The sequence below is a fragment of the Larimichthys crocea genome, chromosome XXII (assembly GCF_000972845.2).
Source record: "Larimichthys crocea isolate SSNF chromosome XXII, L_crocea_2.0, whole genome shotgun sequence".
NCBI classification, from domain to species: Eukaryota; Metazoa; Chordata; class Actinopteri; family Sciaenidae; genus Larimichthys; species Larimichthys crocea.
In genome coordinates, this window is record NC_040032.1 from 6,803,958 (window position 1) to 7,092,315 (window position 288,358).

General features: G+C 41.1%; 10 protein-coding genes across 20 annotated transcripts in view; 3 read left to right on the forward strand and 7 right to left on the reverse strand.

Moving 5' to 3' along the window:
- Positions 1 to 32,770: 32,770 nt before the first annotated feature.
- mtnr1bb (melatonin receptor 1Bb) lies at positions 32,771 to 63,033 on the reverse strand. Its single transcript, XM_027273274.1, has 4 exons — positions 62,264 to 63,033; positions 34,251 to 34,369; positions 33,811 to 34,155; positions 32,771 to 33,193 (listed from the first exon to the last, which is right to left on the reverse strand). Exons 1-4 carry the CDS (start codon positions 62,469 to 62,471, stop codon positions 32,771 to 32,773), a joined length of 1,095 nt encoding a protein of 364 aa, XP_027129075.1. The 5' UTR covers positions 62,472 to 63,033.
- Positions 63,034 to 70,954: 7,921 nt separating this feature from the next.
- On the reverse strand, positions 70,955 to 137,888 carry fat3b (FAT atypical cadherin 3b). Its single transcript, XM_027273246.1, has 52 exons — positions 137,770 to 137,888; positions 133,840 to 136,823; positions 133,615 to 133,749; positions 132,757 to 132,958; positions 125,978 to 126,096; positions 123,993 to 124,191; positions 117,248 to 117,309; positions 115,917 to 116,231; positions 113,594 to 113,804; positions 110,642 to 110,778; positions 109,843 to 110,118; positions 109,416 to 109,626; positions 109,041 to 109,255; positions 108,721 to 108,879; positions 108,442 to 108,563; positions 108,138 to 108,320; positions 107,908 to 108,022; positions 106,212 to 106,493; positions 105,447 to 105,797; positions 105,161 to 105,334; positions 104,525 to 105,055; positions 102,197 to 102,561; positions 101,705 to 101,858; positions 100,961 to 101,068; positions 100,673 to 100,856; positions 100,143 to 100,363; positions 99,096 to 99,548; positions 98,784 to 98,918; positions 98,310 to 98,703; positions 97,252 to 97,448; positions 94,407 to 94,560; positions 94,086 to 94,319; positions 93,748 to 93,926; positions 92,141 to 92,354; positions 91,590 to 91,804; positions 91,369 to 91,506; positions 91,011 to 91,154; positions 90,727 to 90,924; positions 89,904 to 90,181; positions 89,259 to 89,821; positions 88,785 to 88,916; positions 88,455 to 88,612; positions 88,116 to 88,371; positions 87,849 to 88,079; positions 87,488 to 87,641; positions 85,989 to 86,145; positions 84,588 to 85,004; positions 83,634 to 83,889; positions 79,511 to 79,609; positions 78,594 to 78,653; positions 78,328 to 78,366; positions 70,955 to 73,480 (listed from the first exon to the last, which is right to left on the reverse strand). Exons 2-52 carry the CDS (start codon positions 136,798 to 136,800, stop codon positions 72,723 to 72,725), a joined length of 14,205 nt encoding a protein of 4,734 aa, XP_027129047.1. The 5' UTR covers positions 136,801 to 136,823; positions 137,770 to 137,888; the 3' UTR covers positions 70,955 to 72,722.
- A 254-nt stretch (positions 137,889 to 138,142) lies between these two features.
- chordc1b (cysteine and histidine-rich domain (CHORD) containing 1b) lies at positions 138,143 to 145,441 on the forward strand. Its single transcript, XM_027273243.1, has 11 exons — positions 138,143 to 138,431; positions 141,118 to 141,167; positions 141,248 to 141,304; positions 141,448 to 141,608; positions 142,068 to 142,168; positions 142,446 to 142,504; positions 143,357 to 143,427; positions 143,676 to 143,781; positions 143,901 to 144,020; positions 144,119 to 144,181; positions 144,591 to 145,441. The coding sequence occupies exons 1-11, from the start codon at positions 138,368 to 138,370 to the stop codon at positions 144,762 to 144,764; spliced, it is 1,026 nt and encodes a 341-aa protein (XP_027129044.1). The 5' UTR covers positions 138,143 to 138,367; the 3' UTR covers positions 144,765 to 145,441.
- LOC113744367 (tyrosinase-like) lies at positions 145,266 to 150,196 on the reverse strand. Its single transcript, XM_027273734.1, has 5 exons — positions 149,246 to 150,196; positions 148,370 to 148,586; positions 147,298 to 147,445; positions 147,017 to 147,198; positions 145,266 to 146,872 (listed from the first exon to the last, which is right to left on the reverse strand). Exons 1-5 carry the CDS (start codon positions 150,194 to 150,196, stop codon positions 146,607 to 146,609), a joined length of 1,764 nt encoding a protein of 587 aa, XP_027129535.1. The 3' UTR covers positions 145,266 to 146,606.
- Positions 150,197 to 153,627: 3,431 nt separating this feature from the next.
- grm5a (glutamate receptor, metabotropic 5a) lies at positions 153,628 to 175,181 on the forward strand. The gene is made up of 18 exons (XM_027273240.1): positions 153,628 to 153,870; positions 154,756 to 155,067; positions 155,160 to 155,293; positions 156,573 to 156,834; positions 157,206 to 157,320; positions 160,381 to 160,630; positions 165,581 to 165,816; positions 165,924 to 166,045; positions 166,714 to 166,838; positions 166,910 to 167,078; positions 168,048 to 168,174; positions 168,754 to 168,871; positions 169,952 to 170,138; positions 170,616 to 170,774; positions 170,876 to 171,001; positions 171,132 to 171,314; positions 171,438 to 171,607; positions 172,592 to 175,181. Exons 2-18 carry the CDS (start codon positions 154,840 to 154,842, stop codon positions 173,505 to 173,507), a joined length of 3,627 nt encoding a protein of 1,208 aa, XP_027129041.1. The 5' UTR covers positions 153,628 to 153,870; positions 154,756 to 154,839; the 3' UTR covers positions 173,508 to 175,181.
- A 1,814-nt stretch (positions 175,182 to 176,995) lies between these two features.
- On the forward strand, positions 176,996 to 183,764 carry rab38b (RAB38b, member of RAS oncogene family). Its single transcript, XM_027273244.1, has 3 exons — positions 176,996 to 177,365; positions 178,818 to 179,095; positions 180,479 to 183,764. The coding sequence occupies exons 1-3, from the start codon at positions 177,137 to 177,139 to the stop codon at positions 180,626 to 180,628; spliced, it is 657 nt and encodes a 218-aa protein (XP_027129045.1). The 5' UTR covers positions 176,996 to 177,136; the 3' UTR covers positions 180,629 to 183,764.
- Positions 183,765 to 185,786: 2,022 nt separating this feature from the next.
- bach1b (BTB and CNC homology 1, basic leucine zipper transcription factor 1 b) lies at positions 185,787 to 192,011 on the reverse strand. Of its 2 annotated transcripts, none has more exons than XM_027273242.1 (5): positions 191,799 to 192,011; positions 191,433 to 191,681; positions 189,176 to 190,636; positions 188,100 to 188,306; positions 185,787 to 187,991 (listed from the first exon to the last, which is right to left on the reverse strand). In XM_027273242.1, the coding sequence occupies exons 2-5, from the start codon at positions 191,670 to 191,672 to the stop codon at positions 187,656 to 187,658; spliced, it is 2,244 nt and encodes a 747-aa protein (XP_027129043.1). In that variant the 5' UTR covers positions 191,673 to 191,681; positions 191,799 to 192,011; the 3' UTR covers positions 185,787 to 187,655. The 2 variants fall into 2 exon arrangements, with proteins under 2 accessions (XP_027129043.1, XP_027129042.1); XM_027273241.1 differs by having other exon boundaries at positions 191,790 to 192,010.
- A 538-nt stretch (positions 192,012 to 192,549) lies between these two features.
- Positions 192,550 to 203,125, reverse strand: map3k7cl (map3k7 C-terminal like). Its single transcript, XM_027273245.1, has 5 exons — positions 202,759 to 203,125; positions 201,783 to 201,864; positions 199,244 to 199,302; positions 197,831 to 197,946; positions 192,550 to 193,899 (listed from the first exon to the last, which is right to left on the reverse strand). The coding sequence occupies exons 2-5, from the start codon at positions 201,856 to 201,858 to the stop codon at positions 193,719 to 193,721; spliced, it is 432 nt and encodes a 143-aa protein (XP_027129046.1). The 5' UTR covers positions 201,859 to 201,864; positions 202,759 to 203,125; the 3' UTR covers positions 192,550 to 193,718.
- Positions 203,126 to 207,519: 4,394 nt separating this feature from the next.
- On the reverse strand, positions 207,520 to 242,316 carry grik1a (glutamate receptor, ionotropic, kainate 1a). Of its 2 annotated transcripts, XM_027273234.1 has the most exons (17): positions 241,913 to 242,316; positions 232,650 to 232,817; positions 231,549 to 231,806; positions 230,370 to 230,551; positions 228,570 to 228,623; positions 228,151 to 228,321; positions 227,711 to 227,854; positions 224,637 to 224,744; positions 220,744 to 220,857; positions 220,121 to 220,324; positions 219,738 to 219,961; positions 218,974 to 219,092; positions 216,809 to 217,026; positions 214,934 to 215,159; positions 211,967 to 212,217; positions 211,027 to 211,195; positions 207,624 to 207,712 (listed from the first exon to the last, which is right to left on the reverse strand). In XM_027273234.1, the coding sequence occupies exons 1-16, from the start codon at positions 241,992 to 241,994 to the stop codon at positions 211,070 to 211,072; spliced, it is 2,649 nt and encodes an 882-aa protein (XP_027129035.1). In that variant the 5' UTR covers positions 241,995 to 242,316; the 3' UTR covers positions 207,624 to 207,712; positions 211,027 to 211,069. The 2 variants fall into 2 exon arrangements, with proteins under 2 accessions (XP_010735321.1, XP_027129035.1); XM_010737019.3 differs by lacking the exon at positions 211,027 to 211,195 and having other exon boundaries at positions 207,520 to 207,712.
- A 2,311-nt stretch (positions 242,317 to 244,627) lies between these two features.
- tiam1a (TIAM Rac1 associated GEF 1a) overlaps positions 244,628 to 288,358 on the reverse strand; it is a 69,592-nt gene continuing 25,861 nt past the window's right edge. For 2 of the 9 annotated variants that reach the window (XM_027273471.1, XM_027273470.1), the window contains exons 2-29: positions 280,204 to 280,310; positions 277,432 to 278,090; positions 276,482 to 276,762; positions 275,255 to 275,527; positions 274,883 to 275,114; positions 274,169 to 274,341; positions 273,416 to 273,640; positions 271,892 to 272,077; positions 268,971 to 269,117; positions 268,771 to 268,845; positions 265,811 to 265,981; positions 264,223 to 264,327; positions 263,241 to 263,322; positions 263,055 to 263,141; positions 260,575 to 260,787; positions 259,507 to 259,640; positions 251,230 to 251,454; positions 250,862 to 250,930; positions 250,644 to 250,769; positions 250,157 to 250,265; positions 249,751 to 249,930; positions 249,507 to 249,625; positions 249,314 to 249,422; positions 248,175 to 248,233; positions 247,765 to 247,861; positions 246,892 to 246,979; positions 246,624 to 246,796; positions 244,628 to 246,471 (exon numbers count right to left, since the gene is read on the reverse strand). In XM_027273471.1, the coding sequence (XP_027129272.1) occupies positions 245,822 to 246,471; positions 246,624 to 246,796; positions 246,892 to 246,979; positions 247,765 to 247,861; positions 248,175 to 248,233; positions 249,314 to 249,422; positions 249,507 to 249,625; positions 249,751 to 249,930; positions 250,157 to 250,265; positions 250,644 to 250,769; positions 250,862 to 250,930; positions 251,230 to 251,454; positions 259,507 to 259,640; positions 260,575 to 260,787; positions 263,055 to 263,141; positions 263,241 to 263,322; positions 264,223 to 264,327; positions 265,811 to 265,981; positions 268,771 to 268,845; positions 268,971 to 269,117; positions 271,892 to 272,077; positions 273,416 to 273,640; positions 274,169 to 274,341; positions 274,883 to 275,114; positions 275,255 to 275,527; positions 276,482 to 276,762; positions 277,432 to 278,083 (5,040 nt within the window). In that variant the 5' untranslated portion in view covers positions 278,084 to 278,090; positions 280,204 to 280,310 and the 3' untranslated portion in view covers positions 244,628 to 245,821. Of the gene's footprint in view, positions 246,472 to 246,623; positions 246,797 to 246,891; positions 246,980 to 247,764; positions 247,862 to 248,174; positions 248,234 to 249,313; positions 249,423 to 249,506; positions 249,626 to 249,750; positions 249,931 to 250,156; positions 250,266 to 250,643; positions 250,770 to 250,861; positions 250,931 to 251,229; positions 251,455 to 253,535; positions 254,081 to 254,818; positions 254,914 to 259,506; positions 259,641 to 260,574; positions 260,788 to 261,028; positions 261,154 to 261,175; positions 261,339 to 263,054; positions 263,142 to 263,240; positions 263,323 to 264,222; positions 264,328 to 265,810; positions 265,982 to 268,770; positions 268,846 to 268,970; positions 269,118 to 271,891; positions 272,078 to 273,415; positions 273,641 to 274,168; positions 274,342 to 274,882; positions 275,115 to 275,254; positions 275,528 to 276,481; positions 276,763 to 277,431; positions 278,091 to 280,203; positions 280,311 to 288,358 lie in introns of those variants that run through there. The other 7 variants (XM_027273475.1, XM_027273474.1, XM_027273472.1 and 4 more) reach the window with 7 other exon arrangements.

Genomic DNA, 288,358 nt, shown 5'->3' on the forward strand with positions numbered 1-288,358 from the left:
AGCCAGACAGACACATAAATAAAGAGCTTTGGTCCAACACACACATCTTGTTCAAAGGCCTTCCTCTCTCCCATTTCACTTGAGCCATCCTCTGTTTCTGTTATTGTGAATGCAGCATGGCAGACTCAGTTGGACTTGATCCACAAGTCATTCATTCTAATTAGACCCCACAGTTAAATTGGCAAATGTTTAAATGCAATGTGTGGTCTTCGAGAGATGGACAGAATTTAATCATGGTTCTTAATTACAGACTTTTCTCTTTTAAACCAGAGACACAGAATCAATTTTTCAAGACTTTTTCATTACATGTTCTCCCTCACTCATGTATGTGCATTTCTGTACCCCCTCTATCTATTACACATCATACAAACACACCATAATCAGGTCAGTCAGAACTTCCCACTGTTGATTCATCCTTAATGTCCAGATGATAATCCATGTGTGCACATGTCTGTATTGATTTCTAATTTGTTAATCATTTTAAATTTTTCTATTCTATTCATATTCTCCATTTCATGGAGTGAAGCTCGCTGAGACAGCCGGTGCTGGAGGAATAATAAGCAGCTTTTGCTCCACCTAATTATAGTTTTAAACACCCATCACTTCAGGGAATACAGTAATATTTTAGAAAGGAAAAATGTGGTTGATATCTGACTATATCTGTAGCGACAGAGGAAAGGAATGCATTAGGATTCATTGCCTGAACTCACTGTGTGACAGTAAATCTACTGAAAATCTGGGGGATTTGTTTTTTAATATCATGGGAACAAAATGATTACTGTGTTTTCAAAACCCAATCATTCAAATTTGATGGCCATTATATTTTGATATTTTGTCGCAATGTGATGAAAATTTGTCAAGATTCTGTCGCATGAGAGTGGGACGCATCAGAATTCATCCCCTGAAGACCCGTTTGGCAATGTGGCCACACATGAATGAGCTTGGATGAATAAATGGATGTGTTTGTGAATTTAATTAATTTGATAATTTAGGTAAGGAAGTAAATGACTACTTTTAAATTGGTGTTAATGTATCTTACACAGAAGAGAATCAGCGCTGAAGTATATGTAATTCATTTTTCGTTTTTATGAAAACTGTGTTCCAAGAGAATGTTTTTTAGTTAACTGAACAGAAGGGAAACGTATCATCTGTTTGAAGATTATAGTCAGACTGAATTTGAACTAGGCCATAATGACACCATTACAAGACGTGTATGTGCCAGTTTTGTCTCTATATTGTTTATATAAGTACGATTATGTCATGCATTCATACGTGTATGAATTTCCCCCATGGCTATTATGTGTTGAGACAGCTACAGAGCTAATTCTGATTCGTGCTATTAGAGGCGTTCTTCATATTTACACTTTATATGTAGGACACAGTACATTGCATAAGGACCTGAAGTGGTAATTGTGAGTTGTAAACATACATCTGTACACAGGCAGCATGAGCAAAGGTCTCATGATGAGCGTGAACTCCTATCCATCAGTGTTGCTAGAAGAACAAGTTTCAAAAGACATAAGTAATATAAAAAGAATTATAAGGTAAAGTGACCATGGTATGAAAATATTGCAATGTAAGTGACCATGATATGAATAATATTGCAAAAGTAGTAACCATGATATAAATGATATTGAAAAAGTAAGTGACCCTGGTATAATACAATATAATGTAATATTGCATGGTAAAGTGAACATAATATAAATAATATTGCAAAGGTAAAGTGACCATTGATATAAATAATATTGTACATTGTAAGTAATCGGAATGGAAATATAAGTAGAGATAATAAAAATAAAGATAAACATAAACATAGAGCCACAGGTGGATAATTGAGAAACAGGAACAGAAAGTACAACAAGATCAGGTGGTGCAGGTGCTGTCCAGTCTGACAGCGGCAGGGAACCTCTCCTTCTTACACTGTGGGTGTAATTACACAGTTTACCGTCTCAGAAATTATATGTAGGCTGTTAGCAGTGAACAGGGTTACAGTTCTCATGAATCCCTGATTTTTTATTTGTCGATATGCTTACCATCTTTGATCTATATTCTCTGAACTAATAGACAGATTCTGTTGGTCCCAAGCTAATGTATTCTCACATTTACACAACCTACAAACACGTGTTTCACTTATACGCAATAAAATAGACTAACTGCAGTGTTATATCTCAGTATTTTATGAGAAGTAATGCATTTTGCATTTCACGTTCAAATAAACAAGAAACTGGTTATTTAGTCAGAAATTGCATCATCATAAACAGAAACACCATTGATATATTGATAGTTTGTCAAACTATCAATATATCAATGGTGTTTCTGTCACAGCCATTGTGAATGAACACTTTATATCTTTTTTTATCTTTTGAGCAGTTTAAATACGGATGACAATTTGGTAGAACAGTTTTTCCAAGTGTTTTATAAGAAAATATATTTATGTCTTCCAGTGTTAGAAGGGTAAAAAAAAAGTATTTGTTGTGGTGATTGTTTCCAAAAAAGAAAGCTGTCACTGGAGCAGATGTGTATTGATGTATCATAAATGAGTCTGATTTTTGTCCATCCTTTCATTTCATAGGACACATTGTGCTGCTGGGAAACTGAAAGTCACAGTTAAATGCTGATGGATACATACCAAATGATATACAGCTTCTAAGATTAATCACAGAGTAACCTTGCTTCAAAGCTTAATCTGGGATTAAGGTATGATGCCTCCTGCCAGTACGTGACAGCTGTGCATGAGTTTCTGAGGCAATTTAAGGGTTCTAAGCCATTCTCTAACCAGTGCAAGGAGAAATATTACCCTTCATAAGCTTGTATTTGAGAATTTATGGACCTAATAAACAAATAAATACATTCCTGCATTCTATGTAAAATACTTTGAATTACTCTGTGACTGAAAGTTGCTGCCTTGTCTCAGTGAGTTCACGGAGTGGACCCAAATGCAGACAAGGAGGTATGTGAACAAAAAGTCACTTTAATAACTTACTAGGCAGGGATGAAAACAAACAAAAGGTCCTGGCAAAAATACAAACAGTTCAGAGATCAAAAGATGAACCAGGGATTCAATGAAAGTCCAAGAAACAAAATCTGGAACTGAGAAAGAAAAAACAGGAACAGTAGCAGAAAGATGGGTAAGTGCAAGATGGGACGAAGGACAGTAAGGAAGGAAGGAAGGAAGGAAGGAAGGAAGGAAGGAAGGAAGGAAGGAAGGAAGTAAAACAGGACTAGTTACCAGAATGCAGTAAACAGACACAGTACAAACAGAGCAAGACACAAAGGAACACAGTAACTAATTAACCCATGGCAGGACAACTAGACACAGTTTAAACTAACAAGGGATCAGAGGAACAGAATCAAAGAGTCCAGTCGAATAGTCTATTTTGTTTAGGAAGGTTCCTAACGGAGTTAAATGACCCGGATATGCTATTTACGTATAGCTGCCATGATAAAAGCTGTTTGACTTCTCTAGATGTTAAGGAAAGGAGCCTCACTGCTTCCTTTCTTACCTCCTTTAGAATAGGATACACTGGACCATCCTTTACGAAGGGAAAGGAGATAATGCCGTCCAACAAATCATGTGGCAGTTACAAAAAAATCAATGCATCGTTCAGTCATATAAAAAAAAAACATGAATTCATTTAAAATGTGTGATGCAGACTGTAGCATGGAGAGAAAGTGTGAATATGAACAGATGTGTCGACGTGATCTAAAAACTTTGATCATGAAAGCTCTTCTGTGTTGTTGACTGTGGAGCTGCTTTGACATGCAGAGGTGTTTAAGTAGCGAAAGACTTTCTCCGAATGTTGTTAATATTAGAAAAGCTTTTCTGAAAAGTCATCTCGATTATTCAAATTAAAATAGAAAAACATGAATATCACATTTAGTGTGGCAGTCAAACCTTCTGTGATGGACGTTCAGCATCCCTGCAGATCATCATGTCAGTGACTCAGCCATCCATCTTCTTAAAATGTGTATATCACATCAAACACACACAAAAAATAACACTAAAGTAACTTTAACTTGTTTCAGGTTTCTAAAAAAAAACCTGAAAGTCTGAGAACTTAAAAGTACATTCAGTATTCTTCAGTTAAACTCACCAACATGTATTTGTACGTTTATTTGGGCTCTTCTAGGGTTGAAGGTGTGTGCAGACAACACTTGATTGACGACTCCCTGACACTTGCGTTTGCTTTGTTGTACCTGTCAGACAACTTGCACCTTTATTTATTGTTCATACAATATACAGTTTGGTGACTGCCCAGTGTCAACCTGAGAAGAGGTCTAATCAGCCAGAATGATTGAAAAAAAAAAGAAAAAAGAAAAACCAACCAAGACAACACCAGAGTGGGTGCCTTTTAAATTTACATTCAGTACCTGCATATAGTGTTCTTAATGCTCTCAGTGTTGTACTTTATATTCTCAGTTTCAAGACCTGAAGTGCTATAAAGAATTCTCTGCATATAGAGCAGCATTTTTTTTAGACCTACCTTTAGACATTTTTTTTAAGACCTACCTGCATATTGGTGTATTATTACAGGATAAAATCATAAAGGGAGGACATTTTCACAGATTTTTACAGAGAGCTATTTGCTGAATGAAATCAATTTACAAACATAAAATGGTTGCCGTGCTGAAAGCACCTAAAAAACTGCTGTTTGTCCCTCAGGGCAAGAAATGAAGCTTCTGTGATTTAAAAAGCAAAAACATAAGTCTCCACAGGGGATATTAGAAGACACTTAGAACTCATATTAATCTTTTGTTTATGTATTTCCACTCGGGCACAGGAATGAATTTTGCAATGTAAAGCAGCCAGACAGTCATCGATAGATAAATTAAAAACACTGTCCCATATGCTTATCCTTCACCTCTGATTTCTGAGTGGAATAAATCTCCATAAACAACCTGCTAATGTTTTTACCTTTGGTTGAATAATGATAGAAAACTTTTTCCAAAATCAACATGCTAAATTATGTATATAAAAATGTAATGCCAAAAAATAAATAAAAATAAATAGATAACCAAACAAATACAAAAGAAACTAGAAAAGATAAAAATTAAACAGCATGTGCTCTGAATATGTGGCATGTGGGACAAAGGGTTGTTCTCTAAAATATGTTTTATTAGCATAAAAATGGTCCTTGCAACTGTAAATTCTATCTCATATTTGATGGTACAGGAAATAATATAGCTACTGTTCTATGTTGTAATGTATTCAGAAAAAAATACATACAAAATACATACAACTTTTTTTTTAGGGGACGGGTTGCAGTTGCACAAGCCTCTTCCTGCATGCATTTGATTAGCTACATTTGTTAAGGTTGTTATTTGTGATGATACTACTACTGTATTACACTGTATTACTGTATTATACTACTGTATTACAGTTACCACACACAAATTATAATGTTAAATAATCTGTTATTGTCGATGGTTTTGGTATGAATCACTCAAGACAAGCTTTTTATTCTAATCCACACCAAATAACTCACTGAAGAAGCAAACAATAATGTTTTAGACAACATGACAACATTGGTGTAAGAGCCACTTAAGTCATGTATCTCTATTTGGTGAAAAAAATGACCTGTTATATTTTGCTAGTATTTATGTGTAAAGACAATGCATATGTGGAATAGTGGATGGCATTGTAATTCAGTTTATGGGTTGGTGATGCTGTAAGGCAATTCTCAGTGCACAGAAAAATGTGTAAGTAAATTGAGGCTACTCGGATCGGCACAAGTGTTTGACCGAAAATGTAATTAACAAGAGGACCCTGATGGCATATTTGCCAGGTAAATAAAATCAGACATGATAAATGAATGAGTAAAGTATTACCAGTCAAAACAGCCCAATAACCTAGATGGACAGGGGAGATATTGGATTATACTAGCAGGTAAATGGGTTGTGATTTTTCTCTTTTTACATAGTAATTGTGTTATTGTTTTACTGTAGTTACCTTCATAATGCCGGTAGTAATTACCCATTAATGCAGAGTTGTTTTTTAATCATAGTTGAGATATTTCAAGGTGGTTAGTTACCATCATTTTACAAGTGTTAGTTACCTTGTAATTTCTTTCTTTTTACCTTGTAATTACACAGTAAATAGGGGACTGTAAAAGAAAGGGTTACTCAAATCTTGAAGAGCATTTAAATGCCACTGCAGACCAAGATTTCATTCAGGTCTTTCTGCATTACATAAGAAAGGATTTGTAAATAGCTCCATAGAAAATTGTATGATGTGTGTATGTGTGTGTGTGTGTGTGTTTGAGAGAGAGCGAGAGCTTCTATGAGGACTGAACTTAGCTGGCCTGAAGGAAATCTGACTTTGTCAAATCTCACATGGGCTACATGTTATAGCAGCCAGAGGTGGTGGAGCTGTCGATAAAGTATGACCTGGGGAAGGGCTGGTGTGCTTATAGGATTTGAATGTCTTTAAAAAATAAATAAATAAATAATGTAGAAATGGGCCCCAGGAGGATATCCTTCTATGCCCACACACACTTCATAGCTGTCTTCACTGACACAATCAATATACACATGAACATTTTATGGGCCCTTTAAAAAAAAGAGCAAAATAAGGTCTTAAGGGCACTTTGTAAGATATGAGAGCATAATAATGATTTGTACCTATAAGCTGACAATGAGAAGAAGATAATGGTACAGCCCTGCACTTGTGCTAACAATGAACTGTAATTGCTACATATTCTGGGTGTGACTATGTGTCATTTTAATCCCCCAATTGAGCTGAATATAATCTCTAAGATAATAGTATAATATAATAATAATATAAGATTAAAATTACTTTCCATTGCAGATAAGTAATTCCCTTACCTGAGGTGCATTTTTCTAATTGGTCCTTTACACAGCAGACATTTTGACTGGTCATGGCAGGAAAAGTGCAGAGACAACGTTAATGACAGCTCTTAAGGCGTCAGTCAGCCATGTCGTGAGTCAGTGAACACCAGACCCTGCAATGCAATCACTGTGTCTTCTCTGCACCACATACGGTAAATGGTAAACTTCTATCTATAGAGCTCTTTTCTGGTCTACCTTCACATTTCAACACTTGTCACAGTCACCAGATGGCAGAGGCTGCCAACTGCTCATCAGGAGCGATACAGCACTTCTAATCCAAAGTGCTCAGGATGATACTGAGCTTAGCCATCGGGAACAATTTGGGGTTCAGTATCTTGCCCAAGAGCACTTCAACTGGACTGGAGAAGCCAGGAATTAAACCAGTGACCATCTGATACTAGATGACCAACTTGCCCTGAGCCACAGTCAACATGCAAATCATCACACTATTCTATATATATTGACTAATGTATAAGTAAAAAGGTATGTGAGTGCATTTTTTATTATAGCAATGATTTAACAGACTTGTTGATCTGCTTAAATGATAGAGACACCAATATAAGTCACCTATTTTTGTACTTTAGGTCAATTACGTGAGCATGAAGATGATTTATGGACTACGTGTGCCAATTAAATTGACAGACTGCACCGAAAAAACAGTTGTCCTCTGTGCCAGAGAGGCAGGTGGCAGCAGGATCCCTTCACCACGGAAAGCAAAAAACACATTGCAATGCCCAGCTGTGCCTCAATTCAACACAGTGTTTAAAGAGACTGCTGACAAAATGGATAGATGTACAAACTAATCTGCAGCAGTTGCACGGAAGCTGATTAAAACACAAGACTACCAGAGATATACTAAACCAACTGAAATGTTGTACCACTGCACCCCCACAAATGCACACGCAAATGTTTTTAAAAGGACGTATCACACATCATATTTTACAGTATTTAGTGTTTCAAATAATGAGTGGACTGAAAAATAAAGACCACAAGCTCCACTGTTAACTGTATAACTTCTCTTGTAGCATTTATAGTGTTATGCCCAGCTCGTTCAAGAGCACAACCAAGAAGGGAGGACCACAGCGACCAGTTAAATTAACCATGAATTTAAATGTAATCATGAGGAAACAAAAGAGATAACAGAACACAACCAGACCAAGCAAAACAAAACTACGCAGGTGTGCCTGGAGGCACCAGCCATTCAGGAGGGAGAGAGAGCAAGAGAGAGAGTGCAATCTTAGAAAGGCTATGCCTTTATAGATGAGGCGACAGGTGAGGTGGATCTCCCCGACGAGGTCATCACAATTGTGATTACAAAGTTAGGTGTGTGGTCTTATCAGCTAGGTTCCAGCTGATGAGACATGGCCACCTTCGTCATCCCTTCCTAAAAAACTGGAGGATCCCAAATGGAGTGGCATCCAGTCTAGCCATTAACTCTGAATGGGAGCAATTTGGGGTAGCATTTTATTTGAGTATGAGCCAAGCGGCAGCCGAACCCATTTCTGTGAAATGAACCCAATGCAGAAAGTGCCAAAACTGCAGTTCCTCAAACAGCCACTTGAGGCTGGTTACAGAATGAATTGATCTCCATAAGTCCCCATGTCAAAATGTCCAACTTCACAGCAGAAATAAACATGTTTACAGCCTGGTACAGAAACAGTTTTGGTCTCTATAGCTAATTTCCCCGTTCATGACAACTGTACTGAGGGTGAATTTTTATACAACTCACCCATTCAAATTATATTAAGGGTGTCTATTTATGCTGTCTTTGGTTTGAACAGCCTGACAGTTGTAGCGATAGGGTCTTTACAAGCTTGCCCATGTCTCTCAGTACGATATCATGTGCATTACTGTATTAACTTGTTTACACTGAGGTACTTTCTTCACTGGGCCAAGTAAAGTTAATTTGCTGATCTCCTGACAATAAATAACTTTGTTATACCAACATGGTACTTTCTTTTCCGTATACGAGCTGGGAAACATAACTCCATCACTGTTCTCCTACAGTAGCACTGTACTGACTTCTCCACCAGCGGCATCAACTTCCTGTTTATGTTTATATTTTGTCTGGAGACGTCATGATCGGCGAGCACAGGAGCACAGCTTAGGAGAGATTTCACACTTTTGAGGACATGCTGGCACTCAGGAGTCCACATATAATCCACATTTGGACTGAGCAGATTGGTCAAGGGTTGGAAAAGCTTCAACAAAAAGTCCTGTAGCAACCTGCCATGCCAAGAATCTGTGACCATGCACACATGCATAATGTTTTAAAAGGGGTGTATCGCATATCATACCATAGTCAGTGATTGAAATAATTAGTTTCAAATTAATTTAATCAATTAATTCCACAGAGGTGTATTTGTGCATAATCTTATGCCCCAACCCCTGTTTCTATTTTAAGGGTTTTAGGTCATGCCATCAGAACCTGCTGGGTTCAATCCAAACAATACAATCTGAACCACTAACATCTCTTCACAGTGTGGCCTGAAATAATACTGAACCCAAAGCACTCTGTGTGAGACAAGAAAAGTTTTCCATAACAGCACTGTTCATAATAATTGTTCACATGTGACTGACCCACTGTACCAACTAATGGTGGTAGTGTCTTCATCTTTCAACTATTTTCTGTTCAGTCTAGTTATGCAACAGCTGTTTTGTCCAAACTGTGCCAATTAGTTTTTTGAAAGTATTGCGCAATTAGGTTCAATACTGACCTAGTTCAGGAGTGCTAGAAAACTAGGAGAAAATAATAAATAATCTAAGGATGTAATGAAACCATTTATTTTTGTGCTCTGCCCGCTTTAGGGCTGGTAGTAGTCTCCAGTGTGACATGCAGAGCTCAGCTGGGTATGTGCTGTGGGGGCTCATCATCTTGTAACATCCTGCCTTGACACCTAAAATGTAAAGGGTGCAATGCCTCCTGGGCAAAAAGCAGGTCTAAAGGTCTCAGAACATAAAACACAGCCGCGGGTTATGATCCCCATGGGCCCTGCTGAGAATCTAGTTAGCTGGAATGGCTGGAAGAAGCTGTAAACGCTGTGAAAGCTGGTTCGGAAAGCTGGTGTGAAAGCTGGCATACTAAAGAAATATTGCAGCTGTGTGTGTTTGACATGATCAAATCCGGACTTAGCAGAGTGTTACAGCTTAGTTTGGACCAAAATATTAAAGCAGTCTCTAAAGCAATCTTTACTTGCTCAAATGGGTAGCAGATGATCAACAACAGATCAGCTAGTCTCGAACTCTGGGGACTAATATCAACTCAAGTCAAATTTGATTTAGATAACCCAAAATCTCAATTTCCCTCAGGGTGCTTCAATTTGTACAACACGCCCTTAGTTTAGGTAAGGTAAAATTACACCCTAATATATTCAGTATACTTGCAAAACACAGAAAAAAGTTGTCAAATAAACTCGAACTTTGAAAATGTGGCGACTGTGGTGGATGTTCTACTTTGCTTTGTAAACCAGCCAGTCACACCCAAATCTACAATGAATCATGATGAAGATGTGCCAACAGGTTTGATTGTGTTTCCTGTATTTGAAAGTTGTGCATCCACACTTTTGCTTTGTTTCACCGTATCTGGACACACAGGATGGAGGCATATGGGGTGGGACAGCAGCAGTTATGACAGAGCAGCCCAGTATCCGTTGAACATGTTGGATGATTCTGCACCACACAGAGGTGCGAAACAGAAAGCAGCAGCTAGGAAGTCATGGTGGTGGATGAAATATGGAGAAGCTGTGAAAGGGGACTTTAGGATAGCCGCAAATTGCTTCTGAACAGCTATTCACATGAAAAAGGAAAGCATCAATCTTTTTCTAAGTTGGACTGGGGAAGCAGACTATTGTTAGATGATAAGCAAAACAAATAGCAAAATTCCAAAAGAACCCTGGGCAAGTTGTTTTTCAATTTGACTGTATCATAAGCACCATAAATTACAAACTGTATTAGGTATTATATCACTGTCAAGACCACCATTAAGTCTGTCCACTGTCTTAGTCAGTCCAGTGCACACAAAACAAGAAATAATACAGACACTACAAAGTAAAATGGTAAATGGACTGTACTTATATAGTTTTCTCTAGTCTTCTGACCTCTCAAGTTCACCTTCACGCGCACATCCATCCATGTATTCAGCAAGGTGCCAACTGCTCATCAGAAGGGAGCTAACCATTCATACACATTTACACACAGATGAGGCAGCCTTCGGGAGCAATTTCCTGTTCTGCCTGCCCAAGGACACTTCAACATTCAGGCTGGAGGAGAAGGGAATGGAACCACAGATCTTCTGATCTCCTGAACCTCAGTTGCCTTTACTGTAGCAGTGTGAAGTAATACCCCAAAGAGTGTTTTTAAGATTTAATTGATCTACATGCTGATTTTACAAGTAGGCCTTTATTTTGGAAAAGGGGACAACTGCAGAGTGTTGACAGTGTGGAAGCACAGAAGTAATCAGAGCTATGACTATTTCCCATCTTCTGCCTTTTGTGCAACTGGAGAATGATCACACTGTTCACGTTTTCATTCACTGATGATGAGTAGTTGAAATGAAACTTGTTTGAACATGAGGGCACCATTTTTTCAGATGCAAACAGAAAATAAGTTACTTTTTCTAACCTTAAAAAGCGAGTCTATTGAAAGGGTCCAGGCAGCTGAAATGATCTTTTTTTGTTACTGTAACAAACCTTTTTGTAAGCACAAGAACTGATAAGTGGGTGCCATACTTCACTCCTGGGCCTGCTGTTATCTATCCACTAAATTGAAAATTAAGTTGTGTTTTTGTTAGAACACATATAAAAAAAAAAGGCTCCACTGCTAGATGAGATGGAAGACCAGTCTGTGTTGCGGGTTACCTTCGCCTATACACACTGCTATGGAGAAGCATGCTGAAATGTGCTGCCATTATCATCATTTAAGATATAATAATAACTTTAATGTTATATTCCAAGTAAAACATTCAGTGCATAGTAAGATATTACTACTTTACATGAAGATATATATTTAAATCAAATCCTATTTTCTATGTTCTTTAGTTCTTTCTATATGTCCCATAGCAACAGCAGAAGTACCTGTGGAGTACAATTAAATACCCCTGGCTGAGACTGTAATGAGATAATATTATTGTGCTATTAAAGCACTGCATTCTTTTTTTTTCTACCACTCACAGCCTTGAGAACATCTAGTTCTTATTTTTACTATAGGTTGAGTTGACTTGGAAAATTATTGCATTTAGCAAATGAATGTAAGTGTGTGTGTGCGGCCCGACTCAGCCATAACCATTAAATGAATCCACATGTGTGTCAAATGTAAGAGTATAAGAGTATAAGAGCTTATGACGTCTGGCAGATGTCTCCTGAATGCATTATCATGGCATGAGTACAAAGCACAGCATATGATCTCTCCCCAGTGACTAAGAGGATACAATACATTAAAGAAGTGGTAATCCCAGTAAGACGAATTGAAACTTAGGATGTAAGAGGATGAGTCTATCCAGGACAATACACCAGACTGTTTGCGGGGTAAACAATATAAGAAAAAGCCAACTGAGGACACAATGCTGACAGTGCTCCCAGACATGTACAAGTTATGAGTGCAGATCTATTGCACACCAATTAAGAGACAACATCAGTGTATCTATGGAACATGTGCACAGCTTTGTAAAGACCTTCAGGAGGAAACACTGAGGGAAGTAAATCAGGATTTTCTGCATTTTGTTCCATTTGGTCATTGGACTGCAGAGTGTGTTATCATCATATTGATTGCCCACTCTTATGTGGCTATCTGTTTTGGTAATTGGCTGGTGTTCACTCGTGATTTAGTGCAGCCGGGCATAGACTCTGCCCAGGCAGTACATTAGCACCAGTGGAAGCATGCATCTAATCAGTTAGCTGGCCTGACCTGCTTTCTGAATCGGTTAACCAGTCAGATGGCTTTCTTCTCTAGCTAACCAGTTAAGCAGCTTTTCCCTCCTCTTTGATCCAGTAAACCAAACTTGAAGCCCTTGAAGTCATTTAGAATAGGATAGCTAATTAGGCAATAGGAGAATTTTTTTAACTGCTTATAGCTGAAACCACCTCTTTTCTGCCACAGCAAACCAGTGAGTCAATGTGATTACTGAGCTGGAACATCATCATATGGCCACCAGCTCCTCTGTGAAATTACATATCTCATCTTCCATATGGCAATCAGAAAGCATGGCTCAGATTATTCAGGAACCAATCAACAAATAGTATTAATACATGCCCAAAAACTATTACAGATCAGTACTTTGCAATCAATCCTCCATCAGGAAAATGCATTTTCTACTAACAAGAAACAATGTTCACCATTGTCCAACAAACCCATTCACTGTGGACCTGTTTGGCTATTAGGCCTCCACAAACATGCTCAATCAAACCTTTTCTTGGCTGTTCTTCTCACTTTTCAGCTTCATGCAAATATGGTGAAAATGACTCTGGACCAGTGGAAGACTAAACAAAGGTCAACCATTAAACAGTGTCTGAAGACATGAGTACAATAATGGATGCCTGAGATCTCGTGGAAATTCAGACATGCACAGATTCATTCAGTGGATTTGTGCTGAATGGAATAACTGAATCCCGTCTGTCGTCAATTTTAATAATTATTTATTTATTTTTGATTGTTTTTTTTTTTTTTGGCCTTTATGCCTTTTTATCGATAGGATAGCCGAAGATAGACAGGAAAGGGGCAGAGAGGGGAGTGACACGCAGTAAAGGCCGTCCGATGCGGGACTCGAACCGGGGCCGGCTGCAGCGAGAACTATAGCCTCTTGTATACAGGGTGGCCGCGTTAACCACTACGCTACCAACCACCCCAATTTTAATAATTATTAATAATTTTACAGTATTATCACATAAGGTACATGTTGTACTGCATTGTAGTTAGGGATGGGAATTGAGAACGAGTTCTCAACAAGAACCGGTTCCGTGTGTTTCAATTCCATGGAATCGTTTGGCAGTTTATCTTACGATTCTCTTATCAATTCTAGAAAGCACGAATTATGTCACGTAACTTCCGCAAGAAGTTACGCACGCTGGATTCCAGCAAACACGACTAATTACGCCATGTAACTTACGCAAGTTTCGCACGTGCAGTGCAATCAGTAGTAAACAATGGCACCCACTCAGTTCAAACGCTCCAAAGTTTGGCTGCATTTTACCAAAAAAGATGGCAACAGGGCGACTTGCAATCATTGCAAAGTGGAGATAACAGCGTCAGGAGGGAACACGGCAAACATGCAGAAACATTTGCACACACAACATGCAATATTTTTAAATGAATGTCATGTTTTTGACACGCTTCGGACTGGAGATGAATCTCAACCTAGCAGCAGCGGCAGCAGCCAGGCTTTGACCACCTCTGCGGTTACTACAGAAGGTGACCACGACGAGAGAGAGAGTCTGGCTGGCTCAGAGGCTGGCGGCTGTACTAGTACTCGCTCCAGTTCACTACCTCCTCTAGCTTCTCCTTTCGTCAAGGCAGGCAAAAGTAAAATGCCCCAGGCCAGGGTAGACGCTGATCAAACAGTTTGTTCTCCTTTTTTTCCCAAATGAGAATCGATAAGAGAATCAATAAAGAATCGAATCATTAAGCAGAATTGATAATGGAATTGTAATCGTAAAAATCTCAACAATTCCCATCCCTCATTGTAGTTGGCATTTTATGTTAACATATGTTAAATAAAATGGTAAAAAGAAAAAGAAAACATTGAATGTTCTTGGATAGTTAACCAATCTAAATCCTTGTCTGTCTGTCATTTCTGGTTTCATTCAGGAAACATACTCATGTGTTCATGTCATTTGCATCACTCTGTCAATGACTGTTGGTATAAAACCCTGGACCAACTTGGATCAAATGCAAATAGAGGTGAAGAGGCTGAAGACTGAGGTTGAGCAAGAACAAAAGGACAAAGTGAGAAATGTAATTTTGTGTCACTGCTGTTAAAATTCCCCCATTAACTCACATGTAACACATTGTAGCGCTGCTATCTGAATAAATCAGTGTCCTTTAGCTGCAGTGTATAATGCTTTAATTGACATCTATATTTACAATATACACGGAGCTAATAACAATATTTACTATCATACATGCACTAGACCCATGCAATTATTTGAAGACATCCATTATTAATTAAGGTAATGTGTTATGTGAAGACAGGTGTCAGAACTTTTGATTAAGTACTATGACGTGGTGAGGTATTTAGTCTGTATTTACCGAGAGGATAATGAAGCTAATGATTTGTGGAAAGTATTTTTGAAAGTACAGCGAGCAGTGAGTAACTGACAGCTGAGACAACATCAAGACTACACTGTTTATGGAAAAATGTGTGTTTGCTCAAATAATTAATTTCCTTGATGATTCAAACTGTTTTTAGATTCATATGGTGTAATGCAACTCAACTATTCTCATTGTGTCTGCACATCGATCATTTTCAGATGCTCTCTCTCTCCCTTCAATCTGTTTAACTTGCATAACTCACATCCATATTTCCATTTTATCAGAGGAGCTTTAATGAACAGATCTCAGATTACCATTTGATGTCGTCTTTAATCCTTCCAGTCAGGCAACTGAGATACCTTTTGGACTGCCTCTGCTGAGCAGATTTGGATCAGGAGAGCTGGGACTGCCTGCCAATCAGCACTGTGACTGTTCAGCATGTGAACACCGACTCATACATTCACTGTTAACCAAACTACATTTATCTGTAAAGCGCCATGACATGTAGTTTGGTTAATCTGAGACTGTATGCTATTGGCACAGAATGAGAACAATGGGGACCTTCAGTCATGTTTGAAATTGCATCAGGAGTCTCACAGTTCTTCTGCGAAAAACACAGAATAAAGAGAAATCTGTTTCCCAAATATTTTCACATGTAGACATCAAGATTGTCTCATAGTTCTACATACTGTAAATCCCACTGCCACTCAGCATGCCTGCATAGTGAAAAGCATAATGACAGCATAATTGCTTTTCACTTCGTTCATACTTGTGGATAATTGGGATGAATAGTAAGAAGCAGCAGCAATCACTTAGAGAGCGTAATCATTAACTTAGTACAAAATATGAACCAAGTGTTATAGATAGATAGATATCCCAGATATAAAATGAATGGCAGCCACACACACACACACACACACACACACACACAGCCACCCAAATACATGCATGATGCAACAGTTACATTAACTATAATTAACTAAATATATGATCTACTGTATGAATCAGTACCTAACAATCATGCGCAAAGCCTGCCTTTATGTGCTTACCAAAAAAAAAGATCAACATTAAATAACCAGTAAAGTAAGTGAAATACAATCAAATACATCATAATACATATTAATATGTATACAATCAGAAAAGTGCAGACAAAACACTATAAACTACAATACATGTTTGCATATTATTAATGTTTCTCTTTTACTGTCTACAGATTTTTTACATTTGACTACTGCCACTGTGTCAGCACTAATGTTATCAGCCTGACTGCTGGGGCAGATCTGACACATCAATTCTTCTGTTCTTTGTGAGAATATACAGTATTGGGGGAAAGATGGAGAGAAAGTGATTTTTTGATCATGTCCGGTACAAAATCAAAGTTTTATGAGTGTTTATTGACATTTATTTGACATAATGATGAATTAAAAGAAATCCTCAGACAAAATTCTGCACGTAAGCTGCTGGATAGAGCTAAGTCATGTGCGTCGGATTGCCCTTCAGACTTCAAAACTTTATCTTGGTGTTCAATCTGAAAAGGGCACAGTGGACAAAAGGCCACGGTCTAAATTAAAGTCTGCTCAACCAATTACGTGCTCGCTGCCTATTTCTATTTGAGACAAAGTTAATCATCTGGGCTTAAAACACAGGAACTCCTTATTAGGGTCACTGCCGTGCATAACACATCTATGCATTTAACACAATGGTCGGAACATTATCATTTACTTATAATGACACACTGTAACTTGGTAATAGAAATGAGTACAGAAACATAGGGAGTGCAGGTGTTTCCATGCAGGCGCACCGCATGCTGAGATTTACCAATTAACATCCAATCATGAAAATTCTGAGCATGCCCAGTTGGTTCTGATTTTGTATCAAGATGACAAAAAGGAAAAGATAAAGTGACTTTAAAAAAGGTTTTCTTTCATGGGGCATGGATGGCAGAAGCTTCAATCACAAAGGCAGATCTAATGGCTCATGCTTTCAATAGGAACAGTGACTAAAGTGACATCTGTAGTTAGATCTGTGGGAGAGACAGTTGGGTTGGGAATTGGGATCGGCAGCCCAAATTTGATGAGTGTGGCACCCGCACATTAGTGAGATATGTACGCAAAAACAGGAAAGCAACTCTTCCTCGGGTGACTGAGAACGTCAGGAGGTGCAGGAGGTGATCAGACTGTCAGCAACAATTGCCTCTCCACAATTAGGTAAAGTGGATGATAGTTGGGCTGCTCATTACAAAGATGAATAGGTTTCAAAAACGGGTTTGTTTCAGCACTGTGGTCTACAGCGATGTGGAAAGAATTGATCTGGTCATTAAAACCATCCTTCACCATATTCACAACAAATGGGTGAGCGCATTTGTAGGAAACACCAAGACAACGGCACAGGCCTAAATACTTGACCTTCACAGTGAGGGCATGGTGGCTCTCTGATGCTGGCTGGTGGAGTCCACTTGACCCCTTGAAGGGAAGGGTCACTGCGAATCAATACAGAAATGTTCTGAGTGATCATCTTCTAGGGAAAGCACACTGAAGCAGTTCTGGTGGCAGGTAGTGGTGCAACACATTACTAAGACATTTCATGTTGGTTTTTCATTTAATTAGTGACAATTATGTAGTCTTTATTAGCAAGCTGTTAAGCATTTAATATTTAGTTGATGAATTCAGCCTATGCAACAATGAATAACTGAGCAAGAGCATCCAATCCAAATGGAAAGTAAGCCACAGTTACTACTGTATAGATGCTACCCCCCATTAGATCAGTATTTACAGCTTCACAATCACTACTTTCACCCAGACATCAAGTCAATATTGGCTTTTTAGCTCTTGAATTAATTCACATCCAAATACATCATAAAATGGTCCTGCAAAAGAGCTGGTGCTAAATGTTGATCGATGTAACAAATCATGCGCAGTACAGAAATGGGAAAATCAAAAATCTTTACTTTACTTTCAGGGAAATGCACATAAGAAGTAGAAGAGGTGGAGAGGAGGTGATTGAAAGGAATGTGAAGCGCAGATGCTGGAAATCCTAGAAACAAAGGTGTATGTGGGCACAGAGGAAATTACTTTGAGGAACAAATTTTGGTGGAGTGAGTCATAGTTGTTTTAAGTAGGCACTGAAGTGCATAGTGAAAATTAAACGAATGGTTTTACTGTTCACGTATTGTTAGAGGCTACAGAAGCATATTTATGACTGGCATCTGGGCAATCATTTTTATCTTGATATTAAATGTGGACACAGTGTTTTGTTTTCATACCCATCCATTCACTTGTCCTTTCCATGTTCAGGGCCACACAAGGCTGAAGCCTGTCACGATTGGACAAGAGCGCATGTGACCTCTCAGACAAACGCTTTCATAATCACACCTACAATTTAGAGCACCCATTACACCTGACCCGCTTGTCAGTGGACTGTGAGAGGGAAATGACGCACCTGCTGGAAACAAACAACAGTAATAACCACTTTGTCATGATACATACCATAACATGTGAGTGTGTCTTAATAGCAAAACACTTCCTTCCCTGTAAAACGATCCTCTCATTTTAAGTCATTACTTTACCACTGAGATAGTAAATTAACTCTGGAGGAAGCCGTTTCAGGATGTTTGATCAACCTAGATTTCAGCTCATTCACAGACACAGCAGTTTCAAGGATGGCACTGGACGGCAGCTGAGACCACTGACTTTCGCTGCAATGAAAGAAAATTAAATTGTAATACCCATCACAGAACACTCAGACAGGTGCCAGGAAAATAACAGGCTGCCTGCTTTACGGTTTCGATTTGTTTAGGATTGTTGATTGCGTTACAGAGAAGGGCTGTTGTCTGCAATGTCTGTTGTCATGACAACCACAGGGCAACACCGGAGGTCTCAGCTGCTATCGACAGTCTTCACGCTGCTTTGGACCTCTGAGAAGATTAGAAAGCTGACTGCTAGACAGCATGCTTCTACCAGCTGCAAAGTACAGTAATTGCGAGTGTTTAAAGTGGAGAAGTGATGTGACCATGATTGTTGTTCTTGAACTACAGAAGAAGAGGTTATTGGCAGTGGGACAAAAGCTGTAATATGAATAGGGCCGTTCAGAGTAATTTTGAACAAGTCGTTCTGTTTCTGTTTCTTCAGAAAAAAATATTTTCCAAGAGCCAGACCTCTTGGAAAATATTTTACCACTAGCAGACAAGGATTGTCTGAAAGGCCACTGGGGCAGACATTCTTCAGTCCTTGGATTTGAATATTCACCTGTCATCTTTTTGTTATCTAGAATGAATCTTTTCAGATTCTATACTATTTCTTCCGGAGACTCCTCCATGGGGAAAGGACAAACAAAACACTGGCTCAGTACTGAACTTTCTTTTTCTAGCATTTGGCAGCCATTGTTTCTCCTTCACGCTAGGAAGGAGAAACTGATGCGAGGCTGTTGCAATAAGAAACTACACTACTGCCACAACATCCTACCAAAGGACCAGAGATGATTAGATGATTGATTAAGTTACAACCGTGGTAAACATAAGTGTAAGCTGTATATAGAGAACCCCAGCATCAAACATTGAAACATTGGAAGGAAGACTGGATGGAAGAACTGTTTCTGAAAACAACCCAGAAGTTTATATTCATTCATCTGTGGGGACTTCAACATAGATCTGTTAAATCCCAAAAAGCATAACATGACAGAAGAGTTTTTTAGTACAATGTATAGATAAGATAGATAAGATAATAATATTGACACATTAAAAGTATATAGAGTGTGCTAAACAGGATCAGCAGGAATCAAACTAGAGATTCAAGTTACCCTCAGTATTTCATTGAGAACAGTAAGACCATAAATAACATGGATGCTGTAGATGGTGATTTTAACAAGCATTTTGCAAGTGTGGGACCAAATTTGGCAGAAAAAATCATTGACCCAGAGACCCCCAAAGAGGGGACAGATGATGATGATATATAACATAATCAAAGCTCCTTTTTTTCTTGGAGCAGTAGAAGAACAGCACATATACGATGTTGTAAACAAATGTAAAAACAAAACTTATACTGATTGGAATGACATTGATATGACAATAGTGAAGAAAGCAATTCATGGTATTGTAAAACCACTAACACACATAATTTATCATTTCTAACTGGTACATTTTCTAGCAAAATGAAAATTGCAAAAGCAATACCTCTGTATAAAAATAGGGATAGACACCACTTCACAAACTACAGGCCTTACATTCCTTCCTAATTTTCTAAAATACTGTAAAAAACTTTACACTGTGAGACTAAACAAATTTATTGAGATGCACACATTGCTGAGTGATAGTCAATATGGTTTTAGATTGAACAGATCAACATGCATGGTGCTAATAGATGTAATACACAGAATTACGAATTGTATTGATAAAAAAAAAAGGTATAGCAGTGGGAGTATTTTTAGGTAAAAAAAAAAAACAATCACTACAAAATATTTGGTTTTCAAATTTCAAAAGTAGTTGATGAATTGGAAAGGTATGGTATCAGTGGGGTTGTGCTAAATTGGCTAAAATCTTACAAAACGGGCAACAGTTAGAAGAAGATAATTGAGCATAATTCAACATGCCTGGATATCACTGGAATACATCAGGCGTCAGTATTAGGACCAAAATTGTTGAGTCTCAAAATTTGTTTGATTTGTGAATGATACTAATATATTTTGTTCTGGGGAGGATTTGGAAGAGATCACAACAGAAATGAGAAAAATAGAAAAGTGGTTTGATACAAATTATTAAGTTATCATTAAATGTAGACAAAACAAATATTATTGTCGTTTGTTAATTAAACACTCAAGGGCAAGGGATGATACATGACGTTCAGAAAAAGGTTTCTGAAGAAAAGTTTTAAGTGTGATTTTAAACCATACAATCTGCTGGAAACCTCATCTAAAATATGTACAAGCAAAGATGTCAAGGAGCATTGCAATCCTGGGGAAAACAAGATACATTTTGAATCTTTTTTATAGCTCACTTGTGCTGTTATTGTTATTTTGTGGAGGTATGGAGTAATATGTATAAAGCAACCTACATTCTCTATGTGTATTGCAAAAAAGAGCCATAAGGATAGTAAATAATGTAGGTTTTTGCAAACACACCAACACTTTCTAAGTCAATCATCTTGAAGTTGGTGGAGTAGAGTATAACACAGCACAAATAATGTATTGTAAATATTATTCAGTTTGAGAAGAAATACAAAAACAATGTTTTCCTGAGGTATATGAATGAGGAAGAACAGTGATGTTTAGTTTTGGTTTACAGAGACAATGGAATATACTTGTTGAACTCAGAAATTATTTAGAAATATGTATAGTGTATTTGGGTACATACATACATGCATATGGGCATATAATATATAGGTACAGTATGTAGATGTATGGTTCTATGAATATGTGAAATTGTATTTATGCAAATAGAAATGTATGTACAGGAGACAACCTTTTAAGTTTAATTTGTACTTGTTAAGAGAACTTAATAATTATGTTTGTATGTGTGTAGGTTTGACCTGTTTCCTTTTTTGTATTTTTCTTCTTTTTTTTAAATTTAATTTTACATGTTGGAAATAAAATTGGATTAATCAAGTCTTACTTAACATCATGTCATTTTGATCATTTTGTTTTTATTTAGAAAATACAAAATTATGTCAGTACTGTTTTTAGACAAGAAGTTTACATCAGTTTACACAAAAAATTATAAAAAAATAATAATAACTAGAATATTTCGAAAGAAATTTTGAGTGTGCCTGACTCTGGTCCCGACCCATACATTAAATAGCTGTCAGTGTGTGCATTCATGCATGTGTCTGTTAAGGACAGAGTTTTCCTAAGTATTTTATTTTGAAGGGACTCTTATTTTGAATATTTTGAAAGTCTCTCTCTCTGTGTGTGTGTGTGTGTGTGTGTGTGTGTGTGTGTGTTTGTGTGTCAGGCCCAGGTGGAGCCCACCAATCAGAGCAGAGCAGTCAACCACAGCTGCCCCTGTGACATTTGACACTGCTGAGAGAGGGAGAAAAACGTCTGAAAGTACCCCTTGAATAAAAGCATTTTTGGCTAAACTGTAGTTCCTATCATTGAACTGGCTTCACTGTGAGAATCCTAAGCTCTTCCTGAATGTCTACATATATATTTTATGTGGCTGAAGTTAGGAAATTGCAGTTTTAGAGCAATTCAAAGAAATGTTACCTCCGCTTTCTTCCAGAAATTTTCCCGCCTTTTTAACATGCCGGTCTATGAGGCTGTAGGTGTGTGTTACTGGTGCACCTGTGCCTCCTACGACCAAACTACAAGTCTGACAGCTTCAGCAGATAAATATGAGTGAGACAACACATTTTCCTACCTTTCTATGTATAAATTATTTCTGTAGAGTGAAATTTGTGGCCTCGCAGCAGTTTTCAAATATATTTTTCGACAGTTTTGTCTTTCCCTCTTCACTCTAGCTATGATGTCATGCACTCTAGCCTCTCCATAAGATAACATTGGGGGACATTTTTGGCGTGTTTTCATCGAATAATTTGAAAAAGTCATAGCACACTTGCCATGGTCGAGTCGATCGATTTGATGATACCTTTTTTGTGCATGTGCTGTGGAAGGAGTAGAGTGCCAGAAAATGTATGGAAGATGAGTAATAAGAAGAAGCCAGAGGAAAAGTAGTGTGCTCCTTCAGGCACACTCAATAAATAAATAAAATGGGATGAGTCATTTGATCTCTAAAAGGCTGCTGAGCTCTGCAGGGAAGTATCTGTGTTTTAAATGTGAAGGGGTCCATGTGTCAAAGGGCACAGAGTTTAGAGCATGTGTCTTCTGAGTTTTAGAACTGGGTCATTTCCTCTCCATCTTTGAGGAAAGTAACTGTGTGTTTTATTTAATAAAGCTTTATTATTTATTGCACTGTACTTATAACTATTATTTCTGATGCAAGTGAATTCCTTAAACCTCCAATTAAAAGTAATTTAAACTTTCTAAATAATGCATTTGCCTCCTAATATCTATGACTATGATACATTAAATAATTAATGCCATTTCATAAAAGAGTGCCCTCCAATATCATAGAAATGAATATGTATAATCCTATATAATATATGACATAGTTTCTATCTGAAATGAATACATGCATTAACACAGCTAATCTAATGTATGTATGTATTATCTTGGTTAATCCATGCATTCGGTGCAATTAAATCCATTTTACATAATAAACGTCAATCAGAGTTATTAAAGGCATACACAAATGCTCAGTTATCCTTAGGACACATAGACGTCATCTACAGTGTTAACTGTTTGCTGATCTTCTGAACTTGTAACATTCACTTCCATGTCAAGGTGGCTTGCTAACAGATATTACAGCTGGAGATGCAGCTTTTTTTTAGTTGGGGTGTAATTAGAGTTTGATATTTAAATGAAAAATGGAGTATGGCCATAATGAATAGTGGAGCAAAATAATTATACTTTGAAGCCCTATTAATCACTTTCACATCAGCTGCCCTCCTCAACTGTGGCAGCATGTTGTATCGTGCCTGTCTTTTAATGAAAGGGACACATTCACATTCTACTCCAACCACAAAGGTTAGAGTAGATGTTGGATTTTTAAAATTCGTTATCATGCAGATAGAAAGTCTTACATGAGCAAATATTATATGCCACGTTTACTATTTTATTCTCTTGAAATAACCGATTGTCCTTGTTCTTTAACATCTCATTACAGTGGTGATGTGTGCTTTGGGTTTGATTGTGGGGATGAGTCAAGACTACCATCTACTGTAGATGTTACCCCATGCAATTATTATTTGATAAGTAAGCAGTAACTTCTCTGAACCACATCCTCCTTTCTTAATTCCTGCTTCTGGTGCTGGATCACCTCCAGCCACTTCATTCCTGCTGTCTGCTAAAATCTAATCTGTATTTACTTCTCTGAATGCCCTATTTCTGCTTCACACACTCTGTGGAGTGATGGGAGGACATGCTAAGATGTTTATTGTATAGCTATAAATGAATTTAAAGCAACATTGAAACCATCATGGGCCGGTAATTATCTTTTAACAAATTACAGTGCATGGACCTCAATTAAAAAGCACATGTAAATTTAGGTTTTATGGATAAACAAGAAATAATTAAAGCTGTACCTGCCTAGCATGCCTAATATAACCCAGCTTTACCGCTTTAACTCCACAGGCTGCTTTATTCAGAAAATTCATGTTCCCCCCCTAGATAAGGGCAGCAATATGGATTCCCAAATTATCCCTTCTATATCACCTACAGTATCTGTCTTAACCACGAAAAAAGAGAGAAGAGTTGGAAACAGCCCTGCGTGTTCAAGGAAGCACGGCCACATGACATAAGGGAGTTCAGAGTATGTACCACTAGCTAGCAAAAGCTCCCAGGTCCAATTTAATCTAATTCTGACCCTTAAGAGAGTTTCTCTACAGGACACTTTTAGTCCAAATACTTAAAAAGTGTTGCATTCTGGTTTACAATGCCTTTTTTTTTTCAGAAACCATTCAGCCACTTACCAAAGTATTAAATGTGGAGAGAGCAACAAAGGTTCATCTTTTTCACAAATGCATTAATGAGCAAATATGACAATGTATGATATATATCAATTTTATTTTCCATCACATCATGTTTCAGTAGAACTGTACACATAATGCATTTTTATTTTACACAGTTAATTTTGTTAGGACTTAGTGTGTCACAACCAAGCCTTTTGAGTGTTAAAATATCATGTTCCATTACATTCCACAGATTTCCCTTTGGTTCATGTTACTCAGATCGTCCTGCGGCCTGTACCTGACTGAACGGCCTTGAGTGAATTCTTGTCAGTGACGATCAGTCAGAAATAACAACAGACAGGCATGCACATTCACGCAGCCTCCGGGAACAGAACACAGTTATGAAGATGAATGAAGTAGACTGGCTAAATGTCTGAAAATGAGCATTCAATTGTCAATTTTCGACCTCGCTCATGTTTCGAAAAGGACATTTTTAATTTTCTTGTTTACACAGAAAAAGTAGCAAAACATTACAGTGTTAACAGGAATTCTTGTGTAACATGAATTCTTGTCTCAGACTCAGGCTGTGGGCAAACAGACATCTGACTTACGTCTAATGAACTGCAGCCAATTAAGTGGCCAGAGTGTAAATATTTATTAGGTGAAAAGAATTTGTGCTCTGCAAATTTAATAGCTGTTTCATAAATGTTTTTGCAGTGACAGTTTTGAACACTGTAGAAGATGCATACACAATTACATTACACATACACTGTGGTTTGTCATTGCATTTCCTATGACAGTACACGGTAAGTGCATTCAATTATGTTCCAGAGGCTTATCATTTTAATTTTCATCTTAGTGCATGTACTGCTCGCATAATTTGATCAGTGTTGCTGCCTCCTTTCGTGTCTTTAGCTGTGAGCTGATGCTGTCATGCTGTTATATAACCCATTAATGCCACACAAAAAAACTAGGCTCTGTATAGTGAGTATGTCCAGATGAACACAAAGGAAGGGAACATTGAGGCCTCTGTCTTGTCACATGTAAATCATGCTTCATCAGCCTTCAGCCTGTAAAAAAAACTATATGAGGAAAAAAAGACCTGTAGTCTGAGCTGTGCCATGGAGGGATGTAGCTCAGGGCTGGCAGATGTACAGGGGAGAATATTTAAATGATCCCTTATACCTGCTTACAGGCTTGCCAGATTTCTACACTGATCAAAAACCAAGGTTGTATTTCAAATCATGATGAGCAACAGTCTTGATTAGCATATCACCTGTCTTAATGCCACCCTAATTCACTCTGACTTTATCAGATTGCTATGATTTTTGAATATCTTGTGATCTATGGCCTGTAATTACAAACTGCATCTGCTCAAGTAAGTCAAATGAAGCAACTGTGTTCATAAAAGCTTTCTCAAATGCTGTTCAAGTAGCTGTTGACTCATGCTGCTTTCTCTCCAAAAACACAGATCACGTAGAAAAAACATTAAAAAAAAAATAAAAATAATCGGAAGCTGAGAAATAAGAGGGGATGCCTCATTTAAGAAAATGTCAACCCTGCATGAACATTGTGCACTGACATTGCAGAGAGTGCAAGAGGGACCAAATAGCATAATGCACAAATTTGAGAGTGTGACGCCCCATCTTCCGAAGAAAAATACATTGTGACAACCCAACTGCTTCCTCCCTGTGTGTTTATTTTGTAGAAAGAATTGTATTTACACCCTTTTTGCTTATTCAGTTCACACTTAATGATACAAAATAAACACACAGTACATAAAATGGTGTTTCTCCTCAGTTATAATCACACATAGCACAAGCACACCTGTAGCTTCTGTTGTGAGAAACCAACTTGACACTCTGCTGCATCATCTCATCTGGTGTAAACACACTCTGGCATTGCAAATTAGACACCAGAGTTATGATGAGGCGTCTGCCCCTTTCCTTCTAGTGTTTTATGCCATTTTTCCCTCCTCATGTGTGTGTATGTTTGGTCTGTTTCTGTTTGTGTGTACTGCTGAGCGTGGTCGCTGGTTTTCCCTCTCATCTGCCTAATCACTACCACACCTACATTCCATCATCCAATCAAACCACTGGCACAACGTTCCAGACACCACCAGATCATTCAGTCTCCATAGCTGGAACTACACTATATTTTTGCAAAACATGTTCTGTGATTCTAACCTTGATCTCCTTGTGGTGCTGGTGAGCCTTTAAGCCCGATGCCTGAACTTCCAGATTAGTCTGCTATACCTGCTGAGTATCATGACCTGACGATCAACCTCTGTCTCTGCCTCCTCACGGACCATACGACTGAACCTTAGACCTTCTTCCTGGTTCTCCCCTTTCTTCCAAATTGGTTGTAAAACCTTTCTCAGCCTGAGAGAATCCATGAAAAGTGTACCAGAGTCGCTGGCTGGAGTCATCATTCGGTCCGTTATCCTCGCTGCTTTAGGGAATGATTTTTCTTCATAGCCCAGAAGGATAATACCTTACAATCCTGCACTGACCTCCAGGAACCGAACAACATCATAAAAAACAAATCCACTCTGCCATTGATCTGAACTTTACCTTTTGAACACCTACAACATAACATATCTTCGGAATGAATATTACCTGGTGTGAATCCATGAAGCAAACAAATGGAAGATTTCAATGGAAGTTTTCTGACAGCAGATACCCGACTAACTAACCTTTGCTGATCACATTGTCTTCATTGCCCGGTCATGCCACTTCACACTTCCACAATATAAGAAAAATCAGGCCTAACCTAACATGCTACCCAACTCCTGATACAGGCTGTGGTCATCTTGTGACTAGCCTAGCCTACATCAAATTCAAATCACTAATTCTTGCCTACGAAGTGGTCTCCAGTCAGTTTCCCTCTGCACCCACCTGAATGCTCTTATACAGGCATATGCTACTTCCTGACCGTTGCACTCCAGCAATGAACACCTGGCTCTGCCACCCATACACTCAGAGCAATCCAAACCTTACTCAACTGTTCTTCCCTGTTGGTAGAATGTCCTACCAGTTCCTACAAGATCAGGGGCGTCCCTCTTTACCTTTAAAACCTCCTGAAGACCCAGCTCTTCAGAGAGCACCTCCTCTCCAACACTACCAACAAGTGGACATGCTGAATCTTATCCCTCTCTAGAACTGTACTTATCGCTGCATGTCTTCTGGCACTGTACCTTGATTGTTTCCCTTTTTGAACAGTTAAACTACTGGCAAGCACAGTGGGCTTGCTCTTTTGTCGGTTCAACTTCACTCTCCCCTGTCGCCCTGGCTCTAGAAATGTGAAGCCTGATGCCAATACACCACTGAGGAACGAGACTCCAGCTGAAGGACTATTCTTCACTCACTGTGAACACGTCAAAGAGGCAGAGAAAGACTACGCTGATCCTTAACCAGTTGTTGCAGATCCAGTCCATTCCCAGGTGCCCTCAGTTCATTTTCCAAGTGTGGAGAGTTTTTTCTTCCAGGTGCTGGGTGCCATTGGCAGCCTCTCTTTCTGGATTCCATCCACAAACCAATGGCCAAACTGAAAACGAACCAGGATTTGGAGATTATGGTGTGTTGGAGCATCTTACCCAGCACACTGAATCTCCTCTGCACTGAACCTTCCAGATTACACCAGATAAAATGAACAAAACCTGTTTTGGTTCTTGCCTAACCTTGATCTCCTTTTGTTTCTGAGTTTCGTGCTGAACATGAATACCAGTTTTCCATACTGATTCTGGTCTCTTGTTTGTGTTTGCACTTTAGGTCCACTACTGTTTGTTATATCCAGGTAAATTTCCTTTTTAAAAATCGGAATCTAGGTGTAGAAAATGAATAAACGTCAGAATCTCTGCTTTCTACCAGGTTTATATTAATTATTGACTTAAATCAAAATAATAATAATAATAATAATAATAATAATAATAATAATACAAAATGAGATTAGCCTATTGGACTGTGTTATGCCCAGGAAAAAGTTGCAGCAGGATGATAAGTTTTAAAAGCTAAACATGAGTAGATGTGCTGCATGTGACAGCAAACAGCATTTTAATTACCAACTCCTGATACAGGCTGTGTAGGTTAAAAAACAGTGAAACGACCCTTTAATCTGGCAAACACAATGTCATATTTGTTTGCATGTAAAGGCCCAAATTAAGGGAGCAGACAGTAAGCATTTATAAATGAACATAGTTACATCAGTTTGCTGTTGGGTATAGAAAACAACAACAACAAAGAATTAAAAGATAATATTTGTTCTTCTGTTTCAGCCGTTGAGTCTCCTGCCTGAGGCCTGCTTGTGAACTTTTATGTGATACAGCAGCAAAAACCTTCTATAGATGTCCTGAATACACAAAAAGAAGCAGCATGGAGGCAAACTGAATGGGTTCAAATATATGCCACTTGCCATATATTTCAAATTTGACACGATCATATTAACTGTAAGGCAGTACTTCTGAATGAAAAACAGACCCCAGTGTGGTTTAAAAATTTCCTCCAGCAATAATTTCTATGTGCACCTAACCACCTTCAGCTACGTCCATTTCTTTGGTTTAAATTAAAGTCTTTGCCTCCCTCCAAGTGCATCTAAAACACCACTCCAGCTGTCTAAACATAATTTTCTCCATACCATAACTACATCACCTTTTGTCGCTGCTCACAGCTCTCCCTTCTGTGCAGTGAACTGAACAGCACAGTCTTGTCCAACACACCTGAAAATACCTATCTGAATCCAATCTCTTTAACAAAATCTACCTGTTTCCTACCCTTCTCTGGAGCACAAATGTCACTGTTCACTTCTTCCTCTGCTTGCAGTGCTCTCACATCTGTCTTGTCTTATGAATATTTATAATACAAGCTTTGCATCTGTTACCATTCTTGATTCATGGCTTTGCACACCTTTACCCCTTTTGACAAAAGTGCCACAAAAAGAATTCAAATGTGAAAAGAAAAAAAAACATTAAAGTATGTATTTGAGAAACTTATTTTTCCATCCATGGATATTAGATTTGTGCATTTAGAAGTTGATTTCATTACTCCACAGTGAAAAACAAATATGTTTATCGTGATGCAATGTACAAGCCAATTAAGTGAGAGGTTGTTTTAGATGCACTTTGCAACTGTCAGAGAGTTAATAGTAAGACAGTTTAAGCATTATCCAGTGTGAAACTGTTAACTGTGTGAGATTGTTGAGCTTCACACATAAATATATATATAGATATATAGATATATAAATAAATGAATAGAAAAACATTTTAAATACATCTCCAATAACAATATACCACAGTTAAAAACCACACTGACACTAATTTACAAAATATCCCTTTGAAATGTCTTCAGACTCCCTTATGTGGCAGCAAACAAACTGCACGTTTCAGGCGACAGCAAAATGTTCAGGAAGGCACCCTGAGATGGGAATACAGATATGAGCTGTACCTTCTCAACAATCTACATCTTTTAAAACATAACTCGACTGAGAGACAATAAATATCACTCTGTTAAAATTACAACTCCTAATGCTCCCCCGAATGTGCTCTTTTTGTTCTGTTTGTTTTTTCCACAGTGAAAGCATCAAAATATGTCCCTGGTGATTCTTTTTTTTTTAATTAGAAAATAAATGAACTACAATAATTAACAAAGATAAATTACCTATGAAATGAAAAGCAAAACATTTGCATAAGTATTTTTGAATGAAAAATATGAGTTATCACAGCATAAAACTACTACATTGTGCATATGATGTAGGAGGCAGAGGAACCTTTGATCATAGCTCTCTGCACAGTCAGTAAATGTATTCATCAACTTCTTGTACCTAGGGGCTGAAGGTTTTCTGATGTACGCAGCAAGAAAACATTCTCAACATGTTGTGTATCTGAGTCCTTTTGTTATTTTGAGGCCTGGACAGAAAACATCTACACACAGTAAATGGACTGTACTTATATAGCACCTTTCTAGTCTTCTGACCACTCAAAGCGCTTTTACACTACATATCTCATTCACCCATTCACACACATTCATACACTGATGGCATTAGCTCCCATGCAAGGTGCCAACTGCTCATAAGTTTTAGGAGCTAAAAGCCTTCAGGAGCAATTTGGGGTTCAGTATCTTGCCCAAGGACACTTCAAAAAGCAGACTGGAGGGGATCAAACCGCCGATCATCTGATTAGTGGACGACCCGCTCTCCGAGCCACAACTGCCCCTTTGTTTAAATATGGATGTTCTAAGGTGAGGGACTATCTCAGTTTTAACTGGAGATGATTTTTAGATGGAAATAATGTTGGCTCATGACAGCTCTTCGATCATGACAACCACTGGGCCCAGAATTTTTTCACAGGCATGGCCACTGAAAATCAGACATGGGGCGGGCAGGTCAAATGGACGGAGTGTTCCGGATTGTTCCTTTGGTAACAGCAAAGGTGTATAGATTTGCATAGCAAGGTGTTAGTGTGCATAAAGAATCATCCATGCTGTTGCACTTGGCTATAACTTACTGCACTGTGATTTTGTGAACAAGTTGACATCAGTGTATAGAGCTCTCTCTAAATGTCACACCGTCCTGCATTGTGGTACAAAAACTAAAGGTAGGCTACTTATTATGCAGAAAGGATGTAATTGTATTGTAATTATTAATGCACTAATGTGTACTTGACTTGATTGCTGCAGCTGGTAAATGGGGAGACACTGTCATACTGCTGAGTAGCTCATGGATTAGTAAATGGTAAATGGACTCTGCTTATATGATTGCACTTTTACACTGCTTATCTCATTCACCCAATCACACACACACACACACACACACACACACACACACACACACACACACACACACACACACACACACACACACACACACACACTCATACACTGGTGGCATTGTGCCAACTGCCCATCAGTTTTTGGGAGCCCAAGGACACCTGGAGGATCGAACCACTGATCTTGTGATTAGTGGACGACCCGCTCTACTGTACCTCCCAAACCCAGCCGCCCCTTGTAAAATGGAATTACACAAGTACCTCAAAATTACATTTTACTACACTACAATTACACACTACAATACTTGAGTAAATGTACTAAGTTACTTTCCAAATCAAATCAAATGTTTGGATATAAATTACATTCCTTTTATGTTATATTTTATATATTGTAACCCTAAAAGGTATATGCTATATTTACACTCATGATTTATGATTTGACTGATGCAATCTAAAATGAATGTTAAGCCTTGTTGCAAATAGTATATAATAATTGTTATTTACCAAGGGTGGTTGTACAGCACCATATACTAGAAATTTGTATTACAATAAAGTTACATATTGGTCAAGCTGCAACAGCTGAGAAAGATCGGTGACACGTAGAATGATGAATACAGCAGTTGTAGGTGCCCTCCACCTGCTACATCATATGCACAATTGTCTTTTTTTGGGGGGCGGGGGGGGCTTTCAAAAACTAAAACAGTCATCTTAATTGACACATATCACAGGATTTGGTGTCCATGACTTGTGTCCATTGTGACTTAATTTCCTGAATGAAAGTTATTACTAAGTTGTCTTTTCTTGTTGTTTGCAGTGCAAGCGGGTCAGACCAGGCAGCGTGAAGTGTAATGCTGCTGCCTGGTGTAGGTAAAGTGTGCGATAGACACGCTGACATTATCTCCTCTTGTACTAATCTAGCATTCAGTTGAGGCGAGTTGAACTATTTGAGGCTTTCGAAGTTACTAAAGAGAGGTGTATGTTTACCCAGTTTTGTGAAATATGTCTAGGAGTCTACAGCAGCAGACATTTAAGGATATTACATTTTTTATTAAATATTTATGTACCATTCAGATTATTCATAGAGTAAGAGCAAAATGAAAATGCAGTGCATGGCTCAGTTCTCCCAACAGCTCTATAAATATTTGTTGATTCTTAGTCGTTGAGAATCACAGAGGAAACTCTGTTTAGCACTTTAGCAAAGTTAATGGGGAGTTAATCCTCCAAATGATGAACTCATGATATTAATTACATAATTAACACAACTTCACCATTAATAATACTACAGAAAAAACATATCCACATGTTCATCTGGGCCCCGAGCCATGTATTTCAGTTTCACTTGTGAATTGATACTCTTTAGCTGCACTAGCGTCTGAATGTCACATAAAAACAGGAATTACCATTTACCAGGCTCAAAGATCCAGGTTCATTCTTTGTTTGTGCGTGCTGCTCCTGACTCGTTGTTATTGAGCGGTGGAGGTGGTGACTGCTTGCTCCTCATGCTCCGGCCGTCCGTTGCAGCCCGCGAAGTCTCTGTCACAAAAAGTCGCGTCACCCATACGGAGGTGACAATGCGTTTGTACTCATTCCTGAAATTCCTGTTGAGTAAGCCATATATAATGGCATTCAGACAGCTATTAAAGTAGGCCATGAAGTAGCTGACCACAAAAAGCCACTCAGGGATATGGGGTGCCACATGGGATGGATCTATGGCCACCGCCAAGCCGATCAGGTTAAGTGGAGCCCAGCAGATGGCAAACAGCACAAAGACCACGAACATGGTGATGAAATTCCGCAAGTCACTTGGCCTGAGGCGAGGGCTCTCCTCTGTCTTCACTTTGCGTCGCACCTGGATGATGTAAACACATAAAATAGAAATCAGACTGTCAATGATCCCAGAAGACTGCTGCCTCTATCTTACACACACGCAGGCCCATGCATACAGTAACATCCATGCATGCTCGCTTGCAGATATCCACACAGAAACTCTCCAGGGATCCCATCCATCTTCCTGTCTGTGATATCTCAGTTTATTTCACAGGACTGAGTTTTAATATCTACACTTTACTCTAGCTTACTGGTAATTAAAGATCAAATTAAAGATTAAAATGCTCAACTCCAGTTATATGGCAAAAAAGATTTCAGTGGTGGGATGATGTACTGTATTTTGTGAGTGTATTCTGGCATTTAAAAATCACACTGATTCATCCAGTAGGATCAACAATTAAGGATCAACATTCTTAAACTTGGAATAACCATTTTCTACATACTAGGTCCAATTTAGATTAACCCTAGAAGGCTGATGGATCTTCTTATTGTTTGACCCAAGGGATGTTCTTTACTGCTAATGATATGCAGGTTTATTTGGCTGGTTGTTACTGTATCATGCTATTCAAGTCCCCCTATTAACCCCATGTGTGTGCCTGTAAAGACATAAATAACCATGTAGAGCTGCAGAAGACTGACCTGAATCACAAGCACCCAGATGCGTAGATAACAGAAGGTAACCACTGCAATGGGAACCAAGAAGTGAACCACTACTACTGCCACTGTGTAGGAACTGCTGACATTCTGGGCAAAGGTGCAAGAGTATACCCGCGGGTCGTAGCGCAAGGAGCCAACAAAGAAATTGGGGATAATGGCCACAATTGTAAGCACCCAAATTAAGGCAACAAACAGCAGAGTGTTGCGATAGCTGTACAGCCGACTGTAAGAGAATGAGTGACAGATGTAGCAGTATCTGTTCACTGCAATTCCAGTGATGTTGAAAATGGAGCCGATGACACTCAGCCCCATCAGGAAACCACTGACCTGAACAGAAAGAAAGGAGTTTTTGTGTTAGACTTGGGAGGTTTACTCTTTTATTGGAAGTAAAGTGAAACATACAGTGACTGATGTGGTCTTACCATGCATTGTGTGTTTCCCAGTGCCCATCCATCGTGGAAGAGAGCATAGAGAACCAAGGGGTAGGGGTAGAAGGCTACCACAAGGTCAGCAAATGCCAAACTGACCACAAACACATTACCTGCAGAGGAAGACACAAAGAGACAGCGCTTAAGTAACCTCTTTTAAATATAATTGCAGCAACTTGATCTCTAATTATGAGTCGCATGTATTATTAATGCTGACACACCATAATTATACTGTTCCGTTAACACTGCATTCACCCTCTAATGTGGCTTTGATGCTTTGGCCTTCTCATCTCAGCACAATGAATTTGCCTGCATGTGCTCAGCCAAGATAAGTGCATTCAACCCTGGTGGCACATTCCAGGCAGAAGTAGCATTTATCCACTTTTCGAGATTGTTGGTTGAGAGGGCCGAGATCGCATACCAAAGGTTTGTAGCGTCTGGACCACAGCCGACTGCCTCAACCTGGACAAAGTTTTATCAGGGATGGCAGAGTCGCTGTGTTTTGACAGAGTGGAGGGACAAGCTTGTGGACACAGCTCTTGAGCTCCTGCGACACTGGACCATGCAGGTCTTTTTTTTCATCTAGCTGATCCACAGCCTAATCCAAAATGCGGCCTCTGGTTCACACAATCCAGTGGGCATCAGCTGCTCCATTCTTGCTTCAGTGCTTGTGGCTCATTCGTCGGCTACCTGGGCTAGGGGTTGACTCATAACATCCAATTATACTGGTTGGAGTACAAAACAGCAATTACAACTTCTCATTTCTCACTCTCCCAACATGCTCACGCCAATGCTCACGCCAGCGCCAATGCCACAGCTCCTTATAATTTTGAGCTTTAGTGAGATCTAATGTTCATGTGTTCTTGTTGAGGTGGCTCTATAACAACAACAAAGTAGGAGCAGCTGGAGCCATATTTCAGGTTTATTTGTTAGAAACAACATAGATGCCCTTACAGAGTTCAAGATATATTAGAGCAGAGCATTGATCAGTCGTACTGTGTTGCATCTTGTCTATCTTATATATGTGACTCACTTAATGTTTCATGTACAGATGCCTGTAGAGGTTATTTGCACAATGCACAAACAACAATTACAGATCATTTGCATATTCGTCAGGAGGGACCAGAAGTACTGGAGGGACCCACGATTATGGTTTAGGGCGTGGCAGAGGAGGAAGGCATCTCTCTCTCAGTGTGATTGTGGATACTCACAGTGTTTTGTATAATCCATCTGTTCAAAGCATGTGTGTGCATGATACATAGGGCACTGGAGCTTTATTTATAGGTATACCAAGCAGGTTGTACACATCTGTTTTTGTACCAACAGTATGTGCACATGTAGCTTTGGTGTGTGGATGTCAACCTAGAACTGTCACTATGCACCATGATGCATAAAGTGGAGACAGAAATTCAGCACCTCTGGTACAAGGGCATCAGTTCTCTCCTTCTGTGAAGAAATTACTATGGACTCCTTTCCTTTCCATTAAAATATCAGAGTGCACAGAACACTCCACTCCTGATAGAAAGCAATGGATGGGATTTTATTGGTCATTGGAGTCCAGATCTACTTCAACAACACTAATCAGATCTAATATATTGTATAATATAAAAACAGCACCTTGTACAGTTGTACTTCATTTCCACATGTAATATTAAAACTCTTTGAGGGTTTAACACCCTGAACTGTGAATAAATGCAAAAAGACATGAAGAGTGCATACGCCTTAACGCCTTAAAATGTGCATTTCCAAATCAACACAGTATTGATGTTTCGGCACAGTTTAAACAGTCTTTCAGAAGAAGCAGAAATACGCGTCCTCTCTTGTGATTTGGAATAATTAGGATCCATGTCCCATGTGGGACAAACCAACCAAACTAAGCACATGAGGCTTGTGCATTGATTTCAGCTGACACAACATGCATCTTCATACCCATCAACTTGCTCATATTCGGTCATTTTTGGTTATGTCTGTTTTTCCTACATATAATGATATCACACCCATGAATGTGGCCAGAACCATTTGCTTCTGAAGAACGCTTTTTGAAGGGTTGCATTAAACAGATTATGTGAATTGGCTAGTCTCTTAAAAGTGAGATACATTATGTGTATGTGTTTCTAAGAGTAACATTTAGGTCACCAAATCCTCCTCTCCAAGCTATGTAGATGTGATGTATAAATAGTGATTAATTAAGCATCTCTACCTAGCTTTAATTAGGAGTTTAGTACGGAGTGTTCACAGCCCTCCACACCTGTCTGGACGTGTGATTATATGTCTATTTGTGTATACATTGATACCAGAGGCTGGTCTGAAGTTACAGAAAGTAAGACACTTCAGAAAATCAACTTATGCTAAGTCTAATATCTTGAGTATATCTCAGGACTTTTATGGTGGAAGTTGGGCTGTAAAGTTAAAGTAAGCAACATTTTTGTACCTGTTACAAAACAGAAATTTATTTTCAACATTTATATAAATGTGAAAACCTGTCCAGGCTTTTTCAATTTCATCAAAATGGTAAATGGACTGTACTTATAGCATCTTTCTTGACCACTCAAGGCACTTTTACACTACACATCACATACTCTGATGGCATTGGCTGTCATGCAAGATGCCAACTGCATCAGCAGTTTGGGTTTCAGTATTTTGCCAAGGACACTTCAAAAAGCAGACTACTTTCACTATTATTATATACTAATAGTTCTACTGCTCTCATTGGACTTTGCATTACTTTGTTGTGTATAGCTGACCTATGATTCATCTGGTATAAGTGGACCTTGGCATGAAGATACAGACTGTCCTTTTTCTCCCCCCCTCCCTGCTACCTGTCACCATTACCGGAGATTACATGAATTCACCTGCTGGGGAGAGCCTGATGTGTCTGGCTTGTATCCTGTCTACCATGTTGCGAACTCCACAGCTCACTTTTGACCTGACCTCCTATGGACAGCCTATCCTGTCATTGTTCCAAGATTTTTTTAAATACATCTTTTTCTCATTAAAAATGTTTGAATGTTTTCTCAGTGGCAGGTTCTAAGGTTAGAACCCTCAGAGAAAAAGAGGGTTAAAGGTGAAACTCTTATAGAGAAGCTGTTTTTAGAACCCCTATGTTGTTTCTACAGTATGGGGGTTCTCACTAAAAGGGTTCTCAGTCTACAACGCCAATCTACAAGGGTTCTTTGTAGAACCTCTCAAAGATGGTTCTTGGTGGAGGTTCCAGGCTTTAACCAATTATGTTGGGTTTGAGGAAGAACCCTTTTCTCCTGTAGAGATGTGGCAAAGAACCTTACATGGTTCTAGTTGGCACCTTTATTTGTAAGAGTGTAGCAAATGTACTTGCACCCATCTGTGTGCCCATGGGCATGCTTGTCTTAAATGAGGTGTGGTCAGACTTATTGTTGGCATCTTACTATCTTAAAGCACTAGAGAGCGAATGCGTCATTGACCAACAAAAACCTGATCAGCGGTGCAGTATTTTTCTGCTATTTAAAGGGTGCATTATTCAGATAGTTCACAATGTTGTCTTTTTACACAAACAGGGACACACAGCAGTGCTCCTCAGCTACAGTTCAATGTTAAAGCCATTTTTTGGTTTATGGAAATGTAATAATGTGACCTAATAATTAGTGAATGTCCATCCGTCCAGCCAATATCTGTAGGCACTTATCCTCACCAGGGTCATGGGGGCTGGAGCCTATCCTAGCTGATTTTGGCCAAGAGAGTACAGAGACAAACACACTATGGGCAATTTTTTTTTTTGAAATTCATTTTTTCAAAGTTGTTCTGAAAAACACAGCAGATTTCTACCCATTCAAAGCATCACCTCTGAATGCTCTGACAGTTAAATATCAGTGCATTTGCTCATATGCGTTCAGACAGACAGTGTGGATGGAAGAGGCATCTATGTGTGAATTGGTATTTCTGTGATTTGGGGTCATATGTTTTATTTTTTTGAGCACTTTTTACATGTGGCACTGCAGCTCTACCTTCTTTTGCAAGATGAAAAGTAAGGGGTCTGCAAAGTTCTTTTGAAATATTCCTGCGTGTACAAAGTTTATAGCAATCCATCCAATAGTACAGAGTACGAATTATCCCTTTGGACTAAATTGCATGACAATACATTGAATCCTGTTAACACACAAACACTGAGTAATATACGTTGTAAATACAGCTAGGAAATGGTCTAACCACACTTTGTCCTTAAAATGTAGAATTAAGAGTAAATTTATATGGAATATGTGATATGTGATATGTGATATAAATTGATATTCACCAGGGAATTCTAATATCACTCTAATGATCATTTGATATTCACCAGGGAATTCTAATATCACTCTAATGATCATTTAATGCAATTACCATTTATAGATAGCTCAGCCTGTGTGTGTGTGTGTGTGTGTGTGTGTGTGTGTGTGTGTGTGTGTGTGTGTGTGTGTGTGTGTGTGTGTGTGTCTGTGTGTGTGTAATGTAATGATGACAAATGCACCATAGCATCTCCAATCAGTCTGTCAAGTCTTCATAATCCAATACTGTTCATTCTTTCCACACGAAACAGGGAGAAAGAATACAGAATGGTGAAAAGGTGGATGACGTGTATCTTTTATGAAAACCTAAATACGAATCTTTTCATTGCAGGACTCTTCAGACATGATGTTCTTTTTAATGTCTCTGTGTGTGTGTGCTTGTATGTGTGTGGGCATGCTTGTCCTATTTCAATAAATGAATATAGACAATGAAGAAAGACAGATATAAAGGGTAGAGGTAGAGGTGGAGGTGGAGGTGGAGCTTTTGCACACATACACACAAAGTGCAGACAGCAGAAAAGATTAGACTTCCTGTGCCATAATGTCACCTTGAGGCTTCAGCAGTCCTTACAGAGTTTTGAGTCTTCATTCAAACTTTACGTCTTCTTTCAGAACGCCTGCTACTAGTACCATGCAGAAGAAACACTACTGCATGTACTGTTCTTCATCTTCATTTTCATTTCATGGTGATGGGATAATCAAAATATAGTGATGTTAGCTATAGTAGTGGGAGAATCGCAGTCTGGCTCTCACTATTGTTATTATTTATTATTAATTATTATTATTATTCTTATTATTATTATTATCCTCATATATTCTCCCTCTTTAAATTGTACTAGTTGTGGCAGTTGGATGTCCATTTCTGTGTCTCAGAGGACGTTTTTGCTCATTGTGGGAATTGTTGCATCTCTGTAAATAATATAGAGTACGGTGTAGACTTGGTCTGTATGGAAAGCTGAGATAACCTGTTAGGATTTGGCATTCTGTAAATAAATAAAATAAGTTTTGTGCTGACAGCCGTCTGCTATAGATAACACACTGACTATGGATACATCCTTCATACAACCGCACTACAAAGTACACAAACTATCCCTTTAATAACAATATAACATATATAACATATTATTGGTCTTAGTTATCCAAACTATCATCTTGCTTTCGCAGCATCATTTTTGGTTAGGCTTTTTTTGTTAGGCTGATAATACATCTCGTTAATCACTGCTCAAGTTTTGGATCAGTAGCTAATAAAATTTTTATGGGCTTTGTAAAAATGTATCCTCCAACAACTGCACTCAGCAATTAAAGCCCATTTTGAGTGATGCACTGATCGGCCTGCCAGGAGAATGATATCATTTTAATGTTGGTTGTTGTGCCATTAAGTTGTTAATTAGACAGTGAAACTTTTCAAATGATTTGAAGGATCATCCGTTGTGCAATCAAAGTTAATGTGCAAAGGCAGCCAGGCACAGAAAAGAAAATCTTTTAGTTTTCAAGAAATGAGACACTTTCTTTTGAATTGTCTTCTGACTGATTCAGAAGTTATTCTCCAAACATCATAACTCAAACCTTGGAAAAGTTTTGCTTCCAAAAAGTTTGCAAATCAGAAATAATAATGACGCATCTGTTTCAGCTGCACGCACTTATGTTTTAAAGCATTTGGACAATTTTCACGCAGCTGTCAGAGACACAGTCACTACATCTAAAGTGGTAAATATCTCAGATGTATTGCCATGTCATCACACTACACATGTGTACAGCCCAGATGATGCTCTTCTTCTGTAATCATTGTGCCCTAAATCAGGTTTCAGGTAGTTCTGCCAAAATTCTAGCAGCATTGTTTAACAGAGAAGTGCAGTTATGTTTATTCATGAATGTTAGAGGGGTTTATTTGAGAGGTAATTCAAAGGAAAGCAGACAACATGGTGTTAAATGTGATGAGTGAATATTATCAGGTGCGATGGTGTCATAAAGAAGAGATAAAGGAGATTTGTTTACTCAAACACGCCACTAATGGCCACGTATCGGGACTGTTATAAAGCTGTAAAAGACAGATGGTAATAAGTATAAAATGAAATTTAAAAAATAATAAATCTCTGTGATAGAGGCTGCAGCTGTTTGTGACTTCTATGACCACGCAATGCTGCTAATGCACATGGGTTAAATAAGATGCCATTCCCACATGTGCATTGGCTCTGGCATGGTCCCAGGAAATCTGTGTGTGTGTGTGTGTGTGTGTGTGTGTGTGCGCGCAGTAGCTAGTTTGCTTAATTTGATCTGCTATCAGACTGACAGAGAGCAGCTCAGCAAACAAGTGTTTCACATGTGGAAAGCACACACAAGGTTAGGACTGCATGATAACACACCTATGAGAATTTCTGAACCATCTGTTCCCTAAAGCTGTGGATTATGATGATGACCACATTTCATAATTATTCACACTGTAGATGAGAATGGAAGCTTAAATTGTTTTCAGGCTTTAGAGCAATGTAAACTATAGTTAGATTACACTACAGCTTCATTTACCCGGAAGCCTCTGGGAATAGAGTGTAATTTGGACAACCGACTGTTCAGACACCTTGATTTTTTATTTATTTCTTATTTCCAGATGAAAGCATACACACAGTCTGAGGTGTTGAGTTTAATTTGCAGTAGCGACCTTTTCTGTTGCACCAATCAAAGAGGCAATGAACAAACATGCATAGTAAATAGCCTTCTTTGCACCGCTGTATTTTTTTTTCTTTTTCATGCCTAATGGGGGGATTGGATGTTAAAAAAGAAGAACAGCTCTTCACAGGGTTATTCACGTGTACATAATTGTATATGGAAATGTTAACTGAAGTGTAGTCTTCTTTTTCAAAGGAATTTGTGAATGATTATTGTAATAAAAAACACATTCTATTTCCCTTACATTTCTGTTTGCAGTTTGCAGAGATTGCAATGATTTTCCTCTTATTTGCTTTTTTTAATGTCTTCACCGTGGGAGGACCTGCAAGGCAGATTTGCCTTGTCTGCATTTAAATTTGTTTTCAGCGGAGGGACGGAGGCAAAAAATAAATAAATAAATAAATAAATAGATGGTAAAGGAATGATGACAGGAAATGGGGAGTGAATCCAGAAAGGAGCCATTTGGAGGGAAAAGTGGTCAGGCATGATAAAAGCTGCCCTTTCATGTGGAAAAGTCTTAAAAGTGGAGAGCCTTTCTCATTTAAGGAGGGTAAATGATACAATTCCCACAAGATGTGATCTGAGCAATTAACAGCCCTGTTATTTTGTAACAAAGCTGTCACCTCTGTTCATTTCTTCAATCGGTTAAATGGAAGAACACGACACAAAGGAAGAAAAAAGGCGACGTCTGACTCAGTCCACGGAGATAAATGAACAAAGCCGCCAACAGGAAATCGAAAATTAGGAAGATGGTGAAAATAAAAGGAGGTTAAAGGTCAGCAGGGGATGGGAGTGTTATCAGCGAACAAAGGGAAAGAGAATAAGATAATGACAGAACAAGATAGATAAAAGAGTAAAACATTATCTCATGGTTTTGTAGGCAAAGCAGTGAAAGAGCTTGTCATCACCGTTATACATCAGAGTGCTTTTTCTCAGCGTGCCGGCAGTTTCCTCACTCCACTGCCCTGCCAACTGCCTGGTCATACATGTCAGCCTCAGTTTGGCCCAGCTGACTCCACCAGGGAAATAAAGGCAAGCCTTCTGCTTCCAACACTGTCTCTTCTTTATTTGATCTATCCACTTAGCTGCTCTTCAAATTTCTCGTCTACCAAGTGACCCAATAACCTGTCTTCCTCGCCACGGTTGAATGCATCTCTCAAAGGCAGATGATCAAGCTTTGTTGCCAGTCTAAAATGGACTGGACGCATGTTTGCCTACTACTGTGTGAAGAAAACGACCCCAAAGGCTCCACATTTCAAAGGAGTTTACAGAAGAAGAGGAACACCAGCAAACTTTGAGCCTATTTGCTTGAAATTGATAGCAGCTTCAATCTATACAGTGAGTTAAACTTTACACTCTGGTAGCTTACAGCAAGGACACATATAGCCTGCAGTACAAAATATCCAAATCTTGGAAGTTGTCAGCCTTATATGACAAACATGCAAACATGTAAACACTAGCATGGCTAACCAACTTTGCTTTTCCAACACATTTTGCTTGGCATGACGTTTGACATGTCTGACACAGCAGTATTCTGTCTGAAGTGCGGAGGGGAAAAGTCATTCTGGAAGAGTTAATTTGTATAAACATCCCCGGGGTAACAATTTAATTAGAAATGTGCAGCAATTTATCCAATAAGAGATGTAACGAGTCTTTTCAATTTGACCGTCTTAATTTACCTGGAGGTTAGTGCTGGACTCTAGCTAGCTGAATATGTCATTGCACATTTGGATTGGCAGCAGATTGATTAAAAAAAGTCAGTGAGTTTCTCTCTGAGTCGGTAAATTGTAATTACAATGTGCACTGTGTTTTACGTTCTTTAAACAGGATTGGAAATTAGTGTTGGCCACCGACCAAATGTGTAAAAGTGAGTATTTCACTCTGAGATTTTAAGCAGAAGAGACAGAAAAACAATGTGACATTACATCACAGGGGTTAAAAAAAATCTGTAGAGAAACCTTCTAGAACGAGACACAGACCAAAGAAAGTCATTGAGAAGAAAAACCTGTTTTTGAGGCGACTTGACAGATGTGTTCAGTATGTTGTCAGCATGCCAAGAGAACTAATGGTTTCATTAGTGGGACTAAAAAAACAAAAAAATACAAAACCATAAAATACCACAATTGTCCAAGTCCACATCCAGATAAGAAAGATCGTACGGGGAAAGTCAGCCCCGGAGGATACAGCTGCCATGAAGGCACTAACCTGCAAGAAAACAGCTGAGGTGGAGAAGATAAGCATGCTGTTAAACAATGCTCACACAATCACGAAAAAAAGGAAGGCCATTTCGTTTAATTAAGTTCTTTTTTTTTTCTACTTAATTGTTGAATCAAATTAAAGAGGGACGCTCAGGAAAGCACCACGAAAATTTGAGAACATTAAACTGGGACTGTCGACGGGGATGCTCAATTCATCAAATGTGACTAAAGTCTAATATTCAGTGTAATCAGTTTCTAATTCGATGTTTGATTGAATAAATGAGTTGCTGGCTGTCGCCACAACTACGAGATGAAGTTGGTGGAACCTCTGCTGCTAACTGCTTTCCTGCATACAACTTTTGAATTCCTGCATGCAGACAGATCGGTCCATTCTCTCCATGGCTTCACACCCCAGACCATATCATACTGCACAGACTGGCTCATGATGTCACCAACGCAAGATGGCAGTGCCTATATATATTTTTTAACATAAAAGCAAGCTTATTCTAGTCATCACCCAAAATGAAATAATGAAAATGAGGAAAGTGTGTAGGAAGTAGCTGCTGAATATTTTAGTCAATATAATTCAGCCGTTGGTCGGCCTCTGCTTTGAAGACAATTTTTGCAATGAAGCTCTTCCTTTAGCTGCCTCCCTCAGGTCTCTTTCTCCTCCTCCGTCTCCTCCCTTTGGGTGGAACTGTCACAGGTTGTTTACTGTGTAAACAATGTGGAACTATAATTCCACATTATATTCATTATATACATAGATCATAAGTAAGCACAGCCGATGATTACCATGCCGCAGCGTTGGGCAACTAGCTCCGAGTTATCCGAGTTTGCAATATGATGAAACTAGTAATAAACGTTTCCACAGTAGGAGCATAAAAGGAATCTATGTAACTTATATAAACAGCAAATAAACCCTCAAAACACACATCGCAGGTATCATAAAAGTATTGTTTTTATTGTTGCAGTTACTTTTCTTACTTCTTTTCCCTTTATTGAATGTTTTATATATTTATATGCACGTTTCATTCCCTGAAAAAAATAACTATTTGATATACTGTCACATCACTTTCCTAATATACTTGGAGAGATTTTAAGGCACAACACAACACACTGACTGCAAAAAACAAACACAACCCTCCCTTACTCCAAAAAACTGAGAACCAATTAAGGAACTGCCGTGCAGAATAAACGTAGTTTCTGTGCAGAGTGAATCAACTCCATAACGGTAAAAAACAACTTAAATCATGTCCAGTCAGGCACAAAGAAAGTAAGAAGACGTAGAGGTAAATAGTGCAGAGTTCGTCCTAAACTGAAGCACTGCATGAAAAGAATGGCGGCAATAAAAATAGATGCATTATTGTTTGCACAGTTATAAGAATGAATAATAAATATTCAAATCTAATAATACTCGTTTTTGTTTTCATTTAGTCCTAGTGAGTCCCATGTGTGTATTTTCATTATGCCTATCTTAATATGCAAATAAAGGATCTGTTTGGCCCCTGCACTCGGACTATGCATATTCAACTACAATCAATAGCTGTACTCAGTAGATGGGACAAAGGGTCACATTTCTGCCCTTTCTGCTGTCATACTTGGAAAGAATGACCCTGCTGGAACTAACTTATCAAAGTCACTTGTGGTTGTGGTTTGTGTGAGCGTCAGGGTGGGCTGCTTGTGTATGATATAAGATGAATGTTGATCTTACTGATGGCACATTAATCCGAATACCAGTTTATGGTAAACATGCTGCTGCTCCAGTTTATGCAGAAGTGTGTGTGTGTGTGCAGTTTTGTGCAGCTGGGCTGAATTGCTCGTACATGTGCAAATGATGCCTCAAATAATACGGCCATGCATACATTAAATTATTTCTAATGTTATCTGTTATGTGTGGGATGGTAAAAGAAGACATGCACCACAATCATCTGGGATATTTCTTCAAATATGTCTGCAGAAAATTGATTCATACCATGCAGGGACTCCATGACAAATGGGAATGGCGAGTGACCAAAGAACTTATTTTTAAAATGACAGATCTTGAGTTCAATTATTATGCCACATTAAAAAAAATCATGGTACAATGCACATGATACGCAACCAAGTGTTATTAATGTCACAGACAGAATTATATATTGCCCTGGGTGTGGGCTATGCTATTAAAGTTATAGAAGCAAAATTATACATTTAGATTGTAGTGCAGCAATAGTGAGGATATTAAATTGACATAAATTGGACTACATGACAAATTTGTTTCCAATGGAACACATTTACCCTGTGAGTGACATAACATTGTCCCTGGAAATTATCGGTAGAACAGGACGATTTGCGAGCAGACTGAATAGAATATAACTAAAGAACAACACAGACAAGATCAGGAAATTAAAAACACACAGGTAGCACATGGTGTGAACATTACACAAGGTGATGCACTGAGCAGACAGATGGTTCTGTATCATATGATAACATGACCCTATTACCACATGAGGGCTTGCAGAGTTGGAGTTACATCAGAGAAAAGGTCTGAAAGAAGAATCTTCCAGTTTCGAGGTCTTCACTGTATTACAAATCAAAATATCTCTTTTTGTTTCTGTACTGAGGATACGTCACTCCTCGGCCTGAAAGCTGTGCTTAGTTTTAAAGCACAATGAGAGGAGAGTGTGTGTTTGCAGTTGGATAATTAGTCCTTCCAGTACATATGGCTGTATTGTGTCCGGGTACGTGCTCGGGGGCTTGTTTTGGCCTCATGCTGTAGGAGAAAGTCAGCATATGGGCAGCATTGGTGGAATTACAATACAGTGTTGTGATGTGCTAAAGAGCTTGTCAGGTGAAAGGATGACTGAAGGATTTACAGCTGATGGTTTTATTTCACGGACAGAAAGCCCAGACACTCAGGAAATGTCTTGTAAAAATGTTTTTCTGTGTCACGGCCACGCACCGTGATGCTGAATGGGTTTTGAGCACACAAACCGTTTAACTTGGCTTTGTGTTTATCCTGTTTTGCTGCTGTAATATTTGAAGTAATGCAACATAATTTCACAAATGTATGAAGAGTCAGCGCTCACATTGCATTCAGAACGATGTGTGTAACACCAAAGAAATGAGGCAGGGTGGACAGATGAGCAAACTCATACATAAAACTTCCTAAAAAGCAAAGAAAATCAGGCTGCAACCAGTATATTACACAGTGTGATTAAAGGCATCATCATTTTTGCAATTTGTGGTATTAATGTGAGAACTGTTGCACAAATTTTCAAACTAAAACAAGCATTAGTATACAATCTTACGGTATACGGTATAAGCAGTAGAATAATCGACTGCTGTGTCATGGAAATATGAAATGAACTGTGCAGTGAAAATGGAATAATAACTCTTCAGTGTCCTGGATGTGTTACACAGTAACACTATGTGATGTCTTTTGCCAGGCATTGTGAATATGGTATGAGTCAGAGCCCATGTGAAAATCTCTGACAAAACGGGTACTGCCAAGCGATTTCTCGTGATTTGTCATAGACAGCACAAACTGGGAGGAATTGGCTTGATAAGAGAGCGTCAGCATCAGACATGACAGCACTGGAGACAAACCAGTGACAGTAAAAGACAGAATATGCCAGAACTTAAAGCCAAAGAATTTCAGAATTTCAGAATCAACACTGAACAGACGTTTTTTAGGTGGGGTTACTAGAGAAGGTTGCATGCATTGAAGGCAGTCAGTCTGTGTAATGGAAATGATAATAATAATAGATTTAACTAAAGAAGTAGCCTCCAAGAATACTGTGGATAGTGTGCTTTGCGGGTTATCCAGAGTAACCACGACATTGTTTGTGGAAAGAAATTTTTCGAAATTGTAACAACCAAAAAAAATCTTTTCACTCTGTGGGGTTATGGCAGAAGCTGTGGAGGCAGATATCTCATAGCCTTGACAAATAAAACAGATCTGAGTGGTGATCAGGCCATGGAAGGTAATCAAGACTTTTTGTAAGTAGTCTGAACCGAACCTCTAAGATTAATATTGACACGTTGACATCCAGCAATGGTGTCAGATGCTGACCTGTAAAGCAGGTTCGTAAGTGTATACTGTTGAACTGAATGTGGTGAAAAAGAGAGAGTTCTCAGAACGAACAGAAAACATCTGTGGAATCCAGAAGTTAAGAGGTTGCAGTGAAATGAAAGTTTGGTATTGATCAGAGAGATCACTAAAAAAACATTAGAAGTTTCAAGGACTTGGCGCTGGAAAGTTGAAGTTCATCCAACACGTGTCGTGTATGCTGACACACTCAGGTCAGACAGGAAGCTTAAATTTATCTCTATCTCTCTAAGATCTCTCCAATCTGCTTGTACCTCAGTGATGGAAGACTGCGCTGAGATAATATCAAAGAGCCAGAGATTAAAGCAGGTCTTTGGGGCTCAACAGTTGAAAAGAGCAACTGGTGACACAGTGACCGCACCATGCGTTAATTAGGAGTGAAAAACTTCCCGACTTGCAAAAGGCCTACAAACTAATATACACTCCTCATAACTAAACAACAAAATATAACACTTGCCAGTGTCTTCTGAAATGACAAATATGATCTTTCTAAATGTGAGTGTTTTCTGACCTGCCACAAAGATCTGCTCATGGGTAAGGTCAGGAAGATACTACCAAATTGAATTCAACTGTAATTACTCTCATACAAAACTACAAGAGGTTGCTTGTCAAGCAAATGTTATCATAAGTCAAGTGTTTGAACAAACAGAAAATAAAAGAAGATGAATGGCCAATGAATTTTGTTGTAATAACATCTGGCCCAGATACTGGATTCATGCTTTATCAAAAGAACTGCACATCTTTTGGAACTTTTTGCAAACTCAAACCGGACTAAGGCCACCAGAGCGGTTTCATCCTCACAGGACTTTGCGTATCTGTTCAAACCTTCCTGACAATCTATCTAGTACTTGCAGAGATATTTGAACCTCACACTTTGCAAGGATAAAGTTGGTAAATGGTAAATGGACTTCCTAGTCTTCTCACCACTCGAGGGGCTTTATATCACATTCACCCATTCACATTCATACACTGATGGCACCGGCTGCCATGCAAGGTGCCAACTGCTCATCAGACACTAACCATTCATACACCTTCACACACCGATGGCGCAGCCTTCGGGAACAATTTAGGGTTCAGTATCTTGCCCAAGGACACTTCAACATGCCGACTGTGAATGATATATACTTTCTATTGGTTGTTTGTTCAAACACTTCACGGAGGTCCTTGATTGAACCACTGATCTTCTGATTAGTGGACAACACGCTCTACCTCCTGAGCCACAGCTGACTGCAGTTGTTCCCTGGGTCCTGTTTCCCTAGCTCCACAATATCCACATTAAGGAGACCTTTCAAATGTTTTTATGTTCGCAGAAATGTTTTCCCTATGTCGAATATTCCACAGTGGCTGAACAGTCAAACGACATGCAATGTGCTGACAGCCAGCACACTCTTTTACAAAGTTTCTATCAAGAGACACACATGGCTGGGTAACAGGATGATGAGCCCCATTGGGATGGATCCCCATGCTAACACTGTAACTAAAAACATGAACTACTTTAGGCTCCGCTCATAATTGGAAATGATTGCTGTGCTTCTGTTAAGGGGGTAGTGCATGTACCATTGAATGATGAATTTTCGTGGATGTTCTGCAAACCCAGAAAAGGGAGCATGTTTTCATTAACAGTTATGGCCACGCTCTCTGTCGTGTCTACTGAACGTGAAGGTTTATGCTTGCCTCTTTTTTTCTCTCTCTTTTAGTTCATCTTTGAGGAAAGTTTCAAACCCGTTGACATGTATGTCTGCACTTTCCTCTCTGTGCTGCTGTCAGCAACACCAGCGAAAAATGAGAGACTGTGGTGAAACTCACAGCAGCATAGTGATTTACTGTAGCTTTAGTTGGCAAAGGTGGGAAAATGCAACGCAAATGCTGCCCGTGAGCTCTGTCTGTAGGTTCCCAGCAGTTCAGTCCTCATCATTTGGCTTAAGGTGATGATGTTACTGCTTGCCCGACAGGCCAATCACCAGCTACACTAGCTGCTATCCAACCGAGGGCTGCAGCACCGTCAGCTGCATCCTTTTTTCCTCTGCTTCTCTGTGTTGCATTTCTTTAGTGGAGGACAACATAAAATTTGAACTGCTCTCCAATAAGAAGGGAACATTTACTGATGTCGAAATACTGTTCTGTCACTGGATAATTAAAGTATAGAATCAAACAGCTGGTTGGATAGCAAAGTATATTAAGTTTTATAGATGGGACCTGCCCAGATTTCTCAAGAGTTTGAGTTGACCTGCACACCACTGCACACTTGAACATTGCTTAATAATTCGGACTTGTAAAACTGTTATTACTTATTTAACAATAAGTAATGCAGAATACGCAGAGCAACAATCCCTGGAACGAAAGAAAATGATTCATTAATTCTATAATGTTATCTCCTAATGGGTAAATGCTAAATATGAATACATGCTTTAAATGAAATATTGCACAGAAACAAGCTGTAAACATCATTTAGCACATTATCTCCTCTTAACATTTCCACATGTTGCACAGGAGCACCATTAGCATTCATGTGGAGCTGTGTTTTTGTCACCTGGCAAATGTAAATCCAATATTGTCCTTTCAGCTGTTTTAACCTCCACAAACTGTGGGAACTCCAGGGAGAAATATGTGACTCTTTAGCTGATAAATGCTCCGCTGTGTTCACCGGCTTGTCTCTAACTCTGTCTCTCCGCTGTCTGATGAAGGTATATTTGTGGACGACTGTATGGTGAGTTGTAAAGGTTAACTAAAACAGTAGCACAAAGTAAAAAAAATGAGCTGAAAGACTATATAAAGCTCAGAGGAGCAATCAGGAGTCACATGATAATTCTCTGTGGGTGTCAAGACCAGCAACCAATTTCACATACAGGTAGTTAAGTGATCTATTTTATTTATTCATTTTTATTATCATTGCAAATATATATATTTAAAATGTCATATTAAAAAGTTAATTGTAGCTGCTTTGGACAGCAAAAAGGGTCTTTATAAAACATGTCACCAGTTTCCTTTCCACTGAGTCACAACGTTAATATAACAGCTCTGATGAATGCTTTATTCTCATGGGGCTGAAAGGTGTAATGATTTCCACCAAGTGTAATTGAAAGTGTAATCACTGCTGGATTAATCTGCTGATCATGTCCACAATTATATTCTTGCTTCTTCAAGCAAATACATTTTGTTCAGTTTGCTTCTTTAATGGAAGCCGCATTAGTGATGCCTCTCTGGCACTAGTTTCATTCATCACCTGATCTCAGGTCTGTCGATAAGTTCCCGTGCCAGACGTCTTGTTTTTGTTGATTTGTTTTTTTGAGCAGGTGTGATTACACTTCCTGTCCTCTCATCATGCACAGGTGCCGTATATAGAACACATGTGCCCTGCAGCACATGCCTTCTCATTGTCACCATTAAAGTGTGTTATTAAAGTGACGTGTTGCGTGAATGGAGTGGTAGGAGGTGAATGTATGTTGGAAAAGTCGCCACACTTTCTCAGCCGAGGAAGGAGGAGTGAAATGCTCGACAGCAAGTGCTTTAGTGTACAAATAATTACATTTTAAATGGGCCGACATGTACTTTCCTTTGCACTGATGAGAGAAGTTAGTACAAACACTGGCAAACAGATTTTAATGGTGTTTGTATGCTTGTACAGAAAGAGAGAGAAAGACTTTGACTGTAAAATCTTTTATTTGGACTCCAAGTGTTCTCATCAACAAGGCGATTAACTGGGTGTATAAGGGGTTTTTATGTAGTCATAGTGATCTCCTTTCTTGCAGCATAACTTCATAAACAGGCCTTGTGGGCAGAGCTGTTTGAAAGCATGTTTAATATGGGAAAGTAATGTTGACATTATTTTAGAGATAATAAAATGATCCTCTAGTGAGCATTATGAGAATATCGTGAGGCTACTCTTATTTATTCACAGACGTGTGACTGGAGGGAGTTTAAGTTAGCCGGCTCTTGAGAATTGTGCAGGACTAGAAAGCTCCTGTCTGTTTGTTCATTCAGTGAAGTTATTGGTCAGATTTCCAGAGGCTACAAAGGAAATAGATATTGCAGCCAACTGCAATTATGTCATGCACGGTTGTTAATCTAGTTGTTAAAACAGATCAAATCTTACTGAATATCTTTTGAATAACATACAAGAAACTGTTTGCCACAAACGATGCGTGCATTCGATGAACTTGCTTTTGTTTTAGAGTAGAGAGATGAACTGGGGTCAGGACAATTCACATTCAAAATGCACTTGCCTCAGGCAAGCCAAGCCAACTCTTCCACGTTCACCACCCCAACCCTCCACACATTTTGGATGCACGGCACCAGTGCTCGCCCGTTTCCCCTCTTTATTCTTTCGCATTAAAAATGCCGTTCTGCTCAGTCCCAGTCTACCGACACATGCTGCTGAGCCTACCAGGCTGTGAAATTTACCGGCAGATACACCTCGGAGTGTCTCAGAGGGTGTTTGCAATAGTTCAGCACCTAGTTAGGAAATCTAAGACAGAAGCTGATGCAAAGTACAAATTCTTGAAACTTGAGGCACTGTCATATATTACCTGTAATAGAAACTCTCAAACTTATGCTGCGGGAAAGAGTAACCTCTCTCACTATCTGGTTTATTTCCAAACAGCACAAATTATGTACAAAGCAGTAAACAAGTTTTTTTTTTTTACAGAGTTGGGGGTTATTATCTGTGGGGTGAGTTCAACTTAAAAAATCAGCGGGCAACATTAAAAAGTTTTTGTCTGTCAGTTTGTGGAGTGAGGCTGTGGAACAGACTGGGTGAGGGGCTCAAGCAATGTCCAAGCATGATCCAATTTAAAAAGCAGTACAAACACATGAAGTACAGGGAGGAAGAAGGGCTTTAACAATCGGGTGTTTTCATAAATGATAAATGATTTATGTATTGTTTATTTAATCTATTTATTTTCTATTTTTTAATGTAAATTATTAATTTAATTTTGACTATTGTAATTGGATTTGTTCATTTTTCAGTTTACTTTGTTCTGTTACTTGCACATGTTCGAAATAACCTGAAACTAACTAACTAACTAACTATCTGTGACTGAGTACATGATGGATCCACATGATCCTGTGGTGCTGTGGCTTACTGGCTTTTCTACTGAGTACAGCAGGCAGACATTAAGTCTTGTTAGTCCTGGGAGATTGACCTTTGAAGTGCACACTGAACTGTAAAGCGAAGGAGATGATTGAATCAGAAAGCTGTCTAAGCTCATCATTATAACAGTGAACATCAGGTAAAAACTAGATTAAAGCTGCACTGCACAAAGGGAGAAATAACTATCGACATTATTGATTATGAAGAAAGACAAAAAAAAAACTGCCTTTCAGGCAGAATCTCTTTCATTATGTAAAATGTTTGTCTTTTCATGGAATAACTCGCAGTGTTCCATCCAGCTGACTGACTGCAGCCTTTGAAGGGCATTCTGTGTTTGATCAGGAAACCTGGCATTTTGAGTACACAGCGTTTGAGTACGCAAACTGTCCGTCCACCGCCAAACGCAAACATGCTTAGATCAGGAGTTGTGAAACAGATGAGCACAAAACCAAAGAACGTGTAGCCCCCCAGGAGAGAAAAGTGACTTTGATTGACTGTTTTTTTGCATGTGTGGACTCGCAAATACCTCCTCATTGTTTTTTCACTTCTGAACCCATTCTCCTGCAAAAATATCATCCATCCATTATCTGTAACCGATGGGGCTGGAGCCTATCCCAGCTGACTAAGGGTGAGAGGCGGGGTACACCGTGGACACCCAGTCGAAGTTTAAACCTTGTCGCTGTGAGGGGACAGTGCTAACCACTGCTCCACCGCGCCACTCTGCGAAAAACATCAGTTTAACGAAAAAGTTTAAAAATAGCTGAAAGAGGAATACTTACTACTTTTGATTACAAAAAATGGTCATTTCCATTTCGACTCTGCAGCCTTGAGCATCTTTAACGAAAAAGACTCAACTATGCATGAATCAAAATCAGTGAGATTTGATTAAGCATTCATTTCAGATTCATTTCAAATCAATCAGAGACAGATGTTCCCTTTACACAGATCTCTTTAAACTGATGCCGTCTCTTTGGAGACGGATTATATACCCATCTCTGATGAGATGTATCTAAAGTGCTGTATTGTATTTAACACGACTTTAGGGTTTACCAAATAGAAAAGTAGTTGAATAAAAAAAAAAACAACTCTTTTCATCTTTTAATTTTCTTTGAAGCAAAGCGCTCACTGTCACAAATACCACGACACAACACAACATTTGAATGATTTAGGCGGCACCAGAGTGTAACACATCAAAGTGTAGCTCTCAGTTTTGTGCTGACATAGTTGGCTGGAAAGTAAAAATAAAGTTTGTTCTGATGTCTTTGGCTTTATGATTTCGATATCAGTGTCGCGTGGGCTTTCAGTTAAAACATCAAAACGACAGACGAAACCCATCGCAATTAAACAGCCAAGTATAAAATAACTTCCCAGATGTACGTTAAATCAATATAATGCACATTTGGCCTCTAAGCCTTTCTGTACATTTACAGTCTTCATTTACGTACATCTCAGGAGAGGCATTCATACCGCTTCACAGTCTCACACTCTCTGCGTGTGCCTGAAACAAACATTCTGTTTATCCGTCTTGTTTATCCTATTCTGATTCTCCCATGCCAGATTGCCTTTAATTTCTCACATCTCTCCGTGTCACCTCCTTCCATTTCTTCTCTCTCTCTTGCAGAAAATCCCTTTATTCTTCCACCTCTGCACCCACGGCTGCCTGGGGGATTTTGAGGAGCTGTTACGTAATGCACTTCAAATTATCACAATGCATGTATTATGGATATGGGGAGACACAGCAGGCATTACGGGATTCGATAAGGAAGAGAGGAAATTACTGATCACTCGCGCTGCAGATTAAATGGGTCAATCTATCATGTTCATGGTTATTGAGATTAAAGAAGACTGTTCTGTCAGTTCCTGTGTGTGTGTGTGTGTGTGTGTGTGTGTGTGCGTGCGTGCGTGCGTGCGTGTGCAAACTTGTGCTATTGAGTCATCCCCCATCTCAGCACTAAAGTACTGATAACAACTGGGTGATTGTGATGACACATGACAGTGGTTCTTACATTGTCTTGGCTGTGCCTCTCCCCTTTGGAAAACAGCATCACTCTCTTACTGTTCACAGTGATGGATTCAGTCCGTTTCCCTCTCTTATCTAAATGTTGAGCTGTCATCCTTTATTTTATAGCCTGTGTCCTTGTCATTTCTGAGCAGCATCCAAACTGTAGCCTTGCTCCTGTCTTCCGCCTGGCTGGTCTTACTGTAGCACCTCCTGTTTCCTTTATCCAGCTGTCTGTGTTCAAGGGAATTACAGAAGTCATGCTGCACCCAAAAGACACAGGACAGTGTTTGGGCACAGCTCAAGCAGAAGTAGACTCCCAGAGCACTTAAAACTGCTGAAAACATCCCCAGCAGTCATGTCCAACCTTCACCCCTGCCTAAATACTCACTGACTTAGACAAAAAAAAACAGTAAAACCAGATGATGAAAGAATTATATGGCCAAGCCTCAACACATACAGAAAATCCCCCAGAGCCTCTCAGACACTCCCCTCCCATACATTATGAATCAGTGGCAACTCAGCTCTTCTATGGATTCTACATGAGTTTGAGGAAACTAGACTGGGTGGCTTATATTTGTCACAATGCCATGTATAATGGGATACATAATGGGATGCCTCCTTTTCTCCATCTCCCCTGTTAGGCACATAAAAAAATCCCAATAGGGTCGTTGGGCGACGTTTAAAGTCTGATTTGGAGAACATTTTTTTTCATCAGAAAGCTAGAAAAGCTCCTCAGGATGAAAGAAAATCTGATCAATCTGACAACCTGTTCAGCTGGCTGATCTCCTGTTTTGATTGTAATGAATTTAAATCAAATATCCAAGTGCCCACACTGTAAAAGAAAAAAAAAAATCTTGGTTGAGAGCATAAATTATAGTAGAAAACCAGAAAGAGCCGAATCTAAGGATACCTACCAGGTCATAATGAAGGACAAAACTGTTAAAGAAGTGATGGGGAGAATATTAAAATCTGTTCTGAACCTGAGAGATGTGGAGAGGTGCTAGATCGGGGTTAGAGGATCTTTACCTTGATAAAATCTGAAGTCTAGGCGAGCATGCTTGAGATATAAGTGATGTGGGAAGTGTTACATACTGGGGCGAACAAGTGAGTAAATCAGCACCCTTTCAAACACTGAAACACTGCTGCGTCACATCAAAAACTCTACTGTACACTGAGTCTCACCTTGTTCTAGCCGTGGTGATTTTTTCCGACAGCGTATTTTCTGTGATTTTTTAACGGCTTCTTTTATCATCCATGTACGTAGCATTCCAAGACAACGTGAAGCTGGTCTCGCAAACAGCACATGAATTATTTCTGGGAGGAGGATGAAAGCAAGAACAACAAGCTCGAGGAGAAATCACTTTTATCAATGGCATTACCCGCTGTAGAAAACTTATGATTCTCAATTCTGCATTGTCAGCTCATCAAGTTGTTTCTCAATTTATTTTGGAGGAATAAATGTCAACAGGATGCAGTTGAAAATTCAGTGAAAATGTGTGTGAATATGTCTGTTCCGTGATTTGTTATTTCTGCACCATTAACCAAATCAAGATGAAACAATTACCACAGGACTGTAATTTATGTTGCATGTCAGATTAATTGGAACACAGATCTTCGGTAAATCTTTTTTAAGTACAACATTTCCTGATATATTGGGTTACGAGAGCTTGATTTACCTGAGCCAGGCTCAGTTCACGCTGATATTTAACAAGCAAATCGTTTGTGAATGTAAAACAAAAATCCTTCTTCTCTCCTTGTGCACAGAGGAGCGCTGTCTGTCTTCATTCTGTTAAAATCACTGGATGTCATGGCCGTTGAAAGCCCATTGCTTAAATCTGCAGTTAATGTACATCTCCTAACAATTGTTGTCAGTACAGACAGGGCAGCGGGATGGTGTTAGTGGAGAGTAGAGAGTTTTCACTGCCAACAGCAGTCTATCCTGTCAAAATGTCCCAGAGCAAGATACAGAAATCCTCTGTACTTATTTAATGTGAGACACTCTGGATTAATGTGTCACCGGAATGCTTCAAATGTAAAGATGTGAAATATAGACTTGGTAACTGTCCAATTAACTAAAAAGCTGAAGTTAACTGTGGGTAACTCAAATGGATCTCTCTGTGTCTCACTTCTCTAACATTTGCAAACTTTTGAGGATGATTTATCCACTGGGGGCGAACACTTAACACAACCGCTACACACACCTCCAGTTAACTTATACCCATTTATAACCAAGTCCCTAATCTTGACAAAGAAATATCTGTCTTTTCAGCTGTCAGGACCAGCTCTCACAAACCAATTAGGAATGCATGGGCTTAGAAGCGTTGCCCCCCACAAGTATAATTACACAACATAGTAGACAGAGATGTATAGTAACGAAGTGGAACTACTTAAGTACTGTACTTAAGTACTAAAATGCAGTATCTGTACTTCTACTTTTACTGCACTACATATTTTTGATGAATTTAATACTTTTACTCCGATACATTTTTCATGTGCTGAATCGTTACTCGTTACTACTGTAGCGTCCAGCCGGACACGTGATGAATGACAAGGCGATATTGAACAAACCTGCATTTATTGCTAAATGGTTTGGTGACAGGACTCAGTGACTGTCGGCCGTAACCACGCCAAAAAACCAACACAACAGTCCCGGTCTCACACATCAAACTCGCTCGTGCGCCGTACGTCATACACCTGACGCACCCAGGCGCGCCCTCTCACCTGCTCCCCCGCCCCCTCGCTCTCGCAGTCATTCAGACGCATTCACAGACCATGGGAAATCAGAGAACTCTACCATGAACATTGTAACACTGTAACATTAGAAGTTGTGCCTTAATAAATATTTGAAATAATATAAACAACAGTACTTGTACTTGTACTTTTACTTGTACTTTTACTTTCAGTACTTGAGTAGCAATTTTTTACATACTTCTACTTGCAATACTTAAGTACAAAACATTTTGAATACTTTAGTACTTTTACTTAAGTATGGTGTTTAAAGAACACTTCAACTTCTACTCAAGTCAGTTTTTTGATATAGCACTTCTACTCCACTCCTTTACCCCAGTACTTTATACATCTCTGATAGTAGAACAGACATGCACATGTGCATGCTCGCTCTCGCCTTGCTGTATGAATATTTAAATCACTTTTTCATTTATTATCAATGTGGAAACAGTTAATTAAACTGCATCTGGGACAGAGCGGTGGTAATATTAGTAGTAGCAGTGGATGTCACAGAGGAGCACTGGGAAAAACAAATGGTCCGGTGAGAGACCGGATTAGAATGTTTCAGCAGGATGGAGAGAGCCACACAGAGAGTCCTACAGCAGGTTCAGATGCACATCCTGATGTTTAGCTCCAACAATTATATTGATTCTAATGCATATCTATTTATTTGTATTCATTTACAGTGAATTGTGGTGATATTTCTACATGTAAAGACCCCTAAGTAAACTCTTGTACTACATTACTGCACCACAAACTAATTTAGAATCAACAATGTTTATCCTCTAAAAGGAAAATCAGAGGAATTACAGAAGTCATATGAAAAATCATATGTTCCAAACACTACAGAAAAATCAATCTGTACATTACCAAGCTCAAAATAACACTGCCCTCACCTCAGATGACGGCTGCGGATCATTATGACTGTAGAAAAAATGAACAGCATATGCGTGACATCACCCACTGGTTTCTGAAGCACAATTCTGAAGCTCAAACTATGCAACGCTGACCGCTGTCATGTTGGATGTTCTGCCTCTGATCTAAATATTGGCAAAGACATGGATCATCGGCAGACCTAAGGTGGGCGGAATGATGCCTGGGAGCTCAAATAAGCCATCTGTGACAGCACATACCTGTCAATCAAAGTTATGCTGTTGATTATGCATAAGTTTAAGCCTTAATATAATCTGAACAGGTGAGTTCCATAAAAATTCACCCTCAGTACAGTTGCCATGAACAGGGAAATTAGCTATAGAGACCAAAACTGTTTTTTGTACCAGGCTGTAAACATGTTTATTTCTGCTGTGAAGTTGGACATTTGAACATGGGGACTTGGAGGTTGAAATGTTCTGCAGCCAGCCTCATGTGGACGCTCGAGGAATTACAGTTTTTGGCACTTCTACAATGGCTTAATTTCCCAGACACGGAGGTTGGCACTTGGTTGTGACTAACGGCATCACATGTCCAGAGAAAATTGAAAGAGGCTTTTGGTTGGAGTGTTTCAGCACCATGGACAGAGGCCGTCTGAGCTCACTGGTTTTTTTGTGTGTTTTTTTTCAAGCTTCGGTCTTAACTAGGGAATATTTTGAGCTTTATTTTTATAGAGGCAGAGAGCTGGAGAGAGGAAAGTAGCTGGAGAGGGAATGAGAGGGAGGGGAAGAGATATGATGTAAATAAAGTCTGTGAAGAGACTCTCTGTAATGTGCGATCCTGTATAACTCTCTTTGAAGGTTTGCACCACCTAAGCTCCTTCAAAGACAAATCTCAGGGGGGACAAAAACCTCTGCCCCTCACAAGTGTATAAAGCATTTTTCACACATTCACTATCTCGCACATATTCATACAGGACTATAACAATACAATGCATAGACCTACTGTACTGCATTCTCTTGAAAGATTGCTCCATGTGTGTTTTTCATGCTGGCACACATCTGTTTTTACTTACATGAGCCAAGGGACAGGGGACAAGTGGCTTGAATGGCTCATGAATGCATGCATATGTGTGATTGTGTGTCTGTGGCACAAACTGGCCAGTGTACAATAGCACATGATGAAAGAGAAAGCACTTTCAGTGACACACAAGACAAAACATTCAAACAATCTGCAATCCTAACGCAGCTTGGCATGACATGATCGACTTGCATCAGATATTTGATTAGTGTGATTCACAGATAGCTCCATGCCAGTTCAGTGTCAAAATAATAATAAGCCCGTACTATAATATTTACCACACTATGAGTGTGCATATGCAGTTAGTCATCACTCACCAGATATCCAAAGATGCTCAGCAGCCTGTTTATATTGCACAGCACATCACAGCAGGAGCTTATACATAGCTACGATGACTGTAGTGGCTATGCTCAGCCTCAGCTCCTGCTGTGACTGTATAAAAATCTAAACTAAAGCGCGAGTTGTTTCTGTCTACACTAGTCAATTCATTCCGCAGGGTTCGGTGTAGATTCTGCTGAGTGGGCTGTTTGAGTTGAAAGAGATCAGCTTTAATGCATCATGTGAGTGGCAACCCAAGGTAGGCTATAGGAAACAATTTAAATAGATAAATAAAGGATTATCCATCAACATCTAACAATACCTTGAATAGAAGGCAAGCAGGCAATGTTTAATTAAGCTGTGAAATGAAATGTTTCATTATATCTGGGTTATTAGTTGGTCTAGACAGATGATTAAACCCAAGATCTGTTGGATGTCCCCGTGCAGGCAATTATTCTTCAGATGGTGGATAAGACTGACAGGTGAACTGTGTGGCCTGAAATTCAAAATGTAGTGCTCAGAGCATTGGTGGTGTTGTGGTCCCAATTCAGCAAATGATCAACGTGATCACCCTTTCCTCTGGCATCCAATGCACGAGCGCTTGAAGGGATACTTGAGTCAGTCTCTGCGGACAGATAAGTGTGCGCTGTTAAATGGTAAATGTGATCTTATCTATCTATTATGTAAATTTTTATATAATAGCAGCGTGTCACTCTGGTTACAAATAGCTATATACACTCACTACATCATGTTTTTAACTCTTATATTTAATGCAGGCATCAAAATTAAAAGCTGCAGAGATCAATGTGTTTACAACAACTAACTCTCTCACTGTAATAAGACATAATCTCTGTCTTATTCACTCAACTACTGAAAGGACTTCTGTTTGATTACATTAAATCCTCTTTATGCATGGTGTGCCACCGTGCATAAAGTCTAATAAAACAATCAGTACAAGGATTCTTGTGGGTTACACACAGAATGAAATCACTCTTGACATATTGCTCCTGATTTACAAATGTGACTTATTCCTAATGGCTTCAATAAATACATAACCTTCAAGACTAGAAGGCTTTGAATAAGCTCAACCTTACCGAAACCTTAGCTGCTGTTTTTTTTGTTTTTTTTTTAAGTCATGCTAGAGTGCACAATGTGGGAGTCTTTCCGTGAAGACGGGCTTACATTCAAACGTTCCAGTAGTGATTGTGTCCATCTAACTGAAAAAGAAAAGCTCAAACAAAAGAAAATAAATATTTTCCACGGTGAACAAATACAAGGAGGGGTTCATAATGGCTTTAAATGTAAGGAAAGTAGTGGTTTTGGTTAATCTTGGGGGTATTTTGCTCATCGGCTAATGAGGACGAAATGGTTGCATCCTACTGGCTGCTGAATATGCAAATAAATGCATGTTTCCTGCCCTAATTGTTGCACGATAAAGCACAAACTAGCCGGTCAGCACAGTGTGGCAGACTTCCCTGCATAAGATATCAATTTGGATATCAAGTAGTGTCAGTAGAAGAGGGGTGAGTCAAGCGGTAAACTAATAGCCGGGTATGATTCAGGTAGGTTCCTGAAAAAGGTTGATTTTCATCAGAGAACAGTTACAACCCTCTGCAGAGAACATTTTTTACTTCCATGCTTTATGATTTGTCATTATGCTTCGCTGTAGCTGCGTGAGGCCTGCTGGGTAATTTAGACATTCGCTTCAGAATAGGTTCATCAACATCAGCACAGTCAGTTTTTCAGAAGGATTCACCTGTGCTTGTTAACCAGCTCTCACATGGCAGGTGAGTCAGACTACCTTCGAACTTCACGGCTAAAGAGCCCAAGAGACAAGCACCAAACTGCACCAAGTAGCTCCAATAATGCAAGGTATCAGTCAAGCCAGAGTCATAATTGGCCAGCTGAGTTTTCAACTAGGAAATGTTAAATCAGTGAAGCACCCATCTCTCTGTCCACCAGCAGCTATCCATCCTGTGCACATCAGCCAGATGTTGTCACCTAGAAACCACAGAGCCTTTTAGGTTTACAGAAAAAGATTGGCGTCTTAATGTGAAAGGAGGTTTGGTTGAAAGTACAGCTGTGGTGTGAGTTTAGTTAAATGTGATTTTTATGTTAAAGTGATATGAAATGCATTAAATAGTTCAGATTCAGGTTTGTTGCCAAGAAGGCTTTCACACAGGAAACTTCCTTTGGTGTTCTGGTGCTTAACAAACACAGCAAGTAAAAAAAGATTTTAAAAAAAAGTACTAACAATTCAAGAAGCATGAATAGAAAATGTAGGATATGATATAAAATAAAAGTATAAAATATGTACAATGTGTGAAAAGAGTAGGAGCTGTACAGTTTTGTGAATGGGTGTGGAGAGCATTGCTGTGCAGCATGTGCTGCATTCAATTATTCGGGTTCAGTGGTGGGATTTGGGGGCAAAGTGCGCTCAGAGGTCTATGGGTCAAAACATGTAATGTGCACAAGCAGCTGAGAGAAAGAAGTGTCAAAGAAAACAAAGTCGATTTACACAGAATCTGTTTCACACACAGCCCACATCCACACTGCCATCATTAAAGTTGTAAGTACACAGCAGGAGTGAGTGCGTAACGACCTTTCCCTCAAAATATGAGTTATGATCAACGCTGGTTGTTCTCACTCTCGTTGCAACTAAAGATCTTACCCGAGTTCCTCAGCTTACGGTTCCGGAACACCGAGATGATGACCAGCAGATTCCCCAACACGTCCACCACCGTGGTGAAGATCAACACGCTGGCCAGGATTCCTATGACCCAGGCGGGGCGGGCGCTTCCCTCTGTGTCCAGTGTGCGCTCTAGCTGCCCCAGCCGTGGCTCTGTCCGGTTCTTTATGAGTGTGAATGTGTCCGGCATCACTGGCCCACAGCCCAACGCTGCTCTCGCGTTCCAACTGTGCGTTTATGTCCCGCAGGTACCGCCGGTACCGGTGCGTCCTGAATGAAACATGGAGCGCACCTGGGTGCCTCCCCGAGTTCTACTTAAAGACGATATGAGTTAGGTGATATTATGTGGCGTGGGTGTGACCTATATAAAGTTACGTAGACTCTTCTTGTCTTTTCTTTGTCTTCGCACAAAAGTCATAAATCCATGCGCCACTGGAAGCTGGTCGGACACGCTGTGGTGCCACACCTCCTCCCTGAAAAAGAAAATGTAATTTAATAGTCCTTTAGAAATTATGTCATTAAAAAATCCCCAGAGCACTCAGATTTCACGTCTCCATCCTCGTCAGGTGTCTCTGGCTTGCTGGTTGGCATCTCGAACTCCCAGTCGTCTGCATGCGCCCACATTGAGGGAAAAAAACATTCCTCTCTAAAATATCAAACCACTGAACCGCCCGGAGTCCTTCCGATGTAATTTGCTATTCTCTGTGCAAACGGGGGAACAAATCGTCTTCCCTAACCATCTGTGATGCCCTTGCCATGCGCTGAACTACGACGCAACCGGCGCTGCGCATTGAGAGACGGCACTGTGTTAAATATCTCCGAGAAGCCATCAGTCAGGCGCACAGCAGGATGTGGAGAAATCCACAGAGTGTGGACGAAGACACCACGCTTTTACCTCTCACTTGTTTTTTACGAGTCTCTCCCTGTCTTTCTCCTCTGATTGTCTTTTGAGTTTCACGCACCATCTCCTGCTACCATGCCGAGGTCTGCGTGCAAACAAAGATTTCCCTCATTTTCCCCTGGACATTCCCAGCGTGACTTCCCAGAATCTGTCTTTGATCTGAGCACAATGCTCAGAGTTGCTGTAAGTGTACACACACACAGCGGTGGGTCGGCAGGGGAAGTCCAATCAGCAGCCAGTGTTATGTGGAGCATTTGTCACAGATAAGCCAGAGAACATTTTGTCTGAAATTATAAATGTATAAATTCATTTTCTGATTTATTAAATTCGTAAAAAAAAGTTTAAAATAATCATAAAAGCAGCTGGAGTTGTGTCATAGGAGTCTTTCAATTACAAACACAATCCACTGCTGATTGAACCAATATCCTTTAGCAGTGTGTGCATTCCTCCATCAGGGGTTTTTTGGAATGCTTGACAATGATTCACTTTATTGCACAGAGCAGCAAGTGGAGGTGGCAGTCTAATCCCATTCATCCCTTAACGTTAGTAACTGCTGGCAACAATGCAGTCGGACTCTCCCATCAGATCCAGTGGATTTATATGTCATCGATATTAACGGCGCCAGTGGTGACACATTGAGGCCAGCACCATTCACTTGTTTAACACTTCTCTGCTGGGCGTATGGCTGCAGCGGATGCCCTCGAGCACAAAGCAGCAGGAACAGATTAGAGCAGCAGTGTCAGCCTCAAAGCAGGGTGATGTGTACCACGGGCATGATGTGATGACCAGGAGACAGACAGCTCTGGCTTTGAGGTCAGCCAGATTGACACACAAACTTTGAATATGGGAACATGAGCAGGGTTAGGCACAATATCACACATTTAGAAAACCAATGGCATTGGCAGTTCAACTACTTGAAAACTGTGAAGCTTTATCAGGGAAAGCTGGGCTGACTATGTTGGATGTGCTTTATGATTACTGTTTGCCCGTAAGAACCTTCAGTAATAATTTTAAGCACTGCCGTGTGGCAGTGAAGCATGTTGTTTTGTGGGAGGAAGAGCAGGAATGGGGAATTGGTTGGATGGTGCACTGAGAAACTGGCTACAACAACTGAGTATCAACACCGTCCTCTACAAATCCAATATAGTATAGCCGCTCCATATGGCCGTGTTGTGCCTGCTGTGCTCTATATGACAACAAGTTTTTATTAATATTGATGAATCTTTGTTGGCTCCCTCGGAGTCATTGTTCCGCAGGAGAGTTTTGTGGAAATCACCAGATGGTGCCACCAAAACAAATATCTGGAAGTAGCATGTAAACAAGGGAAATCAAGCCTGGCAATATTATACTAATGTTTTAGGTATATATTTCCCTGTTGTGTGTGTCTTTAATAATGTAACAAGTGTATCCATATTTATATTGCAGTCATGGATGCAAACAAAGGCATGTAATCTTTTTGCAACAGCATTTACCCAGAAGACAAACAGGTTTGGAGAGAAGAATGCTGCAGTGTTGAGTGGAATTTAGTGCAGATGCAGCACATAGTAATACTTCATTCATTCATTCATTCTAATAAAAAACATTATTTAAATACATTTATTAAAGCGATGTGGGTGTGTGAGGAAAGTCTGATTACCACTGTGGGTGAGTCTTTGTTCTGAATAATTGATTGCATGTTATGAGATGAAAAGCAGAATATTGTGCTATTGTACTCATGCTGTACAGGCTGCTAATGACATGACTGTACGGGTTGCAGTGTCAGTTCATCTGACTCTTTGGTCAGACTAAAATATCTCAAAAACTGAATTGAATTTAACAATGCGGAAAAATGAATGTTAGTGCCACCTTCTGATTATCTTTATAAACATTTATCACCTGTAAATAACACTTTAAATTTATTTTTAATAAAACACTTAGTTATAGGCCACTAATAGGAACAACTTTCAGGTTGGCCTGTGTTTCTCTTCCTTCATTGTGGCACTTGCTTCATAATTTTAGTCCTTTACACCAAGGCTAATGGATCGCTTTAAAAAAACCCAAAAAAACACTGCAAATATGAAAACCACAATTGGTTTATGAGAACCTGTTAATATTTCTAACTGCAGATGGATTGTTGTAATCTTCCTATTTGGTAACATTTATAGTTGCAGATGATTGAGCCTATTTGTCAAAATGTGTGTCTGTCGGAATGTTAGAAGTGTATAAAACCTTGTGTAAGAGCATGTGTAAGAAAGTGCTATCATAATACGGGACATAGTTAGTTTCACAACGCAGGTTTGATTCTTGGCTTCCCCCAAATCCAGTTGAAGTTGAAGCAAAATATTTAACCTCAAATTGCTCCTGATGATGGCCGTGTGTGAACATGTGTGTGTGGGTGAGGTTAGTATCACTGTGAGAGGTTTGGATAGGAAGCGCTGTACCACTCCAGTATCAACCTTGCATTGCAGCCTCTGCCACCAGTTTGCGAACGTGTGTGAACAGAGAAGTGTGGTAAAAGAGCTTCAAGCGGGCGGTAGATCAGAAAGATTCTATAAACACAAATCCAGATTTTGTAAAAAGCACAAAATATTACTGGCAATACAGTATTTGAAGATGTAAAAAAGACATTTTGTTGTGGTGAACGTTTGTGCTCTCCTGTTGGCTTTCAGGTGTTTTATGACTGCTCTTACATTCCACTTCTCAGATGGACTATAAAGGTTAGCACCACAGGCATTTCACACTTGCACAGTTCAACAAGGACCTTATAAAAAATCTTACAGTTGTAGCAGCTTCAGCAAATCTACAGGCTCATTCTGCTGGCGAGCATAACCCCCCCCCCCCTGATGATCAAAGCACAATATAGAGCAGACCTCCTTTTAACCAGAATCAGATCTCAGCAATCTCAAGGGTGACAGCGTACCATTTCCTCAGAGCTAAAGCAGATAACAAGCTGAGCTCCGAGGCCCATGATGCAGCCAAATTTCTTAACAGCATTTGGATCCATCATTCTGTCTCACCTTTGTTTAAGGCAGCATTTTTTTACAAGATCAGAACAAACAGGGGAGCATCGTAATAAAAACCCGGTAACACTGGAGCTCACTGTTAAATCAGCACATCCGAGCTCAAGCAGAGACTTAAGGAGGGGAAAATTAAACATATCCAGAATAATGGGATTCAGCTTTTTTCTGTGCTCTTTGTGTCGTTTGCACAAAGTGATCATTTTATATTTAAAAAAATGTCCCAAAGTTTGAGACGACTGCTTTTTAACGTCATGCGATAATGTAATACCAGTTGAGTTATGGCACAATCCAATGACATTTAGGCATGTTCATCACATAACACTATCCAATAAAGAACATTGAGTATGCAGCAGAGCAGTAAAACCTCCCTGTCAGGCACATAGCAGTTTTGCAGGCATATGCCAGAAGATTGCCATAGTAATAATCTATTGAAACGGGAGGGAGGGAGCTGATGGGACACAGCTTTTTTACTCAGTCACACACGGCTGAGGGCAGATTTCTGATGTGAATTCATAATGTCACACATGAATGTGACCCCTAACCATTGAGTGTTCCCATCCTCCCTGTTGTGTAGCAGTGCAGGCATGTTGTGTCTGATTGGACTTGTAAGATTAAAGCATTCGTGAATAATACATGCAATGAAATTGCTTGAGACACCGACTGCATTTGTAACCATTATGGCCGCGCGGAGCGTTGAACGTACACGTATGACCGCGTTTGCCTGCGCGTTTGTGTGCGTGCGTGTGTTTGTGTCATCAGAGGCAGATGTTAGGCACATAGATTAGGTCTGGCTGGGTGTGTAATCCTGGTGTTACTGAGAACAGTGTGGATTTATAATCACCCACACAGCTACCCCTCAATAAGCAGAAACTGGGGAATGGTAATCTCTCCGACTTTTCCCACTTCTCTACTCATCTCTCGCCTTCCTTACACGATCCGTCCTTCATTCCCCTCCTCGTTTATGTAACATCCTGTCATCCCTCTGTCCATCCTTCTCCTGCTCTGTCCAGCTCGATCTAGAGGAACGTCATTGTAAAAAAAAAAAAAAAACAGAGAAGGAGAAGGGGAGAAAAACTAAGGGGTTGTTGGGGTAGAAAGAGGTTTTAAGTGGCTTAGCTGACTCTGTGGTGTAAATGCCAGATGGTCCAATGAAAAGCCAGCACAGCTAAAGGGACTGGCAGGTCCTCATCGGTTTCCTCTGATGCATGATGAATAAACACAACTCTCACTTTGTTTATTGCTCTCCCTCTCTCACTCTCTCTCTCTCTCTCTCTCTGTATTCCCTCATGCCCTTGCATTTGCCTTTGCTTTGACCCTGTGCCTGTCAGTAGCCCTGCCAGCCATGTTACGAATACGTTAAACAAGCAGGACGGTCATCAAAAGAGTGTGCCAGAGGGAGTATGTAAGTTATTGGGACATATTGCATAATGCCTGTCAGAGTAATATAATAAACTGTGAATCTGGGCGAGTAAATCTGTCCTAGTCCCCACCCTTCCCTCTGAGCAGACAGCAGGACTATTACCTGTGGTGTTGTTTACGTTTTTGTTCGGGGTGTAACTCTTTTTTTTTTTCACCCTCTAAAGACCCAAAGTGAAGGCAGGATCACCAGAAAAAAAAAAAAAAACATTACTGCCTTTTAGAACCCTCTCGCTTCAGACATCTTTAGCATATTATGCTAATTGATGTAAATCTAATTTTCTGTGTTGTGACAGGCAGGGGTAATAGAGGAAACACAAATTCAGGTGTTGTGATCACACCGCAGAGCAAAACAAACTGATTACTTTTTTGGGCTGTAAAGTCGGTAATAGTAGTTTTAGAATATCTCCCGCTGTGACAGTTTCATCAGGTTTTTATATGCATTTTAGCCAGTAATGCATGAATTTTTCCTGGGTTGAGGGGAATAGAAATTCATCTCCCTCGAGTTCTGCCTCGTACCTGTTTGTGTCTTCCGTGGTTCGCGGTTCCTGCAGGGAGAGAGAGAATAGAACTGGAACAAGCCAGCCAACATTTGACTATGAGCTATTTCCATCTATTGCACTGACACAAACTGACATGCACTAAAAGATATATGAAGTGTTTCCCTCAAAACTGATATCCACTGTTCAAAAATGTAACACTTACTCTGACAAAATGATTGCTGTCATGAAAATCCAGCAGCTGTTGGCTATCTTTAAACACACACTTTGCAAATAGTGGTTTTAAAGGGCGTAATGACAAAATGTTTTGAAGTCATTTAATGGTTGCTTTTTTAATCCCAAACCTCAGATACTCAAGCATGCATGCCACCACTGAATCCTGACTTATCTCAGTGCATGCATACCTACATATTATATGTTTAGGAGTGGGCGAGAGTTTCTTCTTGTGTGAAATAACTCTGCTCTCTGTAGCACTACATCAGAGAAACAAACAGTATTTTTGGTAGCAGGCATGCGGGGCAAATACCAAGCATCTGTACAACAGCGAACACGAGAACACACATACATGTTCAGTACACACAAACACATATGTATACACTTCCTCAGCCACAAATTGGCCAAAATGTTGTATGTGACGGGGAACAATGAAACACAAACATGATCAGGGGAATGTCAGGTTGCCATAGGAATGGATGCTGGCAGACATTCAGCCTGGCGGTGTTTATCTGAGGAGGGTTGGATGATAACAAGAGCAAAGTTTGTGTGTCAGCTCCACAGGGGGGTGGGGAAGAGGAAATAATCAAACCACAAAGGATCCTGAATGCGTCTCCTTGTTAGTTACAGATAGAGCGAGCACGGAGGAGCGCAGACGGAGAGCACACTGACCATCACCTGCCTTCAGCCTTCCGGCACCAGCTAAGAATTAATGACCGGTCACCTTTGGAGGATGTAGATACAGCGATTAAAGAAATGTCACTTTGCAGCATTCCGTAATTAAAGCTGCTTTCATTTGGATTACGCACAGAGGAGCATGTTATGTTAATCAAATGCACACTGTGGTTCTGGATTGTGGGTTTTAATTGTCATGCGTGGTTGATGGCTGGTGTACAAGACTCATTTGCTTTTGGAGATGCACGGTCTGCATAATTCCATCATAGCACTGGGTTGAAATAAAGTCACAGGAACAAAGAGTAATACGCTGAATGCATCTGTGAAAAAAATCTGATATAAAAATCTGATATAAACCTGAAGTAAAAAAGTGTATAAAGAGTAGATTATTTATTATTTAATCTCCAATGATTTCAAAATAAAATGTAGCTTTTGAAAGATCATACACTTTATTACAGAAGACATTCTCTCACCTCCAGGACATCGATGTCTTTAAGCTCTGCTAAACGAATCTGCCAGATTCCCTTTGTGGTGGTGTTAGTGGGATTGGGACACACACACACATAGGAGGCGTGATAAGGCTGATGTGATAAGATTAAATATTTTATGGGTGTTATTTATGTCATGTAGCCTGCATTGAAACATAACTCACCTGCTACGCACAGCAGGTACATATTCAGCCTCAAGATGAAAGCCGTTTCATGAATCTGCTTGAACAGAGCGTACTTCAAGTCTTTTCAATGTGCAAGCACTCAAAAGTCGGCACTTGCACATAAGTACTGCGCTCCAGCACGTCAGCGACCTCACATTACTCAAAATCCGGTTGACTTTAAAGATGATTCAGCTGCAATGAATGATGATGGAAGTAGTGAAACAAAGCACCAGAGGTGTTTGACGTGTTAGCAGTGTTAGGTCATAGCACTTTAAATTTCAGCCTTTGTGAGCTGCTATTCTGTTTGCATGTTCTCACTGTATTCCCTGGGGGCTTCCCTCCACAGTCAGCCAGATGAGGTGAACTGGAAACTGTAAAGTGCCCACAGGTGTGGATGTTTTTTTTTCTTCTTCTATGTGTTAGTCTGACCTGTCCGGGATGTTTTTCTGCCTGTTGCTCAACGCAAAAATGGCAACCGACAGCAACCCACTCACAGAGTAGACCTGAACAGGAGTAGGTAATGAGGACACACTGAAACACTAAGCCTCATCATGACTGTGTTAAGGTCTGTCAGCTGGTGTGTGGCTATTAGAGTTATAAATTGATATTGTTGTGCACAAAACATTTTATATACTGTATTAAATATCTGTTAATGATAATCAAATGATTTATACACACATTATACAGACAGACGTACCAGACATTGTTAATAGTTATAGATTTTTTGGATAGCTTTTGTAAAGTTGCATCTGATAATTATAATATCTTTATGAATAGTTATTAAATACTGTGTAGCACATCTATAAACATTAACTTGAAGGTTATTATAAAGTTGTAACTGATGTTCATAATACCTTGTAAAAGGTATACTGTATAGTGCATTTACAAACAGAGCCTATTTCATATTTGTGTAATGTACATACATACATACATACATACATACATAATTATTACACTTCTGGAGCCAGCCTCAAGTGGTCATTTGAGGAACTGCAGTTTTTGACACTTCCCTGCTCTTCACAGCCGTGGAGGTTCGTGATCATGGTCATCGTGGTCATTATGAGACATAGAGGAGTGTGACAAAGCATGCTGGTATTGATAATAATGATAGTCATTATTTGGATGACCATTTTAAAGTTGTAACATTGATGTTTTTGAACTTTGGAATGGCCTTATAAATGACTTATAAATTATATATAAACATCCCTAACATAGCTATTATAAAGCTGCAACTGATGCAATGCATGCATAAATATTATTTGAGTGACTGTTATGAAGTTGCACCTGATGTGTACAATAGTTAGGGTAACACTTTATTTGAAGGGGTGTGCATAAGATGGACATAGCTGACATCAGATTTATGTGTTAACATTAAAATATGTGGCTGGTTTTGACATCGTCATTTCACTGTCGTCTTTCAGTAAAATAACTAACTTTGACTTTAATTAACTATTAATTTATCACTTATTAATGATTGTTATACATACACACAAATCAATCCATTTCATTTCACTGCAGCAAGAAGATTTTTCACTTCACAACAAAGGCTAACAAAACATAAAATAGCTTTTAATGCCATTTGTTTGTTTGAATTCTTTGGAATCCATTTGAATCTTTTTTAACAGCGTGACCTTAAATTCTAAGAAAGTTTTAGGTGCTGTCTTTCTTAAAAAGCCACATTGTTTCACCTTCATTGAGACCGTGCAGTACATACTGTCTGATGTGGACAGTAACATCTCCTCTGTCCTTGGATCCAAAATGGTTTTGCTATGTAGATTGTTTGTTGTTCTTTACATCCTTGAGGAACACATGCATGTCTTCCTCTGCACCACAGGGCATTTATTTCCATTTCACATTTAACAGAAGGAGTCATGTTTACTAGAGGATAAACTGTAAATGTGAGATGAAGGCCAGTTAGTGGATTTGTTTCCATTTGTACGTAGATTCTTGTGTTCTGTATTCTACAGCAGACCTGTAGTGTGGCTTGTTCACATTCCATAATCCTTAAATACTCTCAGTTACCTACTGTACCACCTGTGTTTCATTTAACATTTGAGTTTAATGCCATTCCCTTTGTGTGTGTGTGAAGTGGTGACACGGCAGCATCTACATTGTGTTATCAATGAGGTAATCATGTGTACATGTCCTTGGTGAGTGGTTCCGTACTTCACGGCTGTGTTTGCACATTATTCTCGGTGTGTTTCAGCAGATAAAGCCTCAAAATTCATTCATCACATGTTGCTGGGTGTAAAGTGAGTTCAAGTCCATCTGAAGCACTGCTTTGGTAATATATACAAAGTACACAATGTACACTGAGAGGACAAAACTATTGTTGAACTGCAACGCAGTAGAATAAAGACATATGTAGTGTAATCTGCAGTGCAGTTCCTCATAGTTGTATGAGTCAGATACGAATGAATGAATTGTGTAATGATTAATAAATAAATAAATAAATACTCCTAGAAAAATGTAGAATTTTGATTAAATAAAGATCTGGTATAAACTAATGGTTATCTTAATAGCATCTCTGAGGCAATGTCTGGGACGTGTGTTCTCTCCAAAACAACCCCCGAGCGTGTGTCGATAAACAAAAGAAATGCATTACATGGTTGAGCTAACAGAATTATGGTGTGTGCGTGTCTGTATGTGTGTGATTCAACACAACATTGTATGAAACACGTCATAACATATGTTTATACATTGGTCGAAAACAGAGACAGCCTGGCTCCTTTTATATTTCCATGTTAATAAATGCTGTGCTCCAGTGGCTCTATTCATAATAAATGTAGTAGCATTGATTCACAGCCAATCTCAGTTCACGCTCATGCAGCACAGGTGAAGGCGTCCACAGAGAACACATATATTCTCCAGCTTATCAATGAGCCAGGGGATTGGCGGTGGATTAGTGTTCGCTTACAGCAGGATAATAATTCAAATATATATATGGTAATATTCTCCTTTAATTATTTTTAGATGGTGGACCAACGGCGTGGTATTATAAATGTCAAGTTTAATCAAAGAGGGTCACTGCCTCTCTTGAATTTATAAAGGAATATTAAATCTGTTGGTTAACAGTCTTGTGTGCTCATTTAAATTCATCCCAGTCTGTTGTGGGTTCAGATCTGGTGGAGGCTCTGTTTATTCGTGTGGCTCTCCTGGCTCTGAGAGACACCAGGTTCAGTAGTCTCTCTAACTCGTCCCCAGAACCTGCCAGACCGCTGGATCCAACCCCCCCGCGACCCTCCTGCGATTCCCTCCACTCCCCTGTCTGTAAGTCCCACGCCCTGAGGGGGGGCAGGAGTTGAGCCGGGTGCAGGTTAACGCCTGGGGGGCTTGACGGGTACCCTTCATAGGCTGATCGGGTTGGTGGCAGAGTGTCATAAATGCTCTCTGTGTCTTCATTTTGCTCTGTGTCGTGGCCGGACTCTCGGTATTCCTCGTAAACAGGCGAGGAGGTGTCTTCACAACTGTCATGGCCGTGCAACTGCTGACGCTCTCTGTGGTCCTGGCGCACACCCATGTCCCTGCTCCTGCTGCCTGTGTTCTTCCCTTCCCCGTCGCACCGTCTCTTCTCTTCTCTGTCCAGGATGGGTTTCCTCTCCCACTCGCCCGACTGATTCCTCTCCCATTGGAAGGTCCTCTTCTCGGTCTCCTGTCCTCGTTCTTGGCCCCTGTCACCGTAACCCATCACTTTGTAGTCCAGCTGGAGAGACCGCGTGCTGCCTCCTCGTCTGATGTTCTGCTGGGTGTCGGTGAGGTCATAATGGGATCCCACGTCTGGAAGACGCAGACGCGACGGTGACAACCAGCTGGTAGTCTGACTGGAAGGCTCCCAGCGGTATGCTGAAAAGACAAGGACAGAAAGAATGAATGATTTCAGTTTGGAGTAGTTTTAGTACATTTTAATAAAAGAGAGAGATGACCTACTTAAGAGAGTTAAGAAACAGATTTGAGTTAACATACTGTGTTTGGAGCCTGAGGCTTTATTCCCTGGACAAACTAACGCTGCCAAATCACTGGAAGTATGTACTCCTCACTTGATTTTGTGTATGTTACATCACAAACAGGCATTCTGCATTGCACGGGGTGAGTGAGGAATGAGATTATCTATCTAATAGGATCAGCCTGCAAAAAAAGGTGCCACATCAATAAATCACCTCGCTTCTGAAAGAGTATCATCGCAATCTTATCGGCAGGAGGCAAGTGAGGTGACAGCGGCGAATATGTTTTTGTGACTCCGTTACTGGAGGGGCTGATCTGAAGATATTTAGAATTACTCAGATCACTGCAGATTCCATCTCTGCCCTCCTGAAGTCACAGAAACTACTCTAGGTGTAAAATCACTTAAACGAGGAGCCAGAATCTGAGATTTACTGCCTCGTAATACACAAACCTAAGAGAAACAAAAATGTGAGCCAGTATTCGTTACATTAATGAATAGCCTGTGTAGATACTCTGGCTCGTTTGCATCTATTTTTTCTCCTCTTTAGTTTTTCTGCTTGTTATCTTCTCCCTTGATGTCTTTGTTTTCATAGAAATGTGTTGCTTGAAAGTGAGAAGATTCTGGGTTCCGGCTGGGGTCTCTCTGTGTGGTGTTTGCATAATCTCCCTCTGTCTGCAGGGGTTTCCTCCGGGTCCACCCACCGTCCACAGACATGCATTTTAATTGCTAACTTGAAATTGCTGTAGGTGTGAATGTGAATGGCTGTTCGTCTCTGTGTGTTAGCCCTGCGATGAACCTGTGAAGAAACTTTCCTACCATAAAATAACTGTCTGCTACACTGTCTTGTAATCAGGCGAACGGTGTCTCCGTCATTGTCACTCTGTAACTTTGTGCTCTAGGTATCATCACCTGTGAGAAGTATGTAAAGCTTTACATTATGTCACACACACCACCAACTGTTTGACTGATTTTGGTGAAACTGGATCATATTTTATGGAGAAATGTTTTCTGATGTCCCCTGGCTGCTCTGCATCAACTCTCTGTGATTTGCAGAGTTTCCTGATGGGCAGTGAAGTAAACTGCTTCCACCTGCAGCTGCTGTCAGCTAATGTTAGCTCAGTTTGTTAGCAGGGCTGCACAGACTGTGAGCTCAGAGCACCAGGGGAGTGTTAGTGTTTGTACCACAGGTGTTTTGGACCACAGGAAAGAAGAAGAGGAGGTTTTCAGGCCGATATAATGCTGATGGGGAGCAGAGCCAGTGTTGTACCAGAACCAGAACAGAAGAGCTCAGCAGCCTCTATGGACTTAATGACAGTGGTAAGTATACTGAATGGATGTTCACAGAGGAAGCTAAGAAGAGAAAATAAGAGAGTCATCAAGCCGCCGGACAAGAGTTTATCTCGGACTGACTTAGTCTTTGGTGAAATAAATAATAATAACAACAGCTGTCCATATTTACCACAGTGGGATTACACTCTGAAACTGTGGGCGTTAAAACACAAAAATACGGATTTCTATGAAAATGTTTCTTTGAATTGAATTCAAAACGGATTTGCAAATCATTGCATTCTGTTTTCATGTATGTTTTACACGCCGTCCTGACTCTTTTGGAATCGAGGTTGTAGATGATGGATGGATGTTCTGATGTCTGTCTGTGATGCAGCGGGAGGCTCGTGAACGACTGCCACTTACTATGCGTTCTCCAGGGCTGCATGGTTAAGTTATATCATTGCTCTGATTCTCATTTAGAATTTATTAATGTGCAAATAAAATTGCAGTTGAGAAAATTCACATTTCCCACCTCTGAGTTCACGTTAAATAGACTGTTGCAGAAATCCAAGCTGATCCACTACTTCCTACAAACTACAGCACGCAGGTTGCATTATTCATGATTGGGTTAATGAGCTGTGAGTGAAAAAAATATCATATTGATGAAGTGAGGGAACCCAGAGGGGTCATTCTCTGTGCAGGATGGAGAGTCCCATTCATTAGCAATGCATACTCCTGGTGTTTAATGCATGACACGTGGACAGAGATATCTCATGGACTGCCGTGCTAACAAACCACAGAAATGTGGGAGTTCCTGCTGCATGCCATGCTGCTGAAATATCTCTCCTGTTGGTTGGAACATTTTCAAATGAAAGGTTTAAGGGCTAAGAAAAATAAATTAATGTTCTTACGATCCACAATGTACTCTTTGATGAACTCTACACAAATCTCATCTTTGCACTGCAGGTGCTGACTCCCTGTCAGTGAAGTGGAAAACAAAGCAAATATCTCATGGGACGGGAAGCCTTTGATGATGAAATATTCTAGTCATAGAAACAACTGAATGCAGAGAGACAGGGTGAATTATGACATGGAGGAAAACACTCGATAACGGAGGGAGAGGGAGGCTGGCATGGAGCCATTTAGCACCAATACATGCAAAGAGACAAATTCACACGCACACAACAGGAAATGCATACACTGTGCCGCACACACAAACGCGTTACCTCATGCAAGCGACAACAGTAATGATGTGAAATAAAGATGGATCAGATTACATTCCTAGAATAACAGACATGAATACGGTACACCTCGTTAGGAATCTGTTTTCTCTCTCACTATACAAGTATTATTTTATGCAGTTGCTTCTGTAATGTTAAATACAAAATCAAAAATATAGTATGTTTATTGTTACATTAACACAATCCTATCTATTGGACAACAATTTTTATTCATCACTTTATTCTGTCTGTCTGAAATAAAGCTCCTTATGCTTCAGCAGGCTGGCAGAGGCAGACGCGTGAACACAGGCTCGCTGTGGGTAAGTAATGAAATGCTTTGTGGACCCAGAAAATGACACGCGACTGAGAACAAACAGACTTGGTAACTATGAACCAATTAATAGAACTGTAGCGCAAGTAAGTGACAAGAACATAGGGACCGTATAGGATAGGTGCGACTGGATCATGACTGCACTGATCTTTGTGTAAGCAAAGCCATGCATTGGGTGAGAGTGGATAGTCAGTGTTCAGCCTGTGGACGATGCCCCATTTAGAGAGAAAAAGAAAGTGTTTGAAGCTGCCTTCTCCTCTGCCATTCTATGCGGATGTGAGGCTTGGCTCAAAGTGCCCCTAAAATCCACTGAGACCCTCTGCAAGGCCGGGGTGAAAGCTTTGCTTTGCTTGGAGGAGGAGCGCTACTCCCCACTTGACCGAGGTATTAAATGTCAGCATAATTCAGCTATTATATATACAGCGGCCACTTGTGTATGCTGCATACTTGCCTGAAATAATAAGGTGGTGAGAGAGTTGTTTCATACATATTTCAAGGACCTAAAGTGTTTATTTGATAGCATTTTATACAATCTGAATATAATATCAAATCAAATCAAAATCCTTTCAAACCTCTTCAGTTTCCGACAGTTGGAAATAATCAAATACATAAATAATTAAAACTTAAGACTTTTGTTGGTCAAGACTGCAGGAACACATTTTTGAGTGGGGACCTAATTAGTGATTAACAGTACTGACAATCAGTCACAACCAATTACAATCTGGAGCTGAAATGAGCAGCATGAAATAAAATGACAATTAGCACAATGTTTTTCACGACCTGCTTAAATCAAATACTGGGGGTCCTGATTTGGATGTCCCAATATTGGTAGGGGTATTTCTAAATCTTAGACAGGAAAAGTTTTTGCTCTGTTGGTCTTGTTAAAACAGCCAGCACGCCTGTGATCAGAGAGCTTTGTTTGAAAGTAAGATGTCTTTGTACAACAAAGCTGAGTGCAGACAGAAAACTTACAGCACACATTAACTAGACATCAGCTAACAGTTTGGTTTGGTTTGGTTGTGGCGTTCCATCAGATTATCTACTCAAGAGCCTTTCTGAGACTGTAACCAGTATATGTACAGAGCGGTACATTTTCTAGAGCTACAAGGATTAGTCAACTTATTGATTAGCTGATTGAGAAAAATAATTTATAATTTGCAACTATTTCAATGATTGCACAAATAGCAGAACGTGCTGCTTTTCTCTATAATGTTTTACTTTTTGTGATATTTTATTAAACATTTAATGTTTGAAATAATCTACAGAATAATCAGTAATAAAAAATAGTTACAACCCTGATATTTACCAATTAAAAAAAAAAAAACTCTCTATTATTCATCTATATATATTAGAGGACGGCTGTGGCTCAGGAGGTAGAGCAGGTCATCCACTAATCAGCGGTTCGGTTGGCCCAAATTGTCAAAATAAAAAAGCGACAGTTCGGTGCATGAATGATTGGCCCCCAAAAACTGATGATCAGTTGGCACCTTGCATGGTAGCCATCAGTGCCATCAGTGTATGAACGTGTTTGTGAATGGGTGAATGAGATATGAAGTGAAAAAGTACTGTTCAGAAGACTAGAAAGGTGCTATATAAGTAGAGTTAACCTGTCCAATTTACTGGTCATGATAATTATCTACAGGGCAAATAATCTGTTATTTTTAAGAGACAACAACAAGGGGCCTGTCGACTAAATGTTGTGTTCGTTGCTTTTTGCTAGTGTCAAAAAAGAAACACTAATCAGAAACCAAAGAAGCATAACGAGAGGCTGGCATTCAGCATTTATATTCAAAGCCTGTGTAGTAAATTATATAAAAGTGAGAAAGTGGAAGTGAAAGTAATGTTAAGGGGGTCACAGTTTGAGATATGAAGCCAAGGGTATGGCAAGTTAATAAGATGTTTTTCAGTTGCTTTGCACTTCACTCACCAGGGCTGTTCCGCCGCTGTTCTTTGTCCATGTTCGACACTACAAAGGGAGAGAGAAAGCAGGAGTCAGAGAAAGACAGACAACACAGAAACCAAAGGGGAACATTTGAAATACAGAGAAATACAACAAATATTGGAAATCAAAGCCGGCTGTTTTATTCTGAATGGAAAGGCATTGAACAAGCGGCGGCTTGGCTGCATTCAGAACATTATATCTTGTTACATCACCAGACACAAAAGAGATAAATGAGAACGTTTCTTTCATACCTTCACTTTCAATATTATCAACGGCATCATTGACGAGACGTATGACCGTCACTATGGAGGCTGGGCACAATGCAGGAAGAGAACAACAACAACAACAACAACAGTAACAATGTCAGTGCATTTGTGAGTAGGGTAAGGTTTCATGTGCTGGGTGTGACTGAAATGGAGAAAGTGTGTGAGCACGTGTTGGGAACAGAGGAGACACGTTAGCCAACACGTTTTTGTGCTTGTGGCATATGTGTGTGTGTATATGTGTGTGTGTGTATGTGTGTGTGTGTGTGTGTGTCTTATAAGGGAGTGGGAGAGACTTTTTTTTAGCCACAGTCAGTAATTAGACAGGAAAGCATCTGCACGGGTTCCTTATCTGAAAAAACACACACCCACACGTATGATCATTAACGTGTTTGGCTTCCAACCTCTTATACTGTGCTGACAAAAGATCAATGGTATTGAGTTATCTGGGAAAAAGACATACTGAACAATTCAAGGAACTGATTAAAGGTATTGAGTTATCTGGGAAAAGACAATATAGAATTTCAAGAAAAGGCCTGAACAAGATTTTTTTTTTTTACAGGCCAGTCTATAAATCTTATAAAGCATTTTTATGTATGAACTTTAAGAAACATTTCCGCTGCTCTTTTGTCTGCTTGCTTTTCAGTATGTTAATACAGTTAATGCACTGTTGTAAAAGTGCAAAGTGGACTGTTCCCACTTTCAGGGAAATCTATCTACAGAGGTGGCTCTCAGCCTTTGTCACTTCCAAATACAAAACACAGTCCACAGACTATTTTTACCTTCTTTTGAATAACTTTTAGAGGCCTTATGTAATAAACTAGTACAAAGTATATAGTGCATGAGGAATATTCAGAGATTAAGCACGCGAGGTGTGCCGAGTTGTTTGAGCATTGGAGTCTTACCGTTGTCATCGAAGGACTCAGAAGTGTAGGAACTGAGGGAGCGTTCCTCAGAGGTGGAGTCTGAGAGACGTGCCATCTCGTCCACCAACACTGACACACCTAACGTACAAACACACACACACACACACAGGTATATATTCAGTTCCAAACAATGAGCCATACCAACATGTTCCACTCAGAAGTTTAAAATCTGAAGGTCCACTGTTGTAGCATCTAGCAAATTAGTTGGTGATTGCAACCACCTCGCCTCTTGCGGAGGCCGTGAATCAGGTACAACACGTGGAACCCCCTCTCCTGAGCCAATGTTTAGTTTGTCCATTCTGGGCTACTGTAGAAACAGGGCGCTTCAGCATGACCAGTGATGTTTGTAGATAGAAAAAGCTCATTTTAGGTAACAAAAACATAATGAATCTTATTTTCAGGTGATGAAATATAGCACTGTTGCAATACATATTAGATACATACAGTATAGATACATATTTTCTGTAAATTGAGCCACTAAAACTCACACAGGGGACCTTTAATACAATACAGGACTACTTGAACATTTAAATATTTGATGTATTCATTCCTTTTGTACATCCCGGCTGTGAAGTGATCCCTTCCTGGCACGACTCCAAGGTAATATGAGGTTTTTGCTGTCTGAGTGTGTAGGCACTGGATTTGGCACATGGATGCATTTTTTTATGAAACAAAGACTGTGGATTTCAACTGGAGAAATGCTTACAGTGACTAAAACTGGTACTCTAGAAGAGTAATATTTTAATATAGATGTGGGAAACCAATCCTTTAATATTGATCTATCCATACTTCTCTATCTATTTCCATTCTGGCAGGCTGGTAGGTAAAGAGAGACTCACACACATAACAAATTATTCACATGTACACTCTTTAAGTTTCAGTATACTCAAAATAAATTTTGGTCTGTTCCCAAAGGCTGACTAACTATTTTAGAGTACAGCATTTTCAACAAATCCCAGAACACCCACTGTGAGTCCAGGTCTGCTCATTTAATACTGTCTGCACCAGCTGGAGGAGTCACTGAGGGTAATGGGGACCACAGAGTTGGTTGTTCTAGTTAAGTGGAGTGTAGCAGATGTGAAACACAAACCCCTAAAAACAGCAGGTTAGTTGGTAAGTTACACCCCAGTAATCAAAGCTCATATTTCCAGTCACAAACTTGAATTTTGGTCCGTACAAACAAACCAGATGAAATTTCTTCTGGATAAATCTGCCAGCCAAAAGGTCTTTAGTTAGCTTTAACCTGCAACATTTCAAATAAATAGTTGTTTACAAGTCAGTGGGATTCCTTTGCTGATTATGTATTTGTGAGTTAGAATTGCCTCCTAAGTGTTTCTCAGCACTGGTACTTGTGTGCCCCAATGACTTTAAATAAAGACGCTATGAGGACCGTCTATAAGACAGTCTCAGACAAGTTCTAATCTTGCAGCAATAAAACGCCTGGTTTCACATTCATGTTCAAATTGGGAACGAGATACAGAAAACCAACAGAGTGGAGATCATCTGCATGGGCTATAGCAACAATTCTATTTCTATAAAGCTGCTCAGAAATACGAGCTGGCAGCTCCGCTGAGGTGATTAAAAGTAAGTTCTAGCAAAAGTTAAGAGGCTTTATGTTGGTACGTGGAACAAATAGGAGAGAACAGAAGGAGAAAACTGTTTACATTTCACTGCCTCTTCTGATGAATCTCAATAAAGCTGAAGTGCCAACCTTAATGTGTGAGATTGAGTATTCTTGATACCTTTGGCATTGACGCTCGGGATTCTTAGTCTTGATCGATTTTCTTTATTGAACTCATAACTTTGGCAATTAAGTTCTTGGACGGCTGCTTATATTAAAACACAGTGATGCTGATGCACTGAAACATTTGGCGTATTTAGTTTTAGTAGAACAAAAAGGGAAAAAACATGTTTCTGTTTTTTAAACTAAGGTACTGCATAAACATTATATTATTGCATTAGCACAACATCTGAAACTTTAAAACCACATCCTGCTGTCCCTTTAATCCTGTGCAGAAATGTAACAGGTGAAAATCCATGATGTTAAACTGCTGCAGATTTCAGCTCTTTCAGCTGTTGCTTTATAATACAGTACCACCGGTAAACAGCATTTCCTGTCTGACAAAGCATGGCACAGATTGTTTCAGGAGGTATTATGATTGGTATCACTGGGCGCAGCAGGTACAAATATAATATATAGCTGAGCTCCTACAAACGTCAGTGCAACTCTAGATCCTGTAAGCAGGCTATATTAGATGTGCATATTCTAACAAGCAGTTAGGGCTTGTCCCATCTTGTAACAAAAACCACACTCTGTCCACGAGGGAGGACCAACACGTCTTGACATCAACTTTAGCTTTCTGAGTCTGAGCTAGGTGGTCGTGGTCCAACGCGTACAGAACAAGTGAAGCGCTCCTGTGGGAATGTGAGCAGTAAGGCAGTACCATCAATCAAACTAAATAACAAAAGGCAGCGCGGCAGCGTCTAATTCAGCATGCAGGTGAGGGGACCCTTTTCTATACACTAGAGTCTTTTCAACTCTTTCTTTCTATCTTTTTTCATGTCCTCACAAACACACATGTTTTTGTGCTGGTGACTGCCCTGCCATGTGTCATGTTGACAGCCATACCTGAGGTCACAGACCAACCACTTACCCTCAACATACTGGACTCAAAACAGATTTCCATCCTGGCCCAAACTTTTGAAATCTGTAGAATTCATTTTTTGGCATTTGTTTTCTGATAAGAAACTGACTTTCTTAAAAAAATAATAACTCTTCTTTTTAACAACAGTTTGCAACAGTTTCACACTGTAATTTGTAATATAGTTCTAGCATTTGAACTGCACTAAGAGGGTCTAGACCAGGAACTGGCAGCTTCCATGATGCCTGATTTGTCTGCTAAACTAAATTTCTTTCCATATCATGAAGATAAATATCCTTACTGTAGGATTTGAGAGCATAATAAACTGAGCAGTGGTTTGTTCACTGTTTCATTATTCATGACAGTTTATTTACTGATGAACAGCATGTAGTGGCAGAAAAACAACCAATATATTCTCTCACATATTGACGCACAGCATCTATTGCAGTGTTCATTACTGTGCTTGTTTCTGGTTGCTGTGTAATAACTAAACTGTTTCCAATTGACTAATTAAACGGGCAGTTAATGCTGGAATCATTAAAACAATAATCATAATATTTGTTCATTATAAGCTTAATCACATATTAATGAATGGACTGTGATTTAATTGAGACCTGTGGGAAGGCAAGCTTTTCTTTTTTTTCCATGCATCCTCTCAACAGGGGAGCAAAAAAATATATGAAATGACCGACTTCACATTCCCAAAGGAAGAAATCAATAATTAAGAGGCAGGAAGTTTCTGCTGCAGGGTGTATTATTCAACAGGTTGGACAGAGAATCGAAATATGTGACGTCTACCTTAGCACTGAATTGTGAACTGCGCTGACAGCGTCGGCAGATAAATATCGGACTGAAGCTGAATTATCTGATTTCTCACCGCGTTCAGTGTGTTGTCCTCTCAGCTGACAAAGGCACACGTGAGGCAAACTTGGATGAAATAAAAATAAATAAATAAAATAAAAATGGGAGAAAACTTTGCAGAAAAGTGGACTTTTCTTTGTGTTCCAGCTACTTTGATTTGGGCTTTTTCTTTTGTTGGGCAAAAGTAGGACAAGAACACAGGACATCAGTTCTTGGCTGATTACCCTGACCATTCAAACAGAAGTGCACAGGAGATGCAAGAGTTCTCCTGACCTGAAAGGACATAAATGCCAATTTTAAAAGTTACACTACAATTTGTTGCTCACAGGAAGTTGTAAATAATAAAACTAACATAAAATGATAGGCAAAATAAAAAAATATGACTTCTTAACCACTCTTGCTTACTCTAGGCCATTTTCTTTGATGTGTGCGATCAAAAGGCATAGATCACTGTGAAATAAGCTCGCATAGTGGAGATGATGGTATGGGTGTAACAATGAGTTCATGGCCTGTGTTCTCTGTGCCTTTTTGATCAGAGGTTAGAAACCACATGCAGCCTGTGAGTGTGTTTATGTGCGCGCACATGCTTGCAGTCTTACCCTGTGGACTGTTATCTCTCTGTGTTCTCTCCAGTTCAAAAGCTCTCTGGCCCCATTCCTCCTCTCTCTCATCTCTCATCCTCTCCAGCCCTTCCTCTCTCGTTTCCTCACCCTCCCAGGACACTTTGTGGGCCGGACTGTGCTCGGAGAGGCAGGCAGATGCCGAAGGGAGATTGGGTGCCACGCTGCACACTGCGATCCCCCTCCTATTGGCCACAGCTCGGACATTGGACATGTCTGAGAGGAAGCTGCTGAACTGTACAGATGGAAGCAAAATTAAAACACATTAATTAGCAACACAATTTCACTTGGTATCCTCTTTCATTATCACGAACACAGGCATTTTGAGTCAATCCAACATACATCTTTATGCTCCCATAAATGATGACTACAGAGTCCATCTGTTAATAATTCAGCCAAGTGTTTCTCCAACTTTTTACATCCCATCAGAACTGCCATTATGACAGCGGTGTAGGCCAACCCTATTCCTACAAACAGGTCATGCAAGAAGATTATTCATCGTTGTCTGTCATTGAATCATGAACAGAACCGGTTCAAGAACCAAAGGGGCACTCCTGATCTGCAAAATCCAATAGCTACTGTTCGGAGCGACGATTACAGTGTTTTTGATTCATTTTACATCTGCTCGTAGCAGGGTCGAAATACAGGAAATACAAAACTTTGAAATTACATCCCAGAAATCTTACAATTTATTATTATTTGACAAAGTCAGAGAATACTGAGAAAAAGACTAATGTGTGTTGTATTGTAAAATTTGTAGCATAAAAATATGAACATAATTTTAGTTTTTTCAATACTGCTCTGCTTTATTCAGTTATTTTCTTGTGATTATGAATACATTTGCCATCAGAAAGTCACCAAATCCTATGAGGTGATGGTCACATTATGGTACAAGAGACACAGATATAAATACCAATGCACACTTTGACATACCTGACTGCCCTCGCTGGATGTCGTCTTGTCACCATCCCCGTTCCTCATGCCCTGGTTGCTGAGTCCTCCTGGTAGAGGGGAGTGGGCAGTTGGACGTACCATGACCTGGGGAGGACCCCCGGTGCACCCTCCCACCTCACCGTAGGTGCTCGTCGTCCCCGGCGACCCTGTCACGCGAACCGCTTTGAACTCAATCCCCTCTGCCCCCATGCCAGTTCTGTGCAACATGTAGCTGGTTTCTGTGGAAATAGCTGACACACCCATCACAGCCTGAGTCCCCGGGCCCGGGTCTGAGTCTTTCCTAAATTTGATTTTCTTTCTAAAGGCGATGAAGAGTATGAGGAGGAAGATGATGACAAAAGCAAGGACTCCGATGCCAATTATCTCTCCTGGTCCAACGTAAGACAGGGGCTCCGCCTGGGCAACATGAAGAGAAAGATCATAAAAAACATGCATGGTAGTGCATCTTGTAATGTATCACTGTCTGCTGGAATCATAGCAACTCTAATTTGGACGAGAAATGATAATATATTTCCAACTTAATGAGAAAACATGTTGGCTTTTTCCCTTCAGTCTGTGGCATATGTACAGATTCCTTTGAAATTACTTATGCAACCGTATGACAACTGTAGTTAATATGCATGTTTGATGATGGAGTGCACAGATACAGTGGACCGTCCACCCACATAAACACTTGAGGGAGAAAAACAACACATTAAAAACATTAAAAAGACCCCCAGTGTTACATGATGAATGAACTCACTGACATTTTGTTTCATGTGATGTTTGATCTTTATTTTAAAGGACTACAACACTCACATCTGTCTGATCTTGCAGTAGGAAGTCATTTTATTTCTACAAATTCTTGATTTATTAGAAAACATGGCTCCTGTAAAAAAGGGGCCAGTTTTATTCAGCTTTATTTCCAGAAGCAGACACCCTCAAACGTCCTTAGAACAAACAAACAAAGACAACGTATCTATTGGTTGTGAAAGCAGCCTAATAGGTTTTGTCGACTATGCTTACTTTTCTAATTACAGTCTTCTAGCGAATAATGGAAGCACCTTCCTTCTCACAATGTGCCACATTAATTGGGCTTGCAGTCTCAATATAAGGTATATAGTGCACGACAAAAGTCAAGAGTGTGGCAACTTCAAATGGAAGCTGTGATTTACCCATTACCACACTTTCATTCATCTACTGCAGAGACAAACACTCCGAGCTGGGTAAACCTTCCCGGGAGGCCACTGCACACTCAAAATTCTCAACAGCTTCGCTGAGTACGCCGATGTCAAATTGGGAGCAAGCTGAATGTGCAAAACGCAAAAAACTAAAGAGCTCGTACATTTTGGATTATGCTTGAGTGTACACTGTAATATTTAAGTACTGTTCACAGTGTACCTGCGTGTCGTCCCCCACATCACCAGGCGGCTGATCGTCGCAGAACTGACCCTCGTATCCCTCGGAGCAGTTACAGTAGAACGACCCGAATGTGTTGACACACTCTCCTCCGTTTCCGCACTCGTCCTGGTCGCACTCATTCACATCCTCATCACATCTGCAGAGGCATGGACAGATAGATTGCTATGCATGGGAGTAGTGAATTTGATTTGTATGGAATACAAAGAGAATAAAAGCATTGAGAAAGAGTCAAAGAATATTATTCAGGTGGCCCTCAATGAATTATCTTCATGGATTCACTCTTATTCTCATTTACATGGTTCTGATTCAACTGCAGTTCCAACAGAACATTACAAACGTAATTTCAGTTCACAAGTCTTGTCAGCTTGTCATTTCAAACATGGTGTCCTGCTGTGAACCAGACAGAAAATACTTGCATTTACCTTTTATCATCGATCATTTTCAAAACATTGTACAACAGTTTGATGTGAGATAAAAACACTTCCGAGCACCGCAGGATACTGTACACGTCTGCCCATGTTTTTCTTTTAATGATAAAAGCAGAGCGAGTCATTAAGCATATGCAGTTTACGAGGCCTGGATATATAATTAACAGTGATATCACTCATGAATATTTTAGAAAATGAATCATGTATATTTCTTATTAACAAACCTCATGAATCCAGCAAGCTCATCCACATTTATATTTTAAAGTCTATGGTTCAGCTTGTAATTGTTCATTTTTAGGGAATTCTCCAATGGAACATACTTTATTGTATAACTATGCAAACATTTCAGTGGGACATTCTCACTTTAACGGACAAACAATTCCATATCTAATTATACTCGACAGCTGATTGCTTGAGGCACAATATGGAATTGGTATGTATATATATAATAGTCTGAACAATCTGCTGCCTGAAAAAGAAACAATAAATTATTCAGCTACATTTGATTTCATTCAACTCCATCGAAGGTATTTTTACATCTCTATCAAAATCATAAAAAAAGCAGAAGCATTTTCTCCTTTGAGGGACAACTGCTCTCTAGTGGTGGCTCCATTAAACAACCACATGAGCAGAGAGGTTATTTCAAAGGCAATTACTGAGCTGTAATCAAGAAGGAAGCAAGAGAATGATTATAGGCTTTTCAACAGGAATTATACTGAATTAAATTAGAAACACTAATTTATTTCACACAAAAACAACACAGTGGGAGCTGTGATACTAATGTGGGCTAATGAGTGTAAGTGTGTGTGTGTGTGTGTGGGTGTGTGTGTGGGTGTCCTACACATGTTCCTTCATGTTTGAATGTGTATGAGAAGGGAGATGCAGATGTTAATGTGTAGAAATCATCACTAACCCCGACCTGTCATTGTGTGCATACAGGTCACACCATTCCAATCACTGTTTTTACAGTCAGTAATTAAATCAAAAGAAAGAGAGTGTGTGTGTGTGTGTGTGTGTGTGTGTGTGTGTGTGTTTGCAGGATATTCTTACATAAGTCCCTCGAGTCCTGTAGGACAGCCACAGACGAATGCAGTGCCTACAGGCTCGCAGTCTCCACCGTTCTGGCATGGGTTTGGCATGCAGGATGTCAATTCAATTTCACAGCGCCCCCCACTGAAGCCAGCGCTGCAACTGCACATGAAGCCTGTTGGAGTGACATTCAAAATGTTTAATATAAAATTCTGTAATTCACTGACTTAATATTTAATGAACATACAGACTTATATATACAAGTGGAAAATTAAAATTCTGAAATTTACACTGTGAGTTTGTGCCATATGAGAACATGTATTTGCATATGCACAGCAGTGTAATTTAACACCCACACATCCACACTGTCATCTAAACAGACCTCCAGAGGGCAGGCTGCTGCAGATGGCTCCGTTGAGGCAGGGCTGACTGACGCATGGATCTGGATAAAGCACACAGCCCAACTTGACCTCACTCAGCCCGGCTATCTCAGCGTAACGGCTCCTCTTATTCTGGAGTGGCAGCTCGTTACCGTTCAGCATCAGTGAGCCCAGGCAGCCCTGGAAGCCATCCTGAGCTCTCGGGGGGGCCCTCACGCTACGGTCCCCTAGTCCTGGCCCTCTCCCTGGCCCTGGGCTTGGCCTCTCACCTTGCCCGTTCGGTGGCCTGACTTGGGCCCCGAAGAAGAAGGATGAATCTGGGGCCAGAGGCCAAAGTCGAACAGGGGCACGGGCTGCTCGGCGACGCTCCACATAGCTGTCATCTAATGACAGTAGGGTATAGTTCTTAGTCAGCTCCAAGGCAACAGCATGCCAGAGGCCGTCATTTATTGGTCTGCCAGAGATACCCATAATGCCGAGGGTGTTGTCACAGTCCAACTGGAACCAGAGTCGACCTCCTTCAATCTGTGGGAGGAAAGGAAAGACTTCTGATACTTAGCAACCACTAAATTACAGACAGATGCCACTGGGAAAAACACTTTGTTTACCTTGAGCATGGTACAGGGATTAACACGTGTGAACATAATGACCCCTCTTCTCTGAAGTGTTCTGATTCTCAAGCCAAGCCTCATCTCTCCACTCTGACCACTCTCTGTCACTCTGTACTTGATGTAACTGTTTCCAGAGAAGCTCAGAGAGGTTTGTCCTTCACATTCACACAAAAAAGACAGACACAGAATTACATTTAGAGAAGAAAATGTTCAAATTAAGGAAAAAATACATATAATGCATAATCAAGTCCTCACACCATAGTGATCTACCCGTCTACCTCAAACATACACTCTGAACTTCAGGCATAAGGAAGGGTCGCATTATACCTGCACACTCGTCTAGTTGCTCAGGCTGACACTGGCAGACAGATGGCGCTGTAGGACCAGAACGGACACACTGCATGTCTGCTGGACAGGACTGACCTTCACACAGTTCCACAGGAGTGGGACATGTCCCTCCTGATTGTAAACAGAAGATACAGAAATGGTCAGAATATCATCATCTTTCTGTTATCTGTTTCACTTTTCAGACAATATTACTCTACTTCTATGATTAGAGATTCATTTGAATATGAAAATACAACATAAAAATCAGGAAAAAAATGAAAAAAATCTATGTACATGTCGCAAAAATACTCACAAATTAATTATGACTTCAGTTTGAAGGTTTTTATATCAAACCTAATGACCAGCACTGGTGTAAAATGTACTATGACATGTAGCTGTAAGAGATATCGAGGATACTAACAATGTGAGCCGGGCTTAGTTGTACGTAAGTGCAAGCATGCGTGCAGGGCTCACCAGGGCAAGTGCAGATCTCTGTAGGCCTGAACCTTGGTGACACCAGGCTGACCCTCTCTGTGCTGTAGGTGACAGATGAGCCACCTTCCATTACTAATATCTGTTCACACACCCTGTCGCCGCACTCGAGATCCCCAGAACAAGCGCTGCTCACCACCACAGCCCCAGCTAGGACACCGCGAATCTGGCCTCGCTCTGTTGCTTCCTCCAGCTTTGCAGACAACTCTTCCCCGGAGTAGAACCCAGCCATCCGTCCATTGCCCGATGTCTCTGGCCTCTCCATGGCCAAAAGCAAGTCCACGTCAGATGACCCCATGACCGGCTGTACACTCAGCACATGGAGAGGATCCTGTTGTCCTGGCGACCATTTCCAGCCGGCTAGTCCCCGTAACGTTAGTTTGATTTGGCTTAGGTAACGACCAAGCAGGTCTTCTGGAGACAGGGAACTGAAACGTAAGGTGATGGCACTCCGCAGCAGCACATCTGTCACCTGTTCGACCTGGACCGACACATCAGCTATCACAGCGAAACGTCCGTCGCTCACTGTGGCATTCATCTGGTATCTGAGAGAGGACAAGGAGATGTGGTGTGTTTACACACATATAAACAATATGGGGGAGTGTGTTTGTGTGGTGTAGCGTTTACCTGCCAGGTTCCAGGCCTGACAGAGCCACAATGCTGCCGTCCTGTCTGTTTATCCTAAACATGGTCTTGGGCTGAAGCTTCTGGGTAAACGACAGCACATCGTTGGCGTCCCGGTCGGTTGCATAGATCTGACCTATCGGGCCGCCCTGGAAGGTATCTGTTACCATGACGATGAAGATTTCCAGGGGGGAGACGGAGGGTTTGTACTGACTGTTCCCAATGACCCTTAGAAATATCCAGGTGGAAGAGGTAAGACTTGGCTTACCGGAGTCACGTGCCTGAGAGACAGAATGAAAGTTAAATAAAAAAAACAGGCACACTTCTGCTGGAATACTGGATCTAAAGTAAAAATGAATTTCTTACTATGTAAAAATGGTTATATTTACATTCAGACACCCATGTGACAAAGAAAGAATATGGATAACAATGTAGCTGGAACTGAAATAAAATGTATTATCTTGAAGCTCTAGGGTGCCAAAAAAAAACATAATGTCCATGCAGCTGGCGGCCTCTTCATCTTTTTCGCCCCTGACCCTCAGACAGCCGGAGTCCGCCACTGTGCGGCAGTTACGGAAGCACAGACCGTCTTCCTAGGCCATCAAATTAATGGCGGTAATAGCTTCTCCATTACAGAAATGTGTTTGTATAAGGCTACTTTTTTAAAAGCCACGACTCTAATAGCCTGACTTAGCAGCTAACAGTGAGAGACTGTGTGAGTAATAGGGAGCTCTTAATGCTGACTGTGTGTAACCGTGCAAGCAAAGCGTAATTGTCAGTCAACTTTTAGTGAATAAATGGTGGTTAGAAAACATACATCACTAACCTGGATTTCAAGGGTGAATTCTCTGGGGGCTTCAGGGCCGAACACACGGTTGGACCTCAGAGTTCCACTCTGGTCCAGGGAGAAAAAATTTCCCTCATTTCCTGACACAATGCGAAACTCAAAGGGAGGGCCATTTCTAGAGGTGTCTTTATCGCTGACTGACAGCTTCAGCAGTGTGACACCAGCAGCTTGGTTTAGCTGGAAGTATGAAGAGAGAGAGAGGAGTTGGTGCGCAGTGGAGCACAAAGACACACAAACACAAGCAAACATGTCCAGACTGTTACCTGTATGATGGCTGTGGAGTTGGGAGGGGTGAAGACGGGAGGGTTGTCGTTAACGTCGGAGATGTCGATGTTAAGGGTGACGGTGGAGGACATGGCAGGAGAGCCACTGTCGAACGCCTGCACTGACAAAGAGTACCTGGACACCTAGGTGGAGCAGAAGGGATTAGACTGAGATAAGAGTGCCACAGCATCTGTATGTATATGGTGAGACAGCAAGCCCCGTTATGTTTGCATAATATGAGACCTCATTGTGTGCTCACCTTGAGTGAACTTGGTATTTTCTATCTTAGCTGTGCTCTGAACCAGAAAATCACTATTGATTGTTTATGAGATATTGCGCTTGAAGATGCATCCTTACTAGTTCTCTGTCAAGCCGCTTATTGACCTTGAGCAGTCCTGTTACAGGGTCAATCCAGAAGTGGTTGCTCCGATCACCTCTGAGGATCGAGTAGGTAATTCGTCCGTTCACCTGGCTGTCCGAATCTTCTGCCAGTACCTAGAGAACACACAAAACAGAGTAAAACAGAAGTTAATGAATAGGACAGAAAAGTATAGGTAGACTCATATAATAAGACTTACCCTTGTTATTGTCTGCCCAACAGACGCATCCTCGCTGACCAGAACATTGTAGATGTCCTGACTGAAGGCTGGAGCATTGTCATTGACGTCCATGAGTTCAATGATTACCATAGTAGCAGTGCTGAGAGGAGGGTTCCCACTGTCCCAGGCCTCAATGGTGAGATAGTAGTCCTTACACACCTCAAAGTCCAAATCATCAGCCACAGAAATAGAGCCTAAAACACACACAAGTAACTGTATATGTAGGAATCAGTTTAATACAGTATAATAAATCAAAACTTAAGACACACTTTTTCAGATTAGCGTTTTATTCTGACTAGGTACACATGTTTTTTTTTAACACTACAGCACTTTTATTTTTTAATTGTATTTTAATTTGACTGTATTTATCTATCTATGTACCTGTTATGTTTAGTTTCTACGGCTTTGTTGTAAAGCACTTTGGGTACCATCTGGCTATTGTAAAGGGCTATACAAATACTTTTTTGAAAACTTGATTTGATTTGATTTGATTTGATTTGATTCCTGAAAATGAAAGAACCTCTGCTCACCCAGGTTTCTGTCTATGATGAACTTTCCTAACTCATTGCCTGACCGGATGTGATAGGTGATCTCAGCATTAGGTCCGATGTCAGCACTCGTCGCCAACACGCGCAGCACCTCAGTTCCCACGGCTACATCCTCGGGGACTGTGACAGCATAATCCCTCCTCTGGAAGACTGGAGCGTTGTCATTCACATCCAGCACCAAAATGGTCAAATCAACCTGGGAGGAGACACAAAAAAACAGAACAGAACAGAACTCGCTAGCAGTTCATTTGTCTGCGCTGTTCCAGGCCCTGAAGGTTCAGTTTTAGCACCACAGACAGTGGGCTCACATACGTTAATGGGAACATAATATACAAAAGATTTTACTAACAAGATAATGGACTGAGGCTAAAATCATTTATATGGCTACTTTTTAAAACCCAAGTCTCTAATAGACTGACTTAGCAGCTAACAGTGAGAAAAAAAACATTTGGAGACAGTAACCCCCAAAGCCTGAGATGGAATTTCTTGACTGCTTGTTTGGAGTTTGGAGACAGTCAAGATCATTATTTAATCTGTTTGTTTCATATTAACTCTCAGATCACGTCACCATAAAATGCATGCAGAGATAGCTATGATTATGTGTAAGGTTAATAATGGTTCCATGTTGTTATTAGTAACTCAGGGTTAGAGATCTATACTGCGGCTGCTATAAAGAATGGTAGAGAGAGGATTCAGTTTGAGTTTCTTGTAGGTTTGCTCCCACTTTTCTTTTCCCTGACACACACAAGCGTTAAAGAGCAGGCACACAGGCCCACTTAATCCCAGTTCCAATTAATTCAAGTGGGTGCCACAAGGGCTATTAGTATTTCTACCTGCACTTCCGTAATAATACTGTGCCTGCCACTGCTACAACTTCTACTGTTATTGCTGCTACAGCTACTGCTACTTGCATTAGCAGTACTAATGATACCTAAAATTTAATTTGAGCATCATGGACAGTTGACCTCTAAACACAGATGAAAATCACATGACCTCACATGTGCCTGGAGTTTATTATGTATTAATGTCTCGTCCTGGCAGCCACAAAATGAGCAGAGAAAGAGAAACCTGGAGGGTGTGAGGGAGCAAACACTGCTTCAGCTTGTTTGTTAAATTATGATTTATCTTGATTAAATCTACCAGGGTCCTTATCTGATCTCTTCAATAAACATGTTTTTATTCATTGGCTTTTTCTCCTCAATGCGTGTGGACAGACATACAGATTGCACATTGCCAGCTGAATGAAAAGACGGACGGCTAATTTAATACGTAGCTGATTAATCCTAATCACATTATTGTGGTTAAAATGGTTTAATTACATATTCATATCTATTTGTGTTTTTAGAAATAACTGAAGTCAGTTACTCAGTACTGCATTAATTAGCCTGTATCTGATTTAATTACTCGGAAAAGCATGGTTCTATCACCTAAAATATAAATGTGAGGACTGAATTTCAATAATATTTCATTATTACACGTTTTCCAGTGCCAGGTTTTTTCTGGGATCATGAACAACACAGTTAGGTTTAGTGGTTATACTAATGGAAAAACACAACTAAGATTGAATGTGTGTCACTGTGAACACCGACCTGAGTTGACAGTGCCCCCTGTTGCCCTGCCTGGTCAGCGGCCTGGACACGAACGTTATAGGAATCTCGACTCTCTCTGTCCAGAGATTTTTCCAGAATTACCATCCCGGATACCGGGTCAATGGAGAAGAACCCGCTGACTTCATCCACCAGAGAATACACCACGGTACGGTTAAGACCTGCAGAAAACAGAAGAGAAGTTCATGCACACCTACAGGTTTAGATGCATGTTTTATCTGCGATAAAGTAGTGACAAGGTGCCTTAAACCTGCATTCAGTGGAGTCTGTTTCAGCGCTCATTGTCCAACATATAACACCAGAACATCAAAGCAGCTTACCTTCATCAGGGTCACTGGCTTGCAGTCGGGTAAGCAATGCCTTGGGGGCGGCGTTCTCATACACACTAGCCAGGTAATGATTAGAGGAGAAAGAGGGTGGATTATCATTCACATCCAACACTTTGAGAGAAATTTCAGAGCGGCAGAACAGTCCTCCTCCATCAGTCGCCTGGGTGATGAGTTTGTAGCTGGATGTCATTTCTCGGTCGATCACAGTGGCCGTACGGAGCTCACCTTAGGAAACAAACGCAGAGGTGAAAGAAGCTGTAGAGAAGACATTTCATCTCTGGTGGATGTACAGAAAATAATAGTTGAACGTACCGGTGTTTGCATCCATGTAGAAATCTTCCACCCCGATGCCAAACAATGAATACTGGATCTCAGCACTGGAGCCAGAATCAGCATCTGTTGCGCCCACTGTCAGGATGCCCTTGTTAGTGGGAATGTCCTCAGGAAAAGAGGCACTATAGACCGCCTGGCACAACACACACACACAAATACAGCAGAACAAAGTCAGACCACAATCTGAAAAAGGGAAACATCTGTCTGACACATTAAAAAAAAATGTTGGGAGCTGCGTGCATTATCCATGCTGATAGAATGAGCACAACCTAGTTAAGTGCCCTTGTTTGACCCTACCTCCACTCACAGTGAGTGTTCCTAGAAATGAACTTCATGACCTCACTATTTCATCGAATACAGACCAGCATGCCTGGCTCTGCCACCCCTACACTCTGCTCTGTTGTTGGTGTAACGCGCTACCAGTTCCTACCAAAGCAGCGGTGTCCCTCTCTACCTTTAAAAAGCACTACCAACAACAACTGGACATGCAAAATCTATCCCCCTCTAGAACTGTCACAGTACTTATTGCTGCAGTAACATGTCCTTGTCACACTGTACCCTGATGCATTCCCTTTTTGGTAAGTCGCCTTTGATAAAAGCATCAGCTAAATGACTACAGTAAATGTAATGTAAAGCAAAATAGGAAGCATACAGTACCAAGTCCCAGCTGCTGTTTTTGCTCTGTACTTTAGTCAGTAAACTGAAAATGATGGTAATTGATATTATGAGTAATTTTTAAAAAGTCAAAATGCCAGATGTGTTCTGGTTCCAACTTCTCAATTTATGGTTCATATCATTGAAAACTCAATATCTTAACATTTTACACATCATCCTAAAGTATTTTCTCACCAGCAGATTAAGTGACTACTCTTGTCATCACTACAATAATCACTGATATCTCCTGTACTTCTTCTAACATGACAGCATAGAACTATAGTACATGTACTTCATTATTGCTACTACCTATTCTACAACTCACCGCTACAGCTACCACTACTTCCAACAGAAATGCTATTGCTTCTCTTGATATTATTAATTGTAATTGTTACAACGGATATTGCAACTAATACTATGTGTAGCTGTAGAGCGGGTGGTCTAGTAATTGGAGGACCACTGAGGTCCCGGATTCCTAGCTCCCCCAGTCAAGTCGAAGTGTCTTTCAGTGTGATACTTAGCCCCAAATCACTGACTGTGCCATCAGTGTGTGCTATATTGCTGCTGATGAATTTACCATGCATACCTTAACATAATGTGCTAATAGGTTACTCCTGCTACCGTGTAAAGCAAGGTCAGACTTGTCAGAGAACAGAAAGAATATAAGAAGAGAACAAGTAGACATGGAGGATTGATTTCAAAGAGAATTAGTGAGTGTTTAGAGAATAAAAGTTTCTCAACCAATTATGTGGAATTATGTGAAGACTTGCAGAATACTACTAAATAAAAAGGGGTATCCCCAGAAGAGTGCACAGTTCAATTATCCTGTCTTTTCACATTAATTTTCCTCTCATAGATCAGCTTGTGCCACAGTATTGACTCCGGTTTTAGGTGCGAGGAGAAGTGAGCACAAAAGCTAGAGTTGATCGGATTTATCACTGACTCATATCATTTGTTTGTGCGAGCTCTGTCATTTGTGTAATTTGAAGATCACAGTTCATCAGCTTCCCACTGTGGACTTATTCTACACTATATAAACTTTACTTTACTATTTCACTTGCAAAAAAACTCAAATCAAAAAACAAAGGGCCGGTCGTGGCTCAGTGCTAGAGTATTATTAGAGTGGGTCGTCCAATAACGACGGCTCCGCTTGATCCCCGCTCTCGCTGCTCGAAGATTGGAAAGTGAACTGACAGCTGGTGGGGTGGCAGACCACCTCCTTGCCATGGCCGAGGTGCCCTTGAGCAAGGCAAAGTACCCCCCCACTGCAAATCGCTGCCCACCGCTCCAGTTTGTATATATGGCATCTGTCACTATGTGTGTGATCCTGTGCATGTGGCAGGTGCCAGCTGCATGGGTTAAATGTGGAAGAATAGTTTCATGTGTGTATGTAACAAGTTAATTAATTCAACTTAACTTCAACTTAACTTAAAGGCATTATGTAAAACCCCATTTACACACAAGTTATGGTACATTCCCTGAAATATAGTTACTAATAATTCACATTGAGTTTGTACTTTGGTGTACTGTAGAAGAGAGAATCAATATTTGAACTGAACAAATCCTATTCTACAGATTTGTTTTGTTTACAGCCATACATACAGCATGCAAATATTATTAATATTATTCAACAAAACAATTTTCAAGTTCATCAGTGTGGGTGTTCACTAGCTAATCAACACTGTATGATACTTTATATCGCCTCCAGGTGCTGGTATAATACTAAATGATTAAATAATTCATCATCAGTTAATAATTCATGCATTCATTTATACAGTTCTGTGTTTAGTATTTTAAAATAGTGCAGTTACTGTATGCTGTGCAAGCCTTTACGTGAAGTTTAATTTACTTTAAATATATTCAGACAGCTTAGCCAAATTATTTATTTAAGAACTATGTTTAACAAAGAAGCAGTGACGATAACTTGTTTTTTTTTTAATTCACTGTACAATGAGTTCTTGTTATACTTCTTATTCTATTTTCTAGACAAAACTAGACTGACTGGTTATTATATACACCATGGTTAGCCTGGTGACAAACACAGTTACTCTCCCATGAATACAAAAAAAGCTAAATGACATGCTAGTCCATCTTCCTACATTCCACAATCTGATCCGTGTTTGTTTGTTTGCATGATTTGCATCTGTTTCCATTTGTCTGTCTCCCTGACCTGGTTGCAGACGGGACTGTTGTCATTGGCATCCATGACGGTGACTTCCACCGCGGTACGAGCCACATACAATCCATCACTGGCTGTGATGTTGAGCAGATACCAGTCCTGCTGCTCACGATCCAGCAGACCGCTCACATAAACCTTCCACTCTCCCTGCACGAGGGCTAAGCCAAACACTCCCCGTGGGTTTCCCCCTGGAGATGGGGGATGGAGATCATAGGTGGAGATTAAAATCCTGACAGTACCCAGCAAAGAAAGAGGGTAGGATACATTGTAACTGAACTCAAAGTCTAAACATCAGCTCTACACCTATGTACACCTGAACACACACACACACACACACACACACACACACACACACACAAATAATGCAGGTACCCTTTGGTGCAATCAATAAACATCTATCATCATAATAAACCAGGCTGGTCTTTGCAGCAGCCTTGCCTTTCAAAGTTTAAAATTTGACCTTTCATTACAACGCTTCCATTAGGCCAATCAGTATTTTTAAATGCCAGAACGCGAGGCCAAAATATATCATCCTCAGTGATGATCAGACAGTGTTATGTAAGTGGAAAACATCAGGCTCAGTGTCAAGGTGAGAGTTTTGTTGGAGAGGCCTCACATAGCTTTTTATGACTCCCATAAATAAGGAGTGACCACAAAGTCATGTGCGAGCGAGTCTGTGAAAGACTTCTTCATTTGGAATTCCGAGCATTAAACTATTTTCATGTTTTTATAAGAATCATTTCAAGCAGCAGGTGAGCTGGTTACAGTATGTGTGAGAAATCAAAGAGTTTCTGTGCCTCGCTTGAAATGCTTTGTATAATTCACAGCTTGTAACATCAAAACGAAAAGGAAACGTAAAAAATAAAGGTTAGCCGTGTGTATCATCTGAGTTCAAATTAAATTAAAACTTGACCTTTAATAATAGCAGCCCCATTAGAGCAATGAATATTTTTTATGCAACACAAGCTCCTCTTACTGCATGAGGGACAATCACTGCAGCACAGAATGTGTTGAACTACATTATGTGAGTGTTCTCTTCATTTCCTCACCAGTGATGTAGAAGCTGACGAGGCGGTTTTGATCCGTGCCGTCTCGATCTTTGGTCTTTAGAACAGCTACCACTTCGCCGAGGGGATCGCTCTCCTTTACTGCACCCCGGTACAGCTCCCTCTCAAACTGAGGCGGGTTGTCGTTAACGTCTGACACAGTGATGGTCACCGCCGTGGTGGAGGAGAGAGACTGCACCTCACCCAGATCGGAGGCCACCACTTCAAAACTGTAGCTGGAGCAGGCCTCGTGGTCCATTTGACTCACTGTGGTGATCCAGCCTGTTTTACTGTCGATAGCAAAGACGGAACTCGTGGTGATGAGGTCACCAAAGGAACCGGCATCTTTTGTCAAGTCCAGGTTGTAGGTGAGCAGAGATCCGAGCCTGTAGGTTACCTGTGATTCAAAAAGGACACATGAAGTAATTATTTAGAATCATCCCCAACACAAAAAAAATACTTTGAGCTGTCACAGACCTGTCCATTAGCGCCCCAGTCTGGATCGAGTGCCCGCACTTGGATAACTCTTGTCCCTACTGGCATCCCCTCCATCACCGTGGCTACGTAGGTGTTAGTCTCAAACACTGGTTTGTTGTCGTTCACATCTAGGATCTGCAAAATAAGAAATCTTCACTGCATCCACAACAAAGTCCAAATAATACTGAAAAGAAAATGCAACAGAGATTTGGTTTGTGCTTGGACTTGTACTTATTTTGTGTTGTGAGATTGAAATCAGACAGACTTATTATTTTCTGGCTGTATGGTTCTATGTTTAACTGTGTTACTGACCTTAACCTCCAGGTCCACAGTGGAGACGGACTCGATCAGGTCTCTTCTCGTTGTTGCTGCAACCTTGAAGCGGTAGATGCTGACCTCTTCATAGTCTAGCGGCTTAATGAGACGGATCAGACCTGTTTCCCTCTCCACCAGGAAGCTCCCTCCCATGTTGCTGTCAAATGTCTCTCCCCCGACTACAGTGAAGAATCCAGTCTGCCCGGGGCCCATGTACACAGACCCCAGGGCTGTTCCCACTGCTGTGTCCTCAGGGATGGTGAAGGAGTACTGAGGCTGAGTGAAGGAGGGAACGAATGCATCTGGCGGGACGACATGGATGAAGGCTGACACCAGCGAGTGTTTGGCCGGAGAGCCGCAGTCTGTGGCTTTGACAAAGAAGGACAGCACAGTCCCCTGGAGGTGGTCCACAGCGCTTTTAGTCATCATCCAACCACTGTCTGGCTCCACCTGGGCAACAGAAAAATCACATTGCCATTTAAATCAACTTTAGAGACAATCATCCCAGTTTAGAGCTCACATCTTTGCCTCTCAGCCTGAATTTGACTGGTTTAGGGTTCTTTCTGTTTTTCCAATATTATCTCCATCAAGGAGGCATGTGTTTGTTTCGTCTGTCAGCTGGACTACAGAAAAACTACTGGCCTGAATTTCATGAAACTTGGTGGAAGGAAACAGAACAGAATAAAGCAGAACAGCCAGTGGGCTAGGCTCTCTGCATGCCCTTCCACTTTCATTTTGTTTTCCAGTGAAGCATGAATCTTACTGTGACATCACTTTGATTTGAGTTTAAATGTATAATTACACTTAACGGGGCTGTTAATCTCCCTGAAATGGGGTGAGAGTATCAGCTGAAGACAGGTCTTAACTCAAAATCAGGGCTATAGCTTAAATACATTTTAATATGGTTCACTTTTATTAAAGATATTTATGAATGTTTGGATCTGGTTCCATTTTTGCTTCTTTTTCTTGAGGTAACAGAGAAGGAGCTCTATTATCCCAGCACATTGTTATTATTCTTCAAATTAAAGATCAGAACATACTGACCTCCAGCACATCAACCAGTGACAGACGAGCCTCGCTGTAAAGGGAGTAGGTGATCCTCCCATTAGACCCGGCGTCTGGGTCAGTGGCTTGGATCTGCGTGACCAGAGAACCTTTGGCAACATTTGCTTTAATGCTCATGCGATACTCCACAGCTCTGAAACGAGGGGCGTTGTCATTCTCATCAGCAAGAACCACTCGCACTGTGCAAAAAGATGCACGGCCTGGAAAAATAACAGAGCATAGAATAAATATGCAATATATGTAGAGGTTTATCAAATATATTGAACTGAATTTGCTTTGTTGCAGTCACTGTAAGGCCTTTGCATGATAAAATATGATGCATCTGTGTGAATATGTTTAGTTTCTTCATTCATCTTCAGGAGTGTGGGATCTTATCATACAAAAGCTATTATCTGAAATCTGCAGTGTGTATCTACCAAAAACAGAGGCAACTCATGCATTAATGTTAGCTTAATGTTTGGCCTGCCAGGTTTAGACATAAGAGCTGAAGATGATGTCAGAAATAATACCTCCACCATCCAGGGCCATAACGGTCAGCACCATGTCCTTGTTAACAGGATTTTCTCTGTCTAATTTCTCAATAGTGGATATGACTCCATTTGCATCAATGGAAAACTGAGTTTTGCCCAGGTCGTTGACGAAGGAGTAGGTGATCTGACCAAACAGCCCAGAGTCTTCATCTGTTGCATGAACCTGGAGATCAATTTAGAACATAAAGTCATGATGGTCATCACAGCATCATTCATGTAAGGGTGTTTTCTTACATTGCTGAGTGAGCAGTGAGAAGGCAAACTTACTTGAATGACCTTTGACCCAGAAGGGGCGTTTTCTTGGACTTCAGCCAGGTAGAACCGCTGGCTGAACACTGGGCTGTACAGGTTAGCTCCCAGCACACGTACAATCACCTGTGAATTACCGTCATCGTCATAAATGTCACATGACTATCATCATCTTCACGTCTGCTGACGTTTTATCGATGCCATCACAATAATTATCGCTGGCAGATATCTGTCAAACACAATCACATCAACATGGCTTGCGGCCCAGCAGTGAGAGCATCAGGCTTGTGACCAAATGGTGATTGATGCAGCTGCAAACGGTCATTACGGTCTCTGACAAACTGCTGTGGACATACGCTGTGTTCAAATCCTGTCAGAAGAAGCAGAAGAAGCAGAAGAATTGGCTGACGTGTTATCGCTAAAACATATAATGTGGACTATCAGAGATGTGGGATATCAGAGTCCCACTTGTAATTTCCTCTAAGAGACAGATGTGATCATTTCTTTCCAGCTGGCAGCTCATCCTTGTAGTAAATCGGATATGACATGGGCACACATTAACCTCCAACTGCAGAGCTGCTCGGCAGCCAGTGGTGGAAAAGAGCAGTCAAACTAGACAGCTGCAAATGTGTGGAACAAATCTGAAGCGAGAGGGTTGCTAAAGAAGGTCACCCAGCCTGCTGTTTATAAACACTGCAAAAGGTTAAAATAGAGCAAATCCGTTGACGGAACTAAATCGTAAGCGCCGAGAAGTTGTCTCACCTGAGCAGTGTTGGTGAAGACTCCATCTGACACGGACACATTGAGATGATACGAGAGTTTCATGCCTTGTCGCCTCTTGTTAGACAGACTGAGGACCCCTGTATCTGGCTCCATCATAAAAGTCATTCTCTCATTTCCAGAGAGGATGCTATACCTGAAGGCAATTATTAAAAAAAAAAAAAAGAAAGTGCAGTGTTGATTAAGTTGTACAATGTTATTCTGCTAAGAAACTGCTGGAAACATTAGTATCTACTTGAAGAAGTGCTGAGCCAAAACTGCTAGAGAGAAACATAAATAAAAGATGGAGGGAAAATTACTTCGATTTTTACAACCGAAACACAAAAACAAGATTGCCTGGTAAGCAATGTGCTTTTCTAAACATAATGAATAAAAACTTTGGACAAACATTCAATGGAGGAACCGTGTACCAACAAATCATCTCTGATCCAACCGATTACAAAGAAAACACCAAACCCACAACCTTCTTCTCACCTCAGCCTTTGAGCATCACAGATGTCAGCATCTGACGCCTGAACGCAAGTCACAAAGTGTCCTCGCGGAGCCAGCTCGCTGACAAAGGCCTCGTAAAGCGCTTGGCTGAAATTAGGTGGATTGTCGTTTGTGTCAGTAACAGTCGCCGTGACGCTAACGTCACTGTTGAGGGCAGGGTCTCCGCTGTCTGTCGCTCTGACAATGAAGTTGTAGCGTTGGATGAGCTCATAGTCAAGCAGGCGTGCCAGGAATACCACTCCACTGTTACTGTCAATGTGGAAATAGTCTGTGCTGTTGTAGATGTCAGATACGATCTGGTAACGCACAACAGCATTCTTCTCTGAGTCTTGGTCCTGAGCAAACACCTACAAGGAGAGTAACATTAAACTTTGTACTTCATGCATTATTCAAGATAAGCTCTGATTTATTTACCCTGGCATTCTCTATAACTACAGGAGCCACAATAAGCCTAAATGAAAAAAGGAAATAAAGTTCTGGCTTCCAATGAAATACTGTGAGGCCAGTCACTACAAAACATTGTCCAACATCTCACATGATCATTATACTATACATGCAACAATTGACCAGTCATCAGTTATAAATTAATGAATTAAGACTTTTATTAATCTGATATATATTGTGGAAGTAGAGTAATCTCTTTAATGTTGGTTTGATTGACTGCTTTGAACTGCACTGCGTGTCTTATGTAGGTGACAAAGAACTTATTCATATTCTTAGTATTTACAATGGATCAGTGTTTCAAGGGCATGAACATACTTAGTGTTACTGTATTATGATAAGCCTGAAGGCAACTGAGCGAGCCTACGGGTATTTTAAGGCAGGATAAACATTCATGTAATCCAATATTAAATATTCCTCCTGATTTTTGTTGGATTCAATAATATATATATACATCATATAGTATCATATTGTATCGTAGATCCTTTATTATTTGTACTTATTAATAGTTAACTATGCTTTTGAGGGGTACTGGATTTATTCAGAACAATGGTTATCAAGGTTAATAATGAATGTTTTTTTATGTATTCATTAACAGTTAACTATGCAGCTACCAATTCTACAGTGAGAACAATGCCTAATTAAATCAACCATATTTACCTTTCTGTGCATTGTTCCTCCATGTTGGAATAGTTAGTTTGCTAATTATTGTTTTATCAGTGTGTCTTCTGAACACTTTACCTGATGCACCACTGCACATAAATAAGACAATTTCTTTCTAAAGTCAATACCAGTGGAATGTGTTTAACTAAGACCTACCAATCTATGAATTATTTTTGATATTTGTTAGTTATATCAGTATATGTTTTACAATGTATAACCTCAGTGTTGAAACATACTGTGATTGAACTAACAATTGTACTATTTTTTCTCAAAAGCCTGTTGGAGGTTTTGCTTAATAGAACGTTCTCTTTGAGGCCTCATGTGCCATGAAGCATGGCAGCCCGCCTGGTAGAGTACATATGCCATAGGATAGGATAGACTTTATTGATCCCACACGGGGGATATTCACTAGTTGCAGCAGTTTACAATATACAAGGTGGATATGGTATGTAAGGTATGTACTTTGAATCCCTTTCTACATGCCATGCTCTCTTGTTTGAAAGTCCACAATTATGGATTTATTAACCTTAATAAGCATCATTCCTGCTTTAGATCTGATACCCCCAAAGAGCATAGTTAACTCTGAAAAGATGCACTGTAAAATGTTAGTAAATGCCTAACAAAGTATGTAGAAAACTTTAGAAAGCAACAACAGCAGCAAAAGTTTAAAGCTAAAGGTTTAACAGTGAAAAGTTAGTTAAACTCCATAAATGTGTTATAAATGTAATAATATGAACATTTATAAAAACTCACTCATTGTATCAATGTTTATAAGAAATCTGTAAACTGGTTCTTAAAGGTGCTTTTAAATGTTTTATACTCTAACAATACATGTATCTACAATGATATTATTGACATTATTAACATATACTGTATTCATGTTAATAAGCATCCTATAAGGCACTTATTACCTTTTAATGGTCAAAACTCAAAGTCAAAACTTTGGTGTCTTTGTGAACTGTCTTTGTGCAAACACGTTCCTTAGTGCAACAGCAGCACTGGTCTATTATCTGCTAAAGGTCAAGAATTTCCACTGGGAAATTTCGACAGAAATATCAGACTATCTTCTCATAAATAAATTATTTGGCATCTAATATTCACCCACAATACGGCTGAAGTAAGTCTTAAGTGCAAACAATCATTCAGTAAGAGTACACACTGGATTGACTAAATAAACAAACAAGACACACACACACACACACACACCTGTAACACAGTGGTTCCAATCATGGAGTTCTCAGCGAGCACAGACGAGTATGACGTGTTCTGGAAGAGTGGCGAGTTATCATTCACATCCAGCACAACGATGTCTACATCAACCTCAGACTTTGCCCCCGTCAGTGTATCTGTAGCCTTCACCGTCAACCGGTAGTACTGCATGGTCTCGTAGTCTAACGGGTAAATCACGCTGATGATTCCGGTGTCAAAGCCAATGTCAAACTGGAAGGAAGGGTCTCCGTCCGTTATGGTGAAAATTATGTTCTGTCCTTCGGGACTGGTGGCATTGATGCACAGGACAGAAGTGGAAACAGCTACATCCTCTCTGACAGTGACGCCGTAGAAGGGTTTGTCAAACACCGGCATGGCTTTATTTACTACAGTAACAGGCAGCTCCACCTCACTGGACAGAGGGGGGAAGCCGCTGTCTGTGGCCACAAGGACCAGCTTGTACTCTGCATTAGATAAGTCGGCCTCAAAGGCCCTCTTTAATGTCAGCTCTCCAGTCACAGAGTTCAGCTGCAAGGAATACATAAACACAAACAATGTGTCAATCTATGAACTCATATAAAATAAAGAAAATATTTAAGAGCAGGAAATCAGGAAATTGTAGATTTCTCTCACTTGAAAGTTCCTGTGCTGCTGCTTGAGGCTGTAAGTCACTTCTCCATTCAGTTTGCTGTCTTGGTCTATGGCCGAGACCCTGAAAATAGCTGATCCTGGCTCTGCTTCCACCTGTACTGCAGCGTAGTAGGGAAGGTTGACAAACTCTGGGGCATTGTCATTCACATCCTCCACCTAGAGAATGAGAAGAAAATCATATCCCCAAATTGGTGGGACCTAAGGGCTTGAAGGATGAACACAGAAGCACAAACAGTAAGTAACAAAAAAGCACAATTTCCACACCCACCTGAACTTGAACAGTCACTCTGGCCACCCTCAGGATCTCATCTTCTCTGCTCACCTCCACCACCAGCTCGTAACTGTTTCTCTCTTCTCGGTCAAAAGGCACACCGGTGGTGAGCACCACTCCGCAGGTGGGCCGGATCGTGAAGCGTCCACTGGGGTTCAGCAGAGTGTACTTCAGCGGCTCATTGAGGCGGTGGCCCACAGTGTTGACAACAGTCACTAACGTAACATTGGGTATGTTTTCTGGGATGGAAGCGGAGTAGACGGGGAAGGTGAACTGAAGGCCGTTGTCCATAGCTTCACGGACGACTACGGTGACTGATGCCATGCTGGAAAAACGTCCATCCCATACCTTAAAACAAACAAAATCGAAAGCTTTGTTGGACTCTCAGATAATTCATTGCATTTATTTGACAGCTGATTCACAATAGGCTAATGCAGATGATGTAATGCTGTGGGTATAATGGATAACTTCTCACGCACTGCCCTTTTTTGTCTTAACAAAGTAACAAAACAAACCTAAGGGCAGAGAAACCTGGAGACCACCTTTCTACCTGGGCAGAGAGCCCTGTATCAATTAGTCCTGGTGTTCTTCTGAATAACTGGGCTCTGTGTGCACAATGCAGCTGACCAAGCATCTGACCCTATGCCCTCATCTCCCTGTGGTGATCATTATTACAGGAGCAAGTCTAAGCCAGCTGCATGCTGTTTATCTAAGCCACTGATGCATAGAAATTGAATGTGTCTTGTTTGTCCAGTCTCTTACCTTCACATTAAAGCGGTAACGGTCTTTATTGAGGCTCTGATTGACGACAGTCACAACTCCGGTGTAACGCTCCACAGAGAAGTACTCCACATTTTTGTCCACCAGAGAGTAAACCAGCTGGCGGGTGTTGGACTTGTCGGGGTTCAGAATGCGGTCAGTGGTCATATCAGGGTCAAAAGCCTCAATGCGGAGGACCTCGACTCCCGCGTACGTTGGCAGGAGGAGCACTGTCTCGTAAGTGTCCTGCGATAACTTTGGAGGTGAGTCATTGATGTTGATCACCTAAAACAGGGTATATACAGAATGAAAATAATGTCAAATCAAATCAAATCCAATTTTATTTGTATACAGTGGTCCCTCGTTTATCGCAGGGGATAAGTTCTAAAAATAACCCACAATAAACGAAATCCGCGAAGTAAGTTTTACAATTATTCTACATGTTTTAAGGCTGTATAACCCCTAACCACACACTTTCATACACCTTTTTACACGCATTTTGTACAGTACTCCCTTAGTTGTAAAAAAAGCATGCAAAATTACACTGAAAAAAATCCGCGAAACAGCGAGTCCACGAAAAGTGAACCGCGATATAGCGAGGGACGACTGTAGCCCAAAGTCAAGTACATTTGCCTCAGAGGGCTTTACAATCTGTACAGGGAGTGACACCCTCTGTCCTTAGACCCTCGGTTCGAGTGAGGAAAAACTTGCCCACAAAAAACCTTTAACAGGGAAAAAATGTGGAAGAAACCTCGGAAAGAGCCACAGAGGAGGGATCCCTCTCCCAGGACGGACAGACGTGCAATGGATGTCACGTGTACAGGACAAATCAACACAAACATATTGTACAATTACGATAAAATGACAATGAATTACAAAGAATAATAAAATGACAATGAATTACAAAGAATGATAAAATGACAATGAATTACAATGAATGATAAAATGACAATGAATTACAATGAATAATAAAATGATTATAGTAGCAGTGGAACCTGTGATAGAGATAGAGAGACACAGATGCACAGCATCAGCAAGTCATTAACTAACTATAAACTGTAATGGAGATATGGTAGCAATTATGACAGTAGTAATATATGTAGTGGACGTTATGCAGGACCACAGCAGCAGCCACGATCCATGAGAGCACAGAAACTTTACAGATGGTGGTGGTAATGGTGGCAATCTACTTTTGGAAACTATAGGAACCACAAGGAACCCAGCGTCCTGAGAGCGCAGTGTTCTAGAGGGGTAGTAAGGTATTATGAGCTCTTTTAGATAGCCTGACCATGAAGAGCTTTGTAAGTAAGGAGAATAATTTTAAATTCTATTCTAGATTTAACAGGTAGCCAATGCAAGGAAGCCAAAATGGGAGAGATGTGATCTCTGATCTTGGTTCCTGTCAGAACACGTGCAGCAGCATTCTGAATTAACTGTAAAGTCCTAAGAGATAGTCCAGCCTAGAAGTAACAAATGCGTGTACTACTTTTTCTGCACCCGCTTGAGACACGATGAGTCTGATTTTGGCGATGTTATGTAAGTGGAAGAATGCAGTCCTTGGTTTATGTGGACGTTAAAGGACAAATCCTGGTCAAAAACAACTCCAGGATTCTCTACAAATGTAACATAAGAATAGAAATGAGTTAAGAATGATTTATTAGGCAGCGGAAGATGATTCGTGTGCTTTATATTTACTTACCTTTATAACAACCTCAGCGGGCCTGTCAGCACTCCTAGGAGGCTGACCACTGTCTCTAACGTGCACGCGGAAGTTGAATTCAGAGAAGGTCTCATAGTCCAGACTCGCAATCGTTCTAAAATTTAAGAACCATTCAAGTAAGAAGAAACCCAGAAATGACCAAATATATCAGTTTATAAGCAGATGAATCAGTTGTGATGCAGTTGGTCTGGTTTCTAGATTTCACCCACCGAATTGATCCAGTCCCGGAGTCCACGCTGAAAAACATACGAGCAGTCTCATCTAGGATCTGGAACACTAACAGGGCATTGTGATTGCGGTCCTTATCGGTCGCCTGGATGACTAGAGGGTTACCGTCCTCTCCCAGGACCACGCTGTTAACGGGAGCAGCCTCGCTGATTGCGCCCACATACCTGTTATGGTAAAAGAGGACACTGCTATGAAAGAGAAGAGCTATACTTAATTACAGCTCTGCAAACAGGCGTAGGAGAACTTCGGTGCCAAAGCTCTCCTCTTTCAACCTCCGCTGATTACCTGATTTGTTGGAAGACAGGTGGGTTATCATTGACATCCCCCACCTGGACGATGACAGTGGTGCTGGCCTCCACTCCGGCCATGCTCAGGGCATGCACCACCAGAAAGTAAGACGTTGTTTGCTGCCAGAACAAAGAAAAGCAATGAAGAGTGCAATAAAAAAAATGCCATCTTAAAATTCTATGTGGATAATATATGAGAGAAAACAATCAGGGTCAACACTGAGCGTTGGCAGATGGTATAAATTTGCACGCCTACTACTCTGGAGCGCTGACAAACCTCAAAGTCAAGTAGTCTGCGTGTGCTTATCACACCAGTGTGATGGTTGATGAAGAAGCAGTGGTCCTCGTTGCCCTGGGTGATGTCATAAGTGAGTGCTGAACGGCTGAGGGCGCTAACAGTGGTGACATGTGTTCCAATAGTGCTGTTCTCCATGATCTGTACATGCAAAGACATAAGTGAAAAAGATTTTAGTCACTTCAATGATAGAGTTTCATTTACGATATTTACCAATTGCATATCTTCCAGCCTTTCTTTATTTCATCTATCTCTCCCTCCCATTCACCCATCCTTTCACTCAGCCGTCTCTCTCTCTTTACCTCAGCCTGATACTCCTTCTGAGAGAATTTGGGGTTGGATAAGTCAGAGAGTATCAAGGAGATGTGAACTGAAGCTGTGGCCATTAATGGAGGAAAGCCACTGTCTGTGACACGCACAGTGAGGGTGTAAAAGCCCACAGAGGTGAGGTCCAGGTCCCGGGCAATGAAGATAAGGCCTGTGGCATTATCAACGCCAAACACACTGCCCGTGTTACCTGAAAGCAGCAGAAGGGTTACAGACATCATTACTGGTAAATAAGGATCCCAATTTGTTCTCCTCTGACAAAGCATTAAAAAGCCAGTCACAGTTCAAACCAGTGGTTAAAGCCAGAAAAGAGAAACATGAAACTAATTTACTTCCAGATAACATCACACCTGCTTCTAGTGTATAGGTGAGTTGCCCGTTAATCCCGTTGTCTTTGTCTAAGGCTGTCACTTGTATTACAGAAGTGCCTATGGGAGAAGATTCGTAGGCTACAGCATCATATACGGTGCTGGTAAAGTAGGGGATGTTATCATTGGAGTCCTCCACTGCCACCAGGATACGAGCCAGGTCACGGTTAAACGGAAACTCCTGATCCTTGACCTGAGGTGAAATTAGACAAGAATAGGAATAGCAGTGTAAGGCTTTGATAAATGAAAGAAATCAGCTAGAATTAAGTGAGGCAAAGACAGCAGCCTTGGAAGTGAGCACAGGTACACAAACACAGGCACAGATTCATTGTAACCAACCAAGCACACACACACACACACACACACACACACACACACAAATATAAATCTTCCATGTCTCCCTTCTCACCATGATAGTGAGGATATGCTGCGTTCTGGCCTCGTAGTCCAATCTGTCCGCAGTGTAGACAACGCCCGTCCCAGGACTGACCCGGAACAGTCTCATACTGGCGGGGTCTACGCTGCCATAGATGGAGTAGCTCAAACGGGCACGCTCGTCCATGTCTGACGCCCTAACCCGCAGGAGCTCCATGTCAACGGGCACGTCCTCTGAGATGCTGACATCATAGGCTGGCTGTGAGAAGACTGGAGGGTTGTCATTGCTGTCTTGTATTCGGATAAACACCTGAGTGACAGAGAGACACGAGTGCTTAAAGATAAGCGCTCTGCTGTCGATTTAGCTTTGGAGACTGATTCAGTTAACGGGAAGTGTTGCCTCTTGAATTTCTCACTTGCAAGATGGAGATAGCAAGAGTATTTACACTAAATCTCTGTAGAATGGTTTGTGGTATGTTTTCTAAAAGGGATATTCAAATGTGTTGTTATTTATACAAACACTTAACCTTTATTTGCCCAAGTTAATCCCATTAATCCACTGTTAACAAGAATTTCCCATATAAGGCAAAACCTCGAAGGCCAGCCAAGACAGCAGGAGCACAGGCAATGTCAAAGACAGAGCAACAAAAAGCACATTTCATAGTCAGCAAAGAGATACTGTAATTTCAGAAAAAGGGAGAGCAAGCGTGAAAGGAGGAGTGCTGTGAGTAAACAGCTCCCCAAGGAAGAGCTAACAATAATTTCATTTGACGTGGGTATGGAGTGTGTAAGATGCTGTGCCAGTGCATTGCAAATCAAAAGTATGTGTGTACCTGTGCTGTGGCAAAGTTGGTCCCATCTGTCACCTGTATAGTCATGTTGTACACAGACTGCAGCTCTGCATCCAGAGGCTTGGCCACAACCAGAGTCCCCACACCCACTTGAAGGTCAAACTGCATGTCAAAGCTCCCTGGAATCACACACACACACATAGTTCACACAGTCCCAGTCATTTAGTATTCACTTTGCGTGCTAAACTCAGGTGCTCTAAGTTATTACTGTGTAATTGTTTTGGCCAGGTGCCTGCGTCTGGAGCTACAGGGTCTGTGAAATAAAATGAACTGAAATGCAACGCAATGTAGCATCGAACTCACTTGGCAGCTGGAGAGCTGTTAACAGCCACACAAACATCTGTCTTATCACTCCAAAACACAACCCATCTCGGAGATCAAAAACCTGCAGTCGGGTCTTTTCCAGGGGCAGTGAGTGTACAGTTTAGAGGCTTAATGTTTGATTAGAGTGAGAGGGGAGGATTGATACGTGTTAGGTATGCAGTACCATCCTTCGTCTCATTCCAGCTTCTCTCTCTCTCGAGATATCTGGGAGCTTGAGCTCCCCTCAGCATATGAATACTGATTGGGCATTTTTCACAGGACCACTGATGCGTGTTGAGTTGGAGCAAACCACGGGGATTCGCAATTCTTTTTTTCACGTTGTTGTTGTTGTTTTTTCTACAGGAGAGCTTGGTCAATATTACACTACAATCTCACACCATGAAGAAAAACAGAAATCACAGTCTGTAGCCTCTAAGTAAAAAAGAAAAACAGAAGTACCTCTTCTTTCCTGTCTGTTTGATGCTCCCCCCAGGCGGGTCTGATCATGCTTCAAAGTTAGTTTTTAGCATTTTTCTTGGTGTCTGTATTTTGCAAGCATACAGCAAAACAAGATCCAAACAGGTGAGTTATATATGCAGTATGTGCCTGCAGCCGAAAACTCTAGAAGTCAATGAACTAGTTTAAGTTTGGAAAAAATGAATCGGCAAAAAATATTTAATTAGTGTTCTGTTAAATAGCCAATAATTTATGTTCAATTTTAATTACTCTCCAAGTGTTCAAGACAACACCTTTAATTGCTGTCAGCAGATAAGTGACAGGCACGATGATTAATAGCTCAAAGTTGCCCCGTGGAGTTTATGATCAATAGTGGGTGCAGTTCTTTTGAGTGGCAATCTGTTGGTTCATACGGTTTGTTCACAAGTCACACATGGACATACAAGAAACACAGACATATTGAATCTGCAAACATCAGAACATCGCAGACGGAATACAATTTTCTTTCCCCCCGGTGCAACAAAAATAAGTTGTCCGTAAATGCGCTGGCATCACGGCCTCGACATCAAAACATGTTCAGCTGTTTGAATTTGCTTTGCAAAGTAGCAGCACAGTGGCTGAACTAAAGATATGGACATGTGTTCCACCTGGGCTAACTATCTAGTGCTGTTTGTGCGGAGTTGTCGGGAAAATCCTTTTCCAAGCTCAATCATCAATCAACGCCGCCTCGGGCTAAACAAGGCATTTGCTAGGTTTCTCCAGGCTTTGACCATTTGAAGAAGAGCTGTAGGTTTGACCAGACCTGTGTCAAGGGAGCAATTCCTTCCACATGCATTCTGCGGAATGTAGAACATTTCTTTGGCGAGCCGTCCACCTTAACAGTAAGAGATAAAGAAAGAGAAAGAGATTATTAATATTTAAGGAAGGAAGAATTTTCTTTTGATCAAAGCTCTGAACTATCTGCAGAATGTACCCTGTTCTGCAAAGTTGACCTCTTGACATTTTTTTGCTGTTCTGTGCATTATTAAGTAATACGAGTGGACTTTGATCAGAATACTTCAGCACAGTAAGCGAAATGTGTTTCATTCATGGATGACATTCAAGTCCAGTTCTTGGAGTTTGAGAGAAAAGATAATCACCTCGCTTTTTGCGGGGAAAAAAGTGAAATATTAATGAGCTTTTCCTGCACAATTACTCCTCTGATATCAACAGTAAGAGTGGAACTGGAAAAACTGTCCACATTTGCATTTTCTGTATCTCTGATGTGTGTGACAAAGAAAGAATAATTAACTAATAATCAGCTGCTTTTCATTATTAATATTTGAGTAAGGGAGGTGTAATCAGAATTGTTGGATAGCAATCAAGGCTTTAATCGAGGGACATGACAGAGCTCCCCAGTTTGGAACAGGCAGACAGGTACAGAAACGATTTATTGATATAGATTTATTGTGTCTACCAGAGCCTGAGCAGGAGCCATTTGTTCATTTGCATTTGTTTGCCAGAATGCTTTTGGCAAAGTAAATGATACAGATGAGAAATGCTTTATAGAGACAATGCACTTTTGCCTGTGTACAATAAATCAGCTATAAACGGTGTCAGTGTTCCTTTGATTTAAAAAAACTCATTTTGAATATGAGAAATGTCCACAATAGTTAACCTTCAAAAAGCTGTCAGCAGTGACAGAAAGTCATAGAAACTGAAAACTGTCCAAGAATGTGGAGATCCGTGAGGAAGCCGACAGTTTGAATGGAAAAATACAAACTGATTGATGACTCCAGTGTGTTGGTTCTGGATCAGACAGGTCTGACCAAAAAAACCAAACATCTCTCGAAAAATATTTATGATATTCTCCATACAGATAGATATATTGACTTCATTAAATTCAAACTACTTTATGCATCCTTCAAGGGCAACTCAATGTCCTGTATTCACAAATCTTTGGAATAAAACCAAATTTCCTTTTTTATTATATAAATTAAAACATTTGGATGCCAGCTTAAAGTATTTTTTTGAAATATGACAAATGACAAGAATTATTTAGAAAACTTCTGCTAGTGCCCTGGATTATTTTTCTATATAAAAAGTCTAAATACATGCACCTGAAATAACCTGACAGCACAGCAAAGAAGAAACTCTGAATTTGTTTAGTCTAGTAACGTATGTAAATGTTCTTACCGATGATATTAAACCAGACAGGTGTGCTTGACTGGCTGACAGCGACTACTCCCACCGGCTGAGCTACTGCAGCTGTCTCCGAAATAGAGAAATTGTAGTACCTCTGGGTGAATAGTAGGGGCAGAGGCGAGGGAACGGGTTTGCGAATCCACTCCACATGAAGCTTGACAGTCGCCCATAATGGGGTATCACCGCCGTCTTCCGCTTTTATCTGAGAGGAAGGAACAATACAGAGAAACGGCATTCAGCCGACACATCCAGGAGCAACTGAATCAAACATTTGGGAGTTTATGCAAAATGTTGAAACGATGATAAACCACAATGGAAAACTGAAAAGACTGAAAGGACGAGATTTAGTGTAAATTGGATTTTTCACTACAATGGATCTGTTGTTAGTATGTATGTATTCAGCAAACACTGAGAACGTATTAGAATTCTGGCCTTTCTGCTTTACACAGATCAAAACTATACAGATGAGAGCTATATTCATCTTCTCTATACTTACACCTCGGCGGTGTCTCATCCATACATAGTATTTTTGCTAACCTCAAAATTGATCTCAGAAATTACAGTTTAATGAGATGGCTGTCCCTGACTGACTTCAAATAACTTATTTTCACACAACAAATAGGAAAAGGCATTAACCAAAACAAATCAACTAAATCTCATGAACCCATATGAACCTGTAATTGTATAATACGGTGTTACTCACTCGAGACCAGAACCTGTGAGCTGAATCCATTATTTGAACCATTATTTGCTTAGAGAAAAGCAATACCCCCAAAATAAAGAAACATGACTTAAGGGGAGAAGACTGGTGTGTTTGTTATCTGTGTCACCGGAGGAGGATGCTTCCACAATTCAACTAGGAGCTATTTTCCACTGAAACTGAGCAAAGGCACAAGAAAGAGCAAAGGGTTCCGAGGGCACATGAGCATGACCATCTAATCAGTGAGTCCGTCACGTAAGAAAAATCAGGGGTCTAAGTGAAAACGGGGCTGGGGCAGGTGTGAAGAATTTGTGCTGGTGTTTGGGATAAGTCAGCGGGGTAAACACAAGTGCTATTTCATGCCAGAGTACCAAAAATGCACAGGTGTGCTTATGCACCCGCTGTGCATAAACACAACCCCAGCTGTGCTTTTCCACCCACCTTCAGATAAATAACACAAACATAAATGCTCAAATAAATAAATGTTTGCTCCCGTCAAACCCCGTGTGAAGACAGAGTCGTATAAACATAAACATCAAGAGCTATAAATTTAGTTAAAGCAAGAAACATGAAGTGGAAAAAGCAGCAAAGAGACCATCTCTAATCTGTGATTGTCATGTTTTCCATGTTGCTAATGATTCAGCTAAAGTTTGGACCAAACAGCACTTAAAGCTCCAGTGTGTAAGATTTAGGAGTATCTATAGGCAGGATTGGAATATAATATTCATTAGAATGTTTTCATTTGTGCATAATCACCGAAAAAAATAGAATTGTTGTGTTTTCATCATCTCAAAATGAGGTGAGAGCGGGTCCTCTTCTATGGAGTCCACCATGTTGAACCGCCATTTTTCTACAGTAGCCCAGAATAGACAAACCAAACACTGATCCAGATACGACCTTTGGCTTTTTATATGAATTTAGCAACCAGAGTTTTTCCTACATGTTTGGAAAAAGAGGGGGAGCTGTGGAAGAGTATTCATGTTGTTGCAATTTGCAACTTCACTGCTAGGTGGCACTAAATCCTACACACCTTTAAATGTACTTTACTGGTTATGAATTTAAATTTGATAGTTAGCTAATATACAGCAGTTATTAGCAACATTGCAAATCATAATAATGATTCTATAGCTTAAATTACACAGTCTGACTGGTCTCTTTCAGGTGCAGTGCTTCTCTCTTTAAATTCATAGCTCTTGACATTAGTTTATAGGACTTTGCTTTTATACAGGTGCAAAGTTGACAGGAGCAAACATGTTCATTTTTTATTGGACACAAGCCTGTGTGTTTGGGCTTATATAATTTTGTTACTTATGTTAAGGTGGGTGGAGTAGCACAGCTGAAGTTTTGTACATCAGGTGCATAAACACACCTGTGCATTTCTGGTGCTATGTGACCTACATAAACAAACAAGACTATCAGCAAAAAGATTGACTATTTCTATATGATTATTCTCAGTGCTGCAGTGCCTGACACCAGGTCAGATTCAGTCTGATTCCAGTCACACAACAAGATGAACAACCACTGATTCTGTCCACAGGGGACAAAATCAACACAAAGGTTTTCTGATTTAAATAAATAAAATAAATACATAAAAATGAAGTATTTGAAACTCACAGTGAGAACATCATAGCTTCCCGCTGTAACCATCTTCTTTGAGGACACCATAGCAGTCCTGGGGTCAATGCTGAACTTTTCATCCTCATTACCGTCGACAATGCTGTAGGTGATGTTGCCATTGGCTCCGAGGTCCCGGTCATAAGCAAAGACGCGGTAGACCGGTTCCCCACGTTTGTTGCGGTCTCGTTCAGTCAAGCTGATGCGGTAGGTGACCTCGGGGAAAGTGGGCGGGTTGTCGTTCTCGTCATCGATGTGAACTATGACCCACACGGTTGACTGGCGGGTCGTCACAGGGCCATCTATAACTGTTACCTGAGGAGAACATGCAGGTGTACAAGCACATATGCAATGTGTATTGACATCTTTAATGTTAGCTGACATGTGAAGTGTAGGACCATGTGGGGCTGCTCACGGGAAATCTCTTTGTATTATTGATCCCCCGGAGGCAGAGGCAGAGGTCTGATCATTGATCAATTGGATCAGATCAGGGTGAAAACCACTGCTGCCACCCTGTCTGCCTCACTAGACTATTAATTACAAACAGGCAACATAGACTGACAGACAGAGCAGCGGGTGGCACAAATGGACTGGCATTCCTATTGCTATCTAAGAAAGGGCAGGATGATGAGCAACAAAACTTGTCTGACCCCAATTTTAAACTCCTTTTAGTTGTAACTGTTTAAATGTATGATGCTGTTTGATGCATCTTCTTTCAACGGCATTTGCCGATCTCATTTTGTAGTGTGTTGTCATACGCCGCGTTCTTATTAAGCACTGGAGCTCAGCAAAGCAAAGACTTATTGAGTCTAGACAAGTCAATTGGCAATCGAGAAACAAAACAACGAGCAACAATGCTGTGGGTCAACTGTGGGTTACTTCATTCCATTTTGTAGAAGGGCAAAAGTGTTTGTAGATTCAGCAGCATTTAATAAGTTGCAAGAAAAGTCTGGGGAAGTAGGAGTTTGCTCGTGCCTCTGAAGTTGAGAATCTCTGATTATCAGCTTCATCTGCATGCAGAGGAGCATGAAGCAACAGAAATGGTAATCACAGAGCTATCTGTATGCCCAGTGTCTGCGCTTATCAAATGCTGGGCAGACCAACTCCTCTCCTCCCTGCTCCCATCCTGAGTAGAGAAGATAACCAGTGATGAATGATTACATTTAGAAAATCCTAAACCTGGGGCCCAAAACTACAGTCATTCATCACAGTTTATGGATCCTTGAGGGCCTGCCAGGGTTGTCCTCCAGCCTGTCTTTGTTAATAGTGGGCTATGGCAGGTGCCATGGCCAGATAAATAATAATCTGAACAATACTCAAGTTTTGGGTACCTCCAGTAGATGCTCAGCCTGTTGTTCTCTGTCCAGTTTCCTCGCAGTTGTTGTGATTAGCCCTAAGAATCATAAAAGAGCAACTTTAGATTGCACATAAAAACAGATTTACAGATAGCGAATAGAGATCCAAGGTTACAGTTGGTGTCTCTTCATCATTAGTGTGAACACTGCATACATCCTAAAATCATCGCTCCTCTCCACAAGGTTACAAACATTAGAACACTTTAAAGCCGAAATGACTGAGAGAGGTTGAGTGCATGTGAACGCTTGCACACACTCATATCGCAGAAAAAATATAGCCTGAAGCCTTGGCAGAGACAGCATTTGGCACATGGTCATATGGCACATTATAGCTCAGGGTCATTCAGTTGGCCAGCATGCCACCAGAACAGAGGGAAAGGAGCGAGGCTATTGATAATAGCTTTGATTGAACCAGATTATTCAGATGATGCTTCGACAGTTTGACAAACTCTCGCAGGCTGCAGAGATCACAGACAGTGACAGCTCCATTTTCCCCTGGCATTTGTTGCCATCTCTCTCACACCTTTTATTTCAGTGTTGTCTTATTTTCTCAGTTGCTTGTTCGCTCGCTTGTCATTGTAGAAAACTACAAAGATGGCCCAAATACACAAACACAGACAATCAATCAATAATTGCTGGGTTTAAACTTCGTGAGCTAAACAAATCAAAAGCTCCCCAGACATTATCCTCGCTGGAAGGGAAACAATGGGAAGGATGCTAGCATTAATCCATAAAACACATTCAACCCATTATATGACAGTTTTACAATATTGTAAGCTGACTTTTATTTTCCTGGAGAAATGAATGTTGTTGATCGCATCCCTTGTATACTATTAAACATCTCATGGGAGCTTGCAAACACAGTCAAATTGGGGCATTTTTCACAGTCTGGATCTATTTTGCACACAAATACAAATGTAAGTACTGAAATATGATTTTGTTATACATCTGCCTGTTGCAGCTTTCATATTTTCATTCACAGGGTGTGCAGGGCGTGAGCATGTGAATATCTACTGGTATGTGCAAATAAAGACATCTGCATTAAATGACAAAATACATACACAGATCCTCAAATCATTTCTGTGTGGACTGTCATGTGGAATGATGACACTGTATGTGCTTGAGTGGCGATAACGCGTTTGTTGTCAGCGTAATGAAGCGTTGCAGTGAAATGGGATTATTTTTGGATGTTTAAAATATATATGCAGAGCAGTCAACACTCAATGGATAGACTAATGGAGCACATGCATGCACACTCACACACTCTCACACAGTGTCACCTTGAGCTTGCTACGCAGGCTAACTTCAATTAAGCAAATTAGGAGTAAATCTAGAGCAGCGGTCACAAGCTGTAGGAGAGAGACTGTGGAGGGGGGAGGTGGAGGAGGTGGGGCTTGTTCAGCAGAACACAGCGTGAGTAACAACTCTGATAAAAATCAATGATCTACAGCTCACAGCACATCTGATTCTCTGTTTTAATTGGACAGGGGGACGAATAAATTAAAAATCCCCACCCACACCTTCACACAAAATGTATGTGACGGTCCAGTGGCCTGTTTCAAATCTTTAAACTTCTGTTCTTCCCTGTAAAATTTTGTCAATTTATGGCCTTCTTCTTCATCTCGGGGGAACTGACTGAGGAAACAATAAAAAAACTTCTAGAAAAATCCTACTTTTGGTAATAGATGATGCTATGGAGACGGACATATAGGAGCATGCTAACAACATATCCATATGTAATAGAGCAAAGGAATCACAATTGAAATTACTGCATCGCCTTCAAATATCACCTGAACTCAGACATAAGATGGACTCAAAGAAATCAGCCTTGTTCATCAAGAGTAATAAGGAAGTTGGTAGCTTTATACATAGCTGTATAAAGTGGCTTTGAAATTAGATTTGGTTTTTAATAAGGAGTTGGACCTGGACCCAGTGTGTCTGTTAAAAGGATCTCATTGTCAAAAACTGTAAAATGTTTAAACATATGCTGCATGTAAAACTATATTGCTAAAATGCATTTTAAATAAGCCACTATCAGTCAGAATTGCCATAAGGTAATATTTGACCTTTTACCCATGGAATATTTGACATACTGGTCCAGAGGGAAATTTGGTTTATTTGATCATATATGGACCCCATTTCTGGATTATGTAGGACCTAGAATATCTAATGTATTTTGGAAGGTGCTTCCCAGACTAAGGAATAACAGTTAAATGTCAAAGGAGGTTTTACTGTATGTAACTATTTTTATTTTTTTATTTTATTTCTTTATTATTTGAATGTACACTTATTTCCCCATTTATATTACTATTATATGTGAATAAGATGTGACACATAATTAATAATAAAGATATACCTAACAAAAATCATACTTTTGTTCATTGCTAATCATAAAGTCACATCACTATAGGACTGACTTTGTAATAATGTGGTACGACAAAGCCAATACAATCCAACAGTGAATTCTAAAAAAAAAAAATAGAAAGGTCACACAGCCACCGTGACACTCTGACAGCACTCAGCAAACATGCATGCTTTTTTTTCATGAAGCACTCCATCTAACACCCTGTGTCAACACTTCGCTCTGTTTTCACCCCCCAAAAGGAGGTACGCTTCACTCACACCCAGAGACAAACAGACGGCACTGTAAGCTGTGACAGCACATTTAGGCTACACGTTTTGCGCTCATTCAAAGTTTTTTTTTGCTCCGATACATTTTGGGAATTGTCGCGGTCCCTCAAACCCATCAAACTGACACTTTGAGAGTGAAGTCGCAAATGTATTACTTTGAACCACCCCCCCAAAACCTAGTTTTGAAAAACTATTTGAAATTTGAAGCTCAGGTCATAGTGTGTCTGACAGCAGCTTCATGAAAGCAAATCAATCAGCTGGGGTTTTGTTTATTCATCTGTCCAATGAAATCACTGCACTACAAGGAAAGGCGTTTGATTGGGTAAACAGTGAGGAGTGATTCATATTTCTCAATCATGCATTTCTTATTCCCAAACTAATAGACTGGAAATGTCGCCAACATTATTGATGATGTATTCAAATTCACATTGTGTGGTTGTGTCTTTCAGAAACAGCAGAACAAAAGTAAATAAAAATCACAGTTTTCACATTCGACCTGACGTGTGACCTCGGAGACAAAAGACTTCTTAAAACATTAAAAACCAATCACTCAGTGCTGCAGTGAAAATTCATTTTTCACCGTACGAACAAGATAGTCATCAATACGAGTTCCCTTGTATAGAATTAATTATAATTAATGAGAAACAGATAATAAAATAATGTGTGTCTTTGGCAGAGAAAGACAGCGGGGCTCAGATGGCTAGAACTTGTCCCCTGTGACTTACACACACACACACACACACACACACACACACACACACACACAGCTGTTAGGTGTGCTTTGCGGCTCACTCAGAGACAGGAACACATGTGGATGCACACTCCGCAGAGCAGCAGCATCTTCATCGACTCCCTGCAACAGAGCTGCCCTCTCTAACACACTGTTGTAACCAATTAATCAATTGATTAAATTGCCCCACAAATTCTCTCACTCTCACACACACACAAACAGACATACACACATTCAGCCGGATGTAGTGTGAACACTACTTGTAATTGACTGTGATGCATCAACACAGGCGCAGAAACAGATTATTAAAGCTCGAAGATAGATGACCTGAATCATATTTTACTCTCAAGGATTCTAAAAGGGTCAAGACTGTGATAGTGTGCATGGTAATGAGCGTGAGGACGGGTACGCCTCTAATGGGATCAATAATGTGCCTTTTCACCCTGGTTCAGTCCAGCCTGCTTTCATATATACTGTCAATATTCTATATTCAGAATGCTGTAATACAGAAACATGCATATTCATGAGGATGAGGATGAGAGGAGGAGAAAGAGAAATTGAGAGATATCCACTAAAACAGTGAACATGCTACAGCATACCATTCGGGAATTCCCTCCACCATCATCCTGATAACTGACGTGCTGCATGCACAATATAGGCCATCAGTTTTTGATCATTACATTGACATTTCCTTGAATCAGAATTCGGGTCCCCTGGAACAGCAGAAATCTCCCTTTTGGTGTTTATTGAAAGACTCATAACTTAATCTAGGCCAGAGACAGAGGAGACTTTACTTATTTTTCCTCGAGATTTGAATAAAACATATCACATCCACGATAATTCTTTAATGTAAGCTTCAAGCTACGTTTGTTCTGAGAATGCAGGGGACCCTCACTAGAATACAAACTTGGCAGCAGGAAGTGAAACACATCTGAATGTATTTGTTTTGATGATATTTGTATTCTGTAGAGACACAATGGGGATTATTCAAATTTTCAAATATGGAGGTTTTGTCAATAAGTAATAATACTTGACTTTTTAAATTGTACAACAAGGCTGAAAAGTATGAATCAAGACAGCTCTGACAGGGCTCGTGTCTTTAACACAGGGTCTGAAAGATTGCGGGTTTGGAAATGATGTTCGGGCTTAATGTTGTGAGATAATATTCAGTTCACAAGCTACAGCTGTAAATCGTCTTTTGTGAGCCTGTTAAAAAAAATGCATGAGGAATTCGAGTGTGTGTATGTCCAAAAAAAGATTTTACAGCCGCATAAAATTCACAGATGTGTAGAAAAGATTTGCAGCGCTCGAAACATTCTGAGAATCTATAAATACATTATGCACGAAAATGATCTCAGCAGTGAGGTTAAACAAAAAGTGAATATGTGAGCGTGGATTAAGAGACGAAAACGGTGTTACAACTTAAAGCCTGTTCACAGGTCATGGGGAGTATCAGTGCATGTGGGGTTGAAGTCGAATCTCTCAAACCAAACCGTCTGTAGCTGCGTTGCATTGCGGGTCAGGAACATGCTCAAGACTAGACTAAAGTTGCCCATTGCCCTCTTTGTCTGAGCTGCCACTTTGCAGGAAAAATAATAATATTAGTTTTATTTTTGCCATTTTGCTGAATACATATGGTGTAAATATAGTATAACCAATGACAGTATAAAGAACGGACAGCATATTAGTGACATCACCCATAGGTTTCCGAAGTGTGTTCTGAAGCCCAAAATATGCGGCTGGCTGCCACCATGTTGGTAAATGGTAAATGGACAGTACTTATATAACACCTTTCTAGTCTTCTGACCACTCAAAACACTACAGTACATACAGTACGTATCTCATTCACCCAACCATACACATTCATACACTGATGGCACAGCCTTCAGGAGCAATTTGGGGTTCAGTATCTTGCCCAAGGACATTTCGACATGCATACTGATCTTCTGATTAGTGGACGACCCGCTCTACCTCCAAGCCCCAGCCTCCCCCACTGTTGGCAGTCCTACTTCTTCCTCCTCTCGGTTAATTTAAAAATCGGCCACACTGTTAATTATGCATGACTTGAAGCCGTTATATAATTTGAACAGGTGAGTTTTGCACCAGGCTGTAAACTTGTTTATCTCTGCTGTGAAGTTGGACATTTTAATGCAGGCGCCTATGGAGGTCGAAACATTCTGCAGCCAGCCTCAAGTGGCCGCTCGAGGAATTACAGTTTTTAACAACTCTCAAATTAGCTTCTATGGTGTTCATGGTGTTCTACGACACATAATATAACATTATTCTATTACGTGAACCAATCTTGGCTAGTTAGCTGGCTAACATATAGGCAGGTGGGTTAACAGTAATGTTTTTTGGTTTTGTTTTTCTCAGGTTGAGCAACAGCCCCTCAAAATGTCTGTACATGTCCCTGTTGGGTGTTTATAGTTTTTGACAAGGAAGAGGAACACGGTGAATAAAAATATCTCTGCTTCTGCTGCATCAGTTTTGACTTTTTTGTGTCCATTGAGTCCAATGTTATGATGTAGGAGCGCAATGTTGCATCTTTACACCAAATTAGGCTACATTCACAGAAGCAGACGGTGTTTTGCATGTACACATTAAAGTAAAATTGGTTGAGACAGAGACGACGTGAAAATCTTATACATTTCCACAGGCTCTCCACGCAGTACTTTCCCACAGGCTCAAAAGAGGTGATGTACAACCTCAGGCTGTCTGAACATCAATTCAGAATTCACATTAAGACCCTGTCTTGATCCCATAGTGGCTCCAAATCCAAGCAAATACTCCAGAAAATTCAGCTTTCGTTTTCCCCTTCAGATTAACCACATGAAAAAAAACATGTTTTTATTCATGTCGCCATATATCACAGAATCCATAGAAAATAACTATTTCGGCCATCCTTCAGGGAACAAAAGTAATTGGAAAGAAAATTGCTTTGTCTATGAATTCCTTCATGATTAGAAGATATTCACCCACACACTGGCCTAATAAAATACTAACTACACTAATTTCCTCAAGTACACTGCAAAGAGCTTTCGCCCCGACAGAAGACTGGAAGCAATATTCAGCTAAGAGCGCGGAGAAGATTGTCTGGGCGGCTCATCAGTGTCCTAGATGTTTGACTGTGTGGGCACAAAAGTCTTTTTAATTTGTTGTGTGGGAACCAAAGCCTTTTATTGAATTAACGTGGAGTAGGAGGTGCATGATGAAAGAACATTTCAGAGGCACGTAAACATATAAACACAATAGATTGCTGTAATTATTTGTTGTTTATAAGGATATATTACTAATGAGTCCGTCTACAATATTATATTGCCAGTTATGTTGCCAGACAGTGTGTCTGTGTGTGAGTCTCACCTGTTTTGGGGTTGATAGTGAAGAAATTCTGCGGGTTGCCTGCAGTGATGCGATAACTCAGACGACTGGGTGTGGCAGTGAGGTCAGGGTCCTGCGCCTGGATACGGATGACTGACACATCCTTCGGAGAGTTCTCCATGACGACTGGGTGGTAGATAGGATCTGATGTGAGGGGGGCATTATCATTGACATCTTCTACCTGAGAGAGAAAGAGGGGCAAAGTAAAAAGAGAGGGAGGGAGAGAGAGAGAGAGAAAGATGGAAGGGGGAGAGTAGGCAGGGATTGGGCAAAGGACAGAAAGTCATCTTTATCTGAAGTGGATTTTAATTGGCAATAGACAAACCCTTGAAATCAGCATGTATGACACTTTTGTTTTGTTATGGGGAAAATCAATCTGCAGATTTTAGTATCTTTGTTAATCAGCAACTCATGAAGTGCAGCATGGACTGGCTCTGGGTTGATCTGGTATCAATCACAAAATGGAAATTTATTCACCAGAAAATGTCATAGATGTCACACTTTAAATGCACTGCAAATTAATATCCCTTCTTGCAGCATAGATCTAGAATATTTATGGCAAACAGAGGCTTGATTGAGTGTTTGCTGGGAGGGACGGAGAGCCGAGATGGTTCTGCCGCTGAATGAGGAGCACCTGCGTCTGATTAATCTCCCTATTTTTGTCTGTGATGAAGAGGTCGGGAATAAAGCACCCAATAACAACGCCACACCTGGATATCCTGAAGCCAGAAAAGGCTGTTTGTTTTTTTACACACTGCTGAACTCTTCCCCAAAGGGCGAGCAGTGGTGATGTTTGTATTTGAGTGTTTAGACAGTGGATTATTTAGTGCCAAATAAAACAGAAGCTAAAGCAGAGAATTCCCTCCGGTCTCTATCTCTTGCTTACAGACTGAGCTTTGCTATAGTTATCCACAGCACAAAGCACTGTCAGCATTTCAGAAAGTAACTCACTGATTGTTTGTACTCGTACTTTTACGAGCCTATTAGCCTATTACATGCCACTTGAAGCTGGCTTCAGAACATTTAAACGTTCATAAGTCCCCATGTTCAAATAAACATGTTTACAGCCTAGTACAAAAAACAGTTTTGGTCTCTGTAGCTAATTTCCCCGTTCATGACAACTGTACTGAGGGTGAATTTATATACAACTCCCCTATTCAAATTATATTAAGGCTTAAAGTTATGCATAATCAACCTCTTTGAATGACAGATGGGTGCTGTTACAGATGGCTTGTTTGAGCACCCACGCGTCATTTGGCCCACCTTAGGTCTTTGCCAATTTTTTGATTAGCAAGAATTTATCAATGACTGAAACCAGAGTGTGTTATATGCCATCAATCAGTCGTGGCAAATGACTGCCTACCATGATCTGGGTTCTGATGAAGGTTTTGCCTCTTTAAAGGAAGTTTTTCCTCGCCACTGTCACCAACGTGCTCTTGGTGGGGATTGTATTATTATAAAATAGGTCTAGACATGCTCGGTATGGAAATGTGATAACTTCTCATGATTTGGCACTCTATAAACAAAACTGAATCAAGATCAATTGTTTGTGTTGAAAACGTGGTTGGACGTGGTTGACATGAATGTGACATTAAGCAAAGAAATACTCTTGAAAAAAGTCTTTCTTCTCCTTTGCTGATCGTGACGGCAGAGAGGCTGCTGCACAAATCTTTTTGTGCAAAGGTATGTGCACAATGTGTTAGCTGTTTTCTGTCTAGCTCTGCTTGTACATTTTAAGCTGAATGCCAATAATCCTCTGTCTGAAATTTTGAGAGAAAGAATGCATTATATTAAATATATATTAAATGTATTGATCATGGTGTTCTTGTATTTGTGTGGCTTTGTTTCACTGTTAGAATAAAAAAAACAAAGTGAAGTACTAGATTGGGTACTCTATGTTAATTTCCTCCGTAGAAGGCCTCTTAAACATGCGTAGCATAATGTGAGTATTGGCAGAATGTGGGTACCTGAATGAAGACATCAATAGAGGCTGACAGAGGTGTAACCCCTTTGTCTGTGGCATAGACTGTAAGCCAATAGGAGTCTTTGGTCTCACAATCCAGGATACCAGCAGTGTAAATCACCCCTGTTAAAGCAAAGAGAACGATTAATGTGGTTGTTACTTCGTCTTGAGAATACATATCTATCAGGTGTGTGTGTTTGTGTGTGTACGTGTAGGTGTGTTTGTGTGCATGTATGTGTAGGAGCAGTGTGGATGTCATCAGCAGAATACATCCATAAAAGATCTCATGGGGGAAAGACTTTGAATACTAAGTTTCCAGAGGCAAAGACACAGATTTAAAGAAAACTTTGTGTCCTGCTTTCAGTGACATTCACAGGCATTAGCGGTGCTGCTGTAGTCACCTCCAATGTTTCAGCTTCTCTCCAGCTAATCACAGCTGACCAAACTGCGCCCGCTGCAATTCGCTTAGTGCTAAACGTACCCTGAACTGCCCTGCACCAATAAAGCACACACAGACATACAGACACTCACACACACTGACTGGCGTGGGCTTAGTGGCCTTAAGGAAGATGAGTAGCTGACAGCTTTGGTGACCTCTTGAGGTACAAAGAGAACACTCACAACGGATGACACGTGGGTGACTCTATTTTTTGTTTGTTTTTTAAGTCAGTCATGCAGGATTGTCCATAAGCACTTGGAAAAACAACAGACATCACACTTTAGGGTTTAGGGTTCATTCATGTCTTTTCTGAAGCAGTGAAGCACAATGGTGGAAGGTCATGAATGTCACACAGTTTATTTAAACGAGAACAACATTGTTTCTATGAGCAGAAAACAACACATCATCTACGAATACTTTGACTGAAACCATACCCTGTTTCCAAAAAAAACTGGCAGGCTGTGTAAAATGTAAAACAGAAACAAAATGTGATATTCCAAAGACAACTTATCAAATGCTGAACTCATAAATTTGATTTTTTTTTTGTAAAATGATATGCCCATTTTGAATTTGACGTCAGCAACAAATCTGAAAAAGTTGGATAGGGTCATGTTTACCACTCTGTTCATCAGTTCTTATTTTAAAAAGGTGTGTAACATTTAAGGAAATGTACAGGCAGAAATGGAATATAGTAAAGCATAACTACGTTTTCATGTGTGTATATTAACCTTAAAATAAGAACCATTATGTTTTTTTATATCTACAGAGGGAGCAGGTCCTCTTTCATGGAACCTGCCATGTTGAACCGTCATGTTTCTACAAACCCAGAGCGGACAAACCAAAAACTGGCTCTAGATGGCCAATGTAGTTTACCCTTCATGCTTTGAACAAGAGGGTTAGGTGAGCGGTATTGCACCTAAATCCAACACACTGCACCTTTAACATCTTTGCTGTAATCTTCAAAGTTGAATGTTCTCACATTCTTACTTGATGTAGGATTTCAGCTGCTCAACACTTCAATATCTCCTTTGTTGTATTTTATGCTTCATAGCACGGCAAACATGTTAAGTCTGGACAAGCCAGTGTAGCACCTGGACTCTTTGACTACAGAGCCATGCTGTTTGAATATGCCATGGTTTCACACTGTCTTGCTGAAATAAGCAAGGCAGACGTCATCTACTTGGCAGCATTACTCCACAACCTGTTTGTATCTATGATTCAGCATTAATGGCGTCTTTACAAATGCACCAATGCAGCCCCATGCCATCATGGACAGCTTTTGAACTGTGCGCTGATCAACGAGTCCGATGGTTCCTCTCCACTTCAGCCCCAAGCATTGGGCAACCTTTCCAGTCATTTATCAACCCTGATCTAACTTTTTTGAAACATCTTGCTGACATCAAATTCAAAAAAGGAATATCATTTTCCAAAAACTATAACAGGTTTTAATAATTGATACCTTGTCTTTGTCTCAACATTTTAAATTAAATAATGTTTTTGCACATCATCACATTTTGTTTCTGCAGCTGCCACAAAGCAGACAAACTTTGATCAAACCCTGGTTAAACTGTGACACTTTAAAAAACAAAGCAATGAGTGTGATTTAATAATTAACTTACAGAAAGTCAGTAAGAGCTAAAGACATACAGTATGTGTCAACCAGCGCTTGTAGAGTTTGTGTGCATCCGTGCAGAAGCAATTAACCCCAAGAATATGTTAGACACTGATACTTTGGCTCTTTTATGTTTATTTATACCCGAGCTCTGCTGTTACACTTTTAGAATTAAAGAAGTTGATGGGGTAAGTGAGTTCACGCTCTTCTTTGCAAAGACTTACAGTTTTTTGTTTGGCCTTATCGTTGCAGACATTATTACTGCTGTTGTAAACCCAAATTTATATTCTCTGGCCATGCAGTGCAGAGAAAAGACTAAATCGGGGATTCCTTTAATTTGACCAAAATAAATGGAGGCCTATATTCATGACTCCAGGGAGTGAAAGAAAGAGCCAAGACAGTTCAGTCTAGACTCCACAGCTCTGGGGTAAACATGCTGAGTGTCACTCTTGCTTTTTATAAATTTGTGCAGGATATTATCATAGAAAATATGTTGTTGTGGTCCGATGAAGTGCCATGTCAGTCATCCATTCTGAATGGATTATTAAAATATTACATTATTATTCATTACATTACAGCAGAACAGGCATATAAATCAGTGACAAGGGGTGTGACTGTGTGGCTTTTTTTTGTGTGCCTGCCTCAGTCTTTTTCCTCAGCTGCATGATGAACCTTATCACTAGAAAGTGCGTGTGTGTCTATATGTCAGATTATGAATAAGCAGCTACCCAGGCCATGCACAATGCATAATAAAAGTGTTTGCTGAAACACATCCTTGCTCTGTTGTCCTTGACCATGTCCTTTTCAAACCACATCTCATCTCTGTCAGATAGCTCTACAGAGAGAGACAAGGAAAACAGAGCCGGCTGTTTGAAAAGCTCTTTGAACTTTAAGACCGACAGGCACTATTCAGTGAATTCAATCTAAACCTGGCTTGACAGCATCCATTCTCGCCATAAATAACACACTTCAAAGAGTGAACAAAAAACTGAAGGGTCAGAGCATATTTTCTAATCTAGAAGTTCACAGTGCGCTTATGTTTACATCCATCTGTCATGTCTAGTCAATTTCTCCATTCTTGACAAACTTTAGGCTCCCGCTATCTAATTAATGCAAACATATCCAATAATCGATCCCAAGATTGATGGGAAAATACTGTGTGTATTTCTCTACATCTTCACACACAGTGAATACCATTGAGGCCTGTGTGTGTCACAAAAGAAGATCTAAAAAAAAAAACACACAACCTGTTAAGTTTTTCAAATGGAGAATAGATTACATTTTAAACGTGTGTTTGCCTGTTACTTAAAGAGTGCTTCATCCTGACTGTGATAAATCCTGGAGCTTGCAAACCCACTAATAGAGGAGCAGAGGCTTCTGACAGCTGCCCAATGAGAGATTGCAGGGCTTGCTTTCCCCCCTAACCAATGACAAGAATACCAATGTTTGTTCAAAGTATAGCAGCACTAAGATTTTAAGCCAGAGAGGATCCTGGTTCTTTCATGATAGATAGTCCTTGTGCTTTCTCCCTATAGTATATAGGAGTGAGTCATTTTCAACATGTAAATATCAAACGTGGAGAAGAGTGAGGATCTGTAAACACGACGGAAAAAAAAGAGTGAGTTTCTTCATCCTCTGTCCCTTTTACTTTCTCCCGCTGTCTGTCACACTCTCTCATCACACACTCAGTTTTGTCACTCAGAGGCACAGATAGCCAAACACTCAGAGCAAAGCCACTCAACATGGCAGCTAAATGCATGGTGGGGGGATAACGCGGTGCTACTCTGCATGTGCATACTGTGTCTCTGACACCAAAAAGGCACTGATCTTTTCACATGCTCGTGATATTAGGGGGAAAAAAATAAGAAAATCCACAGCTTAAAAACAAACTTCCCCAAAGAAAAAAAATAAATATATAAAAAAGGTCTGGGAGGAAGATAGCAGTATTTTCGTCTGACACTTTTTATGTACTCCAGACTCCCCTGCATCCTCTTCCTTCCTCTCCTCGCTTCACTTACACTCCCCTCTCCTTTCGCTTTCTGCTCTAACAAGCACTCTGATTTTTCTGGGAAAATCTGCACTCAATAAACTTCTTTCTTGCTGCCTATGTTGCTCCTTACTGAGGATTCAGTCCAGAAGACTGTAGGGATCAGTTCATGTACTGCAACACTGGTTTGTGTATGAGCACAGGATACATGATGCATACGGAATTGTGTGTCCATAATTTTATATATGAAGAGAGAGAGAGAGAGAGAGAGAGAGAGAGAGAGACAGGGCAAGAGTCATACTCTTCATTTGTCCGTCTGTTTCTCTTTCTCTCTCAACTACTGTCAATACTAATTAGCCTAGTTAAAGGTCAATACAGGCCTCCAGTGTCAGTCATGTACAGTAGGGAAAAGCATGACAAGAGGTGAAGGGGAGTCCAGAGGAGGAACACTGTCACTGTACCACTGCTCCAAAAATGTTATGCGTTAAAAGAATATTGCCTTAAATTAACTACCACTGTGTATAGAGATTATTATTCTAATTCTATAACTTCCAATGAGAAATTTGGATTTAAATATTGAATATTATATATTACATCTGCACTTCATTCCTCATTCATGTAAGTGATTGTAAGTTTCTTTTTATACATATTGTATGAGCATTGAACATCATTGATTTCATGGACTGCTTGTGTGTAACTGTTGTGCACATGACAAATCTAAAACTTGAACTTTGGATAAGAAATAATAATTTTAAAAAATGCATGCAAAAAAATGACTAGCAATGTTGACTGAAACTTACTAAATTAAACTGTGGATTAAATGTATTACATAGTACATACTAGTGGCAATATACGTTCATAGAGTCAAGATGTAAGCAAATATATCAAGCAATTAATTAATAAAAAAAATAGTGAAACTGGATTAGATGAGTGTAATCAAATTAGTGAGTAAAATAGAAATAAAATACTTACAGATACAGTACCAGTCAAAAGTTTGAATATTATCACTACTTTAAGAAGTGAAGGTCAGTTCATCCAGAACTCTGCAAAATGTGCTATGATAAAACTGGCTCTCATGAGGACCACCCAATGAAAGGAAGACCAAGAGTTACCTCTGCTGCAGAGGAATAGTTCCTTACAGTTACAAGCCTCTGAAATCACCAATTAATGGGACCTCAGATTAGAGCCCACATGAATGCTTCACAGAGTTCGAATTGAGAGAGTATGAGAGTGTGTGAATCAGGCATTCATGGTCGAATTGTCGCCAAGAAACCACTACTGAGGGAGACCAACAAGAAACAGAGAACTACGTGGACCAAAAACAAAAGGAGTAAAAGTGTGACGGTGTGGGGGTGCTTAAGACACACTTAACTAACATGCCTACCTAGCATTCTGCAGAGACATGCCATCTCATCTGGTCTGAGCTTAGCGAGACAATCATTTGATTTTCAATATGACAATGACCCAAAACACACCTCCAGGCTATGTAAAGGATATTTGACTCTACACTCACCCGACCTTAACCCAACAGAGATGTTTGTGATAAGTTGGACTGTAGGGTGAAGAAAAAACAAAGTGCTCAGAATATATGGGAACTCCTTAAAGACTGTTGGAAAATCATTCTAGGTGACAACCCCATGAAGCTGATTGAGACATCAGTCCATATGATAACAAAAGAAAACATTGAATGAGACAGGCTTGACTTGTGCTGTAGTGATGAACTGAATTTAGAATTTAATTGTTTCTGCACCATTGAGAGAGACACGGGCAGAGATTTGATTTAAAAGCTTCAGCACCGCAGATAGAGACTGACTGCAACAAGCCTTGATGGGAATGCCAGAGTTCTCACTCACACCTACTTTCATTCCCATCAAAATTTCAAATATGCAGACTTGGTATTTGCAGGATTGTCAATGGACTCAAGATAATATCTTTGTATCAACAGAAATCCTATTTCTCTGAAGGAAAAGCAGCAAATGCCAAGATCACACATGGTACATATACATATGTCCTTTCATTGTGTGCATGAGCCAATATGAACTAATATCAACTGTCCTATTTTCATACTAGGTATTTGATTCATTTTATCCCTGGGTGAGTGAGTCACGGCTTGTTTGGATCAACATGTTTTCGAGCTGCGTGTTGACACTGCAGGACAGTTGGAGACGACACGCTTTTTTTTTTTTTTGGGTCAGTCCTTCTTAAATAAGTCACAGTGATTTCAGTACTCTTGGAAAGGATGGTAGTGCTGTGCAGGAAAGCCTTGATCAATGTTATCCACACAGCACTGGATCAGTTGTACTGAGCGGCCTGAGGCCCAGCCAGTGTAGCTGCCATGTTGCCCTCATTACAATAATGATCTCTCAGTACACAGCTTCCACGTGAGGCTCCATCAACATGCCGACTCTGACTGTACCTCGTACTCTCTCTTCACCTCATTCCCTCTGATGCACACACACATACACACATTCACTCAAATCATGATATCCAGCGGTGATGCTTTCTGTGTATCACTTGCAACAATGCAGAAGCCCAATGTGATAGACACACAAATAAAACAAAACTGAGAGCTAAGTAACAACTGTACACACGTCAAAGTCATCAACAATGGCACAGTAATAGTAAGATTTCCTATAATGTGCAACGATTAGAAACAGTTGGGTGTTGATATTCCAGGCATGGCACTGTAAGTTATTGGATTTTCACTTTACATAAATAGGTTTCAAAATTGATCTTATGTCACACCTGTGTCTTCGTCAATGGTGAAAGTGCCCAGTCCGCTGCCTCCTCTGACAGAGTACTTCAACGCGCCATCTCGTCCCTTGTCGTCGTCCTTAGCGCTGACTGTCAGGACACTTGTGCCTGAACGAGAGTTCTCCTTCACTGAGCCTCTCACAGCAAAGTCAGGGAAGTAGGGTGCATACAAATTCTCATTGACGTCCACCACCTGAAGAAATATAATGGTCCACATTAATTTTGATATATGTATGTATATGTTTAGATATCTTTAGTAATATAAACTATAAATGTAATCAGAATCAGAATTACTTTTATTGGCCAGGTATGTGTACACATACAAGGAGTTTGACTCCTGTTTCACTTTGCATACACATATGCATGTACATACACAGATATAGACATAAACATAAATACAGCTAAAAGAACAGAAAGGCATTTGGACCAATTACCAATATAGCCATTAATTATATTATCGCTAGCAGATACTCATGTTCACTGACAATATGATTTCCTGACAATAAATAATTTTGGTGAATAAATGATTTAATTCTCTAAATGGTTCCCTCAGCAGAGCTGAACTGAAGTGAATTGTGGGACATCTTGCAACTTGTTTTTAAACATTACATACATTATGTCATTATATTTCATTTTTGTGTATTATGCTCTAAAAGCTGTTACAGGTATGTTACAGGTATTTCTGTGCTGAGAATACAAATGGGGGAAGAATTTAAGCAAACATGTCAAATGTGAATATTAACACATTGCAAATACAATTTGAAACTTGAAATGAACAAACAAAAAACAGCAATTATTAGATGATTATTAGAATTTGGGGACTATAGTATGAGTGTGTGTATTACGCACCTCTACCTCGACAAACGTCTGGCTGATAAGGCTTGGTACTCCTCTGTCCTCAGCAAGTAATGTCAGGTTATAAAACTGTTGTTTCTCAAAGTCGAGCTCCTTCCTAATCCTCAACACTCCACTCACTGCATTGACCTGTACAAAGCATTTGCAGTCCCATACATCGTAAACTGTCAATAAAAAGAGTGCAACAGTATAGACAACACAAATAGTGACATGACCTACCTCAAAAGTGCCATTGAAGTCATTAATCAAGGAGTATCGGATCTGTCCACCAGGACCAATGTCTGGGTCCTGAGCTTGCACCCAGGTAATCACAGCCCCCGGAGGGAGGTCCTCAAGTACTTGAGCACTATAGCTGCTAGGAATGAAAGCCGGGGCGCAATCATTGACATCATCCACGATTACACTTAGAGTAGTAACCGATGACCTTCGAGTGCCTCTTTCAGCCTTGTCTCTCACTTCAATCTTCAATGTGAACATTGGGATGGTTTCTCTGTCCAGGTGGCTAGCAATAAATACACTTCCTGTTTCACTGTCTATACCAAACTGAGGGACACTGGTAAGCATTATGTAGGAGAGCTGTCCATTTTGACCTATGTCTCTGTCAAATGCAGTGATGGTAATAACTTCCATACCAATGACAGAGTTCTCTGAAACAAGAGCAGAGAAGCTGTCCTGATAAAACTTGGGGTCATTGTCATTTGCATCCTCAATGATCACAGTCAGTAGTCTCCAATTGGACATCTGAGGAACGCCCTGATCGTAGATGGTGACATTAAGGAAGTAACGATCCAATCTCTCACGGTCCAGCGGCTGCAATACTGTTATCAACCCAGTCTCCATGTTGATATTGAAGCAATTTTCTTTGTTCCCATCAGATATGGAAAAGAGAATATAGCCATTGAAACCTGTGTCACCATCCCGTGCACGCACCTGAAATACACTTGCACCAGGAACGAGGTCTTCTCTCACTAGAATACTGGTGGGCAAGGCTTCAAATTGTGGAGCCTGTTTATTCATAGAGAAAAGGTCAGTAAAGCTCTCATCTGGTCTTGGTCTGGCCATAGAGGATGCTTTTGAAAGCATTTTTTCTGCCAACAGCTGGGCCACCCTGGTCTCCTTGCAGTTGAAACCCCTGGGTGGCATCCTACCCCTCACTACAGAGACATTCACAAATGTAGGATCAGAGAACAGCTCTCCATCTGTAGCAACTATTTTCAGGTTGAACACCCCACTTTTTAAATTAGCCACTGCTAACGATCTTTTTAATGACAAAGCACCAGAGTCTGGATTTAGGTTAAAATAGTCTAACTCATTGCCAGACAGTATCTTGTACCTCACCATTCCTAATTCATCTATGTCCACAGCTGACAAAGTCACAATAGTCTGGCTGACAGGGAAATCACGGCTTATCATCCCCCTGCAAGAAACCATTTCAAAAAGAGGCTGGTTGTCATTGACATTTATCAAACGAATGGTGACATTAACTTCAGTCTCTCTTCTGTAGGGTGAGCCCCAGTCAGAGGCCCTCACTGCAAAAGTATAGGTATCATCGGATGACTCAAAGTCCAGGTCTCTTGTGATCCTTATCTCCCCTGTGTCTTGTTCTATGGTAAAGGGAAGAGACTCTTCACCACTTATAGTGTGGGTGATAAATCCATTCTCTCCTTTATCATCATCCACAGCAGACACTACAAGAACAACAGTGTCTACAGGTAAGCTCTCGTTGATTGCAATATCATATAATGGCCTGTTGAACACTGGAGAGTTGTCATTAGCATCCTCTATAGTGATTTGGATCCTTGCCCGCTGCTGACTAATAATATCAACCACTTCCATCTCCATGAAATCCTGTGATATCCCTGTCAGCTGCCTTGTGGTCATAATAACTCCAGTCAAAGGGTTTATATCAAAGTACATTGGATCTGAGAGGCTGCTGAAGCTGTAATTGACACTCAGAGGAGCTGGGGAGATTTTCACCACCTCTACAATAGTGCCTGGGGGAGCTATTTCACTCAGCTTAAATACATAAATATCTTTCTCGAAATTCGCCAGCACTGGGTCTGGCTTTGCAACCAACAACTGAACAACTTGGGTATTTGAAAACTTAGGCGGTGCCCCCCTGTCTTTAGCCTGAAAGGTTAAGTTGCAGCTATAAGGAAATACATCCCAGTCGACCAATTCTGATGTTTTAACTCTATACTCATTCCCAACAGGCGATCGATCAATCACAAACTGTTCATAGGGGTCACCCTCAATGATGGACACCCACTCTATATCTCCAGATACCCCCTCATCTTTGTCCTCCACAGTCACTATGGCATAGACTGAGTCCTTGTCCACCCACGATGGAACGACAGCAACTGCACTGAGAACAGGAGCAAAATGATTGACCCGTTTCACAGTTAGGAGCAGCCTGGCAGTGCTGCTGATACCAGTGTTCCCATAGAGTTTCATCCCTCTGTCGACCACCTGAACCTCCAGCTCAAACCTGTCTTGTTTGTCCATCCTGGGCCGGCCCGTCAGGGTGATGACCCCGCTGGTCGGATGAACAGCGAAGAGTTCAACTCTGTTGTTGAAGAAGTAGTAGAACTCCCCATTGGAGCCCATGTCTGCATCTGTGGCTGTCACGCGTCCTATGCTGGCACCCAGAGGGGCACTCTCAGAAACAATGAATGAATAGGAGGTTGGTGAGAAGAGAGGTCGGAGATCATTGGTGTCTAAGACCTTGATATATACAGTGGCTAAGGCTTCTAGGCCTCCTTGGGCAGATGCCTTAACTGTTAGTGTGTAATTATCCTGTACTTCCCGATTCAATGTAGCACCACTGCCTCCATTAGTGCGTATACGAAGGAAACAAAAATCTCCCATTACAAACTCTTCAGCCTGGAAGAGTCCCTCACTGTCTCCAGACTCAATGGAATATTTTATGTCTAAAGATCGTGGTGGCCCAAGAATGATGCCCATTTTGACCTCATTTGTGGTGTAGGTTCTTGCAGCAGAGTTCTCAAAGATGGAGGCATTATAGGCAGGCTGGGTGAAGAGCAGCAGGCCTTGTCCTGGTCTGAGTTCTGGCAGGAATTGGGCATGAATTGAAGGGAAACAGAGGAGGAAAAAGCAAATAAAATAAAAAAGAAGAGGGAGGCTGAGTAGAGGAACCATATTTCCCCACCGATTAGGCATCACTATTCCATCACTCAGTCAGCCTATATTTGGAAAGAATAACAAAGAAAAACAGATCTGGATTCAGTTGGTGAATTGTTCAAGACATGCTCTCTGCATGCTAAAATTTTGATAGAGAACTGTGAGACCAAAGTTACAAAGACATTTCAGGGGTACTGCTTATCACTACAGGGATATGATAGCATATTCAATGTTGCGCTCAAACATTTTGTATTCAAACACCCAAAAGGCTCAGAAGCAAAGACAAAGCTTAAGAAAAAAACGTCAAAGCACAGCACACTTACAGACTCAGTGAAACATATGTCACCAAATAAAATATCAGGGATCAGAAACAATCACTGTTACAAGACTGACTAAAAGATTCAACAAGGACTTTTTAGTCTTTATCCAGTGATGATTGGGGTGGTGCTATTTCCCAAAGAGGAAATGTAAACTGAGATACATCATTGTGAACTCAGAAATTGGTTGCACAGAGACCTTTTTTAATTAACTAAAACACAGAGCTAAAGTTCCAGCCCACTAAACATCAGCCAGTAACTAAAAGTAAAGAGAAAATGAGGCAGCCTAATTCAAAACATTGTGTCTTTTTTCTTACAGATGCTTTTAAATATTGTGTAGGCTGCTGTATAGTGAATATATAGCATTTTCTTGAACATTACAAAACTTCAACAGAAAGTCAAATAATAGAAATAAATAAATTAAAAATTAAAAAATACATTTGAGCCCACTAATGGAGGTCCTAGAGCACCAAATAGGCTGTCAAAATATGACCACAGAAATCAACATTCCCTAGAGGGAGACTGTCCTGGGAGACATTTGGTGAGCATTTCTGCCGTCACGTTGGTGAAGATCCAACAGAGCTCGCCTCCGTGCAAAATTCACGAGTTTCTGAAGCTTCTGTCTGTAGCTACAGTCTGCAGCTTAATTAACTTGACAGAGACATTACTCACACATTGCAGCTTGCCCTACCTTCAGACGAAACAGCTGTTATCAGTGAATGGAAATTCTTCCCCATCCTCTCCCCGACAGTGATTCAAAAAAGAGGAAACAATGCGCAAAACAAGTCGACGCTCGATGCGCGAAATGGAAAAAAAATCATGTGCACATATCCCGACAGTCTACTACGCTGCAGCCATCCTCGTAAAACTAAATAGCTATTGCCCCAGTTTCATGCACCTGCCTACTGTAACCCTGAGTGCAGTTGACTATTTTTTTTTAATCTGCAACAGAAAACTGACGTTGAACACTTCGGTGTTCGTTGGCTGAAAGGTTATGGTCCGATAAATGTGTGGTGTGAAGAACGTGTCGCTTAACGCAAGTTTGGAAGCAGTCAGCATCAGTTGTCGCTCGTGTGGGACCACGGTGCGCTCACAGGATGGAGGGGGCGGGGCTTGGGCGCGCTCCGAGTGTAGCCGAGTGTAGCCGACAATCTCCGGAAGTGAGACCAGTGTAATGTACAGCAGTGACGATTGCGGCGGCTCCTTAACGTTATCTCACACACAAGCTTTTTTTTTTTAGTGCTTGGTTACACATCTTCCCATCAGTTCAACTCGTTTCCTCCCACACCATGTCTGTTTTGTGTTATAATAAGGGATGTGGACAGCGGTTTGATCCAGAAAACAACCCAGACGGTGAGTAGTACCTCAGTTAACTATCGCTGTGCCCGGTGTGTTAGCAAGCTAACGTTAACCTCTGAGCATCTGGAAATTTCTACAGCGCTCAGGCCTGGTGGGCCCACGTAGCTATACGCTATATTAGTTAGCTGAATGGACCCGGTACCGTAGCAGCTTCATTCATTAACGCTGCGGCCGGTTAGAAGTCAGGGAGCTAAATAGCACGAGCGACTTAGCACGATGTTGTAGGCACGCGAAGCTCTCGAGGGAGACTTTTCCAGAAGCATTGTCCCGGACAGGACGCACGGTTAGCGGGTTAAAGAAACCTAAACACGCTGTGTTTATTACATATGTAGTCTGTCAGAACATTTCCCAGTGTTGAATGATAAATATAACTGTTAGCACGAGTGTTGCTTAAAAAAAACAACAACAACAACCAACAACTCGAAAGACAAAGAGGAGAAGGACAGGAAACACATTACTGTCCATCATTACTAATGTTAGTCCACTGGACTGCGTGTTAAGTGGGTTAAATGGCCATAAAATGGCTGTTTGGCGCCCTTTCAGAAGAGTAGGTAAGAAGTTAACTGGATGTAGATGCTGTTTCACTCACACAACAGCCCCTGCATACAGAAATAAGTTCAAACCTCCTCATGTCGTGCTAGTTTTCTCATTAGAAACATTATATTATCAAGTCTGATGCCAAACTAGCAACAACAAAGTTTGGGAAAACTTCTAAGAAATGGAAATATGGAATATCTATTTATGAGCTTATCCTCCTCCTCACTACCAGAAAGGGCTCGTGGCGGTGGAAAGCCGAGACATATTTTGAACCCACACCGTCTCCCTGCCAGCAGCTTGGATATCAGTCTGTGAAAAGCGGGAGCAGCCTCCCCAATAACCAGGGGCCTCATAAAAACCAGGACATTTGACAGATGCAGTCATTACATGTTTACAGCGCGTGCTCCTCACCCAACACCAGCCAGCCAAAGCCCTGGATTTAATGTAACACAAGACGCCTCGGGAGAGATGCAGACATTTGAAGCAGCACTCATCATCATGAGGGAGGAAAATCTTCTCCACCATGTCTTGGTGTTTGAGGCCATGCTTGAGTGTTTACAAGTTTGGCACACAGTTTATAGTGTTTGTCATCCTGGTTTATGTGTTAATAACTCCTCACACGTTTAGCTGGTGCTATATACAAATTCAAATCTTCACATGTCGTTACGGTGCGACCTGTGTGTACTTCTGGAAGTGCAGCACACCCACAACACCACAAGGACACGTTGTCACAATGATTCACTTCTCGATCTCGAGATGAAGTTTACCCCCGAAATCACTGTTGATATGAAGCTGCTGATATAAATCTGATTGGACGTTCACGGTGGGATTGTTGCCTTCAGCTGCCACGACAAAACCTCGACGAGTGGCTTATTTCTTTTGGTTAGAAACATCTGCCTCTGTCTTCAGGTAATATGACATTGTGTATTACCAGATGCACAATGCACGAGTCATTTCCATTTTAATCGTGTTCTTCTTTTCATAACACTGGAGTATATCATCATTACCTTTCAGAAGTACCTAAGAGGTGTATCTAAAGCATTAGCGTGGCACTGGCACAGCTCAGACTGTACTGTGAGCTAAATGTCTAATTTATGGAGTCATCCAGCCAATTTTCTTTTTTCTTCACTTCAGTGATTTGTCTTTGAAAGACGTTCCAGAAAGAGGACATAAAAAAAAAAATAACTTAAGGCAAATCTGAAATATGTTATGAATCCATTAGTATTATTCTAAAGTCTTCATGCGTAGTGATCCTGTGTTCAGGTTTGATCGTGCTTGTTGTTTCTGTTCGAAAAGCTTTTTTTCTCCACAGAAAACGTTTAATGAATCTTTTCGGTGCGTCTCCTCAATGAATAATTCATTTCGTGTACCGCGCTTCATAAAGAAAAATGCAGATCGTTTAAGTTTTTTATCTAAAACTGCAGTCTGTTCTTATCAAACTGAAGTTTAATACTGAGCATCAAAAAGTCATGATCTACTGAAGCTTAAATTCTCTTTATCCGTCTGTGTTTGTCAGTTCAATGAGTCTGTTTGTTTAATCCATGAATTATTCTGTATCACTGTCACTTTTGGATTTAGGATCACTTCTTCTTCTCCAGACATAATCTTGTTTTTTTAAATACCCAACTACAGAAGTACTGTACCATGAAAGAAGGGTATTTTTGCAGTATTATGTCCTACAATATACACACAATTTACTTTACATTCATCTCAACATATTAGGTTTTTTTTTTTTTTTTAAACACCAGAGAGAGAGACACACTGTTTTCTGTACAGGCTTGACCCCCGTACAGCCTTCAGACGCTGCTGGAAACATTCCAGCCAAGTTTAACATTTTGCCGCTCAGTTTTTCAGACTGCACTGTGAGGGCAGCATCCGACACCGCCAGGACCAAGTCCTGTGAGACGTATAGCACACATGAAAGGGTGGAGACATTAAAGCTGTGGTGCCCATCAAACAAAAAAAGGGGCTATAGATTATTCAGTTTTTTCATTTTCAAATTAAAAACAAATGAGGTTTTGGTTTTTTTGCCACAGTGTATTTTAAGAGCTGGATGTTTTGCTTCTTTTCTTTCACCTCAACAGTCAAGTTTGAATGTATTTGCATGAGATATTTGTAGCACATGTGTGTTTTCTTTTCACAGATGTCTGCACGTATCATCCAGGAGTCCCGGTGTTCCACGACGCACTGAAGGTAAAATGCCTGAAAATTCACCATTAGCGTGTGTCTCGTTATCTGGTCAAACGTTATCTGGTGTTTCTGACTTCCTCCAGGGATGGTCCTGCTGCAAGAGAAGAACTACTGATTTCTCAGACTTCCTCAGCATTGTTGTAAGTTTCTGCTTCTGTTTTGATCCATACCTCCAATCCTCCGTGGTCATGTTTTCATTGTCTATTGTCTTCATAGGCATTGACTACCTCCTTTTGCTGTGAACACGTTGGCCTGATATCTCATTGTGTCTCTCTCTACACAGGGCTGCACAAAAGGTCCCCACAACAAAGAGAAGCCCCCTGAGCCGGTGAAACCAGATGTGACATCATCGGGAGAAAAGAAAGAAGGAGACGACCAAAAACCAAAGTTTAACGAGTACATTATCTCAGCACCAAAGCCTCAGGAGGCGATAAGCAGACCAAGGTTAGGAACAGCAAAGTTTCAGCCAATAGTGAAGTCATATTTTACAATTTTTCTCCATTCAGTAGATCCACAGTGCTTCTAGTTTAAAACTGTATATCCTAATGAAGTCCATGGGCTACACTCTTTATTATTCTGGTCTAATATCACATGCATGAAAGGATAGGTACAGTATCTGAGTTATTGAATCAGCCTGAAATCATCAGTCGTACCCTAGCACAGGATCTTTTACCCCAGATACTTCCGAGTTCAAAAGAAAGTGGACCAGCAACTAATGAGGAGATTAATGGTGAATAGTGAAACTCTGTTTGAGTAGTGTGTTGGTCTTGGGTTGATTTTCTATCAGAGTGTTGTTGTCAATGATGTATGCCTTGGTAGTAAAAGTAAAAACAGTTTTGAAATTGACAAACAGATCCTGTCTGTGTTATTGGTATGTTATATGTTCTTGTGTTTCCGTTACAGCGCTGATGAGCCGATGGTGAGAATGCAGCATAAAGTCTCTGGTTCTCTGAAGCAGGCTCTGGAGAAACTGAAACTTTCTGAAAATGCAGCAGACAAGAAAGGTGAGAACACGACTCTATATTTTTTTTCTGTCCTCTTTATTATAGACTACCTCCATCCACGTCTTGTTCCAGTAGACAGGAAGGTCACGTTGACAGTGGAAGTTAATGGATGGCCGCTGGGACTTTGCTGTCACCTGCGTCATTCACATCATAGCATTTGAGTAAAACGCTCACAGGGACAGGGCAACTCATCATGACTCTGGATGCATTTTTTAAGGTGCTCTTCAAAGTGTGGGTGTCAATCCTTACGTGTCTCTCTCTCTCTCTCTCTCTCTAGAGGAAGATGGTGACGAGATCAAGATCGGAACGTCCTGTAAAAATGGAGGATGTACTACAGTAGGTGAATTTTCTTCTGGGCTAACTTCTCGTGCTGTTGAAATAGGTCAAAAACAAACTAATTTATGCTTGTGGAATCTCCCAAACACGTTTCCACTTCTTCTCCATTTCTACCCCAAATTCAGTTAACATATTTGAATAAATCTATGAACAGCTGTCATTAAATTAAAAACAAAAACAAATCACGATCCAAGCTGATCCTTACAAAGAAATTATGATGCCCCAAAAGAGCTCAGAGCTCCGGGTAAGGGGGGAGTAGATACAGCTCATTTTCTTCCTCCTCCACATTTGCTCTGAGACAAATGCAAAGTCGTTTTTTTTTCTCTCAAGCTAATCAAGCCTGTCAGAGCAGAACCCCCCAAGATTAGAAAATAAATTGTAAGGAACATTTGCATTGACTTGGGCTTTGTTGAAGCTTGGAGTGGGACTTTAATGATTTACATAATTGTACTTTAACTGATTTGATTGAAAGCCATGAGATACTCTCTACCTGCTTTTTACGTGATTAATCAGTTAGGGTCTTGGTAGAGTCTGAATTGGTACATTTAAAAACATTTTTTGTAGTTATTACTCATTCCCAGAAAATTATACGTTCACCTCTATCATTACAGCATTTGAAAATATCTTTTAATAAGAAATAGATTTTCTGCATGGCTCCATTCATCTTCGCAGAGATGACATTACTGGAGAAATCATTTTAGACTTGTCAGTTCAATAACCTCTGACTATTAACTGCGGAGATGGAGGAGAGGAAGTACCATAAATGTACGGTTTACCCCTATTTCTATTTTTTTATGACAAAAACCATCTGCCTCAGTGATTCTAAACACACTTCTGTTGTTCTCTCCTTAGAGTTTTGATGGACCTGCGAGCGATTCGGATGTGTGCTCGTACCACTCTGGATTTCCTATCTTCCATGAGGGGTTAGTATCAGTGCTCATATTTTCTGATTATAAGGAAATGTTTGAATTCACACTTAAAAACCTTTGACTTTCCATTTCTGTGCTTTGCTGCATTGACATGAAAGAGTAGAGACTCTGGAAACTGTAAAAGTAGTGTGAAGAGCGGTGCCAGTATCTTCCTGTTAGTCTTGTTTTTTGGTTCTCCTGAGTGACACAGTATTGATTGGTAAAAATCCAGCGAGTTTATGTGTTTGCATCTGCATCTCCAGGATGAAATACTGGAGCTGTTGTAAGAGGAAAACCTCTGACTTTAACACCTTCCTCTCTCAAGAGGGCTGCACCAAGGGATCACATCTATGGAGGAAAAAGGATGCGGTAGGTGTGTGTGAAAGAGCCTCCGCTATGACTCCATCTAGTGGTGGCATTGAAACAGTTGAGATGATGCTTCATGGCCCACTGACTTCAAATGTTGTTAATCTGAAATCTCCTTGCAGGGTAACAAAGTGGTTCCATGTCGGTTTGACTGGCATCAGACCGGCACGCAGGTCATCATCTCTATCTACGCCAAGAACGGCGTTCCGGAGCTAAGCTACGTGGATGCAAACAGCACTACGGTGAGAGATACCGTCTGATCATCTCGGACCATATTTAAAGTGCTTATGTTCTGATTGTGTTCTTCTCCGTTCTAATCATTTCTTCTTTTCTCCCTCAGCTCAACATCCATGTTATATTTGAAGGAGAGAAGGAATTTGAGCAGAAAATCAGCTTGTGGGGGGTAAGTACAGCATTCACTTCACCTGTCAGCAGTCAAGATGCCACAATATAACATACTTTCATGAGTGATTACGACATGCTACAGATCTACACTAGAGACCATTGCATGTGGATTAAAAATGACAATAATTGTAGTAGATAAAACATGATTTTAGTCTGAATTCGTCATCCTTGTTTGCCAGAATGGCTCGTCTTTGATCACCAAAGGGCTTTTGTGCACACAATCATGCTACAATTTGATTTAAGCAAATTTGTATCTAAGAGATGATCAGTTGGGGTTCAGATCATTCCTCTAACTCTGCTGTCGAACCATCTTTTGAAGATGCACTTAACTACAGTTCTGATGGGTTCAATTTTTTACCATCTGTTTGTTAAGCTCAGCTTTGTCACGCTGCCTTCTTTCGTTGTAGGTGATTGATGTCAGTAAAAGTATAGTGAACATGATGGCCGCCAAGATTGAGGTCGCCATGAAGAAGTCCGAGGCCATGTCATGGGCTCGCCTGGACCTCCCCCCTCCCGTCCCCCCACCCAAGGAGAGCGAGAAGAAAGAAGAGGAAGTTGATAGCGAGAACGAAGATGAATGATGAGGAATGAAAATAAAAACATAGTGTTTATTTTTAGCTGAATTCAAGGCCACACAGTCCATTCCTTACCTCTCTAAAGAGTTGACTCTTTGCTGTCATGAAACTTTGGCCTCTACTCTTCAACTGTTTCCCCTTTCATTCCTACCAGTCAACATTGTTCATGTTGCTTGTTCTTCTGAGGTTTCAGTCCTTTTTTTATTGATCATTATATAAATGAAAAAAGAAAGAATCTTCAAGTGTTTTTACAATGTTTTTTTTTCACTAAAGTACTGTATGATAACAAGGGGAACACTGACTTTTCCTAGACTTTCAAGTTAAAGGTGACAAACCCGTTAATTGCACTGAAATCGCCTGGAAACTAACACCACACTATAAGATGGGAGTCAGGTGTGACCATGCAGGTCACGTGATGGACCACAGTTTATCTTTCAACAGTGTTTGGGAAGAATCATTCCATCCTCTGCTTTCATAAATTGTATAAATTATTGCTTTTTTTTTTTCTTTTTTTTTGTTCCCACATGGATCACATCAGTCAAACGTTGTCTTCACAGATATACACTCATGATAATGAAGTTGCTCTGTGTAGTTTGAAATTTGGATCTCTAAAAATGTCCACACTTGTATCATATGGAGTTTATTCTGAATAAACTGTTAAAATAAATACTATACTTCCTTGGCACCCTTAGACTTGGAAGTGAAATGTTTGCCAGCGGACTATCTCACCTTTTCCCACAGGTAAAATTGCAGATTTGCTCTAAAGTTGTTTTTTTTACACAATTCTACCTAATGCATATTTTGTACATGTTTTGCTTCCAAATAATCAATGCTGTAATTATCTCCTCATTTTTTTTGTCCAAACAGTTTTAATAATGAGAATGTACTGTAATATCTGAGAATGGCAACCAAATATAAAGTATTTTGAGCAAAGTAATTATATTATAAAAATGCTATGCTAAGCATGTCTCTGGGCTTAGAATGTATGAGTTAAATGTGGTTGAATGAGACCATGACCTATGGGTAAAATGATATAGGGAACGGATTTATCTTACCAAAAAATAAACTTTTGTGTTCAACTTTTCAAACTGGTTTACATCCTCCTGCACACATAGAGCATATGCAGAGAGAGTTTTGTTAAGAGCGGTATTAACGGCAGACTCTTCTAAGAGTTGAGACTTCGAGAAATGAAACACTTGTGTTGAATTTAAGCAGGTGTGACCTTTCCAGTGAGGATTTAGAACCACATGCACCTTACGGGAATTGCAGTGACTTTTACAAATGTCAAAGTTCTTTAAACTATTACATAACTCTTAAAGAACTCCTGGTGCTGGGAGATGTCTCAGTCCGTGACACCTGCAGAGACACTATCAGCTTCTCAACACATCTCACACCACAACCATGATTTAGTTTAGACGTTAATCAAAAACACTGACTCCCACGTGAAGATCATTAACAAGTCCCTCAAGGCTTCTGTAGAATTATCTGAAGAGTTTGTATATTAGATTTCTTCATAATAAATGCCTGCGTGCATGACTGATGACTGAACATGCTGCAGATCCAGATTTTGAAGGTAATCAGCCGAAACCAAAAAAAAAAAAATTGTGAAAAGTCATCATGGAACATTTCCGTGATATAAACCGTAACTGTTGCACAGACCCTGTCTGAAATCATCTGATGTGTAGGACTTGACAAGTTGCAGAACATTCAAATTTTAACATGCCTGATGACCCATTGCAACATTTAAACACAAAGAAAGATTATAGGCTTAATGTAATACATGATTCACAGTGCTTTGATATTAAAATTTATGGATGTGTGCGTGACCACACCGGACTGTCTGCGCCTTCATATATTTGTTTGGTAGTTACGGTCGTTGCTTTCCTCTGTGTCACTGCTCCAGATAAGTGGCTGTCTTTCTGGGAGAGCAAATAAGTTTTTCCACCTCCTCCCATGCAGCCAAGGTGACCCTCTGTATCGCCGTTTTACAGTTAGGACAGCAGTGGCTATGCTCACTGATACAATTCCTCCACAAAGCCCTGCAAGCAGCAGCCAGGGCCACACAGCCTGCAGTTCCTCCAGGTATGGACGTATGGATTCTGCTAACCTCTGGTCTGAAAGATAAACATAAGAAGTTGTTCAAATTTTGTCTTCAATGTACAGATTTGTGAAAATGTAGCAGAAGAATGAAGACATTAGCAGAGAAAATGTGTAATTTATGTCCTTAAATGCAAATCAGTGTGGAAAATAGTACTTACTAGCATCTAGCAGATATGAATATTCATATCCCAGGTCCTTGCTGGAGATGAAGAATTCAATATTTCTGTGAAGGGGCAGGAAGGGCACCATGTTGTATTCACTGTTGTGCCCTATGGGAGCATTAGCCCTTGGGTACTGTGATGGAGATGGTCTATGCCTCCTGAGCCACTCTTCATAAATGCTTTCATAGAGAATAAAAACAAAGTCAGCAGTGCCGAGAGGTGCAAGTGTTTCAGCGTACTCACAAACTGCAGAAATGTGAAAGATGTGTACAACTGACCTGTCAACAAAAGCATGGTGGAGAAGGAATATGGGGTCATTTGCTGAGCCCTGCACAGAGGACATGGAGCCGTTCATGAACACATGGAGAGCAGCGTGCATGCTCATGCGTGAACTGTTTCCCAACCCGGTCTGAGGATCCCCGAATCCTGCAAGATGTCAGCAGCATGTAGTGGTTAGAATAATAAAAGGCTTTTTGTAGTAAAAAATGAAATATTGTCACACTAAATCAACCTGTCAAGCAGACAACATTATCTTTTAACAGTGTGTGTATGGCCATATAGCAACTCTCTATAAAGCTCTCCCTCAGTATATCTCTTTTTATGAGATATGTAAATATGTTCAGAGGAAACCATCACACGCCTTTAATGCACCGGAGACAGCACTTCATTTGGATAGTTCTGTGTTGATATTCAACCTACCTACTCAACCCAAGTGAATTATGCAAAGTTTATATTCCTGAACTCATGTTAATTCCAACCCTGAGATTAATGCACACTCATAAATCAGCTACATATTTGCCATAGTCCTGAGAACATTTTTAGAGATGCACAGTACAATTGCTGGATAGTTATGATTATTTGTAAACCTCAGTCACAATAAATTCCATGTCCACTGCAAACTTACAAATTATAGTTATTTAGTTATTTGTTATGTATGACTTGTTAATCATCTGCAAATTGTTGATAAATGACTCAGAAATAATAATAATGATCCACAAGAACATTGACAAAGGACTCTCATATGCTCATGACCTGGATACATATTTATGGAGCATTATAATAGCTTCCTGCAATATATGCATTATTAAAACTAAAAAGTTGGGTTGTCAAATTCTGTCTTATAAATGTGGTGAGTATGCATTCATATGTTATCCATACTGTGCAAATTAGCTAGATTAATGTGATGTGAGGCCACAAATGAAAGTGTGAATGCTCACTAACAACAAACAGAACATCCCACACAGCACATGCAGGGAGCAGGCAGACCACATTAACACAGTGGGAGTGAAGAGCAGCAGTGCAGAGCCGTATATAATAACGTGTGTGCATCTGTGGTCAAGCTTATCTGACCTTCCAGAGTGTTCCTGAAGCTCATATTGGCACTGCGGTCCATGGCTCCGGTGTCATAGTTGGTCAGACTGAGAGTGAACTCCACTTCTGCTGAAGTTGGTAATCGTTGAACCACACTACGATTGTGGTTTCCTGGGTTTCGACGTAATGGGCCTTCTTCCCTGGCATCACATAACACACCTCTGTCACTGTAGTCCTGGGCTCGGGAGCACAGTACCTGTTGATGGAGACACGCAGGAACATATAAGTTTTGCAGCAGTGTAACCTGGTTTCGAAAAAAAAAGTAATTTACCCAATGTTGCATTTTTATTTAATTGATTATATATTATACCTTGAACGAACTCAGGGACAATTACTATTCACATACAATTTTGGGAAGAACCAGTTAAAAGGTTTCCTGCAAAAAAGTTTCTCTACACTGTAAAAAGTGCCTGTAGATTTACAGTAAAAAACTGCCAAATCAATAGATTAAAAGACCATCATGAAATATGACAGTCAAACACGTTTCATAACTTTTATTGATATGCCATTTTAAGGGAGTATTTTATATTAATTGCACAGTAAAACACTGTAATTTTGAATAGCATAGTTTATGGTCTTTTTTACCGTAAAATCTACAGATTTACAAAATTATGGAATAAAATGACAACTTTAAATGTGAAATCAACAGTACTAATATCTGTATTATTATTAAAGTTAGGCCATACAACAAAAGTTTGTGTTGTTGTTGTTTACCATCACAAAGAACCAGGTTCTAACTGGAACCTTTATTTTTAAGGGTACAGCACTTCACAGCTGAATCCTACTTCAAAAGAAAAGAGGAGAGAAGAGCTAAAGTGAAAACTTGTAGGAGAGAAGATGAATGACTGCGTTTACCCTCCAAGAAGAAAAGACTGAGCCTGGGCTGAGAAGACTGGGGTCCTGGGGGTTGCGCTCTCCCATCAGCTCGTCCGTGCACACGTCACATCCCTGGGCATCCCTCCAGTCCCAGTAGGGGATGGTGAAGCTCGTGTCTCCGCTCAGCTTCCTGATCTCGTGCTCCCATTGCAGCAGGTACACGCGGTGCCACGGGAGAAAGGCAGGCGCCCAGTGGGCAAAGTCCACATCAGTCCACACGTTCCCGGGCCCACCCAACAGCGCGTCCCGGGACACATAGTAATGCATCCACACAAATAAATCATACACAGACACATCAGAGAACATCGGGTTGGAGCCGTTCTCCATCTCCTGGTAGGTCCCGGTGACCACAACATAGTCCCTGCTGACTGTCTGCTTGGCCAAGTTCAGGTAGGACACAAGTTTGATCCTCTCGGCTCTGGACAGGTGAAATATGTTCCTCCTCAGAGACTCTCTCCTCTCGTTGCAGTTTACGCCGAAATATCCAAACTTACAGTCCGCGCAGTTAAAACCCATGAAGTTCCCTGCGCACTGGCAAGTCCGGTTGTAGAAAACCAAGGGCCACCTCTCTCTGTCGTCCAACCCAGAGAAGGGGTACTGTGGCCCGTCGGGCTGGTTCGACACCTCCACATCCTGACAGAAGCCTCGACCCGAGCTGGCTCCGCAGGGTGAGCCGTCCCCTTCCCAGGCCGGGCAGCACTCCTTGGTGCGCAAAGCTTCACGAGTGGCGCACAGACGGGGGAACTGTTGATAGCTGGGCGCCAAACATACCATGAAACTGATTATCAGGGGCCACATTACGGAAAGCAGTCCCCGAGAAGTTTGAGGCAAATGCACACACCACGGCGAAGCTTTCACGAGTTTAAATTCTTCAGAGGTTTTTCTTGGGCGCACCCCTCCCCTCTTTGTTGAGCCAGTCACATGCCACATAACCCCAGGGTGAAGCCAACTTCATGAAGGGGGGCAATCAGCCCAAAGGCAGACGCAGTTGAAGTCATTAAGTCATGGAAAAAAAGAGATCAATCAAAGTTTAACACCATCATTATGACTTTTATCATGGAATGATACAACTAAAGAAAAAATTCTAGAGCACAGACCACACAGACCAGATTCTGTGGTTACAATGATTGTACAGTGATTTTCTGCTGGGAGCGTGGTCTGCTGCTGCAAAAAAAAAAAGAAAATGTAACTCATGATCTCTGTCTACACACAAATAATCATAAGAGAAAGGTTAAGGAGAGGACATATGTTTTTTTTGTTTTGTTCCATTGTCACTTCTTGTGACTTGAGAAGGTTGAGGGCAGATCACAGCAAATGATTTAAATTCACATACTGCATCCAGGTATGAAGTGATGGAAATAAATGAGCCCCTGTGAGAATTCAAAGACATTTCTAAAGATTTGAATAAAATGTGTTTCTGAAATGATGTTTTAACTGCGCATTTGACAAAATTAAAACTCCCTTTTGTGTTTGCTAAAATGTTGCTTTATAGAGGACAGCGGTTGCTCTCTGTTGTTGTTACAGTATGTCTCTCTACCAAAGTGCTCTCTCTGTCTCTCTGTCTCTCTCTCTCTCTCTCTCTCTCTCTCTCTCTCTCTTCATATATAAAATTATGGATACACAATTCCGTATGCATCATGTATGTAAATTAAACTTTTTCGTGTCACTATTTTGCTGCATAAATTGCGAGTCGGACTCTGATTTATAAGCTGGTACATGAAATAAACAAAGTCAGAACACACACACACACAGGTAGATTATCAGAGTTTAGTCTGTGATCCACCTGGATAGGCTGTCTGTGGAGGTTTGACCGATCTGAGTGTCTGATTGGCCTGCGTCATGTGACACCACCTACTGAGGATTTAAACAACAGATTTATTGAATGCAGAAGCCGATGAGCATGATAAAAGAAAACCATCCCCAAGGCGCAAGTTGTGGTATTTGCTTTCATGAAATGCTTTCTGGGAAGAACCTTTCAACTGCTGCTGTCTCACATCACATGATGCTCTACACCTGTGACCACAACCACCCTGACCTGACCTTTGACCTGTAGTCTAATTGAATCCATTTCTCTATAGTGACTTGCTCAGCACAACACTCACTGTTCTCACATCCAAAATGCACCAATGCAACCAAAACATATGATCAGTGTTGCCCCAGCATATGCATAAACTAGTAGTTTAACTACATTTTGCAGTAAATTCAGGAAGTTACTTTTGTTTATAATTATTTAATTATTTTTTGTTACTTTGTTTACAACTACTGAAACTACAAACAATTTGGGGTCATAAAAGAATGATGTATTTGTCATACATCACATGAACATTGCCAAGTTGACCGTTAATCAAGTTAATCAAACTTCCCTCAGGCTTGCTCCTCTACATTTCAGCTTCTTCAGTGTGTCATAATCCGCTGCTTGTGAAGTGCTGCATCTCAGAATCAACTCTTGTACCAGAACACTAACTTTTGTCTGACAAGTGAGAAACAATTTGCCACTGATTATACATAATGATCATAAAAATCACTAACAATAGGTAGCATTACAATTAGTGTCATTGTGGGTGGACTCAGAATCACTTTGTGACTGGAGGCGGACAGTGATACAATTGCAACATTGTCTGCACTCTGCTTTAACTTCCCCCTTCTCTCATCCGTCACAAGTCTTTCCTAAAGGTCAGAGGATAACAGTAGGAACCCAGTGTTGTCTTTTTAGATGTAGATGTAGCACACTGGTCTTATTTACAGTCACTTTGTACTCTTAGATCTTGAAACTATAAAGAGTAAACATGTACAAAATGTGTGTTTTGCAGTTTGGTGGTTGCATTTGAGGGAGAAAACAGGTGAGTCAACTTCCGTTGTGTTGACTGTATGGACAGCTCTATCCGTTACAGCAATGAGTCTCCATGAGAGGGCGCCATGTGACTACTTCTGTCCCTCTGGATGGCCATTCACCTCTTTGTCTCAGTCTCCCCAGGCAACTAACAAAGCAGCAAAGTGTAGACAGCGCTTCATTCATTTGGCTCCTAGTAATGAACCTCCATAACAGAAATGTTATGTTGTTGTGTAGGATGTGCATCATAGATCTTACATGATTTACAATCACTGCTAACGAACTGTGACTTGAAATTCAGTTGGGAGCCTGCAAAGCCCTGATGATCCCTGTATCTTATAGAAGAAGCCACTGGAAGTACTGAACTACTGAACTGTAAATGAATTACTGTGAATTCCACGTATCCTATTCCCAGCTCTATCACAGAAGGATTAAGTGTACCCAGATTGCTCAGATCAACATGTTTGCTCCCTATACGGTTCAGCTATGGTGTAGCCTCTCTAAGTTAAAGCTGGACGTTCCACTCCATTAGCTGAAGTTAACCACTTCTGTGCCATGTACTAAGCTTGTCATACATGCATTCATGTGGTATCAAATCATACTTCACTCGCTGACTGTTGATTGTGAACTTTGTGGATTCAGTTGTTTCTCCACTGCAGATTAAGCCATTCATCACAAAGCAGCATAATTATGCCTGAGGTCAGATCTGTGTCTCACCCTTTCATGATTTACCTGTCTGTTAGGTCACGATTCTAACCTGTGAGCACAGTGCTTCTAGTTTGGTTATCCAGTAACAAATGACTTAAAAATATGGTCTCTTGACAAGACTGGAAAGAAATACATTAAATCAGGTAAGAGATGCACTTTATATGAAAGCAAACAAACTTTTAATTATGTCTGGAGTCACTCTGACCTGAGAGTTACAATGGAAGTGCATTTTCATGCCCTGGACATTATCATTTTCCATCCAACTCAGAAGAACCTTGTATCTGTGAACACAGAGAGCATGATTAGTAATTCAATGGAAGGCCATGAGACATTCAGATTTCAACCTCTGAATGGAGACAAAGAAGGTCAGCCACAAAACCATGTTTGCATGACTGTTGAACAGATCCTAAAACTGGAACTTTTCCTATTAAAGGTAGCCACCTTTCTCATCCTTTATGTTTGGGTAATTTAAACGACACGTGTGATGAGCTTTTTTAATTAAATGATGTCTGATCAGTGATTACTTAATCATTTCGAGTCACAGTTATAATAATTTATATAATTTGGGAGCATTATGAGTGCAAAAAGATGCAAAAATCATCAATTAACAGTCAGCCAATCGTGTGCAGAGAAGCGCTCACACTGCATATTTAACACCTCTGAGCTGTTATAAGTCTAATTCGTTACTAGTTTCATCATCTATTTGTTTACTTCTTCTTCTTTTTTTTCATGTTTAATGAAATGTGGCTCGCCTCCCGGAGCTTTCCACAGTTCCCACTGTACTAATTTAGTCACTGTTGCTACTCCATGCCTTCCACTGTGTCTTTTTGGAGGAGGAGGAGGTGGAGATGGAGATGGAGAAGGAGGGGGGGCACCGTGTGTGCGTCAGTAAGTCAAACATGTTCCAATAACCGGCTATATTATCTGCTGCTATTTGCAGTTTGCTGTAGCCAGGCGCCAGACTGAGCTTGAGCAGAAACCTGCAGCGCTTTTCTTCTCACTGCTCCTGCGTGATGGAAACGGTCTCAAAAGGAATGGCATCTGCGAGGCTGCTGGCAGGAAACAGGTAGGCTGAAGTTGTCTGTTACTTTGAGTGTGAGGCACAATAACGAAGGAATTCTTCAATGGAAAATAAAATTGAGTTTTACATGCTGTTGATAGTGTATTGGACTAGTCTGCCAACAACATTTCAGCACCATGGAAAGCAAGTTGATTTTATTTTTATTTTTTTTACATTTCTTTTAAGGAAGAGCTGTAAAAATAGAACAGTTTAAATGTACTGTCATCTGTGGTTGTGAGGTGTCTGCACATAGATGCATAGTTACGTATTAACAATAGTACTATTATAAACAGATAGTTTACATTAAGACACTTATTTGTGCAGCTAGCTGGTATTCTAATGCCATCTAGACTTTGGGGTTATTTGAATAGGAGTACCGGAGAGCCACCATCCTGGTATGCTGTTGGGTGTGTTGATCTATGTAGGATGGGGTGTCTCAGGTCACATGTGGGGTTGCTTTTTCCTGCTGTGTGTGTGCTTTACTTTAAGAGAAGTTAATGGAGAGGGCAGGTCAAAGGTTAAGGCCCATAAATGGGGTATCTTGGGAAAGGAAGTTCTCATAGCTATCTGTCCTTAAATGTCCCCTGTCTTGGGGTAAGTCATTTTTGATTATATGCTTTGGGGGCATAACCTACTGTATATAAGGGCTTGCCCTGCACAGTTCGGGAAAGTCTCATTATTCGGCCAGGGGCTCTCCAAGTAACGTTTTACTTGTACAATACTGAACTTATTGTAATAAATTTGTTATGCAACTAAGACAGTGTCGGCGGAGTTTCTCTTCAAACATCTTCAACTGCATCACCACTGAATATACGACAGCTGAATAGCTGAATGTCTGAGAAAGTCTTACACTAAAAAGTGGCTCATTTACTTCCTTGTCATTTCCTTCAGGAGTCTAACCCTTCCCCCTGGCAATACAAGCAACGTGCCAAAGACCACACTTTTGTCTGAACCTCAGCTCTAAGAGGACGTAGGATGGCAACAGGCGCGAGGAGAAACACAATGATGGAAAATAGATTTGGCTTGCATATGAGGCTGTTGACAGTGATTGTGTTACTGGGATCTGATCTGAACTGGCTGGGACTGAAAGACAAGGTTGGGGTCCAAGCCCAGAATACTGAAAGGCGGGTATTAGCACATATCCCCGGTGACATCATCATAGGAGCTCTGTTCTCTGTCCATCACCAACCACCTGCAGACAAGGTACATGCTGTGTGTTCTTATGTGTGTCTGTGTGCTCATTTTCTCCATATGTGATAAATGATAGTAATCCAGTTGTGTTACACTTTGTTCAGGTCCATGAGAGGAAGTGCGGTGCGGTGCGGGAGCAGTATGGGATCCAGAGAGTGGAGGCCATGATGCACACTCTGGATCGGATTAACGCGGACCCCTCTATCCTCCCAAACATCACCCTAGGCTGCGAGATCAGGTCAGAAAATAATATTTGAGCTATGAGTTAACTGAAAAGAATTGTGGCTCATCTCATTTTTCTGTAAGAGACAGCAGAAAGACAGCAGTCAGGGCAGGATAATACCTTGAGGTTTTGCATAAACGTGTTTCTTTAGAATACCAAGCAGGGATCCAATCAGCTTGCACAGTCACAAACAGGAGTTTAGTCGTTTGTTACTGGATAATCAGCACAAATGAGGCTCCATTTCTTGTCTTGCTTTTCATTAAACGTAAAAAGTTACTGTACACAGATGCCTGACCCTGAGGCAGGGTCCGCCACATTAACTGCAGTGTACTTTTATTTCAATTTCCAATCACTTAAGGAAGGCGAAGCTTTTCACAGAATTAGGCTATAATAGAGGAGAATGTAGGCAATGGAGTAAATTAGATGTTCACCCTGAGATGGCAACCAGCAGCTGCTGACAGGGTGGTTGGAGACATTGCCTTAAAAATCAAAAGATGAACGAAATGGTCCCCACAATCGTTACTCGTCCCCAAAAGGCATGTGAAGGTGTGTCAGTCATTGTAATTGTACAATATGTTTGTGCTGATCTGTCCTGTACACGTGACATCCATTGCACGTCTGTCCGTCCTGGGAGAGGGATCCCTCCTCTGTGGCTCTTCCTGAGGTTTCTTCCACATTTTTTCCCTGTTAAAGGTTTTTTGTGGGCAAGTTTTTCCTCACTCGAACCGAGGGTCTAAGGACAGAGGGTGTCACTCCCTGTACAGATTGTAAAGCCCTCTGAGGCAAATGTACTTTGTGACTTTGGGCTATACAAATAAAATTGAAATTTAAATTGAAGTGATTCCTTCCAAGAGCAACCACACTGTATCAAATGAGAGATGTGATCAACAGTCTGATTTCTGTTTCATACAGAAATCATTCCTAAGAAGTTCAGCTGAAGCTAATAAGAGAGACTGATGCTGGTCTTGTGCCCTAGCAACAAAGCTACATGTGACTAAGAGGAAATATCTCTCTGCCACAGCACAGAAAGGAAACACCATCCAAAGCAGCACATTTGTGATAAAAAATACTGTGGAATTTATGATTTGACTCTAAAACCACACATTAGCTTTGCCTAAACTTTGGATTGCAGACTTCTCACAGCTCCAAAAAATTGTCAGTTAAACGCTTCTTTTGAAAACATGAGCGGCACACTGTGTACTTAAAAAGCATCCAATTGGCCACTCCAAGATATCTTCCTCTTATTTCCCTGCTGCTTGCCTAAACAAGTTTGAACCCAATCTTTCTACACCAGGGATTCGTGCTGGCACTCTGCAGTGGCGCTGGAGCAGAGTATTGAGTTCATCCGGGACACGCTAGTGTCCAATGAAGAGGAGGAGAGCCAGGGCAGGTGTACCGCAGAGGCGGGCAGCTTGCTGTTACAGGCGAAGAAGCCCATTGTGGGGCTGATTGGACCGGGATCCAGCTCTGTGGCAATTCAGGTGCAAAATCTCCTCCAGCTCTTCAACATCCCGCAGATAGCTTACTCAGCCACAAGCATGGACCTCAGTGACAAGGTAAGACCATGTATCCAAAAACAGTAACATCACTGCAAAACACAGAATTCAGAGTTTGATGAAATTCAAAGTGTAAACCTCACAAAGAAACCTAACTTGAAACAATATTATCCTCTGGCGATAGCACAGCTTTGACAGCAATAGAAGCAGATATTTCATTATGATGGATTACTGATCCCAAGGTTGATTCATATCACAATGTATTCAATGTTAAACCGCTGAGTGGAGGCCAAAATACTGCAACATTAGTATAATGTGGACTAAAACAGACCAAAGCTTACATGAATGCATGTAACTGGTAAACAGGCTGTCACATAGAAACATGCAAAGTACACTGCCAGACTTGTGAACATGTAAATTCCATCCAACAGAGCCTGTATAAATATTTCATGAGGGTGGTGCCATCAGATATGCAACAGGCCAGAGCCATGGTGGACATTGTCAAGAGATATAGCTGGAGCTACGTATCCGCAATACACACAGAGGGTAAGATTGTCATTCTCCTTCCATCGCTGCTTATCGAACTTGCACTTGGATTAAGCCACATTTATAACATTTACACAGAGTTGTCAGGTGCATCCTATACAACAATGCAGCAGTAAATCATATATTTGTGTGAGCGCTCTCTTTTTATTTTTGTCGTTGACTTTGGGTCAGATATGGAGAAGCCTGTATATGCATAAATGTGGGCAGCGGCTGACTCAGTTCTTACTTTCAGTTCTTGGTTTCAGTAGTTCAGAGAGTTTTCTGTCTGAAGGGGTGGAAGAGAAGCGTTATACTTTTACTTACTGACATTCTGACCTAGAGGACGCTCAGCCAAACAACTTACTGTGTATCATTTTCAGTGGCACACTGGAGCCACAATAGATACACATACACAGACAAATACTCACACATGATGCACAAAGTCAATCCCCTGCAACATTGTTGATTTAAGCTGTTACTATACATTATATGTGTTGCATGAATACGACATTTATACAAAATTAGCTCTGATTATATATTCTCTGTAATCCGGTGGCAATGCTGGCAAAGCTTCCCAGGGAACATCTGCCACAGGCTTTGAACTCTCTGGTTATCACAGCACTCTGTCCACTGATTTCAGCTCTGCCTTAGCCTCTGATCACATTCTAAGAGCAGGTCATTACCAGATTTACATTTTAGTACTTTATTTTTATTGTTACTAAAAGATTTACGTCATGTCACCCATCAGGAAGAACCTTTTTTTCTCCCAGAATAAAACATGTTCTAAAAATAGTTGGATAAAGTAGCATCTTTATTGTTTTTGTGGACAGTGAAATGGATAATTGGAAGTGTGGATAGAAGACTGATCTGAAACTCTATCTAGGCACTATAAACACACCGGGTCATCGTCCCCTGCCTCTAATCCCACATATTCAGAGACAAAATATGTGATACTGGCATCATTCTCAATATCAGCCTAAATATTTTATATGTTTACCGCTTCTTTTTAACCTTTTAGCGGCTCGGTGCCATATGTTTAGGAAATAAATCCCCCTTAATGAGAATAAGTGCTAAATCCTTTAGCCCGACTGGATCGTTCCTGATTATTCCATTAAAGAAAATCAAACTGTAGAGGAGGATAAAAAATAAATAAACGTTTTTTGGATGCCAAATGTTTTTCCCAGGATAAAAGCTCATGTCATGTAATTTTTATTATAATGTTTTACTGTTTATGTTGTGGACTAGTCTTTTTGAAGTGCAGTAGGCAGTGGGATGTTGTCAAAATGACACATTTGTCATTTTATGCATGTAATTATACACACACACACACACACACACACACACACTCATTCATTTATTCAGTTATTTATTTTTAACCTTTGTTTTTTAATCTGACACTAGACAGTCATCTACAAGGATGCTAATGAGTTACAAGGCAACCAAACAAGGCAAACATTCAGTGTAAAATGTTTGGCGTTCAATGTGCATGCTATATATTTTAGGTTTCTAATCTCTGTGAATGATTACAAATACTGTATGGTAATCCAACACCTCAGTCATAATACTGTATCTGTCAAATGCAAGTGCAACTTGCTCCTTAATAGGCACAGCGTTTACATAAACTAATGACTCAGAAATTATACCAACACAAAATTGCTTTAAAAGTGTTCAGAACTAACAGAACTGGTGTATTTATTTAAAGAAGCACAGAAATGCGAAGATTCCATATTTACCGTAGCTCCAGAGGATATGGTTTGTGATTATGAAACACAGTACAGCTCAGCCCTGCATTACATTTCACCTATACCTGCAGGCAACAAACTAATAATAATAAACTAATAATTCTCGGAGAGTTAGACAGGGATGCAATAAGTATCAACAGAAATGGCTCCACTCCATCATCAGCAACATGGACAGGGAGTTGACGAAAGATGAGTATACTGTTTAAAGAATGAAATACGGTGTCATGGGGCCACGGAAGGTGAAATGCCATACATACTCACACAAAGTAAACTCAGGTGAATCGAGTACAGGTATCATCAAAAAATATGTCAATATCCCTTTTCTAATAATTAATAAACATAACAAATCTTAAAGGAACAAAGCTTGTACTGTAGTAAACAGTAAGCTCAGTTCTGAGGCTGTTTTCTAATCAAATGACATTCAACACATCTATTTCAGGCAAAATTTCACTTAGTCCTGCCCATGCCAAGTTTAAACGCTGGCTATTCTGAGTATGAAGACAGATTATTTAGTTGGTTGAACAGATACAGATACAGATAATTATGATTTTCCTCAGAATTGGATCTATTTGACAATGTCATGTCTAGAGTTAGTAGATAAAATAGGTGACCTCATTTTTAGCAACAACACGTAAGTCCGCTGACAGTCGCCATAATGGGCACAAATGACCAGATTTTCAAGTATTGTGCTGATATTACATCAGTGTATTTGATAGTTTATACCATGGCATTACACCAGTACTTTAGTTAGGTCACAAACTACAGATTTTGTATGTACATGAACACCACTGGTATAGTCAAAACCAAGTCCAGAGTCAGAGAATGAAACCAGGACCAGTAAGACCAAGTCAAGACCAGATAGTATAAAACTACGAATATGTAGCAAATACTCCCTAAATCTGTGATTGCATTGCAGCATTTACAGACTAATGGGTGTTTTATTTTTTTTGGACTCACTGCAGATGAACTTTGCAGTTTAGGAAGTTAAATTTTGTTGCAGATGGTTTGGCTGACAGCCACAATCATTTCCTTGGAGAGCTTGTGAAGGCGGACAGGGACGGTTACATTTGAAGCAGGAAGTATTACATTCCAGTTACAGGAATGTTGTTAACAAATAAATCAGCCAGTGAGATTCCTGCAGTGTGGTCTTGAGGGGTCTTGAACTAAAAGTCGTAGTGAGTCTTCTTTCTCTGAAACCAAGACGAGACTAAATAAGAATGGGCTCAATTTTGAGACGAGCCACAGTTCTTCAAAAAGTAGCCTTGAGACCAGTTTCAAGATTGTTCTCAATCATGACAACACCGAACACTCCTGCCCACTCATGTTTTCTCCTCCATAGGTAATTATGGAGAGAGTGGTATGGAGGCATTTAAAGACATGGCAGCAAAGGAGGGGATCTGCATCGCCCACTCAGATAAGATATACAGCAATGCAGGGGAACAGAGCTTTGACAAGCTATTGCAGAAGCTACGAGGCCACCTGCCCAAAGCCAGGGTGGTGGCCTGCTTCTGTGAGGGCATGACGGTGCGAGGCATTCTGATGGCCATGAGGCGACAAAATCTGGTAGGAGAGTTTCTGCTGGTTGGAAGGTGAGTTGTGGATTGTGGTATGTTGCATAACTTATTCATGGACTTTTTAAGACAGAAATATTTGTGCTTCAGTTTTTTTTATAGTGTTGTGCATTCATTTTCAATCCAAGACTCTCTTCAGATGTCCAGTATCAGACAAGATGTGTTTGTTGTCATTGCCGCCATCTTTGTCCTATCATCATCCTCCATGTTATCTTCTTCATCAAATCCATCAACTTCACCATGGTCTAGGAAACTTGAGGTATTTGATTTGATTGAAACTGATTTTTTTGCATGTAAATAGCCATGATACTGTGCCACAAACTGTTATGAGGCTGCCAGGAATGAGATATTTTTCTATCTTCAAATTAGATTACATTTGGTCTGTTCTTTGTAAGACCATTCAGTTTCAAGCACTCAGATGGAGAAAAATATTCAGTATTAAATAGTATAATATTGTCACTATCGCAACAGTGAAAAAAAACGACTAAAGAAAATGAGGCTGGTAGGTGGTAGCCACCTCAATAAACAAATAAATAGATTAAATACGCAGAGTCCTATGTGGAAGATCACACATTTTAAAAATGACATTTTCTATTAGGGAACTAAAGACTGGGCATATGGTGAAGGAGTGAAAGTATGCAATTAAAATGAATCAAACTAAAATAAACAAATAAAAATAAAAATAAAAATAAAAATAAAAACGCGGGAAAGAGGGGGTTGATTTAGCAGGAGGCTTCACTCCCTCCGAGAATAACATGTCTTATTTTAAGGTTTAGCTCTCTGGCTCACTCTCGTCCCTGGTGTTCTATAAATGCCTTTCCTCATTAGGAGCCACATATGTAGGCTGTCGCTCAAATCTGACAGCAGGAAACATAAAATAACCTTGAACTACATCTTACAAAACACCACACTCTATGATCCGCATTACCACACAGAGCTTGCAGACGGTGGCGGTGTCATCTGCTTAGTTTCAGATATTATTGTGTATTTGTTTGTTTGCTATTCTGTTTTGAGGCTAATTATATGCCATGGTCTTTTGATGCACATGCATCAATGCGAACATGCTCCAGTGTGCACTGTTATGTCCAGTTTTGTCCTTCATAGGCTTCAGTACTTTTTGTTGCTATTCTAGTTGGTTGCCCGCACAAACCATCTTTTTCATGTCAGCCTTGAGGAACTGTCGTCGAGTTTGTGTATGTGTGCAGTGCATGAAAAGGAGCAAATCATGTTGATGGGGTTTTTATCTAAGCCACTGTCAGCCTTCAGATTTTTTGTCTACAAATCAATAGAAACACAAAAATTCTTGCAAATGTTACAAGAACATTATAGAATTGAGAGGCCTTGAGCTCCATTCTTCAAAATGTGACAAACAGTCAGACAGTCCCTCTCTGTTTAAGACAACTTTTGGATTCATTTCCATGAAATAAACATTCATAGTTCACAAAGATTAAATCCCAACAGGCGATCCCTTGACTTTTTCTCTGATGCCACCACAAAGTTGAGTATTGGATAAGTTGTCATTAAATGTGGCACACTCTTCCACCTATTTATCCATTTTCCATTACCGCTTATCCTTATCAGGGTTGCGGGGGGCTGATCCCAGAACACATTGGACAATAGGCTGGGTACCAGTTCATCCCAGGGCTGACACATAGAGACAAATAACCATTCACAATCACAATTGCACCTATAGGCAATTTAGAGTCACCAGTTAACCTGCATGTCTTTGGACTGTGGAAGGAAGCCAGGTCCCAGACAGCTGTGAGGTTCAAAACCAGGACCTTCTTGCTGTGAGGCGAACAGTCATTCAAGATTTGCAGTCACTGACTATGTAGTTTGCTCTTTCACTTCCTTTCTCTAGGCCTTTAATAAGGAAGTGTCATGTGGATTATAGCTTAGTTGGCAAAGTTGCACTTGCTCACCAGTAAGGGGAACTCCACTGCTTCACCTGAGTCATTCAGTGACAATGCTGATTTCGTCAGTTCGGTTTGAAGGTTCCATGCAAAAATTTGTTTTGCATGCTAACACCCTAAATTAGGAGAGGTAATTGATGGTAAACATGGTAAACATACCATAAACACATGAATTCCCTGCTGAGAATTGAATTATGGTTTAATAACGTTCTCTATTATTTTGAGGCAATAGGTCTCTATAGCTGAGGAGAGGAGACGAGAAGAAGTCAGACAGATGGACATTCAGAAGGACCATTTCCACTGATCCTGAAGTCACAGTTAAAATTATGTTTAATTCTACTCAGTTAGACTTTGTGTTCTACTCCTTCCCTACTTACATTCCCTGTAACTGCTACCTTTCCCCATTGGCTCCTGGTGGTGCTGTGTTTATCAGAGGAGGAATGAGGTGGCTAGTAAAGCAACATGATCCCACACCGGCTTCCCACTCAAATAATGGCATTCGCGCTTGTTGTCGTTGTCTGACTAAGCTGGAAACACAGTAACGGAAGTCGCCTCGGTCGTGGGAGTGTTTTTTCTCCGTTCTGTTCCGACAGCTTTTTCAATTTTCATGTCTTGTTTTAGATTCATTTCACAAAAACCTTGCCAGCCTCAAGTTTGTACCACTCCAAAGTTCTGAAGTGTCCACATAGGACTGGATAAGTTGCACTGGCTGTATGAAATAGGAGCAAAAATCATGTGTGTGTGTGCGTCTTCAGGCTTGTAGGTGGCGTAGCAACACGCTGCATACTGCATACTGCCCTCCCAGGTCGTTGTGTGGGTTTCAGAGCTATCGTTCAAGAGTGATTCAAACTATCTAGAGTCAAAGCCCTTCATGCTTTTCATATCTATCCCTGTCTTTTTTATGCCAGTGTACAATTTCTGTGCTCGCTTCTCTAAGGATATGTTATGAAATGATCTCCTACCTCACCCAGAGAACCAGGCATCAGAAAAAATGAGAGAGAAAAAAAAAACACCCACACAACTGTTGTGTAACTCCAAGCTTGCTTTGCGAAGTTTTCAAAAATGACTTCCTTTGCTTTTTTCGTCGGTCAGAAAGAGAGTTTGTGTCTTTGTGTCAGTCAACTGTGCGTTTGTGTTGACATGTATGCATGTGGAGGTGTAATCAACCTTCTGTCTCTGTTGATTGTAGACAACTGTCCAGAGGGAAAGATAATAATAGATGGACTAGAAACCTTTTAAAACAGCTCACTAATGAAACAGCTTACTGAGTCGAAGCCTTCAAGGTTTCCGAATAAACAGTGGATCAGGTGTATCTGCAGATGCTGAGCATCGGGTATCTTTTTGTACCAAACTGCCTTCATGTAGAATGAGACAAATAATTCATTATTTTACATTTTCAAGTTACAAATCAATAATACTGTCTTATAATTAAAAATACATGACAGATTGTTTCACAGGAACAGCATGTTTCTGCAGTGCAGGGCTTGTATCCGCACTGAGCTATTTGCTCCTGAAGCTGTTAAAATCAAGTAAATCAATATGCTCTCCATTACAAGCGTGTCTCTGTGGACTTCACAGATAACGAGCCTACAGAGATCTAATTAATCAGCAGTCATACACAAGCGTTGCAAAAATAGTTATGTAAGAAATACATGCAAAACAAAGCATAAACACGAAATGACATGAGGACGTTCTATCCAAGCACCATCGACCTTTGACCTCTGGTGGTTTCTAACAAGTTTAATGACTTTACAATTCTTCGACTTGGATTTGTGAGTAAATACTCACAGTGAGTCTTGTGTGGTACATCTGAGTCCTCATGGTAAATATTTCATGATCATCTAACTTCTCTGATCACGTCACCTCAGTTGCCCTGTCGTGCCGCTTCACGCTTCACAACATAAAGAAAATCAGGCCTTACCTGACTCAACATGCTACCCAACTCCTGATACAGGCTGTGGTCATCTTGTGACTAGATTGCTGTAACGCCCTGCTGACAGGCCTCCCAGTACACATTACCCTGCTGCTCATCGAGCTCCACCTACCTGTAGCAGCCCACATTAAATTCAAATCACTAATGCAGACTACAAAGTAGTCTCCGGTTCTGCACTCACCTACTTGAATGCCATTATACACAGTTACCACCCATATGCTCAGGGCAATCCAAACTTTTCTTGTCTGTTGTTCCCCGTTGGTGGAACATCCAGCCAGTTCCTACCAGATCAGGGGCGTCCCGCTCTACCTTTAAAAACCTCCTGAAGACCTCCAGCTCTTTAGAGAGTACCTCCTTTCCAACACTACCAACAACTGGACATGCTGAATCTACCCCCATCTAAGAAGTGTGACTTAATTCTATGAGAGTAGTACTAACATGTCCTTGTAGCACTGTACCTTGACTGTTTCCATTTTTTCTAAGACGCTTTGGATAAAAGCTTCAGCAAAATGACTAAACGTAAATGTAATTCTACTGTACCACTAAAGAGCAGTCATTAGGTTTCATACTGGTGCAACACTTAAGACTATAGTCACTATAGTCTTCAGTCATAAGCATCAGCTACAGCTTATTACATCAGGTCATATTAAAACTGCTGTCATTGAGCGGGTGTTATTTTACTTATAAAATCACTTTAAACTAAAGATAATCCTAATGATATCAGTGATTTTGATACAGTGCTGTTGATGCAGACCTTTGTTCTGAATGCTGCAGAGTTACTAATACAAGAATTTCTTTTACAAGCATTGTAATTATGTTCTTACAAGTCTAAACAGTCAAATCTCCATCTGTAAAATATTAATATTAATCAATATTAAGCAACAGGTACCAAGATACATCGGTTGGATACAATATACCATATGTTATTATTATTATTCAGCAGAAAAATGTGTGTACGTCTTCATCTGTAATAATCATTCTAGTATTCACATGTTTAGCTGTGCATACAACAAGTCATTCAAATCAAATATAGGGCAGCAAATAGAAAAAATAAACATGTCAAATATAAAGTCTTACTGGGGTCATACTTTTGTCTGTCTTTCCCTTTCTCCTCCCATCCAGTGATGGCTGGGCTGACAGGTACGATGTGACAGATGGCTACCAGAAGGAGGCGGCTGGTGGAATCACTATAAAGCTTAAGTCAGCCTACGTGACCTGGTTTGATGATTACTACCTGAACCTGAAGCCTGATGCCAACCAGAGGAACCCCTGGTTCTCCGAGTTCTGGCAGCATCGCTTCCAGTGCAGGTTGAGGGGACATCCACAGGAGAGCAGCATGTACAACCGCACCTGCAACTGTTAGTACCACACAGAGAGAGTGTGTCCCACACACCTCGTCACACACTTTCCACTGCACTAAATGTTATTGGGTATCTCCTTATGAGCTGGTCTCTGTTCTCCACAGGGAGAGAGTCTCTGCGCCATCAGTACGCCCAAGACACCAAGATGGGCTTTGTCATAAATGCTATCTATTCCATGGCTTATGGCCTGCACGCCATGCAGGAAGCCCTGTGTCCAGGATATAAGGTACAATTCAACTTTATTTACACAGCACAAAATCATAACAGAAGTTATAGTATCATGACACTTTCCATGTCCAGCAGGTCTAGACTGTGCTCTTTATGATATTATTTAGTAAGACCCAAGAATTTCACAATGAGCAAGCGCTGGCAAGGAAAAACGTCCTATAAGAGGCATGTTTCTGCCTCTTATAGGACGTTTGATTTAGCAGAAGTCAAATCATGGTGGGTGGGTTTGTATTTGTAGAGGCAGGACCACAGCAGCAGGATTTACCCTAATCCCCGAACTAGGTGTAGCCACATTCCGTGAGAACCCGTGAGCCAAGAAGGCAGAAAAACCTCGAGGGAAGAAGTTAAGTTAGTAACATGCATTGATGGCACATGAATTAGATGGTGAAGGAGAGAAGAAGAGAAGAGCTCAGTGCATCATGGGAAGCCCTACCGGCGAACTAGTCTTATAGCAGCATAACTAAAGATGATTAAGGACTCACCTAAGCCAGGCCTAACTATAAGCTCTATCAAAAAGGAACGTCTTAGGCCTGCTCTAAAATGTGGAGAGGGTGTCTGCATGCAGAACCAGAACTGGGAGCTGGTTCCACACACTGTGCACAGTTGTATGCTTTCACATCAGGCCTGACAGTATTGACAGTCTTTGCTTCCTCCCCCCCTTGAAAGGGTTTGTGCGAGAGCATGCGACCCATTGACGGCCGTAAGCTTCTGGAATTCCTGATGAAGACCAACTTTACTGGAGTATCTGGGGAGACGATCCTCTTTGACCAGAATGGAGACTCGCCTGGCAGGTGTGTAAGGATTATGATGGGGAGGGAAGGAATTGGAAACAAAATGTTAAATATATGTTGTCTCACCTCAGGTATGAAATCATGAACTTCAAGCACATAGGCGAGGACGAATACGCTTACATCCACGTGGGAAGCTGGGACCAGGGTGGCCTAAAAATGAATGATGAGGAAATCTGGAGTAACGACAGTGACATCATCCAGTCAGTCTGCTCCGAGCCCTGCCAGAAGGCGCAGATCAAAGTACGCACCACTTCAACACATGAAGCTTTACACTGCTGACATAGATGGGCTTTAAAATGAACAAGCTATGATTAGTTTATTAACATTTCATTTATTTTTGTATTAGCATACATGCATGCACCTCTCCAAACTAAAATTAATAGTCTACATCATAATCCTTTTCTAATATTGGCCTGGTCCTGGTCCTGTAATGATGATCTCCAACCAAAAGACATGGTTTCATTCATTCATGCTTCACTATAGATTGAATGAGAATACATATCATAGTTTTATAGAAGTAAACTATAAAGCAAGACCCCCGCAGCACTTGCTAACTTGACTCGGTGCCACAGGTTTGCAATCTAAAAAAATCGATGCAATCAGATCCTCAAGTACCCCACCAGCCACCAGGGACTGAGCAAAGCTCTTTGTTCAAGCGTTAATCATGTCCCATCTGGGCTTTTGTAACTCCCCGCAGCCCATCCAAATCACGGAGAACACTGCAGTCTGCCTTCTCTTTATCCTCCCAAAAGTCTCTAACATTAAACTCTTCCTACACACTCTGCACTGACTCCTCATTCTGTGGCAGCTTGTAGTGAATTCAAAGCTCCACATCTCATGCAGGTTTTTGGTGTTCATAACTTAAACCTCAGCCCACATTATGATCTGTTGACCTTGACAACAGATAGGAGTTGTTCCCCACTTCCTGTCATATCAGCAATGCATTTTTCTCAAAACAATACCGCACACAATTTTCTTCTGAGCACTGAACGGCTGCTAAGACAAAGATAACCTTTCTAAAATAACGAGGCTCGAACATATCCGGTACATCTTGCTTTCTTTCTGTCTTCTTATGCTGAAGAAATCCTCTTTTCCCTGCGCTGCAGGACCATCAGCGTGTAAGGTTAGTTACAGAAAATGCCAGTGGAGCTTTGAGACCTTTCCACCCTTTCATACTGTGTATGCGTGTGTGTATGTGTGTGTCTCCAGGTGATCCGTAAAGGAGAGGTGAGCTGCTGTTGGACTTGTACTCCCTGCAAGGAGAATGAGTATGTGTCTGATGAGTACACTTGTCGAGCTTGTGTGCTTGGCTCCTGGCCCACGGATGACCTCACTGGTAAATGTGTTTTATTATTAGTGAGTGTCTGTTCACTTCACAAACATAAGATTTCAAAACGGAGCCTTGAATCTGGGTCACATTACTGAAATCAACACATACACTCATGTACTGTACACACACCAAGATACTAGATCCTTGCCAGAATACAGGATTTGGCTGAAGCCAGATTTGAACTCCAAAGTCTGTAAAAAAATAAATTAAAAAACCCCAGCTTGAACTCTTTTTCTTATTCTTTTAGACACTTATTGTCTCCCACAATCTTCCTGTTCCACTGTAGTTTGAAAAACACATGAAGCCATTTTTTATGTGTCTCCTCCAGAGGAGAGGAGCAGTGTATTCATCCCGTTACCATTCTGTTCTTTGTCTCTCTGATTCCTCCTTGTAGGTGTTATACAGAATGACTAAATTGTTGTTGTTCACAGTAAAAAAAAAAACAATATGAGTAAATTTCTTTTGTTCCATCCACATCACGCTCTGAAGCAGACAAATACACATTTGTTCACTGTCACTCAGATAAATCCAGGTTTTGCTTGAATGTTTCTGCCTTCCTCCTGTTAATCTCTGCATATCTCTCAGGTTGTGAGCCCATCCCGGTGCAGTATGTGCGTTGGGGGGATCCGGAGCCAATCGCAGCAGTAGTCTTCGCCTGCCTGGGCCTCATGGCTACACTTTTTGTTACTTCTGTCTTTATCAAGTAATTACAGCCTACACTGGTCTGCTAATACTGTACATACATGGTAAAAGTCAAAGGGGCAAGGCATTTTTTTTGTGCGTGCATATGTGCAGCGCTCTTCAGAAATATATTCCAAACCTTGGAAATTGAATGTGTGTGCCATTGCTATCAGTCTCTTTAAACTACTGCAGAGCATGAAAATGAGAATATAAGATACAGATTAGCTAATATGGCGTTGCCTAAAAAGACAACCAAATATATGAATCGTCTTCCTTAAAACTCTGAAGTCAAGCAAAGAAATGACACAGGCGAAGTTTCTTTTTCATTTTCAGGGTAAGGGTTAGGGGAAGGGCTCGACTCTGATTGGATTTGGATTGAAATATAGACAAATCTTAATTTTTGTTTGGGGAAAACAGATCTGAGTAAAAGGATGCGTGGAGAGCACTTTGAGATCTGCATGAAGATTTCAATAAACGGGCCTCCTGTGGCACAATTTCCATATCAGATGCCATAGTGAATTTTTTCTCTAAGCCAAGGAGTGCAGCAATGAGTCATGCACGCTGTGTTCATGATGTGCTAAAGTTTCGGAAAGGTCATTGGTTACACTGCTTATTTTTATGCAGTCCTCTTCTTGTGATTACTTTCTTTTGGGTCTTGGATCTACAGAGAGAATCTAAAAATCTGAGCACAAATATAAACTGCTCCGTGTCAATAGGTCATCCAGTGTACCTCATCTTCAAGTTTTTGTGGTGCACACCACCAGGGGAAACACTGCTTTGCCTAAACAGGGTATTTTTTAATGCAATGTTTTTAAGTGTGTTGCTAAAATGGTCAAGTTGCTAAAAACAGAAATGAATAACTATATATTTAGTTAAGATTACGATTTCTTGTGTGGTGCACACATTACATAGGAAAATATATAAATCCAGTATAATTATAATAATCTGAAATAGTATTATTTGTTTGTCACTTGCTTGAAATGATAAGCAATCCTCATTGAAACCAGCAGTCTTGTGACTTATGTGTCAAATATCATCGTGCTCTTTACTGCTCCGGCTATCTTTTAGTCATTTTGTAAACCGAGATTTGATCCATCTGTAGATTTTGGGACACTCCTGTGGTCAAGTCATCCAGTCGTGAGCTCTGCTACATCATCCTGGCTGGAATATGTCTGGGCTACCTGTGCACCTTCAGCCTTATCGCCAAGCCCCACATAGTCTACTGCTACCTCCAGCGGCTGGGAATCGGCCTGTCCCCTGCCATGAGTTACTCCGCTCTGGTCACCAAGGTACTTTCTTTAATGTAGATAGAGCAATAAGTGTTATGTTTCATTTTCTGTGACAATCACTTAAGACAGACTTTATTTTTTTTGTGGTGTGGGATCGTCTCTGTGTGCCGAGTGATTCATTAAATGAGTATAACACTCATATAGTAAAGTTATTTTCAATGTTGTGATACCTGTTTAATCTTTTGAAGAGCCACATTTGATCAAACAATGTGTCTGCAATCACAATCGAAAGTTTGTGTGGTTTTTAGCATGCACAGAAGGGCATCTGAGGATAAGGGCAGGAGTAAAAGAGCTATTGGATGATGGCCAATTGTAAAGGCGGTATGGGAGAAGTTGAGGATCTGTGCATGGGCTGAGCTTAAAGTTTCAGATCTGTGAACTGAAAAAGAGATTATTGTTATGAATCAGCACAAGAGATATAATCCACAGTGAATATAAGTGAAGCCTGCATAACCATTTGATCTATTTTTGATCCAGACCAACCGTATAGCGCGGATCCTGGCAGGCAGCAAGAAGAAGATCTGCACCAAGAAACCACGCTTTATGTCCGCCTGCGCACAATTGGTCATCGCCTTCCTCCTCATACTGCTGCAGCTGGGGATTATTGTGGCACTTCTTATCATAGAGCCACCACAGGTGTGTGTGTGTGTGTGTGTGTGTGTATTTTACAACATGGGTGACATTCATTTCCATTTATTTATACAACTAGAGTGACCTCTACCTTTCCCTCGTCTTAGGTTATCTATGACTACCCCAGTATCCGCGAGGTACACTTGATCTGCAATCTGACCACTCTGGGGGTGGTGGCGCCTCTGGGTTACAATGGATTGCTTATCCTCAGCTGCACTTTTTATGCCTTCAAGGTACTTCAGCAAACATTTATACTGTTTATAGTATATATGTTTCTTTCTTTGCACTCAGACTTTTTCTCATTTTGTATTTCATTTCCACTTCAACTCACACTGTTTTAAAAAACGTCCTCCTCTCCTACAGACTCGTAACGTTCCGGCTAATTTTAATGAGGCCAAGTATATTGCCTTCACCATGTACACCACCTGTATCATCTGGCTGGCCTTTGTTCCCATTTACTTTGGCTCCAACTACAAGATCATAACCATGTGCTTTAGCGTCAGCCTCAGCGCCACAGTGGCTCTCTGCTGCATGTTTGTCCCAAAGGTAAGAAATGGAAACATTCCCACACTAACAGAGTTATAATGAATAAAATCATCTTTTTGTTGTTGTAGTTGTATCCCCACATCTTTATGCTAATAGTTATTTGCTGTTCGGTTTCATGGCCAGGTGTACATCATGCTCGCCAAGCCTGAGAAAAATGTCCGGAGTGCTTTCACAACATCCACAGTGGTGCGCATGCACGTGGGTGATGCCAAGAAAGCTGCCAAGGCTTGCAAGTCCTCCAGCAGCATGGCCAACTTCTTTCGACGCCGAGGGTCAGCACAAGACAACATCAGGTATATGAGCGAAATTTAGTGGTGTTAAGTAACTATGAATTTAATTATGAATAAATGAATGCCTCAGTATTTAAAACGGCACAAAGTTTCTTACATACCAAGTTTCTTAAAGTAGTTCTTTTTTCGTTTCTATAGAACAAGAGTTGTATATATTGTATGTATGTTATATATGCTGCATTTTAAAGCTCTTTATTTAATGTTTTTGATTTAATAATGCGGCCACTGGTAACTGGCAGAAGAGTCAAACCCCTATGAAGTCTTAATCTTTGCAAGATACAATTTGCACACATTACGTATTTTACTTTGTAATTTCGTTATATATCATATTGTGGCATATGGATCAAACAGCAATTTGGCCTTCTATTTTCTGATTTTTGTCATATCAGGTTACAAATTGCTTCATAAAAATAGCAATCATAGTTTACATTGCAATCATTCAACATTTTACCTCAGGTAACAATGAAAGTTCAGCGAGAAGGACACTCTAATAGCAGAGTAAAGACCTGACCTTAGTATTATCAGGCAATTTAAACCACTCTGCTTATATCATACACTTCGTTGTTTCTGTCCATGAGTCCATGTATATTGATGAATTTGCTCTTATATTTCCAAGAAGCAGACTATCTATCTGCTGTTCCTTCTTAAACTGGTAAATCAGAGCTTGCTTATGCCAAGAAAAACTGCTCCCTGAGCTGAGAAGGGGCTACCTCATTTGGGTTAAAGACTCCCAGAGGAGTGACTGTCTTAAAGGATTTCTCTTTCTAGGGAAGATAAAAGAAAATGAAAGGAGTGAAATTACACAGAGAGCAAAGGATAGAACGGGGGATGGTAGATGGTGACAAGAAGAAGTGGAACATGAACCTCAGTGCAGATTTTTCTCAACGTTATGATGTAATATACAGTATAGACGAGTTTAATAGACAGTGGATCTGTCATATTTAATATGAACCACTGAACTAATTTTATGTATGTCTCTCTTTGCAGTTCCAATGGGAAATCAGTGACATGGGCGCAGAACGAAGGCGGCTACAGACCAAACCTCTGGAAGAGGATGTCATTCCACGTCAAGAAAAAGGATATAGAGGTGAACCAGACAGCCATCATCAAGCCCTTCTCTAAAGAAGGAGATACAGCTGAGGACACCGGTGTCACAGAGCAGTATGAAGAGCCACAGGTGTCTCAGCCTTTCACCTGCTCCCCCTCTCAGTCACCTCTGCCCGCCATCAGCCAGCATGCAGTGAAGGCGAGGGCTTTCCAGGGAGGAGAGGATGGAGAGGAGGCACAAGCTTTACCCACCTACGTACCCGAGCACCCTGCCGGGGTCAGAAGAAGAGGTGGGGACAACAACCAGGGTGCTGTAATGGTGGATGGTGAAGACATTAGCGTCATAGGTGTGGGTGACATCGGCATAGGGATGATTGGCAGCCAACCTCAGGGCACCACCATCATGGACCAAATTAGCTGTGTGGTGAACCGTTTCACCGCCAACATCAGTGAGCTGAACACCATGATGCTGCCAGGTGGAGTCACCGTCAGCGCCACCCCCGCCACCGCTCTGCCTGCAGCCGCAGATGCCACCCCCTGCCCACCTCAGTACCTCCCGCCCAGGAACAGACAGCCCCCCTCCACGGTCACCACATATGCCGAGGTGTCGGCCGTCTCCAATATCTGCGAGAATCGACCAGCAGGTAAGATTTATGAGCACCTGGCTGGGACTTGCGTGAGTAGCAGGCGAGCCAAGGATATGGAGGAGCTGGTGGCTCTGACGCCTCCGTCCCCATTTAGAGACTCATCTCTGAGCTCAGACGGCAGCTCGCCACCGTCAATGTCTCCGGCTTCTGAGGCTGAATATGACCAGCTGCTGCTGAAACACTACAGCCAGAGCTCCTCCTCTCTCTAAACGTGCTCTCTCTACACCTTTTCCACCTTATTTATCTGTTTGGAGCATTTTTAAACTCCAAAAAGACAATGCTTTAGAATGGATCAGACACTCGGATGCCTTTCTACATGTGGATATCCTGAATGTTTAAACAGTTTTTGAATTATGTTTTCACATCGGACTGAACGCACCCACACACATGCCTCCTTTAAGTGGACTGACAGAAAAGTACCATTGGCATTACTGCAAATACTAAATGCTGAAATTAAGCTGAGCAAGGTCAGTGCTTCAACTTCTGTCCACAAGTGAGTCTGAGAAGACTTGCACACACATATGGGCATTTTCACAGGTTTGATTCCAAAGAAACACAGATAAACTGTCAAATTACCAAATAAGTTTCATCACAACTCATCAGAAAACAGTTACCAATCACAAGTAGGAGAATTTAATTTTACCAAATATTTATGTTCAGTGTTTCTTTGGATTACTACGGAAGCCATAAGCGGTCATGCATTCATATATTTAATTCCCCTCTGTTCCATGATGACAAGTTTATTTACGTCATTATCAAGAAATGACAAATGTTGTTATCCCGAAATAACGGGATAATTGTCTCGAGATCTTGAGATAACAAGACTTTTCCCGAGATAACGACATAATTCATATGAGAGCTCGAGATAATGAATCAAATGTGACCGCCTGAGATTTCACACACAAGGTCATGACACGCTGACCTGATGCTGACTGATGGATGTGACGTGCTCCTTTTGACGTTGCACCACTGAATGATGTTTCCTACAATGAAGTAATATATTAGACTATTCTTTTATTTTCTGGAGATCTTGAATTAATTATGTCGTTATCTCAGGATAACAACATTTGTTAATTCAACACAATGACATAAATAACCTGAGACCTCGAGAAGACAAATGAAATGGACATGCTATCACGGGAACACAGAGGGAATCAAATATGTGAATGCATGACCGCTCTGGGCTTCTGTAGATTACAGCAAAAATGGCTCATGTATTAAATCTCTAAAAGGCATTAGATTTTTTTTCTTTAAGTAAGATATTAGAACACTAAAGAATTATTTTTTCCTTAATCATTTCTTATCATAAACACAAAAGGTGTGACCTGTTTTTATTGCTAATATTATTGCCGTTGACTCTGTATATATAATGTTTTTGTTACTGACAGCTGCCTGACTCTTTAACATTTCGAGCCTCGGGTGGATGCAGATCGTATCAGCATGAAAAGCAGGAGAAAACAGCTCAGACAACTTTGCCTGAAATTAGAAAGTCAAACCTGGCACGTTTTCTTCTGCCCTCTAATTTGTTGTCACTCCCGGAGGACACATGCGAGCATTTGAAATCCTGAAGGAGAAAGTGTACAGATGCTGCATTATGCAAAGCAAAAACCTGCTCTGTGGAGATTTCTCAGTGACCTTCCTTTTTTATTGGAAAGAGAACATTTACTGAGAATGAAGGCATTGTCTCAGCGGACACATCATCAGGTGTCTAACCCACAAAGAGCTTATGGACCACTTGGATGTCTTCTTTTTTTTCTCTCTAGATGTGACTTAGTTGAATGTACGATAAGTTCTCATAACAAGTGGACCAAAATGATGTTCCACCTCAGGATGTGTCTGAACCAAAATACTTTATGACTTCAACTCCTACCTGCTGAATGAGCGCCGTTTTCAATTTGCATGATGTCAAGATTTGTTTGCACTCTTTGAGCTCTGTTTGTAATGAAATACTTTTTAATATCGTACATGTCGAACCGATTAAGATTAATAGATGCCGTAGCAAAGTAATGATACCATTAGTGTTATTGATGTGTTTTTAAGATCAGCTGTAGGAGGAGAAGAAGCAGACTGGAAGTGGGCCAGAGTTTGCAGACATGCATTGTGAAACAGCTTGTTTCGAGCCTGGCTTCATGCCTTCTCACTGCAGTCATTTACATTGTGTTTCTATAAATGGGCTCACATGTGAGCCTATGTAGATTCTAAATCTTTCAGGCATTATGAGGAGGATGTTGTTTTTTTTTACAATATTTTATGTCATTTTGACTATGTTGTTTCTTATGCTTGATATATTCAATGAATATTCCTTTTTCTAATTCCCTTTTTTGTATCTGCGTTGCATCTGTGGGTGTGTATCGATGATTGGATTCACGGGATAGCAGATGTAACTGACAGATGTTCATGTGTGTGGAGCTAGCTTGTGCTTTTTTCTGTATGTTTACACAGCGGGAATGTGTTCATTGTTTTTTGAAATGTGCAGTATTTTCTACTGGTTCTCAGTTTTAAAATCATAGACAGTTGTCATATTTGCATGCTGGTTTGTGCCAACTGGAATTCTGCAGGTGCGTACTACTTCTTTATGCCAATAAGTGACTGACATAATCTACAGAAGACATTTGTCTTGGTCTTATCTGTTCATCTGTCTTTCAGATAGAATGAATTTACTATTTAGAGTTGTGCTGCATTAAAGGTTTCCATCCAAAAACAGAAATCTTTCATTGCACTTGCAGGGATGAAACTATCTCACTATGAAAAATGAAAAGGAGAAAACTGGAAGAAAAAAGTCTCAAAGTGACAAATGACATAATTGTGTATCACACATGTCTTTACTTTTAGAATAAGTGGTTTCTTTTTGGTGGATAACTCACATTCCTATGACACACTTTTATAAGCTGGGTGTTTATCATCTTTTAAAGGAGTCACGTTTCCTTTTGAATGCTCAGACTTGGTGCAGTTATTTTTAACACTTCCTGACTCCATGTAACTTGTGAACCTTTTTCTAAATAAGAAGATAATTGTGTCAAATCACAGTGCGATAATTAATAAACCTAATAGGAAATAGGGTTTCTAGGGCACTCTTTATTAAATAACATTTGATGTCATTTCCTACCTCATAATTTGTAGTCCAAGATTCAAGGCTTAGTGAAATTAATATTCACAAGGTGGTGGGCAAAGTTTATTCATAGTTAGAGTGTAATAGCTTTCATGAGCCCAGGGAGAGAGCAAAGACCTCAGGGGGCCATCTCATTGTTTATCCTTGAAATGTGATGGTGGTATATGCTGTTACATAGTCGACACTGTCTGATATAAATGCACATTATAGCTTATTACCTAGGTGTGTTGATAAATGTGAATCAGATACAGATTTGTACATATTTTGTACAAATGTATCTCAATAACCAGATGGAAAACACTCTATCTTACTATTTTTACAGTGTGAGAAGTTTTTACATTAACATAAATAACTGATATTACAACTTAATTTGCATTATAACTTGTGATAGCCCTTTCAGATACAGCGCAACAACGGCAGCACTGCGCTCTGTCACACATTATCTCCAATGGCTCGCCGCGGCGCATAATGCGCGGCACACAGCACCGCCGGTGCGCTAAACTCTGGCCAGCAGCGAGCATGCCGCAAAATCGCATTGTGTCTGAAAGGGGGCCGTGACGAAGCGAGGTCACAAGTGCCCGAGCGCAGCGCCTGAGCAGATCACACACTTCCCCACAGAGAGGGCGGTTCCTAAACCCAGTACGAAGAGGGAGACACACACGGGATCAGGGGCACAAACCCTCACTCAGCAGCACCGAGCCAAAGTTGCTGAAAGCTGCTGCGTCTGGAATGACCAATCACTCATCACACTCCAACGGCATGCAGGGCCTGCGGAAGGAGCACCTGTACAAGGTGCTGGTTATCGGGGACCTGGGGGTCGGGAAGACGTCCATCATCAGGCGCTACGTCCACCAGACCTACTCCACTAACTACAGGGCCACCATCGGAGTGGACTTCGCCCTGAAGGTGTTAAACTGGGACTCTGAGACTGTCCGGCTTCAGCTGTGGGACATTGCAGGTGGGACAGTGAAGGGAGCTGATTATATTTTTGTTTTCTTGATTTATCATCTACTACTACAACAACAGAAAGTCAAAGTAAACCATCTGGGTCTAATGTAGTTTATTAGTTTATTATATTAAATTGAAGGTATTTTCTGCCAAAAGAAGGAACACTTTCATACTTTAAATGAAAAAAGTCCAAATATTTCTTTGTCATAGTTCCTGAATTACTGATGGTTTGGAGAGATAAGATGTTTCTTCAGACTTACCAAGAAGCATGACTGTTATCGCTTATGAAACATTCATATCTCAAAGATTCACTGTCACCGCAGGAAGCTGCTATCAGACACAAAGACACACACACACACACACACAAACACACAGAGTGTTGCTTAGTAAAGACCAGCACACTGTCAATCTGTCACTCATTCAAGGTATGATTGTGCATCATGTGATTGTGCCCATGTGAGGGAGATTTCAAGGCCAGTCACAGGAGTGTCATTGTAGCCTAAATAAAAACATCATTACTCAGTCACTCACACACACACACACACACACACACACGCTTTAAGTGGTTCATTTGGATTTAAATTTGATTGTAGGTCACAGCTGCTCATCTACCTGCTTGAAACTTAAGAGTACAGATCATGTGTGGACTGAGAAATCCTGCTTTGGAGTGATAAATTTAACATGTTGTACTTTGAAGCTTTTAAATCGCCGCTTAATGAATGACAGCGTGTCGAGTAACGTCCATGTGTGTGTCTGTCCGTCACACGGATGCAGTGATGTAACTCCTTCGCACATTTTTCTGTACAAAAGGGGAAGTTCTGAAATGGAAGCATTTTGTCCTTGTCTAGGAAAGCCAAAAGTGGATTCTCACGCATTAATATTTATCAACAATGTAAACTTTTCTGCTGAGAGGGCATGCTATGTAAAACAAGCAGGATGCATACGCCTACACGCTTAGTTTTGAAGCAATACACTCATATTAGATAGCAGAACACACACCACTGGGGAATGGCATGTTGACAGCGGCTCCTCAAGCACCTCATTTTCATTCCAGAATAGATAGATAGATAGATAGATAGATAGATAGATAGATAGATAGATATACAATTCACTTATATTATCACAGATATATTGTATGGTCATAGTCTGGGTCAAAGTTTATTTTCATAACAGGTCGGGGCAAATTACAGGTTTAATTTAAGTAGGCCTATTATCTGCAGGAACAAGCAGTCGCATTGAGCATCTGGTTAAGTGCAACGTGACAGTAAGTCCACAGGAATGTGCTGTTTCACGGGAATGCAGGCACTGCTAACTGCAATCCTAATGCCCGCTGCATGAGTTGTTTTAGCAAGAAATGCAGGAAAACAATGAGAATCTCTCATCAGGCTGATGGCTGGGAACCACAATGTTGCCACGGTTATGAAGGTATATGTGTGTGTGTGTGTGTGTGTGTTCCTTACAGGTCAGGAACGTTTTGGAAACATGACACGAGTGTACTACCGTGAAGCCATGGGAGCCTTCATCGTGTTCGATGTGTCACGTCACACGACCTTCGAGGCCGTCATAAAGTGGAAAGAGGACCTGGACTCTAAACTGATGCTGGCTGATGGACAGAGCATCGCTACTGTGCTGCTGGCTAACAAGTGTGACCAGGGCATGGAGATGGCCAATAACGGCGTCAAAATGGACCAGTTCTGCAAGGACCACGGCTTCATCGGTTGGTTTCAGACCTCTGCTAAGGTGAGACCAGAGCGTGGTTGAGGTATTCTTGTTGGCTTGAAATGTATTCCTGGAAGATTTTTAGTCAAATATGTTTTGGTTTGGGTTTTTTTTGGCCATTTTGGGAAAGAGAGTTAGATGAGAAGATCAATCACACTTTAATATCTCAGCTAGTAGTAGAAGCCTCTACTGTAGTGCAAACATACTTTCTTGTTTGTAGACTAGTGACCAACTGGCAAATACCTTTTACTGTAGATGCATTGAGTATGGACATAGAGTATAGTGTGACATTATTGTATTTCTAGTAAAGCTTAGTGATCTTTAAAGGTGTTGGTAGGTGGATTTAATGTCTTTGGACAGGTCAGCTGTTTCCCCCAGTTTGCCATCTTTATGCTAAACTAGCTAATGTAGCTTCATATTGAACAGACTGATAGGACAGTGAGATCCATCATCTCATGTAACTCTCAGCAAGAATGCAAATTCGAGCATTTCCCAAAATGTTTGCTCTAATCATCAGCATGACAATGAATGGTTCAGAGTGTAGCCCATTTGCAGAGAGTGGCTGATCGTCTCCCACTCAGGTCACTTCAGTCAGTGAAAAACATCCCCACAGAGCCACCTGGAATTTCATATCCTCGTGGAAAGTGGCCCTGTGAGATAAATTTACAGAGCAGGGTCAGGACAAGTTATTGAAGTTAAAAATACCGTAAAAATCCAAATTTTCTTCCAATCAAAGAAAAGTTAGTCAATCTAAAAAGCTATTTGAGCTCATCACATGTTTTGTGTCTGCTCAGTCACACATTGTGATGATCATGAGGCTGCAAAATGGTTTAAATCTTCAACAAACTTTTTTTTTAACATTAAAATGAAAGATGTCACGTTCTTCTCACGGCAGTCGAATTACATGGAAATAAGAAAAAGCTTGGTAGTTTGTGCATCGGATAGTTTCCAATAGTTTTTTATGATATGCTCTGAAACGGAGATCTTGACTAGGATTTAAAACACAGTTATAAAATAATAATAGGAAATAAGATGATCCAATAACTGTGCAGCACTAACACATAGCTATAAATTCTACAAAAGTTGTCTTCATTCACACATCCTCTGTTGACACTCATGTGTTGCAGCAGCATAAGTGTGCTGCTATTCTGGTGGCACCAAGACTCAACATTCTGAAAGGTGAACGGTTCCACAGTGCACGTTCAGCTCAGAGGGGTCAGAGGTTGGTTTGGCAAACAAACATACTACATCCTCCTTTAAGTAGCAGCAAAACATGTTTACAGCATTCGTATGAACTACACACATTGTGTTGTTCACATGGAGGTACTCACATTTTGAACGTGAAACATAAAAGTTCAAGCTAATCCCAGAGCCATACATAACTGCGGTTTCTCTCCACTTTAGGACAATCTCAACATCAGCGAAGCTGCAAACTTCCTGGTCAAGCACATCATGGCCACAGAGAATGACATCCTGAAAAGCGTGGTACCGGACACCATCTCACCTCAGCTCGACTCCAAAAGACAAATGAGCTGCTCTGGCTGCTTCAAATAATGAAGCGACGGAACGATGGTAGGACCGAACAGAACGGAGACACAGTAGGACAAAGAGGGACGGGTGCACGGCACGGCCTTCCTAAGCCTTACTGGTGTTACGGTTTGGCTTCTTCAGCACCAAACCAGAGCTAGCCTGTTGAATGTTTGTGATCTCAGTGCTCAATTACAAGCAAACCAGAGCTCGCAAACTAAAATCACATGGACTCAGGAGTTGCACATTTATTTAACAGAGTTTTGGTAACGAGCCTTACTGTGAGTTCCCTGCAGACAAACAAGTATACCGCCCTTGTTCATGCTCTTTGGCATCATTATTTCAGATAGCAAACTGCCAACAGTCACCTTTTGTGTCAAGATTATATCCTCTTCTGATAACATCTGACTCGGAAAAGGACACTCCAGCATATGATTGTGTTGCTGTTCTCCAACTATTTACCTTCATACTTCCACACACACACTTGGTGACAAAAACAGTGTGGGATACATGCAGGCTTCCTTTACTGTTAAGTCTGCCAGAGCCAAAGAAAGCAGTATTGATCACTTTCAGTGGATCACACACTTGTATTGTGTAATTATGTGATTTTGCACATGCATTGCTTTTTTTTTATTATTATGATTTTAATTTATTTATAGGAAGCTTTTTGTAATGTTTGATTGTAATGCTGGTTTATGTATTATGTTATTCTGCTCTAAATATTTACCTACAACTGACTATTGTGTAAGCCTTATTTAATCAGGCCATTTAAGCAACGATGTATATTCACAGCAAAAACTTGGTCGAGGTGAGACGTTGCTAAGAAAAGAAGTGTTATACAGGGAACACTAGAGACAGGTTGAAAAGTAAATGAAGAAAATAGAAAATGCAAAACATATGTGGATACATATAAATAAAAGTTAAAAAACAATCAAACATTTTTGCGATTTAGCACCCCCCAGTGTTCTACTACTGTGGTAAATATCTTCAGCTGTACACATGTATTTGTTGTGATTACATGACTTATGATCAAAAACAAGCCACACACCAAACAAGTGCAACAACACAAGACATACAGTAGCAGCCAGTTAATATTACTGACAAGTCCAACAATAAGAAGCCCAGCTCTGCGTCTGTCTTTAAGCCTGTTATGTCACCAAGCTCTCACCAACCACTAAACTTAGCTTCTTCTGTCTTCTTCTAATGTCTTTTTCGGTCTCTTCACCTCTGCTATTATGTCAATAGATGTTGATGTGTCCAGCTACATTGCCCACTTGCCCAGCTCCAGTTCTGGCATGACACCAGCAGCATTCTCCTGCAACCCTCCTCTTTCTGGTGGTCCAAAACGATTGTGGTCCAAACACTAACACACACCCCTCGTGCTAACAAACTGAGCTAACGTTAGTTCAGAACAGTTTACTGTTCATTAGGAAACTCTGTAAATCACAGAGAGTTGAGCAGCTGGAGGACATCAGAGGAAAAAGCAGAAAACGTTTTCTCCATAAAATATGATTCACCAAAATCAGTCAAATAGTTGGTGGTGTGTGACTTTGTGCCATAAAGTGTGATATACTTTGGAGTTAGGAGTCAGGCATACAAACACCAGGCACCATTCACCTGATTACAAGTCAGTGTGGCATCAACATGACAGTCTTTTCATAAACAGTCTTTATTGCCCTGTGTGCTGTTCCACAGCAGTAGTTCAGGTATAAGTGATGAAAGGCGTGACACCCCTCCCTCCCACTGTCTTGGAGGTAGCCCTGTCCAATCTCTGACATGGGAGGGTTGTCTGCTGATGGAGCTGACCTGGGCCCTCGGGCTACAAAAGCTGGCTCATGTGCTTCCTACTGTCTCTCCCTTCCTACAGCTCACACACACTTTACGTCACTTTCCTTTGTTTTGCACTCTCGAGACCTCCACAGCACAATGGTTGCATTGCTCAGACACACTCCATTGTTTATTTGTGCTATCCTTAGTTTCAATAAATGACTCTTTTCCATTCCCTGAGCCGATTTGTGACAAAAGGCTTGTCAGACGTTTGCTTGTTAATTGAAGAGAGGGCGGTCATCCTTCTGTCTGAAGTTTGCTCTCATCACTACTACTAATGTTTGGCTGCAACATCTGAACACGGTGCTTTCTGCTTTTTCTTTTTGGTTGTCAGGATTGGCAAGAATGTTTGTGCGTTTATTTCTTCATCAGAGGGAGAATTGTGTTGATCTGTCTGGATGTAAACTGGACATTCTCACGAGTTGACATGCCAGAGCCGAACCCTCTGTATCCATGGTAACTAGATCAAGTCTTTTTTTATGGGTATCCTCTAATGTCTCTGTGAAGCTATTTCTCGCTGTGCTCACAACCATACAGACACAAACGCACACGCGCATACACGCACGTACACGCCGTTTTTTTTTCCACCCTACATGTCCTTGTTGCTTTTTTTACCTCGTCTTTTCTCCTCTCCCACTCCACTCCAGCCTCCATTATTGTTCCTCATCCTTAAAAAAAAACCCTGGTGCTCTCTCAACACAGCTACATGTTTTTTTTCTTTTCTTTTATATGTCCACTGCCACATATCTCTGATTCACATACAGTGTGTACAGCACATTATATAAACCGTGCACGGGCTCGACTGCACGCCCACAGATGCAGCACTTTTATTGGTCGCCCAACATGCTGACTCTGATTGCATTGTGTGAAGTTGTCCTGACCCTGCACCTCTGTTTTACTTGATAGTAGTGTCTTTTGTAAAAAAAAGGCAAGGTAGTTAAACTCACTTCAAAGTCCCTGATTATACAATGTGCCAAAGTGGGATAAAATCATAAAGTTGCATGGCCTGTTCCCATTGACACACATACAGTAGTGTACAAGCGTATATTGACATGCATATGTCACATTGTTTCTTTGGGTTGCTGTTAATCAGCAGTGCTTCAACAGTGTTTGTAAGCATGTTAACAACAGCGTCATGTGCTATTGTGTGACTTCTTGGTGACACAGCACCATGCACATTAGGGACTTATAGACGTCAACATGAAATTACAATTTCATAGTGCTATGAGGATGTTGATGACATCACGCATGGTGTCACACTGTAGATGTTAGAACTGATTTGAACTCAGCACAACACACATTCAGGCACACACACACGCACACACACACACACACACACACACACACAAATGAGGAAAAAAAATAAATGAACTCATCTCACACATGTTCCCGATTTTGTTTTTCACTCATTTAACCTTTTACCTGGAACAAACTATTTTATAGCCTTCAAGCTTCACAAATCACTGTAAGAGACAGTGAATCAGCTTCCAAATGTTATTGGTTTATACTGAGAAATGTGTGTGTGTGTGTGTGTGTGTGTGTGTGTGTGTGTGTGTGTGTGTGTGTGTGTGAGTCCTAAGGCTGATCCAGGACTTTCAGGTTCTCATTAGGGAGCCACATGACCATGTGGATTATTCTCTGCCTGAGGGATTAGATTTGGTCGTCTGCTCTTGGCTCACATTAAGACATCACCACCCATCAAAACAACGCATCAAATCATCCGATACAAGAAGACGTCGTATAACCACTTTGGAGGGAGTTTGTCATCTGAAATTCATCAAGCAGCATCTGAAAGATATAAATCATTTGTACATGGTCTAAGACACTCAGATCATTCCCGGCTTTAGCAATGTTCTTCAGCTTGATGAAGTTGTGAGGGGTGGTATTTACATTTCAGGAGACGTAATTGAAAATGAAACAATAGAATTAAACTGCATTCTGGTGGAAAATTCTCCAAAGTTTTGGTCTGTTAACTCTTCCTATGACAACAGCTGGCACAGATCTAACTATTCATTACTGAGATTATGAGCTCAACATATTGTGTTCGCTGTAGTTCTCAGGCTCTGCCAGAGAACCACCTACTGAAAACACCCACATATACTCTCAGAGAGAAAGAGAGAGAGAGAGAGAGAGAGAGAGAGAGAGGGAGGGTGGGTGGGGGGGCTGATCAGTTAGTAAGAAAATGAGATGGAAGAAAAGCGGTGCTTCAATCTTGCAGCAACAAAAGGTTACAGACAGCTCACGAAGGAGCGCATGCAGGTAAACAGAAGCAGGAACATCAAGTGGGTCACTCTCAACCTCCTTTGAAATATTTCCCAGACGGTATTCACACAGATTATAACTGATAACTGTCTGTTAAATCAGAACACATTCAGCCAGTTTAATCACACGCAGACTCAACAGAGTCTTTGGAAAGTTACATAATTCAGCAACAAGAACTCAAGATGACAGAGGAGACTTGATCTGATTTGATCAAGCTTCTTTCGCCCTGCTCTCGCCGTCAGTGATTGCTCATGTGGTGCCATCTGTTGTCAAATTAGGAGCATGGCAGGCGTTTTATAATATTCCCTTTAGCTTGAAAATTTATAAGTAAAGGTATGGATGACTGACTGACTGGAAACAACCTTTTTTTATTATTATTATTTCTGTTGCCATTAATTTACTAACTTCTCCTTTATTTTGAATTACAGATATAGAACTTGTGGTCAAATAAGGTGACGTATCACCAGCACTGACTCATACAAGATGTCTCATTTCTACAGAAAAACCACATAGACACACACACACACACACACAAATTTCTCTCTCTCACAGACACACACACAAGTGCAGCCACTTGAGAATAACTGGATTTGAAACCTAACGACTGTGTGTGAACACCAACACATGCCTTCCAAAGAAAATGACCTCCTCCATTAGGGTGACTTTCTCCTCTATAAGCCCTGAGACCTGAGACTCTCTCAGTTCCCACTCCCCCATGCCAAAATCTATTAGGCTAAGTAGATCTTCCTTTAATTCTGTCTTTACGATGATGGCACGAAGAGCCGGTGAGAATGACTGAATGATTAATGTGATTTACCGACCTTAGTATAGTTTTATTACGCCATGTTTGCTCACATAAAAGAAAATTAAGAGTTGAAACATCAGTGTCTGCTAATTAAAATAGCCTCTGGAGAGAGGGAGAACAAGGAGTGAGGAGGGAGTGAGAAGAAAGAGAAAGTGGGAAAGTAAATTAAAACAGAGAGGAGTAGGAGAGAGTGACTCAGATTCAGGAGGGAGGAACATGAAAGACTTAAGTGCGGCATTAAATCATTAATATATCTGTCCAGGTTGAAAGATGAGTCCTCTGAAGACCTCGTGAGCTCCACAATTTATCACTCACACTGAACACTGGCAGATTTTACATCTCATTAACCTTACTGATGGTTTTTCAATAATACTACTACAATCATCTTTATATGTTGAGAAAGATTTACTGTTTTGTTTCACTTTTACTTAAAAAAAATCAACAAGCATCCATTTGGACATTGTCATCGAAAGATACAGTGAATTTTGTGCACTGAAAATAAAGGAAGGCGGTAGAAAAGCAGTTTGTGCAGCACACGGTAGAAATCTATACAGCTCTATTAACATACACTGTCACTAGAGGGCAATATAAGCACCAGTGTTACCATGCTGTCCTTTTTACTCACTGTGCCGTCTGAAGTCAGAAAAACATTCTTGTGTCACTAACCATCACTAAAAATACATTGTGGTTACTCAGCATCAAAACCTGATTTATAAATGTGTAATTACAGCATTATTCATTTCATAGTTTACACATATCGTTTTAAGAACAGCTGCACCGTGGTGATTATCATGAGTCAAAAAATAAATCCATGCACATATCAATAAATAGATGCACATATTATACAGTGAAACTTAATCGTGAGGAATGAGGAGTCGCAAATATCAACTATAAGCAGGAGAAAACAGGTTAAAGGTGAGAGCTACAGAAAAATGGAGTAATGAATGGGATGAACAGAGCAAATAGAAATAATGGTGCTGTTCATACAGGAGACACAAAACATAGACATAACTCTGCTTGTACTGCATTCTGTAATGAGACACTGCTACACTGTTCACCTGACCCTTGACAGTAATTTAGATAAGGGTGTTCAAGATAATCAGGTTGTGAGTAACACGTTATTATTCCAATGCGATAAAAAAAATAAAAAATCCAATGCCTGCCACAACGCAGGACAGGACACATAAAGTGGGACTTGTTTCCATTCCACAGTTTGAAGCAGCTATAAGTGCTCTTTGTTCACGTACAAAAGCTTAACTAATGTGCGTTAATGTGCCGTCTCTTTGGACAGCACTTGAAACAAATTTGTGAGGTCTGCTTTAGTGATTCAAGGCAAAGCTCTGAGAGGTGTGTGCAGTCTAGAAGAGCTGTGTCACAGTGGTCAGGCAACCACAATGACTGAGCCTGAAATATGACAGCCAGACATACCATCAGAAGGTAAACATGGCACACTGTGTCAAGTCTATTTGTTGAGTTGTCTGTCTCCTTTGGCCCAAAATGCTGTTTTGTGTTGCACTCTACATGGAGAGGGCTGAACCAACACTGTCTGCAAGAGGTATTGTATGCTGCATTTTCCTGAGGAAGCTTAGTTAATTAAACTTATTAAACTGTATCGAAAAATGTTTTCTTCAAAAAACAAATAAAAACAACAAAAACAGTTCATATATACATAAGAATAAAACATGTGTATGTGTGTCCTGAGGTACCATGAAAGACGTTACAAGACCTTTGTTCCTTTGATTTATGATTAAAGTTGTGATTGTCTCAGTGCTCAAATCCTTCTCAACAGCAGCCTGGATGCATTGATTTATAATAGGGTACCTTTAACCTTTAACCAGAAACAAACTGTGATAAGTCATTTGCAAAGCTGGAAGCATTCGCTACAGAAGGTCATCAAAGACTGGTTCTGGACACCTGGAATGTGTTTGTGACCTCTCAACATAAGAAAAAAAGGAGCAGGAGTTAATTGAAACATGTGCTGATTAGAGCCTTCTCTTACCTATCTAAATGTAGTATCATACTATGATAGTAACACAAGTATGCAGCTGCTTTATTCTGCAACCTGCACTCAATGCTCAGTCTGTGGTAATGTCGTTGGATACAGGATGAATCCCATGGGTACAAAAAGCTACAGCATGTGTGCTGGATGTGCATCCAAAGTCAATGTTGACTGTCTCCTGTCACTGTATTCCCACTGGAGCTGGACGAGCCCTCATCGGAGGCCATATGTTCATCGAGGCCCACAGAACAGGCCGAGAGCGAAGCCCGGAGATGTGGTGGGAACCCGGGATGCGATAGGAGTGCGTCTATGTGAGGAAAGAAGGAGGACAGAGGGCAGTCTGGGGAGGTGTATTTGGCTAACACCTGGAGCTGCTCTGGTTGCAGGTTGGCTTCGTTGCAGACCCTCTGGCATAAGGCAGAGACACTGTGACATGTTCTCAACTTCATCTGGCTCAGCTGGCCCTTCTCCATGAGCAGTTTCTCCCTCTCTGTTTTCTGCAACACACACAAGCATCACACACACAGTCTGATTAACGCGTCTGTAAATAAGAGGAGGCATTTAAAAGAAATTAAAAAGAGAAAAACTTGTTTTTGTTATTTTACCAGCTTATTGATTTCACACTGTAGATTGTATATGCAGTCCAGTTTCCTCTTGCGGCATCGCTGAGCTGCGAGTCGGTTTTTGCTGCGTCGCCTCATGTCATGGACAAACTCCAGCTGTTCACGTGTAAAGACCTGTTGCTTCAGCAGTTGCTGGAAGTCATTTCTGCTCAGATCCACAATCCAGTCTACAGAGAATGGCAACTGCACCTGAGCACACCCGGACAGGGAAACAGTTAGACACAGTTACGCTGTAGTTGAAATGGTGGCAGTACCTGATAGAAACTAGCCTAGATTGATGGAAATGTATGTTGTATGTTGTATAAATGTTGAATAAGAGAGGCTGAAAGCATTCAGATAACCTGCAGTGAGTGAAACTAGTCTTAGGACATCATTCAATTCATGGAAAAAGAAAAAAATGAAATGTAATGTACAGTAATGTAATGATCAAAAACACATGTGCAGCATGTTTTATATGGACAAATGGAAGTGAAGTGAGGCAAAAGTCAAATGCATATCGAGTTCAAACAGTCAGTTATATTTTTACCAAGCTGTTGATTATTAACTCAAGCGAGGAGTTAACTTTTCAAAGCAGAGGTGGGTTTACACTGGGTTATTGCTGCTGCCAGTGTGTGACAGGAAGTGCACACACACCAGTTTACAGGAACAGTTGTAATCTTAAGTTGTGTTTTTATCTTGTGTAAATAAAATCACTCTTAGTCCGCTGACATGACTGTAGACTGCTCACAGACGGGAAGTTCCTCAAACCTGTTATTTGTGTCGCCTGTTGTCATTGGTAACTCAACAGGCTGAGCTGTTAGTTTCTGCTGAACTGGACTCTGAACTAATTAGCAAGGCAAATGCACAGGGTCAAACCACATGCACACACACATCATCTCTACTTGTACCTGTACCTGTACCTTCTTATCTAAAACCAATATAGTGCAGTAAGGTGCAGAAAGAGTTTGCTGACGCATGTTGACACACAGTAACTTCCGCACAGGGTGAACCTCATAGGAGGCAGCAGGACAGAAGTAAAGGAGAATGGAGCAGAGTCTTAGCAGACTTGAATAACTCACCTGTCTGGCCCTCTCTCTCGTGTAGGACTCGCTGTCTCCTTCTGTTTCTGCCTCTGAGTCTCCATCCTCCCCAGAGTTGAGGGACGACACACCTGACTGAGATGCCACCTCGCATTCAGACAGCTCTGTTCCCTTCCATAAACATTTTCTTTGGTCCAGGTCCTGTAAGAAGGGACAGCCAGTGCTTGTGGAAGTGAGGTTGATGTTGAAGTTCAGCCAGTCTGAAGATGTGCTTTGCGCCTGTTTGCTCCCAGCATCAGACGAACTTCCCGCATCGGGGTCCTGGAAACTCAGCTGAGACAAGCTTGAATCAGACCCCAGCCCCTGGGCTAAGTGCTCGGCCACCTCCCTTTCCTTGGTGCTCCTTTCGCTGGCTTTCTCCCCCTCCGTGCTGGCTGTTTTTCCTCCTTTGGCTCTTTCTAGCCAGCCAGAATATTTGTCTTCTTCTGCCTTTTTCCACTCAGTTTCTACCAGTTCCTCTGATTTTTGACCAGTTAAAACTGGAGCTATTACACCCGAGTCCCTTGTTTTCTTATCCTCTGTAAAGTCCATGACAAAGCTCTCATGCCCTATTGACCCCATGATTGCAGGGCCCTCACTAGAGGTCTTTTGGGGGCAATGGTACAACATTAACCCTGATGACCTCTCACCCAGCCCCGAGGAGACTAGCTTGACATTGAATCTGTCTGGCTGGTGTCTGGCTGATGTCTGGCTGATGTCTTCCCCGATAGCCATATCACTTTCCCTCTCACTCCATTTTCCGAGCTTTTCATTTTTTTCCTCTTTAACCATATCAATGGCAGCCTCTGTTTTCTTGTCACGTGTATCAGTTTTCCATGGCTCATCAGCCCCTTCTTTGCTCTGTCTGGTGGGACTTGAGTTTGAACTTCCAGGGAATTCAGTTTCATTCTTACTGTTGGCACTACTGGAGGGCGGTGAGCAGGAGAGATCACAGTCATCCCTGATGGCTGTTACTGGATTGTTCAGTCTTTTCTCTTCCTTTCCGCATGCCAGCTGCCTTCGATACTTTGGACACTGCATGAAATAGTCATTTGTCGCTTCAGCTACAGGTGTAAGGGTGCCTGCATTGTTCTGACTTCCTATTTTGCTGTTCACTGATTTGTTGCAGAGCCAAACCACTTCCTGCTGAGATGGTGAATCAGCAACTGGTTTTACTGGGTCTTTCTCATCCAACATTACATTGTCAGAGATTATAGTACTGTCTTCCTTTGATAATTGCGTCTTGCATTTCTTCTTACAACAGGTTTTTCTTGGAAAAGGGCTAGAGCCTTTGGTGCTGGAAAAGAACTTAGGGAGGAGGAAATCAAAACATGCCTCGTCTAAGTCTCTGAAACCAAGAATGGAAGCTGAGTTGCGTATGTCTAAGACATCGTCTTTCCCAAAGTGAAGTTTGGATGTGTAGGCAAACTTCAGCAGGGGTTCAAAGGCGGCAGCTGTCACCTGTGTAAGAGGACAAATGACACATATGAACACTTTCTATCCTCTAGTTTATTCTAAAGGCTGCTAGATAATCTTGCACACAAAACAACAGAAATAATCTGACTACAAATGTTTAGCGACATACATTCCAGGATAGTAGGACTGTGCTGGCTCAGCAGCAAATAACATGTGACCAAAGAAACCAGTTTCTGTGGCTGTTGCCGTTTGAGTTGAAGAAGTTTAGTTATCAGCTGGTTTCATTTCAGGAATCTTGTTAGAGTAAATGAAATGTTTAAAGGAAACACAGCACTTGTAGAATAACAGAACATTTTTTAATAAAGGGTAATTAAAATAGCTTTATTAGCATGGCTAAAAGTGACCTTTCTTTTAATTTAATTGGATTTTTTCTCTAACTTCAGCCCTGCTCTTGAAGCCTTCCCAATTGGAATTATATTTAGTTCTGCTTGGATGTCTCTACTGGATGCAGAGTGGAAACCACTAAGACCTACAAACATTTTAATCTTGATAAGTAGTAAGAGTGATGCAGTACATTTAGTTATTACACTGCCATTCAAACTGCACTTACAAATTGTTGTTTCTGAGGTGACAGGTCCTGATTTTAGACTAAATTGCATTTGAAAAAAAGAAAAGAAATTTCAAACAGTCAGCCTATTTACTGTAAACACTTGATGAGGAAATGAACCTCCTCGTTTTTCTCACTTCACTTTTACACACTGTTGTGTTGTGAGGCGGCCTGGCTCGTGTTGTGTGTGTCTACTCTGTGCCTCTCAACTGGCATCATGAGGTGACATCTCACCTCTTGTGGCAGAGTAATGACCGCTCCATGCTGTGTGAGGGAGGAGATCCTCTGGGTGAAGTACTCGCTGCAAGAAGCCAGCACTGAGCGGTGGGCTCTGAAACTCTGACCTTCCACCACCACCGTGATATCACACAACGTGTCCCGGCGGCGCTGCTCATCCAGCCAGTGCAGCACATGGGAGGAATGTACTGTAGACTCAAATGTAAACACAGACGACCGAGGGGCAGACATGGCCATCAGGGACACCTATATGTCCAAACACACACACACACACACACTTATAGTTTTCCCCTTTAAAAGATATTTAAAAAGTCATACATTAAAATGACAAAATAACAACAAAAACATGCCTACCTCACAGACCTGACTATCCAAGTTTCTTAGAGTGTGAAACAAAGTTCCAGCAGTAGAGCCCACATGGTTATTTCTAAATGGAATGCTGTCCAACCGGGCTACGTCTCCCAGAAAGCCTTATCTCAACTCAGCTCCAAACTAAAAACTGTGCTTGACTCAGTCATATGGCCTGTGTTTGAGTATGTGAGAGGGAGGGAGAGATAGAGGGAGAGAGAGTGTGTATGTGTGTGTGTGTGTGTATGTGTGTGTGTCGCAACAACTCTGGGCGTAACAGAGCAAGCGCTGACTCATGCACTCCTGCTGATATAGGATGAGCAAGCAGTTTTCCCGTCCACACCAATCCCACCCTTGGATTTGTCTGGTAAAGTAACAGGCGTCCCTTTTTTTTCCCCCCCACAGCAAATCCTTTTATAGATTTACCCTGAACACAATTTCAGAGATTAAGGTGGAGGTTGGGAATATAAATTCAGTGTTTAAGCAGCATATTGTCTACAGTCTGCGTCTGTTTGATTTAGAGTTGTCTGGACTTACTCAACTAATTGTAGGCCCAGTGCTTCTTGTGTAAAAACAACAAATAAAACTGACTGGTTGCAAGGAGGCAGAGGCTATTATGTTTATCTAAAGGTGAATATTTCCTCATATCTAATGATGTCGTTATGTTTTTTTTCTAGATAGCAGGATACCTCTGCTTCTTTGTTCTTTGTGTATGTCTGTGTCAGAGAGGGGGGGGCGGGCAGGCATGCTTTCCTGGAAGAGATGTAATAAGTTATGTATGTAAATGTATGTGAATACTCATCAAACCTCTGTGACAGGATGAGGTATATTTAAAAACAATGTAGTGATGCAATACAAGTTTTATGTAAAGAAAAACCTGTAGTAGTAGGCAGTTAAGTATCACTACAAAATTGTGTTGCCAGTGTCACATGATAGAAAGGAGGAAGAATGCCAGAGTCAAAGCAGCCAATCAGGTGACTATTTCATAATTCCAGAATGAGCTAATCTCCCTCATGAAAAAAAAAAAGTTCCTTTTTCCATGTAAGTGCTGCGAATACAGACATAAAGCACACACACAACAATGCAAAACAGCACAGGCTTGGAGAAATGAAACTCAGGAACTGATGCCGGTGTTAAAATAAAATGCATTTTATTCATACGCGAGGACGATAGGCAACAGTTCTTGTTGTGTACTTCCTCTTCTACAGGTGGGTGAGACACACAGGCTACATCAAAAAATGTACAACTCTTACAGTGTTGCGTCGCAGCAGATTCTTCTTGCAGATAATCACCCTTGTTCTTTCGCTGTTCCTCACAAGTGGCTCTAACTCCCCCGATCTCTGACACCGTCTTAAACACTCATCTCTTTTCCTTTTTTTTTCTTGTTTTAATAATAAGAGGAACTTGACGGGCTTGTGTTGGGTGTGGGAGTGAAGGAGGAGGGGAGGCAGAGGGAGAGGGAGAGGGATAGGAAGGGGGTAGGCTTCTGAAAATACAACATTTGGACCACATCATACCACCTTTGGCTCCCTCCACAGACCTCAGGTTAAAAGATCTGAGTCTCCACAGGACCTGAGACAGATCTGGTCATATTCACAGCAGCTGACATCATATAAACACATAGTGAGGTATTGCAATAGCGACTGAGAGGGTGCTACAAGATCGCATAATAACAAAACAGCACCCAGAAAAGTGGCCTTGTGTCATCACAAGGTGGAATCACTATAACAACTTCACACTGATGATGACAGTACGTCTGTGGTTCAAACACATGACTCAGACATGAATAAACACAGCACCTTTCTGTGTAATTAGCTGATTCACTGACTATTGTTGTGTAGAGTGAGCACTAGCTGAGCCTTTATTTCTGGTTGGTTTCCTGGCCCGGGCGTCAGCTGGATGCTCGGACGTCTCAGGTTCTGCGGCGGTAAGAGGTCACGAGGAGTCCTGCCTTGTTCGATTGGTCAAGCAGAGGCTCTCCAGCTGCTGAGCGCGCTCGTTGTGGACAGTAACCAAGGTGCGGTTCTCCTCCGTTAGGCGCCGAAACTCCTCCTCTAGACGGGCTATCTCCATGGCAACCTTCTCATCCTCAACCAGCTCTGCCAGCAACTTACGCCTGAGTAGAGGAGTGAGATAAAGAAAATGTTCATATTTATGTTACAAAGCAGACATCAGAATGCATAAAGCAGTATTTCCTGCTTCGTTTCCCTTCGTTTGACTCGTTTTGAGTTGTTGTGAAAAGATGAAGATTATAACGTTTGGGTTGATACAGGGAAATACTCATAACAGCTTCTTAGTTCAGGTAAGGGCAGACGATCACATGCAATCATACCAATGAGTAATTTAGATTACCAAGGAAGGTTGTTTTTAGAATGTGGGAGGAAACCAGAGAAACCATCCATCTTTCCATTTTGCCTAACCGCTTCTTCTCACTAGGGTTGTGAGAGGAAACTGTATTGTGGCGGTCATCTGTCTTGTGATTGCACTGCCCCAGAGAAACCAAAATATCTCAAAAATGTATCCTGTTGGGCAACAAAGTTGTGGATTAAGTGAATAAGACATATTAGCTAATGAAAAACAGCTAGAGTGTAGAGCAAGAGCAAAATTTCAGCAAAAGTCAAAGGTCTTTCAGGTACATAGGCTAGACAGATTTCATGGTCTCTCTGAAGAGGAAGGACTTGTTGAAGTGATTTTAGGTGAGACTGAAGTCCATTATATGTTCTATTATTGATTATATAATCATCTTTAGATGATGATTTTTAAAACCTCCTTCTCTTCAGGAGACTATAAGAAACTTGAGTTTGAGACACTGCTCGAGGTCTTTGTTTGCAATGAAAGATAATGTTTCTCCACCCAGTCCATGTGGGCTGAGCACTTGTATGCGCATGACACAATGAATAATAAACAAACTAACAACTTTTTTTTTTTTGCCCCGTCCCGACTATCCAACTGAATGATTCTCAGCTCTGGTTTAGGCAGCATGACCTGACTTTGCCTGGCAAACAGTGATTTCACACTCTGGGAAGAGATCAGCCTTTGGACTTTGAAAGGTAGTGTAAGCACATGCGCATGCACACGTTATGTGTACAATGTGCGTGTCAGTGACCTCAGAGAGTGTCTGATGGTTAGTGTTGTATTACAGCCGGGAAGTGCCAAGTCACTCAATAGCAGCATCAACAAAGAAGAAAAGGAGCTTTAATGACACGACCATGAAGGAAGATGATACTGTTTTTTTTTATTTACAGGAAGTTCATATGTTAAAGGAACAGTGTGTTGGATTTAGAGGCATCAAGGTAGTTTCTGATTGCAACTGCCTTGTCTCACCTCTCTTTCTTGGTGTAAAGGAGAAACTAGGTTGGTCATGAAATCCACAGAGCCAGTGTTTAATTTACTGTAGCAATATGGCGGATTTCGTGGAAGAGGATCTACTGCTTGTGTAGATGTAGAAGGCTCAATGTAAGATACAAAAAACTAAACTTTATTTATATGGCACTTTACACACAACGTAGCTGATTCAAGGTGCTTTGCAGGACACACCAAGGGGAAAATAAAAACAAAGGAAGAAGACAGAAATAAGATAAAATGTGATAATAAATAATAATTGTATCCGATTTCTGCAATATTATGGTTACATTACTATAATATAAATAGAGCCCTCTAAATATTACACACTGGATTATTAAGTGATGTCTTTGACCAGTTAAATTTGAGCTAAATTTACACACACATACATTGATTTGTTTTGTGGTTTCCTATAGTGTAGCACTAAATGACAAAGATGTGTTTTTAATTTTACAATTGTACATGATTTCACTGTTTTTGGGTTACATGACTGTAATTGAAGTGCAGCTTTGTAAGTCCTAAATTCAAAACACGGTATCATTTCTAAAAGAGAAACTGCTTCTGCTTTGTTAGGAGCAAGATGAAACATGCATGTGTGTGTGTGTGTGTGTGTGTGTGTGTGTGTGTCTATAGGCACGTTTGTGTGACAGAAAAAAAGGGGAAGAGATCTTTTCCATCCAGAAACCAGAGACAAGACCAAATCTGCTATAGGCCTACACACTTTTTCAGTGAAAAAGCTACACACTGTCACGTTTGTACACGTCGTCTTTTCTATGTACTTTTGTGAAGATCTAAAAAAAAAAGATATCCACAGATGTGAAATCTCAAATAGCACTCATAAAGTGTAGCAAAATAAATTCAAAACTTGTATGGATATAAATGTTTAAAATAAAAGTTGCGTTAAAGGTTTTGAGTTCTTTCACAACGGGGCTCTTGCGTAATCACTTTGTATCATGATGTTACCAGTAATAGGCTTAACTGCATTAGGCCTAATAACAAGTCTGTCAAGTCTGAGTCAACATTCATGTACAAACTGACAAGGGTTTTTCTCTGGAAGTTGTTCTATTGATGTTATATTTGTAGAATGGGATTCAGTTCACTGGTATTACAGTGCTGGGCGGTTTTGTACAAAATTGGAAAGTTATATTTACAAGACAGATGACTGCAACGATGCAATATGTGCATGTCTGATACTGACCAAACACAGACTAAGTGAATGAATTTTGGAAAATCCCTGTGCAATGTGTTGTTCCTGTTGATATTCTTGCAACACCACCGTCTCCTGTCATTCTGTGTAATCTTCCCCATATGGGAAGTAACAAAACAGTCATTGTATTATGTATTTAAAAATCTTCCACCGAAACATATTCAATGTTCTAATCAACGAAAACTGGCATTGTCAGTGTTTTGTACTATTGCCGTCACTGCTGTCTAGTTATGTTTCAATTTACTAGTGTGTGTCTGACTGTGTGTGTGTACGTGACACAGGATATTGGCATGAGCAACAGCATGAACAGAGAGAACCAAGAGTTTTACCAGGCTGACTCATCATGTTCTTATCTAAACTCAAGGCTATGCCCGACCCATCAGAGCCTGCTGGTCTCTATTTAGGAACTGCAAAGTGGTGTAGGTTGTGTGTGTGTACAGAATGTGCGTGTGTGTGTGTGTGTGTGTGTGTGTGTGTGTGTGTGTGTAGGTGTGGTGTGTGGGTTAACAGCAAGGGCCTTGAAAATCCCTCTGCTAAGACTACCCACAGCTGCTGGAGGGCACAGGGGACAATGTGCACTGTGAGTGTGTTCTGTACCCATGCTTATGTACAAGCCTATACAGCAAATATATGCATACAAACATGCAGCAGTTGTCCCTCAAGTACACCTGTAAATCACCTGCACATAGTGTTAAATTAACCACAGCAATGGTGCTACTTTTCCCAAATGAGATCACATCCACACTCATCAAACATGCCTGATCTTGTTTCTATTTAAGCAATTATAATATTATTATAATATAATTATAATATTAGAGAGAACAGAGAGCAGCTAGTAAAATATCATCTTGAGTAAACTGCTCTCAGTATATCATGTGCTAAACACTGTATGGAAGCTATAACAATGCACCACCTGCTGGTCATTTTCATCCAAAATGCCTTGCAGTCTTAAAAGTACATTTGTTCTCCTCAGTGGTGGACAGTAACTAAGTACACTTAATTAAATATGTTATTACTGTTACTTATGTTATATATTAAGTCCCACAGCAGTATCCACTTTCGGCAGCTGCAACATTAGTGATGAACATATTAATCAATAAAGGATTAGAATTTAATAAAATAATATTTATGGCCTTTCTGCATAATGAATACTTTGGAATTTTGATTCTAATACTTGTGTATGTTTACTTGTAACAGAGTGTTCTTACACTGTTGTGTTACTACTATTCCCAAACTAAAAGATCTGATTACTTCTCCTTAAGTCAACGTTAATTAATAGTGTGGCAGTAAGTGGATATGTGAACATGTCAAAGTGACTAACATGCCATTTCTGGCTAAGAAGACTGCCAACAGGCCTACCAATCCAAACAGTGGCTAGAGATGTGACAAGACTAGATTTCTTTTCTTCTTCTTTGTCCAGTTACACTGGTCCTTGGCTTGTGATTTGAACACTCTACCATTGCAACACAAGATCTCTCTGTTTTGCGGCGGGACTGACTTGCGGTCCTCAAGCACGGCGATCTCATGTTTGACCTGGTGGAACTCTCTCGCCATCCTGCAGTGTTCCTTGTACACCTGAACGCTCTCTCTCAGAGACACACATGGGGGAACTGGCTAGAAGAGGACAGAGACAGATATGTGACATCAGAGAGACGCAGGTTATTAAGAAAAACAATGAAAATCTTTTATACAAACACAGAATATATCTTCATATATATCTCCAAAAGTAATGGAAGAATGTCTGTGGATTTTGCTGCAGATGTCACTGCTGGTGAAACATGACATTGCTGTGCTTGAGGACAAGTGAGCATGTCTGACACCACATCAGAAGATTGCATGTTCATGTCAATGTCACAAGAGAAAAAAAGTCTTGAATAATAAATGAAAATGTATGTTTTGACTTTGTGTAAGCAAGAAAACAAAACAGATTTCCAAACCTGCCAGCCTCGAGCAGCCTGTAGTACAATATGTGGTGTGTATCATTCATTGGCCTCTTACTACTGTTCTCATTTTATACTCTAAACCAACATGCACTTTATGTGACCCTGGCACTGGCACTCGTTGAAGGATAATTCAATGACAACACTAATAGAATAGTGAGCACACACAGTGAAAACACTGATTTATGGGGGCTGATAAGCTAAACCCTGTAAATCAATGTACACATTCAGAGGAGAGAAAATCCCACCAGCAGACACGCATTCTAACATATAATTGGCCTCGAATGTTCAGTCTATCCCATGATTAGGTTCATTTTTAATCTACTCTTCTTCAGTTAGTGATTTAGTCACTTCAGTTCGTGACTGTTTTTTGTGGTCTGGCTTTCAGATCTGAGTTAGTTTTACATCTATGAGAGCAACAGTACATATTAATAGAGCGAAAATATTTAAAATCAAAACAAATTTTAAAGAGGAAATTAATTGGAGATTGATTGTGTTTTGAGAATCCACTGTCATAAGAAAAGAATAGCACGATGCCGAAACACAGAGCCAGACGTGTGATGTAAAAAGGCAGGATTTTGTAGTTCAGACCAGTCAGTGTACTATAATGAACTACTGGCAGCTACAGCACGAGTTAAAGGTGTGTGACGATGTGTGTGAGGATTTGCTCGAAAAACGACAGAGGTTAGTGCAGATGCTGCTATGGAGAGTATTTCTTCGCTGAAAGAAGAGTAAAGAACAACACTGACGGAAAATGTCTTCGCTCTTCCTCTGACTGGCTTGGGTTAAGAGTTTGACTGCTGGTTTGATGATCTGATCGATTGATATTAACGTGATAGACAGTGGCACTGTATTTTCATAAAGTGTCTTCCGTTCAGTTTCCAAAGACAACACGGTTCTAGTCTTCAGGTTACTCTTGTGCTGCTCTGCATACAATAAAGGGTGTGTTCAGTATGTTCTGTACTGTATACCTGTAATCGCTGTTCAAGATCCGGGAAAGTCTGAGGGAGGTCCTCCACATCTTTTACATCTGTTGAAACAGGACACATTATTCAGTTACAACTGATTATTGTAAAAATAATATTAATAATAACAATGCTAACAACATGCTATTTTGAAGGATCTGCATTAGTACAGATTGCATATAGTTTACTGCTGACTATTCTCCAAAGCATACGATATGTTTTCTGCAGTGGTGGAACGAGTATTCACATATTTTGTTTATGGAAAATTAGCAGTAAACTGTAATTGTAAAAATACTCTGTTACAGCTGTCCAGCACTCCAAAGTTTGATTTAAACATAAAGAAGTATTAGCAAACTGTGCCAATAATTAGCCAATAATTAGCCAATAATACAAAATATAGAATAGTGTTCTATATTTTGTATTATTGGCTAATTATTATTGATTAGCATGCATTGACATGTAAGGGATGTGTTAATGTTGTTGCTGGTTGAGGTGGGGCTAAGTCTTTTATGTACTGTGTATGTAATGGAGTGAAAAGTACAATATTCCCCATTATAAAATAGTGAAGTATCTAGTAATAGAAGGGTAAAATACTCCAGTGAAGTACAAGTACCTCAGAACTATACTTAAGTACAGTACTTGCACTTTCCGTCAGTGGTTTTCAGATTGATTTCTTTCCTTCCAGACCATCTTGACGTCCATTCATTTAAGAGGTAAATCAACCTGCAGAAACTTCGTACTTGTGGGAAGAAGAATGGTGCTGTGTACCATTACATGCAGCATGAAAAATATTGGAGGCAGTGCAGTAAGTTCGTATTGGGAAGTGATTTGTGAGCTATATCCCTTAAAAAATGATGAAGACAAACAAGTTATCCTTTTAAGTGCTACTGCAGAAGTGATTTCTGCATAATGTCTTCTCAGTCAAAATCTGTTTTTTTATTAATATTTGCTGTGTGTCCTTGATGTACAGCCAAGTGACATGACCTACTGTACAGACAGTTGTTTTAATGCCTTTCCCTGCCTCATAAAATGGCTCCAAGTGAAACACTATAGGGGCCTCTTATATGACACCACAACATAGCAACACAGAGCTACATAAATGAGCCATGTCGTCCTCCTGTACAGCAGTAATGAGCTGTCAGACTGAAAGACAGGCAGGGTAAGAAGACAAGGGGACAAAATATGAGCAGACAGACAAACACAGTGGGCAGAAAGAACAGATGTATGGACAGAGAGGGATTCAGACAGGCAGCCAGACAGAAACAGACAGGTTGTCTGCACCAGCCTCTGCCTCGCCAGTAATGTCCCCCTGGAGTTGTGGAACACATGTGGAGAATCCTGGGATGATGCAACCTTCTAAAAGCAGGAGTATTAGTGGGCCTGCCTGAAGCCATGGGGCCAATTATGATGTGGAATAAATACAGTTCTCATGCTTAGGATTGACACAGCATTGGGTTATAACTATGCCTGGCATGAAGTCATGAGGGGCCTAAAGGATGATCCTCAGACGGAGCACAGGTCTCAGTACCCCTGCTGAGAAACACGAGTTCAAAGATACGACAACATGATCATCTTGAGAATATTTAGGAGGTTAGGGTCAGATTGTGAGAGTGTGTATTTCCTGAGCTATAACAAAAAATGAAATAAGGCGATCATACCTATAACTAGGCATTGGAAAGCAAGGTAAGACTCAGCAAACAGCAACGTAAATGATTTCAAATGACAAAGTCTGAGTCCGAGTCATGGGAGTTCAATGACGCTCTGCTCGGAGTGGGATTTGAGAGTGTCGTTCCTACTACAGCCCTTCATCTAATTTCCTAAGAGAAAGACAAGGGGGATCAGAGCAGGGTGGAGTAGGACTGGAAGTGTTAACTGCTTATAAATATAGGCCAGTGTTCTAAAAGCTGAACAGTGAATCAGGCAGCAGGACACTGTTAGTATTAGAGGGGAAATCTGACACTGCCATTGCATAGCTGCAGCTGCTGTCCCAGTGCCTGGCCCCACTGCGGTAAAACATCCTGACAGACTACCTTGTACCATAGGTAGGGTAGACCTTTGAGTATGCATGTGCGGGACAGAGAAGAAAAAGAGATTAAAGAGCTAAATAACAATAGTCACATAAAAGGTTTTTGCGGTTGCTTGTGTTCATTTTGTAAGCGCACAGCTGCGCACATGCATGTCCGCTTGGCTTGTTAATGGTCCTACAGAAATAGAGGGAGCACCTGTCTCAGCCACAGCGTAGAAGAATGAACACAGTTAAAATGACGGGGTGGGGTGGGGGGTTCAGGGTAGATTGTGCCTGGTCTGTTTTGGTGGGAAGAATGCCGTGCATGTGTTACCACACATACTGGAAATGCAGTGAGAGCAGGGCTCCAAGCTTCGTCAGGTGTTAAACGAGCGATCGAGCAACTCAAAATAAGTTGTTACAATCATGAGATACTGGAACACAGGTGTGTGTGTGTGTGTGTGCGTATGTGGTAGTGTGGGTGGATAACTCTAGTATATGTGTGTGTGTGTGTGTGTGTGTGTGTGTGTGTGTGTTTACCTGATGTGTCGTTGAGGCTGAAGGCGATTCTAACTTCAGATTTATCAGGAGACACTCTTCTGGTTGAGGTGATCATTTATCCCTTCGCAAGGCCACAGGCACAAAACAAGAGCTATTAGCACGATCAAAAAGACGTCATGAAAGATGATTGATGATGTAATCATCAAACGATTAGTCGATCGACTGAAAATTGACAGCAAAGAGATTCATGATTTGAAAAAATGAGCTGATTTTCTGGATGTTGTTTGGACAGAACAATTTGAAGATGCCACTTTTAGTTCTGGGAAATTGTTGGGACACTATTTTATACACCAAACAATGGATTGATTGATTAAATAATAATTAGCAGAATGGTTTGTTTGTGGTGCCAAATCTGACATGGGAGGAAAAAAGTCCAGAGAGAAAAGCTCAGCACTGAACTCAGCAGGTGTAGTGTCCAGTTGGAATGAAAGCCTGCAGACCCTTTGATAAAGCATGTGATTAAACCAGTCTTATGATCACACACACACACACACACACACACACACACACACACACACGCAGCCACCAGTTTCATCATGCATTTAGAGTTGCAGTGGGGATTAAATAATTAGCGAGCTCTGACAGACTGGCTCTGAGGTCTGGATTTTGCATGTCCCGCTCCAGTGAAGGTACAGGCTTTTTATATCAGGTCATTTTCCTGCTTTAACCCTGGTAAACCCTCTGTCTCACACAACGTACCTCAATGACCTTCTACACCAGCAAATAAGCACTAATCCAAAAACTAGTGCCTGGAAAAGGGTTGAAATGTCAAATGTTGATGAGTGCTCAACATGCACATGAGCATTAGCAAGTCAAATAGTATCATACATTGTAGACATATAATCCACCCTGCGCTGGAGAATAGTATATTTGAAACATCCCCAGACTCCACACTATCTCCAGCATGCATTGGGTAGCAGAAAAGTTGCCATGTGGGCCAATAGGTCATTGTTACCTGAAGCAGCACGAACCCGACCCAGGAAATTCCGTATAATAAATTTCAGGTAGCAGTGAACGTCCTCAATAGAGACTGCTGTCTGTTTCCGATGGGACCACTGAGGAGCGCGTCAGCCGCTGCGTCCTTGCGCAAATTCAGCAGATATGGCACAACTATCTCCAATCCACCAATCTCCTCTTGGGACACCAACTATTTTGCATTCAGAAGTTTTCCACCATAGTCAAGGCGTCCGCTACACTGGTGTCAGTCAGAGGCAGTCCGGCAGCTCAGGTTGTGGTGGGCATGGGACATGTTATCCACAGACTGCAGCCACGCGGCGGAGAGTAACACAACAGGGCGCAGGCAGTGGAGGAATGCCGCCCGCTGTCCCCCTGTGGCGGCCCGGGCCAATTAAATGTCTCAGATGACATGACTCGAGCCCACAAAAATGCCCAGAGCTCCAGCACAGCTTTGAGTGACACGGTCATGCCGCTGGGATGGTCTTTGGCTTTGCAATAGCTGTGCAATGAGACAGTTGCTCAGAATGAACATCTCAGGCTAGAATAACTCCTGCGGAAGAAAATAGAGCATCCCAGTCTGTTTAAAGTGCAGGCCAAACACACCTCAACGCAGGTGATACACGTTTAATACAGTGAGATTCCTGCAAACACATAGCAGTGTGATTCAGACACATATTTACATGGGGTTAGTTCAGTTTGTGGAGTTTGATAGATTAGGCCTTTACCAGGCAAGACAGGTCTGAAGAAAATAGACTGAGTTGCATTCTGGGAAGTGTAGGATTCTGTGTTTTGGATGGTGAGACAGGACATAAATCAGGTTATCTTTACTTCTTTTGCTTCAATTCTGACCTAATTTTCGTCCCCAAATTTAACTGAGGTACAATACTAAAATAATCAAACATATACATATAAAACATACAGTATATATACATATACAAATGAGGATACAGATTGAAGCTCATCGTTTATTCGTCCTCTTTTACATTTACATATTCACATCCAGTCATTTAGCTGACGCTTTTATCCAAAGTGACTTACATAAAATGGTACAGTGCAACAAGGACATGTTAGTGCAGCAATAAGTAGTGTGACAGTTGTAGAGGAGCATAGATTCAGCATGTCCAGTTGTTGGTAGTGCTAGAAGAGAAAGTAGTCTGTGAAGAGGTAGAGGTCTTTAGGAGATTTTTAAAGGTAAAGAGGGACACCCCTGATCTGGTAGGAACTGGTAGCACGTTCCACCAACAGGGAACAACAGACAAGAAAAGTTTGGATTGCCCTGAGAGTACGGGTGGCAGAGCCAGGCGTGGTTCATTGAAGGAACGCAACGGTCAGGAGGTAACATGTCTGTAAGGTCATTCAAGTAGGTGGGTGCAGAACCAGAGACTACTTTATAGTCAGCATTAGTGGTTTTAATCTAATGTGGTGGAGCTTGATGAGCAGTGTGGTAACATGTGACATTTTGGGTTGATTGTAGACCAGGCACACCTGAAAAGGATTCGCTGTGTAGGCTGGGATGCTCGTCAGGATGATTTTCTTCTCGTAGCTTTCCAGTGGAATAAACACTTACCATCAATTTCTGCGATTTTGAATTTTTCAGATGAAGGATTAAGACTTCCTTTCAGAAAATCCCTTTATTTCTTAAACTCAATGGACCATTGAATTCTCTGAAAAATGCATTTTCACAGAGCTGTAAACAATTTTGCTTTTGCTCATAATAAGAAAATTATTCTTGTCATTTCATGATCTTAAGCTGTATCCAAAGTTGCTAAAAAAAAAAAAAATCTCATTTAATTCAGCTTAAAACTTGGGTAAAGCAAATCACATCCTGCCTTCCATGTGTTCTACTATAGGCTGACATGAATGATCACAGTTCATAATGCTAAATAATAATACTTATAAATATATCAATAATGATGCTGAACTCAGGCCTTTGAGGACAAGTATAAAAGGCAAAAATAGCATCACACTTTAGGCCATGAGGCCACTTCACCTGCACACCGGCAGTTGAGAGCTTTTCCCCTTTAAGTGCTCACAGGCAGGCTTTCAGATGGTAGCAGAGAAAGTGAGACACAGAGAGACAAACAGAGAGAGATAAATGATCCTCTGCACCTCCAAGAGTCTTCCTCCTCCTCATTTGTCTTCATTGACAGGCTGTTGACACAGACCTGCCTTATCGGCCCTAGAGACTGTTCATCTCATTGTGATGGATGGGATGCACTCAAACGTCTGCCACTCTTTTTTTACGGTGGAGTCATACTTTCGATTTGACTCTTCTCTACTTGTATGTTGAGAGCCTTATGTAATGATACATGAACCAGACCTGACAGGTTTAAAGGATCTATATGTGAGATTTAAGATACATGGAGAGGTAGATATTCCACAAGAAATGTATGAGTTCTTTCTGGTGTAAAATGGATTTTATATAATGCAGCAGGTTTTATGAAACAAGGTGGTCAGATTTATCCTGCCTGTTATGTTCCACCCTTTGGAGCATGTTTAAATGTCAAAAACAGTTTCTTTGAGCTGTCTCTCTCTATCTTGATTTCTCTGGATTTTTCTCTCAATCTCTTTCTCCTCATCTGTGCCAGACATATACCTGACCTTCTTACTGACAGCACAAACAGACACACACCACTTACACTTTTCCTTTATCTCTCTTTCACCTCTCCACCTCCGTCGCCAAGGTTGGTGAAACAAACAAGGGCGCGAAGACAGAAACAAAAAGCAGAACTGTTCAGGTGAGGTCGTCTCAGGTTAGCGAGAAGGAAGGGAGTCCTGCTCAGCTGCGCGGAATGCCAAGGTCAGAGTTGTAATCCATGGCCTCATTCATGATGGATTAGATGATGATAAAAAAAAGAAAAAATACTGACTTTGCTTTTGATTAAGAATTATGGGGTTAGGAGATTAGAGACAACCAAACGCTATTACACTGGACCGAGCCCAATCCCTGAATTAATCTGAATACCAAAAAAGAGAAAACTCATTACATGAAGAGATTAAGAAAAGCTCGTTCCAATTCTCTTAGGATGCACACAAACCACTGCACACAATCCACGGAGAGAAATGCCACAACAAAACCTCTGACTCAAGTCATTTCCAAGGTATTTATATCCATTTATTGCTCTTTCCTGTTTGAAATGCCACTGCATTAGCCGGTAAAAGCTCAGAATCAGGGGTCAGCTTTAAAGTTGTGACTTTACTGATAATGAACTGTATTGGGATTTAAAGTTGAGGGTACACCATTAGCAGTGTCCTCTTTATTTCCCCCTCTACAGTCAACTTGTTTGCGCATTTGTAATGTGTGGAACGATTGTATTCTTTACTTGATTGTGAGTCCACTGATGGCTGTATTTCCAAAATGTCAGGAATGCTGAATGGCTGGTTTCAGTATAGGCTTAAACATTAGATCCACTGACTGAGGGAACTAAAGCAATCCTGAGGAGATGGAGAAGTTCCTAATGATCCTAATGAAGCTAGGAGGATTTATAGGACTTGTAAAATGGAAATATGAATTGATGTCAATGAAAATATTAATCAATGCGCTCCGCATTCATGCTGCAGAGAGGTAATTGTGCTGCAGCTGCTGAGAACATATTCATCTCTCATTCTGATTACCTGCAGGGAGGTCAAGGATAGTGTGCAGCTTACTCTGCTGTCAGGTGACAAATCCTCCTGCTCTGAATGTGTGGAAAAGGTAAACTGAATGAAAGTAAATTATTCATACAAAATCAAATGCAAATGAAGCTTGTATTTTTTTTTGCATGTAATCCTCTAATGTTTTTTTATGAGGAATATTTTCTCAAATAACTGTTTTATGTTGATATTATGGATCGTAATCTCAGATCATGAATTATGTGGACCTAAGATCTGCTGGTAGATAAGCTATACAACTTGTAAAGTAGAAGCTTTTTCACTCTGCATACATCCACTGAGATCCACTGTCACTACTGAGAGACAAGATCTTCCCCCAGGCTTCCAAATTCGACAACTGCAAACAGAAAAAAAAAATGACTGTTACTCCCAGGGGAAGAAGGAAATTGTGTTTTGTCTTTGACCTCCTGAGAATTTCATGCATAATAAAAAAAATACTTCTCATTTTGTCCTTTCCTTCTCCCTGAAACATATCCGTTCTGCGGTGCAGACAGCTATGTTATGATCACAAACTGAGGCAGTGTATGTGTGTGTGTGCCTGGTGATGTCTGTGATGTTGGTTTTCGAAGGGTATAAAACAGCAGGTGTGTTCCTGACTTTCCTTAGAGGTTCTTTTCAGCGACCAGGGTTGGCTCAGCAATCCGCTCTGAAACTGTCCTGCTGCTGCTTCCTGCCAGTAGGCAGGCAAAGAAACATGCGCACACACCGCTGCCGGCCATGAACAACAACAACAGGAAATTGGACAATAGTTTAAAAAATGCAAAAAATCTTTTTACTCTGAAAATTGTCATACATTTACACAATGGGGGGGGATCTATAAAGTGTGGATTCAGCTCTGCAAACTGCTCAGAAGAGTGAATAACATCCATGAGGGAACAGCAATGGTTTATACTATGACATAGCTTTCATTCTCTTCCTCCTCGTCACCTGTTTTAACATTATTAATGTTGCTACAAGGCCAGGACTGTAAACTACATCTACTTATAATGTATTATCCATACACATACAGTATAAAGACAGGGGTAATGAGGAAACAACTTCCTATCATTCAACCAACGAACAAATCCTGGAAAGCGATCGATCATCTCTGATCTAAGTTCCATCAGTCTTTTTTTTTTTTTTAGGTCCAAGTCTCACGTGCTGGAGTCCCGTCTCGCTCCCTCCCTCTTTGCAGCGTGTTTGGGTTGACAGAACATGCAAGCTGACCTTGCTCCGCTGTGAGGTCGCGACCTTTTCCGGATGCCTTTGTAACACTGCAGGGAGATACCCAACTCCTCCATCATGGCACTAAAAGAACCACACTGCCAAAGAGAAAAACAATTAAAGGGCTGGGTTAAGACACCAATGAAGCTGATTTCCAATAAAGTCATTACGAGTTTTGGCCACGAGTTTAAAGACTGTGTGAATGTGCTTACATAAAAAAAAATACTGCTGCCTTATAATTAGATCAACTAGGGAATTACTGGATACAGCATTAACTGCGAGCTACACTCATTTCATTTTAAAACCTGAGGCAATGACATTTGATTCATCTTGCCTGCAGCTGAATGCGAGCAGGCAGCCAATGGCAGCGAGTCATCTCTAACGTCTGACCAGCCAAACACCAGAAATGCCAAAACACACATGAATTGTAAAGAGTTGTAAAAGATTTGCAAACTGTTGTCTCATGAAATCCAATTACACAGAGAAGAAAAGGATGAAGGACAATGTCTGCCATGCAACATCCTAATGCAGGCGGTTATGAATTCATAATATGGTAATTATTTGAAATCATAAAAGAGGGCCATCTGAAATGAGAAGCCTCGGGCTTATTTGATTTTGCAGAATAATACTCTGTATTGAAATTTTTCTCTCCTCCAGAGGGGTTGCTCACAAAACGTATTTGAACAAATTATCATTCACAAACTTATCTTGTGTATTTTATCTGATGGTCTTTGCATCCAAGGATTATAGAAGGTGCCCCCTTATTTTCCATGAATACTGGAAACACTCAGGTACCTTTTTGGAACGCTGTTTAAACACAAATCATACGTACTTATCTAACTAAAGTAAATCATCTATGAATTTTCTACCTGGCAGTTCAATTTAGTCTGCATAATTGTCTTATATGCACTGACTTTAATGGCAGTAGAATCTGTTATTCCTCTTTGTAGTGGTTCATATTTTCTAGAACTAACTGAATATTTGTTTGGTGTTTTTTAGTACATTTCACAGAGAGACTGATCCCGCGATTAGAAAAGGTAAATCCAGGGGAGCAGTGAAGACCTTGAAAGTTTGTACCACTTTGTCACCTCATCCATCATTACTTCAGTTAAAATGTCTTGCAGTCACCGGAAGTTATTTATGAAATACAACTTGTGGCTTAGGATCTGCGTCAAGGGACATTTTAACCTGACATGTTGTTCCATCACTGTTATCAACATTTCAGCCAACCAAACCAGTCTACCAACAAACCTAACGAGGAGGAAAATATTCAAATAACTTTTCCTATCTTTTGATTTCCCAAAAGGCTTTCAAAGTCGCCTTCTAATGGGTATACGAATGTCTACTGAGACTACACTCGAGCTAAACTTGCGGGCTTGTATTAAAAGGTTACAAGTGAGAAAGCAGCTGGGCAGCTCTGCAGAGCATTCACTTGTTAATCTGAATTTAAAGGTCACATTTTGCTAACTATCCTGGATTTTAATAATTTTTTGCTTAAAAGGACGCAAACAGGTGACACTCACACATTTTCTCTAATAACTTTTAAAAAAGCTCCAGGTGCCCTGAGTGTTTTCTTTAATTACAGCCTGTATTTTCAAGCTTTTACCAGTAAAGTGTTCCTTACGTGTTGTACTGTATAACATGCAGCGTGCAAATAAGAGGGGATGTGACTAAATAAGCAGACATGCCTGTCTTCACTTCATAACATAAGCTTGGTAGTTCTTAACCCTGGTGTTGTCAACACGAGGGTTTAGTGTAAAAGCGTTACATTATAAGTGAACTATGCAATGGCCACTGCCATACAGTGTCATGTCTCATAAGCTGTTCCATCAGTTGCTGGGTTGATATTATTTGTTACACAGATTTAATTAAAAATATAACCATTTTCAATCACTGTAACGTGCATTAAAATGGTCAAATAGTCCTTTAAATACCACATTAACACCAAGATGTTGAGGAACACCACAGAAGAATTCAAAACTTTGGACATTTGGAGGTTTCTGTAAAAACTGAATTTCAGCGACTGGATGGCGAGCACTTCTCGTACTGGTTGTGAAGTTTCATGAAGCTGTGATTATCCTGGAGGTCACAAGAGGAGTTAGGAGTGCAGTTAGGTCATGTTTCAAAAACTAATCTCGCTCCTATGAGGACCAACATCATCACACATGAATGCAGTTTGGCTCATTGGATTGCTCGCTGTTTATGCACTTCAGATAGACCTTTTTCACAACAACCATTTTGACATGAAATAGTAGGGTTGACACAGGTGTTTCCAATCATACTAATTAACGTCTTAACCCTAACCCTAACTCTAACCCTGTCTATTCATTTTGGGTATGCCATTTTCCAGCAGAGGGCTAAAAAAGAGGCCAGGGCTGGAAATTCAAATCGCTAATACTCGCCTAGTAACAGCAGTCTCCATTTCTGTACCACCTACTTGAATGGCCTTATAGAGGTACATGTTACCTCCTGACCGTTGCGCCCCGCCTGGCTCTGCCACCCGTACACTCTGGGCAATCCACACGTTTCTCATCTGTTGTTCCGCAATAGTGGAACGTCCTATCAGTTCCTACCAGATTAGGGGTGTCCCACTCTATCTTCAAAAAGCACCTCCAGCTCTTCAGAGAGTACCTCCTCTCCAACATTACCAACACGGACATGCCAAATCTACCCCCTCTAGAACTGTCACTTGATTCTATGTGAGTTGTACTTATTGCTGCACTAACATGTCCTTGTCCTTGTTGCACTGTGTCTGTTTGCCTTTTTTTTTTTGGATAAAAGCATCCGCTAAGCTAAATGTGTGATATAATTACCAGAACCTTAATTAGTATCATTGGTAAAATCTGTGTTTACTATTTCAAGTCAAAATGGCTGCTTAAAAAAAGGTCTGTTTACTATTTCAAGTCAAAATGGCTGCTTAAAAAAAGGTCTACTCAGGGACTCTAGTATGCAGAAATATTCAAATGCATGCAAAAGAACTGCTTGGTTTTTGTCAGCATGCCTGTGGAAACTTGGAGAGACCCATTTTTATTTACATATCTAGAGGTAAGAGGTCAATGGACCCCTTTTAAAATTTTTGCCTTAGCCAAACTTTGGAGTGTTATTTAGCACCTTTCCCAGCAAGCTAGCATGGATACCAATGGATGCCTTGGGTCTAGTTCTAGTTGCATATGTTACCAGTATCTTCACTCTAGCTAACCAAGAGATTAAACCTTGTCAGAATCTAACGCTGGCCTTGAGCCAAAAGGAATACATTTGAGAACACAATTTCAGTTGAAAAAAAAATGACATTTTGCAGGGAAGTGGTGTGAGCACGAGGGGCAGGTTCTGAGGGTAAAATGGTGGTAGTAATTGGGATTGGCTGACAGGTGCAGGTATACTGGGGCAGAGAGAAGGGCACCTGGTTACAAACCTATCGTCTAGAGTGTGTGTGTGTTGTAAATGTGCTGCCATGGCTACTCCGTGTCACCCCCCAGTAGCCTGCCGCTCTCCAGATCAGTAGATAAGGAGGTGCCGGAGGAGGAGATGGAGCCACGGCGCTGGAACTGACGGGACTGCACCCCATAAAAGAAACAAAAGGCCTGACAGAAACATGCATAGAAAAAAAGATGGAGGTGGGGTGGGGGACGAGAAGAGATAAAATTAGATGTGTAAACAAAGGTGTGCAAATGAGAAAAAGAAAACAGCATACAAAAACAAGGCAGAGCAAAGAAAGTAATCATGCGGATGGCATTGTTGTTCTGTCTCAGCTGTAGGAACAAGTTGACTAATAATTAATCATTTTCATTTTAAATTTTGTGCTTGAGAAACAGAGAGAGAAGATGACTAAAAAGAGAAACCAAAGTGTAAAAATTCAGGCATAATCCAGAACTGATTAGAAAGAATAATGGGTGAACAGTTGTCTGTCATTTAGAGCTGGCTACTCAGCATTACATTCAATCCACTGTTTATTGTGTAGGACTGTCACACACTGATAAGTCATTAATCCATGTAGTGACTTTGTAAATATGATTCTGTGTAAGTTGACTTTGATCAAACAAACAACTTCTAACAAGAACTTTTACAGTTTGGAAATATTAATTAATCACTAAAAAAGAAGAAAAGAAAAACAAAACACTGCTTATCTTTGTCTTTGAAAATGTGTGTGTGAATAAATTAGCCTAAATATTCTAATTTCTTATGATACTCGTGATTTTAAACAGCCTACTAATCAACCTTCTTTCTTCAACAATACTTAAAAAACAAAGATCTCGTTACAGTTGGCAGTCCCGTCAGAGCAGAATGACCTTTAATCCAGTCATTTGTCATCATCACTCAGCAGAGGAACAGCAGGAGTTCTCGCCCTGACTCACCTCCTCTATGTCAGCATTCCTGCGGGCTTTGTAGATGAACTCTCCGATAGCCACGAACACAGAAAGGACCAGTCCGGCAGCCAGGACGATGAAGATACCGCCAATGTTTTCCACGCCCAGAGCATTTGCTTCCTTGTTGTCCTCCTCCGGACAGCCATTGCCTCTCCACCACTTCTCCTTCATCATGTGCAACTTCCCTTCCTCCTGCAGCTGAAGGATGGCAATGGTCACTTTATCCCTGTACGGAGAACCTGGTGAAAGAGAGGGGAAATAGAAAGACATGATGTAATGACATGCAATTAACTTTAAATAAATCATGGAAGCCCTGCTGAGGCACCCTTCTGTTTACTTTGCTGAAACAGAAATAACTCATACAATTATGATGACAAAAATGAATTGGCTTGACCTGATTTAATACACTTTAAAAACCAGGATTTACTTGTATCTCTGTATCGAGTATGGATTTATGCTGCAACTTGTAGAAGCTTTCCACCTTAGCTAAACTTAGGGTAGTGACACAAAGCTGAGCCTTGTATGAATAATCTTAAAACAGGAATGGAAATGTCTGACAGAGAAAAGTGTTACAAGAAGGAGAGAAAACTACAGCTAACTAAAGCTCCAGCGTCTTTCCCCTCAGTTATCCACCAATGACCTCTAGCAGACTCAGTTGTCAGCATAGCTCTGCTCTGTCCAGGACCAACTGTATCTGCCCTCAGGATATCAGCCTGAAAACATTCTCCTATACACACCAAACAACTCATTAAATCATGAAGTAATTGGAGGGACTGACACACATTTGATCCCTGGTGAAGCCATCACTGGATGTGCAGTTTGTCCATCAGCTGCTCTTCAATAGTCATGGACACACAGGTAGATGCACTTATTAGTTTTATATGTTTAAAAGCATCCGAGTTCTCAGCCACAGTATATAACAGGTAAATCACGTGTTGTCAAGTCAAATAGTCAAGTAAGGTCCTGAACTGTCTCCCCTCTTGTACACCTTTTATATCTCTGCATTTAGATGAAGTTTGCTTGTTCTTTCAGCATCTATTAGCAGGGAAAAGAAGCTGAATCCAGACAGATGATGTGGTCGGAACCACCTGCAGCTCAACATCAATCCGGACTGATTAATAACACCGCCGCCCTCTGCAAGAGGTCAGGGCAAACCTTCTGAGGGACATCATTATTTCCCGCACAGCGGTTTACAGGGGCAGCAGGGTGAGAGCAGCCAACAACCCTAGAATCAACAAGTTCCTCAGGGCAGTATGCTCTCTGGCATGAGTGGAAATTGGAGTCTCTGGTGAAGATGTGGCAAACTACAGCATGCCATCCTCATGTCATGCAATGAAATGATGATTAGGATAAATGTTCTTCTATAATCCCATATCTTACCTTAGAATAGTGCTGATGAAAGTAATTGTTGTGTTTTATATACTGTATATATGGCATAGATACTGGCAATCAGTGGATATCTCATGGTAATTACAGAAATTAACTGGATGGGGGTTGCCCCACCCTCATTATTTCCATTGTCATGGCCAAACATTGAAATATATCCCTGTACTTGGCAGCTTCTAAGCCTGGATGTGTGCAGCTTTTTATGCAGGCATGTAGAATATTTTGGCAGCTTGGTTATGCTCAGCACAAAACTACCCCAGTTTGAAAAACATGAACTGGCTCATTGAGTCAGACAGTGAAGGGGGAAATATATTAAGGTTAATAAATTACAAGAAAATAAAAGAGTATCTAGAGAGGGCATAAGATGTTAAGCACTGCTTGAAGTAAGCATCCAACAGCAAATATGGTCCAGTGGATTGACTGGCTAAATTCTTAATCCAACAAACTGGCCTGCAACCTGACGTGGACATTTGCAGTGAGCAGTTGGCAGACTGCTTTGATGTGGTCGCATTTGCATTTGAAGATCCAGCATAGCGGCTCTGTACTTGAACTCTGTACTTGAATTTGAATACAAATTCCAAATGAACTGAAGTTTGTACTGTTTGTATCTAAAATGCAAAACCTCTATTTACAATTTGAATTAAAACTCGATTCTATCAATACAGGCCTTCAGTGCATTTCAATATTCTCGAGGGCTTGAAGAATGTCGCTAACTTGTGATATATGCCGTCCACCACAGACAGCAGATACAGTAACAACTTAACATTATTTATGATCAGAAACTAGCGAGTCAACAACAGCCAAACATCAAGCAAGTGCAACAACACAAGACATAGCAGCAGCTAATTTTACTGACTAGTCCAACAGCAAGAAACCCAGCTCAGCGTCTGTCTTTCAGCCTCTTATTTCACCAAGCTCTTGCCAGCAAATAAAAGTCAGTCCCAGATTTACTCCTGTCCAGTGGCATCTTGCTCGCTCACACTTTGCTTTTCTCTTCTTAGCTTCCTCCGTCAACACCCTCTTCGGCCTCATAACCTCTGTCATTATATTCATAGAGGCTGCTGAGCTCTGTTAGATTGACCACTTGCCCAGCTCAGGTTCTGGCACGACACTCGCCCGCCCTGAAAACCTCCTCTTCCCAGTGGCCCAACACAGCTGTGGTACAAACACTAAAACTCCCTCTGTGTTTGAGCTCACACTCCAGTCAGCCCATCTAACAAACTGGGATAACACCAGCTACAGAGCAGCTACAGTTAGCAGCAGTTTACTGTCCATCAGGCAACTCTTTAAATCAGAGAGTTGAGGTGGAGCAGCTGGACGACAAAATTTTCTTCATTAAATACGATCCAGTTTCACCAAAATCAGTCAAATAGCTGGTGGTGTGTGATCTAGCACCATAAAGGGCTACATACTTCAAGTGGGTGACTGACTCGGAAAATAAAGTTACATAGTTTAAGAACTGTGATAAGTGTTAATGTGTATTTTATATCAAATTTTCATCCTCCGCTAACCAACGAAGATGGTGGTGTGGGGTTAAAGGTGTCCCCACACCTGTATCATTCTTCTTACCGATAGGTGTTCCCACTCCGTAGCCCTTGGAGTCTATGAGTCCTCCTATCTGTGTGAGGTTGCAGTTTCTCTGGCTGATGTACTCTATGCTGGTGGACTCCATCAGCATGGCGTAGTCTGTCGTCAGAACCCGGGTGATGCCTTCTCTGTTGTTCTTAACCAACGCCGTGTTTTTCCTGCTGCTCATGAAGGCCCACATCTTCTCATAGGTGGAGATCTTTGATTTCTGTCAAAGGATCCAAACAGGCAAAAGTTGTAAGAAGTTTAATGCATTGCTGCAGGCTGTGTGTTGGTGGCTGCTCATATATATACTTAATCATTTTTATATTCATAAACACATATAGGTTTAACAGCAGGTTGTGTGGAACTCTCTTTGAGTGTATATGTGTTTTTTCTTTGCTCAGAGAAAATGGGACAGCTGTGTTCTTAATCTCCCCCAGCTGATTCAATTTGTTCAAGCATCAACACCGCCTGCTTCCTCCTATCCATGCAGTCGTAATCACTGGCTGCAATCTAGGAGGATAAAGCCCTGCATGGATCACCCCTGCTGAGCCACCGGGATGTAAGGGGAGTGGGTGGTGATGGGGGAAGGAAGTGACATCCCTGCCTGAGGACATCAGGAGAGCGATATATTATATAATAGAAAATAAAGAGTTAATATACGGTTAACACAGACACGAAAAAAAAAAAAAAAAAAAAAATTTTTTCATATACTTGAATTAATCAAGTCTTTCTCTTGTTATGTTTCTTTCTTTTTTCTTATTCATGGGATGTTTGGCAAAGATACAGGATAACTGGGTGAACCCTCATGACCCTGACTTTATGTAAGTGAAGGTAACGTACCACTGACTCATACTCACTGATTACTCATCGAAAGTATGAGAGTGCTGACAGAATTCAGACAGTAAACTTTTTTTCTAGGATGATATTTGGTTCATTTGGTACTAGAGAGCCATTTACGTAATTTAAAGCACAAACAGACAGACGGCTTTTCACAGACATCATTTTCAAGTGGTATCATTGTTCGTGCCGCTGTCACACAGAGCTTTCTGTTTTCCTCCGAGCTCTGCGAATAAATGTTCAACACCATTTTGGAAATGAGAGATAAAAAAGAATTTTGACTGAAGTTGTAAAATGAAATTGTCACAAATTTAGACTGAATTTGGAAACATACAAAAGAGACTGTAATGATGTGCATTGCATAGAAATAACAGTAATGTTATTGCATTGTACAAACAAGTAAGTGCAGCATGGGTTGGAGGGGGAAGTAAAGTTAGGATGATAATGAAAAAGCATTAGTTTGTTCATTCATTAAGTCTAAATAGAATTCATAAATGGAGTCTTCCTTTTTACGGGAAATTACAGGTACCTTATGCGGACAGAAGTGCACAGTGAAAGCGAGCCATGTCAAAACACGGATAGTGTCATTATTCTACAGCTATTACACTGTGCAATTAACATTTACTTTATAATGACGTGTTTAGTGTGTGGGTGTCTAATACAACAATACAGGATATCTTGATCACATCATTCATGATTACAGGTATATTCATGGGTCTAATTTGAAATGAGAACTAGTTTTTGATTGTAAATATAGAAATATCTCAGGTTGCACTTGAGATTATATAATTAGTCCTTTGACAAAAAGTATTAAGAATCAATGTTACACACAAAATTAAACTGTATATGAATGAGGATTTTCATTTGACTTCTGCATGAGTTATTAAATTCATCAATGTGTACATACATAATTTACATAATAACATAATTTGACAGGATCTGCAGCTTCATATAAACTTGTAACATCGAAATAGGAATTTCAATTACTTTTCGTGCTGTGACTTTGATAAAGCTCTGAGCCTACACCAGTTGTACCTTAAAGAAGGTCATGGTGGATCCATCCCTCACTGCCCCGTATTCAATCCTGGTCTGCTTCGCCAGGTCATCCGCTGAGTCGATGGGTGCATCCATTCGTTCCACAGTGAGGAAGGCAGCCAAGTTGGCCGTGTAGGAGGAGATGATGATTAAGGTAAAGAACCACCAGATACCCCCAACTATACGAGTGGACAGAGCCTTAGGCATCAGCTCCGAGCCTGGAGGTACAGTGATGTGGGACAAAAGGTTAAAAAACAGTTAGAATGCATGGAATTGTGTGTATGATGCTGTTTCCAACAAAAAAAAAAACAAAGCAATATTACTATACTATATTCTCCCAAAGCAAAGTCAAGTACCCCGGTCCAAATGGGGTTATCAGAATAGCTGGATTCACACCAGAGCTCCAATTGTTTTTGCACCTCAGCACTAAACGATAAATTGTGCACCTCTTCATACAGTATACAGTTTATTTTCTCCTTCTCCCTTCTGTGCTTGCAAAAAAAACAAAACAAAAAAAACTATATATATAGCTGTTTTTTGTTTTTTTTTCAGTATAAAAAAAACACAATAGAACAAAAAAATACAAATTAGAAGAACAAGATATGACAGACAAAAGAAAAGCTAAATATAAAGAAAATTAAAGAATGCACAGTGCCAAATGTAATAAATAAAAAAGACAAAAGAAGAAGGAGCAGCAGCATTTATCTTTTCTTCTCCACACAGAGAAAAGAAGCTATGGAAAAAGATGAATGTAATTTAAGAGTACAATTATAGTGAATGTGACAGGTTTGGGAAGATTTTCTTTAAACGCTGAACATTTGGGAGTGGACAAATCCCTAACTGTGTTTTGAAGGTAAAAGAAACTACAGGTTTTTTCCTCTAAGCAGTTACTCTCAGACACAGCATCATACAGGAACCTTAAGGCCACTGTTATCCACCAAACAGCTGGGTGACAAACACCATACACACATGACATTGAGATACTGAGACACAGAGACAACTAACCAACATTACATTCCCTATAAAATCTGCCTGAGCTTGTTTGAGATGACGGGATGTATAATGAGAATCCTGCTTCACTTACTCTTCATCTATCAATACTGTTGCACTTCTAAAAGAATACATCTGACAAATGTAGCTTGCTGTCAGCCAAATCACTACAGTTCATCAGCATCATATTTCTGTTCTACACTGGCGTTGTCAGTAGGTTTGTTGGTCATCCAATCAGGCACGTCAGATTTATCCCGTCCAAATCTCCAGCCTTGAGGGAGGTCAAGCCCCCGTGAAGTGCAACATAATTCTTGTAACGGGGTATGGTTGCAATTCATGGGAAGTGGATCTAGGCTACATGGAAAGGGCATTCGCAGAAAAAAGATGACAAATACTTATGTATTAAATTAAACAGCTTATAGCAGAGTTTACAGTGTCAATACAGTCTTTACTATGGTACAGGAAGTTCACTAAATAGCTCTAGATCAAGAGTACAGTGACCTATGAGACCTTTGCTATTAGTAACCCTTCTAACCTACATTATTATTATTTGGATTTAAATGTTCAGTGTGAAAAATTCCTATTGCACAAATATAGTTAATTGTTCCTTGTATAATCACCAGAAAAATAATTTAATACTGTTTTTGTTACCTTAGGATGTTTATTTTTATTTTTAAAATATATATTCACAGACACTGCGGGTCTTCTTGTTGGTTGCAATTAGCAACTACACCACTAGATGCCACTAAATCCCATGCACTAGTCCTTTAAGTCCTTTAAGCTCCGATCTGGTCTCCAATAGGCTAGTTGGAAATATTTGTTATTTTAGCTGAAAAATGCTGCATCAGCTATTCACTAACTTGAAAAACAGTGGGTTTTTATCTTAACATTAAAAAGAATTTTCCTGCAGCAGCCAAAACAACAGTGGTGAAATGTAAGGAAGTCATGAACCAGGAAAGCAGAAGCAGAAAAAATGAGCCAAAAAACACTTGAAAGTTCCACTTAAGACTATCCTCTTAAGAAGAACAACAGCATCAGTCATTTTAGCAAGTGCTACAATGAAAAAACAAAGTATACTGTTTTGCTGTCTTTTTGAAGCAACCCTTTTCACAGCCATGTCGTCATTTGGTCCATAAAAAGATTCATTATAATCTCTCTAACTGTGAGATGAATACCTTGCCGCATGAGAGCTCCAACACCAAACCAGAAACTGTTGAGTAAGGTAAAATTGTTCTGTATGAGGGTCGAAGACGGGTTGCATGGATGTGGGTTGTACCACTCGTATGGAGTGAACCTGCAAGACAATTAAAGAACAGAGAAAAGGAAATGAAAGAACATATTAGATTTCAATATCAGAAAGAAAGATGAAAGATCTGAAGATGCAGAATAGAAAGTCCTGTAGCTAATCTTCAGGCATGGTGGCACACTGGCCATGCAATTGATTTTGTGATTTGATTTTGTGATTGATTCACTTCAAAAATACAGTACATCTCACTTAGGTTGCTAGGTGCAACCTGCTGGAACCAGTTTTACCTGAGAGGGAGGTGAAGAGTAAACTTGTAATTCCTCCCAGCTACTTTACAACCACAACACAAGCCAGTCTGGCAGCTGACAGGCCGCTAAAAGAATTTATATTTTCGGTTATTTCAGAATAGCTACGCAAAATTAGAAATTTGCTGCTGTACGGTCATGCCAATTATTCCAGACTATTTGTGATTCTTGTCATATCGATTTGATGCATCAGGCATAACTCAGCATATTGTTTTAAAATGCTCGGCACAGGCACTGTCTCATGACTTTCCTGTTCTTTGTACTTTTTATTAACAAAAGAGCTTGTGGCAAAGCTGACAGTTGTGACAGGTCTGTAAGCAGTCCCATGTTCTATAGTATACCCTCAACAACCTCATGATTGATCTCAAGCATCAATCCATCCACTTACCTGGCAATCACAAAGAGCACACAGCTAACTCCTGTGCAGGCTAGCAGCACGTACATCCAGATGTCCGGAGACAGCGGATTAAGGAAGGAGAACACGCCCGGATTGGTGCCATTAGGTTTACGGTACAGGATGCTGATGCCTAAGGTCATGAAGGGCTTGGAGAAGTCGATGACTTTCTCTCTAACATAGGTGATGGTCAAGGGAGCCACGGCAAGGTCTGCAACCTTGAAAAGGTGGATAAATTTGTGTGACGAGTACAGAAAAATTCTATGTAAGTCATTAATCTAATGACATATATATAAAAATTTGTTCCATGGGATTTTTTTCTGCAGAGAGTAAAATAAATAATAACCTGTCGTGTGACTGGTACAGTATTAACTCACATGGTCGATCAGCTCCCGGACCATCCCGTTCCATTCTCCCTTGTCATTCTGGGCTCCGTATTTCCCATCAGCCACCAGTCTAACTTCATAGGTAAAACCCAAGATGTTGGAGAGCTCTTTCAAAAGGTCCAGGCAGTAACCCTCGAAACGATCATTTCCAACCAGCTCCTTGTCTGACTTTCTGTACATCACATATGGATTTTCCTGTACGGTAAAAGAAAATGTTGTATTTCACAGATTTTAAGATTCTGATTTATTTCTTTCTGTGCTATCAAAAGAAAACGCAAATGAGATTTTAATCTTGAAGATGCTTCACTGCTTCATCAGTTCTCAGAGTTGATGACCCTCAAATGAGTGCTGAAAACTCCAAATCCAGTTTGAATGAGTATGTCGGAATGTTTTACTTAAATATCACTCTCTGCTACCTTTTGTCTGTGTATGGCCTGTGTTTATAATTAGATACATGGTGATACAAATTCTACAATTCTACTACAATACTAAAAACTAAACCAGCCAGATTTTCCTCTCCTGAACACCACTCCTTCCAGATGTCTCCCTATGTGTGCTCTATGCTGCCTTCTCCCTGTTCTGTCCTCTGTTTAACCTTCCTCCTCCTTCCTCACCAGGATCGTGGTGACAATAAGAGTCCTGTTAGCCAGAGAGTCTGTCACATTGTTATTCTTGTCTCGGTTGGACTCCGTCAGGTTCATCCCTCTGTACGAGTTCCACACAGCAATCTGAAAAGACAAACAGGGCTTCAGATTTATTAAACCACATTTCCTGCTTTGATCAGAACTACAGCCGGTTCTATTTGACAGCTGCTATTGGAGTCAATACGAAGACAAAATTGAGGTGTATAGATGTTAAAGCTTTGAGTAAGGCTGTCTTTATATCATGAATGATCACTGACACTCGTTGTTGTTAAAGGAGCTGAATGATTATTCTTATTATCTCTGAGACCAAAAATACAGACTGATTTAGTCTCTAAGTCTTAACAGGAAACTAAGATGTGCTCCAATACACTGCATATTAATTATATTTTCTGATTCGTCGAACAGAAAAATAAAGGGGTCTAAAGTTAAAGGGCCTGACACTCTTGGCTCATTTTCAACCCTTTTGCTCCATTCACTGTTCTTCACTACACTCACTTTCCCTTTGCTCAGCTCCGCTCTGATGATTGTGGGCAAAGCACCGAAAAAAGTGATTTTATGTACAATGAATATGAAAATGAAGTAGTTTGTTCCAAACCAAGCTGCTGATTGTGTGCGTCACGTATACTTTACAGCCATTCTGGTTCCAACAGATGTCATTCCTGTTGTGTGCAGTGATTTATCTGACTCTCAGATATTGAACATATTTGTGCAGCCTGAACAATAGAGCTGTTTTTCATAACAAATGTGAAAACTACAATTTCTTTATGGTGAATTATTGCTGTGGACTGCCATGGACATCTGTTGGCATTAATATTTTATAGCTTCAAACTGAAATATGGTCAATCTTACTGACAGCAGAAATAAGAAAATTCCAATGCTGTCTACAAACAAACATTTTTTGTATATACACTGTTGCCTATACAGTTGGAATAATTTTGTTTTCAGACAAAAACTCTTTACAAAACTGTTTACAAAACTCTTAGAGAACTGCAACCATGAACTGTAATAAAGTAAAAATTCCAAACATGTTCAGGTTCTAGGACTTGTTGATTTGTTGTCTATGTGATGATAAACGGAATATATTTATTATTTTATTACACTTGCTTTTAGAAAATATTTTTTTCATTATTTTGCTGTTTTTTTCCCATGAATATAATTGAAAAAAGAGCGATTGAATATGATGAATTGGAAATCACACCAGCTGGGACTGTATGAATAAACAATGGCAGCGTCAGACAAGGTCAGGGGAGGATAGAGGACGACGCCGGTGTTTGTCCTCCGTAATGACGCAGTAACTGTGAATGAGAGCATCCAGTTCATGGGACCAGGCGGTATAATCCAGACAGTTATCAGATTAGAACAGACGTCTGGCAGCTGGATTTTGACCCTTTCAAATCCCTTCACTGGTTAAGTGAGGAGCAGAGGTCAAGAGGGCTCATGACAGTGACTCAATAAAGATAAGTGCATTAAATGGTCAAGCTTTGTAGTAAATAAGACACGAAGAGAGTGATGGGGACGAGCTCTGCTCTTTTTACTAATAAGTCTGTGAAGAAAAAGTCATGTATTTTGGTATTTTCAGTCAGAAACAATGGCCTGTTCATCTATTCTCCGTATGAGAGGATGAGTAGTGGTGAACGCATCAGTTCCTCTTATTAAACTGAGCTCCACAGAAGGTACTGTGTTATTTTTCACAATTCCTTTTCCAGACAAAAGACTATGTGGGATTACCTTTTGGAAAAGATAACATGCTTTTCACTCCTCATTACGTTCTATCTTACTCTGTTCACCCACTCAGGCAGGCAGAAAATGTGCTCACTTATAACCTCGCTAAAAACATTTTATCTCCTGCATAGTACTTTCAGAAGAGTCTACTCGTGTGAAAGGCCATAAATCTGTCTTATCTGTGGACATTGTAGATGAGCAACACACTGAATGGAGTTGGATTTAATTAATTGTATAGTCCTCAATCTCAAAGATTAACGAACAGAGTGAGGATAATATTTTTGGAGGGTAATTTGGCCTGTGCTGTTTCACATAATCTCAAGTTGTTTGTTGTAAGGCAGTTATTTTGGGAATATCAGCCTCTGTAAAATATATACTGCACGATTAGTCAGTTTGAAGTTTAAGTAATAAAGTAATCTGACCAAGCAGATGAAATCAATGTTAAAATATATCCTAGGGAGGCTGCACAGCATACAGTCATCATCTTTTTTTAAAATCCCTAAGTCATGGATTTACTGTGCATAGCCTTGCAAATTTATCGTGCGTTCCAGAGAAGCTTCCAACAACAAAGTCTGCCATAAAAACTGACAGGAATTCTCTCTTATGCGCTGGGAGTCAAATGTTATCTATGAATCCTAATGCTCATCTCCATCCAGAACCAAATCAGACTGGAAAAGCATTACCACAGAGCAGGAAAGCTGAGAGAGAGAGAGGAAGAAGTATTATTTTAAGAGAAAATACTTTATTCCTCAGAAGACTTTGTTTCGTCCCATCATCCCCATGTACAGTGTATTTAACACTCCAATGCCCGAGAACGAACAGGACTGCAGCGGACTGATAATTCATTTTTCATGACCATGAAGTCAAGCGTTTTATGTAACACTCTTACCATGTTCTGATATGTCCTCTGGGGAGGAAGCTTTTTGAGGCCTAAAAGTACTGAATGGAATTAAAATTACAGTATAAATCACTGCTTCTGCACCTTGACAGCTGCTGTCTGCCTACATGCGGGTCTGTCTGACAACTGAGGCAGACAGAGTGGAAACATTTTGCCGAGTTCTGACAGTAAACTATGTGTCTGAGTGGATGAATTAAATTCAACACTCATCAAATTGGTTTTCAGGGTAGCAGGCAGAGGTATAAAGTAAAGATTATTTTGGACTTAGAGTATATAGTATATTTACAGTACATTCAGAGGCTAAATTAAGAGGTGTACACAATAAGAAGAGAGCTATGGACGCACTGAAATGATTCTTTAACATCTGCACTTCCCATGTGTCAGTCAAAGGCCAACAAAGGAAATCTGTTCCTCTTGCAGCAAGTCTTGATGCCCGACTTAAGCTGTCTGACTTAAAGTGGATCCTCCTTGGCTGCAATTAAATACTACGATTTCCATAAATGTATGAAGGCAGTCTCAAAGTGAGGCACATTAGAAAGTAGCAACTGACAAATCTCTGCAAACGTGAAGGACTGGTCGGAGTAATTCATTTTTCTTTCCTATTAATCACACCCACCAGCTGTGGAGGCTGAATGGCATTACCTTAAGCGAAATTGTAGGACTTACTTCTTACTTCTAATAGAGGTAATATATAAAAAAATAATAATACATTCTCTAACACCTCTGACAAAGTTTAGACAAGTGTCAGAGCAATGCCTGGACCCAAACACAGGGAAAACTGAAATGTCAAAAACATGGCATTGCTGCACACAAAATCAGTGAAGAGAAACAAGGTTGACAAGGCAAGGAGGAAGGTGTGTGGCGTACAGAGTGAGGAAAGAGAGGTAGGGGAGGAGGGGGGACCAACAACAAAGGCTCGGACCAAACATGGCATTGGCACAAACCTTGATCCACCTTTTCGTGAGGCGACTTCCGCCCTCCACAACACCCTTTCGAAAATGTGAAGAGGGCAAAAGGGGACAGTGTGGAGAGAAATCAGTTGTTGCAGCATTATTGATATTCGTGACCAGACAAATATGAAACAAATAATAAAAGTGTGGATGGTTTATAGGAAACAAAATCTCTACAGTAGCTTGTTCCCTTTCATACACCTGCGTATACACAAGCCTTAATGGAATGAATGAGCCGATGTGGAAGCAGCATGAGAGTAGAGTAATTGGCTGTTCCAGGCCTCTGGGCTCACCCTGGCAGTGCCATCCTCTTTGAGGCTGATGATGTCCAAATCAAAGTCTCTCCTCAGGCCGTCCGTCTTATTAAGAACAATGTGTCCTGTCAGTCCATCCCATTGTGCCTACGGAGAATAGATGCAGAGGGAGAAAGAGAGGTGGGTGAGATAGTCTCAAATGCCGTCTGAGTTCAATGCGGAGCTTTATTGAAGCTCCCAGGAGGGGGAGTGAAGGGGATCCTGGCTGCCAGAAGAAGTCAATGTTGATAGACAGCTGGAAAGCCTGCTGGATCACATCAGTGAAGACTACAGGTTCTATTCATTAGATAGTAATTACTATATTTATTTTACCGTGGACAGTTAATTTACACATTGAAGATTTTAGATGTGGTAATTACTGTGTTTTGTATATTGTATATGCAGGAAACATTTTGTCTGTACTTTGTACTCTGTGTTGTCTTGTGTCTCAGACTGCAAGTCACATTTCCCATTTGGGAAATGTTTAAATTAAACTTGTTGTATGCTGCATGTTTTTTATGTTTCTGGATGATTTCTCATACACATACTGTATGTGGAGGAGTGTGCAGATTTTGAGGGGTTGTTCCTCGAACCGAAAAAATAGTAACCCTACCCCTGCTGCCTATGTGTTAGCCAGCTACATAGCTGAGATTGGTGATCGCACGATATTAGGCAACATTTTGTGATGTGACGCAAAGCGACACGCTGTTATTCACGGGGCAAATCCTTTTTGACCTATATTCAGTAGATTGTTTTTATAAATAGACACTCATTCTGAATTCACAACTCACAAAAAAAAAGCTTGGACAAGGACAACAAAAGATTGTGTAAGTTGTGTAATGCTAAAAAAAACCCATCTGTTTGGAACATTTGAGAGGTGAACAGGTTTGTAGGTAGGTAGAAATAGGTGATATTAGTAACTGGGTCTCTCAGTTGATTACAAGGATGGAGCAAGGTTCACCGCTTTGTGAAAAACTGTGTGGGCAGACATCAGTTTAAAAACATTTCTTATGCATCTATCTACAAATTCAACAAAGTTCAGACTCTGCCATGCAAAGAGAAAGACAGAAATCAACAACATCCAGAAATTTCACAGACTTCTCTGGGCACCAACTCATCTGAGATGGACTGATGGAAAGTGGAAAAGTGTACTGTGGTCTGACGAATCCACATTTCAAATAGCTTTTTTGGAAATCTAAGATGTTGTATTGTTGTATCCTCCGGGCTGAAGAGGAAAAGGACCATCCAGATTGTTACCAGCTCAAAGTTCAAAAGCCAGCATATGTTGGGTGTTAGCGCCCACGGCATGATGGCTATTTTGCACATTTTTGAAAGCAGCACACAGGTTTTGGAACAACATATGCTGCCATTCAAACAGCATCTTTTTCAGAGACATCCCTGCTTGTTGTAGAAAGAATGCCAAGGCACACAATGTGTTTCAACAGTTTGGCTACGTAGTAAAAGAGTGTGGGTACTTGACTAGACTGGCCTCCAGAAGGTCTCTCAAATAAAGTTGTACATCAACAAAAGAATGGGAAAGAAAGTTGCTTCCAAAACTTTCAGCAATCAGCACTGTTGGTTCCCAAATGATGTAACAAAGCGGTAAACTTGCCCCTGTCCTAACTTTCTTTGAATGTTTTGCAGACATCAACATAAGTGCATATTCACAAAAAACAATAAAGCTTTCCAGTGTGAACATGAAATATAGTATATATTGTACTGTACATGGGTCAAAGGGATTTTGCAAATCACTGAGTTCTGTTTTTTTTTCACGCTTTACACAGTGTCCCAACTTTTTTTGGAATCAGGGTTGTGAAACAAGAGTGGTGCCATGTTACACCAAGTCACCACCACCTTATCCTAATTCATGTGGAGTATAGAGTGAATTAATGTAAGCCAGATTTCCCCCTTGGAACAAGAAAAGTTTCAAACATGAACAAGCGGAATTAAAAATGTTAAAACTGACCCTATTATACAGCCAAACGCAGCACATTTCAAATTCTCATGTGGAAATCGAAAAAAAAAATAATGTCACTATCTCTGTCTCAATTTCAGAGTTGGAAAGAAGTTTCCTCATGGCAGGAAATTCATTACATGGTTGGAAAGAAGTTTCCTCATGGCAGGAAATTCATTACATGATGTTCTGAACATGACCAAGGGATATCAATCAGAGCAGCAAACACACAAATAGAATCTGAATCTTTAAAATCCAGGTTATTTCTCCAATTTCTGTCACGAAATGATGCGCGTTAAATAATGTATCCACACATGCAATATGCAGTTAATTTTGTCCACCTAAACAAACTGAATACTGTGCACTATAATAGCTTGAGGAGAGACACGGCGAGAGAACGCGCAGGTTATGGTGCTCAGGATTTAATTTCAACCATTGAAATGAAAGCCGTGTCCTCGTTTTCTGCTCTCTCTTGTCTGAAATGGTTTCAAATTGAGTGCTGTATGAAACATATTACTGGTTATTGCGATCAAAAAGGTTCTTATCCGGTGATGAATAGCACAGGAGGACAGATGCTTCAAAGGATGGGCAACAAAACGAAAGCTGAAGAGGAGAGAGACACTGAGATGCAAAGAAAAAAAAAAGAAAAAGGGAGAGAAGGAGGAAGGGAAGGGGTGGAGGGGGGGTTTGTTGGTTTGCGGGTGTATGAAGAGAAAAATATGAGTGAGGGGATTGAATGATAATGTTCCCTCTTCATGGCAGGCAACAGTCCTCTGCTGGATTTAAGACTTAAGAGATCAAAACATTTGTGAATCAAAGACCTCATTTCTGTCTGTAGACATCCAAGGCTGACAGCTGGGCCAGACCACATGCTTTCAACTTATAAGTGCATAAATACCGGATATTTTCATGTTGTGTACTTTGAGAAGCAAAACATTGGCTGTCAGAGGAAACCGATAAAGCCACGTATCACATGAAATGACCTGACATCCAGTTTTGGTGAGTTTGTGCTTGTGGAGTGCTTTGAAAGCACACTCAAACAAAATGCATGGTAGTCAAGCTAAAGGAAGACATGAGTCACGCTGGTGATCTGCGATTGGTGCTTTTATCTGACACTGACCTCTCTGAAGAGGTTCATGAAGCGCGGCCCAAAGCGCCAGGGTTTGTGGCGGTGACACTGCAGGGAGCTGACGGTCATCTGAGTGGCCCGCTGGGACGCGATGGCGACCATGAACACTGCGTCGTACATCAAGGCTGCGTCCGTCTGCAGAGGAGGCAGTGGAAGGAAGATGTTGGGATTCTTTTTCACAGTACGTGCGTGTGTGTGTGTGTGTGTGTCTAAATAGCTAAATCACTGTGAGAAAGCATGCCTTGAAGATGAAAATGGATTCCAGCTTTAGCATTTGAAATACAGCTCCCAGAAAGATTTACAGGTTAGCAGATGTTTGCAGTTTACAATCAACATGCATGCAGCATAGAAATGAGCATCAGTGGCTTTCAGCAGAGCACCTGCTTGGATTGCTTCTGCTCTGAAATGCAGAATAACAGTACGAGGCTTACAGTCATGATTCCGTCCATCAGGCCACTCTCTTGCTTTGGACCCTGCAGTCTTTCCATGGCCCACCTGTCCATCGTGGAGGCTACCCCGGGGTCATCAACATTCAGCAGTCTGAAGCCTGTCATGTTGACCCCGCTGTAGCGGTACGGCTCCAAATCCAAAGCAAACAAATCCTGCAAGTGGAGAGAAGGAGATGGAGATGAGGCACAGGAGGGAAAGAGTGTGTGTGCTGTGTTTATGCGTGTGTGTAAGAGAAAGAGCAGGATAGTGATTCAAGCTCTAGATCAGCGTGTCACTTTCTCAGCCTTTGATGAACCACAGTAACATTTTTGAAACCTCCACAGTGAATTTACAAAAACCAGTTCAAGGCCAAGATTGTAGTGGTTTCACTTTGACTTTATTTTCCGTTTTTCTAACTCACCAAAGTCGTGAAGAAGAAGTGGTAGTACTCAGTCATCATTCCCATTGATGAAAGCTGCAAAATGAAAAGAGGAAATAAAATAAAGAGAGAGCAGCAGCTAAAGTGTCATCTTCAGTAACAAGGTCGTTTGGTTAATTTCTCATTTGCATGGTGCATCAATTATGCACAAATTTATAGGTGTAGGTTTAATTTATTTCATGACGTTCAAATAAAGGGTGCCACTATAAATAGTATTCGTGAATTTCACTACAGTTTAGTTTTATATGAGACTGTGTGGCTTAATGCAAAGGTTAATTAAAATGAGGTTTTTGGTCATGTTGGACTTGATGTACAAAAGACATGTCATAAATAAATCTGTCCACGTGTCTGTTAATTTCACAAATCATGAGATGAAATACTTCATCATTTAAGTTCAATTAGTTTTTTTTTTCCTAAAAAGAAATAAATTGATGTGCTGGTAAAAAAGTTCTGAACCATTTAAGATAATGACAATCATCCTGCCGAGGCAACTCACAACTTTTCTCTATCATATCCTCTAATGTGATTCAAATCATTAGTGAACGAGGGAATAGGTTTTATATGATTTGCTACAACATAAACAGACACTGTGTTGGAAAGAATCATTAAACGTGTTGCCCCCAAAGGATACATAAATGTGTTACAAAATCTGCAGAGGGCCACTGATCAGGGGCCTCATGTACGAATACTTACGAGGATTTCCACGTGAAACTTGGCGTACGCCAAAACCCAGAAACTGTCGCACTCATGCTCATAGCTCACAGAAACATTCAGATGTATCAAAATGTGCGTACGCATGGATCCAAGCACATTTCTTTTGTACATCCCAATCATGTGGAATTGAGCGCACATGCAACTCCTCCCTGTCCACGCCCCCATTTACATATGCAAATCTATTTAAATAGGCCCTGAACCTGAGATTCACCTCTTTGTCCGATCAGATAACATGATGAACAAAGGAAAGAAAAGGAATTTTACAGAGTCTAGCTAAAGATTCTAGTGAATGAAGTGGAGATTCTGTTTGGTACCCTGTCAACAGGAATAAATATGACCAAAAAAAAGATGTGAGTGGGAGTATGTGTGTGAGGCTGTAAATGCCGTGGGATCCGAGCAGCGCACACACAGGTGTGGACAGGTGTGGCGCCGCGGCTGACATTTTACTGACAAGAATACTGAACACAGGGAGACAATCAGGGGCTTGTTAGAAAGCTCTGCAGCTCTAATTTCACCAGCAGAAAATAAAGAAAACCAAAAAATATGATATTTGAATGCCACATGCCCAAATGTGCATTGGCACACTGGCACGGTGCACGATGGGTGGCTTCTGGGTAAGTAAAGAATGTATTTGTTTAATTGTCCCGTATGTAAAGCAGCGTTACATAAAATAAAATAAAAAATAACGTGAGTGTGGACGTTCGCCACTTTTTTGTGCGTACGCAAGCTTTGTACATGAGGCCCCAGATTATTACGGTTCGATCCCCGGCTCCTCCAGTCTGCATGTTGAAGTGTCCTTGGGCAAGATACTGAACCAGTTTCTCCTGAAGGCTGCGCCATTCGATGTGTCAATGCGTATGAATGGTTAACTCCTAAAACTGATTTTGACTGAGCAGTTGGCACCTTGCATGGCAGCCAATGCCATCAGTGCATGAATGTGTGTGAATGGGTGAATGAGATATGTACTGTAAAAGTGCTTTGAGTGGTCAGAAGACTAGAAAGGAGATATATCAGTACTGTCCATTCACCATTTAACAAACAAATGAAAAGATCAATCCCAGCACTCACCTGCTTTAGCAGCTCTGCAGCCATGCGATAGGAGCAGTCAAAGAGAATAAAAAACTCCTTGTCTTTCTTCAGTTCCTTTAGCAGTGGGCGGGCATCTTGATTACCCGGTGTCAGCTGGCGGATCTTGATCTTCAGGTTGAACTTTGCCGGAGCTTTGATCAACTCCTGCATCCGCATCAGACCTAAAGAAAAATGACCAAATTAGATGTTATCCCCTCTAAAATATTTGTTATTCCCGTCTCTGCTGCAGGAAGGTCATGTGTCAGCTACAGAACATTATCTAAAGTTCAAGGTCCCTTCAGCTGGGGGACTTGATTCCTTTCCTTTAACTGAAGGATGTGATCACTATTCACTGCATCACCCTGCTGCCCACCGTCTTGCTCAACTTCTTACATCTTTTTCCACTTTGTTTTTCACACGTCAAAGGTGCATCACCCCGTTTCCCTGTATCCTGATTACGTGTGCGCACGACAGTGTGTAATTGCACAGGTGTGTGTCTGCGTGACATTTCGGGAAAATACATTTCTGATCGAATAAAAAAAGTTTAAAGAAATCTATAAGCTATGACATTTCAACAGCTGCATTTCATATTTTCTCGGTCGTGGACAGGAACTCTTTATGGAACCCTGCTGAATTTATGGTCATTAGTGTCGTTCTTTGGCTCAAAGTCAGAAATACTGGAAGCTGTTTGATAAGAGGCGCTCATGCTCATAGCTCACAGATTGGGTTCAGCGGTCAGCATGAGGAATGTGACTGTGGTAAACAGGCCAATTGCATTTTGTGAGTAATTAGAACCACGATATATGAATATATTGTCAGGCCTGGAAAAGTTAAGGCAGCACTTTTGACCTCTTCTCCCTTTTCAATTTTTCACTTCAAATGTCATGCAATGTTATGGCTGATATCCAATAATGCAGTGGGAAATAAAATCATAAGCAAAGTGCAGTCATTGGCATTGTAGATTCAGATAAATTTCTACATTATTCTACAAATCATATCTACATTAGAGTTGTTTCTCTTCCTTAAAATCTGCCATAACTCCGTTTGATTCTACTTTGCTTCTGCAAATTTGCTTTTATTTCCACATGAACAGCTGACTAAATCCAACTGGTTTACCTCTATGTCCCTAAATGCATCAGTTTTGTAAGTTACAATGGCAGTATGACTGATGGGCCCTACCCGTGCTGTCTTCATACACCACTGTTAGTTTCCTCCATTTGAAGAAAGTGACTACATCCAGGATGGCCCTGGCGATGGCGGTGTACTCAGGATACAAGTTGATGAAAAAGGTGTCTTTGTTGTCCACCGATGGGTGTTTCCAGCGTGTCTGTATGTGAGGGACCTCCAGGGCGTTGCAGATGGACTGAACAGCGCTGACAGAGGAGCTGTGAGAAGGGCCGAACACAGCGACCACCCCGAGAGCCAGCTGATCGCACACTAGTGGTGACGAACAACACAAAGTTGTTGTTTATAGGTTTGTGAGAGTTATACAACCACATTTCATTGCAAACAATCTATGGAAACAAGTATTCTGAGTGATGTAGTAAAATTTTGACACACTTAAAGGTGCAGTGTGTAGGATTAGTGGCATCTAGTGGTGAAGTTGCAGATTGCAAACAACTTAAGCCCACTCGCCTCACCCTCCTGTTCCAAGCATGAAGGAGGAACTATCCTATCTGAAGCCAGTGTTTGATTTGTCTGCTTTGGGTTTTCTCCTTCAGTGGTAATAAAAAATATAATGATTCTTATTTTCTGGCTAATATACACTGATGTATTCCATTTCTGTCAAGGGATACCTTTAAATGTTACACACTGGACATTTAATCTTCACTTGAGTTTACTTGAGATCACTGTTAACGAGATCAGCCTAACGTTATCGTTATCATGTGAACAGCATCCACTCTCAATAGTAAAAAACATATACATAAAAATACACATTTCCACTGGTGAGGGTTTAGTACATCGAAATTATCGTTTGTATCTTTGCGTAACTTATCATAATACACACCATGCTTGGAGAACTTAAAATGTGTGTTTCCTTACATTTTAGAGATGCTATTTATCTCTTTTAGACTTTGTAGGCTATGCAAACCTACTTATTAAGAGCATGATCTAAATCACATTCATAAAATTCAAAATACTTTAAAAAAAACCTCAAAACAAAGTATCTCTTTAAACCTTTGAGTTCTCATTGCCCTTTTATTTTGGAGGACACAAGCAGGACTCAAGTAAATATGCTGTCAGCATTTAGCATAGTTACATCTCGCAATAATTTCCTACCTCTTCTCGAAGCCTCAAAGCCATCAAACAGGTTGATCCTCTGAATGTCGTAGGTGAGAGTTGTGTTGGGTATCAGGGACTTGTTGCGGTTTATGTTATTCACAGCAAACTTGAATGCCAGCTCGTCCATACTCACTAGCTCACTTTCCCGGGTCTCAAAAATACCACCTGCACATGGAGGACAAAGACACATACGCTGTCACTGTTACTGTCACACAAATCCTGAAACTGCAGCAGTCTCTGTGATACAGTCACAGATCTTCATTTGCTGGATCCTGTGCTAATGATAATTTGAAATGAAAGCCTTTTAAAACCCACCACACAAAGCAAAAATAACCAGTCTGACTGTTACACCTGTTAGTAATGATATGCCATTTACTGCATGCTTCCATCACTCATGAGTGGACTCATTTGGGCGGCTGCACACTTAACATAAAAAGGACATAAAAGTGTGATATTTGATAAAGATAAATAGGAACAAAGAGAAGTTTAAATAATAATAAAAGATAAAAGATAAGATACCATAAATGAAGAAAATTTTGAAAAAATATGCAACTGAATGAATAATGTTTGAAACAATAATTTGTGGAATTTGGTAATCCTCCTACTATTGGATTTCGGATTCAAATTAACAAGGGCAAGTGTACAAACAACAACTGAGCAAACAACTAACACAAGAAATAACTTGCACTGATGAATTTGCTTTAATTTGATGAACTGTTCAAAATGAAATTAACTGAATTCGTGTTGTGGTTACTTCTTTTGCCATTAAAGAGAGCAGTCATCAGCCATCAGATGTCAACCATTAATAAAAACATATTTTGTTTTGCCAGGCTGTAAAACATCCCATGTCCTTTCTATAAAATTCTTATATATAGTGGTAATCAGTTCTTCTTAATTTTTCCATTCTATCAGTTACAGTAATCGTCACCTAAAGGGCATGTTTTTACACAAAAGTTATCCAAGAAAGTGTTATTAACTATTAGTGTCACAGCAGACCATCTCCCGATTGGCTGTCAGGCTAGGGGGCGTGTGCTTACCTAGACATAAAGTCAGTGTTAGATTGAAGGCAGGGGCAAGATTGATTAAGTTAAATGAACAAATTAAGAAATGAACTGTGAAAGAAGCACTGACGGTAAACCATGTCAGACCAGGCAGTGTGAGCTGACCAAGTGACGAATGATGGATTTTAGCTGTGGCCCCCTTTTACTTTGATGACAGTTTTGTACACTCTTAGCATTCTCTCAATCAGCTTGAGGTTGTCAGCTAGAATAATTTTCCAACAGTCTTGAAGAAGTTCCCATATATTCTGAGCATTTGTTGGCTGGTTTTCCTTCACTATGCGGTCCATCTCATCCCAAACAATTTCAACTGGGTTCAAGTCAGGTGATTGTGGAGGCCAGGTCATCTGATGCAACACTCTCCTTCTGGGTCAAGTAGCCCTTACAGAGCCTGGAGAGGTGTGTTTTGGGTCATTGTACTGTTGAATCTCAAGCCAGATTGGATTTCCAACAGTGTCGCCAGAAAAGCACCCCTACACCTCTTCCATCCATCAAGGTGGGAATGGTTCACCTTTTCCACATCTTACAGAGATGCAGCTGGTATCAAAAATTGTCAAGACCAAGAAGTTATCTTCTTGTTGTTGGTCTCCCTCAGCAGGGGTGAAGGCGATTTCACACAGTCAGAACAGTTGAAGCCTCTGTGAAACATTTATGTGGACTCCAATCTGAGGTCCTATTAACTGGTGATTTCTGAGGCTGGTAACTGTAATGAACTTCTCCTCTGCAGCAAAGGTAACTCTATGCGGTCCTCATGAGAGCCAGTTTCATCATAGAGTTTGATGGTTGTTGTGACTGCACTTGAAGACACATTCAAAGTTCTTGACATTTTCTAGACTGTCTTAAAGTAATCATGGACTGTTATTTCTCTTTGCTTTTTAGATTTCTGAGCGGTTCTTTCCATAATAGGAATTACTGTTGAATAGAGCTTTACTGCATGCCAACACTACCTCTGAACAACACGACTGTTCGTCTCCAACACATTAAGACGGCAATAAATGAATGAACGTTTGGTGAGGGACAGCTGTTATTGAAACCATTCCAGGTGTCGACCTCATGAAGCTGACTGAGAGAATGTCAAGAGCGTGCAAAGTTTCATCAAAGCAAAATGTGACTACTTTGAAGAATCTAAAATACAATTCTGTTGCTTTGGTACATGTTGTTGGCTTACTATATGAATCCGTTTAGTATTCTACAATGTAGAAAAAATGTAAATAAATAAAAACGTATTTATTATTTTCAATTGTAAATGGCACTGTATTAGAAAGTGAAAGTAGACAATGGTGCTCGGTGGTCTGTGTCCCAGCGTTCATATACAATGTAAAAAAAACAGCACTACATTCCAAATCTTCTCTTGATTCAGATAGTTATTTTTATGCAAATGAATGTACCAGTCATAAACAAAGCTATAAATGTGTTATGTCCACAATTAAAGATAATATTTCTAATTTCAATGCCCCCATCTTCAATACGAGCAGAGAATTAATTGGGAATTCCCACAGAAGCATGCAAACAAAGATGAATATTAAGGGCTCAAAGATGACCAATCAGTTGTTTCCTCTGAGGCATAAAGCATTCTTCTAAACACTTTGTTTCTCAACGTGGGGAGAAAGTCACACAGATTTAAAGGTAGTCGCTCTCCTACTTTTACAGTACAGAGACCCAAGGCTGCACACGACTCACTGCATGGACCAGCTGTCGGCAGGCTTTGATGAAACAATGCTGTTCAGACTTCTGAAATTGCCCCGAATCTCCTCATCAACATCCTGTCATCCGGGTGCAGAAGACATGGAGTATGAAGTCTGGACTCGGAGGCAAGATGAAATGGAAGCAGCGTAATTGCTCCCGTAGTTTGAAAGGGCAGAAAATAAAAAGCTTTAAGAGCTTCTCATGGATGCTGAAAACAGGCTTTTGAAAGACGAGTCATGTCACATTAGTCGAGACAAAGGAATAAAAAAAACAAATCTTTGGACAAGTAATTGTCAGTCTTGCAGTTACATTTTTCAGGGTATTTTCTTCAGCATGAAAAAGACAGGTTCATCTCCCCTGCTGATCGGTCACATTTTTCAGATGTCTGACTGAAACTAATTCTAAGCAATTTGACCTGTTTGTTGAACTGTTTCTTCAGTTCTTCAGTTCTATTCAAATGTTTCTTCTTTCTTCTGCTGAACAGGTGAGTTGTATATAAATTCACCCTCAGTACAGTTGTCATGAACAGGGAAATTAGCTACAGGGACCAAAACTGTTTTTTGTACCAGGCTGTAAACATGTTTATTTCTGCTGTGAAGTTGGACATTTGAACATGGGGACTTATGGAGGTTGAAATGTTCTGCAGCCAGCCTCTAGTGGTCACTCCAGGAACTGCAGTTTTGGGCACTTCCGTATTTGCTCCATTTCCCAGGTTGCTGTTTGAGAAGATTTATGTCTGTCTTTAAAATGAAGCTCGAGTCAGCAGCTGGTTAGCTTAGCCTCGACCAGCTCCCATGAAGCTCACCAATTAACACATTATAAAAAATGTGAATTTAAAAATGAGTTGTTGTGGTTTTGGGGGATGGTTTTGCACACTCTAACTGTTCTTGCCTTGGCAACAACACAGAGACAACAAGGCTCCAGCCAGCTGGTTCCCCCTACTCCCAGTCTTTATGCTAAGCTAAGCTAAGCTTGCTGGATCTAGCTTCATACTGTAGTTCAGACAGGAGACGGGTATTAATCTTTTCATCTAACTCTCAGCAAGAAAGCAATTACCGGTAAGCAGATTTCCCCACAAACACAAGCAATCACACAAGAGCATTGAATAAATGATCAAAATAACATTTAAATCAGGAACTATCTGACCAAAGAAGAAACTAATATTACAAATTTTGTGTTATAATGTGAGCTTTTGTTTTGCAATTCTCCAACACAGCATGAGGCTCAATACCCAGCCCAACTGAGAAGTGCAACACAGAACAAACTGTTTACAAATCCAGTGCAAAGACTGCAAATATATTAACTGGAAGTACACTCGTCTTTTTGAACCTGGTCCATGGAGTGACACTGCCTGGTACTTTAGAGTTTGTATTAGTGTATCACATCCTCTGAAGGCCGGTTTCTCCTTTCCACAAACAGCTAGTGATGACGCTCCAAGGGAGTTGAGGCATTCCAAATGATTGAGCCGTCAACAGGTGGATGGCTCAGCCCAAATGATTAATTGTTGATCACATAAAACGAGACATCGCCAGAAGCTTGTATATATTTGGAAACAACTGCTGGTCAAGTATTGTACATGTGCAAGCCTGAGGAGCTCCATGTGCTGCGTCAAGATCCGTTACAGTGCACAAATTGAAAATTACAAATGACTAACCTGATTTAATATCTGGCTGTGCAGTCATGATCAATGGCTGACATGTCACTCCCGGAATACATGAAATGACTTATCTTTGATCGTATTTCTACGCATGCTTAAGGAATATTAATCTGTTTATAAACACCATAGATTCTCATGCAATCACTCAGCATGCACACTTAGATATACTACCCACATTTTTATTGCATGAAAGAAACACAGAGACAGGCACTCAGGCCATGTCCTAAAAAAAACAATAAATTCCCGTGAATGCAACAACAGCCAATTAGTAATTATAATCAAGAGGCCATTAGGCCATTTATATAAAAATGTCATTTTTTTTCTACAATTACTGTGATTACCAGGTACGTGGCTGTAATTGTGCCATAGAAATGTGGACATGTGGTACGGTCCAACACACTGCCTGCTGCAGTTTGAAGAAAACATAAAACAAAAAGCTGAAGAACAAATCTGAGCTTCATGCCAACCTGTCACACAGAGCTGATCAATCTCTTCCACAACCCACCAAGATAAATATGTTTGTTTGTGTCTGTGTCTGTGTGTGAGCGAGCCCCATCCAACCGTCACTTCACTATTTAATTAGAAACATAACACGCAAACATAATTATGTTTTACATTAGTCATCCGTCGTACCTTTGTGAACTCTCCTGTGGGTTGTGACTGTTGCAGTCACAAAAAAATGGACTTGTTTTAAAAACAAGGTGTTTTTCCCCTTACAAATGAATTAATGTACCTCGGAGCACTAAAAGCATTCATTCAGCTCCCAAATAATGAGGAATAATTTGCCTCGGGAGCACACATCCATCTAGCCCTACAAGACGGCATAAATGAGCGTTAAAAGTTTCAGACATCCCACGGGACTCCATAAAGGCCTTTTAAACATGCAACTCGGGTTTTTTCAGGTAGATTTCATCTGCATAAAACATAAGCACACTTTACCCGCAACCGAGGGTGTGTGAAATACAGAGCAGCTCATTATGGCTAAATTGAGGACAGGTGTAAACATCAAACCTTCCATTTGCCTCAGTGGTAATTAATGTCTGTGTAAGACTTTTTTAACAACAGAGTATTTCTCCTTTTTTCGAACAAAGGATTCTTGACGTGCAGAACATCACTAAGGAGGTGTTGATGTATAATGTGTGATATTGTTCCACATTGCTCTTTCATCATTAGAGTGATTAAAAATGAAATGAATATGTGCCATTATTAGCAGGCAGAGTTTTAATTCAAATGAATGCATAAGCAGGTTGCCCTGATTTACAAGCCGTCAGCAGGACGGGAAGTTCTGGTCGGGGAAAAAAATGTGAAATAATTCCTTTCTTCTCTGTAATGGACCCTGTTTGACCTCCAGATGGTGATCACGAAAGAGCTCGCTGTAGATGAGTCATCTTTTATTTAGCGCTACATTTCATTGAAGGACAGTTACACATCAAACTGCCACTCACCCGAGATTTAAGAAATGTGGATGTGTCTCGTCTCTCTAAAAATTTCACCGAGCTGGACAGGTGAGAGAGTTCTCCTTTTTGCTGACAGAGACAGAAACTACTGCCATCTGCGTGTCTCTGAAAACAGCGATTGCTAAAGGCGGGAGGGAATGCATCTGAGAGGATAACAATAAAACGCAAGGGCGGGGGGCGGGGGGGGGGTCTCAGGTGTCAAACTGAATGACAGACATTTCACTGCACTCTGGTTTGAGAAAACACAGGGGAAACATTTTGTTCCCGACAACAAATCAAGGCAGCCGTACAACAAATGGGCTAACAAGCCAAAAATGCAATCAGGGATGTCAGAGGAGAAAACTGAGACAGAAATAACTGAAACTGACTGCAAGGGCAATGAAAGGAGCACTTAAAGAAGTGAGTGTACAAGAAGAATCATTTTGGACAAAATACAGAACGTGAGATGCTACATGGAAGCAAAAACTAGAAGATAACTGGCAACATTTGTAGAATTTTGGCAGAATCGTACCAGCTCTCAATTTCACCACTAAAATTACATGAAATGTTGAGGTCTAGCTTTCATGTCCTTCCTTTCACGTCGAGTCTGTCAGGTTCCAAAATGATGGTTTTTATGTGCTTACAAGTGGAACAGACACATGCCACTAAATCAGGCACAGAAAAGGATGAATAGAAGTGACTGCGTTTCAGTCTCCACCCTGAAATCAATCGCTAGAAGAGCCTAATGAGACTACGGGATCGATACTTATAAATGAATACCAATGCATACCAGGCGATTCCAGGACAAACTACAGCTCCCACTCCCATCTCACAACCAAAACTCCTGGATCCCGGCCAGCGTGATAAACGATCTCGCTACTGAGGGAGCCAATTCCACAGTATATCTGTGTATATATCTTCAACAGAAGTGAGGCCAACTTTCCAAAACTCTGGCAATTTAGCTGGAGAGAGATTCATCGGTTTTCCTAATGGCCATTTGTTGGAAAGAAAGGAACTAATGAATAAAATTAGCAGGTAGCCTCTTTATAAATGTAGGTTACAGCTCCAAGTTAACTTAAGTACAACTACATTTGACAGAAAGTGACACCTGGAGGCAAACTTTGTATGTAAATTGTGTGAATTTCAAGACTTGTGTTATTTCAAGGGGGTCTGAGCTGAACCATCAAACCTGAACTTATTGGCCTTGAATGGTCCTGAATATTGATGTGTGACCCAGAGCTAAACTCCACATCAGCGAATGTGGACTTTGCCAGATAAAACGAACAAATGCTGTCCATGCTAAAAAGATCTGACATGTAGGTGAGAGTACATCGAGAAATATGGCCTATAATAGATTCTATTCTGTACCAGTGTGAGTGAGTGTGTGTGAAGAAGCTGATAAGTGAAGAAGAAGTCGGATTAAAACATTTCATTCATACATATCCTGTTGACATAGTTTGCTGATCCAGCACTGCTCCAGTTCTGCATTTATGCAAAAGAACAAATATCAGCTATTTTGACCAGCAGCATTTTTAGTAATATCAATTTCAATCAGTATCAAAATGGCAGTATGGGTTGGCTTACTTAATGAAACAGTGAGAATAATAGCACTTAATTAATAAGCAGATACAAAGTTAAGTCTTTGGGGTTGGTATGTGTGTGTCCTCGGTAAATCAATGTAACATTCTGTGTCCCTTTTTTTTGGTCAAATATGTGTTTCATCTATTTTTTCTTCACTTTAATGTTTGACTTTCACTGTGTGTGTGTGTGTGTGTGTGTGTGTGTGTGTGTGCAGAGTTTGACATTTATCTGCTTAAGAAGAAGCTTATGCTCTGCGTGAATTCTTCTTTTTAGTTTAGCATGTGTATGAAGCAGCAGGATTTGGGGACATCATGATCCAACGTACGGCTTACACAAGTATGATGTGAAAACTGAGACATTTTTTTCATTGAAGTACATTGTTAAAGTTAAAGTTTTGAAATGAACAATGTTTGTATATTTATAGATTCTGGATTTTTCAGTGAAGGAAAAAGAATTAACGTGTGGAATAAAACACATCAGACGCAGATCAGTAAAGCAGTGTTTTCATATATCGTCAAACATATGAAAACACTTTTACATATACCACACTCACAGACTGTTTGGCCCACCTCCGAGCTAAAAAGCTTTGCTATTCTGTCAAAAGGCACACTAACCCACCCTTTACCTAAATGTAGGCTCACAATATGAAACCCCAAATTCTTTACACTTACACGTGGTGTTTGCTTCTGCACTTTTGCTATCAGATAAATCGTTTTATATTGTCAAACATTATAGACCTAAAAATGCAAATGTATGCATGTTTTCCAGTCCAGCACCAGTAGTGTATGTGAACCTCCAGCTCTCCAAGTTAAGAACAGGTGGCAGCGAGACCAATTCTCAATTTATTTAGTCAATTAAATCCACATATTACAGTTCGACTCAGGTCTGATTCCAAGCCTGAAAGTGAGCCGCTTGGATAATGAACACAGCCCACAGCACTCAGCAGCTACCTCCTGTCTAATCAAGTCTAGGTGAAGTTCTCTCACTCCTCTTAACTCCACTCCACTCCAATCCACATCCTATGACAGCAGGACCGAGGATGATTACATCTCTCTCCATGTTACATCCATCTCAGTGATGGATAGCTTTCAAAGTCTGTGAAGGACAACTGCTTGGAGACATATGTTGAATGAAAATGCCCCAGAGAGGAGGCTCTGGTGTGGAGAACCTCTGGAGTACACAAGGAGGAATCAATAATCTATTACTTTCAGCTGTTTGTGTGTGGCTGCAATGTAACTCGGAGTCCAATTGAAATCCAAATGATTCAAAAGATTATTTCACAGGTGTTGCATGAAGACTGATCTCATGCTCAGAGTTCATTATTGGCATTTATTTTTTTGTAGAAACTGGTGATGGATTAATTAAGGAGAGTGTTTATTGTCAGTTCAGTGGGAACATTCCATTCTGGATCTGGATTTAAAATTCATTTTTGAATATTTGTAGCTCCTTTGCTTTCTGCGTTTGCTTTGTGGACTCAATTAGAGTACATAGGAGGCAACATCTATCTCTAAACAAAATTGAATCAGCAGGCGAGGAGAGTTGTCAAAGTGAATTTTGTCCTTTGATGCAGATCATCTCTCCCTCTGTTCTGAAACAGCCTCGCTAACCTGGATAACGTTTAGAACAAGTAATCCCATACGCACTCGATTACAAAGACGCAAAACACTGAAGTGATGAGGGGAAAAAAATGAAACTATAAAAACTCACACAGCCTGGATTTACCACACTTGGAACAGGATGCAGTGATTTTACACACACAGGTGCTCTCCTGACACAAACTCACACCGTGCTGGTTCTCAGACACGCCGGCAAACACCGTGCGTAAACAGCTGTTGCGCTTACCGATCCTGAGGACTTGTGTCGAGCTCAGACAGAGCTGCGCCGCCAGGAGAAGCCAGAACAAAAGTCTCTTTCTTTCCTCCATAGTGTTCCAGGCGTGCTCACCGCGGATAGCGACACCATGACAAATGGAAACAGCCTCTATCCGAGCGCTGAAACACCTGACGTGCCATGCCGGCGCGCAACCCAAGTTTTATTCCCAGTGCGATCCTCTCCACTGTGCATCACTCCGTCACACCGAATAAATTAATATTAATAATAATAATTAAAAAAACAGCATTCACATGGAGCCAACTTCCCTCAACAAAATCAAGTCACATCTTCAAACAAAGACTGATCAGCGGTCAGCAGACGCGTCCACTTCACTCACTAGTCAGTGCGCCTCCAAGGTGGCAGGAGCTGGATGGAGTGAGAGCGCACGGAGCAGTGACAAGCAAGCTGAAATGTAGTTAGTTTCCGGTCTACCTTTTCAAGATAAAAGCCACCTGGTCGTTGAAGTATTTGGAAAAAAGACACTTTATGGCGTTGAATCACGTGTTCCTGTTAATATTTCTATTGTCTATTTTCTATTCTATTGTAAAGATGTGATAAGATGTTTGTGATCGCTAGACTCATGCTGAATGACATGAAGGCTACACACACATTTTTTTTTTTACTTTTCTCTACACTACTTCGGTTAGAATAAATATTTGCGCCTGATGGAGCAGGAATTGAGGTAATCTGTTTGTAAAAAAAAAAAACAACAACATTAAATCAACGTTTTTATCACATTTCTCCAAATAATGGGCACCTGTTTTTTCCCCGAGCTTTTACACTGAAGGTCCCCGTGGTCTAAATCTGGTAATCTCGGGCTAGTTTGTCTCCATTCGATTTGGATTAAGGGGCAGATGGATTGGCAGCGGTTCTCCCCACCGGTCCTGATGAGAGGAGAATAATCTTCAGGTTAGCGCAGATGCCAGATTATCTCTCAGTGCACAGGCGAGGTCTTTATCTGACTGGGTCACTGGATGCCTTTCCAACCATCCAGCTCAAATAACGACTGAACGACCTGAGAATATATTTGAAATGAAGTGAATAGTCACCTGATGAGCTCTGACACACCCTCACAAAACAAAAAGAAATGAACATATTCACACAGGGATGATGGAATAATGAACAGTATTCAAACAACATGGATTCACAGCTGGATTTAAACTCTGGACTGCTGTTTGTGACATTTTTAAATAAAGGCAAAGATTCTAATTGCCAGCCACTCACAGCTTTGCTCTCCTTAAGCAAAATCTGAATCACGTCAGAATTGACATTTTGTTTATCACAGTGTTTGTGAACTCCCTCCAGGCTTAGAGCCAAGTGATCTGAAAAAAAAAACAAAAAAACCTGCCAACTCAACCTGGACCTCTGACAAACAGCCTATAGACAAACTTAATTAACAGAGAAAATGACCGTCCAGCCTCTCCAGACGGAGTCCTTGGGCAAAAGCCTTAACACTAAACACGCCTGACATGAATACTGAGTAGAGTTTGTGTTAAGTAGCATACATGTAAATGTCTGCAAGAGAAAGAGAAGTACTGAATCAGAGACAGAATTATGCAGTAACTTTATAGTCAGTGGAAATTAGATTTCTGATTTGGCAATTTGAATTTCAAAGACATTTGTCTGATTTTACTGTGTGTATCTCTGTCTAATTGACACTGAAATAGTGTTTTTTTACTCTATACCAGAACAGAGCTGCCAGTTAGACTAAACAAAGCCTTTCTTTGAGTTCAATCAAGCCTCTACTTTCAGAATATTCAGGTATTAATCAAAATTGCTTCAGATTTTTCATTTCATCTTCTGCAATGACTTCACTTCAACATAATACATTTAAGGAATGCAATTCAATCTGCAAACATCACCTGGCATCAGTCATTTTGATTTGATCACCTGAATGCGATCTTCCAATAACCTCTGTGAGGTGGTTATTGTCTTAATGAAATGAATAGAAATCTGAATGAAATTTGGTTTACTGAGCTCTGCAGAAGAGGTCACACTCACAAAATGAAAAATAATTAGCACCTTCACACAAGCAGAAATTTAGAAAATTTATTTTAAACATAAAAATGATAATACTCCACAGTTTTATGTACGAACACAGTTTTTTAAAAGTACAAAGGAAGGAGTCGAAGGGATTCTCACAGGATTTGCCTCCAAGGCCTGGTGATTGTACCTCACGGTCTGAACATCCTCACTTGGGCATCATCACCCAGTAAGCTAAAATCTAAGAAACCAGCATCATAACAAAGAGATAAGAAAAACATCCAGTGTATTGTTTCCCTCCACTCTCCTCACACTCCGAATCAGAGGAGCTCACAGATTTCTCTCCTCTCACAGCTGGGTGTTAAGTGCACGTTCAATACATCCATTAAGGTGTATGTGACTGTGTAGATCTCAGCATTTAGAGAGTTGTCGGGATGACAGTGAAACGGCACAGCCTGGTGGATAGAGGGAGAAATACAGGTGACGGCTGAAGTGGAAATGCAGTCGGGATTGACGTCAAGAGTCGTGGATGTGAAGTGCGTCTCCAGCTCCTTTGTGGTTGTTTTGTGAAAAGGTCAAAAGAGTTGGAGAGAGCAGAGGATGTCTGAATGGAGGATGACAGGTCTACTGCATGATTGCTTGAATCCTTGGAGTTACAGTACAGTCACTAACATGGCTCTGCTGAATGCCTCCTTTCAAGCCAAAGAAAATTCAAGTAAAACAGGACTGGTGTAGGAATTATTATGTTATTTATCAAGGACGCGGAGCATGAAGAGAGCGTAGCCTGTGGGGGCAAGAAATGGGTCCAGTATATTAATGATCTTGATGAAATCCATCATCTACGGTAATAACAACACTATTTCATTTAAGTGGGAAAAGCACAGACTGGACATTCATGTGAAGGGCACGAGCGTCGGCTCTCTCTCTCGAGCTCATTTCTGGCACCAAACACACAAAAGGTGGTGTAAACATTAAAAGATGACTGTAAAAAAGGCAATAATTAAATAAGGAATAGGTCGACTATCTGGTGTCCAAACTATCTTTTTTTAAAAAGGATATGCTAGGAGACAAAAGTGAGCTTGAAAACAGTTCCATACAAGAGGCTAACAGCACACTATTGTACTCCTGACTATACGCCCATGTGCGGCTGATATTAAGTTAAAACATTAAAAGGGCACAATAAAGCTAAGTTGCATCTCACCATCTTTTTACACAGCAGTCGTTAAGCCGAAAAGCCCCTGAAGAGAAGGTCAGTGACACGCAGCCCTTTGAGAGTGTTCAAATACAAACACAGTTTCTGAGTCAAAAAAATAGAACACACACATTCCTGTGTTGAAAAATAGACATTTTTGGCCACAAGGTCACAGTTCAGTGATGACGTCGCTTTAATACAACATGTGCATTTTACAAGTAGCTGCCTGTCTCTAGTGTCTGTGCACCCCGTGTACGATATGCGTGTCTTACGGAACACATGCACACGCACTTGCTTGTTTACTTGCGTGTACATGCAGTGCTGTCTTGTTCATGTGTTCAAATACTATTCCACACATGTGTGTGTGTGTGTGTGTGCAAGAAGCGTGGGTGTATGGACCCTGTATTCTTTCTGTTCCACTCTTAAGCAGTTCAGGATGAGAATCTTTAGGTCTCAACAGATGTGCATTTGACTTGACATTTTCCTTACTTGTTCTGTGTTTTACTATTTTAGGATTGTCAGGACACGGGAGATGCAGGTGAGGTGGGAAGAAGAAGGGTTGTGTTGTGACACAGGGATGACTGGCTGAGGCATAATACCTTCTATACACATGTTCCCCTCCAAAGTCTACATATTTAAAGCTTGTATCCAATCTCTCCCCCGTTTTCTTGCACTTGCTTCATCTCCTCTTCTATTACTGTAAATCAGAAGACGTTGCTGTTGCACCCGTTGGCAAAGTCGTCCCGCCGTACCCAGATGACATCATGGTCATTGTTTGTGGCCCCCTCTACAGCACACTGCTTCAAGGGGGCGAGTTTTATAGCTGGGTTCGCACAGCGGGATAGAGAGACACCACAGGAGGTGAAGGAGTCTACTGAGTGTGAATCATCGCCATGCACCATTCGATTCACTTCCTCGTCCTGCGTCACGCTATTTGTGATCTCTACAGGTCCATTCGGGTTATGGCTCCTCATCTGTCCACCCTCTAAGCCGAGTCCTTCCATCTTCCCGTCCAGGTCAGCCGGTTCTACCGACGCAGCACGGACGGACTTGCAGTACTCATCATCGTCACTCAAAATGTCCGTCTCCTTCACCTGGCCCACATCGATGCCATCGCCCTGGTCTTCGTAGCAAGCCAGGTCGAACTGCTCTTCCACCCAGCGATCCGTGTCCTCCCCTTGAGGTTTGTGGGACTGAAGAAGGGCATGCTGGGACAGCGGCGGGCAGGACGAGTGTTGGGAGGGCTCGGAATCGTTGCTGTTGTTGTTGTTCCCGTGGAAAACCAGGTCGGTATCGATGGTGAAGCGGTTCCTCACTAGCTTCCTGCGGGTTAATGTTCGTGATGGAGCCGATGCTAAACAGACAGAAAGAAGAAGGACACCGTGTTTCACCTGGGTAAAGTCATGTACAAACACACTGACAAACTGTCTGCAGACTTAATGACACAAAATTAAGGTCTATTGGTAACAGTGTATTAAAGTTAGAGTGAAAGAGAGGCTTTGTCACCTGCTCTGTTCATGATGGGTCGCGCCCCTTTGAGGGCACACAGGCGTTTGCCCCCAAATGGCACGTACTGCTGGTTGGATGGCAGAGAATCCGTCTTAAGAAGTTGTCGGCGCTGCTTCTCCCGAAGGATGGAGTGGACTGCTTTCAAGAAGTCCTTCTTACTATCAGGAGAACTGCAATTTGGATGAAAACACCAGTTACTGAAGAATTGTAACCTCCAATTGTACATGTGTAGAGTTTTCGAAAAAAAAAAAAAAAAAAGTTGTACCTGCAGCACAACTGGAAGGTTCTCTCTGGTCTCCCTTCAGATTCTGATCTCGTGTGAACTATCTCACACACTGCTGTGCCCTCGGAGTCTGAGAGGAGAGAGACACGTTCTACATTTAGAAAAGCATTCAGGTAATTTCCGTCATCAATTTCTTCCCCTTTAACAACGGGCCATTAGGCAGATAAACGAGAACACTTGCGCTGAATTGCAGAGGGAGATTTAAAGTTTATCCAGGACAGAGATAAGACGGCAGAGGTAGATTGCAGGCGTACTAATAGGTACTATAGGTAATATGCTTGGTGTACAAAGGCATTTATTTGCAGTGGGAGAGAACTATAGAGGCTTTGAAGCAACTGTCATTCTTCAACATATCTGAGATTTGGAGCATGCAAATGATCTTTGCTATGACCTTAACATAAATATAATTAGGACTTCTGCATACTTTCAAATGGACATAACATGAGGATATATTTAACTCTGGTTAAACACACAAACTTTTTATACTTTGCTGTGCATTAAGCACAATCTGGAACACATGCAAATATCAGAAATCCCTTCACAAGTTTGCCAACTGAACAGGCTTTCATTATGGAGACATCTGGCTGACTTACAATATCAGTTTTGAGGTCTGTGCTTCCCTGGCAAGACAAATTATAGTCTGCACATGGTGCCTCAAGAGTTTTGTCCAAACATTTTTATATTTTAGACTAATGACCAGATCATTAAAATGTTTCTCTGGTGGAATCTTTTCAGTACAAGTCATCCATTCCAATTTTTAGTGACTGAATTTTTAAAATCCTGAGAAAGAAAACGTACCACCTACCTATCTAGTCAACTAGACATTTTTACGTTATGATCATTAAATGAACGTACTTGCAAGGGCGCGGACTTGCAGACAGTCTGTTGAGATCATGTGACGGAAACGGAAAGGATCTCTGTCATCGCTCACAGACGCACGGTGAGATGCACCCTGAAAAAGAGAGACTGGTTGGAGAGCCGCTGCAATGCATCAACGTGACAGCAGAGAGCACAAGAGTGCCATGACAGAAGCATGGTCTGTACTAACTGTATAACAGTAAAGTGTGCACGTAAAGTCTAAATTGCCAATACCTATTCAGTCTGTTGTACAAATACAATAACCTGAATGTGTCTGTGTGCCACCCTAAAACTAAAATAGTGATTTTAACTTCAGAGGAAGCCCAGAGACCCACACAGAACCCCAAACACAGAGTTTCTGACTGGATTAATCAAAAGGAAACGAGAAGAAAAATATCGGTACTCACGATTTTTTTCCTGTGCTTGGAGCAGTCTTTGTACACAAACACAACTGCTGTTTTGAACACTAAATAAAAAGAGATAAAGAGGAGAACATAAGAAGCCATTAAGGAGGGTCTGCGTTCCTTCCACACATATATCAAAAAGACATTTCATTACCCAATTTGCTACAGTGACAGCTTAATGCAGCATGTCAACGGATGCTTTTAGTCAGAGCTTTCGTGGAAAAATAGCCTGACACCACTGGCATACTGTAACAGCACTGCGATAGATGGAAGTGGACCCAAGTCACGACACTGTGGGCACAAAGCACACACTTCCACTCACTGTCGCCTTGTCAGGGAAAGCCTGCGTACCATATAGATGTAATATTTATTGTCAGAAGTGTCTGAGCTGAGAAAAATCTTCAGAGACAGAGGGCACATCTGTGTGTGTGTGTATGTGTGTGTGTGTGTGTGTGTGTGAGTGAACTCAACAGGATCCCATGAATGTAACTATAACGTGCTGCACTTCACATGGAAGGCGACAAATGCAAAGATCCCTCATGTGACATGCCCGACTGAGTTTTTCCTTTTACCGAGTCTATTTCTGAAATAGCGCCGAGCATCACACTGTGCATGACAGCGCTACGTGGCGTACAGTAAAGTGCCAAGCGCTCATATACAGTCTGCAGTGTTTCTCTCCAGCAGTAAACATTCACAGGGCAGGACTGCTCTTTTGGATCAGATATCTGAAATTCTGCAGATGCAGATGTGGCAGAAATTGTAGAATGTTTTGACCAATCCTGTTTACTATTATGTAATTAGATAAAGATTTTGACTGTGAAACTTTTTTACCCATCATAACAGAAAACATGCACTTTATCAGCTGCAATGCAATATTTTTTTATTTATTTGAATCTTTATTAGGTAGATCATTAAATCTTAGGACTCACTCCAGGTTGCTAAACTTTATTGCACTGCATATTGCTAGATGAATAAAAAAAACAAAAAACATCTGATTATCATCTGAGAATAAGTCTGTTCTGAATGTAAATTCCAGCCTCTAGATTTAAATCTATGAAATGCAAATATAGAAGAAGAAGGCAGTCAGTGATAGGGTCAAATCAATTCCACAATCTAACCCAAAATCCACATTTAAGTCTTACCAAAAGCAGCCAAATCAGGGTCCTTTTTGCTCTTGACCAAAGAGGCTGGAGGGTTGATCCACACCACAGTAGAATGCAGCAAAAGATCCCCCATGGAGAGGTCAGCCACCTGAGATTAATAGCAGTAAAAAAAACAATTGATAATGCGTTGGATTCACAGTGGATCAACGTTGAACAAAACGTTCATGTTTACCTCTTTTCTGTCTGCGGTCTGTTCGTTGATGAGCTGGTCGAAAACAGCTCCGTACTCCTCATGAAGCTTTTGCATCTCGTTGATGTGACTCGCAACTTTGTTCATGGCCTTCATTGCAACTGTACGGGACAAAAATTCATCATCTCCAAGTCCAAATTCCCATCATTTCTGGCATCCTCATAACCTATAGGTTAATGGAGTGTGGAGCATGGACGATACTATAAAATAAATAACACAGACTTACCGTCCAGGTGGTAGTGTTCCTCACTGTCGGGGTCAGTGAGGGAGTAGAGCTCCTTTAGCAGCAGCGGGTACTTCAGGACCCTCTGGATAGGTTTGATCAGGTAGGACTCCAGAGTGGATGAATGTTGCTGCCTGGGGTTTCTCTCAGCCAGGAAAGCTTTGAAATCCGGTTCTGTCTTTGCTGCAGGTGTATAAGTGAAAAGCAAACATTGAAACAGATACAGACAACAGCATCTAAAAGATAAGCACCTGCAGGGCGTGTGACTAAAACACTATTCTTCCTGTAATCCACTAGCCTCAGAGCTATCACTATATCTCGCATAACAGAGAACAATAAACTATTGTAGAACTATCTAAAGGAGTGAAAAGTGGCTGCGTACCGATCAAAAATGTGTGTGTGCTTTTACCTTTAGCCAGGACCTTTGGGACCTTGGTGTGGCTGGCGCAGAAGGCGCTGTAGATCTTGAAGCGATCGGCATAATAGAGGAATGAACCGCCCAGAGAGAACAGCACTTTCTGTGGAAACAAACAGCATGTTGAACTCTTGCAATCGAAATATCTTCACTTTTAATCAAGGCTTCACTACAGTAAATGAAAAGAACTTCTTACACTAACAGTAACGCACTTAAGCAAATGCCCAACTGTGTTTGATCCCCTTAGAGTCAAAGTGAACCAAGTGTTTTGTTTGGGAGCTAGTGAAGTGTATCATTAGTACTGCTGAGCTTGGTCAAAATGACTCAAGGAAAACACAACAGCAAGAACATCATGAACAATTAAAGTAAGCGTTCTGAACAGCGACACCTAATGGAACTAACCCCAAAGTGAGACTAAATTATTGGAGGAACCGAATGATGCATCGAGTTCAAGACAATTTTCATTTCAACATTCCCTCACCTTAAACTGCTCCACCCTTTCCAGTCTGTCCAAATCCGGTACCAGTCTGATTCCATCTTCCAGCGTCCGGAGAAACTCCACCTGGAACTCCACCATCTCCCCAAGGTTACCGAACAAAACGTCCAGCTGCAGCAAACACGAAGAATCATTCTGACACTGCTACTACCTTCAGGACACTCTAAAAAGGTTCATGTTATGTATAGATACAGTATTTTTACCTCATCCTGCGTCAGGAAGCTCTCTTTCTGCAAAGGCGTTAAGTAGCACTCTATCAGGCAGCTCAGGTCCTGAAAAAGACACATACACAAGATCAGATGATGATGAATGAGGAAGGGCATGCATGGGTGTTGGCGTTGATGATGAGGAGTCATTGCAGAAGATTCTGAATAACAAAGAAATCAGCTCTCACAAGTATGAGCATAACCCACATGACACTAAAGGCATGTCAACATTCTACACACCTTTTACAAGAACAGTGTGACTGAGTGTAGTTTCATCAGAGAAGTCACGATCATGTCATTGTGTGTCCATCAAACAGAATTGTTATTAAGCATTGATTTGCGGGTAAAGGAGGACATGTACTGACTTTGACGTAAGTCTTCTCCGTCTCCACCAACTCATTGATGACCTTGCGGAGTTTGTCTGCGTGGGAGAGCTGTCTCTGGGTTGCGGCGCCCGCTGTGGGCGGCAAAGCTGACACGGGGCTTGGGGAGAGGGACGACGAAGACGACGATGAGGAGGATGACATAGGGCACTCCAGGGGATTCATGTCATGGAGACTGCGGCAGAAAGCGGTGACCTGCTCTGTGCTCTGCACAGAAAGAGAGAAAAACACGGAAACATGTCACATTCTATACATTCGTAGGGTGGATTTATGGCAGCGGAAGCTGCTTTGACGATGCATTTGTGTTCTCCTGAGAGGAAAGGAAAATAGAAAGTGTGTTTGCTTCTCGGCTTGTGTCAAGAAATACACAAGCACATCACAGCTACACCAGTATTTAGAATGTTCACACAGATACATGCAACAAACTGGAAAATATGCACCTCCAACAAGACATACAGTACATTCTTGTGAGACCTGCCATAACAGCACCCACTTACATCCCCGCTACCAGAAATACCAAGCATGAGCCGACCTGCCAGGTAAACTTAGTAAGCCTCTGTCTCTCTCTGGCTCTGCAGACTTAAAATAAAAAGGTTTTATAGTCCTTGATGACGATGATGAGAACCTCGGCTTTGCAAAACGTGGACCAACAACTCACATGAACATAGACTGGATCGATAGGTTCTGTGCATCTGACTTTTTCTTTCTAGCCTCAAGGCTGTGAAGGTGAACACATTAGTGCGTAGGCACCGGAGGTAGAAAAATAGAGAAAGAGATAAAGTGACAGGGGTGTCATGAAAAGTGAGAGGTTGGATGTGTTAGGGCAAATCTGAAACGCGCTGTGAGTAATAGAACAATGCTTATTCCTACAACAACAAACCAGACCAATCATCCTACCAAAAACTAATCATCTACTTGCTGTGATCAAAAAAATCTCTGGATTCACGTCAAAGGCAGGCTGTTGCTACAACAGTGAGGTCTGCTGAGGGAAAGAGAGAGAAATAGAGATGTACATTTACATCTTGTCACTGTCTATACTCAGCCAGAAGTTGAAGATTAAAAAGACAATTAGTAAAAAGAAATCTCCTTGAAATGTGGGAGAATGAATGAGCTCAGCCCACACACCCAACACTAATTGCAAGAGATTCATACTGCATGTCTCATTTAATGGAACTCCTGTCCAACACTGCACGCCTACTTCCAGGTTAAACAAAACTCATTACAAACCATAATTAAACTAATTGTCCATCATTAAAGCTTCTATTTGATGAAGCAGGATTATTTCCAGGCGCTTCCTTTCCTTGTGAAATATCTTCGATTCAGCCAAAACAAGTGCAATGAAACCACCGCAAAGAAACGCAGCGAGTCACTGCGGCAGATCCTTCAGGCGAACAGGTGATGCAAGCCAAAAACTGCAAACAGAACACACAGCAGGAGCGATCCCGTTTTTATCCGCCGTTTAGTTTGATGGGATTAAACTGGTCTGATTTAATCCTGCAGTCACCAGAAGTGTTTTTATCCAAATATCACACACATCTCCCCCCCATCTGCACGGGGTCGATTGTAATCTGTGATAACACACAGCGCCCGCTCGTGTGCTCCAGCTGACTGATCTACGGATAGCTGGTCAGCTGGGGACATGGCTTGTCTTTGCTGATTCCATGGCTTGTCTCCTAGTGGAGTGCTGCAGTGACAAACACAATTTTCCATTGTGGTATTCAAACCAGTTTCGCAACGCTGCTGGATGCACACACACACAATTTGACATGCTGATGGTGCTCTGATAGAGTCAAGATGAGCTCCTTCAGTTTTTTTGCTCATGTCAAAGTCACTGAGTTAGTACATCTACAGTTAACATCTACAAAAGTGTTAGACTTTATTGTAATATTACAAAAACATTAAACTAACTTAATAATTCTGTCCTTAAACAAACAAGATGATGCAAACAGAAACACTGATCCAATGACATTGGCAGTCTTGCCCTTGACAACCAGAGGAATCAGTGACTGACGGCCAAGTGACAGATGGAGCGACGACAGAGATGGATGATAACGATGGAGGTGGAGGCAGAGTGACAGGGTGGAGGGTGGCTGCATAACACTTTATCACAAAGGAGACTGTCTGTATCTCTGAAACGTATCAATGAATGATTATGAGGAAAGATAAAATGCTACAAACTGTCTTTAATCCAAAGGATTCTGATATGATCACATTATCGCTGACATCTGCAGGATCACACACACACACACACACACACACGCACACACACCTCCGACCGCATGGCTCACCAGCTGTAACATATCATAGATGGATTCGGTTGAGCGTTTGGAGTTCCTGCTCCTCCTCATGCCGGCAGGTCAAACAGGTAAGGTCAAGGTAGCAGTAGGTAGACAGGTAGCTTCTGTTCCTCTGTGCCGCTCAGAGCCACAAGGATTTGTTTGCATCTTCCTCCAAAACGTACGACACTGTCAGGACGGATGGATCTTGAATGTGTACAGCCAAATCGGTCAAAAGTGTAAAAGTGAATTCCTACTGTTCAACACTCACACTGCCCTGCGAAACACTACTGCTGCTGAAATCGTTACTGTCCAGGCTCAACAAATGGGTCATTACACAGATTGAATAGAACAGACTGCAATAAACAACAGCGCTCACGTGTAACTTTATACAGCATCTATCTAATCAGTCTCTCTCAATTCCTCCTCGACTGCCTCTGCACATTCTGTCATCCCCCCGCTTCCACTCTCTTCATCTCCGTCCTTGTTGCCTACCTCACTTTTGTCCAGGTGTCTGAGAGCAGCAGTAACACAGGACGCGACGTTAAATAAGATCAAACATCACATCCTCACGAGAGGTGGAAGAAAAGATGGGAGGAGAAAAGAGGGAGGAGAGAATGGGAGGTGAGAGCCAAACACAGTGAGAGGAAAAGACAACAGGCATCTGGTTTCTCCCTCTCTTTCTCCCTCTCTCACTCCTATCACAGCTTGGAGAGATGCCTTATTAAAGAAAGGTAAATATGATGTACGTGAGCTCGCTCTAATGTCACTGAACAGCCCTGAACATCAACTGTGTGTGTGCCAACAGCAAAAAACAGTCAGGATATCAATTTAAAAGAAACATACACAGCCAAAGAAGAAACGCCCTGATCCACTGAACATTTTGTCCTGGTAGTCAAAGTCAATTCGACATTTGATACAGGTCTGACTGGACATTCAACTTCTCCTACAATTACCTGTCATTGCTTGCATCTGAAACCTAAATGTCAATTTCCATCGTCACCCTTGCCAAGTCCAGTGATCACACACACCTGCTTCACACACTTGACATTCCTGAGTTACATAAGACGTGCAGGAATAATACCATGCCTTAATTCAGACTTATCTGCAGACCAGAGAGTGCAGATAAGAAGTTCAAGTAGATAGAAAAGACACACACACACACACACCCCTACACATATGCTGCACACAGCACTTTGGCCTTAGACACGAGAAAAGAGACAACAGTTGAGTAAAGAGTATTAAAACATTTGAAGCACACAATAAGTAAATAAAGAAGGCCGTGGCGGCGATACCTTTTCTCAAGTCAGTCCAACACATGCATTTCCTAAAGCCAGAGATCAGTCTTTACAAATGTACACTACTACGCCCTTCAGAACACAGAGACACAAGTACAGGATGAGGGAGGAGCGTGGAGACAAGAACAAACCTGCTCCCACACCCGTCAGCTGAAACCAGGCATAGTGAGAGCAGGATAAACAGAGATTATACAGATCCACATACTTACCATACAGGAACACACACACACACATATATATATACACTCACCGACACGGCGTATTGCATTCTGACATACAGAAATCCACATGTATAAGTTAATAGTAACACAGCAGTTTTGATGCTGTGCACTCTGTATCTTAGCCCTCCTTAGAACATTGTTTAGTCAGGGAGAACAGGTATGTACTTGTCAATGTATGTGAATACAGAGAGGAAGGGGGAGGGGCGTCTTAAAGTTCAGTTTCATCTGAAATCAGGGGAAACAGGATAATCCATAAATCCCTATGAGGAATGATGGGAGAGAGACTTTAATCATTTAATCTCAAGTGAAAGGATAATTATGTTATGACATGAGTCTGAGTGTTTAGACTTTAGCAAGTTATTTCCTGCAGCTCTGAGAGCGAGAGAGCTACAAGACTAAAGCCAGCGTCAAAACTTGAAGTGTGGTTGTGGGTTAGTTATGGGTTCATTTCCTGAACACTTTTCCTTGACCTCGATGGAAAACGTCATGAGATCGAGGAAAGATGTGAAGGAGGACACAGTCCACAGCGCTCAGAGGATCTGACTGCAATTACACTAGGTACACATAATCATGCGATGGCAGACGATATTGATGTAGTCTGTGGTGAAACTACAACGTTCACAAGATGGACTACAAAAAGCGCATCTTCTCTCAGTGCGTTCTAGCCAAGTTGTTTGGTGCAGGATACAGAAAAATGGACAAGCTGGTGACTTCATTATAATTAAAATAGAAAAGTGAAACAAAGTGTCTGATAGACTGAGAATGGTCGCTTTCTCTCCTGTCCACTTATATAAGCGTATTAGCAAGTTATGGCAAAAGATGGACGCCTAATAAACAACGATATCTTACATGATGATCTGCAGGATGCTGAAACCTGTGCAGGATATCGCATAGCTTATCTAGCTATTAACAAGAGTTTGAGAAAGATTTTCAGGACAGCAAACTTGAACAGCTCTGTGTGTGAACGCAGCTTCACAGTCACCAACAGAACTAACGCAGAGAACTGCAGGAGGCGAAGAGGAACAAGCCACCAGCAGTTCATCAGAGTTTATAAGAACACAGTGCAGCAAGAACACACAGCAGGTTTCATTGAAACCAGTGTCTGTCTGCCTGTTAACAGACTGCTGTCTGTACTGAGAAAGTTTCTTTGATCAGGATTCATAATCAAACTAAGTTCTCATAAAATGTATACATTTTCTATTAAATTAATTTATAATTACCGCATAAACTACACAAAGAAGTGTGTAAATGTGCAGTGTTGAAACACTGTTATTGTCTTGTAGGCTTCATGAATCAGCACAGTGCTCCCTCCAGTGGCAGACTGATAAATGACAGCAACAACTGGGACAAAGCTGTACGGCCTGATTAAAGAGCGAGTGAGAAGATGTGAAGTGAAAGAGCGATTTAAAAACAAGGTCACACACATACTGCACTCAAGTTATGACTTCTCAGTAGACAGTAGTCTACATTAAACAAGTTGCACTGCGTGCAAGTAGCTTTTTAACTGGAGATCTACCATAAAAGGAGTCAATCAAAACAAAGCTCAATGAAAACTACCCTTCACACACTGAATAATGCATTTTCCATTTGAAATGCCCTTAAGCCAAACTGATTTTGGTTTGTCAATTATAACCAGCACTTGTCATTGGGGCTGACGACACCTTGGAGAACACCAGCAATCACTGTCATCTCCATTATCGGCGTAATCGCAAGCAATCACCATTTTATTCTTTGGTTGGTTTATCACACTGAGGAGGTGGCTCTGTGCTTTGTCTAAAATAATGAAGCCCCATGTTTCCTCCGGCTAGCCAGACACTCATTTATCTCCACTAAATGATGTGAAACACTGTGGAGAATGAAGTAATTAGAATGTGGGGATAATTAAAATTGTCCCACTTTGCCTCTTTTTTTCCTCAGTCTTGCCACCATGTGACCGTAGGCACTGGGTGAAATGAGGTAAGACGCAGTCCTTGGCACTCTGAAGAGGAGAGCGGGGAAACAAAACAGTGATAGACATGAACAACAACAAAAAAAAAAGAGGAAAAAAAGAGGGGGGAACCAATTTTTTAGAGAAATGACATGGTTTTGGAAGTTCCCAGGGATGCTGTCATAAGTTTGGACTGTCTTTGTAGAGGGAGGAAGCATCCAAGTGCTTCAGGCGAAGGGTTGGGGGCTCACAGCGGGCTGGAGAGCTCAGGGAGTAGAGCTGTTTGAAGAGCCAACAGCAGCCTCATGTTGTTTATGGTAATGAACAGCAGGGGGTTAGTGAGGAGGAGGGTAAAGAAGGACAGGAAGTCAGAAGGAAACTGGAAGGACAGGAGAAAAGAAAGAGCTTTCAAAACAGAAGTGACAGCAGATGAAACAGAATGATCAGGAAGGAGAAAGAGGAAAAAAAACACTGACACAGTGACAAAAGACACTGTTGTGTCTGAGACAGTATGTGGTCACATTGTTGCTTTTAATTATGGGGACAGAATATGACAAGAAGTCACTTAGCCGGGGAAAAAGAAGGGTGGAGAAAATGCAGGATGAAAAAGGGCGCAGATGGAAATGAGGAGAGACTGGCGCAGGAGGTGAGAGACTGAAAGGTGAGATGAAGATCACAGATTTCCAGAGATTTGATAGCACTGTTGCAGCGTTCAGCCCTACATGGACTTGCTTGTAGGGCTTTTTTCCCCCCCTGTTATTTATGAGGAACAGCCTCTTAGAATAAACCAAAAAGCACATGGCTAAGAATTAACAACATTACACAGCTGGGACAACATTACAGACAGTCTGTCTCTGGCTCTTTATTATTGGGTCTCCAGAGAGATTACATTAGATCAGATGCTACAATAAGTTTCATAACCTTAAACAAACAGAACACATTGCTACTCGGGCAGAAGCTTTTAAACATTAAAATGATTAAAGCACACACTATGAAAGGTGTTATATAAAGATCGCATGTTGCATTGTCTCCGGTTTGACTTCTTCTCACATGTAGAGAACGCTGAGTTTGAGGGAGTCCTTTAAACATTAATAAGAAGTGTTTAACAAGTTCAGAATGTTTTTCTCACATCGAGTGCACCAAACAAGACTCAAGCAGGCCCCTCGTGCCTATCCAACCATCCTGGCAATGCGATCTGTCGGTCTCTCATATTTTGCTTCCAGCCAGTAATGACACATTTGAGTCACAGAACCACCACTGTCCAACGAGACTGGGTCTAGACCAGAGCCAACTCTGACCTCAACTATTAGTTCTCCCTCAACACTAAAGCTCACTGACACAAATCTAAGAGAGAACACAGAGCCGCCCCTGCCCTTTCCTCGCCTATTGTTCATATCTGGGCTATCGACAGAGAGGTACAAAAAAGAATATTTCCGGTGGTAACTGGTTATCAGACATTACCATGGTAATGGAAGTGACAACCGTATCCAAGGGAGACCGACTGGCACACGGTGGGTCCCAGCAATCACTGCGCCGACCCTGATCGGTTCAGACATAATCTTAATTAGAAAGTGATGCTGTTCACTCACCGGTCTGTCATGATCTCTGTGCTCCAGAGCACACACACACAGCCACACGCGCACGCGCACACACACCTGTTCAAGTGCTGTGACTGACAGCTTCATACACACAAACTATTGAACACACTGCACAGTACTGTCGTGTAATATGCTGTCAGCACTGTACAAAAACTAATCTGTTACTCAAGTCTGACACTTGAATTTGCTAAAAAGCAACTTCAAAGCAGTGATCTGTGCGTGCGTATGTGTGAATTATGGTGCAATGGCTCAGACCGCTCACGCACTTGTGTTTCATGTCTCAGATCTTTCTGTCCCAAAACAGCCTTTGTGTAAAAGGTCACATGTATCACATGAGAGAAAAAAAAGCCTCTGAACATCTCCCAGCTTTTCATACTGTTTTCGTTCCCCTTTCTGGCTACAAGCTAGACACACACAGAGACACACACACACACACACAGACACAGACACACACACCAAAAATAAAAACAACAAAAAAAAACTGACAGGGGTAAAGAAAGAAAGAACCAGGAACATTTTATGTAATCATAAACACATGGATTCTACAGTATTTGACATACATCCAGAAATGCATTGGATTGTTGATGGGTGACATCAGCGTTTCGTTTTCTGCCTGACAGATCTGAGATCAGTGAGAAACGAACCAAACAGCACCTGACACTCCGACAAAAACAAGTCATTTGTTGAAAGATGGCGACACAACAATGCAGCTAATCAGACACTTCAAACACCAGCACTGATCCCAGGTCTCTCACACACGTACACACACACACACGTACACACACACACACACACACACACACACCCAACGCTCCTGTTCGTTATCTGCAAAAATACATCTGACAGGCTGTGTGTGATACTCCATCCTTTGTGGAAGACTGTTAATCCTCGGCTCTGTTGCAATGTGTCTATGTATGTGCGCTGTATTCTGTATCCTACCTTCTGTCCGGTCCCTGTGCAGGTTTTGTCTTCCTGATGACCTCTGGGGCTCTGTAGGATCAGCCGAGGTCCCTCCTCCAAACTCTCATCTGGGCTAGTCACCGTCAACCCCGACACCTCATCCAGGATGTCCTCTGCAGAGATGGAGACAAACGACAGAGCTCACTAGGGAGCAAGTGCGCATATATGCAGTGTGAACTTCTCTTTTTTCTAAATTCAACATTTCAGTCTGCTCTAATGTATTTGACTGTCTACACTTCCTCCTTTAATGGTGACATCTGAATGTCTGGTATCTGTCTGGATTCATGCACAATACACTCGTGTTTAAAAAAAACAACAACCTGCAAGTAGATACCCCTCCTCCAACAAGTTACATCTATATAACCTTTAGTGTTTATTATGATATGACTGTATTCTCAGATTATTATTCTGTCTGATTTTCAGTTGAACGTTTTCGTGATGAAGGCCTCACAGGTACATTCATCTCCACTTAAGCATGACATCATCGATAACCTCCATCTGGCTGCTGAAAATGTTTTTACTCTTCGTCTGACCCTTTGCGTATGGCGTATCCTACACAATGACAGCTCCGTGCTGCTGAAGGATTCATATTAATATTCATACTGCTCTGAGTCCCTGTATAAACAATGCCAGCGTGTCAGACCGTGCACTGCAAGACCCAATTTATAAGGAATACAAATGGCGTCCTTGCACAGATGAAAAGAAGCAGGTCAGAGGAAAGCTGGCGGCTGCCTGCAGGTTGGTTAGCAGACAGCATCCATGCATAATTAGCAGATCGCCCTATTCACCCTCTGCTTCAAAAGATCACCATCTGCATCCTCACTTTTTTTGGTGACAAAATGTCAGGAGTATGATGGCAGACAACAAAAAAAACATGAATAAAAACTAAAGAGGACAATAGAAGAGCACTTTGCAATTTCAGATTTTGATCCAAAGGGTTTTGTTTGCTTCTTTCCAACATGACGTCACTAGAGGACACTGTTTGGAAGTATCATCTAATGAAACTTCACATATACAACCTTGTTGATGCAGAACAGGAAGCTGTACCTTGGCTCTGGGAGAAGATGTCCGTGGACGCGTCCTGCTCCCCTTCGGAGCGCCGGGGTGGAAGGGCGCACAGCACCAGAGGGTCCAGCTGGGGCAGGGTGCTGACGCTCAAGGTCAGCGCTTGGTTTACGAACGCAGCCCTCATGTCGTCCATTTGGAGGGCGGACGCGGGTTTGCCGTTCAGCAACAAGATCTCATCCCCCGCTTTTAAACCTGGGAGCGACAGAGAAAAGCAAAGTGAGAAATGTAAAATTCAGCTCGAACCTCGCCTCCTGAAGCGCTGAAAAGCTGTAACTGTAATATATAATACATGTAAATAAATGCAAATGACCAAACAACAAAGCCCCCTCCAACACAGAAGCTTTCCTGTGGGCCATCAACTCACGAGTGTCTAATAAGTACAAACCATTTGCACAAACAAAACTTCACTCATGAACACACACACACAACACACTCATCAACGGCAGCTCTCTGGATAATCAGACATGTTGGGACTGTAATGTGTTTCAATACATTAAAAATACATCTTTCTATGCTTGTTTGCTTGAGGCAACTACTGATCTAACAGGTCTGGATGGGTTTAAGAAGGAGGGTGCAGTGCCTGTCTATTCCTGTCCTGTATGTGATTCCATACATGAAAAAGAAATCACTGACGTCACCGAAAACACAGCTTCAGCTTCAGGCTCTCCTGTCCCCTCCCCTCGACCACCTGTGCCCATCTCGGCTAATTGCGAATTAGCACTCCATCAGCTGACCAATTAGCAGCCAACCTTGCCCAATAAACCTGATTGGTTGTGACAGCTGTTTAGTAGATCTGATAGCGCTCACAATTAAGTAAGACCAAGAGTTCTGGTCCTGTTAACACAGTCTCACGTGAGCACATGTTGGCTTGTTATCCTTTCTTCTGACTTTTATATTGCCGTCTGTAATAAAAGCAGCAGACGTTTTACGAGGTGGTCTTCCAGAATGCACTGAATTCTACAGAAATGCAGACACACACACACACACACACACACACACAGTTACATATAAAGACACACAAGGCACACATTTAGCCCTAAGTTATGACCTAGTTGTCTGGGTTGTGAAATGTCAGCTGTAGCTGACTCTTTATTGGACAGAGAGAGACGACCCCTCTGGCCATATACTGCTGTGTGTGTGTGTGTGTGTGTATGTGTGTGTGTGTGTGTGTGTGTGTGTGTGTGTGTTGCATGTGTGTGTATTTGTGTGTGCTTCTGCAGGAGGGGGTGGGGGGAATAGAGCAAAGACCCTTTGGGGCTCGTCGTCCAGTGTTGGCCTGGTTTCTGCATATACCCTGCAGAATCTCTTTAATGGCCCATTCATCCTCCTTACTCTGTGTAAAACACACACACACACACACACACAGGCTTATCCCAGCGTACACATGGACCTACTATGACGTGCATGACATATTTAATTCTGTGATTCAGCAAAAATACAGTGTCATATTCCAAAAAAGATGCATTGTGCTGTCTTTATGTCACGTATCTCTACTCGCATGCAGAGGTAGAGAGCCAGTGCAGCTGTATGCTCTGGCTGCTGGCAGCCTGCTAAGATAGCAGCTTTTAGATTGCTAATGCACCGGAGGACACAATCTCACACTTGAGTAACCTTGGTCTGACCCTGAGGCACAATAATGGGGCATGTTATTTTCTATACATTAGTGTTGTATCTACAGAGCAGCCGCATGTTTCTCAAACCCATTAGGTGTCTCCGGCTCCGTTAGAAGATAGGAAAACACGACTGGGGGTTGATCTCTACACCCGGCTTTTCAAACAGCGGTCAGATGCAGACAAAGGAATGCCGTTTTTCTCCTTTGCTCTCAGGGAGGAGACGGACGCCACAAATTTATAGCTCCTATGCAAAGTTTTTCTTTCCTATTTTATGGATTAATGCATCCGCTTTTCAGAATAAAAGCCAGTAATCATCAGACTGACAAATATAGTGTACACTCAAGTCTTTTTTAGATGCAAGCCCCCAGATGTTTTTCTAATTTCTGTTTCTCTGTTGTGAGCTTCACCTCTCTATGGACTCTAATCCACTCGGTGGATTAAGTTGATTCCCTTGTAAATCCTGATAAAAGCAAGGTGGTTACAAATTCCTTTGACATCTTCCTGTCAGCCAACTCATTTCTGGAAACCTTGTCTTTTTCTTCACCTCTACTCCTCCTCTCTCAAACAAAAGAGACTCAGCTATGCTGGCTCAGCAGCCGATGTATTTGCAGTCACACAAAGCTGCACGGCTGTCATGTGGGCTCAGGTGTTTCTCAAGTCTGGTGTGTTGAATGCACGACGTCAACTCGTGACAGAAATATGTACCTGTCTTTCGCATACCTTTACGCAACCCCTGCTGTTACTGCACTCTTGCTTTGTTATGTCTGAATATCTCCCGGGAGAACAAATATACGGTGAATGTTCATACGTTAAGTTTCTTTGTTCATAAAAAAAAGACATATGTACCTTTAGCTGAGGCCAGTCCCTCTGCCTTCACCTCAGTAATATGGAGCTGCTGCATACCACCCTCATCTATGACCGCCACAGAAAAACCTAAAGATGAACATGTTAGATTCAGAGGTGAATTACAAAATCAATTTGATTCAGAATATTAAAAGGGCTATTAAGGGAAATGGTCAGACACAAGCGTACCGTATCCGATGGTGCAGGACTCGGCTTTGTCAAATCGGATCACCTTGGTAGCTTTGGAGCAAATCTCAATCTCTTTATAGACCTGAAAACACAAGAAAATTACACTCAATTGGTAGAAAAATGGAAGGATAGCAGTGTTATTGGATGGAGAAGGTCAAGGTCATGTTATCACTCTTAATAAAAATGGATAGATTCATGTATTATTCAAGCTCCTTAACAGAGCAATCAGATGCGAGGGTCAGAATCCAGGTCAAGTCTGAAAAGTGAGTGGGTGCTCAGATGAGGGTTTGACCTCAGATCGGGCGAGAGCATAGACACAGCTGTGTGTATGAAGCAACAGACAGGAACAGAGGTCTGCAGTGTGTAATGTGCTTCACTCTGGAGAAATAATAATCTAATATCATAGACTAAGGATGAAAGAGGGTGAAATGAGTCAGTGATCAAAGCAGGAGGATAAAAGAGCTCTTGAGGAAAAAGAGTGAGTTATACAATGACTTTGCTTTGAGACAGAGTTCAGTGTATCACCTACAAAGCAGCGTCACAAAGAGAATTGGTTTGGGGGTTTACAGCGGCTGATTAATGTGGATGAGAATGATTGTTTACATGAATAATAAGAAAAGTGCAAGCACGGACACACAGAGGCGTACAGTTCATAGTGCGCGTAATACACCCGGAATACTGTTTTGCATAATTTACTGCATATGCAATGAAGCGTTCTTGGGAATTTTTTGCATTTGCATTGTACAAGTCATAAAACATGCAAATCTGCCTGAAATTAAACCAAAATGCATTTATAATAAGGTGAAGACCACAAAATCCAAGAGATATAACTGTAGTCCAGATCCGTCATTACTTGATTTGGGTATAATATCACAGTTTCATGGTTCATCATGCGACACCTCAGACTAGACAGAAAATTGAGATATTCGCTCTATGAAGTCACAACCTCTTTACCACAGTGCTTCAGTGCGTGTTTCCTCACCAGATCAGAGATGTCCTCTTCAAGTTTGGGAACATAAATGAGCATTTGGCCGTCAATCCACACCTTCAAGCACAGGTAGTGCCCAGAGGGGTCTATCTTATGGGTCTGAAGGCAACGAGACAGGAGGGAAATGAAGAAAAGAAGTGGCAGACACTAAAATAAGCAATCATAACAATTATATTCACTCTGTTTTCCAAAATAAGACAAAATCACTCTAATTACTAAATATATTCTCCCTGCAATGTGAAGCCAAGCCTTATAATATTTTTAATTCATCCATTAAAGAACATTGTATACATCTTCTACCATAAAATAACAGAAATCTTGTTGATGCTACACTGACTTGTAATCAAGTGAATGTAGTCTCTGTCATTTATAGAATGACCAGTAAAGTAAACTGTAAAGTGAACTGTAGCTGCTGTTTGTTAGCCAGGCTGCCTGGACTGTGAGCTGTGGGTGTTAGTGTTTGTACCACAGGCGCTTTGGCATCTTACTCTGAACTGAACTGGAGCAATGTTGCATTAAAAGACGATCTCTTTTACTATCACCACACTATATAGCTCATGCCACACCCTGACAAAAAGATACACACATATATGCATCCATCCATGTATATGATTCATGTACTGATTATATCTGCATGCATGTAACACACTGGGGCCATGAATTAGTTAATTCCTTGTGACATGTTTATGGCATGCATGCACACGAACGCCCACACACACTTCAATTCAATCAGCTTTATACATGTGTCCACAGACCTATACGTATCATTAGGGATGATTATTCTAGTGTGTCTCTGGCTGAGACCAATTAGAGAGAAGAGGAGATGAAGTGCGTTTCTTTTTCTGACAAGACTGTGTGAGACTGTAATACGTGGCGTATATTGTAAGGTAAGAAAATGACTAAGAAGAGGTCTGTGACTGTCAGTGTAAGAGCACACGCCTTCCTCACAGTACCACAGACTCGCGTCTCGAATATTCTCAGACTCATATTCAGACTGACGTTCAAGAAAACAACCTTTGATAATCTGCATGCTATTATTCATGTTGTTTTCCTGTTACGGATGTTTATTGCACATATTGTAATAATGTTTATTAAAACTTTTGCAGTTTCTTAAATTGTGTTTGGATTTGGATGATTGTGGAGGGTGAGGCACGTCATGTGTGCATATACGCAATCCGACTCGAGCTGTCTGACTGAACCAGCTTGCAGGCGTCGCTCTGTTTTTAAAAAGCTGACTTCTACATGTTTGCCTGCCTTAATCTGTCAACACACTGTAAAATGGTAAGAATTTATTATCCTTATGTAACTTACGGTATTCTAAACTCAGCTCGCCAGAGCTACATGCGATTCATTCCTCATGATTTCACATGTTTGACAAACCTGTTAAAATGAATTATTTGCATGCTTAACGCCTACACATGTGTGTGTGTGCAGGCTAACACACAGATTGTTGAAAATCCCATGAGGTTTGGTCTGTGATTATCACCCTCATACCCACTGTATTTTACAGTAACAGTTCAACCTTACAGAGGCAGGCTTGGCTCATAAATTGTCATCTGCACTGCTATCGCTAATGGCCCACCTTGCAGATGGCGCTCAGGACTTCCAGCGCCGTCTCCCCAGGCTGTATGATGGCCAGGACAGGCTGATTGTTCGGCAGACAAACCCAGGAGGGAGTCAGGTAATCAGGAATCCAAATGTCGCTGTCGACATTTTGCTGAGGAAGACTTTTCACCGAGCCTTCTCTCTCCTTCTGAAAATACACACACACACACACACACACACACACACACACACACAGGATTTATGCATCTTTCACCAGCCTTTGTGTTGAATGAAAACAGAAGGCTCCCCATAATAAAGTCAATATTACCATAAAAAGGGAAGACTGAGATCCAAAAAACAAACATTTTCTGTTATTCATAATTAAAAATCATGTGGTAATCCTCCTAATCCATCATGATATCCTTTATGTTCAAAAAAGAAACCAGATTTGATTAAACTAATATGATGGAAACTGGCGATGGCCTGAAAGCAGCAGGAGATCTGATTACAAAATCAAATTCATTTGTGTTGATGAGAGCCTCTTAATACATTTGTCTCCCTGCGTGGGTGTGTGTTACATATCTGTGTGCATTTGCATCTTTGTGTGTGTGTTTGTGTCTGTCTGTGCACTCTGTAAAGTCCATAACCTTTCAGCCCATTAGTCTGACCTCGTGCAATCTGGCAGCCATGTCTGCCTCTTCTCGGATTCTGTCCCGCTCGACTCTTCTACTCGACCTCACGCTGTCTGTCACTGATACCTTATCTCCTCCTTTCAGGTAACAGCATCCACAAACGCCTTTATTCTTTTCACTCCTCTCGCTCGTCTCCCACCTCCCCCTCACCCGCCCATCTCCTTATGGTGCCCCTTGCATTCTATCTGTACATCGCTCCATCATCTCCCTCCTCCACATCTTCCATTCGCCCCATACAATCTGCTGACTGTTAACAATCTGGCCCAGTGGTCGCTGTTTAAATGAACTGTGTGTGTGTGTTGGTTAAAAAGTGAAGACAGAGCTAGAACTGTGTGCAAATGCTTGTGCACAAACAAACACACATGTTCACACGCACAAACAAAATACAGACACATGCAGAAAGAATAACACACAGACATTTTCTCAGACAGAGAACAGACCGGGGGGCCTGTAACTAGTACCTCCCCCCAACTCCCTGAACTCCCCAGCCCTCCTCGGCACCATCTGGCTCCCCTCCTGGCCCATCCAGGATGCCTGTGCTGGGGGCGGGGGGGTCCTAGGCAGCACACTGAACTCTCTCTTTCTCTCTCTCTCATTCCCTTTTATTGCCATCAGCGGGATTCCCCCAAACAAACAGAAAATTCAAGCCGGGAACATCACATTGTGAACATTTGGAAATTTGCTGGAGATGCTGAAAGCTACTGATGCAGCATTTCCAGGCCCATCTTACAACCAACTGAAGAATGTTACCTCCTGTGCATTGCTTTACTGTCATCCCATACCCTGCCAGCTGAAGCTAGGCGTGGGTGGAAGGAAATCAATCTACCATGGTGTCACCGGGGGACTCCACAGTCAGAGTGGGTTAGTGCTGCAGAGTTTCCTTCCATTTATTGAGTTCAGACAAGAGGTCTGCCCATCCTCCTCCCCATCTCTGCTGCCTTCTACCACTTCTCATAAAATATGAAGCTGGCATACTCGTCCCTGCACAACCCATGGGGAATCTGACATTCTTCCCTACAGTTCATATAAATTCATCATTCATCAGGCTATCATAAGGTACTTCTAGAAACCTGAAATCATGCAGTGGCCTTGGATAACAGAAGATAGTATCCACTAGTTGCAAATGTCTGTAAATTGTGGTCAATACGACATATACACAAGAGCACAGATGGTGTGAGACTGCCAGGTCCTTTGGTAGCAAATGCCTGCATAATTTGTTGAAACATCAGGAGCTAATGATCTGAACATATTAGATCAAATTTGTCTCGGCGGGATTAGCAGACAGGAATAACCCTCCAGTCGATAACCTATGATGCTGACAGAGCTGGAATTGCCTGAAGCAAATGAGAAGAAGAAATGGGAATCTGTCAACACTGATCTGAGAGTAATGTTTGATATCTTAAAAAGGTGGAGAAAGAGAATAACGGCATAATTTCTGGCTCTGACGCAGAGCGGTCAGCAGGGAGAAAAAAACTGGAGAGCAGTAATCGACCCAAAATAATTTGTTGCCCGGCGCAGGAGGAGAAGGAACACATCCAGCAGATGAAAAAGGTTGTTTACCCGGCACAAACACACTCAAAAGTCATCCCATGATATTGAGAAAAGATGAGTCTGCAGCTTTTTAAAGTTTTATAGTCAGAAAATGTCTCCTATTACGTTTCAGCAAGGAGAGAAGTGAATGTGAAAAAATGAAAATGACCTCAAAAAAATGCTCATTGATGCAAAAGAGATTTTGTGCTTCACCCAGATAACAGCTCAAATGAAGAGCCGGAGCACCGAAAGGATCTCAGTTAAGTGAAAAGAGGTGGAAAATCTAGCAACGTCGCTGGCCTCAGGGTCTTAAGAAGCCCATAACCTATTATACAAGTACAAAGGTTCATCAAATGCCCCAGTGATTTTCATGATAGCTTGATAAAAAAAAGGCAAACAATAACAGAGAATTAGCCTTCAGCTACGTGAGCACAGCTTCTCTGAAGTGAATGCCAAACTATGTGCTTAGCCTTGGGAACATTATTACAGTATATTTGTATAGTCGTAAATATTAACTCTATCTGATATGGCCTTTGTCATCATTGGCTGCAGGACAGGCAGAGAGCACAACGAAGTCGAGTTCAGTTACACTCCACTTGTACCTCTAACTTTCAGCAGTAAACATTTGTGATTTTTTAGGTCATCTTTGTCGCAATGAAGAGGCAAAATATTAAATAACACATCTAAAATTGTAAATTATATCATGGTTCTTAATATAAAGGGACATTTGTATTATGTTAGTACTCTTGTCTAGTAGAGATAGCTGAGCTCTTACAGATTTTTCACTGGCGGAGTCTTCAAACATGCGCTCCAATGGCTTTCTCGTCGGCTCCATCCCATCAACAAACACCTGCAACCACGCAGAGAGCAGTACATAAAAATCACATCCAAACATATGTTTAGAGCAGTTATCAAACATCTACAACCAGAAGGCACATGGCGTGAAGCTAGTTATGAACGTGTCACTATGGAAACCTGGTTGATTGAGGGATGCCCCGTGGTCTTCCTCTTCGAGGCGGTGTCCAGCCCCCACAGGGAGGAGAAGCGGCTGCGGCGTTTGCTGAAGGTGCGAGGCACGGCCTGGTTACGTTTCCTGATGCTGCTTTCTGTGCGGGCTGACACCTGTGACGGAGAAAATCACAGATGATATGAATCCAATGGACTGGGGGGGCAGAAACTTAATTATTACGTGTATGCCAGAGAAACAAATTGATTTTTGGCGGTCACATTAAACCATATCCACTTACAATGTGCTCATCCACATCTATTGCCGAACAATACTTATTTTACATCAACAAGCTATCCAGGTCCAGCATGGTATTGTCAAGTCCAGTATCTATCAAGCATTTGATTTAACTTTAATAAACAAAACATTTGTGCTGAGTATATACCGTATATTTATATACTTACACATTTTCAGCTGCGTATACTAACTGCATACACTTTCAACCTCCCACCACCTTCAGTGACCCACTGCACATTGTATGAGAAACCACTCTTGTCATTTCTGGGTTAGCTCACATTGATCTACTGGGCCGTGAGCAGCTCTGACTCACTGTATGTTACACAAATACACGCTTTGATGCACATGTATGTACTGTGTACGCATCACATCGCAGCACATACTGTACTTCTGTGGGCGTGTGCTCATTGCTCTCTCCACTAGTCACTGCTCATGAGACGCATGCACGTCAAACATAATAGGTCAAACTGTCTTCAAGACTCTTCTTATGTAAGTGGCAAGCAAGAGGCGTTTTAACAGACGATCTTCTTCCCATGGCCGAGGATAACAGGAGGAAAAGAGTTGAGAGAGAGGACAGTTAACTCGCTATCGGCAACATGAATGGGTTCATTTAATGTTTTTGTATCTCATTAACGAATTACCATGTCCTATGCTTTATTCTGTTAAAGGATTTCATTGAATTCAGTTCATTTATATCATAATCTTACATAACTGCCCTCAAAATGTGCTCATTTCTAGCGGCACTTGACTAATGCAATGATAAAATTTTAAATGTGTGAGGAAAAGGGCTGTGATTATGAACACAGAGACAAGGAAAGGGTGAAGGAAGATAAGGTGATGGAGAAACTGAGGAAGAGCGAGGAGGAAACAAAGAGCGAGACAAAGGAAGTGAGGGTGTAGGCAGTGAGAGGAAGGAGGGGTGTCAACAGAGCACGGTGTTAAGCCTGTTTGTGGGAAAGTGCCTCAGGGATGGCGGCTTACTAACAGAGTTCGTATTGATCCACCAATCACAAAAAAACACTATCAACCTCTGATGTGTGTGTGTGTGTGTGTGTGTGTCTGTGTGTGTGTGACTGTCTGCCTGCATGAAGCTGCAGAGATGTTGTTCCGTCTCTTTCTTTCCGCACTTCTCTTTGTTTCCTCGGATGATATTTGGCGTATAAACATATGATACACGTCATCATTTACAGCCTATCATTCCATCTACGGTGGCCGCTCATTCTGTACATTCTTGGAGCGCTCAAGGTGATAACAAGAGCAGGTTGCAGAGCACTGAGCTAATGAGTTGGCTTTTAGCCACAGGCTAAATCTGTCACCATCAGGACAGTGTGTGGACAGAATGATCTGAATGTGAGAGATGAGGACAGTGTGTGTAGGTATGTAAACGCAGGTGTGGGTTTGTCTCCCCAAATATGTAGTTAGGTATTCTTACAAGAAGCCATGAAAGGGAAAAAATTTTTGTTTGTTTCGCATCTGTCGGGAGTGAGAGATGCTGAGAACAGCAGTTTTGAAAGTCAAACTAATTTAAGCCCACAGTGAATCAAATTAATTTTTTCAAAACACTGTCAGGGTCAGCAGTGAGACCGAGGCACAACAGAAGGCAATTATGTCTCAGCTGCAGTGAGCTTTACTGGGGATTGTTTAATGAAAACTCTAAACTGAAGGCTTCAAACTTCAAACTATGAACAAAAGGACAGTTATGTACTTAAAATGTTCAAGTATATTAACTTTAAAATAATTCTGTAAGGGTGGTGCAGTGGTTATCACTGTCGCCTCACAGCAAGAAGGTTCCCTGCTTGAACCTCAGCTGGGGCCTTTCTTTCACTCCTACAGTCCAAAGACAGACACTTAACAGGTTAACTTGTGACTAAATTGGTGAGTAAATTGCCTGTAGGTGAATGGTTGTTTGTCTCTATGTGCCCTGCAATGAACTGGTGACTCGTCCAGGGTGTACCCCACATCTCGTCCAAAGTCCAAAGTGATAGGCCTGATGAGAATAAGCAGTTACAGATAATGGATGGATGGATATTTTTATAACCTAAAGCTGTGCTTCTGCCCAAGTAGCCATACGCATCAGACTGCTCTGGTCCACACATTTCTAAAATTAGTTTTTTGGACATGGGTCGACTGAGGCTGAGAATCAGATCCACTCTGGGGCACTAAAATAATACACCGTACCATGAGGGATTCTGCCGTGTCATAAAATAACAAGCTACTTCAGGACTAAAAACATAGAACATAGCAGCTAGTGTAGTGTGCAAAGCTAATATAACTAATAAAGGAGTGTTCTTTAAGTAGCCTCCCCGTTGCTCTCCTCTTCTTCTCTGTAACCGTTGGTAAGCTGGACTGTGTTTTAACTTCAGCTACGTACAATTACTTTGCACATTTGTCTTGCTTTCAGTAGGCTTCCAGTATGTGAAAAGAGGCTCACTTTAACAGCCAGATAAACACACCCACTCTGCAAGCTGGGCCTCTATTAAAGGTCATCAATTGGGAACGTCTCACGCAATGCCTACTGGAGCATGTGGAGACATGTGGGACAGAATTCAGGGTTTTGGAGTAAAATTACAGCGAGTTATGAAGACAGTTGGATACACAAGTATTAAAATCCTGTGTGTTTATGAATGTGAGTGGGCATTTTTTTGAATCATACCAGTGCATGGAAGGAAGAGACAGAGAAAATGCCCAGTCGTCCCATGGCCAGCTTGGTGGGACGCGAAGCGAAGCCCAGCAGGCGTTTGGGGTTGGGGGGCTCACCGCCCTGCAGGCTGGCCAGGTAGCAGCGACAGCGGAACAGATCCATGTGAAAGCGTTCCAAGTTCTGCTCCCACAGAAAGATCTAACAGAGGGATGAGATTGAGATGAGGAAAAGCAAGCAGCAAACGGGACAAATTTGTGATTATGCAACATACGCAAACTTGGCTGACTGGATCCAGATTTAGCTATGAAACAGTTCCAGATTTGGCCACTGACAAAACAGTAATGAAGACAAGAAAGAAGAAATATGGATAAAAGATCACTCTTTGTTAGCTGGTTTATTTGAAGTGAGATGTGGGAGTGCTGAAGCCCCTGTGGAGAGGTATTAATCACCAACACAGCCCCCACCAGCCGCTGACCTGCTGTGCTATGTGAAATGTATCACAGGGTGGGCCGTGGGAGGTGGAACACAGGGATACACACATAATCTAGACTTAATTTGTACTGGTTACTGCCTTCACCTTTTTGTTCCAGGACTTAATACACAACTGCTTTTTCTTTGAGTCTTCAGTCAACATAAAATCCCTGGCCTTTTCTATTTCCGAAAACTCATTTAGCAGGTTAATGCGGTTCCAGATAGTGATCTTGAAATAAGTCGGATAACGATATGATGGAATCAAAATTTTTTTCCCCTGCTTTGATCCAACAATTCAAGAAATGAAGGAAACGTTCTCCATGATTGAGTTTAACCACCTCCTGGTGCTTTTTAATGTAATATTGTTTTCTTTTATTGACTGTCAACTAAATGCCACACACACACACACACACACACACACACACACACACACACACACACACACACACACACACACAGGCTTGCTCACACAAGCGAACACATTCTTAAGCTCTCCTGTAATGTTTACATGCAATGCAGCTGACGTAAAAATAAAGGTATACACTGTGTTCCACTGGAAGTGAACAAACCTGATGCTAGGAGAGCTTTGAAATTCCAGCTGTGACTCGTTTCGAAGCAGCTATTAAGTATGGAAAGATTAGCGAGAGACTTCAGGCTCGCTCGCCTGCTGATGTGTGCATCGCATGCGTTTAAACATGTGCTATGAATATTCTGCATTCTGCTGCACTTGGGTGTGTTTATAAATGAGCACCAGCCGGGGATGTTTGAAAACATCTGCTTCTGCGAGTACTCCTTAAGAACATTTTGTCTGAGTGACGCCATGCAGTATAGATGATTTAGTGCCGAAATATTGGTGTGTGAGAGCACTGATCCAGTTCAAAGGTATGGAGATGAGCATCTGTGAGGGCCCTCAGGTGCTCTCACTCAACTCAACTAGAGGCTAAAGACACTCAGCAGGGTGTTCAACACATGTGATCACAAACCTGGTTCATGTTAGCATCATATGGGCACAATATCTTTCTAAGACTGACACTTTCTCTTGTTGACTGTGTCCCTGGTCCATACCTGCTCCAGTATGGTCTTCCTCTTCTTGGCATCAGTCACTGTGGACAGCTGCATGTCTCCCATCTTCTTCATCTTCTCATCCATATCGATCTTCTGCTCCAGTTTGCGGATCTCGGTTCGCAGCAGTCGCACCGTGTCCTCCCTGTGGTGCTGTCGAGCCAGAGCAGCGGCACATGCCGAGTGGATGGCCGTGATCCAGTTCTCCAGCTCCGTCTGGCCTGACGTCTGACAGGAGGAAAAAATAACAGGTGACACCTCTGAAGGAAAAGTCAAAGAATTTAAGAAAGCAAGTAAAAATGGTGAGTGAAAGAAATTAAGAAACTGACAGCTCAAAGTCCCATCATAAGCCACTGCGAGAGGGTGGTCACTATAATCTCATCATCATTTCATTACTTATCTTCCCATTCTGTGATTGAATGTCACAGTGGACAGATGCCATGCATATAAATAGAGACATTTTAATATTACACAATGGTCACTGTGGTGGATCACTGTCACAGTGTGACAGTGTGGCCTTTAAACACGTCAGACATAAAACAAACACATGGACACAGGACTGGCTTATCTCCAGCATGTGGCTAAATGTCATGTACTTGTGTGTGACACACACATACACACATAAACCCCTCTGGGAAATGAGGTCTCTTCTTATTCCCATCCATCTTCATCTCTCTTGGTGATCTGCTGGCTTCACACTGATTAAAAACTGTGGACCCGCCAGTTTTCTTTGTTTCAAACAGTAGTGTCTCTCACCTGGAAGAGGAAAGCATCTCCCACTGAGTTGCTGAGGCAGAAGACAAAGTCTTTCTTGGGGTGTTCAGGTACAGCCTGGACAATGCTGTTCTCCACCCACAAAGCGTGTTTAGGAACACTGTTGTGGTCGATCCCAGAACGACCATCCGATTCATACAGGAAGAGAGTGCAGCCTTGAAGAACGCAGAAAAGAAAGACAGAAGTGTTACTGATGTCACAAGTACAACTTTTATACAAAACAATATTTAAATAATAAATAATTAAAGGCCTACATTGTTTATTTTTGGTGCTATTGTATAGCCTGAGGTCAGGAGGAATACTATGATGGTGTATTTCTAGTGGGGTGGATATAAGGACAGGAGGCAGGCGGGAATGCAGCCGCAGATGCTGCATCTTGTGAATTTCACAAGGACGAGATTGGATTAGACACGGATGCCTCCGTAAAATTAAATTGTGATGAGGCCTAGAAGAGGTAATGTAAGAGGCCACACAGAAAAGAGTGCGAGAAGACAGCAGAGGTGACAACAAAGGGCACGGACTGATGTGATTACAGTCTGACAGGAGAGAGAGTGAGAGATTAAACAGGCAGGGGGTCTGAATGTGACATGGCTGCAGGATTGTTTCATGTCAATACTGACTGTATACTGCATATATGATATATTTTCAGCTTCAGTTTGACATGCAGCCGTCTAAGTATAAGAGTCTATGCAACACCTTTCAGAGAGACCCAGTAGTGCTTCCACTTCCGCCTTGTTGCTGGTTCCACCTTTTTGCTCTTCTTATGAACCAGAAAGTTCTTCACAGCCAGAGCCCCTGCCTTCCTCACTGTGCCTTGTGCGCAGCCAATCAGAGCGTCCGATGGATATGCACTGCTGAGTGTGCCGCTGCTCTGCTCGTCGCTCACAGCAGAGCCGGCCTCCTCCGTGCAGTCCCGACCCTGATGTGTCTGAGAGAGTGACGGAACAATCGTGTGAGAACAAACATCAATCATTAATACCTGTGTATAAAAAAAGAATAACACACACACACACACACACACACACACACACACACACACACACACACACACACACAAAAGTAGCTAACCCAGGCTTGATTGTCCAGCTCCTTCCGGAAATTCTCATACACTCCTCCCCTGCCAGCCTCGCCCCCTCTTCCTTCTCCTCCTCCCGCGCTGCTGCTCCCGCTGTCGCTCCCGTTGAAAACGCTGCTCTCTGTGGCTGAGTATACCGAGAAAGAAGCCGACATGGCCTTACAGCGCCGTGACACCAACTCTCCATCCCCGTCGATCTCCGTGGCGACGCCATCGATGCCGCTGTCGCCGTACTCACTTCCCTCACCCAAAACACCTGAGATGTCCTGTCAGCCAGAGAAAGAGGACAGAAACGTTTACTCATTTACTCACAGATTATGAATATACAAAATATGTTTCTGTGTGTTTGTGTGCATGAGTATCTGCTAAAAGAAGCTTTTAGTTTAGACTGTGTGGTTCTCTGTGCTTTCACACTTTGCTTTCACCAAACTGAGTCTCCCTCTGTTCTTTTCCTCTTTGTTTTGCTGTGTTGTCGGTCTATTTATATCCGGTCTAGCAACCCCCACAGCCTGACTAGATGAATTTATAATAAGCACTTAGGGTGCTCTGCTATCCAAGGGTGCTTGGGGGTTCTGGGAATGAGTTGAAAGAAAAGCCTGGTTTGCTATTTTAGTTAGTTATTTGGGAACATTTCTTTTTTATCAGTTTTATCAGTGACACATGAAAATTATAGAAAGCACAGGAACATTCTTCATCCTGCTGATCTAGTTTTGTTTCGGTGCACTGAATCTCTTAAATGGCATCTTTGTGATACGTTACAGCTTCCTCTTTTACCCTATGAGTGGATCTGCTTTTGTGCGATCGAAGAGAATGATGTTCTAAATGTCTTTCTGTGTGTTAGGACAGTGTGTGTGTGTGGTTAGTGAATAGGCCATGAAAGATTATGTTTTAATGCCTTCATTTCTGGAGCGGGAAACCAGGCCAGTGTTAGACAAGTAGCCCCACAGCCACTTTCTATCTGACTCCTTGTAATCCCTTTCCCCATTACACAAGACTGAACATGAGCTTGCACAGGAAATGTCTCTGGTTGTCAACAAAATGTTAAATCCTGCAGCGGTTGTCATGTCGTGTGAACTCCCTGAACTTCCTGGAAACGACTGGTAAACAAAGTCCTCTATCATTCTACATTTAGGGGGTATGTATTCATGAAAGGACAGACAGAAGAGACTTTTCATTTGATTGTCTTGCTTTGTGCATTTATACATAAATTGTGATCTAACCTGAGTAGTTTGTGCTCGGCGTCCTTGGAAAGCAGGACACGGTGCTGCCGGGATGCCAAGCCCTGCCAAGCCCTCCGACAGGCAATGGGAACGTCGGCAGGGGAGCGTGAATGCCCCATACCCGCCACCATCTTCCTCGGTTGGAGACATCAACCCCTCCTCCCCTTCTCCGTCTCCATTGCACTCTGCTTCTCTCCGGTTCTTAGCGAAGCGGCTCCTCTGCCCCCTGAGGCCAGGACTCTGCTGGCTGCACAGATGGTCCAGAGACGATGCCCTTTCAGCTGAGCCCGGAACACACACAGGTGGTTAATGTACAGCAAGTGTGTGTATTTAGGTGTGTGTGTGAGTGTGTGTATTGTATTCTGATTACTGCGGGTTACTTTTGACACATTTGACATGTAAATTAACCTTCTCCATGTGTGCCTGTGTCCTGCTGTGAATCTGTATGATTTTGGTGAGTGAGCATGAATGTGAATGTGTGTGTGTGTGTGTGTGTACAGGAAGCCCATACATTATTCTGAGCTAGCCTGCTGCCTGCAGCAGTGCTTAGTTAAGTTACCAGCTACTGCCCCACTGCCTCGCTGAACTCCAGCAGCTCCTGCACAGCGCCGGTTAGGCTAACAACCTTGTGATCAGCTGAACTCCTGCACCTGATGGATGGAGGCTAACCTTCAATCAAGACTTTTTTTTTCCTACCCTGCAACTGCCTGCAATTTTCCTCCAACTCCGTTCACCTCATCACCTACAAAATGAGTCAAATCAAGCAAACACCCCTGCACTTATGCAGACATACAGAATATATGAAGATTTTTTACAACCATCAGTCACTACTCTCTTGGTCAGCCACAGTGGTGCTTTTTGAAAGTAAAAATTGCTCCTACACTCCTATACTGTATCTTCTAAATACACGAGAAACATGCATTCTCCAGATTTACTATGTGCATCCTTACCTGCACTTCCTCTGGGCCGTGTGAACTGCTCCTCCTCCTCCTCTTCTTCTCCTCCGTCTACTATCTCCTCGGTGCTGGTCAGATGCTCCTGACTCAGGTCAGACAGAGAGAACTCCAGGCTGTCTTCTCTCCACATGTCCGCTGATTTGGACCGCTTCTTTTTAAAACTCCCTCCCTCCCGCGGACCCTCAGTCATTCGCTGGAGGTACCTTTCCTCTCCGAGGACATCTCCCTCCCCCTCCCCCATGGAGTCCTCTCCCCCATCCTGGGCCACAGTGTCCGCCTCTGAAGTTTCCGGAGTTGGCGTGGCCAAGGGGTCATCATCGTTTTGATAGGACTCCGGCCTCATTGTCATGGCGACGCGCTGTGTCCAGTGAGGGTTGATGCCGAACTCTCCAAACGCATCTGTTCCGTTGAAAGGTTCCAGCCCGTTCTCTGCTAAGGATTGTGGGATGCTCGGGGTGCTGGAGGATCGAGTTGAGGCTTCGGAGTTTCTGTGTTCCTGTTTCACTGAAGAAGAGTGGCGGGAACGGCGGGTGATTGGCTGCTTGCTGGAGAGACGGAGTGACCGGGACGTGTGCTTACGGGAGATATGTCCCGTCACATCGCCATAGAAACCACTGTCCCCATTCTGACTCTCCACATTTCCCATGATTCAACTGTAAATTTAAAAAAAGTGAAACTGTGAAACATACTTATCATAGTAACCTCTTGTTGTGTAGGCTATGACTAATTCTTGTAAGCTTAGAAAGTAATGATGTAAGTGTTTTTTTAACTGTTTTATTATGTTTATTGGTCTGTCCACATGTGGTCCACGTCTTGGTCCACATGTGCGATTTATATCTAACATCTGTATTCGTTAATTGGCCCACAGATCACCTCTCCTTGTGACCTCATACCAAACTCCACAAGACTGCTATCATTTATATTTATGTTTATTGAGTTCATCACCTCATACCAAGGCAATGACACCACTTGTGTGAAAAGAGGCTGTTGTGCCAGATCTCTTATGTTTAAGATGGAGAGAAGAGTATTACATTTACTAGTATCAGCACACATTTCAAACACGTGCATCAGCCAGCTGTTTGTAATGTGTTTTTTATTCAACAGGCTGGTGGCACACACAGCTGCTTCTGACAGTTTCAGTCAGTGTGACTGTTAGAGACTACAGAACTTTATTTGCATTGTCCTTTGTTGGTTGATCTTGGGTTGAGAGAAGTGTCAAACCTCAATACTTAAATGGTAAATGCACATTACATATCTCACTCACCCATTCATACACTGATGCCATTGGCTCAGGTGACAACTGCTCATCTGTTCTTTAGAGCAAACCATTCATACACATTCACACAGCGATGCACAGTATTCAGACTGGAGGGATTGGCTTGCTGGGCGACCCACTCTACCCATCCCAGAGGCTCTTGAGTAAAGCACTAGAAGTACTAGACAGGATTGTGGCAGCATCAATAAAAATAGTGAGAAAAGATATTTACTGATGTCAAACTATTAAATGTCAAAATAAGTTTTGTTCCTTGCTGAACTGGCCAAGCCTGTGAGTTTGGGTTTGTTTAAATGTGTCTATAAAATCATTACCAAATCGTAGGACTTGCCCTCGAATGGCGTTGGAGTATCTACTCACTTACATTTGCTGAAAACCAGGTCAATCTATGTGCTGGATGAGTGAGTAACATTTGATGGCCCATTAACTAACGACGGCATGTTAAAGGTATCCAGGATCTCTTTGAATGCCTTGTAGAGTCGAGCTGTCAGGCAGATGAGATCAGGGATCAGGTATCCACCGCTGAGGTGGAAATTCCCTCCCTAGTTTATGGCCATTTAATCTGACCTTGATGTTTGGTAAGTTGTTCAGAACAACAAGCTCAAATGAGACAGGGAAGTTTATGAAAAATTCATGTAGAGCATAAATGTTTCACAGAGGCTTCCTGAGGGTTTTCTGGCATTGTCCCATTTAAATGCCAAAACTCCCTCAAAGCAAAACTGTGTAACTCCTCTACCATAACGCAACTGATTTTAAATCATACTAATGCTACACTGACCTGTAAGCAGGTGAATGGCATCGATGTGAAAAGCACGTAATGCTTTGCGGCACCACACCACCAACTATTTGACTGATTTTGGTGAAACTGGATCATATATTATGGGGAAAATGTTTTCAAGTCAACAATCTGTGATTTCCTGATGGACAGTAAAGTAAACCAACTGTTGCCAACTGTAGCTACTGTTAGCTCAGTTTGTTAACCAGGCTGCCCAGAATGGGAGCTCACTGGGAAGAGGAGCCAGTGTCATGACAGAATAGGAGCTGTGCAAGCAGGCAATGTAACCAGGCTCAGAAGCCTCTACATTATGATTAAGCCATTGGCTTAGTTAACAAACATTCAAAATGATCAATCTGTTTTTTGAATTATAAAGTTATGCGAGCATCCTGCTTCACCTCATGTTCTCTGTTATATAAGCACACTGAGATGCCAAGTCAACTGCTGTCAGATCAGTTGGTCCTCTGTGAGTCACACATCATCAAACCCACACCATCAGGTTCTCAGTGTGGGCTCAAACTGCACAGAGAGACTGACAAAAATCTCTTGTCAGAAAGTCAGAAATCTGTTTTTACTAATAACTGAACATGGTACTGAGAATCAAACCTTCTGAGAACAATTCTTTAGTGTTACTTTTAGTGTATTCAAATCTTGCAGTTCAATACACAATCAGATTTTTTGCAGCCACGAGGGACCAATGTGTACAAACTGTGGTTACCTGTGGTTTACGCAGCCGCATCACCAGCTTCTCCACATCAGTGCGGTGTCATCTTTCACCAACCGCAAGATCCTCCACACATCATCAAATGGTGGTGTCAGTTTGCCCTGAGAGGAACAGGAAGAGAGAGGAGTGTTTCAGTGGAGCTCTCACGACTTCAAAGTGACCTGATATGTCAAACGCACACAGAGGAGGAGGACGACAAGAGCGGGAAGGCGCTCCGGCAGAGTATCTGTCAGGTACGTCACATACAGTAAAGCCGGTGAAGTCAAGTTGAAAGGAAAGCTGTGAAGCACGATGGAGAGAGAGGGAGTCTATAGGATGAGAGACGGCGCACAGGAAGAAGGAGAACAAAGTACATGGTGGTCAGTAATCCTGGAGTGAGGCAGGCAAAAAAAAATCACACATCATCAAGTCATCATGTAAATTCACACATATACAAACTCACAGATCATCAGAAACAAAGCGCAGAGGTATTGTCTGAGCCCGAGGGTGGGAAAAAAAACTCACAAACAACCGCAATTTCTTTGAACTGCACCCTGAAACTCATTGCCAACCCAAAACCATGCAGGCATGTACTGGCATGTGCACAGAACATTTTAGGAAAACACCCCTTGTTTCCCTGCAGACAAAGAGATGTGCACGTGCGCACACAAACACACACACACACAAACACTCATGCACACTCTGTTGGTAAAATGACAGAAGATGAAAGCAGCCATGGAGTATGATTTTCTGCTTTAGTCTCAATTAAATGATCCATGCCAACACGACCTAATTTTCCTTAATACCAGCCCTGAGCTGCTTGGAGTAGAGTGATTTCCATAATGTGCTATGTATAGTGTGAAGGTATGCAAGTACGAGCATGCTTGCCCGTGTGTAGTTCTGCACATATTATACAGTTGTAAGCAGATAAAAATATAGTTTGTACGTAGAACGTGGCGAATCCTTCTCAGTCGTTGGCATTCAGAGACCCGTGGCAGTTAATGAAGATCATTAGTAACCATTTATTCAGATTGCAAAAGAAGCTTTTATTCTGTCAGGTAAACTCTGACCACAGCTGCTATTTTTATTATCAATCATAATCAGATAATGTGATCTTTTTTTTGTTTATTCTCTGAGGCAGAAATACAATAAGTCAACCAGGGTACAATTCTTGGAAAAGACACAGAAATGAGAGTTCAGTGATGCAAAACTAGAAAGGACAATAAAGAGAAGTGAATACTAATGCTAAGCAAATGCATTGAAACCATACACAGTGTTTAGTTTCACAGGTCAACAGGCCTGACATTGCACCACGCCAGCCAGCGTGTGTGTTCTTGTATTTAAACTTAAGCCACTGCAGCACATTTTTGTGCCCCAGCGGTGGGATGTGGTTACATAAGCTAAACTTGACCCTGATTCTTCTTCTTCTTCTTCACTCCACCCATTATCCCTCCATCTCTCCTGTATCCTGACCGGCTGGATCGAGCCCTTGCCCTCCCCCAAAAAAACAAACACACACACACACACACACAGTATTATGCACACAATGCTTGACAGGTGCTGGATATTTATTTTGGAGCTGGTCCTGCTTTAAATCTGGCATCATGTGGGTGAATGAAAAGAAAAATAACCCACTCTCTCATACACACTTAGAAACAAAAATACAGCGTTTGGTTTGTAACTTCTACAACAAACGCTGCTGTTTTACTACTGAGAACTCTTGGCTACATTGACCGTACATTTCTGTTAGTGGAGGTGAAAAACACACATGGGCCAAACAAACAACACAATCCTGTCTGACACAACACGGGGGACGTCAAACCCCTGCCTCTCCTCCGGCGGTGTACAGTCTAAAATGTTTAGTCTCTTCGTTCCTTCCTTTCCCCCGTGCCCTGCAGCAAAGGGTGGAGGAGGGAGGAGGGTATAACGAGGAGAGAGATGGAGGGAGGGGTGGGGTGGGGTGGGGGTATGCTCTTTGGTAAACCCACGTAGAGCTGAGAGGTGAGGCGAGGCCGGAGGGGAAAAACACATAGAGAGGGGAGGGCGCCGAGGTCGGCGCAAACACAGAAGGAGAGAGAAAAAAAAACATATTGGGGAGTGGTGCTATGAATAGAAGTTTGATATGGAAAAGTGAGAAAAGAGTGGGAGGAAGAGATGCAGGCCGGGAACGAGAGGGGAGAGATAGATAGAGAGACATTGGGGGGTCCTATTGTTGCAGAGCTTTAAGTGGATAAGTAGACATGTGCTCAGGCTGCCTCTCTCTTCAGGCTTAATTGAGGGAGCCGAGACAAAAGGGGAAACATAATTATTCGCTCTCTTTCTCTCAGTCTCCCGTTCTCGCAGTATATTAACACATTGAGAGAGTGTATTAACACAATGGCCTGCGCAACAGCAGCCAAAGCATCATTACCATGCAGACGTGCCTACTCACACACGAGCACACACACACACACACACACAAAGACCAATGTTGATGAAAATAAAATTCCATATCGGTTAAATGTTTTACTAAAAACACAACCTCTATACAAATCTCTACCAACATGTTGAAATAACACATCTGCTGTGCGGAAAGCTCTTCATTCTCAGTATAATGGATGCAAACTCAGAGAGACAGAGACGGCGCTGAGCATCGCACTGGGACTGGATGTGTCTTAACTACGCTGTCAGAAGCTACTCAGTGCCGAAGCAGTCAGACTCATATTGCCACATTGCCACACTTGCATTAGAAAGACGCTCAGCACCTATGGGTTCTCATGTCTATCATCTAATACAGGAACACACACACACACACACACAAGCAGGTTAGTTTGTGTGCAGGTAGTACAAAGGCACACACACCTGCACAATCCCAAGAGAAAATATGAGCAGGTTTTCCGGCTCACACACACACGTTCTCACACTCTTTGGAAAAATACCAAAGGCCTGTCAGAACAGACACGGAGCAGTCACACCCTACTTCCCCACCGCCAATCTTCTTCATCTCTGCACCTGTCTCACAGCTCCGCCCTACATGACACACAGCTCAGCTCTCCAAATTCAAACCACATATGACGTGGATGTGCACTACTGTAATGCGTCGTATTGTGAATGAAGCCAAACAAAACCTGTCTCATTGCTATTTGAAAGCCTGTCATAGTCTAGACTGCAAACTGGAGTGGCTGTTGAAATCAAATTATGAAGTCACTCACACACCTTCACACCGCGCCTTTCATGTCGAGCAACGTCAAGACGACATCTGTGCTTAATCCAAAGATGAAATAAATGTGAGTAATGAGGTGACTGGTAGCCTCGTTAGAACTGAAACATTCAAACAAACAATAGTACCCAGTGTTGCACTATTGGAGACATTAAAGCTAACAAAGTGTCCAGTCCAGACACTGCTATAACCAGAGAAGGTCTCAGCTTGACTGATCTATGTGACCTTTCTCTGCACCCTACAACTACAACCCCCCACATCAAGCCTTAAAACACGTGACCCAGTCACTGGACTCACCCTTCCTTCAGGGTCTTTTCCCGCACCTTTCACATTCCTCAAACGGTTACCGTACCCCCGCCTTCAGGGCAGCAAATGAAGTCGCTGAGGTCAACACTCTGGGGGGTAAACAAAGGAATTTCTGGATGGGGCAAACTTCATTTCAGGCGAGTCAAAATAGACTACGATGGGAAACCTGGGAGACGGTTTTATCAGACTGTCTCCATGCTCCCTGATTTTGCATACACACCTGCACACGCATACAGAAATACACACATGCAAGCATGCATGCATGTATACCGGGACTTTCTTGTTGTTGTTTACAGCGTGCAAAACCTGCTTTGAAAGATAACAAACACTCCGCAAACAACATATGAATCAGGACGAGGAGCACGGAGGCTCAATGGACTGAACAAATGAGGATCGGCTTATTCGCGAGTGCACGTCTGTATGTGCACACCTAGGTGTGTGTGTGTATTGTTCACGTTTGAGGAGGAACTATATCCATCCTGTGTGGAGATAACAGTCAGATATGCTCTGAAAACATCCCATTGTGGAGATGGGAGCGCACACTCCACTGCACTCCCATAGTCCCTCTGAGACGGGACTGTCTGAGACATCGCTGGCAGAATTCCCTGGGAGAGAGAGATTAGCTTCTTATTCATCCTTTCGGGATCTGACAAGACACGAGCCACCCTCTTCCCACCCCCACCCCCTCCCCAGCTTAAACACACGCATGCACATACACAAACAGCATGCCAGCAAGCGCAGGTCCCAGCTGCTGCTTAAATCAAATATCTTTTAACTGGTGACAGACAAATCACTGCTCCTTCCTGGTGAGTGCTTTCATTCTTGAGGCCACACAAATGACAGAACAAAGTGGAGTGGGAGGAAATGAGATGATTGTTATTCATTGATTATGGTCTCTTCGAGGAGTAAAGATTTTGGACTTTGTTGATAGTAATATCAAAGATAATTTAATGTCAATTCCTGTTTAACTCAAATAAAGATAACAGTTTAAAAACATAAGATAATAGTTATATAGTGCGGCACATCGTCTGCATAATGACACATACGATGGATTTTATATTTTGGGTCAGCGTCTGTGTGGCATCTGAGGATCAGGCGGAAAAGATAAAGTAGAACTCAGACTCAGCCAAGTGACAGAATTTTACTCCTCAAGTGTCACTAACTTCATTAAATACGTTCCTCAGTCTTTCGAGGAGCTTAAGCCGTATGCTACTTAACTCAGATTTCAGCTGACTGTCTCTGCAGCACGGTGCAGTCAGGGATTACCATATTCTTTAAAAAAAAAAAAATCCTTCTTGCATAAATCCTCCATTGAGCAAGAAGCCTCAGAGTGTGTAGCTGCTGCTGCTGAGTGCGAACTCAGCGATCAGCAAGCAACTGTATGAATTCAAAGAAGGAAACCCCAAAGATTTAAACCTCCCATTGTGATCTTCCAAGATGTACAGTATATTTTAATGTGAGGCTTTTACTATGGATGATCAGAGTACTCCATTCTCCTGCTTCTGAGATGAGGGTGGAGATCAAGGCTTGTAAGCCTCAATTAAATCCATCTTGGACTTGTGTTGGTTATTATGCAACTTGAAATCATTTTGTTTATAGAGCACAGATATATAAAGTGCGACAGGTCGCTTGGCAAATCTCAAACTATCATCTGTTTTTTCTTAAATGTTAATAACACATCTCCCTCTTTCTGCTATGCCTCAATCAGCACTCGCTCATTCTTCCTGATGAAATAGTGATTGCGCAGACGAGACAGACCTCGCAGTCGCCGAAACCAATCAGCTGAATATTCATGTGGTGATTTGCTGCTCCAAATATGTGAGTGGCAGTTAAGGAAGTGTTGTTTAATTATCCAGGAGGAGTCGGGGACGAGACGCTGAAAATGCTCCAGATTCAGCTGGTAACCGTAGAAACCCTGTGGGGCAAGATGCAGCCTGGGGGAGGAGCGGCTGGGGAGTAGTGTAGAAATAAAGAAAGAAAGACGTTAAAAAAACGGACATGGCAGAAGATTTGTATTTCTTGAAATGACACGTGGGCAACTACAGACATGCAGATGGAAAAAGACGCTCATAGTATAGTAGCATGTGCAATTTTGGACTTGTACATCTGGGGTTTTATTAAACAGCACAGAGCTGTGTCATCTGTAGCCAATATTAGAGTGGTTTCCATCTGTCCATGTCCATCAATTCTTGGTTTACAAAGCATCAGTGTATTGTAGAGGCTCCCTTGGTGTTTTGTCAGCAAAAGAAAAACCTTTTTTAAATAACTGATTAATTAATTTAACACTTTCTGACTCATTATCAACCCTATGCTGTGTTATCATGTGTGCAATTTGCCTTGTTTTTCTGTTTTACTTGATTTGATGCACAATGTCTCTCAATTTGGATGACATGTAATGAAGTGGGATGGGAGAAATTTCTGCATTAACTGAGTACTACTACAGCTTGTTGTGCCATCTTGAAAAGGGGATTCCTTCCCATTATTTCCCTTAACTAAGCTTCTGTGGGAAGTTTTTTTTTCCCTTTTCCACATTAAGGATCTAATAACGTTGGCAGTCTTCATGAAATTGATTTCTCCTTTTAGTGTGCAGTAAATTGTTGAAAATGTGTTTACATTGCATCCTAAAGAAATACCGAAAATAAATGTAATTGGGGCAAAAGTTGTCAGACACAGACACGTACAGACACCTGCAGACGAACACAGACAGGTGTGAACAGTGCCAAATTGGCGGGTAATACCTCCTATTCCGCTCTGTGCAGGCTGAAGGGACAGCCAAATAACAGGGTGGATGAGTGAGCGAGAGAGAGGGATAAGAGGGTTTTCGCCAAGGGTAGACTGATTGAGGTGGGAGGTTGAGACAGGGTGATGCGATGAGTGGGGCAAGAGGGTCTGAAAAAAAATATATAATGGTGTTGAAAGGGGGGATGAGAGGCTGTTAGAGCGGATGGGAGCTGCTGGAATCGAGTGTTGGGCCACAGGTAGAAAGATGAATGATGTGTGGTGAGGTGGAAGGAGAGATGAGAGGAAAAAGGGGTGGAGTGGTGCTGATAGGTCCTGAGGGGCAGATAGAGATAGATGTTGTGTCAGTTCAAAGTAGGGCGGATGTGAACAGGCTCGATTTGTTGTCGGTAACGATATGACTGCGGTAAGACGATCTGGAAAGAGTTGTTGTTCACGTTTGGTGAGACCAGGTTGACTGTAAGAAAGACTGAGATCATTTTGAGGAGAAATGGCTGGCTCGATATAAAAAACAAGAAATGTATGTTAAAGGACCAGTTTGTAAGCTTTAGTGGCATCGAGCAATGTACTTGCGGACTGCAACGATCGATTACGGCCGTTGTGCACTTACTTGTGACTGCAACCACTTCTTTGCTAAACTGCAACTGTATGGAGCATTATCACCAACATTTGACTGCCAAAAAATAACTCTAAAACATATGTACAACTTATCGTTGCATATTGTTGTATTCACCACGTTAGCTCCGGCAGCTTCTTTGGCTGCCATTTTCACAATGTGGTCCATCTACTTCTGCTATATATTGAAAAATGCCGACCACCGAGAAGTGTCCAGCGTTCCACACTCAACTTCTTAACCGAGTTCACCATCTGAGTACTCACAGTACACTGCGTGGTGGTTTAACATGGCAAAACTGAGGCATCTGTAGATATAAAACTCTAAAAGAAAACATAGTTATGCATCAGCGCCCTCTAAATCTGACACACTGGATCTGGATACTGCTGCCACAATGCAATATGCAGATATTTAGCTCTGGTTTTAATCAGATTATTAGAGTAAAGCAGAGACAGTTAATAAAATACAAAGCAGCACTGTTATCACATTATTAATTAAGATTTCTGCTGAGACGCTGCAAATCCTTTGTAGTACTTTCCTAATCATTACCAGAGTAAGAGAGGGGCTTTGGCATGGCCGCACAAGCACAGGTAATGGGTAGGGGGATGAAATGGGAATGAAAGATTAAGCGTGGAGAAGGAGTAGAGGAAATACTGAGGCGAAGCATGAAAGTATGAACCTGACAACGGTGAGTGAGCCGGTAGTGTTAAGAACAAAGTTAGTGGCAGAGGAATGGCTAACACAAAGGTGGACTGCAGAGAGAGAGACAGAGGGGGAGGTTGAAGGGGAAGTTTTCTTTGTACATCCCTGCACCTGAGTCAACAGCAGTGCTCGCAAACAAAGCACCCTCTTGAAGACGAGATAGGAGACAATGCGCCACAGTGAGGGATGCTGCTGAGAAATGTTCAAACAAGAATGTGACAGACAAACAGCAGCTCGCTGTGCTGTGTCTCCACGTCTGAGACCAACACAGGACACAGGACACCAAAACAAGCCAGAACGGGGGTGTGGGTACACATACTTCATCTGTGATACATTTCTGTGGGTTTGAGATAAGATAAGGTGTCAAGGATGGTGGTACACATTTGCATGACATGCTGAACTTTCCACATACTTTTTTTGGTCAGCTGTTCACCAAGAAAAACAACCCTCCCTCTACCTACTTCTTCATTTGTGCATTTCAGAGAATGACCTACGCCCAAACTGTTGCATCAATGTTCTGCAAATTTCAACGACAACATATCGCTTTCTCTGAACTCACATTTTCAGTGAGTCAGTTTCCTGCATACTTTAAATACAGTTCCAGGAACCCA

Bases quoted from the DNA above. Each gene is read 5' to 3' on its own strand.
- LOC113744367 (XM_027273734.1), bottom strand. From the start codon at position 150,196: ATGTGGCATGTGACTGGCTCAACAAAGAGGGGAGGGGTGCGCCCAAGA. The intron at 147,199-147,297 runs GTCAGTTGTACA...TCTCTATGAAAG, and splicing joins CACCATGCTTTTGTTGACAG to CATTTATGAAGAGTGGCTCA. The intron at 146,873-147,016 runs GTAAGTACTATT...TTTATCTTTCAG, and splicing joins TTCATATCTGCTAGATGCTA to ACCAGAGGTTAGCAGAATCC.
- grik1a (XM_010737019.3), bottom strand. From the start codon at position 241,994: ATGGAGGAAAGAAAGAGACTTTTGTTCTGGCTTCTCCTGGCGGCGCAG. The intron at 231,807-232,649 runs GTAGGAAATTAT...CGTCACCACTAG, and splicing joins CTTTGAGGCTTCGAGAAGAG to TGTGCGATCAGCTGGCTCTC. The intron at 207,713-211,966 runs GTGAGTCAGGGC...TCTCTTTGGCAG, and splicing joins GGAATGCTGACATAGAGGAG to TGTGGTTCTTTTAGTGCCAT.
- mtnr1bb (XM_027273274.1), bottom strand. From the start codon at position 62,471: ATGCCGGACACATTCACACTCATAAAGAACCGGACAGAGCCACGGCTG. The intron at 34,370-62,263 runs GTAAGATCTTTA...CTTCCTCTGCAG, and splicing joins CCGTAAGCTGAGGAACTCGG to GTAATGTGTTTGTGGTCAGT. The intron at 34,156-34,250 runs GTAAGACCACAT...CTTTCTGTTCAG, and splicing joins TGGGAAACACACAATGCATG to GTCAGTGGTTTCCTGATGGG.
- fat3b (XM_027273246.1), bottom strand. From the start codon at position 136,800: ATGCCTAATCGGTGGGGAAATATGGTTCCTCTACTCAGCCTCCCTCTT. The intron at 110,779-113,593 runs GTAAGAACATTT...GTGTGATTCCAG, and splicing joins TGTCTGGTTTAATATCATCG to GGAGCTTTGACATGCAGTTT. The intron at 91,805-92,140 runs GTGAGCAGAGGT...TGTGTGTTTTAG, and splicing joins CATCATAGACAGAAACCTGG to GCTCTATTTCTGTGGCTGAT.
- map3k7cl (XM_027273245.1), bottom strand. From the start codon at position 201,858: ATGATCACCTCAACCAGAAGAGTGTCTCCTGATAAATCTGAAGTTAGA. The intron at 199,303-201,782 runs GTAAACACACAC...CTGTTTCAACAG, and splicing joins CAGCCTCAACGACACATCAG to ATGTAAAAGATGTGGAGGAC. The intron at 193,900-197,830 runs GTCAGTCCCGCC...TCCTCTACTCAG, and splicing joins GCCGTGCTTGAGGACCGCAA to GCGTAAGTTGCTGGCAGAGC.
- bach1b (XM_027273242.1), bottom strand. From the start codon at position 191,672: ATGGCCATGTCTGCCCCTCGGTCGTCTGTGTTTACATTTGAGTCTACA. The intron at 188,307-189,175 runs GTGAGTTATTCA...GGGTGTGCTCAG, and splicing joins CGAGAGAGAGGGCCAGACAG to GTGCAGTTGCCATTCTCTGT. The intron at 187,992-188,099 runs GTAAAATAACAA...TGTGTGTTGCAG, and splicing joins AGTGTGAAATCAATAAGCTG to AAAACAGAGAGGGAGAAACT.
- chordc1b (XM_027273243.1), top strand. From the start codon at position 138,368: ATGTCTGTTTTGTGTTATAATAAGGGATGTGGACAGCGGTTTGATCCA. The intron at 141,609-142,067 runs GTTAGGAACAGC...TTTCCGTTACAG, and splicing joins GAGGCGATAAGCAGACCAAG to CGCTGATGAGCCGATGGTGA. The intron at 142,505-143,356 runs GTAGGTGAATTT...TTCTCTCCTTAG, and splicing joins AAAATGGAGGATGTACTACA to AGTTTTGATGGACCTGCGAG.
- rab38b (XM_027273244.1), top strand. From the start codon at position 177,137: ATGACCAATCACTCATCACACTCCAACGGCATGCAGGGCCTGCGGAAG. The intron at 177,366-178,817 runs GTGGGACAGTGA...TGTTCCTTACAG, and splicing joins TCAGCTGTGGGACATTGCAG to GTCAGGAACGTTTTGGAAAC. The intron at 179,096-180,478 runs GTGAGACCAGAG...TCTCCACTTTAG, and splicing joins GGTTTCAGACCTCTGCTAAG to GACAATCTCAACATCAGCGA.
- grm5a (XM_027273240.1), top strand. From the start codon at position 154,840: ATGGCAACAGGCGCGAGGAGAAACACAATGATGGAAAATAGATTTGGC. The intron at 156,835-157,205 runs GTAAGACCATGT...TCCATCCAACAG, and splicing joins GCATGGACCTCAGTGACAAG to AGCCTGTATAAATATTTCAT. The intron at 171,608-172,591 runs GTATATGAGCGA...CTCTCTTTGCAG, and splicing joins TCAGCACAAGACAACATCAG to TTCCAATGGGAAATCAGTGA.